This window comes from Coregonus clupeaformis, chromosome 28, assembly GCF_020615455.1.
Source record: "Coregonus clupeaformis isolate EN_2021a chromosome 28, ASM2061545v1, whole genome shotgun sequence".
In the NCBI taxonomy this organism is placed as follows: domain Eukaryota; kingdom Metazoa; phylum Chordata; class Actinopteri; order Salmoniformes; family Salmonidae; genus Coregonus; species Coregonus clupeaformis.
This window is the reverse complement of record NC_059219.1, coordinates 7178780-7459854: the sequence shown is the minus strand read 5'-3', so window position 1 is coordinate 7459854 and position 281075 is coordinate 7178780. Positions and strand designations below refer to the sequence as shown.

The 281075-nt window shown below is 45.9% G+C and overlaps 21 protein-coding genes and 1 pseudogene across 33 annotated transcripts in view; 6 read left to right on the top strand and 16 right to left on the bottom strand.

The window, feature by feature from the left end:
• LOC121542659 (cadherin-17-like) overlaps positions 1–20647 on the bottom strand; it is a 22902-nt gene extending 2255 nt beyond the window's left edge. Inside the window, exons 1-15 of the mRNA XM_041852135.2 lie at positions 20569–20647; positions 17452–17524; positions 16817–16906; positions 16613–16750; positions 12739–12874; positions 12480–12638; positions 12035–12187; positions 10926–11125; positions 10200–10331; positions 9935–10085; positions 2743–2943; positions 2545–2621; positions 1116–1304; positions 346–590; positions 98–234 (exon numbers count right to left, since the gene is read on the bottom strand). Coding sequence (XP_041708069.1) covers positions 98–234; positions 346–590; positions 1116–1304; positions 2545–2621; positions 2743–2943; positions 9935–10085; positions 10200–10331; positions 10926–11125; positions 12035–12187; positions 12480–12638; positions 12739–12874; positions 16613–16750; positions 16817–16906; positions 17452–17502 — 2059 coding nt within the window. The 5' untranslated portion in view covers positions 17503–17524; positions 20569–20647. The remainder of the gene's footprint in view (positions 1–97; positions 235–345; positions 591–1115; positions 1305–2544; positions 2622–2742; positions 2944–9934; positions 10086–10199; positions 10332–10925; positions 11126–12034; positions 12188–12479; positions 12639–12738; positions 12875–16612; positions 16751–16816; positions 16907–17451; positions 17525–20568) is intronic.
• A 2135-nt stretch (positions 20648–22782) lies between these two features.
• Positions 22783–25069, bottom strand: LOC121542331 (GTP-binding protein GEM-like). Its single transcript, XM_041851729.2, has 4 exons — positions 24350–25069; positions 24014–24090; positions 23655–23859; positions 22783–23490 (listed from the first exon to the last, which is right to left on the bottom strand). The coding sequence occupies exons 1-4, from the start codon at positions 24693–24695 to the stop codon at positions 23207–23209; spliced, it is 912 nt and encodes a 303-aa protein (XP_041707663.1). The 5' UTR covers positions 24696–25069; the 3' UTR covers positions 22783–23206.
• A 12479-nt stretch (positions 25070–37548) lies between these two features.
• LOC121542660 (DNA repair and recombination protein RAD54B) lies at positions 37549–57733 on the bottom strand. Of its 2 annotated transcripts, none has more exons than XM_045208541.1 (15): positions 57655–57733; positions 56733–56905; positions 54721–54916; positions 43249–43449; positions 42748–43047; positions 42503–42665; positions 41898–42123; positions 41333–41419; positions 40525–40645; positions 40299–40438; positions 39909–40205; positions 39676–39839; positions 38582–38843; positions 38043–38307; positions 37549–37964 (listed from the first exon to the last, which is right to left on the bottom strand). In XM_045208541.1, exons 2-15 carry the CDS (start codon positions 56898–56900, stop codon positions 37744–37746), a joined length of 2811 nt encoding a protein of 936 aa, XP_045064476.1. In that variant the 5' UTR covers positions 56901–56905; positions 57655–57733; the 3' UTR covers positions 37549–37743. The 2 variants fall into 2 exon arrangements, with proteins under 2 accessions (XP_045064476.1, XP_045064477.1); XM_045208542.1 differs by having other exon boundaries at positions 40299–40393.
• Positions 45102–51606, bottom strand: LOC121542661 (fibrinogen silencer-binding protein). Its single transcript, XM_041852140.2, has 2 exons — positions 50359–51606; positions 45102–46261 (listed from the first exon to the last, which is right to left on the bottom strand). Exons 1-2 carry the CDS (start codon positions 50772–50774, stop codon positions 45607–45609), a joined length of 1071 nt encoding a protein of 356 aa, XP_041708074.2. The 5' UTR covers positions 50775–51606; the 3' UTR covers positions 45102–45606.
• A 1546-nt stretch (positions 57734–59279) lies between the features above and the next one.
• Positions 59280–62293, top strand: LOC121542332 (RING finger protein 151). Its single transcript, XM_041851730.1, has 6 exons — positions 59280–59314; positions 59504–59710; positions 59809–59948; positions 61095–61257; positions 61429–61549; positions 61637–62293. The coding sequence occupies exons 2-6, from the start codon at positions 59505–59507 to the stop codon at positions 62036–62038; spliced, it is 1032 nt and encodes a 343-aa protein (XP_041707664.1). The 5' UTR covers positions 59280–59314; position 59504; the 3' UTR covers positions 62039–62293.
• A 196-nt stretch (positions 62294–62489) lies between these two features.
• LOC121542662 (protein virilizer homolog) lies at positions 62490–80329 on the bottom strand. Of its 2 annotated transcripts, none has more exons than XM_041852141.2 (25): positions 80240–80329; positions 79516–79628; positions 77450–77536; positions 76790–76838; positions 76515–76677; positions 76286–76405; positions 75857–76096; positions 74000–74721; positions 72957–73094; positions 72554–72780; positions 71799–72481; positions 71269–71351; positions 69227–69709; positions 68899–69054; positions 68473–68708; positions 68017–68266; positions 66991–67208; positions 65166–65298; positions 64862–65011; positions 64616–64770; positions 64026–64122; positions 63743–63906; positions 63291–63640; positions 63047–63199; positions 62490–62871 (listed from the first exon to the last, which is right to left on the bottom strand). In XM_041852141.2, the coding sequence occupies exons 1-25, from the start codon at positions 80300–80302 to the stop codon at positions 62687–62689; spliced, it is 5418 nt and encodes a 1805-aa protein (XP_041708075.2). In that variant the 5' UTR covers positions 80303–80329; the 3' UTR covers positions 62490–62686. The 2 variants fall into 2 exon arrangements, with proteins under 2 accessions (XP_041708075.2, XP_045064475.1); XM_045208540.1 differs by having other exon boundaries at positions 75878–76096.
• Positions 80330–81256: 927 nt separating this feature from the next.
• Positions 81257–96881, top strand: LOC121542663 (epithelial splicing regulatory protein 1). Of its 4 annotated transcripts, none has more exons than XM_041852145.2 (15): positions 81257–81597; positions 81911–82057; positions 83000–83116; positions 83655–83766; positions 84178–84303; positions 84402–84456; positions 84587–84697; positions 84814–84946; positions 86650–87012; positions 88254–88478; positions 88670–88925; positions 90046–90223; positions 91230–91344; positions 92618–92744; positions 95333–95417. In XM_041852145.2, exons 1-14 carry the CDS (start codon positions 81466–81468, stop codon positions 92717–92719), a joined length of 2172 nt encoding a protein of 723 aa, XP_041708079.1. In that variant the 5' UTR covers positions 81257–81465; the 3' UTR covers positions 92720–92744; positions 95333–95417. The 4 variants fall into 4 exon arrangements, with proteins under 4 accessions (XP_041708079.1, XP_041708078.1, XP_041708077.1 ...); XM_041852144.2 differs by having other exon boundaries at positions 88670–88937; XM_041852143.2 differs by lacking the exon at positions 92618–92744 and having other exon boundaries at positions 95333–96881.
• Positions 96882–98102: 1221 nt separating this feature from the next.
• On the bottom strand, positions 98103–115206 carry LOC121542665 (band 4.1-like protein 4B). Of its 2 annotated transcripts, XM_045208538.1 has the most exons (23): positions 113714–115206; positions 111354–111458; positions 110711–110753; positions 110067–110145; positions 109698–109742; positions 107700–107752; positions 107498–107618; positions 106476–106563; positions 106298–106386; positions 106127–106196; positions 105702–105871; positions 104817–104929; positions 104645–104663; positions 102965–102998; positions 102697–102791; positions 100742–100896; positions 100552–100667; positions 100348–100458; positions 99830–99882; positions 99593–99751; positions 99270–99405; positions 99008–99135; positions 98103–98916 (listed from the first exon to the last, which is right to left on the bottom strand). In XM_045208538.1, exons 1-23 carry the CDS (start codon positions 113966–113968, stop codon positions 98853–98855), a joined length of 2301 nt encoding a protein of 766 aa, XP_045064473.1. In that variant the 5' UTR covers positions 113969–115206; the 3' UTR covers positions 98103–98852. The 2 variants fall into 2 exon arrangements, with proteins under 2 accessions (XP_045064473.1, XP_045064472.1); XM_045208537.1 differs by having other exon boundaries at positions 99593–99882.
• Positions 115207–115300: 94 nt separating this feature from the next.
• LOC121542664 (tyrosine-protein phosphatase non-receptor type 3-like) lies at positions 115301–126437 on the bottom strand. Of its 2 annotated transcripts, none has more exons than XM_045208536.1 (26): positions 125864–126437; positions 124205–124656; positions 123804–123929; positions 123212–123254; positions 122479–122560; positions 122161–122205; positions 122002–122054; positions 121660–121777; positions 121453–121540; positions 121211–121299; positions 121036–121099; positions 120739–120941; positions 120533–120658; positions 120269–120430; positions 120075–120174; positions 119896–119973; positions 119756–119812; positions 119488–119644; positions 119244–119419; positions 118997–119087; positions 118434–118495; positions 118207–118353; positions 117615–117743; positions 116509–116654; positions 116282–116417; positions 115301–116130 (listed from the first exon to the last, which is right to left on the bottom strand). In XM_045208536.1, the coding sequence occupies exons 2-26, from the start codon at positions 124271–124273 to the stop codon at positions 116011–116013; spliced, it is 2667 nt and encodes an 888-aa protein (XP_045064471.1). In that variant the 5' UTR covers positions 124274–124656; positions 125864–126437; the 3' UTR covers positions 115301–116010. The 2 variants fall into 2 exon arrangements, with proteins under 2 accessions (XP_045064471.1, XP_041708081.2); XM_041852147.2 differs by having other exon boundaries at positions 120075–120156.
• A 13323-nt stretch (positions 126438–139760) lies between these two features.
• On the top strand, positions 139761–148190 carry LOC121542333 (serine/threonine-protein kinase Sgk2-like). The gene is made up of 12 exons (XM_041851731.2): positions 139761–140084; positions 143194–143269; positions 143400–143486; positions 143790–143823; positions 143933–143964; positions 144069–144126; positions 144228–144311; positions 144888–145132; positions 145213–145432; positions 145815–145970; positions 147735–147824; positions 148008–148190. Exons 1-12 carry the CDS (start codon positions 140015–140017, stop codon positions 148155–148157), a joined length of 1302 nt encoding a protein of 433 aa, XP_041707665.2. The 5' UTR covers positions 139761–140014; the 3' UTR covers positions 148158–148190.
• A 740-nt stretch (positions 148191–148930) lies between these two features.
• On the bottom strand, positions 148931–151367 carry LOC121542336 (transmembrane protein 244). Of its 3 annotated transcripts, none has more exons than XM_041851732.2 (6): positions 151287–151367; positions 150670–150803; positions 150360–150439; positions 149963–150088; positions 149496–149540; positions 148931–149353 (listed from the first exon to the last, which is right to left on the bottom strand). In XM_041851732.2, exons 1-6 carry the CDS (start codon positions 151317–151319, stop codon positions 149259–149261), a joined length of 513 nt encoding a protein of 170 aa, XP_041707666.1. In that variant the 5' UTR covers positions 151320–151367; the 3' UTR covers positions 148931–149258. The 3 variants fall into 3 exon arrangements, with proteins under 3 accessions (XP_041707666.1, XP_041707667.1, XP_041707668.1); XM_041851733.2 differs by having other exon boundaries at positions 150718–150803; XM_041851734.2 differs by having other exon boundaries at positions 149253–149349.
• Positions 151368–152166: 799 nt separating this feature from the next.
• LOC121543771 (lethal(3)malignant brain tumor-like protein 3) lies at positions 152167–156313 on the top strand (the record flags this gene model as incomplete). The annotated part of the gene is made up of 5 exons (XM_041853922.2): positions 152167–152226; positions 155248–155378; positions 155459–155636; positions 155860–156091; positions 156235–156313. Coding segments are annotated over exons 2-5 (600 nt in total), but the record flags the coding sequence as incomplete, so codon positions are not given.
• LOC121542337 (lethal(3)malignant brain tumor-like protein 3) lies at positions 156292–163707 on the top strand. 2 transcript variants are annotated; one of them, XM_041851737.2, is made up of 17 exons: positions 156292–156362; positions 156466–156517; positions 157367–157461; positions 157559–157663; positions 157789–157924; positions 158630–158721; positions 158834–159062; positions 159153–159238; positions 159469–159579; positions 159652–159769; positions 160081–160180; positions 160349–160546; positions 160675–160785; positions 162425–162489; positions 162604–162767; positions 163158–163220; positions 163413–163707. In XM_041851737.2, exons 1-17 carry the CDS (start codon positions 156318–156320, stop codon positions 163539–163541), a joined length of 1899 nt encoding a protein of 632 aa, XP_041707671.1. In that variant the 5' UTR covers positions 156292–156317; the 3' UTR covers positions 163542–163707. The 2 variants fall into 2 exon arrangements, with proteins under 2 accessions (XP_041707671.1, XP_041707670.1); XM_041851736.2 differs by having other exon boundaries at positions 162422–162489.
• Positions 163708–172566: 8859 nt separating this feature from the next.
• Positions 172567–177842, top strand: LOC121542338 (sperm acrosome membrane-associated protein 4-like). Its single transcript, XM_041851738.2, has 3 exons — positions 172567–172681; positions 177152–177298; positions 177472–177842. The coding sequence occupies exons 1-3, from the start codon at positions 172627–172629 to the stop codon at positions 177684–177686; spliced, it is 417 nt and encodes a 138-aa protein (XP_041707672.1). The 5' UTR covers positions 172567–172626; the 3' UTR covers positions 177687–177842.
• Positions 177843–178742: 900 nt separating this feature from the next.
• On the bottom strand, positions 178743–191569 carry msh5 (mutS homolog 5). Of its 2 annotated transcripts, XM_041851739.2 has the most exons (26): positions 191498–191569; positions 191210–191311; positions 190985–191108; positions 190581–190661; positions 190199–190252; positions 189954–190075; positions 189742–189851; positions 189592–189627; positions 189423–189505; positions 189242–189287; positions 188933–189071; positions 188751–188813; positions 188508–188636; positions 188339–188411; positions 187882–187991; positions 187400–187480; positions 187212–187299; positions 184536–184603; positions 184329–184447; positions 184057–184183; positions 183786–183935; positions 182425–182499; positions 182142–182288; positions 181789–181926; positions 179849–179922; positions 178743–178958 (listed from the first exon to the last, which is right to left on the bottom strand). In XM_041851739.2, exons 2-26 carry the CDS (start codon positions 191297–191299, stop codon positions 178847–178849), a joined length of 2439 nt encoding a protein of 812 aa, XP_041707673.1. In that variant the 5' UTR covers positions 191300–191311; positions 191498–191569; the 3' UTR covers positions 178743–178846. The 2 variants fall into 2 exon arrangements, with proteins under 2 accessions (XP_041707673.1, XP_041707674.1); XM_041851740.2 differs by lacking the exons at positions 189742–189851; positions 190985–191108; positions 191210–191311; positions 191498–191569 and having other exon boundaries at positions 190581–190625.
• A 24006-nt stretch (positions 191570–215575) lies between these two features.
• On the bottom strand, positions 215576–217198 carry LOC121542666 (H-2 class II histocompatibility antigen, A-U alpha chain-like). Its single transcript, XM_041852148.2, has 4 exons — positions 217043–217198; positions 216551–216805; positions 215976–216257; positions 215576–215817 (listed from the first exon to the last, which is right to left on the bottom strand). The coding sequence occupies exons 1-4, from the start codon at positions 217095–217097 to the stop codon at positions 215687–215689; spliced, it is 723 nt and encodes a 240-aa protein (XP_041708082.2). The 5' UTR covers positions 217098–217198; the 3' UTR covers positions 215576–215686.
• Positions 217199–241125: 23927 nt separating this feature from the next.
• Positions 241126–245070, bottom strand: LOC121542667 (H-2 class II histocompatibility antigen, E-S beta chain). The gene is made up of 5 exons (XM_041852149.1): positions 244951–245070; positions 243970–244248; positions 243185–243466; positions 241632–241745; positions 241126–241281 (listed from the first exon to the last, which is right to left on the bottom strand). Exons 1-5 carry the CDS (start codon positions 245009–245011, stop codon positions 241232–241234), a joined length of 786 nt encoding a protein of 261 aa, XP_041708083.1. The 5' UTR covers positions 245012–245070; the 3' UTR covers positions 241126–241231.
• A 754-nt stretch (positions 245071–245824) lies between these two features.
• On the bottom strand, positions 245825–248056 carry LOC121543772 (annotated as a pseudogene).
• Positions 248057–248901: 845 nt separating this feature from the next.
• On the bottom strand, positions 248902–251559 carry LOC121542668 (H-2 class II histocompatibility antigen, A-U alpha chain). The gene is made up of 4 exons (XM_041852150.2): positions 251448–251559; positions 250962–251222; positions 250393–250674; positions 248902–250052 (listed from the first exon to the last, which is right to left on the bottom strand). The coding sequence occupies exons 1-4, from the start codon at positions 251503–251505 to the stop codon at positions 249922–249924; spliced, it is 732 nt and encodes a 243-aa protein (XP_041708084.2). The 5' UTR covers positions 251506–251559; the 3' UTR covers positions 248902–249921.
• Positions 251560–253571: 2012 nt separating this feature from the next.
• LOC121542669 (H-2 class II histocompatibility antigen, E-S beta chain) lies at positions 253572–257926 on the bottom strand. Of its 2 annotated transcripts, XM_041852152.1 has the most exons (5): positions 257816–257926; positions 257276–257554; positions 256475–256756; positions 254220–254333; positions 253572–254017 (listed from the first exon to the last, which is right to left on the bottom strand). In XM_041852152.1, the coding sequence occupies exons 1-5, from the start codon at positions 257874–257876 to the stop codon at positions 253968–253970; spliced, it is 786 nt and encodes a 261-aa protein (XP_041708086.1). In that variant the 5' UTR covers positions 257877–257926; the 3' UTR covers positions 253572–253967. The 2 variants fall into 2 exon arrangements, with proteins under 2 accessions (XP_041708086.1, XP_041708085.1); XM_041852151.2 differs by having other exon boundaries at positions 253572–254333.
• Positions 257927–260711: 2785 nt separating this feature from the next.
• Positions 260712–261483, bottom strand: LOC121543773 (HLA class II histocompatibility antigen, DP alpha 1 chain-like). The gene is made up of 3 exons (XM_045208307.1): positions 261429–261483; positions 260976–261088; positions 260712–260834 (listed from the first exon to the last, which is right to left on the bottom strand). The coding sequence occupies exons 1-3, from the start codon at positions 261481–261483 to the stop codon at positions 260712–260714; spliced, it is 291 nt and encodes a 96-aa protein (XP_045064242.1).
• A 2789-nt stretch (positions 261484–264272) lies between these two features.
• LOC121543774 (H-2 class II histocompatibility antigen, A-K alpha chain-like) lies at positions 264273–266319 on the bottom strand. The gene is made up of 4 exons (XM_041853924.1): positions 266301–266319; positions 265178–265219; positions 264625–264898; positions 264273–264449 (listed from the first exon to the last, which is right to left on the bottom strand). Exons 1-4 carry the CDS (start codon positions 266317–266319, stop codon positions 264332–264334), a joined length of 453 nt encoding a protein of 150 aa, XP_041709858.1. The 3' UTR covers positions 264273–264331.
• Positions 266320–281075: the final 14756 nt, after the last annotated feature.

Here is a 281075-nt window from a genome sequence, read left to right as displayed (position 1 = left end):
GAGAGATATTATTCATTATGGATATTCTCTAACTTGGACTCAAACTGAGTGTGTGGGTCAAAAAAGTATCTGAAATATACATATGTGTGTTCTACACCTTTCTCGAAGGCGACAACAGTAAAGTGGAAGGCCTCCACCGTCTCTCTGTCCAGCACGGCTTTATTCTTTATCTTTATCTCTCCAGTAGCAGGATCAATCTCCAACCAACCCTTAGTGTCTCCCTCCATCTTGAACCTACAATGCACACACACACACACACACACAGTTAGAGCACAAAACACACACTGTCAGAGCCATAACACACACACACACACACACCATCAGTCCCTCTCATCATGTGATTACAGTATCTCTTTGCCCTCTGGGTCCTTGGCGTTTATTTTGAGCAGCGTAGCTCCCGCCTTAGTGTCCTCTGGCACCGCGACATCCAGAATGTCCATGGCAAACACTGGAGCCTCATCAACGTCACTGATCGCCAACGAGACGACGGCGGAGGACTCAGCGCCGTACTCCAGACCCTTCACCAGGGGTTCTGGGTTACGAGCATCAATCTGTAGCATATAGGAAGAAGCAGCCTCATAGTTCAGAGGCTGGAGAGAGAGGGGGGAGGGAGGAACAGGGAGGGGGAGGGAGGAAGAGGGACGGGGAGGAAGGGAGGGTGGAGGAAGGAAAGAGAGAGAGAGGGGGAGGGAGGGAGGCAGATAGGGGAGGAAGGAAAGAGAGAGGGGGAGGGAGAGGGGGAGGGAGAGGGGGGAGGGAGGGAGCCAGATGGGGAGGAAGGAAAGAGAGGGGAGAGGGGGGGAGGGAGGCAGATGGGGGAGGAAGGGAGAGAGAGGGGGGAGGAAGGGAGGGTGGAGGAAGGAAAGAGAGAGGGAGGAAGGAAAGAGAGAGGGGGAGCGAGAGGGGGAGGGAGGGAGGCATATGGGGAGGAAGGGAGAGCGAGATCTGTGAGCATTATGGAGCAAAATGGAAGCGTTTGTGTGGGTTTGTTTCAGGCTGCTGGTGGAAGTTTCCCTTAATAATCAATACAACCATAGATCTAGGATCAGTTTACCATCTTTATCATCACCTATCAAAATCTAACCTTCCATAGGTGTCTTCCAGTATGAAGTTACCTTGGCAACAACAAGCCTGCCCTCCCCATTGTCGTCTGTCTCCATGGCGAAAACTCCATCTTTGTTGCCCGCGGTTATGTGGAACTCGATGCGGGAGCTTCCTGTTCCAGGGTCGTCAGCGTCTGTGGCTTTTACCGTCAGGAGGGTGTGGCCTACAGCTGTGTCTTCAGACAGGTTGTGACTACCATACTACAAAGCAACAGCAAAAGACAGAGACAGAGAGAGAGAGAGAGAGAGAGAGAGAGAGAGAGAGAGAGAGAGAGAGAGAGAGAGAGAGAGAGAGAGAGAGAGAGAGAGAGAGAGAGAGAGAGAGAGAGAGAGAGAGAGAGACACACACACAGAGAGAGAGAGTGAATGAGAGAGAGACAGAGATAGTGAGTGAGTGAGTGAGTGAGTGAGTGAGTGAGTGAGTGAATGAATGAATGAGTGAATGAATGAATGAATGAAAGAGAGAGAGAGAGAGAGAGAGAGAGAGAGAGAGAGAGAGAGAGAGAGAGAGAGAGAGAGAGAGAGAGAGAGAGAGAGAGAGAGAGAGAGTATTAAAGGTCACAGGTCAACAACACATACCAACTAAAGCATCTATGAAACTCAGTTGTCTCAGGTATGTCTCAGGTGTGTGCCTCAGGTATGTCTCAGGTATGTCTCAGGTGTGTGTCTCAGGTATGTCTCAGGTATGTGTCTCAGGTATGTCTCAGGTGTGTGTCTCAGGTATGTCTCAGGTGTGTGTCTCAGGTATGTCTCAGGTATGTCTCAGGTATGTCTCAGGTGTGTGTCTCAGGTGTGTGTCTCAGGTATGTCTCAGGTGTGTGTCTCAGGTATGTCTCAGGTATGTCTCAGGTGTGTGTCTCAGGTATGTCTCAGGTATGTCTCAGGTATGTCTCAGGTGTGTGTCTCAGGTATGTCTCAGGTATGTCTCAGGTATGTCTCAGGTATGTCTCAGGTGTGTGTCTCAGGTGTGTGTCTCAGGTATGTCTCAGGTGTGTGTCTCAGGTATGTCTCAGGTGTGTGTCTCAGGTATGTCTCAGGTATGTCTCAGGTGTGTGTCTCAGGTATGTCTCAGGTGTGTGTCTCAGGTATGTCTCAGGTGTGTGTCTCAGGTATGTCTCAGGTATGTCTCAGGTATGTCTCAGGTATGTCTCAGGTGTGTGTCTCAGGTATGTCTCAGGTGTGTGTCTCAGGTATGTCTCATGTGTGTGTCTCAGGTATGTCTCAGGTATGTCTCAGGTATGTCTCAGGTGTGTGTCTCAGGTATGTCTCAGGTGTGTGTCTCAGGTATGTCTCAGGTGTGTGTCTCAGGTATGTCTCAGGTGTGTGTCTCAGGTATGTCTCAGGTGTGTGTCTCAGGTGTGTCTCAGGTGTGTGTCTCAGGTATGTCTCAGGTGTGTGTCTCAGGTGTGTGTCTCAGGTGTGTGTCTCAGGTATGTCTCACGTCATTCATCTCGAAGATGGGGAGCTCATTGTTGATGTCGATGACCTTGATGAGGACCTTACATTCTGTGCTGAAACCTGACAGACACAAAACAGTATGTGAGGGCCCATGGAAGCAAACACGTGTCTATGCTGTTCAAACTTTTAGGCCAAGGTCAAGTGTGTGTGTGTGCGTGCCTGTGTGTGTGCGTGCATGTACCTGGGTCGTTTACTCTGACAGTGAGGTGGTACTCTGTTGCGTCTCTGCGTTGGAGCATCTGCTTGGCCTGGATGCGGCCGCTGATGCCATCGATGGTAAAGACGGATGAAGGGGTTTGGGACACCAGTGAATAGGAGAGCAGTGCGTTGGGTGTGTTGATGTCATCAGCGTCATGCACCATCAGATCTCCAATTGGACTGCCTGGAACCCAGAGGAACCAATCACACAGGTTATATGAGTTACTGTTAGAATGCTTCAGCTCTGAGCACAATAAACGATGTTTTCCCATGGTCACATACCTTTGATATAACAACACAGTCCTAACATCAGTCACAACACAGTCCTAACATCAGTCACAACACAGTCCTAACATCAGTCTCAACACAGTCCTAACATCAGTCACAACACAGTCCTAACATCAGTCACAACACAGTCCTAACATCAGTCTCAACACAGTCCTAACATCAGTCACAATACAGTCCTAACATCAGTCTCAACACAGTCCTAACATCAGTCACAACACAGTCCTAACATCAGTCACAACACAGTTCTAACATCAGTCACAACACAGTCCTAACATCAGTCTCAACACAGTCCTAACATCAGTCACAACACAGTTCTAACATCAGTCACAACACAGTCCTAACATCAGTCTCAACACAGTCCTGACATCAGTCTCAACACAGTCCTAACATCAGTCACAACACGGTCCTAACATCAGTCACAACACAGTTCTAACATCAGTCTCAACACAGTCCTAACATCAGTCACAACACATACCTAACATCAGTCTCAACACAGTCCTAACATCAGTCTCAACACAGTCCTAACATCAGTCACAACATAGTCCTAACATCAGTCACAAGATATGAGACTTTTCACACATTTATAGAAAATTATGTGGACACCTGCTCGTCGAACATCTCATTCCAAAATGGGAAGGCTTTCCACTAGATGTTGGAACATTGCTGCGGGGACTTTCTTCCATTCAGCCACAAGAGCATTAGTGAGGTTGGGCACTGATGTTGGGCGATTAGGCCTGGCTCGCAGTCGGCATTCCAATTATCCCAAAGGTGTTTGATGGGGTTGAGGTCAGGGCTCTGTGCAGGCCAGTCAAGTTCTTCCACACCGATCTCGTCAAATAATTTCTTTATGGACCTCACTTTGTGCACGGGGGCATTGTCATGCTGAAACAGTAAAGGGCCTTCCCCAAACTGTTGCCACAAAGTTGGAAGCACAGAATCGTCTAGAATGTTATTGTATGCTGCAGCGTTAAGATTTCCCTTTACTGGAACTAAGGGGCCTAGCTCGAACCATGAAAAACAGCCCCAGACCATTATTCCTCCTCCACCAAACATTACAGTTGACACTATGTATTCGAAACCCAGATTAGTCCGTCGGACTGCCATATGGTGAAGTGGGATTCATCACTTCTGTCACGGATTCAGCAGAGGCTGCCCCTCCTCCTTGCTCGGGCAGGCTTCGGCGTTCGTCGTCACTGGAGTACTAGCTGCTACCGATCCATGTATCTATGTTCGACTTCCCATCATGTAGTTATGTCTTCCCTATTTAACCCTCTGTCTCACACTGTGTGTTGTGTGTGTTTGTATTAGTCTTGGTTGTCGTTAGTGTGCGGGATTATTCCCTCCCTGCGTGGAGGTTTGCTGTTCATTCTTTTACCTTCGAGTAAAGTACACTTTTGATTAGCTCTGTCCTGCGCCTGACTTCGCCTACCGCATTACACTGACGCCTTGACAGAAACACGCACCATAACATGGAGTCAGCAGGAACAGCTGTGCCAGCCGGATCGATGGAGGAACGCTTCCAACAACAAGCGGCCATGATCCAGGCTCTCGGCACAGCTATGGAACGAGTAGTAAATACTATGGAGCGATGGGAGAGAGGAGGTATCCCTATACCTCCTCCAATTACACCACCACCTACACCGATGTCCATCTCTTCACCATCTGCGTCCAGTGGGATTCGGCTCTCGCTCCCTAGGGCTTATGACGGTACAGCTGCCGGGTGTCAGGGTTTTCTGCTCCAGGTAGAGCTCTACCTGGCAACCATCCACCCAGCTCCCTCGGGATACGAGAGCGTGTCCGCCCTCATCTCCTGTCTGTCCGGTAAAGTGCTGGAGTGGGCCAACACCGAGTGGGGGGGAATAGACGCCGCAACTGTAAGCTATGCGGAGTTTACCCGCCGCTTTAGGGCGGTATTTGATCATCCACCAGAGGGGAGAGCGGCGGGTGAGCGTCTATTCCATCTCAGACAGGGGAAGAGGAGCGCGCAGGAATTTGCACTGGACTTTCGGACTCTGGCTGCCAGCGCAGGATGGAATGAGAGGGCCCTCATCGACCACTACCGTTGCAACTTAAGGGAGGACGTTCGTCGGGAATTGCCCTGCAGGGACACCAACCTAAACCTGGACCAACTAGTGGATATTTCAATCCGACTGGATAACCTGTTGGCCACCCGCAGACGTCCGGTAGAGGGGCCGTCCATTCCATCCCCCAGCACCTCCGATCCTACCCCTATAGAGCTCGGAGGTGCTGCTATGAGGGAGGCCGGTAGAGGGGCCGTCCCCTGCACCAACTGTGGCCGCAGAGGACACACTGCTGGTCGGTGCTGGGGAGGGCCTTCAAGGAGTCGAGGCAGTAGGCAGCGCACTGATGAACCGTTTCAGGTGAGTAGGCACCCAACTCACCCAGAGCTCTCTGTTGCGCATATGTGTATAAATGTAGTATTTCCTGAGTTTTCTTCTCATTCCCAGCATAAGGCGCTAGTAGATTCAGGCGCAGCTGGGAATTTTATTGATCGTCAGTTTACCCGTAGGTTAGGGATTCCTATTGTGCCAGTTGATGTGCCCTTCCCTATACATGCCCTAGATCAGGGTTCTTCAATTCCGGTCCTGGAGGGCCGAAACACTTCTGTTTTTTATTTCTACCTGGTAGTTAATTGCACTCACCTGGTGTCCCAGGTCTGAATTAGCCCCTGATTAGAAGGAGAGGATGAAAAACAGAGGTGTTTCAGCCCTCCAGGACCGGAATTGAAGAACCCTGCCCTAGATAGTCGCCCTTTAGGGTCAGGTCTGATTAGGGAGGTCACAGCGCCACTCTGGATGAAGACGCAGGAGGGGCATGAGGAAATAATTAGTCTATTTCTGATTGATTCTCCTGCGTTTCCAGTGGTGTTGGGGCTTCCCTGGTTAACTTCTCATGACCCCACTATTTCATGGCAACAGAGGGCTCTCAAGGGATGGTCAAGTCAGTGCTTGGGGAGGTGTGTAGGTGTTTCCGTAGGGGCAACTACGGTGGAAAGTCCAAACCAGGTTCCCACCATGAACATTCCACCTGAATATGCCGATTTGGCTCTCGCCTTCTGTAAAAAGAAGGCGACTCAATTACCACCCCATCGACAAGGGGATTGTGCGATAAATCTCCAGGTAGGCGCTGCGCTTCCCCGGAGTCACGTGTATCCTCTGTCACAGGAAGAGACGGCGGCTATGGAAACATATGTCACCGAATCTCTGAGACAAGGATACATTCGGCCGTCCACTTCCCCTGTGTCATCGAGTTTCTTTTTTGTGAAGAAGAAGGATGGTGGCTTACGCACGTGCATTGACAACCGTGGTCTAAATCAGATCACTGTAAAATACAGCTATCCATTACCTCTGATTGCGAGCATGACGTAGTCATTGCACGGGGCGCGCTTCTTCATGAAATTGGAACTTAGGAGCGCGTACAACCTGGTGCGTATCCGGGAGGGAGATGAGTGGAAGACTGCATTTAGTACCACCTCGGGGCACTATGAGTACCTAGTCATGCCATACGGTTTGATGAATGCTCCTTCAGTCTTCTAATCTTTTGTTGATGAGATTTTCAGGGACCTGCATGGACAGGGTGTAGTGGTGTATATTGATGACATTCTCATATACACCGCTACACGGGCAGAGCATGTGTCCCTGGTGCGTCGGGTGCTTGGTCGACTGTTAGAGCATGACCTGTATGTGAAGGCGGAGAAATGTTTGTTCTTCCAAGAATCCATCTCCTTCCTAGGACACCGCCTGTCCGCGTCAGGTGTGGAGATGGAGATTGACCGCATTTCGGCCATGCGTAATTGGCCGACTCCAACCACGGTGAAGGAGGTGCAGCGATTCTTGGGTTTTGCCAATTACTACCGGAGGTTTATCCGGGGCTTTGGTCAGGTAGCAGCCCCCATTACCTCCTTGCTAAAGGGAGGACCGGTGCATCTGCAGTGGTCAGCGGAGGCGGACAGGGCTTTTGGGCATCTGAAGGACCTGTTTACCTCGGCTCCGGTGCTGGCTCATCCGGATCCTTCCTTGGCATTCCAGGTTGAGGTGGACGCGTCCGAGGCTGGGATTGGAGCTGTACTGTCTCAGCGCTCGGGTACGCCACCAAAACTCTGCCCCTGTGCTTTCTTTTCTAAGAAGCTCAGTCCGGCGGAGCGCAACTATGATGTGGGGGACCGGGAGCTGTTAGCTGTGGTTAAAGCTCTGAAAGTGTGGAGGCATTGGCTTGAGGGTGCTGAACACCCTTTTCTCATTTTTGACTGACCATCGTAATCTGGAGTACATCCGGGCGGCGAGGAGGCTGAACCCTCGTCAGGCAAGGTGGGCCATGTTCTTCACTCGTTTTGTGTTTACTCTCACTTACAGACCAGGTTCCTAGAACGCTAAGGCAGACGCCCTGTCCCGACTGTATGACACAGAGGAGAGGTCCATTGAGCCCACTCCCATACTTCCGGCGTCGTGTCTGGTGCCACCGGTGGTGTGGGAGGTTGACGCGGACATTGAGCAGGCGTTACGTACCGAGCCCACTCCTCCCCAGTGTCCAGAGGGTCGGATGTACGTGCCGCTCGAGGTTCGTGATCGATTGATCTATTGGGCTCACACGTCACCCTCCTCTGGTCATCCTGGCATCGGTTGGATAGTGCACTGTCTTAGTGGGAAGTACTGGTGGCCCACTTTAGCCAAGGACGTGAGAGTTTATGTTTCCTTCTGCTCGGTGTGCGCCCAGTGTAAGGCACCTAGACACCTGCCCAGAGGGAAATTACAACCCCTACCCGTTCCACAACGGCCGTGGTCCCACCTATCGGTGGATTTTGTGATGGACCTTCCCCCCTCACAAGGGAACACCACGATCCTGGTTGTTGTGGATCGGTTTTCTAAGTCCTGCCGTCTCATTCCTATGCCAGGTCTCCCTACAGCCCTACAAACTGCTGAGGCCCTGTTTACACATGTCTTCCGGCACTACGGGGTACCTGAGGATATTGTGTCGGATCGGGGTCCCCAGTTCACCTCAAGGGTCTGGAGGGCGTTCATGGAACGTCTGGGGGTCTCGATTACCCTTACCTCAGGTTTTCACCCCGAGAGTAATGGGCAGGTGGAGATAGTTAACCAGGATGTGGGTAGGTTTCTGAGGTCCTATTGCCAGGACCGGCAGGGGGAGTGGTCAGGTTATATCCCCCGGGCAGAGAAAACTCACTCCGCCACTCCTCTACTAACCTTTCGCCTTTCCAGTGTGTGTTAGGTTATCAGCCGGTTCTGGCACCTTGGCATCAGAGCCAGATCAAGGCTCCTGTGGTGGATGAGTGGTTTCGGCGCTCGGAAGAGACCTGGAACGCTGCTCATGTACACCTACAGCGGGCAATCAGGCGACAAAAGACGAGCGCCGATCGCCACCGCAGTGAGTCCCCGGTGTATGCACGAAACCTGCCCCTTCGCCTGCCCTTCCGGAAGCTGGATCGGCGGTTTGTGGGGCCATTTAAAGTCCTGAGGAGATTGAACGAGGTTTGTTATAGGTTACAACTTCCCATTGATTACCGTATTAACCCCTCGTTCCATGTGTCTCTCCTCAGGCCGGTAGTAGCTGGACCACTCCAGGAGTCTGAGGTACGGGAGGTTCCTCCGCCCCCACTGGACATCGAGGGGGCTCCGGCGTACTCGGTCCGTTCCATCTTGGATTCGAGGCGTCGGGTGGGGGGCCTGCAGTACCTCGTGGAGTTGTAGGGGTACGGTCCGGAGGAACGGTGCTGGGTCCCTAGAAGGGACATCCTCGATCCCTCCATTTTGAGGGATTTCCACCAGAGTCATCTGACCCACCCTGCTCCGTGTCCTCCTGGCCGTCCCCGAGGTCAAGGGGGGGGTACTGTCACGGATTCAGCCGAGGCTGCCCCTCCTCCTTGCTTGGGCAGGCTTCGGCGTTCGTCATCGACTTGTTTTGTCTTAATTGGTCACACCTGTTTCCCATCATGTAGTTATGTCTTCCCTATTTAACCCTCTGTCTCACACTGTGTGTTGTGTGTTTGTATTAGTCTTGGTTGTCGTTAGTGTGCGGGATTGTTCCCTCCCTGCGTGGAGGTTTGCTGTTCATTCTTTTACCTTCGAGTAAAGTACGCTTTTGATTAGCTCTGTGTCCTGCTCCTGACTTCGCCTACCGCATTACACTGACGCCTTGACAACTTCAGAGAACACATTTCCACTGCTCCAGAGTCCAATGGCAGTGAGCTTTACACCACTCTAGCTGACGCTTGGCATTGCGCATGGTGATCTTAGGCTTGTGTGTGGCTGCTCGTCTATGGAAACCCATTTCATGAAGCTCCTGACGAACAGCGTGTTTGAAGTGCACAAAAGTAGTGCACTATATAGGGCCCTGGCCAAAAGTAGTGCACTACACGGGAATATCTCACTCTCACTCTCACTCTCACTCTCTCTCTCTCTCTCGCTTTCTCTCTCTGACGAACAGTTCTTGTGCTGACATTGCTTCCAGAGGCAGTTTAGAACTCGGTAGTGAGCGTTGCAACCGAGAACAGAAGATTTTTACGCGCTTCAGCACTTGGCGGTCCCATTCTGTGAGCTTGTGTGACCTACCACATCACGCTGAGCAGTTGTTGCTCCTAGACGTTTCCACTTCACAATAACAGCACTTACAGTTGACTGGGGCAGCTCTAGCAGGGCATACATTTGACTAACAGACTTGTTGGAAAGGTGGCATCCTATGATGGTGTTTGTCTATGGAGATTGCATGGCTGTGTGCTCGTTTTTTTTACACCTGTCACGAACGGGTGTAGCTGAAATCCACTAATTTTAAGGGGTGTCCATATACTTTTGGCCGTGTAGTGTATCACACATGTCCCCAACCTATCACACACACATCCAGTAGTTAGTTACCTGTGGGTTCGTTCTCCTGCACTTCAAACACACTGAGTTCCTCCTCACAGATTGGAGGGTTATCATTCACATCGTCCACCACCACCTGCACCTCCAGGGGAGGGTCTACCTCGTTACCATGGCTATCCTCAGCAAACACCACCAGGATGTACTGGAACACACATGCACACAGTGATTTTGATGTGAACTATCCAGTGATGGACAGTACTCCATTAAATAATACTGCTTGGGATAGTGATTGTGATGAGGAGGTCTAGCTGGTTACCATGGCCTTGTCCTCTCTGTCCAGCTCCTCAGTCAGCAGAATGTCTCCTTCCTCCGTGACATTGAAGGGGAACGTCAGCTCCCGCTCTTTCTGTACCAGCCTGTAGAGGGCACTGGGATCATTAGACTGGACCTGCAGGGAGACAGTTAGACAGTCAGACAGACAGACAGACAGACAGACAGACAGACAGGCAGACAGACAGACAGACAAATGTAGATATGTTATGTATCTTAACTGCTTTATATGTAACATTTTGCTTTAATCAGTGATGTCAATAGGAGATCACATTTAAGGTATGCATGCTGATTATGTGTTTTCTAAACAGTCTCCTTAGGTCATTAGTACTTTCTAAACAGTCTCCTTAGGCCCTTAGTGTTTTCTAAACAGGCTCCTTAGGTCCTTAGTGTTTTCTAAACAGCCTCATTAGGTCATTAGTGTTTTCTAAATAGACTCCTTAGGTACTTAGTGTTTTCTAAACAGACTCCTTAGGTCCTTGGTGTTTTCTAAACAGACTCCTTAGGTCCTTAGTGTTTTCTAAACAGCCTCATTAGGTCATTAGTGTTTTCTAAACAGACTCCTTAGGTCCTTAGTGTTTTCTAAACAGCCTCATTAGGTCCTTAGTGTTTTCTAAACAGACTCCTTAGGTCCTTAGTGTTTTCTAAACAGACTCCTTAGTTAGGTACTGGTATACCTATAGTGATTGTGTGATCTCCACCCCTGCCGTACCTTGCCGATGGGCATGGGGTATATCCCTTTCAACTGTTCTCTGAGGTTGATTGGTCCAGGATTGACCCACAGGTTCTCCTGCACAGCAATGTTAACCCTTGCGTTACCGTTGAGAGCATTCAACGACTCCCCGCCCATGTCCTCCACACGCACAATCAGTGTGAAGTCTGGGTCTTCCAGAGGGTTCAGCCTCCGAGACTCTACAACCACAGAGGAAGAGACAGGACCTTTCACAGTCAATACAAAGGCACAACCGAAGAAGACAGGCCCAAATGATGCTCCATTTCCCATATGGCACAGGTATGTCTCAGGTGTGTGTTTTTGACTATCGCTCTATATGTCTATGGATGAACTGGCCAAAAGTAATGAACTGTATAGGGCCCTGGCCAAAAGTAATGCACTACACGGGAATATCTGAGCGTGACCTCGGGTCTCTCTGTGTGATAACACAGGGGTCAGAGGTGAGAGGTCAGGCTGCTCTGGCAGTGGCCACAGCTGAACTCACCAGCAGTATGTAGAGGAGGTTCTGTTCAGCAGCCTCTCAATCACACCACTAACACCTCTTAATCAGCCTTAATCACTTCTCAATCTATCTAGCCCTCGCTCTCTATCCCTCTCTCTCTCTCTCTCTCTGTCCCTCTCTCTCTCTCTCTCTCTCTCTCTCTCTCTCCCTCTTGCTCTCTCTGTCCCTCTCTCTCTCTCTGTCCCTCTCTCTCTCTCTCTCTCTCTCTCTCTCTCTCTCTCTCTCTCTCTCTCTCTCTCTCTCTCTCTCTCTCTCTCTCTCTCTCTCTCTATCACTCTCGATCTCTCTGTCCCTCTCTCCCTCTCTCTTTATCCTCTCTCTCTCTCTCTCTTTATCCTCTCTCTCTCTCTCGCTCTTTATCCTCTTTTCTCTCTCTCTCTCTTTATCCTCTCTCGCTCTCTCTCTCTCTCTCTATCCTTTGCTCTCTCTCTCTCTCTCTCTCTCTCTCGCGCTCTCTCTCGCTCTTTATCCTCTCTCTCTCTCGCTCTCTCTCTCTCTTGGACCATCTTGGTCAGGCTTACCTGACAATAGTGATTTTAGAGTTTCATCTAAAACTACTAGTAAGTACAGTGAAGCACACACAAACCTGCTCTCTGTACACAGCTGTAGAAGGGGTTGAGTTCATAAGGGATGTCATCTGTGGGGGTGCAGTACTCATCAAACTTCTTCTTCAGAGAATCCCTAAAGTCCCCTCCTCTGGAATGAACAACACCTTCCCTGGCCTTCAGCAGACGCTCTCCTGCAGGAACACACATACACACACAGCTGGAATCAGTAATATAATCACGTGGTACATGTGGTCAATATGACACCAAGCATGTGTTAATCTGATTTGTTAATCTGGAGCACGTGAGTTTAGTTGTAGTAATCTCGGCTGGTGTGAGACTACAGATGCAGAACTCACAGATTACCACTCATACAGGATGAAATGAGAGACCACAACATCTGGGATGATCTATGTGTGTGCACTTTGGGGCTCTCCGTGAGTGTGTGTGTGTGTTTGTGTGTGTGTGCGTGTGTGTGTGTGTTACCCTCGGCAGTAGTAGAAATATCTCCTGTGTTGCTGTTGATCTGGAAGAACAGTGTGTTGTCTCTGTTGGGGATCTGGGAGACCAGGGTGTAACTCAGATGGGCGTTGGGAGACTCTGGGTCGTCCAGGTCAGTAGCAAACACACGCGCAAATGGAACACCTGCAACACACACACACACATAATGAACACACAGACAGACAGAGAAACAGACAGACAGACAGACTGACAGACAGACAGACAGAGTGACAGACAGACAGACCTGCGGGGGTACGTTCCTTGACGATGCCGATGTAGTCAGTCTGGTTGAAGGAGGGGGCATGGTTGTTGACGTCCAATACGTTGATGGTGATGCTGACTGGACCTTCTACTGGTTCTGAACCCACTAAGGCCTCCAGCTACAACACAACAACAACAACAACAACAACATGAAGCTGAAATGTGTGTGTGTGGGTCTGTACAAAATGTCATTGTGTATGTGTGTGCATGCAGATACTTGTCAGATCTGGGAATCGACCAGCTATCCGACTGTGTGTTACCTCTACAGTGTGTGTATGTCTGTGTGTTACCTCTACAGTGTGTGTATGTCTGTGTGTGTTACCTCTACAGTGTGTGTATGTCTGTGTGTTACCTCTACAGTGTGTGTATGTCTGTGTGTGTGTCCTACAAGCTCTCACAGTCTCATGTCAGAATTAGACATTCATCCATGTTTCTCAAACATCACATTTTGAAGTTGTTCCAAATGTCAAATTTGGAAGTGTTTAAGGTTAAGCTTAGGCATTAACTCCAAATTCTTAAGGTTAGACATTAACTCTGAATGGTTAAGGTAAGGGTTAAGGTTTGGGATAGGCATAAAACTAAAATATCAAAAACAACTTTCTATCGCTGGATTTTAACATGCAACCTTTTGAATCAGAGGCAGATGCTTAGGCCCATCCACCATCCCTGTCCACAACGCCAAAACCTACTTGAAGGTAACAGCGCTCACTGTTGCCTCTAGTGGGCAGTTTACACATCATCTCCTGACGTCCTCAGACATGGATGGACGTCAAATACTGACTTGTATCACGGGTGTGTTAACAACTACAGCGTGTGGTCTGTGTATGTTAACTACTATAGTGTGGGTCTGTGTATGTTAACTACTATAGTGTGGGTCTGTGTATGTTAACTACTATAGTGTGGGTCTGTGTATGTTAACTACTATAGTGTGGGTCTGTGTATGTTAACTACTATAGTGTGGGTCTGTGTATGTTAACTACTATAGTGTGGGTCTGTGTATGTTAACTACTATAGTGTGGGTCTGTGTATGTTAATTACTATAGTGTGGGTCTGTGTATGTTAACTACTATAGTGTGGGTCTGTGTATGTTAACTACTATAGTGTGGGTCTGTGTGTGTTAACTACTATAGTGTGGGTCTGTGTATGTTAACTATTATAGTGTGGGTCTGTGTATGTTAACTACTATAGTGTGGGTCTGTGTATGTTAACTACTATAGTGTGGGTCTGTGTGTGTTACCTCTAGAGTGTGTTTGTGTGTGTTACCTCTAGAGTGTGTGTCTGTGTGTGTTAACTACTATAGTGTGGGTCTGTGTATGTTAACTACTATAGTGTGGGTCTGTGTATGTTAACTACTATAGTGTGGGTATGTGTATGTTAACTACTATAGTGTGGGTCTATGTATGTTAACTACTATAGTGTGGGTCTGTGTATGTTAACTACTATAGTGTGGGTCTATGTATGTTAACTACTATAGTGTGGGTCTATGTATGTTAACTACTATAGTGTGTGGGTCTGTGTATGTTAACTACTATAGTGTGGGTCTATGTATGTTAACTACTATAGTGTGGGTCTGTGTATGTTAACTACTATAGTGTGGGTCTGTGTATGTTAACTACTATAGTGTGTGGTCTGCATATGTTAACTACTATAGTGTGTGGGTCTGTGTATGTTAACTACTATAGTGTGGGTCTGTGTATGTTAACTACTATAGTGTGGGTCTGTGTATGTTAACTACTATAGTGTGGGTCTGTGTATGTTAACTACTATAGTGTGGGTCTGTGTATGTTAACTACTATAGTGTGTGGGTCTGTGTATGTTAACTACTATAGTGTGGGTCTGTGTGTGTTAACTACTATAGTGTGGGTCTGTGTATGTTAACTACTATAGTGTGGGTCTGTGTATGTTAATTACTATAGTGTGGGTCTGTGTATGTTAACTACTATAGTGTGGGTCTGTGTATGTTAACTACTATAGTGTGGGTCTGTGTATGTTAACTACTATAGTGTGGGTCTGTGTATGTTAATTACTATAGTGTGTGGTCTGTGTATGTTAACTACTATAGTGTGGGTCTGTGTATGTTAACTACTATAGTGTGGGTCTGTGTATGTTAACTACTATAGTGTGTGGTCTGTGTATGTTAACTACTATAGTGTGGGTCTGTGTATGTTAACTACTATAGTGTGGGTCTGTGTGTGTTACCTCTAGAGTGTGTTTGTGTGTGTTACCTCTAGAGTGTGTGTCTGTGTGTGTTAACTACTATAGTGTGGGTCTGTGTATGTTAACTACTATAGTGTGGGTCTGTGTATGTTAACTACTATAGTGTGGGTCTGTGTATGTTAACTACTATAGTGTGGGTCTATGTATGTTAACTACTATAGTGTGGGTCTGTGTATGTTAACTACTATAGTGTGTGGGTCTGTGTATGTTAACTACTATAGTGTGGGTCTGTGTATGTTAACTACTATAGTGTGGGTCTGTGTATGTTAACTACTATAGTGTGGGTCTGTGTATGTTAACTACTATAGTGTGGGTCTGTGTATGTTAATTACTATAGTGTGTGGGTCTGTGTATGTTAACTACTATAGTGTGGGTGTGTTTATGTTAACTAATATAGTGTGGGTCTGTGTATGTTAACTACTATAGTGTGGGTCTGTGTATGTTAACTACTATAGTGTGGGTCTGTGTATGTTAACTACTATAGTGTGGGTCTGTGTATGTTAACTACTATAGTGTGGGTCTGTGTATGTTAACTACTATAGTGTGGGTCTGTGTATGTTAATTACTATAGTGTGTGGTCTGTGTATGTTAACTACTATAGTGTGGGTCTGTGTATGTTAACTACTATAGTGTGGGTCTGTGTATGTTAACTACTATAGTGTGTGGTCTGTGTATGTTAACTACTATAGTGTGGGTCTGTGTATGTTAACTACTATAGTGTGGGTCTGTGTGTGTTACCTCTAGAGTGTGTTTGTGTGTGTTACCTCTAGAGTGTGTGTCTGTGTGTGTTAACTACTATAGTGTGGGTCTGTGTATGTTAACTACTATAGTGTGGGTCTGTGTATGTTAACTACTATAGTGTGGGTCTGTGTATGTTAACTACTATAGTGTGGGTCTATGTATGTTAACTACTATAGTGTGGGTCTGTGTATGTTAACTACTATAGTGTGGGTCTATGTATGTTAACTACTATAGTGTGGGTCTATGTATGTTAACTACTATAGTGTGGGTCTGTGTATGTTAACTACTATAGTGTGTGGGTCTGTGTATGTTAACTACTATAGTGTGGGTCTGTGTATGTTAACTACTATAGTGTGGGTCTGTGTATGTTAACTACTATAGTGTGGGTCTGTGTATGTTAACTAATATAGTGTGGGTCTGTGTATGTTAATTACTATAGTGTGTGGGTCTGTGTATGTTAACTACTATAGTGTGGGTCTGTGTATGTTAACTACTATAGTGTGGGTCTGTGTATGTTAACTACTATAGTGTGGGTCTGTGTATGTTAACTACTATAGTGTGGGTCTGTGTATGTTAACTACTATAGTGTGGGTCTGTGTATGTTAACTACTATAGTGTGTGGGTCTGTGTATGTTAACTACTATAGCGTGGGTCTATGTAGGTTAACTACTATAGTGTGTGGGTCTGTGTATGTTAACTACTATAGTGTGGGTCTGTGTATGTTAACTACTATAGTGTGGGTCTGTGTGTGTTACCTCTAGAGTGTGTGTCTGTGTGTGTTACCTCTAGAGTGTGTGTCTGTGTGTGTGTTACCTCTAGAGTGTGTGTCTGTGTGTGTGTTACCTCTAGAGTGTGTGTCTGTGTGTGTTACCTCTAGAGTGTGTGTCTGTGTGTGTTACCTCTAGAGTGTGTGTCTGTGTGTGAGCCCAGTCCAGGGCCTGTTCCAGGTAGAGCCAGCCGTCCTCTGAGATGCTGATCTTTCCTTCAGTCTCTCCTGTCAATCTGAACCCATCAACCTCAAGGTGGGATGCTTGGAACTGCAGACGGAGAGAGAATGGATTAATACAAAGACAAGAAATGAAGGGGACAGGTGTGTGTTTTACCTGGTAGAGGGCGTAGGGTACAGGTGTTCCCTCTGGTACGTCTAGAACCTTGTTCTCCAGTGGTCCCTTCTCCAGGCCTTTCCCAGCAGCCTATCACAAAACACGTGATAAATATACAGTAGCCCAGTGTTCCTCGTTGAACAGCCCCAGAGTTGCAAATTTTTGCACCAGCCCAGTACTTGCACTCCTGATTCAGTCACTCAACTATAAATGAACACCTTGATTAGTTGAATCAGGTGTGCCAGTATTCGGCTGTAATGAAAATGTAAAACCCTTGGGATTCTCAAGGACAACACTTTAGCATGCAGTAGATATTCTCTCTCTCCTTGCAGAAGGACAGTTACTCATTGACTCTACAGATTTACACAGAAGGAGACTGTCTGGCCTGCGTGAGCCTGTGCGTCTGTCCCTCATTCAATCTTTCAGTACGCTAATAAGTCACAGAGGGCGGCACAACGCCCTGTGGCATGTTTCCATGCCAACCAGAGCCAAAGCTCACACAGCAGTAACAAACCGGAACAGAACCCAGAGAAGTCTCACTCCTCAGACAGTTACAGTCAAATATGAATGTAAGAGTTAATGCATGTAGAGTAAAACAGTATAACGTAAAATATTTGAGATCGTAATGAACTCACTGTGCCGATGAGGAGGCTGAGCAGCAGCAGGTGCATTGTGGGATGTGCCATGATGAGCTTCAGTGTCGAGACTCTGAGAGGAGGAAGATGGGAGGGAGAGGAGGGGGTGGAGATGGGGGAGAAGTAGAACACACAGAGGTAGACTGTAATAAAGCCTTTGTCAATGAGAGGTTGTGTAGGTCAGGGTTTCCCAAACTCGTCCCTGGGGCCCCCCTGGGTGCAAATTTTTTTCCCCCTAGCACTACACAGCTGATTCAAATAATCAAAACTTGATGATAATAATAATATGCCATTTAGCAGACGCTTTTATCCAAAGCGACTTACAGTCATGCGTGCATACATTTTTGTGTATGGGTGGTCCCGGGGATTGAACCCACTACCTTGGCGTTACAAGCGCCGTGCTCTACCAGCTGAGCTACAGAGGACCACTCATGATGAGTCGTTATTTGAATCAGCTGTATAGAGTTAGAGCAACAACCAAAACGTGCACCCAGGGGGGCCCCAGGCCCGAGTTTGGGAAACCCTGGTCTAGGTGTGTGTGTGTGTGTGTGTGTGTGTGTGCGTGCGTGCGTGCGTGCGTGCGTGCGTGCGTGCTTGCGAATGGGTCCACCAGTGGTGAGAAGTGGTTCGTTTTTCAGCACCTTCCCTTCCCTGGTAGTAGAGTCTGTTACTGATTCCCCTGAAGGACTAGAGACAAGGGCTCTCTCTTACTATCACTAACAGGAATCCACTAAGGGAGTGTACTGTAGTCCAACTATCCCCTGCCAGGGCCACACTATCTCTCTCTCTATCAGACAGACTTTGAGCTGACGGGGAAGTCAATGGCCTTCATGTGTAGGACTCCTCCCACTCAACCAGATAGCCCCGCCCCCTGGTTAGAAACTGAAAGTCGGTTTGAGCCAGCGGCAGCCATGACTGACCATACATGGACGTTTAAAGCTCTAGGGGCAGAGAGGGGACAGGTAGCCAGGTTATCTAGTGTAAGTATTCCCTTTTGAAGATGACTGGACGACCACCACCCCCCTCCCCCTCCCCCTCCAGATGTGACTCATTCGTTAGTGAAAGGTCATTCGGGTGTGCGACCCCCCATGACCTGACAGTGACCTCATAGCCTGAAATAACAGCTTAGGGCGGGGGAACAGAGAGAGTAAAAATACCCTAAAGGTGTGTGTGTATTACTGTAGATTGAAATAGTGTCAGTCAGTGAGCCCCTCCTTGCTCCAACAGCAGCAGTCATACAGAGACAGAGACAGATATGAGGAACAGAATAAATCTACTGAGAGCTAATGCTCATCTCTACTGACACTCCTTCACTATAAACACTTTCATGAAGATTCACAACACACACACAACCACACACCTGTCATCTTTAGAAATATATATATCACAGGAGGTTGGTGGCACCTTAATTGGGAAGAATGGGCTTGTGGTAATGACTGGAGCGGAGTCGGTGGAATGGTATGAAATACGTTAAACTCATGGTTTCCAGGTGTTTGATGCCATTCCATTTGCTCCGTTCCGGACATTATTACGAGCCGTTCTGAAACCCTACCTCTTTGAAGTATCTTAAATAACTCTCACAGCGCCCCTTTTCCCACTAACACTGACTTTGCTGATAAATACTGTGATGACGGAAAAAGTACTTGATACGATTGTGATGTGTTGTTGTCTCACCTACCTATCTTAAGATGAATGCACTAATTGTAAGTCGCTCTGGATAAGAGCATCTGCTAAATGACTAAAATGTCAAATGTAAATATACTCCAGAACACACACAACCATAACCTCAGCCTTCTGATGTACACGTCTCCATGACAGGCTAAAGGACACCAACAAGGAAAGGACATTCTGTTATGTACAACGAGAACAGAGTGGATATAACACACCTCAACAGGATGTGCATCTGTACAGTGTGTGTTTGTGTTTTACCTGTTTCTCTAACTGTGTCAGTGTGTCCAGTACGTGTGAGTCTATAGCGTGTCCAGTACATGTGAGTCTATGTGTATGACCCAGTCTTGTAGAGGGCAGAGAGAGGTGATAGGTGTATATTAAGAGTGTGAAGGTGACTTTGAGGCTTGCGGCTGCAGATGACCTTTGCTTTGCTCGCAGCACGATACGCTCTACCTGACAGTGCATTTAATTTTCCCTACCACAGGGGGCTGCTGAGGGGAGGATTGCTCATAATAATGGCTGGAATGGAGTGAATGGTATCAAACACATAGAAACCATGTGTTTGATGTGTTCGATACCATTCAATTTATTCCATGCCAGCCATTACTATGAGCCTGTACTCCCCAATTAAGGTGCCACCGGTCACCTGTGGTCCCTACATATAACTCCCATTACTTGTCTCACTATCTAGCTACTGCTCAAATCTTATCTACTACCTTCTCCTAAAACACAAACTCTCTTCTGTTAGTCACCTGTTACATCTCTCTCCCGCTGGCTCTCTGCACTCTCTGTGTCTCCAGGAGTTCTGTCCCTGCTGACTGACTGACTGACTGACTGACACAGGCCAGCATCGCCATTACTAATCATGCACAACACATGGGGATCAGAACACAGCAAACCAGCACTCCCAGACAAGCACAAGATGGATGACTAAAGGAAACACACTACTCTGAGATGTTGCGACATGTCTCCGTTATAAAACAGATTCATCTCAACCCTTAGAATGCATTTTAAGGGTTGCTCTAGGCCTCTCTCTAGAAGGCCAACACTGAGTGACCTTTGGTGTCTTTCTGCCCTCAAGACCAGACCAGATCAAAGCCAGGCCCCTGTGTCTGACCCAGAAACCAGACCCCAGAGGCTCCAGAGGCCCCATGACAGTGGTGTTCAATAACACAGACTTCAAGCTGCCATATATACACACACACTCACACACAAACACACACACTGGCCAACACCCCCCCCACACACAGGCCCTGGCAAAGTCAAGTCAAGATCACTACACACACCCAACAGAAATCCCCTAACGGAAAATGCTCAATATTAAACACAAATATACAAAACAGAAGTAACCAACAGATACAGGCTTCAACTCAACATTGATGACACAGAAAAAGAGAGAGAGCGAGAGGGAATGAAAGAGGGAGCGAAGAAGAGGGAGAGACATACCTTGCTTAAGAGTTCCAGTGTCACTCCTTGGACTGTAGTGTGATCGCTACAGCCCCATCCAGCCTGGTCAAACGTTAACTCAACATTAACATGCAACACTTTATGGAACCTAATCATTGTCTAATCTCCCCGCCCCGACAGCAGGCCCAGCCAATAGAGAAGCAGGGGGACAGGAGAAGTGAGTGTAAATAAGGGATGTAATAAATTAATATAACATTATTATAATATAGTATAACATGAACATCACAGAATGTCAACCATGAACAGGACACAGGAACAAAAAGTACTGTACTTTGAAATGTATGTATGAATATTCAGTGCTAAGTCCCTATTGGAGTTCCTCCTGTTACTACAGGCCTTAGGAACCATACAACTGGCTACTGGACTCATCACCACACAGAACCAGCAGGCAGACTGAACAATCTGTAAGGGTGGAGGTGGAGGTGGGGATTACAAAGGACTGGAAAAGTTTCTCACTCACAACGGACTTTAACCTTTGACTTTATGAACTGCTTCCTGTCTGAGAATGTCTAGTAGTAAGCTGTTTAGAGGAGCTTTGCTCAGACACAGATATGACTGCTTCTCACACAGAGTGACACACCTCTGACAGGTCCCCTGTTATAATGAACTGAAACAGTGTGCTGATTGGTGGAATGAGGAACTGTTTCCTAAATAGTCAGACAGGCCAGTTCATCTTGAGTCACCTCTAAAGACTAGGTTGTATTAAAAAATTTTTTTAAATGTTTTTGTCATTTAGCAGACACTCTTATCCAGAGCGACTTACAGTTAGTGAGTGCATACATTTTTTTTTTTCTTCACACTGGCCCCCCATGGGAATTGAACCCACAACCCTGGCGTTGCAAGCGCCATGCTCTACCAACTGAGCTACACGGGTGTTGTGTACTTGGCATCACAAGAAGATTAAAAAGGCTTCAGGTGTGTCACAGTTCAAACCCACTGGTCTAAAATAAAGGTACCGTATGGTTAGTTGAGATTTACTCAAATCTATAACCACAAACCCATATCTCACTGAGTCTATGTAGTTCTCTGTCCCTCCATGAACGCTTGGTCAGTAATAGTGCTGCCAATGATGATGAGGATGATGAGGATGAAGGTATTCATCTCCCTGATGACTCATTCAGTAGGTGATCGATAATCAATAATAGTCTACTTTGATGAGTCAGAGTGGTAAAGTACTGAAACAAGCTTCGGATATCAACCTAATGTACCTTGCCTCTGAGATAAGGAACACAAATACACACGCATGCACACACACACACACACTAGGGGCGTAGCCAGAAATTCTTTGGTGGGTAGGCCTGCATTTTATTGTTTTTGCTCAATCTGATTGGGTGGGCCTGGCAGGGCCTGGCTCCCCAGTGGGTGGGCCTGGCAGTGCCTGGCTTCCCAGTGGGTGGTCCTGGCAGGGCCTGGCTCCCCAGTGGGTGGGCCTGGCAGGGCCTGGCTCCCCAGTGGGTGGGCCTGGCAGGGCCTGGTTCCCCAGTGGGTGGGCCTGGCAGGGCCTGGCTCCCCACTGGGTGGGCCTGGCAGGGCCTGGTTCCCCAGTGGGTGGGCCTGGCAGGGCCTGGCTCCCCAGTGGGTGGGCCTGGCAGGGCCTGGCTTCCCCAGTGGGTGGTCCCGGCAGGGCCATGCCTACACCCCTGACACAAACGTAGACAGACAAATGACATTTCATCAGGCTGCTATTTAACCATGTCCTAGTTCTTGACTCCTCCTCCAGGATGTTACCTTGGCAACTCACTTACTTCTCACAATCTGAGATACCACTGTACAAGACGTGTCTGTGTGTCTAGTTTCCCTTCATCAATTGAATGAGTGTTTCTAAAGGCAGCCCTCTCCAGGCAGTCATTCATACAGACATGGCTCTCTCTTTCCCTGCTGGCTTCAATCTCGTAACAGATTTAGCTGGACCCCAAACACACTCTGGCTGAAAGTAGCCTAATTATCCCTCTCTCACACACGCTACTGCCCTGGCACCAATCCCAGGTCTCTAGGGGGTCAGTGCCAATCATCCTGGTGGAAACACACACACTATGGAGTTATCTCTGAGGGGAGGATAACTGCTCTGTGTCACCTGCTGAGTCATGTTCCCATAGCATGTTTGTGTGTGTGATGTTATTGGAGTCTAGCAGGACAAAGACAACAAGTGAACAAAATGACATTTTAAAGAAAATATGGATTTTATTCCACAGCTAAACAAAACCAATGGAAAATATCCACACGTAGCAAAACATACACAAGATAAGCAGTGCAGATTGTCAGTTCTCAATTGGACAGATAGGACTATGTACAACACCACAGACATACAAACACCTTGTTGTCAGGCTGAAAACTGCCCTGGTAACCTAGTTAAAGCAGAAAGAGAGAGAGAGGAGAGAGTGAGGGATGAAAAAAGGACAGGAATTAACATCTCTCATGACCCTAAAAGGATTAGAGATCACTAATGATCTGGCACCTCTCTCTCTTTCCCTTTTTCAGTGTCAGAACACTGCATGTCCATTGGTTGATTCTCCAGACCGTCACAGAGGCTGGCGAATGGGGCGACAGTTTTGAGGGGTCAGTCTAATGTAGACTGCAGTAGGGGCGGGGCTGTGTGTGTGTGCGTGTGTCCTGGGTCTCAGAGCACTGAAAGGTCATGGCAGGATTTGGACTTCAGACGGAACGCGGCGTTGGCATTGTTCTTGGCCACCATCTTGTCCAGGAGGCGTTTGGCCTTCTTGGGTATGCTGTCGCAGCGTGTGTGTGAGTGGGTGTGTCTGCGGCGGTCGTTGTTCTCCTTGGTGTCTCTGCGTAGTCGTAGCTGCTGTACGATGCCATGGAAGGCTGGCCAGACGTTGTGTTGCATCGCTGCTGACGTCTCGATGAACTTACAGTCAAACACTGCAGCACACGCACGACCCTCTGGAGACAAAAACAGTCCCACACAGTCAGACAGCTGCCAAGAAACTCAGAAACACACTCACTATCAAACACCATAGCTCATCCACAGCCCTCTGTAACACATACACATGTGCATGCATGCACACACACACACACACACACCAAGCCTGTGCCTCTAATCTCACCGGTAATTGATACCTCTCTGCGGCGGACCAGGTCACACTTGTTTCCCACCAGGATGATTGGCGTGTGGTGGGCGGGGCGGTGTTGGCGGAGGGATATACGCAGCTCTGAGGCTTGCAGGAAGGAGGACCGGTCAGTTATAGAGTAGACCAGCAGGTACGCATCACCTGTCTGGATACACTGGTCCTGAGACGACCCTCCCTCATCCTGAAGGGAACACAAAATAGAGACTAGGTTAGAGCTGTGATATGTAAACACACTGTTAGAGTATGGCAAAAACACACACACAGCAAGACAGAGTTGAGACTAGGCCTACAGACTAGAGTTTCATCAAGTAACCATGAGAAGCTTCTCTCTTTACCTCTGAGTCCCAGTTGTCCACTAGAGTGACTGTGGCTTTCTCTCCATCCACTGTGATGGTCTGCTCACACACCTCATCTGAAGCACAAACCAATCACTGTGTTAAGAAGCACTTTCACAACCAACATCGATATTTAGAGTCATACAAATAGAATTGTTAAAGCACCTTACTTTTATTTTGATGTAAGATGGATGCGTAAAAAGGAGCCCAAGTGAATGTTTCCCTATATGCCCATTACGCACAGAAACATTAAATACATCCATCACTAATTTATAATATTGGCTTACCCTATAAAACATATTTTCCTTACTATCAAGCACATTGTAATTAATTCACCTCCACAGAGTTCGAACTCGTCACTGTCCATCGCTCCAGCGAAGATGCTGGCAATCGCGGATTTACCGACCCCTCTGGCGCCCAGCAGCACCACGTGAAACGGTCTCGAGCTGCCCCCGGTATTCCCGGTAGACTCAGTGGAGATGACGGAGTCTGTGGAGTCTGAAGAGGCCAAGCTGTAGCGGCTCCCATCCGATTCCCCGGTGGAGTTCGTACAGGATTTGGAGCGGGACATGCAGGCTGGAGGCGCGAGGCTGTCTGAGAGGTGGCTCCCGGTATCACTGATGCTCCACCGGTGGAGTTGGTGCTGCAGCCGCAGACTGTGTCGTCGCATGCTCAACAGCATGATGATAAGATAATACAATAAATACAACTAATAAAACTCGGCCTTTAAAAATAAAGGTGAGCTGAAAAAACACCCTTGGACTGGACTATAAGATAAATAATGGAATAGATGTGAATCTCCTCAGTATTCTCAGAAAGTTAAATAAATCCTACAAGTCCATAATTAAATGAAATTGATGAAGACTGGATACAACCGAATGTCCAAACTCAGGAATAAGAGTTCATCAAATGCTATGAGCAAATGTCAGAAGTTGTTCCACATCGGTGGAAGTCACGCATTAGTGCCGGTAGACAGTTAAATCCTCGAGAGGGGAGAGAGAAGAAGAGGCTGTTTGGTTGATGTCTCTGACCACTGTGAGCGCGAGTAATCCCGTAAATCGGTCTCTCTCTAATGTTATAATGGGATTTCATCCGCGGCGAGATTTATATAAAGGAGGGCTCAGCGCGAGAGAGGGTTTCCTTGACGTCAAGTCTGTGTCCCCTCCCTTAGCCGTGTACATTCTCACGGCTCGGGCCAGTGGTGTTGAGGGGGTCTGGCCCTCCCACCCAGAGGCAGCAGTGGATAAGTGGAGATGTGTGTTTCCACATGTGTACTGTATGCCTGCCTACATGTTCCTGATACTATAGAGGCTGAGCAGGGACATATCATAACAGCCTGGTCTCATAGACTAGTAAATGTAAATCCGGGACAAACAAATTAGTATAGTAGTAGTATGATATGTTATGTTTGGTATGATTACATGAGACAGAAGGTTATAAAGATGCACTGCATCGCAGTGCTAGCTGTGCCACTAGAGATCCTGGTTCGAATCCAGGCTCTGTCATAGCCGGCCGCGACCGGGAGACCCATGGGGCGGCGCACAATTGGCCCAGCGTCGTCCAGGGTATGGGAGGGAATGGCCGGCAGGGATGTAGCTCAGTTGGTAGAGCATGGCGTTTGCAACGCCAGGGTTGTGGGTTCGATTCCCACGGGGGGCCAGTATGAAAAAATAAAAAATAATAATGTATGCACTCACTAACTGTAAGTCGCTCTGGATAAGAGCGTCTGCTAAATGACTAAAAATGTAAAATATAGTGTAAAGAGTCATTGTATTGAATCTAAACCGCTGTGAAATATATTTTCCGCAACCAAAAATATTTCATTTTCAGGTGTTTGAAGCTGGTGTACAAAACCGAAAGTAAAAGACGCAAAAACGAAACTTAAGAACGGGAAGCATAGAAATAACAGACATAGAACAGATCTACCGCTTCTTAGACTTGCTTTCAATGACAATGACAGATTTCTAACTCACATTTCTGTGTGAATTTGGTCAGGTCGCCAAAAAAGTTACATGTTGCAGCTTTAAGGCAAAAACAAAAGGTGGTGGTGCCACCTAGAAAACGTTAGCAACAAAAAATTGGAATTCATAACATATCATGTGTTTTGCAAATTTGAAACACATTGTACATTTTGCAAATTCGTAACTTATCATACGAATTGTAATTCGTAACATATCATACGAAAGGGATGATTGACATCCACAAATTAATACATACCATACAAAACGTAACATATCATACTAAATGAGGTGTATGGATTTACGTACAAAATACGAAATTCTCTGAGACCAGGTTGATCATAAAGTACAGGTAACTGCCAAAATAAAGGAAACACCAACATAAAGTGTCTTAATAAGGCATTGGGCCACCACCAGCCAGAAAAGCTCAATGCATCTTGGCTTAGATTCTACAAGTGTCTGGAACTCTAATTTGGTGTTTTGTTGATGTTGGTGGAAAACGCTGTCTAAGGCGCTGCTCCAGAATCTCCCATAAGTGTTCAATTGGGTTGAGACCTGGTGACTGAGATGGCCTTTACATAACAATGGCTAACTGTGAACACGCATTAACATCCAGGGTTAACACTTTCTCACAAAGCAACTGTTTTGACTATGCAGAAGTTGTTGATTCTCCTCTTCACAAGTCTCTAGTGTCACCCTGGGTGATGGAAACACACTTCCCAAAAAATAACAGTAGAGCCAACATTAACATAATCACTGGTTACACTCTGGTGCTGCAATGGAAAAAGGTAATAAAAAGCCATGCATTTGAGTGACAGAAGGCCCCAGTCCTTATTCCTCTAGGCAGAGGCGTCATGCCCATAAGGGCCACAAGGGCACGTGCCCCCTCAGATTTGTCCTGTTTAAAAAATAAAATATATGTTGTTGTTGTTTCTCTGTAATACTACTAGCCACATAGCAATTTTATGACGTTAGCTTTAGGTAGCCTCATAGCTAGCTACCAATAGCCATTTCAGGCTGTCAAGTAAGAGTAGCTACAGTGCATTTGGAAAGTATTCAGACCCCTTGACTTTTCCACATTTTGTTACATTACAGCCTTATTCTAAAATGGATGAAATTGTTTTTTTCTCTCACCAATCTACACACGATACCCCATAATAACAAAGCAAAAAAAGGTTTTTAGACATTTTTGCAAATGTATAAAAATAAACTGAAATTATTATTTACATAAGTATTCAGACCCTTTACTCAGTACTTTGTTGAAGCACTTTTGGCAGCGATTACAGCCTTGAGTCTTCTTGGGTATGACGCTACAAGCTTGGCACACCTGTATTTGGGGAGTTTCTGTCGGGTTGGATGAGGGGCATCACTGCACAGCTATTTTCAGGTCTCTCCAGAGATGTTAGATCGGGTTCAAGTCCGGGCTCTGGCTGGGCCACTCAAGGACATTCAGAGACTTGTCCCGAAGCCACTCCTGCGTTGTCTTGGCTGTGTGCTTAGGGTCATTGTCTTGCTGGAAGGTGAACCTTCGCCCCAGTCTGAGGTCCTGAGCGCTCTGGAGCAAGTTTTCATCAAGGATCTCTCTGTACTTTGCGCCGTTCATCTTCCCTCAATCCTGACTAGTCTCCCAGTCCCTGCCACTGAAAAACATCCCCACAGCATGATGCTGCCACTACCATCCTTCACCGTAGGGATGGTGCCAGGATTCCTCCAGAGGTGAACCTTGGCATTCAGACCAAAGAGTTCAATCTTGGTTTCATCAGACCAGAGAATCTTGTTTCTCATGGTCTGAGAGTCCTTTAGGTGCCTTTTGGCAAACTTCAAGCGGGCTGTCTTTTACTGAGGAGTGGCTTCTGTCTGGCCACTTTACCATAAAGGCCTGATTGGTGGAGTGCTGCAGAGATGGTTGTCCTTCTGGAAGGTTATCCTATCTCCACAGAGGAATTCTGGAGCTCTGTCAGAGTGACCATCGGGTTCTTGGTCACCTCCCTGACCAAGGCCCTTCTCCCCCGATTGCTCAGTTTGGCCGAGCAGCCAGCTCTAGGATGAGTCTTGGTGGTTCCAAACTTCTTCCATTTAAGAATGATGGAGGCCGCTGTGTTCTTGGGGACCTTCAATGCTGTCTCTGAGCTCTACGGAGAATTCCTTCGACCTCATGGCTTGGTTTTTGCTCTGACATGCACTGTCAACTGTGGGATCTTATTTAGACAGGTGTGTGCCTTTCCAAATCATGTCAAATCAATTTAATTTACCACAGGTGGACTCCAGTCAAGTTGTAGAAATATCTCAAGGATGATCAATGGAAAAAGGATGCACATGAGCTCAATTTCGATTCTCGTAGCAAAGGGTCTGAATACTTTATATATATATATATATATATATATATATATATATATATATATATATATATATATTTTTTTTACCCCTTTTTTCGTGATTGGTTACAGTCTTGTCCAATCACTGCAACTCCCATACAGACTCGGGAGAGGCGAAGGTTGAGAGCCATTTGTCCTCCGAAACACGACCCTGCCAAGTCGCACTGCTTCTTGACACACTGCTCGCTTAACCCGGAAGCCAGCCGCACCAATGTGTCGGTGGAAACACCGTACAACTGGCGACCGTGTCAGCGTGCATGCGCCCGGCCAGCCACAGGAGTCGTTAGAGCGCGATGGGACAAGGACTCCCGGTTGTGGCCGGCTGCTACACAGCCCGGGATCGCAGCCTAGCACTGCAATGCAGTGTCTTAGACCGATGCGCCACTCGGGAGGCCAGGGTCTGAATACTTATGTAAATAAGGTATTTATGTTTTTTATTTGTTATAAATATGAAAAAAATTATAAAAACCTGTTTTCGCTTTGTCATTATAGGGTATTGTGTGTAGATTGATGAGGAATGCACTGTAGCTTGTCTAACTTTCTTAGCTGGCAAGCCTTTTGGCAAGGTTAGCAGACTTTAGAAAAGCAAGAAATTACTAAATGTAATGAATAAGACTCACATTCCTTTTAATCTTTTACCCAGATTTTAGCAGAGAATCATTAGTTTCTTTTTTTTAAAAACACCAGTCAGGAGGATACAGACAGCTCAAGAGGTATGCTTAGATACGCAGAAAAATAAACATTTTTGACATATAATTAAGCATAATTATTATGGCTCTAGATTGAAGGAAAAAGCAAAATTATCAAATTTACAGACAAGGGGCCCAGCCCGCCCCCAGCCATCCTCAGGTACTTTGTGCCCCCTGCCTCTAGATGAGGTATATAGGGCATCAGAATGCATTTACGATATCATTATCACAATTCCTCCTGATGCAGGCCTATGTCTCCATTAACCTCTGACTGGTAAAGAAGCTGAATGAACAGATATATTTAGAGGTAGGTTTAATGCAGTAGGCTTACAGAAGACTTAGATTAATACTGTCAATGAGATGAAACACTGAGCCAGAAGTTACACCACGAGTCATACTGGGTCAGGAGTTACATCACGAGTCACACGGTCCTCTGATGTCCTCACCCCACCTATGCATTTGCATCTCTTTTCCTACCGAACAAACCAAAATAATGACAGTGGTAAGTCCACACAATCACACTTCCACATATCCACTCACACACACACACTATTTCACCACTCAGGGCTCACTGAGTCCTGTCATCCACATTTATATACAATTTACATTATGGGGCCAGGTTTCATTTCATATGTCTATAAGGTGCCGTAGTCCTGGGTTTCCCAAACTATGTCCCGGGCCCCCCCCTCCCGTAGCGGTGTAGTGCGAATTGTGCACCCATGGGGGGGGGGAGGGGGGGGTTCCCAGGACCGAGTTTGGGAAACCCTGCAGTAGTCCAAACGGTTGTCACTGGCTGCACATCCCCAGGTCTCCTCAGGTAACAGCATGAAGGTTGGTTAGCTCACTGAGACAGTGGCTCTATCTCTGATCCTAACACTGTAATCTGGAGCTGTTCTAACCTGGGGTCAGGGGTCAGGACCAATCAGATTCACCTGAGGACAGCCGGACAGACAGGCAGGCAGAGAGCAGAGATGAGGAACGCTCACACACACACTGCTGTAGATAATGATGGTTGGCGTTGAGTTTCAAACCTATGCCTGTCGACTGAGTGTAGGATCTACATTTTACATTTTAGTCATTTAGCAGACGCTCTTATCCAGAGCGACTTACAGGAGCAATTAGGGTTAAGTGCCTTGCTCAAGGGCACATTTACGTCATTTAGCAGACGCTCTTATCCAGAGCGACTACAAATTGGTGCATTCACCCTATAGCCAGTGGGATAACCACTTTACAATTATACTTTTTGGTTTTTTGGGGGTAGAAGGATTACTTTATCCTATCCCAGGTGTTCCTTAAAGAGGTGGGGTTTCAAATGTCTCCGGAAGGTGGTGAGTGACTCCGCTGTCCTGGCATCGTGAGGGAGCTTGTTCCACCATTGGGGTGCCAGAGCAGCGAACAGCTTTGACTGGGCTGAGCGGGAACTATGCTTCCGCAGAGGAAGGGAGCCAGCAGGCCAGAGGTGGATGAACGCAATGCCCTCGCCTGGGTGTAGGGACTGATCAGAGCCTGAAGGTACGGAGGTGCCGTTCCCCTCACTGCTCCATAGGCAAGCACCATGGTCTTGTAACGGATGCGAGCTTCAACTGGAAGCCAGTGGAGTGTGCGGAGGAGGGGGTGACGTGAGAGAACTTGGGAAGGTTGAACACCAGACGGGCTGCGGCATTCTGGATGAGTTGTAGGGGTTTAATGGCACAGGCAGGGAGCCCAGCCAACAGCGAGTTGCAGTAATCCAGACGGGAGATGACAAGTGCCTGGATTAGGACCTGTGCCGCTTCCTGTGTAAGGCAGGGTCGTACTCTCCGAATGTTGTAGAGCATGAACCTGCAGGATCGGGTCACCGCCTTGATGTTGGCGGAGAACGACAGGGTGTTGTCCAGGGTCACGCCAAGGCTCTTCGCACTCTGGGAGGAGGACACAACGGAGTTGTCAACCGTGATGGCGAGATCATGGAACGGGCAGTCCTTCCCCGGGAGGAAGAGCAGCTCCGTCTTGCCAGGGTTCAGCTTGAGGTGGTGATCCGTCATCCATACTGATATGTCGGCCAGACATGCAGAGATGCGATTCGCCACCTGGTTATCAGAAGGGGGAAAGGAGAAGATTAGTTGTGTATCGTCAGCGTAGCAATGATAGGAGAGGCCATGTGAGGATATGACAGAGCCAAGTGACTTGGTGTATAGGGAGAAAAGGAGAGGGCCTAGAACTGAGCCCTGGGGGACACCAGTGGTGAGAGCACGTGGTGCGGAGACAGCTTCTCGCCACGCCACTTGGTAGGAGCGACCGGTCAGGTAGGACGCAATCCAGGAGTGAGCCGCGCCGGAGATGCCCAGCTCGGAGAGGGTGGAGAGGAGGATCTGATGGTTCACTGTATCAAAGGCAGCAGACAGGTCTAGAAGGACAAGAGCAGAGGAGAGAGAGTTAGCTTTAGCAGTGCGGAGAGCCTCCGTGACACAGAGAAGAGCAGTCTCAGTTGAATGACCAGTCCTGAAACCTGACTGGTTTGGATCAAGAAGGTCATTCTGAGAGAGATAGCAAGAGAGTTGGCTAAAGACGGCACGCTCAATAGTTTTGGAAAGAAAAGAAAGAAGGGATACTGGTCTGTAGTTGTTGACATCAGTGGGATCGAGTGTTGGTTTTTTGAGAAGGGGTGCAACTCTCGCTCTCTTGAAGACGGAAGGGACATGGCCAGCGGTCAAGGATGAGTTGATCAGCGAGGTGAGGTAGGGGAGAAGGTCACCGGAGATGGTCTGGAGAAGAGAGGAGGGGATGGGGTCAAGCGGGCAGGTTGTTGGGCGGCCTGCAGTCACTAGTCGCAAGATTTTATCTGGAGAGAGAGGGGAGAAAGAAGTCAAAGCATAGGGTAGGGCAGTGTGAGCAGGACCAGCAGTGTCATTAGACTTAACAAACGAGGATCGGATGTCGTCAACCTTCTTTTCAAAGTGGTTGACAAAGTCATCCACAGAGAGGGAGGAGGGGGGGAGGATTCAGCAGTGAGGAGAATGTGGCAAAGAGCTTCCTAGGGTTAGAGGCAGATGCTTGGAATTTAGAGTGGTAGAAAGTGGCCTTAGCAGCAGAAACAGATGAAGAAAATGTAGAGAGGAGGGAGTGAAAAGATGCCAGGTCTGCAGGGAGTCCAGTTTTCTTCCATTTCCGCTCAGCTGCCCGGAGCTCTGTTCTGTGAGCTCGCAATGAGTCATCAAGCCACAGAGCTGGAGGGGAGGACCGAGCCGGCCGGGAGGATAGGGGACACAGGGAGTCAAAGGATGCAGAAAGGGAGGAGAGGAGGGTTGAGGAGGCAGAATCAGGAGATTGGAGGGAGAAGGATTGAGCAGAGGGAAGAGATGATAGGATGGAAGAGGAGAGAGTAGTGGGAGAGAGAGAGCGAAGGTTGCGGCGGCGCGTTACCATCTGTGTAGGGGCAGAGTGAGTAGTGTTGGAGGAGAGCGAGAGAGAAAAGGATACAAAGTAGTGGTCGGAGACATGGAGGGGAGTTGCAGTGAGATTAGTAGAAGAGCAACATCTAGTAAAGATGAAGTCAAGCGTATTGCCTGCCTTGTGAGTGGGGGGATGGTGAGAGGGCGAGGTCAAAAGAGGAGAGGAGTGGAAAGAAGGAGGCAGAGAGAAATGAGTCAAATGTAGACGTGGGGAGGTTGAAATCCCCCAAGACTGTGAAGGGTGAGCCATCCTCAGGAAAGGAACTTATCAAGGCGTCAAGCTCATTGATGAACTCTCCAAGGGAACCTGGAGGGCGATAGATGACAAGGATATTAAGCTTAAATGGGCTAGTGACTGTGACAGCGTGGAATTCAAATGAGGAGATAGACAGATGGGTTCTAGACCCATGTGTAGCAGAAGGTAGGACCCGCCTGGATGTTACGTCTGGGTGGTGCAACAGGTATAATGGGCTTGTCTGACCAAAAGTGCATCATGCTATGTCGGACATTCATAGTGTTATGTCGTAAGCCCAGCTGATGCAACAGACCCCAGGTGCTTGGCCCTGTACACTGGCACTCTCATGTCCGCTGCTGTGGTATCAGGTCCTGGTCAGAGAGGAGAGGCTGCTGTGTTAAACCCTGCTGAACTCATCTGATCTCATCGGCTGGACCGATGGCTGAGAGGACAATAAATCCCTGTCAAGTGCTAAAGCACCATCAGGGTGTGTGTGTGTGTGTGTGTGTGTGTGGGAGGGGGTGGCTGCGGCTGGAGTCCTGGGTGTTTAGCTCCTGAGACAGCTGAGGGCCAAGGTAGTACTACAAGTCTTCTTCTTGAATTTGGACCAAAACAACAACTCTCCTCTCTCTCTCAGTACCACTTCTCTGTCTGGTTGACTATATCCACACTATACTATTCTCTGACCTCTGACCCCTGGATTATAGTCTCCTGGGTGGGTCTCCATGTGTCCAATGGCCTCTAGAGATTCTGAGCCTCTGAGCAGCCGGTCCAGTCAGAGTCTGAGCAGCCGGTCCAGTCAGAGTCAGAGCAGCAGGTCCAGTCAGAGTCAGAGCAGCTGGTCCAGTCAGAGTCAGAGCAGCCGGTCCAGTCAGAGTCAGAGCAGCTGGTCCAGTCAGAGTCAGAGCAGCTGGTCCAGTCAGAGTCAGAGCAGCCGGTCCAGTCAGAGTCAGAGCAGCTGGTCCAGTCAGAGTCAGAGCAGCCGGTCCAGTCAGAGTCAGAGCAGCTGGTCCAGTCAGAGTCAGAGCAGCTGGTCCAGTCAGAGTCAGAGCAGCTGGTCCAGTCAGAGTCAGAGCAGCAGGTCCAGTCAGAGTCAGAGCAGCTGGTCCAGTCAGAGTCAGAGCAGCTGGTCCAGTCAGAGTCAGAGCAGCCGGTCCAGTCAGAGTCAGAGCAGCTGGTCCAGTCAGAGTCAGAGCAGCCGGTCCAATCAGAGTCAGAGCAGCTGGTCCAGTCAGAGTCAGAGCAGCCGGTCCAGTCAGAGTCAGAGCAGCAGGTCCAGTCAGAGTCAGAGCAGCTGGTCCAGTCAGAGTCAGAGCAGCCGGTCCAGTCAGAGTCAGAGCAGCTGGTCCAGTCCCAAACAGACCCTTTCTTCATCTTCTGCGAATGCTTGTTGTCTGCTATTAATAACTTTCTGATGAATATGACAGTAAAACGGTGAGTCTGTGGGCCCTGGATTAAAGCCTAGTGAATGGATGTGCCCTAATGCACTAATGCAGTGACCTATAAGGTTAATACCACATCTCTATTCATACCTTCTTAAACAATAAGCCTGGACTCTCACACTCCCAGTCTACTTATATATGAGTGTGTGTGTGTGTGTGTCTGTTCTTGTGCGTGCATGTTAGACACACAGGTGCGTTTCTAACATCCTTCCATTGGTGTGTGTCCTGTCCTCACAACAAAGATCACTGTCTGGATAGAGATTGACTGTGTGACTCTTTTGTCTGCTGTACACGTGCAAAACACCATGGTCTATAGAACCCACAATGCACTTTGTCTGAGGCGAGATGCGTCTCAAGGCACCATGACGTGCTCTAAGCGGGAGAGCGAGACTGAATGCGATCATTAGTTATATAGAGACGGTTGCTATGGTGATGTCATTTTTCAAAGAACTCTAGGTAGTATTTTAACTGTCACTTCTCTCTGTAGCGGAAGTGGTTTGGTAAACTGCGTTCGTATGAATGAGTCATCTTGCCTGTGTCATGAAGACTCGAGTCTCATGCGTATACAGATACGGTCAAATATATTGGCACCCTTGCAATGGGGCAGAATGTTCTGTTTTCTCTTTTCAAAACTGTTTGAACGGCTATTTTTACCCAGTATGCACCTGTAACTTACCACAGGTGAGATAAATTACACTTGCCGAGTATCACTTGCCTCGAACCAAATTAATTAGAATTTGTATTAATTTAGTCTTTATTTTTTTACTTTGAAGTGAAAAATCTCAATTTCAGTTTCGATTATTATGATTGTTTTGGTCCTGTGCAATTGTAAATCAAACAAATACACGTGTGAACACCAAACGTTTTTCAATTTCAACTGATTTAAGAAGAAATAATGAATGGTGTAAGGGTGCCAATATATTTAGGCTTTAGCTCTGTACGCTAACGTTCTTGAGGCTCGGGGATTAACTCGGTTCAATAATACCAAGTGGGTCACACCTACTTCCTCTGCCAAGAGTCTAGGCCTTTATGGCATAGGAGGTAGTGCCCTTTCCCTGTAAGTAACCGCAGGGTTACTGGTTCAAGGCCCACTCCAGCAGTTCTCCCTAAATCACTACACTAAAAAGGAGAGCTGAATGCCATCCGGACCTAGTTATTACACAATCATCCTAGCTGACAATCACTTGGTGTGGGCCTGATCACACACTGTTGTGTAATAATTATAATAATCGTGTTTCTGTTGAGGACAGGGCATGTCAGACAGACTCCATTCAATCTGCCATACAAATCAACCCACAGTGCCACACGTACACAAACTAAATCATCTGAATCCAGGACAGTGGACACACCCTGATCTATAACTCCCATGCAGCTGCTTGGTGCTCCGGCAGAGAAAGGACACACACATGCAGAAAAACACAAGGCATCAACCATTGAATGGGTCGAAGCACCCAGCCTTGAGACTGTCCTACATAAAATACAACTGACTAGACACACACAACAAAGGACATACAATTAAAATGTGCAGACAGACTCTCCATCTCTACCAGTAGTAACTACAGCAGACTGAGACTCTCCATCTCTACCAGTAGTAACTACAGCAGACAGACTCTCCATCTCTACCAGTAGTAACTACAGCAGACTGAGACTCTCCATCTCTACCAGTAGTAACTACAGCAGACTGAGACTCTCCATCTCTACCAGTAGTAACTACAGCAGACTGAGACTCTCCATCTCTACCAGTAGTAACTACAGCAGACTGAGACTCTCCATCTCTACCAGTAGTAACTACAGCAGACTGAGACTCTCCATCTCTTCCAGTAGTAACTACAGCAGACTGAGACTCTCCATCTCTACCAGTAGTAACTACAGCAGACTGAGACTCTCCATCTCTACCAGTAGTAACTACAGCAGACTGAGACTCTCCATCTCTACCAGTAGTAACTACAGCAGACTGAGACTCCATCTCTACCAGTAGTAACTACAGCAGACTGAGACTCTCCATCTCTACCAGTAGTAACTACAGCAGACTGAGACTCTCCATCTCTACCAGTAGTAACTACAGCAGACTGAGACTCTCCATCTCTACCAGTAGTAACTACAGCAGACTGAGACTCTCCATCTCTACCAGTAGTAACTACAGCAGACTGAGACTCTCCATCTCTTCCAGTAGTAACTACAGCAGACTGAGACTCTCCATCTCTACCAGTAGTAACTACAGAAGACTGAGACTCTCCATCTCTACCAGTAGTAACTACAGCAGACTGAGACTCTCCATCTCTACCAGTAGTAACTACAGCAGACTGAGACTCTCCATCTCTACCAGTAGTAACTACAGCAGACTGAGACTCTCCATCTCTACCAGTAGTAACTACAGCAGACTGAGACTCCATCTCTACCAGTAGTAACTACAGCAGACTGAGACTCTCCATCTCTACCAGTAGTAACTACAGCAGACTGAGACTCCATCTCTACCAGTAGTAACTACAGCAGACTGAGACTCTCCATCTCTACCAGTAGTAACTACAGCAGACTGAGACTCTCCATCTCTTCCAGTAGTAACTACAGCAGACTGAGACTCTCCATCTCTACCAGTAGTAACTACAGCAGACTGAGACTCTCCATCTCTACCAGTAGTAACTACAGCAGACTGAGACTCTCCATCTCTACCAGTAGTAACTACAGCAGACAGACTCTCCATCTCTACCAGTAGTAACTACAGCAGACTGAGACTCCATCTCTACCAGTAGTAACTACAGCAGACTGAGACTCCATCTCTACCAGTAGTAACTACAGCAGACTGAGACTCTCCATCTCTACCAGTAGTAACTACAGCACTGAGGCTGGCTCTCCCAGGGTGGTGGTGTGTGGACACATTCCCTCCATGCCAGCCCTGTTGTGTGTGTGGTCCTGGACTATACATCAGCTAACATACAGTATACCTTTATGAAACAGTTGAAGAGAGTGGAAACACACACTTTGCCCAAGAATGAAACAGTTGACATGGACACACTCACACACACAGCTGGATTCCTCTCATTGCAGAAGTCATTTCCACCTCCCCATCCCTAAAGGTCAAACACAGGTTTTAAATGGAGTGTTTGATTCATCTGCAGTGCTTGATTCATTTGCAGTGTTTGATTCATGTAAGTAAGCATTTCACGGTAATACCTGTTGTATTCGGCGCATGTGGCAAATACAATTTGATTTGATTAATCTGCAGTGTTTGATTCATCTGCGGTGTTTGATTCATCTGCAGTGTTTGATTCATCTGCAGTGTTTGATTCATCTGCAGTGTTTGATTCATCTGCAGTGTTTGATTCATCTGCAGTGTTTGATTCATCTGCAGTGTTTGATTCATCTTGTTATTTCTGCAACAGAATAAAAGACAGATGGAATATGCAGTATAATTTAACAGTTTATTCGATAATTTACACTTTCTTCTATCAAACTGTAAAAATAGTAGAGAATATAAAGAAAGAATAACATATAGTCCAATGTTTCTCAGAAAGGGCCACTTCCTTGGTGTCTGGAGGTCATTTGTGGAAAGCCTGTGTGTGTGTGCATGTGTGTGTGTGTGTGTGTGTGTGAGTGCGCATGTTACTGAGTGGTGTGTGAGATGGTGGACTGGAAGGCGAAGGAGATGTGGTTTCGTGCGTGATCCAGGTAAGCATCTCTGAAGGTGTGTGTCCCTCCTGAGAAGTGTCTCCACTGCATCAGTTCTGACATGCTCAGATGCTTCTGCCCCGCCCCACCACGGTCACCTTGACGACCCAGCTGGCACGGCCTATCAGACGCAGGCTCCTCATCCTCTTCTTCTTCTATAATACACACAAGAAACAAATTTAATAAACACACATGCAGACAACTGTGTGTGTGTGTGTGTGTGTCGCGCGCACCTGGGGCTGATCCATCCATACTGCAGCTGCAGTGTAGTAGGTCGTGAGTGAGACAGGGTGTGTCCGTCAGGCTGAAGAGATCTCGCAGCTCATTGGAGGAGAAGCTGGTATGCTCCGCCCCTTTCCCCAGGTCCACCACTGTCCCAGAAAGCCCCTGTTTGGACACCTGCCTCTGGAAGATACGCTCCTCTATGGTACCTGCAGTGAGCAGGCGGTAGATGTGAACAGTCTTCTTCTGTCCGTCTCTCCACACTCGCGCCATTGCCTGGAGGGGGACAGACACACACACATCAGCCCCAACTATCACATCAGGAGGAAGGCCTCTTCCTCATCCTCACTCCTCCAAGAGCATAGCAGGTACTGACCGACCAGTAACGTGTACACGTGTGTTTCAGATGTGAACGAAACATACACAGACCGTGCCATCTAAATGGTGGTGAGTGGGAGTGTGGAGAGTGTATGTGTGTGTGTGTGTGTGTGTGTGTGTGTGTGTGTGTGTGTGTGTGTGTGTGTGTGTGTGAGTGTGTGTGTGTTTGTACCTGTATATCGTTAGCAGGGTTCCAGTCGATGTCGTACAGGACCAGGTGGGAGGCGCCAATCAGGTTAAGCCCCACCCCTCCGGCTTTAGAACTCAGGAGGAAGAGGAAGTGAGCGGAGTGAGGACTGTTGAAGTTGTCGACCAATCGCTGCCTCTGGATGGTGGGGGTGTGGCCGTCCAGGCGACAGTAGGTGTAACCCAGGTGGACACACAGGTTCTGGAGTAGGTCTAACGTCTGAGTGTAGTTAGACACCACCACCACCCTGTACACACACACACACACACACACACACACACACACACACACAAACATAGGATCAAGATGGTCCAGATCATGTGCCAGAGCATGAGTGTGTCAACCATAGAATTATGAATTAGAATGGCCATGAACCTTCTTATGATGGTCTAAAGGTCAGCCATTTTGGTCAGGGAGTTTGTCAACCATGGTTTGCCAGTGCTGTGATAAGATAGTGTAAAATAATGCTTTTTAAGAATGTATCTGCACTGTATGTTTGTTAGCTAGCTAGCCAGTCAGTTTTAGAGGAATGATTCCATAAATGTTTCTAATTAACTGCCAATATGCCAACATTCCATTTAAAAAATGCAGTCAATCCATACACTGGCTGAAATCAGTTGATGATAGGACTTAGACAAGTTGTAAATGCAACAAGTACTGATATTGTATCATATAACTAACATTTTTTGACATTTATGGTCTGTTTACATATATTTCAGAGGCTATTTATACTGAAAATGTGTATAAAATCCGTATAAACTGTATTTATAATTATATGACAATATTTTAGTTTGACAATAATTCTATTACACAATTTCTGATATCACATGTTTTGCTTTTATTTTCCTCCATAAGAAAAATCGGGATTCTACCTCTTCTGCCATTCATTCCAATTAGACTGGTTTGGATTTCTCCCTGGCCAATATGGCTGCCATTTTCACCCCATTCTGGAACTTTCAGGGTTTATGACAGCCCCTCTAGTAATTTAATAGGATCTCTATGGTGTCAACAAACCAATGCCAGTGTGCCCAGATCCCTTGACCCACTTCATACAAACACACACACACACACACACACACCTGTCATTAGGGCTGAGGTGGCGTATAGTGGTCAGTAGGTCAGACAGGACCAGTAGTTTCCCTGAGTCAGCTGTACTGAAGCCCCCAGAAGAGTAAGACTCTGGAAAGACACCTCTTAGCCCTTCATACAGAGAACCCTCTGCTGAGCCACTGTCAGAACGCTCCTGGAAAACACACAATCATCACCATCATCATTGTCGTCATCATCATCATTGTGTCTTTATGTGTCGTACCTGTACAGTGGAGTAGAGCAGTCCTGGGTGGTTGCAGAGCTTTTTCAGGGCGGTGATGCAGGCGAGATGTGTGTGAGTCTGTGTCTGTGTCGACCCCTGTAGACAGGCTCGGATGACACGGTGCGAGAGGAGAGCCTGGTACAGCTCCCGCTGCAAGGGGGAGGGGCTACAGAACACTGTCCAATCAAGACGAGGCGGCAGGTAGCGGTTGATGATCTCTTGGGTCCGCCTCAGAATAAACAGACCAGTCAGACGAGAGAGCTCAGCCGCTCGCTCCTCCCCCAAAACCCTCTCCTCCTATAGGGAGAGATATAGAGAAGGAATGAAGGGAGAGAAAGAGATGGGGACAGTAGATAATAGAGAGATAGAGAGTGTAGGTGGGTAATGTACCTCAGTGCAGGTGGGCTGTCGGGAGCGGAGGATTGGCTCCTCGTACACCTTCCTGTAGGCAGCAGACGACCCCAGAATGCCCGGGTTCACAAACTCTATGATGGCATAGAACTCCTGCAGGTCATTCTGCACAGGAGTACCTACAGTACAGCACACACAATATACCACAAAACACTAGGAGAAAGGGACAGGAAAACGGCAATAAAACAGAGGGCTGTGTGTGTACCTGTCAGAATAACTCTGCGTGTACAGCTGAGACCACTGAGGGCAGAGGAGGTCTTGATGCTGCTGTTCTTCAACCTGTGACCCTCATCACAGATCACCAGCCCAAACTCCAGCTTCTGTACCTACACACCACAAACATAGAACACACACCACACACACAGAACGTTCTGATGTCCCATGAGTGTAACATCGTACTCCTAATCTGTGTCATACAGTGCCTTCAGAAAGTACGGAGTGCTGCATCAGATGACCTGGCCTCCACAGTCCCCCGGCCTCAACCAAATTGAAATGGTTTGGGATGAGTCGGACCGCAGAGTGAAGGAAAAGCAGCCAACAAGTGCTCAGCATATGTGGGAACTCCTTCAAGACGGTTGGAAAAGCATTCTAGGTGAAGCTGGTTGAGAGAATGCCAAGAGTATGCAAAGCTGTCATCAAGGCAAAGGGTGGCTATTTGAAGAATCTCAAATATAAAATCTATATTGATTTGTTTAACACTTTTTTGGTTACTACATGATTCCATATGTGTTATTTCATAGTTTTGATGTCTTCACTATTATTCTACAATGTAGAAAATAGTAAAAAAATAAATATATATGTTTTTTATTTTTATGGGGTATTGTGTGTAGATTGCTGAAGATGATTATTTTTTAATTCATTTTAGAATAAGGTTGTAAGGTAACAAATGTGGAAAAAGTCAAGGGGTCTGAATACTTTCTGAATGCACTGTATAGGAGTTTAGGTGTAATTCAACAGTGTTGTAACACTGGTACTTCCCACCGCTGTTGGATACGTGCTGTGAACCAACTCACCACGTCCAGAGAGCGTAGCAGCATCTCATAGCTGATCACTAACACACTGTGGAGAGGAGAAGCTGCAAACAGCTCCACCCTGTGGTCCTAATGAACAACACAACATGGAACACACACACACATCACCATATGGATCAGAAACAGCAGTGTAGACGCTGATCAAACACACCCCTACCTGGTTAACAGTGTAGACGCTGATCAAACACACCCCTACCTGGTTAACAGTGTAGACGCTGATCAAACACACCCCTACCTGGTTAACAGTGTAGACGCTGATCAAACACACCCCTACCTGGTTAACAGTGTAGACGCTGATCAAACACACCCCTACCTGGTTAACAGTGTAGACGCTGATCAAACACACCCCTACCTGGTTAACAGTGTAGAAGCTAATCAAACACACCCCTACCTGGTTAACAGTGTAGACGCTGATCAAACACACCCCTACCTGGTTAACAGTGTAGACGCTGATCAAACACACCCCTACCTGGTTAACAGTGTAGAAGCTAATCAAACACACCCCTACCTGGTTAACAGTGTAGACGCTGATCAAACACACCCCTACCTGGTTAACAGTGTAGACGCTGATCCTCTCACGGCCGAGCCACTTCTTAAACTCCGCCCCCCAGTTCTGCACCAGGCTGCCAGGGGCAACCACCAGCACACGCTTAGCAACCGGCTTCCCGCCGTACGGGCCCTGCTTTAGCAGCGTCCACGTCAATGCCACACTCTGGAGGGTCTTACCCAGACCCATCTCATCTGCCAGGATAGCACCGTACCTACATGTAGCCCTGACACACACACACACACACACACCAAATCAATCAAACTAAATAAATAGCAGCCCCAGCACAGAGCCTTGTGGAACACCACCTTTAATTTTGGAGTGATCAGAGGATTCATCATGAACATGCACACATCTCCCATTACCTCATCCCCATGACACACATCTCCCATTACCTCATCCCCATGACACACATCTCCCATTACCTCATCCCCATGACACACATCTCCCATTACCTCATCTCCATGACACACATTTCTCATTACCTCATCCCCATGACACACATCTCCCATTACCTCATCCCCATGACACACATCTCCCATTACCTCATCCCCATGACACACATCTCCCATTACCTCATCCCCATGACACACATCTCCCATTACCTCATCCCCATGACACACTCGTAGAGGAACAGCAGGCCGTCTCTCTGGTGGGGTCGGAGGTTAGCAGTCAAGTAGGGGTCAACCACCACGTCCACCAGTGGGAGGCCTGCCTTGTTATAAGCCCACTGGTGATTGGTTGAGGGCCGGGGCATGACAAGGGCTCCTACACAAACCATTAGAGATATGATGAGTGTGAGTGTGTGTGTGTGTGTGTGTGTGTGTGTACTGTATGTCTGTGTATTTACCTGGTGTTAGAGGGTCGTGGCGTGGTTTACAGGGCCCCTCCTCCTGAGGTTTGGCCACTCCCCTATCAGTCTCTCCGCCCAATAGCGTCGGACGGCAGAACGGTTTGGAAGCTGGGCGTCGTGAGGGGGGAGGAGCTGATATCTTAGGCTCCTCCTTCTCCACATGGACGTCAAGGAAACAGCGGCCCTTATTGTAGTCCAGCTCTGATATGAGTCCCATCACCTCCACCTGTTTACCTCCTACCATCAACGTCTCTCCTTCACTCAGCGATGCCAGCTCTGACACCTTATACCCACTACCTACACACACAAAATCTGAATCACTCTCAGATGCACTCGGAAATAACACTCTCAGGGCCGGTTTCCTGGCAACAGATGAGGCCTAGTCCTGGACTAAAACCACTTTCAAATGAGGATTCTCCATTGAGCATGATGTTTTGTCTATGCTTAATCTGTGATCGGGAAACTGGCACTCAGACAGTAAAATGCACACACACTCACCCTTGCCGATGTCCTTGCCCTCCATGTCTTTGAGAGTGGCGGTGCGTCCTCGTGTCACCAGGACAGCATCTCCCTCCCAGCGCTTGTGTTTCCTCCCACTGGCCTTACACCACATCACACTGAAGTACCTCGGCCCACCAGAATCAGAACCAGGACCGCTACCTGACCCTCCTGCCGGACTCTGTGGGGAACATCTGAAATCTGAAACAAAAAAAAACCATCAACACTAATAATCAGAGCATTAACACATTACTGCTCACACAAACTGCAGCCTGCAAACTCTAAATATACTACATGTGCCTAGAACAAACACCAGCGGAGACAAGTAGCTCAACTCTTTTTCAGTACAAGATACTGAGTGGTCTTTTATATTTGCTAAAGCATGAATGTATGAAAGCGTGTATTCATATTTGAAATGTATGAAGTTCTGTCCATTAATGTTATGTATTATGTCAAGTTTTATGTGGATCCCAGGAAGAGTAGCTGCTGCTTTAGTAGTAGTTAATGGGATCCTAATACAATACCCTAAACCTTATACCAAGGCTTTGAATTGCTCTTTAAAATACATTTGTTTTCAATTCTGTTATTAACAGCAGCAAATGTATGATTTAGGCGAAAGTGTGAATTGTGTGTGTGCACTAATCTCAAATTTGGATTCACGCCTTAGGTTTTATGCAAGATCTGCTGAGTGGCAGTTCACATGTTCACCAGCAGAGGCTGCTACATCACTGAGGCCTCCACTCTACTTGCAGCCTGGGACTTTCCTACAGCGACATGCCCAGGATGAGACATCAGCCCTAGGCTGCAAGAGGCTGTCCAAGCCATGGGTCTCCCTTGCCTTACAGAGAAAATGTAATCCAGTTTCCTCTAAAATGACCATATTAGGACAGTATAGTCACTGTAGTTGTTAAGCATCACTGCATCTGTGCTTTACCTCACACTTCTTCACAAGTGAAACATCCAAGTCTAAAGGTTTTGAATTAGGTTTGAATTACACATTCACTCTTACAGGTGGCAGGCTTACAGTGAAGAGAACCTCATATTGAGTCTAGACCGAAGAGGAGAGGTGAGGGGAGACCGGAGAGAAGAGGAGAGGTGAGACCGGAAGGGAGGGGAGGTGAGACCGGAGAGAAGAGGTGAGGAGAGACAGATATGGGAGCGAGGGGGTAAAGAAGAGGGGAAGAGAGAGGGATAGAGGAGGGGAGGTTAGAGAAGGGAAGAAGAAGAAGAGATGAGACAATAAAGCACAAAACCCATGAAGAAAAACACTTTTAATAGAAAACAATGAAACCACAGAAGATCTGAACAACAAACACTGAACATCATAACACTAACAGCAACACCCCCTTCTAAACCCCTCCTCCCTCCCAATCCCTTATCCACTTCCCTCCCCATCACCTATCCTCTTCCCTCCTAATCCCCAAATGGGATGATTAAGCAACGCAGAGTTTTGAACCAATGGAAACCAGTCAAAATAGTACCAGTTTTAAAACCAGTGATAGTAGCACCTCTCGTATGACAAAAGCAGAGATCTGTATGGTCTTTTGCACCAGAGTTATAGCTCAACCGTATAGTCGCCACACACACACACACACTATTCCTCAAGCAAACACACGCTTCCTCACACAAACAACTATTAAATCCTCACACAAACGCATTCTTCCTCACACTTTAAATCCTCACTCAAAGACACTATTCCTCAAGCAAACACACTCTTCCTCACACAAACACACTGTTTAAATCCTCACTCAAACACACTATTTCTTACGCAAATAAACTGTTTAAAGGCCCAGTGTAGTCAAAAACTAGATTTTCCTGTGTTTTATATTTCCACAGTGAAAATGATAATGCCTTTTTAGTGTAAGAGCTGTTTGAAAAGATCAGCTGAAATTTCAGCCTGTTTGGGAGGAATGGAGTTTTGGCTTGCCTGATGACATCACCATACATTTGTTAATAGACCATTAAGAAAGAGGGTTCCAAACCGCTCTGCCAATAACAGCTAGTTTTTAGTTTTCCCCTCCCCACTCAGACCACTTCCAGACAGTCCTACCAAAATTCTTACTTGAGAAATTGAACTTTGCTAAGAATCTATTTTTGTTTCTTTTTGACCATTTTAATGGAAAACAAATCACAGTAAGGTATTTTAATTGTTACCCAGAAATTATTTGAGATTGAGATAAAGAAGGCTGCATTGGACCTTTAAATCCTCACTCAAAACACATTGTTCATCCCTCAAACACATTATTTCTCAGGCCAAACCCCTCTTCCACACGCTAAACATTCAACACGGAAATACTAACAATTCAGAGCATCCTCCTGAGTTCCAAATGGTCAGTCCTACCAGGCCATGGGTGTGTCTTATAGGGGCAGTGGTAGTCCATGTCTCAGCCTGGCTGCCCTCAGTTTCTCTACTTTGATTTTCGCTCTCATAAGCTCTTCCTCCAGTTCCTGCTTCCTCTTTAGCCCCTCCCTCTTCTCCTCCAGGTATACGCCCATCTTTCTGTGATTGGCCATGACCTGCTCGTGCTCCTCCTTGGCCAGCTGAAGGGGGTGGAGCCTGTCAGGGTCACGGCGGGGGTAGTGGTCATGAGGGTAAAGGTCACGTTGCAGGGGAACGGGTGAGGTGGAGAGGGGCAGGGCGACGGAGGATGAGCAGGGAGAGAGGGAGCCGTCGTAACCATGGACACTGCCCAACTCCTCATCTTCCTCCTCCCCCCCCTCACCTCCTAGCACCGCCCCCACACGCGTGGAGAGGATGGTCAGGTCTGGCGGAGGCTTCACGTCCACATCCTGGTCCAGCCTGACCACGTCCTGGTCCAGCCTGACCACGTCCTGGTCCAGCCTGATCACGTCCTGGTCCAGCCTGATCACGTCCTGGTCCAGCCTGATCATGTCCTGGTCCAGCCTGATCACATCCTGGTCCAGGTGGTGGGTGATGGGGTTTGATGGGTAGTCTGGGAGGGAGGAGCTGCTGCCAGGCTGCTCCATGGGAGAGTCATGCTTATACATCATCCTGCAGATAAACAGTAGAATACAGCTTTATTACTGTAGTCACCCTTATACATCATCCTACAGATTCATGCTTATACATCAACCTGGAGTTAAAAAGTATAATGCAGTTTTATTTCTATATCATTATTATACATCATCCTACAGCGAGCATATGGAGTAGAATACAGCTTTATTACTACAGCCATACATTTATAAGTGGCATGAGGTGGGAGGGGGTATTGAGAGTATTTAACACAACCGGTCTTCGGGACTGTCAAAAACATTCTTCATAATACCCTTTTTATGACCATCTCACACTTTGCTAAAAAATGCATTCTCCTACTGTGGGCTTCTAATATCTCTCCTACGTTTAAAATGCAGATTGACCAGATTGTTGACTTTCTGCCCCTTGAAAAGCTGACCTATGACCTCCGCAAGAGACAGCCCGGGTCTGATAGACTCTGGTCTCCACTACTCAACTATATTTCAAACTGGACAGAGTGAATGGGGTGATTAAGGAAATGTATGTGTGTATGTATGTATGTATATGTGAAACTACATATTAGGAAGGCGTTCCTAATGTTTGGTAAACTCAGTGTATATAATAAATATCAAACATGATTACTGATAGTGCTGCTGCAAATGTTGTTTTGTTTTATTTTTCATTTATTTTCTTATGTTATTTATGTCTGCCACATCTGTCAATGTGGATTGTGTTTTGTTTGTTGACTGAAAACAAGAAAAGGTAATAAAATAAAACATTCATGCACAGCCAGAAAGCATGTTCAGCGTTTACATTATGAAGAGAAGAGAAAAATTTTCTATTCAATATGACTTTTTCGCTGTGCAGGGAGAATGTTGTTATTGCATTATCATCGCTGAAATAAAATGTCCGTTTTACTTGAAATCGGAACCAAATACTTTAGGCTGAATGAGCGTGTGCGTTTGTTAAGAGTGTGAGAATGAGGAGTGTGTATGTGTGTGTAAACTGATTGGGGTTAGCTCTGTGCACAGTTCTACAGAGCAGCCCCTCCCCTCTCCTCTAGTTACTAGTAGAGCTCTACAGAGCAGCCCCTCCCCTCTAGTTACTAGTAGAGCTCTACAGAGCAGCCCCTCCCCTCTCCTCTCCTCTAGTTACTAGTAGAGCTCTACAGAGCAGCCCCTCCCCTCCCCTCTAGTTACTAGTAGAGCTCTACAGAGCAGCCCCTCCCCTCTCCTCTAGTTACTAGTAGAGCAGCCCCTCCCCTCTCCTCTAGTTACTAGTAGAGCTCTACAGAGCAGCCCCTCCCCTCTAGTTACTAGTAGAGCTCTACAGAGCAGCCCCTCCCCTCTAGTTACTAGTAGAGCTCTACAGAGCAGCCCCCTCCCCTCCCCTCTAGTTACTAGTAGAGCTCTACAGAGCAGCCCCTCCCCTCTCCTCTAGTTACTAGTAGAGCAGCCCCTCCCCTCTCCTCTAGTTACTAGTAGAGCTCTACAGAGCAGCCCCTCCCCTCTCCTCTAGTTACTAGTAGAGTTCTACAGAGCAGCCCCTCCCCTCTCCTCTAGTTACTAGTAGAGCTCTACAGAGCAGCCCCTCCCCTCTCCTCTAGTTACTAGTAGAGTTCTACAGAGCAGCCCCTCCCCTCTCCTCTAGTTACTAGTAGAGCTCTACAGAGCAGCCCCTCCCCTCTCCTCTAGTTACTAGTAGAGCTCTACAGAGCAGCCCCTCCCCTCTCCTCTAGTTACTAGTAGAGCTCTACAGAGCAGCCCCTCCCCTCTCCTCTAGTTACTAGTAGAGCTCTACAGAGCAGCCCCTCCCCTCTCCTCTAGTTACTAGTAGAGCTCTACAGATCAGCCCCTCCCCTCTCCTCTGTAGCTCAGCTGGTTGAGCACGGCGCTTGTAATGCCAGGGTAGTGGGTTCGATCCCCGGGACCACCCATACACAAAAATGTATGCACGCATGACTGTAAGTCGTCGTGTATGTCCTTTATTTTCTCAACTTGATTTGATTAAAACAAACTTTCAATGATCGTTAGCAGCCCCTCTCCTCTCTTGAAGAGCTCTACAGAGCAGCCCCTCCCCTCCCATCTAGTTACTGGTAGAGCTCTACAGAGCAGCCCCTCCCCTCTCCTCTAGTTACTGGTAGAGCTCTACAGAGCAGCCCCTCTCCTCTCCTCTAGTTACTGGTAGAGCTCTACAGATCAGCCCCTCCCCTCTCCTCTAGTTACTGGTAGAGCTCTACAGAGCAGCCCCTCTCCTCTCCTCTAGTTACTGGTAGAGCTCTACAGAGCAGCCCCTCCCCTCTCCTCTAGTTACTGGTAGAGCTCTACAGAGCAGCCCCTCCCCTCTCCTCTAGTTACTAGTAGAGCTCTACAGAGCAGCTCCTCCCCTCTAGTTACTAGTAGAGCTCTACAGAGCAGCCCCTCCCCTCTCCTCTCCTCTAGTTACTAGTAGAGCTCTACAGAGCAGCCCCTCCCCTCTCCTCTAGTTACTAGTAGAGCTCTACAGAGCAGCCCCTCCCCTCTAGTTACTAGTAGAGCTCTACAGAGCAGCCCCTCCCCTCTCCTCTAGTTACTAGTAGAGCTCTACAGAGCAGCCCCTCCCCTCTCCTCTAGTTACTAGTAGAGCTCTACAGATCAGCCCCTCCCCTCTCCTCTGTAGCTCAGCTGGTTGAGCACGGCGCTTGTAATGCCAGGGTAGTGGGTTCGATCCCCGGGACCACCCATACACAAAAATGTATGCACGCATGACTGTAAGTCGTCGTGTATGTCCTTTATTTTCTCAACTTGATTTGATTAAAACAAACTTTCAAATGATCGTTAGCAGCCCCTCTCCTCTCTTGAAGAGCTCTACAGAGCAGCCCCTCCCCTCCCATCTAGTTACTGGTAGAGCTCTACAGAGCAGCCCCTCCCCTCTCCTCTAGTTACTGGTAGAGCTCTACAGAGCAGCCCCTCCCCTCTCCTCTCGTTACTGGTAGAGCTCTACAGAGCAGCCCCTCCCCTCTCCTCTAGTTACTGGTAGAGCTCTACAGAGCAGCCCCTCCCCTCTCCTCTAGTTACTAGTAGAGCTCTACAGAGCAGCCCCTCCCCTCTCCTCTAGTTACTGGTAGAGCTCGGTAGAGCTCTACAGAGCAGCCCCTCCCCTCTCCTCTAGTTACTAGTAGAGCTCTACAGAGCAGCCCCTCCCCTCTCCTCTCCTCTAGTTACTAGTAGAGCTCTACAGAGCAGCCCCTCCCCTCTCCTCTAGTTACTAGTAGAGCTCTACAGAGCAGCCCCTCCCCTCTCCTCTAGTTACTAGTAGAGCTCTACAGAGCAGCCCCTCCCCTCTCCTCTAGTTACTGGTAGAGCTCTACAGAGCAGCCCCTCCCCTCTCCTCTAGTTACTGGTAGAGCTCTACAGAGCAGCCCCTCCCCTCTCCTCTAGTTACTGGTAGAGCTCTACAGAGCAGCCCCTCCCCTCTCCTCTAGTTACTAGTGGAGCTCTACAGAGCAGCCCCTCCCCTCTCCTCTAGTTACTAGTAGAGCTCTACAGAGCAGCCCCTCCCCTCTCCTCTAGTTACTGGTAGAGCTCTACAGAGCAGCCCCTCCCCTCTCCTCTAGTTACTAGTAGAGCTCTACAGTGCAGCCCCTCCGCTCTCCTCTAGTTACTGGTAGAGCTCTACAGAGCAGCCCCTCCCCTCTCCTCTAGTTACTGGTAGAGCTCTACAGAGCAGCCCCCTCCCCTCTCCTCTAGTTACTGGTAGAGCTCTACAGAGCAGCCCCTCCCCTCTCCTCTAGTTACTGGTAGAGCTCTACAGAGCAGCCCCTCTCCTCTAGTTACTGGTAGAGCTCTACAGAGCAGCCCCTCCCCTCCCCTCTAGTTACTGGTAGAGCTCTACAGAGCAGCCCCTCCCCTCCCCTCTCGTTACTGGTAGAGCTCTACAGAGCAGCCCCTCCCCTACCGTTACTGGTAGAGCTCTACAGAGCAGCCCCTCCCCTCTCGTTACTGGTAGAGCTCTACAGAGCAGCCCCTCCCCTCTCCTCTGGTAGTTATTAGTAGAGCTCTACAGAGTATCCCCTCCCCTCTCCTCTGGTAGTTATTAGTAGAGCTCTACAGAGTATCCCCTGTGTGTGTGTGTGTGTGTGTGTGTGTGGGTCTCACCTATGCATCGTCGCTGGGTCTTTATCATGGTGGATAGCTCCGTGATGGAACAGGTGAGGTATCATCTCCATCACTCTCCTGGTTGGTTCAGATATACTTCCTCTGTACTCTGGCTGGGCGTGTCTCCGTTGCATCACTTCCTGTTTGGCCGACTCCTTCAGCCTCTTGTAGAGGGTGCGTAGGCCTTGGGCAGTGCGGGGGGGCCTGTCCCCCCCCAGGACGTTATACTGCTCCGACACTGTGTCCCAGCACTTGTTCTTGTCCACGATGACGGCGTGCTTGTTGGTGTGCTCCTCCAGGATGCGGATGTGTGGGCGCACCAGCTTCAGCAGGTCCAGCTTCTCAGACAGGGTGAAGTTGGAGGAGCGAGCCTTACCCACCATACTGGATGACATGTAGACGGACCCAGACGCCATCTTAGAACATAGCCCAGGGAACCAGACTAGGCCAAGCCTAGACACCAGCACTAACTCAACTCAATAACTTGCTTATTTTCCTTTCCTTTTTACATTTGGTCTGGTTGTCTACCTCCCTTTTCTTCCTGTTCCTTCACTCAGTGCTCCGTGACGAGGCTCAGGCTAATACTGATTTAACTCTCACTCACTCACTCACTCTCTCCTCTCTTCCTTGTCCCTCTTCTTCCTCCCCCTTTATGGATTCTCAATCAAACACAGTCTAACGCATGTACTCTCGCTCATCCGAGGTCTTCTCTGCTCTGTGTTACACAACACACACAGGCACACAATAAGAATCAGGCTTAACTAGGCCAGCCTCGTTTAGGCCCCCGCCTACCGCGGAGGGCTTTGGGTGAATTCCTCCCAGCTTAGGCTGACGCAGGCTAAAGCCGCTTAAACCCAGCCCGACCTACTTACAGCCCGGTCTCTCTAAACCTCAAACCAGCGCTCGTTCTAACTGCTATACACTAAATATTAACATACGGTGGGAATGTGTGTGCTTACATGGGGAAATACCAATGAAATTGTAAAGATGCATGTTCTTTATTCTTATTTCCGTTTACCTATAGAAGAGGAAACGGCGCTGGTTTAACCGGAGCAGTGTGCGCGCTGCGCGAGTCCGTGCAAATGCGCGATTTTTTTTTACACAAAGGAAATCAGAGCCGCGTCAAGGAGAAACACACGAATCATCCGCCGACGGGAACAACAGAATGAGGGGGAAAGTAGTGAAAAGACAAAGAGAGAGGAAAAGCGGGGAAAGGAGAGGAGACACTGAGACAGAGGCACTAGTTGCTCTGAGAGAGAGAGAGGGAGGGAGGGAGAGAGAGAGGGAGGGAGGGAGAGAGGGAGGGAGGGAGGGGGGACAGAGCGCGTGTGCTCACTGATCCCAGGCACAGCTCTAATCTGCCTCGCGCTGCCGCTGCACTACCCACGCTCATTTGCATAATGCTGGAACTGCTGTCATTAAAACATAGGCTTGTTACAGTTGGCCAGGCTTCATTCAGTGTGTGTTTGTTTCACTGAAACCCAAGGATGAAATTAATCCCAGCCAGTCCTAAATGGACAGATTAAGTGTCACTCACCTTAGAAAGGCGATATTGGTTTGCTGCATTTCCTTTCTAAAGCAGCATACACATTCTCTTGATTTCATATTATTCTATCATGTTTGTATTGGAAAAGCAAAAAGGAAAAATTATAACCACAAATAGGTGCTAAGTGGCATAAAAAAATCTAAATCCAGGCACTCGTGTGGGTTTGCAAATTAAAATGCCTTTCATTTGTAGTCAAATAAAATACACCAACGCCTATCTGCTAAGGCCTTCATCAGGGTGCCACAAATTAACGGCTTTTTAACTGAGCCGGTTGGTCAGAGAGCCGATGCTCCGGTCCCGTTTGCCGGACGGTAGCAGAGTGAACGGTCTATGGCTTGGGTGGCTGGAGTCTTTGGCAATTTTTCGGGCCTTCCTCTGATACCGCCTGGTATAGAGGTCCTGGATGGCAGGGAGCTCGGCCCCAGTGATGCACTGGACTGCCGCACCACCCTCTGTAGTGCTTTACGTTCAAGGGCGGTGCATTTACCATACCAAGCGGTGATGCAGCCAGTCAAGATGCTCTCAATGGTGCAGCTGTAGAACTTTGAGGATCCGAGGGCCCATGCCGAATCTTTTCAGCCTCCTAAGGGGGAAGAGGCGCTGCCGTGCCCTTTTCACGACTGCGGGTGTGTGTGGACCATGTTAAGTCCTTAGTGATGTGGAACTTGAAGCTCTCGACCCGCTCCACAACAGCCCCGTCGATGCGGATAGGGGCGTGCTCTCCCCTCTTTATCCTATAGTCAACGATCAGCTCCTTGGTCTTCTGCTAAGTCTCTGACCCTTTCTCTATAGGCTGACTGGCCTACCATAGGCCTACCACTGTCGTGTCGTCAGCAAACTTGATGATGGTGTTGGAATCATGCGTGGCCATGCAGTCGTGGGTGAACAGGGAGTATGGGAGGGGACTAAGCACACACCGCTGAGGGGCCCCCGTGTTGAGGGTCAGAGTGGCAGAGGTGTCACCACCTGGGGCCGGCCTGTCAGGAAGTCCAGGATTCCAGTTGCAGAGGGTGGGGTTCATTCCCAGGGTCCCTAGCTTGGTGATGAGCTTGGAGGGGACTATGGTGTTTAACACCGAGCTGTAGTTTATGAACAGCATTATCACATAGTTATTTCCCCTCATGTCCAGGTGGAAGAGGGCAGTGTGAAGTGCAAATGAGATTGCGTCATCTGTGGATCTGTTGGGGTGGTATGCGAATTGGAGTGGGTTTAGGGTGTCTGGGATGATGGTGTTGATGTGTGTCATGACCAGCCTTGTACTTCATAATTACAGATGTGAGTGCTACAGGGCGATAGTCATTTAGGCAGGTTACCTTGGAGCTCCTGGGAACAGGGACAATGGTGGTCAGCTTGAAACATTTTGGGATTACAGACTGGGACAAGAAGAGATTGAAAATGTCTGTTAAAACACTTGCCAGCTGGTCTGTGCATGCTTTGAGAACGCGCCTTGGCCCGGCGGCCTTGTGATTGTTAACCTGTTTAAACGTTTTGCTCACTTTGGCCACAGAGAGCGAGATTACACAGTCATCCGTAAAAACAGGGGCTTTCACGCAAGGCACAGTGTTATATTCCTTGAAGCCAGCATAAAAGGCATTTAGCTGGTTTGGGAGTTCTGCATCACTGGGCAACTCATGGCTGGGTTTCCCTTTGTAATCTGTTATTGTCTGCAAGCCCTGCCACCTACAGTACGACGAGCGTCGGAGCTTGTGTAATAGCATTCCACCTTCCTCCTATATTGTCCTTTTGCATGTTTGATGTCTCGTTGGAGGTCGTAGCGTCTTTTCCATCAAATTGGAAATAAGTGTTGTACTTTCAGACCCAAAGGTTAAATCTAGACTTGGTTTCCTCTATCGTAATCGCTCATCTTTCCCCCCAGCTGCCAAACTAACCCTGGTTCAGATGACCATTCTACCCATGCTAGATTATGTAGACGAAATGTATAGATCGGCAGGTAAGGGTGCTCTCGAGCAGCTAGATGTTCTTTACCAGTCGCCTTCAGATTTGCCACCAATGCTCCTTATAGGACACATCACTGCACTCTGTAAACTGGCCGTCTCTGTATACCCGTCACAAGACCCACTGGTTGATGCTTATTTATAAAACCCTCTTAGGCCTCACTCCCTCCTATATGAGATACCTACTGCAACCCTCATCCTCCACATACAACACATGTTCTGCCAGTCACATTCTGTTAATGGTCCCCAAAGCACACACATCCCTGGGCCGCTCCTCTTTTCAGTTCGCTGCAGCTAGCGACTGGAACAGGCTGCAAAACACACTCAAACTGGACACTTTGGCCTTTTTGCCTCTTGCTAGGCCGTCATTGTAAATGAGAATGTATTCTTAAATTGACTTTACTGGTTAAATAAAAAAAATATCACTATTTTATTAGGCAAAATACAGTTTCTCCCCGTGCCTCACCTTTTTAGGTCTTAGACTCAATCGCTAAACTACACAAAATCCCAGCATCTCACAAACAATGTTTCAGAACGTCTTTAGCAACAGCAGTGAAATGTAAACAATATATGCTACATATTGTAAACATACTGCATTTCGCTTATAGCACACCAAATGTTCCTGACTATTCTTACCATCATCATTGGTTAGTAGTTGCATTGTTGCTTTTATGATTAGTGATATTCATCACCAGGATTTCTGCTTTTGACATACAGAGAGTAAATCCAAAGCTTAACAGAAGTATTGCTCCACATTAAAATGCAGTAGATCTACACCAGGAATACCTGGTTTCAATGACAACGTTTACTGTGCCACCACCACAACCCACCCCACCTCTCATCCTCTGATGTCTGACTCACCAGCTGGGTCTCCAGTGTTCTGCTCTGTAAAGGAAGGGTCTTCAGGCTCTGACCCGTTCTTCTTACTGTCTGCTGCACCCAGCACCCTGGCTAGAGCTCTGGACATGCCTGGGGCTTGGGGGCTGCTCTTAGCCAGGCCGAAGGCCTTCACAGGCAGGGCAAGGGGCAGTGCAGGGGCTGAGATGCTCCTCTGGACCTGCAAGGAAGGAGAACTGTTACATAGGTCTGAGAGGGCCCACACATCAAAGTATGAGTGAAATCAAATCAAATGCTATTTGTCACATGCTTCATAAACAACAGGTGTAGACTAACAGTGAAATGCTTACTTACGGGCCCTTCCCAACAATGCAGAGAGAAAGAGAAATAATAGAAAAGTAAAACACGAAACAATAAAAAGTAATAATAGATACACAATGAGCAACAATAACTTGGCTATATACAAGGGGTACTTGTACGGAGTCGATGTGCAGGAGTACGAGGTAATTGAGTTAGATATGTACATATAACTAGGAATAAAGTGACAGATAGTAAACAGTAGCAGCACCGTATGTGATGAGTCAAAAAGGTAAGTGAAAAAAGGGTAAATGCAGATCATCCGGGTAGCTATTTGGTTAATCAAAAAATATAAACTTTCGTGAACTAACACGCGCACTTTACTCCCCCCCCCCTCCCTTACTAGCTCTGACTTTGCTGATAGCTATTTTATTGAGGAAAAATGTACTTACTATGACTGTGATATGTGGCTGTTCCACCTAGCTATCTTAAGATGAATGCACTAACTAAGTCGCTCTGGATAAGAGCGTCTGCTAAATTACTCAAATGTAAATGTTAACTATTGAACAATTTTTTTAAACTAACTATTTAGCAGTCTTATGGCTTGGGGGTAGAAGCTGTTCAGGGTCCTGTTGGTGCATCAGTACCGCTTGCCGTGCGGTAGCAGAGAGAACCGTCGATGACTTGGGTGGCTGGATTCTGAACAATTTTAGGGTCTTCCTCTGACACCGCCTGGCATAGAGGTCCTGGATGGCAGGGAGCTCGGCCCCAGTGATGTACGCTCCACTACAGCCCTGTCGATGTGAATGGGAGCGTGCTCGGCCCTCCGTTTCCTGTTGTCCACAATCAGCTCCTTTGTCTTGCTGACGTTGAGGGAGAGGTTGTTGTCTCTGACCTCCTCCCTATAGGCTGTCTAATCGTCGTCAGTGATCAGGCCTACCGCCATTATGTTGTCAGCAAACTTAATGATGGTGTTGGGGTCGTGCGCGGCCACACAGTCGTGGGTGAACAGGGAGTACAGGAGGGGACTAAGCACACACTCCTGAGGGGGTCCTTGTTGAGGGTCAGCGTGGCGGATGTGTTGTTGCCTACCCTCACCACCTGGGGGAGTCCCTTCACGAAGTCCAGGATCCAGTTGCAGAGGGAGGTGTTCAGTCCCAGGGTCCTTCCCTTAGTGATGAATTTGGAGGGCACTATGGTGTTGAACGCTGAGCTGTAGTCAATGAACAGCGTTCTCACATAGGTGTTAATTTAGTGTGGAACGTAATAAAGATTGCGTCATCTGTGGATCTGTTGAGGAGGTACGCGAATTGCAGTGGGTCCAGGGTGTCTGGGATGATGGTGTTGATGTGAGCCATGACCAGCCTTTCAAAGCATTTAATGGCTACAGATGCTACGTGGCGATAGTCATTTAGACAGGTTACCTTGGCGTTCTTGGGCACAGGAACTATGGTGGTCTGCTTGAAACATGTAGGTATTACAGACTGGGTCAGGGAGAGGTTGAAAATGTCAGTGAAGACACTTACCAGCTGGTCTGCGCATGCTCTGAGTACGCGTCCTGGTAATCCGTCTGGCCCTGCGGCCTTGTGAATTTTTACCTGTTTAAAGGTCTTACTCACATCGGCTAGTGAGAGAAGTAGCTCCAATATGACTCCTATGCTTAGTTACTAAATTACTACAATAGTAATAGGGGTCACATTTGTGGCTAAGGATGAGAGTGAAGTGGACCATGTGTTTACCTTGTTGAGCACATTCCCCAGGGTGAGTTTAGGGGCCAGAGGCTCCAGTTCAGGCAGGGTACCCACAGGGATATCAGGAGGACCTGCCAGTGAGGCTTCAGGAGGGACGAAGCGGGGCTTCTTCGCCATGTTACCAAAGAGCTGGCTGGGGGCCCCCGAGCGACGCATCCTGTCTGTGAGTTGAATGAGGGTGTGATTGTAATATTTTATCAAATCATTTCACATCATACTGGCCCCCCGTGTAGCTCAGTTGGTAGAGCATGGCGCTTGCAACGCAAGGGTTGTGGGTTCGTTTCCCACGGGGGGCCAGTATGAAAACGTATGCACTCACTAACTGTAAGTCGCTCTGGATAAGAGCGTCTGCTAAATGAATAAAATGTAAATGTAAATCTATAAGAGGGCTTATGGGTAGGGGTGGTCAACCCTGAGCCACCTGGAGAACTAGTGGTCCTGGGTGTACAGGCTTTTGTTCCCTTCTGTAACACCTTATTCAGCTAGCTAACTAGCTAACTAGCTAATCAATGTTCTAGTTAGTAGCTGATTAGTAAAAGACAGCTAGCAGCTAGTTAGATAACAGATTTACATAGCATAGCCATATATTACTTTCCTTACAGTGTACATGGCCTTTGAATAGTTAGTTCAGATCAATGAGATGTATGGGTTTATACCAATGATGGGTTTATACACATCATTGTCTTATACACATCATTGTTGGTTCTGATAGATTACGTTAGCTGTTAGCTAACGTTAGTGTAGCTAGTTAGACAAAATTAGTGCAGCAGCTCGGACAGTGCTGTAAGAACGTAACTGTTGAAGCCTTGAAAATGTCAAAATGTTCTTCTCATCGTCTATAACAACCAACTAGCTTGTGACAACATGTTGGAAAGATAACATAAGGCATAATAGTGTGTTTCATAAATACCTGTTTAGTCAAGCAAGCCTCTGCTTTACAGTTAGTTACAAGACAACATTAACGCACAACTCTTCAGAGATAAATTAATTCTCCCGCTAAAGTGGCGTAAACTGCTATTGGCTGCGTGTTACGTAGAGGGGCGGAGTCCAGTACTAGTGAGTGCACTCGTTTTCTACTCCCGAGCCCCCAAACGGAGTTTGCTCTAGTTCGATCGTCTTGCGATAGAAGACACAATCTGCCGCTGTCAACCAGTGTCGTGCCGGTAGAGGTAAAACCAGTGTACATTTTGCCTTCGAAATAATCCGATTTTCGCCAGTTGATCACCGATTTACGATAATAGCCTGCCTGCCCTACAGTAGGCCTACAGTTGTCCATTCCGACTAATTTATCGTCGAGATTGCATGGATATTTGTGTTATAATATATCACTTCAATTTGAAGGAGTTTGCGGAATGAAATTATGATTCCGATTGAGATGTCATCTGTCATGGACTGAGCACTGGTGGTAAGTAAACTACTCTAGAAAATAAAAGTCGAATAAATGGTCAAGTAAATTACATTCTGGCAAGCATTTCTGCAAAACCCCACAGACATACTGTAAACAGCAGCTACTGGTCAGAAGGTTGCTGCATGAGATTATATGGAATATGTGAAATGCAGAATTGATATTCAACATCACAGAATACAGAAGTTTTACATAAACCCCAAAGCATAAACTGCTTTGGAGTTACACTAGAGTTGATATTTTACATGTTATCATAATGCATGATATGACAAATGCATATAGACACCACATAGTCTTAGTGCAGCAATAGTCGATGGTCATGGTAGGAGTAGTGGGCTGTAGGCTAGAGGGCTAGGCTTTATATCCTACAGTGTTGCTGACATGTGGTGGCAATTTCATCATCTCTCTCTCTCTCTCTCTCTCTCTCTCTCTCACTCACTCACTCACTCACTCACTCACTCACTCACTCTCTCTCTCTCTCTCTCACTCACTCTCTCTCTCATCCTCTCTCTTTCTGGGGTTGCTTTTTGATTTCTGCTGTGGGGTGAGAGTGCATTGGGGATGTTGTCATGGAGTCTGTAATCCAATCAGAGAAGAGCGTAATCCATGATAATCCCACATCCACAGAGACAGACAGAGAGGGAAAGGGACAGGGTGAATGAGGGAGAGAACATGTTTGTAGATACACCATGTTCCTGTTTGAATGGAACTGCCTTTGTAATGTGTTTGTTGCTTCATCAGGACCCCCTGTAGAACACAATGATTCATCCCAAGGGATTTATCCTGCCAAAATGTCTGAATAAAACAAATAGATAAATCAGGATTACTTACAGTAGGCCTAGTCTTCCTTTCATCACTTGCTCTTAACGTGTGTGTAACTCTGTCTGTCTGTGGTCTCGTCCAGCAGCTGGCTGCATGGGCAGAGGATCCCCGTTGCTAGGGAGACATCACCACAGAGACGTGGCCCTGAGAGAGCAAATAGAGGAGGGGCCAGAAGAAACGCTCACATGGGGTAAACTACAGAGACAAGAGAGTGAAGAAGAGGTGGAGAGAAAAGAAGAGGTGGGGAGAAGAAGAGGTGGAGAGAAGAAGGAGACAAATCCAAAGAGGAAGAAAGGACTGAGGGAAGAGAGAAGAGGAGGAGAGGAGAGTCTGTCAGTCTCAGGTAAGGGTCAGTGTATTCTGTAAAATAGAATGCCAGTAGAATGGAGAGTCATAGGGGCTCAAAGACAGAAAACCAGGAACATTGAGGAGGAAGTTAACAACACTGCTGTATGGGTGTTTGACTGTTTTTGCACTGTGTGGCCTCATTATGTGCTCTGCACGTATGTGTGTATGTCTGTGTGTGCTGTAGGATGGGTTATGACCTGGAGAGGTTTGTGGGGTACGTGAACGAGGGGCTTCTGTGCTGTGTGTGTCGGGATGTGTTGGAGCGCCCCCTCCAGGCCCCTTGTGAACATGCCTACTGCGCTGCCTGCATCAGCTCCTGGCTCATACACCACCACTCCTGCCCTGAGGACAGACTTCCACTGGACATCAGCACTCTGAGACCACTACACAGGTACACACACTCACGCAGAAACACTCTCACACACACACACACACACACACTATAATATGGTTATTCTAACAACCACTCTCTGGTCTGGTCTGTGTTAGGTACATGCGTAATGACCTGTCTAGGCTCCAGATCCGTTGTGTTAACTCTGGCCAGGGCTGTGATGCCGTCTGCTGCCTGGAGACACTTCACACACACGAGGACGAGTGTCCATTCGCCCTCATGCCCTGCTCCTACACAGGTACTACAGGCTGCTGAGGGGAGGATGGCTCATAATAATGCCTGGAATGGATTCAATGGAATGGTATCAAACATGCGGTTTCCATGTGGTTGATACCGTTCCATTGACTCCATTCCAGCCATTACTATGAGCCGTCCTCCCCTCAGCAGCCTCCACTGATTACAGTGTATTACAATACAGAGAGTGTGTGGGTGAATATGAACGTGTCAGTGTATGTGTGTGTGTATGTAAGTGTGTGTAAGTGTATTATAGAAATGTATAGTATACTACATGGAAGTGTGTTTAGTTGAGACGGAGCAGAAGTGATATGACACCTGTGTGAGGGGAGCAGGTGGTAGTCCAGTTGTCATGGTGACATCATACAGAGCCCACCTGGGATGAACAATGACCTTAGCTCCAGGTAGCAGTTGCTCTTAGGCACAGATCTAGGATCATCTTACGCTAACCGAATCCTAACCTTTACAATTATGGGTGAATAATAAAATACCCTAGATCTGTATAGAGGAAACATCCAACTACTCAGTGGGGGATACCACCTCCATTTTTTATGAGTAACATCCCCCAGGGGATGAGCGCCAATGCAACGGCGGGATGGGGGGATGTGTGAGTTGGTATTAGGTGAACCCTCATGTGTGTCTGTGACCTGTTGTTGGCAGGTGGAGACTACATATGTTACCAGTGCGGTAGGTATCAGAGTGTGTGTGTCTGTGTGGGATTGGATTGGATTGTGTTTAATTTATTTGCACAATTAAAAACATAAAAAGTTATTATCCTTCAATCTTCCTTTGACCTTTTGCTACTGCATCTCTGAGTGGGGGAGTGCTTGAGTGCCGTGCAATGAAGTGGAGTGGGGGAGAGGAAGGTGGAGTGGGGGACAGGAAGGTGGAGTGGGTTAAAGGAAGGTGGAGTGGGGAGAGGAAGGTGGAGTGGGGAGAGGAAGGCAGAGTGGGGGAGAGGAAGGTGGAGTGGGGGAGAGGAAGGCAGAGTGGGGGAGAGGAAGGTGGAGTGGGGGAGAGGAAGGTGGAGTGGGGTAGAGGAAGGTGGAGTGGGGGTGAGAAAGACAGTGAGAGACTTTCAGTAGGTCTCAAGTGTTGCTCTCTTACTTCATCTTTCTGTTACTTCTCTTTCCCCTCTCCCCCTCCCCAGGTTGTCCGGTGCAGGTGGAGAGGAGGGGTCTAGAGTCTCACTTGTCGGAGTGTGAGTTCCGCAGCAGGGCGTGTCCTAGTGGCTGTGGCCATACCCTTCTCTCTGTAGACCAATCACAGCACAACTGTGTTGCGGAGCTACGAACAGAATTGGAGCTGCTCAGGTTTGTGTGTATTTGAGGTGATGGATTGAGATACTGTATATTAGGCTGTTGTAGCCGCGTCGTGCCAATATTTACAATATTCTAGAGCCTCAAGGGTGTTATCATCATTGCTTTTTTACAATGGATATTGTGACTTATTGTGACACACGTGTGTGTTTGTGTGTGTCGCAGGGCAGAGATGTTGGGTAAGGTGGAGGAGGTGAGGTGTGAGATGGAGTCGAGGCTGGACTCTCAGAGGAGACACATGGTGCAGAAAGAGTCTCTGCTGAAGAGCGAGGTGGAGGACCTCAAGGTGACACACACACACACTTATAATATGTAATACCTATATGGATTTATGTGTGTGTGTGTGTGTTATGACACATCCCTGTGTGTGTAGGGCCAGCTGTCGAGGGTGGTGTGTGATGTGCGGGCTCTCTTGGGGGCGGAGCGCCTGCGGAGACAGGAGCTGGCAGAAGCGGAGCTAGAGAAGAGGGAGCTACTGGAGATGCTACGGAGCCTGCAGCCATGCAGGGGCCAGTGGAACAGAGACGAGCCAATCAGGGGACTGCATCAAGAAGACGGGCCAATTAGGAGCCAGAATCTAGTAGAACACCCAACCAGGGGCCTGCTGAGGGAGGGGCCAACACATGCCTCTACCCAATCACTTCCCTCGGCCTCGCCCACTCCAGCCTTATTCCCGCCTACCGCCCCACAGCCAGGGGAGGGGTCACATAAGGCCGGCCCCCGCAGCATCACCCTCGACTGCATCAAGAGGAGCAGAGAGGTCACCGTCATCTGAGGGAGGTTGCACAGGGTTTAGGGGCCATTCCTAATGTTACTTTTGGGCACTGGGTAATGTGCATTAGGTACAAATGAGAGAAAATGCATTGACTACCATATCCTCAATTCCTTCTTAATTTAACCGTTTGAAAACATTTTGTCCGATGTGGCATCTCCTGAACGCACCCTTGATGATTGGCAGATACCTGTGACATTGCTTAAACTCAGAGGAAACCAACCTGCTGAGATCCTAAATAAAGTCTGATGAACCACCTCTGATCTCTGGTCCTCTTAAGGTACGATAGTCTTACTCCATCTACTCCAATGGATTGTAATTATATACAGCTTATCACTAAATTCTTACATTGTATATACCCCATGCATCGATCCTTCTGTCAATCCAAGCATCCATCCATCCATACACTAACATACCACAGTGAGGAACATTAACACACTACTCCAGACAGCGCTCTCAATCACATAACTTTATTGAGTCTGAACAACAATGTAAAAGAACAAAAACATAACACAACAAGATCAACACAAAGTTCACACATCATCATCAATAGAATCCCACAGAGGACACGTTTCCATGGAGATGATGTACTCATTATCCTGATTGGTCCGTTAAGAGCCGTGATGGGCTGCAGTCATTGGCCAGGTTTGTTTACCTGGTGAAGGAGCGAACGTGTCGTCCCCTCCCCCCTCCGCTGCCTCCCCCACCGCTAAACTTCCCCCCCTGAGACCCCCTCCCCCCTCCTCCTCCTCCTCCTCCTCCCTGACTCAGCCACGACAGGCCTGTACCCCCACGACCTCGAGGGGCGCGGTCCCGCGGAGCCAGGCGATACGCACCTGGAAGAGAGAGAAAGAGAGAGAGATAGAGAGGCAGGAGGGAGGGAGAAGAACAAGGGTGACCATCAGTAATTGTGCATGAAAGTATTATCTTGTATGCATGTTGTTCTCTGAATATGTGTGTGTGTGTGCATACAGTATGTACGTGTGCAAACAAGCATGTGTGTGTGTGTACCTGCAGGCTGCTGTCGTGAGGGCAGGGGGCCGCGTGTGAAGTTGCTCTGCCCGCCCCTGGCATCACTATATGTTCCTCTGTGGGTAACCGGTGGCAACGGACCACTCCACGACGAGCCACCTCGCCCACCCTCACGACGGGCATTATAGTTACCTAGAAGGGACGGGAAGACATGTTAGTCAAAGGTTCTTCAAAAGACAACAGACCCCCGCTTGTTAGTTTACAGCGATGTGTGTCTACATACCAGACAGCAGCACTCCTTTAGGCTGCGGTGGGGTGAAAAAGCGTGTCTGCTGGCTGTGGAAGGCAGCCCTCCCTCTGTTCCCAGTGAACAGGCCTCTGGTGGGGGGTTTGGGGGAGCTCTTAGGGGGTCGCTTGGGGGGCAACAGGCCCAGGGGAGTCCCAACGTCTTTAAACTCTGCCGCCACAAAGTCATCCACATGCATGCTGGGAGGGCGCGAGGTGTTCTGTTTGCGCTGGCGGAAGATGTCGTGGGGGCGACAGAGCTGTCCCCCGAAGCCCCCCCTGCCCCGACCGCGAGGAGCAGCCATCATGTGGGCTCTCTTAGCTGGCTCAATGTAGTCTGACTTACCACTGGAGTGAGGAAGAGGACGACACAGGCATCTTTGTTAATATGTGGGTCACATACAATCACATGGTTATATGTACCTGAAGGTGATAAAAGTGTGTGTGTACCTGGTGATGAAGGTCTCGTGTTTGTGCTTGCCCAGCCTGAAGCCCTTGTTAGTTTTGGTGTGACTGGGAGACAAGGGCTCAGACAGGAAGGAGCGTTCTAGCTCCGACTTCAGGTCCAACTCTGGACAACACTCCTGGGCCAGGCCTAGCAGGTCCACCTTCACCTAGGGACAGAGACAGAGAGGTTACGCACACACACACACAGACAGGGAGACACACACACACACACACACACACAGACAGGGAGACACACACACATTCAAACAACACACAGGTGTCTCACCATGTCTAGTTCTGCCTCCATGTCGTCAGTGTGGAAGGGGGAGAACCACAGAGCCTTCAGCTGCTCATCCAACACCTCCGACAACACAAACACTGTCCTACAGGAGAGAACACACACAGACAGTCAGAACAGGACACACACAGTTTGGGGTCAAAACTGGGTCCATAGCATGTCAGTGGGGCATTCAAGACGAGCCAGATTGTTAAAGGTGCACTATGCAGAAATCGCTCCGCCATTTCCTGGTTGCTAAAATTCTAATAGTTCGCCTAATTTCAGATTATGTGACAAAACAGGCAAGTATAGTGTAGAGAATCAATGTAGCATCTAAACCGCAGTGAAATATATATTCCATAACTGTTTCTGCTGTTTGAAGCTGGTGTACAGAACCGAAAGTAAAATAACAAAATTTAAGAATGGGAAGCATAGGAATAGCGCACATATCACATATCTACCGCTTCTTTGACTTGCGTTCAATGAGAATGACAGATCTATAACTAACATTTCTATGTGAATTTGGTCAGGTCGCCCAAAAAGTTACATATTGCAGCTTTAACGGTATCTATTGGGCCAACAGTGTCAGTGGGCGGTACCTGTGGTTGAACTGGGCCAATAGCGTGTCAGGGTTGGGTAGAGTGGGCTCCGTCTCAGGGGGAGAAGATGCATCCATAGTGGTTTCCAGCGTCTGTCGTAGACCAATCACATTCTCCAACAGGGTCTCCAATGAATCCTCTTCCTTGCAGAGCTTCTACACACATGACAGTTACTGCTACTGCTTCCGTTCGGAGATCTGTACTTGCATTTATAATCATTACTATGCACAAAGTGTGTGTGTGTACCGTGATGTGTTTCTCTAGTGTATTTAGAGGGTGTGTGTCAGTCTCCTCCCACTGTAGCAGAGCCTTCATCTCTGAGCCAGTCAGAGCCACAGACCTTGGGGGCGGGACCAGCACAGACTCTTCCCCTCCACTCTCCTCCCCACAGCAACCCTGGGTATGAGAAGAGAGAGTGTGATAGAATGATTAATGATATACGGGCGGATCGGCCTTCATATCAGCATCGGCTGATAATGGTTGACTGGATAATGGTTGATCATGTTAATAAGGGTTGATAATGTTGATATGGACTTGTTTGGGGTTTTACCAGAGGGTCAGTGTTGAGGATCTGTCGTAGGAAGTCCAGCAGAGCAGAGAGGAGTTCAGCAGAGTCTTTCCTGAAGGAGAACACCTGTCTCTTCAACAGAGCACACACACTGGCACTGTGCTTCTTCAGAGCTCTAAAAACACACATACTACAGTTGAATTCGGTGTTCCACAGGGTTCAGTGCTTTAACCCCTACTATTGTCTATATACAGTGGGGAGAACAAGTATTTGATACACTGCCGATTTTGCAGGTTTTCCTACTTACAAAGCATGTAAAGGTCTGTAATTTTTCAAAATCCAGAAAATCACATTGTATGATTTTTAAGTAAATAATTTGCATTTTATTGCATGACATAAGTATTTGATACATCAGAAAAGCATAACTTAATATTTGGTACAGAAACCTTTGTTTGCAATTACAGAGATCATACGTTTCCTGTAGGTCTTGACCAGGTTTGCACACACTGCAGCAGGGAAATTGGCCCACTCCTCCATACAGACCTTCTCCAGATCCTTCAGGTTTCGGGGCTGTCGCTGGGCAATACGGACTTTCAGCTCCCTCCAAAGATTTTCTATTGGGTTCAGGTCTGGAGACTGGCTAGGCCACTCCAGGACCTTGAGATGCTTCTTACGGAGCCACTCCTTAGTTGCCCTGGCTGTGTGTTTCAGGTCGTTGTCATGCTGGAAGACCCAGCCACGACCCATCTTCAATGCTCTTACTGAGGGAAGGAGGTTGTTGGCCAAGATCTCGCGATACATGGCCCCATCCATCCTCCCCTCAATACGGTGCAGTCGTCCTGTCCCCTTTGCAGAAAAGCATCCCCAAAGAATGATGTTTCCACCTCCATGCTTCACGGTTGGGATGGTGTTCTTGTGGTTGTACTCATCCTTCTTCTTCCTCCAAACACGGCGAGTGGAGTTTAGACCAAAAAGCTATATTTTTGTCTCATCAGACCACATGACCTTCTCCCATTCCTCCTCTGGATCATCCAGATGGACATTGGCAAACTTCAGACGGGCCTTGACATGCGCTGGCTTGAGCAGGGGGACCTTGCGTGCGCTGCAGGATTTTAATCCATGACGGCGTAGTGTGTTACTAATGGTTTTCTTTGAGACTGTGGTCCCAGCTCTCTTCAGGTCATTGACCAGGTCCTGCCGTGTAGTTCTGGGCTGATCCCTCACCTTCCTCATGTAATGCCCCACGAGGTGAGATCTTGCATGGAGCCCCAGACCGAGGGTGATTGACCGTCATCTTGAACTTCTTCCATTTTCTAATAATTGCGCCAACAGTTGTTGCCTTCTCACCAAGCTGCTTGCCTATTGTCCTGTAGCCCATCCCAGCCTTGTGCAGGTCTACAATTTTATCCCTGATGTCCTTACACAGTTCTCTGGTCTTGGCCATTGTGGAGAGGTTGGAGTCTGTTTGATTGAGTGTGTGGACAGGTGTCTTTTATACAGGTAACGAGTTCAAACAGGTGCAGTTAATACAAGTAATGAGTGGAGAACAGGAGGGCTTCTTAAAGAAAAACTAGCAGGTCTGTGAGAGCCGGAATTCTTACTGGTTGGTAGGTGACCAAATACTTATGTCATGCAATAAAATGCAAATTAATTACTTAAAAATCATACAATGTGATTTTCTGGATTTTTGTTTTAGATTCCGTCTCTCACAGTTGAAGTGTACCTATGATAAAAATTACAGACCTCTACATGCTTTGTAAGTAGGAAAACCTGCAAAATCGGCAGTGTATCAAATACTTGTTCTCCCCACTATACATGCTACACTTGCATTGATCTAAACTCCTGGCAGTGAGGAGTGTGTGAGTACCCTTTGAGGTGGTAGAGTCCATAGTCATGTTCTGTGAGGAACATGAGTGTTCTGAGACAGGTGAGGAGCAGAGTGGCACTGCTCTCTCCGTTCCCCAAAACCTCCAGCAGCGAGTCGCACACTGATGAGATCATTTCCCGTCCTGGAAGGGCATTGGCCAGCTGCTCGGCCTCCGACACACACCCCTCGGCTGGGTGGGGCACCACCAGAGAGATGTCCTAACACACACACACACAGCAGAGTTAACCCAATGAGTCCCACTGTTTACACAAATGTCTGTAGAGTCAGAATGATTTGAGATGCCTATTAAATGTATATATGAAAAGCTGAGACTCTCACAAACACGTAACATGTTTCACTCGATGATGCTCATTAGCTACACAAGAGGCATTAGAAGGTAAGGGGTTCTTCTACATAGAAGATCATAGTAAATTCCAGGACATAGTGTCTATAATACTGTAATAAGCTCACATAATTGGTGTTATAAACTCCAAACTCCACACAGTTGTCACTGACTAGTTGGATATTAATTTCCCAGTGAGCAAAGTTTCTGTATAACATATAACTACATTTTTATCAGGTTTTTGCTCTGTCAATAGAACTCATGAATGCAACTGTTTATGTCAAATAGTTTTGTGTTTTACTTGTAGCCCTGGTTGTCCTGAAAAGAAAATGGTAAAACACTTCATTGTGAGGCTAAATATAAGAGCTGGACATGCAGATAAATGAAAGTCAAATAAATGAAAAGCCTATTTTTTGCTGGTGTCTTGGGACCGATGGGGTTAAACACACACCTACCTCTCTCCCTCTACTGCTCCCTCTCTTACCTGGCTCAGCCGGATACGACACCCTGCTAATCTGACACATAGTTTAGACTAAAGAGCACAAAGACCTAAATGTTTATGAACACAACATAGCAGGCACCAATTCACCCCATACCTCTCCACTGTAATAGCTGGAGGCAAAACAACAACTAGTGGATGAAGTGCATTAGTCTCATACAATGCCAGGTGCTTTGTGTGTTACCTGGTCACACAGTGACTGCAGGACAGATCCCACCAGCTCTGCACAGTGCTGTTGTGGCAGGGCGTGGTCAGCAGAGGGAACCAATAGGGACAGTAGCAGGGGGAAGACATCAGTCAATGGTTCGTCTCCGGGGGCGGAGCCAGAGAGCAGGTGTAACGTTGTGATCTTACAGGCTCTCTGGGAAACCAGGGTGTCGAATAGAGAGAGGAGACGCAGGACCTGCCCCCAACCCGGACTCTTACCCTCCACACTGAAAAACACAACCACACATACCCAAATCAAAAACATACACACACTAGATACAAACACGCACACACACACACACACACACCAGAGATGGTAGCATGGTGGTTGTAATTTGGACGTGAAATAATATACATGGCCAATTTGGGATTTATTTGGCTTGCCATCTTAGTTGATGAGGTGCAAAAGGCTGTGTGTTTGTGCCTGTCTTACGGCTGTACTTCCCCCAGCAGTAGCTCCAGCAGGGTCTTCATGATGAGGGTGGCGGTGGGAGAGGAGAGGTCAGCCAGCTGCACACACACACGTCGCAGCATGGCCAGCAGCGGTGGACAGCTAGTTCCACACACACACCCGAGGGCGTCCGCAAACATGCCCCACTGCACCCGCAGGTGCATGCTCCACAACTTCCTGGTGTTCAACGCTACCGCCACGTCCTGGACCGAGATCACCTGGAGGGGGGCCAGGCACAACACACAACTAGAAACCTGTTCCCCCTTGGTTTGGATGTTTCCAACATGAAAGACTTGTCCTACCTCATGCATTGGTCTATTTGTTAAGTGTCAATCTGATGACATACAGACTGTTACTGATGACGGTTGCTGTATCAACATGAGAAGCAGCAGCCGTCTATGTGTGTACCTGTGTGCTCTGCATGGGCAGGGGGAGTGGCAGTAGTTCAGACAGCAGGGTGAGGCCTGAGAAGAGTCCCTCTGGGGCTTTCAGTAGAGAGCCCAACACCTCCTTCAGCATCAGAGACCATGTGTTGCTGAGCAGAGTCTCCTCTGTGTGGGTCATCTACAGGGGAAATGATACACAGGTTATTACACACACACACATAAACGCACGCAACACACACACAGACACACAAAACACACAAACACGCACGCCACACAACAACACACACGCACGCACGCAACACACACAACATGTGACATAATGTTACAGGACAATCAGAAAAGAGTTGTACCTGTTCGCTGACTCCCTGTGTGAAGGTGAGCAGCACGTCTACGATGAGGGCCTGAACCTTGGTCTCCTCCCAGTCTAGACGTCCAGAGGCCGGGGCTGAACACACGACCATGTGTAGCGTCACCAACGTGCTCGCCACACGCGTGTCCCTGAACTGGAAGGCCCCGCTACGCAGCAGCTCTGTCAGCATGGTCCGCAGCAGCCTTAGCGTGTTCGCGCACATGCCAAGGATCATACAGCGCTGCGGCGTGGGTCCCATGTGTCCGTGCACACGCCAGGCAGGCAGCAACACGCTACACAGCTTCTGGAGCACACAAACACACATGTCCAAGCCCTCCCCAGAAAACAACTGCACCCCCGCTAGACTCCACTTCAGATCTCTCTGCTGACCCTCTACGGCGGGAGGGGGACAGGCGATCTGGCAGAGGGCCCTCAGAGCAGACATCAGTCCACTTCCCTCTAGGGTCAACACGTTCTCGACGTTCTACAGGGACACACACGGGACAGAATGGGTTCTCCGTTAGTAATATGACCAATAATACACATGTACATACAATATGTACTTTGTTTACATCAGCCATGCTCTAACTGATGCACATCCATATGCATGCAGCCACATCTCTCTCTCTCTCTCTCTTCTCTTCTCTCTCCCCCCCCACAGTCAAGATCTGGGTCAGCCACTGTAACAACTATTTGCACTGTCACAACTATTTGCATGTACCGCAGGGTAGCTCTCTAGGCCCTCTACTGTTTTCTTTGTTCTACCAATGACCTGCCACTGGCATTAAACAAAGCATGTGTGTCCATGTATGCTGATGATTCAACCGTATATGCGTAAGCAACCGCAGATAATGAAGTCACTGAAACCCTTAACAAAGAGTTGCAGTCTGTTTTGGAATGGGTGGCCAGTAATAAACTGGCCCTGAACATCTAAAACTAAGAGCATTGTATTTGGTACAAATAATTCCCTTTGTTCTGGACCTCAGCTGAATCTGCTAATGCATGGTGTGGCTGTTGAACAAGTTGAGGAGACTAAATTACTTGGTGTTACCTTAGATTGTAAACTTTCATGCACAAACATATAGATTCAATGGTTATAAAGATGGGGAGAGGTCTGTCCATAATGAAGAGATGCTCTGCTTTTTTGACACCACACTCCACAAAGCAAGTCCTGCAGGCTCTAGTTTTATCTTATCTTGATTATTGTCCAGTCATATGGTCAAGCGCTGCAAAGAAAGACCTAGTTAAGCTGCAGCTGGCCCAGAACCGAGTGGCACGTCTTGCTCTTCATTGTAAACAGAGGTCTAATATTAATACTATGCATGCCAGTCTCTCTTGGCTAATAGTTGAGGAAAGACACTGCGTCACTTCTTGTTTTTATAAGAAACATTAATGTGTTGGAAATTCCTAATTGTTTGTATAGTCAATTTACACACACACTTACCCCACCAGACATGCCACCGGGGGTCTTTTCACAGACCCCAGGTCCAGATCAAATTCAAGGAAACGTACAGTATTATACAAAGCCATGAGTGCATGGAACTCCCGTCTTATATAGTGCAAGTGAACAGCAAACCTGGTTTCAAATAACAAATAAAGCAACACCTCACGGCACAACGCCTCTCCCACATGTGACCTACTTGTTGTGTATATGTACTGACATGTATGTGGAACTGATAGATGCACACACACACACTACATGTTAATGTATGTAAAGTATTTTGTCTGTAATGTATTTTTCGTTATGTGTCAGACCCCAGTAAGACTAGCTGTCGCCATTGGCATTGGCTAATGGGGATCCTAATAAATCAAATCAAATTAGCTGTTGCTGAATTTCACAAAACCTGATCTCTGCTCCACTCCGTTGGTGGATTTAATCAGAAACTTCCTTGACCATGGAGTGGAGTTCAGTCAGCTAGTTATATCAAAGCAAGTCGGTGTGTGTGTGTTTAGGGAGGTGAAGGCCTGCAGCCAAGTCATCATTATGAGGTATTAAACAAACTGCAACAACTGGTTATCACTCCTTGGGGACCTGTAGCTCACCTGTTTGATGTAGTCTATAAGGCTGGGGATGCTGCCCATCTCTAACTTCACTTTGTCCAGAGGTTCCAGCCACTGACTCAGCTCTGGAACACAAGACCAACACTGAGAAGATGACTTAGTGTTGCAGTTCACCTTTGCAATGAATTCTGAATAGTAGTTCAACACATTCTTTTTTTAATATATATATATATTTTTTTTTACTTTGTATTTATTTTTGTACTTTTACCCCCCTTTTCGTGATATCCAATTGGTAGTTACAGTCTTGTCCGATCGCTGCAACTCCCCTACGGACTCGGGAGAGGCGAAGGTCGAGAGCCATGCGTCCTCAGAAACACAACCCTGCCAAGCCGCACTGCTTCTTGACACACTGCTCGCTTAACCCGGAAGCCAGGCGCACCAATGTGTCGGAGGAAACACCATCCAGCTGGCGACCGAAGTCAGCTTGCAGGCACCCGGCCCGCCAAAAGGAGTCCGTGGGGGAGTCCCGGCCGGCCAAACCCTGTTAGAGTCAGGGGTCAGGAGCTACGTACCCTGTAGTTTAGCGTTGGTGTCATCAGCCTTGGCCAGGATGAGTAGAGGAACAGCGTGTTGTTCCATGGTACGGAGATCACTGGAGTTCTGAACCACCATCAGCACCAGCATACACGCATAGTTATAGGTCACCGCCTTCCGGGCCTTGGCCTCCCCGTGTCCGTCCTTGCTGTGGTGCTGCAGCAGCGTAACCAGACAGGAAAGGTTGTTCTCCAGGCTGAAGACATGGGCCACAGCACTCCTCCCAGTCTGTGTGAAGGTGATGAGGTAGAGGGCATGGAGCATGCTCAGTACCTCCGCACTGTCCCCCTCCTCTAGCCCCACCCCTCCCTCCCCGCCGGCAGTCACGTGACTCATCAGCTCAGAAACACTCTGGAGGGCATGCAGCGCCTGCATCAGCCACACCCCCAAACCCTCTTCACCCAATCCGGGGCCCAAGAACCCCCCGTCGCCCCCGATGACCATAGGCTCCTCTCCCTCAGCCTCGGCGACGGTTGCTAGGAGGCGGAGCAGCAAGTTGGTAGGCGTGGGCTGGGCCAGCATGAAGAGCAGTCCTGATTGGGTGAGAGACAGGAAGTGCAGGAGTTCTCTGACTGCGTGAGTGACGCCTGTATGCCCCGTCGCCACTGCTGCTGACAACGCCACCGCCGTGCTCTCCAGGAAGTGACATGCATGCATGTACCTGTGGGGGGGAGTTATTAGTACAAACGACTGTGTGTGTATGTGTGTGTGTGAGTTTTTGTGTTGTACCTACCTGTAAAGTGTAGGGTAGGGGTCGTCTCTCTCCTGTGGACCAGTAATGCGTGTGGTTGTAGGGAAGGCCTTTCCAGGGGGCTGGACCATGGTGTGGGGGGCAGTCTCTAGAAGGTGATGTAACTCTTCTAGAACCCCAGCCAACCTATCCAGCTCAGCCTCGCTGACAGGGGAGTGGCCTAATGATGGCTCCTCCTCCATTGGTATGTCAGGCTCCTCCCCCTCATCCTGACATATAACAATGATAAATCTCATATACTGTAGTAATTATATGCACAGTAGAACCTCAGACATAGAAACCACAGAGTTCCACACTGAACTGGGAACTGGTTATGAAATGGGAACTTTTATCAGACCAAAATAACCGTTCTCAAAACGCAGGTCTCCAGTCAGTGTGTGTTTACCTGCAGAGGCTCGCTCCAGGCTGCCGCTGTCCTCTGCAGGTCAGTCATAACCTCATAGGCGTGGCCTTTCTGCAGAATGGAGTTGCCCGCGGTTACCACCCGCACGGTTTCCTCCCCCAGGAACAGCTGCACCAACCGCTGCGGGGGGCGGACACACAACACACAACCTCAGTAACACACGCAACCTCTCTATTATGAGGTATTTATGTGTACAGTATGGCCCCTCTCACCTGGTATCCACTCCTCTCTATTATAAGGTATTTATGTGTACAGTATGGCCCCTCTCACCTGGTATCCACTCCTCTCTATTATAAGGTCTTTATGTGTACAGTATGGCCCCTCTCACCTGGTATCCACTCCTCTCTATTATAAGGTCTTTATGTGTACCGTATGGCCCCTCTCACCTGGTATCCACTCCTCTCTATTATAAGGTCTTTATGTGTACCGTATGGCCCCTCTCACCTGGTATCCACCCCTCTCTATTATAAGGTCTTTATGTGTACCGTATGGCCCCTCTCACCTGGTATCCACTCCTCTCTATTATAAAGGTCTTTATGTGTACAGTATGGCCCCTCTCACCTGGTATCCACTCCTCTCTATTATAAGGTCTTTATGTGTACAGTATGGCCCCTCTCACCTGGTATCCACTCCTCTCTATTATAAGGTCTTTATGTGTACCATATGGCCCCTCTCACCTGGTATCCACTCCTCTCTATTATAAGGTCTTTATGTGTACAGTATGGCCCCTCTCACCTGGTATCCACTCCTCTCTATTATAAGGTCTTTATGTGTACCGTATGGCCCCTCTCACCTGGTGTCCACTCCTCTCTATTATGAGGTCTTTATGTGTACCGTATGGCCCCTCTCACCTGGTATCCACTCCTCTCTATTATAAGGTCTTTATGTGTACCGTATGGCCCCTCTCACCTGGTGTCCACTCCTCTCTATTATAAGGTCTTTATGTGTACCGTATGGCCCCTCTCACCTGGTATCCACTCCTCTCTATTATAAGGTCTTTATGTGTACAGTATGGCCCCTCTCACCTGGTATCCACTCCTCTCCATCTCCCCCTCCTGTAGGAAGGCCTCCACACCAGCGGGGGCACTGGTCAGAGCATCCAGAGCCCTCAGGATACACAGCTTCAGCGTGGACGACACATGGTCCACCTGGAGCAGCTCCAGTAGGAGCTCCAGGGCTCCCTCGTGCAGCAGCGCAGTGAGGCCCTGTGGGCACTCAGCCAAGCAGGAAGCCAGCTTAGCTCCAGCTTTCAGCTGCCTGAGGTTTAGAGCAATGGGTTGGGTCAGAGCTATCTCCATACTAAGACCCTGGAGAGCCCATTGGACCAGAGCTCCAATAGGCTCCTCCCATTCCCCCTGTGCAATCAGAAAGCCCAAACCTCTAGCGAGCAGCCCTGATGCCTGCTCTAGGGCCGTGACCCAGCGGGAGTCGCGGTCCACTCCTATCCCAGCCAGGAGCTCTCTCATCTGGGCTACAACCTCAGCCTCTGCCCCCTCTCCACCTCCAGGCCCCTCTGGACCACAACACACAGCCCCCCTGGCCCTCTCCAGCTGGGAGTCGAAGCGGGTCTTGTAGGGAGGGGTGAAGTAGAGCAGTGGGCGTAGCTCTCTTTCGTAGGGGTCGTACTGGACTGGGGGCACAGAGGCCAGGTCTTCAGGGGTGTAGTCAATGTCAAAACTGGGCACCTTAAAACTCCCATTGTCCAAGTCATCCTCATCACTACTGATTTGCTCATAACCGTCATCACCTGGAGAGGGGAGGGAGGGAGTGTGAAAGAAATATTGTAAATCAACAACAAAAACAATCTACACAAACACAGCAAAAGAAAAGGCCTCACTCACAACACTCACATTAGTGCTAAAACACTAATAACATGATGAAATTACATTTCACTCAACCAAGAGTTAAGAATGAGAGAGACAACCACAACAGACAGGCGCAGTTAGTTTGTCATGCAAGGGGATCTGAAATTACAGCAGCAACATCCATGGCTCTAAGGCTTATGATTACAACTGGTTAGGCTGGTTACAACGGCTCTGTTAACTGCACTGTGTAGGGTTAGGGTTGAGGGGTCTGAGCAGGGTATAGGGTTAGGGTTGAGGGGTCTGAGCAGGGTTAGGGTTGAGGGGTCTGAGCAGGGTGTAGGGTTAGGGTTGAGGGGTCTGAGCAGGGTGTAGGGTTAGGGTTGAGGGGTCTGAGCAGGGTGTAGGGTTAGGGTTGAGGGGTCTGAGCAGGGTGTAGGGTTAGGGTTGAGGGGTCTGAGCAGGGTGTAGGGTTAGGGTTGAGGGGTCTGAGCAGGGTGTAGGGTTAGGGTTGAGGGGTCTGAGCAGGGTATAGGGTTAGGGTTGAGGGGTCTGAGCAGGGTATAGGGTTAGGGTTGAGGGGGCAGGGTATAGGGTTAGGGTTAGGGGGCAGGGTATAGGGTTAGGGTTGAGGGGGCAGGGTATAGGGTTAGGGGTTGAGGGGTCTGAGCAGGGTATAGGGTTAGGGTTAGGTGGCAGGGTATAGGGTTAGGGTTAGGTGGCAGGGTATAGGGTTAGGGTTAGGTGGCAGGGTATAGGGTTAGGGTTAGGTGGCAGGGTATAGGGTTAGGGTTAGGTGGCAGGGTATAGGGTTAGGATTGAGGGGTCTGAGCAGGGTGTAGGGTTAGGGTTGAGGGGTCTGAGCAGGGTATAGGGTTAGGGTTGAGGGGTCTGAGCAGGGTATAGGGTTCGGGTTGAGGGGTCTGAGCAGGGTGTAAGGTTAGGGTTGAGGGGTCTGAGCAGGGTATAGGGTTAGGGTTGAGGGGTCTGAGCAGGGTATAGGGTTAGGGTTGAGGGGTGCAGGCAGCATGCTAGAGCACACACACTGTCTGTCCTGCCGTCACACAGGAGCCCCCCTACCTTCCTCCTCCTCCTCCTCACCCTCATCTTCCTCCTCTTCCTCCTCCTCATCCTCAGGGGCGCTACACTCCGTCCGTGCGTCGTCCTCTTCTTCCGGCTCCTCGTCCTCTTCTTCCTCCCCCTCTTCCTCAGGCTCGGCATCTGAGTAGGGTTCGTCGGCAGGTAGTGAGCCGCGTTCAGGTGAGACCGCTTCCAGGTAGTCCTCCCCTCTTTCAGTCGGCTCCGCCTTGGACACTCCAACTGAGACAGTCACCATGGACACCACAGTCGGTTATCGCAGCAACCAAAGAGGGCATCAGGTATACAGGCTTGCACAAAGACACGGACACGTTTCTTTTGGCAAGGTTAGCTAGTTGAATATACAGTATGATATCTGTCCCTGTGAGATAAACATAAAGACAGAGAAATGTGTGTGTGTGTGTGTGTTACCGGTCACTGGGACTGGCTCCTCATCATCATCATCTGGTGGGGGCGGTCCAGGAGGGGTGCGGGGGCCTCTGGGAGCTGGTCTGGGGGGACTTCCATTATACTGTTCCTCCTTATCCCATTCTGAGACACACACAGTTTAGTCCGCCTTGTGTTTTCCTTTTTGCAATGGAAAGTATGGTAGTATTGTGATAGTGGTATCCTGACAACTCTAGTATGAGTCTTTACCCACCTTGTTTGACGATCCTCTTGAGGCCAGTCTGTTGTTGGGGGGGTGGGGGAGGGGGAGGCGGGGGAGAGTCCCGGTCGTGACCATGTGACCGTTCCGCTGTACCGTACACCGCCACCGTCAGACTGGTGTACCAACCACGCAGTACCAGACCATCTGTATTCACCTACATAACACACACACACCATTACAAACACAAAGCGACACACACACACAACACAGTTCACCTGCAGAGAGAACAGTGACCTTTCCACAGACAGAGGGGGAGGAGTCTTTACCTTTCCATTGGGCCTGAAAATGATGGATTTGTTTTCGTCATATTCAAAACTGTAAGGACGAGACAGCAAGAGAAAGAGAGTTATCACATTTCCATTAGTAGTGGAGCAGGCTACAGTAGAGGGGCTGACGTACTGCAAGTTCTCTCTCAGGTTAACAACAATGGCCTGTGAGCGCTTGACCAACATTAGGTTGTGCCTGTGTTCTCTGTTGGAATGATCGATGTGTCTTTCTGTGTTCTACATTCTGTTGTGTGTGATTCGACAGGTGCAACAACAGGGCTGAGTTTCTGGAGACCAGTCTCGGCATGGACAAGGACTAAGACAGTCGGCACAGATTGGTCTCTGCCCTGACAGGTTCTACAGGTGAGAATACTTTTATGGACACATTCTGGGAAGAGAAAAAGGAGGGGCGGAGAGAGAGAAATAGACAGATACTGGGAGGGCAGGAGTGACAGAGGAAGAGGTAGAGAGAGAGGGATACAGACAGAGAGCGGGAGTTTGAGAGAAATAGAGGTATATTCGAGGACCAGTCTTTGGAAACATTTTTTAAAATTAATACTTTTAAGTGCTATCCTCTGGGTCCACATTGTACATTTCTGTTAGATATGTCATTTACCCAAATAAATTCAATTCAAATAGAATGTACTAAGTATTACTGACCTGCCCAGTCTGTGGAAGCAGGCGTTGCTGGGTTTAGTGAGGTTGTTGAAGAAAAGCTCCAGCTGGAAGGAATGAGGCGACGTCTCCCTGGAAACAGACAGGAACAGGATATGACATCACCACTCAGCCCCCCTTTCGGACACATGAGAGATCCCGTCTGTCCGGTTACTGTTACCTCACACACGGTGAGAATGAGGCCAAACAGGACATTACAGTTCTGGGGCCTCATTTATCAATATTGCGTAGAAACTTATATAAAATACTACTTACAAACAGAATATAGAATGTTCGTATACATAGAAAAAGTATGATTTCTCAAACAATCCCACAAGCTTCATTTGTACACCTGTAGGAGATAACCGTTGATAAATACGTTGTTCTCAGCCTCAGTGCTCTTGCACGACCTTGGCTATTTGCATTTTGAAACGCCCCCAATTAATCATACATGGTCTAAATCATCCCTTTAAAGCCTGTGGGGAATATACAACACCGTACCATGATATACAACATCGCAACCAAAAAAGGCTAAGAAAATAGTGGTGCTAGTGTCAGAGATTGAGTACAACCAAAAGGTTTCATTTGTCTCTCTCAGTTGCGGCTTGAACAGTAAAAATAAAACCAAAGCCAAAACGAGAGGACCATTAAGACAATTAGTTGCTTTAGCAATGGCAAATATACTTCAAATGAGTAGGCAACACTCACGAATAAGCCATCCATCCTCAACAGCTCCCTCCTGTAGGCCTATAGGCCAACATTGGCCACCACATTCAGCAGCGTCTTTTGCACATCACATAACTTATCACCTGCACATTAAGAGTGGAAGCCTTTACTGTTCACATAGTTCAACTCGTTTTGGGATGGTGCTTTTATGGCAATGTGGGTGCCGGCTATTGCTCCGTTCGTATTTGGGAACCCATTGATGGCAACAAAAAACTTGACTTCAACCTGTTGTGCGATGGTGTATGGAAATGGTTATAGTTCGTTTTACTGACGATTGCATCCAAAACACTGTCTCACCGAGGCTGTGAGATGCCGATCGGCAAGCTCCCAATGCCAAAAACCAGAGGGTGGATAGCACTTGGATGTGCACCGGAATGGCATGCGTTTGCCTTTTTAAAGTAAGTCTTAAGTCCTCACAAAAACCCTATAAGATTGTCTCATCAGACATAATTTCCCAAAACCAAAGAAGTCCCACCTGTTTCTAAAAACAGGCTCTCTGTGAAATGCAGCATGCCAAATCTTCTAACAGAGCAAGATCAGCCTCTCATTCGATTTCCCATTATCTCAGTCTTTTATAGTATTTCAACAATGGTTTCACTTTCACATGTGCGTCTAATTTAACAAATGACTGTACTTTATGTGAATTATTATAGTAACAAATGCACTGATGTGGTCAAATTATATGCCTGTCAAGATATGTTGCATGAATTCACAATGGAAATACAATGACATCGAAAAATGATTTAATTATTACTCCATCGCAATTTCAGACATTTTCATCATATATTTTCCCCATTCTACACTTGACAGTTCCCTTACGCCTCGATCACACTGACAGCATCATTGCGTTTTGGTACACAACAAGTACATTCATTTCCAATGGAATGCTGCGTTTGCCTTGCATAATTGCATTGCAGTGCATTCTGTGTGGTGCATACATTGGATTTATTGAACTTATGCATTAAATTGTATGCGTAGACGGCTTGACATTAATGGTAGCAAAATGTGAATGTTGAACTTTTGTTGCACACATATCCAGATGATGCTGCTTACCATTTTGCTCAATGAGGCTGTAGGTGTGATCAAGGCATTATTCCACCACTTGGCACTGTGTGTGAGCACGGTTATGACTGTGCATAAAGTTACACACACTCAAGCAAACGTTCATATTGATAAAATTGCACACTTTGCGTGGAAATAATCCCACACATGGTTTATGCACAGATTTGTGCCTATGCATGATTGATAAATGAGGCCCCTGGAGTTCCCCTCACACACATCCCAGTCACATAGTAGTATATATTTATTTTGCTCTCCCTTATACACCTTGAATGATGGTTTCTTACCCGAATGCCCGGTTGTCTGGCAGGCTGGTGTGTGCTTTAATTCCAGGGGGAATGACGCGCACCTCTGTGATCAGGACACCGCACGGGAACCGCACCACGTCCACATTGGTCAGCTACAGACAGAACACATTTTAGTAATTTCACTGTAAGGCCTACCACACCCGTTATATTCGGCGCATGTGACAAATAAAATGTGATTCGATTTTTATTTAGACCATGTCAGCGCACAACAAAAACAGTCAGCTCTTTTTTGTGCCATAAATAAACAAAAGGGCCAATTGGGAATTTCGTGTATTCATCTGCAGACAGTAACTGTAGACTATATCTGTAAATATGAACAGTCTGAAAACTGTCTGTGTAACGTAACCTGTGTGAGTAGCTTGCTAGCGGGTAAACAATCTGCGCACACGCTGTTGCCGACTGTCCCGTTATCCATTATGGCTAGCTAGTTTCGCGTATCCCTATCCCCGCTACAACTGTAGGAGAGGCCACTGCATATAAGAACCCGTAACCTACTTAAAACGTAATACTTTGCTAGGAAACAATGCATCACACTTAGTTTGGAAGGACGATTTAGTTATTCTGCAAGGTGGCCACTGTGTTAGCATTAGCATTAGCCTAGGGGAAGATGGAGGATCAGAAGCCAAAGTTAGCTAGCTAAGTGGAATCTCAGCAAAGTATACTCCTGGGAGAAAACCCAAGCGGTATTAACAGATTTAGCTACCTCTGCACTTTGATGTTTGAACGTATCCAGAAAAAGAAGCTCCGTTAAAGTGTCCCCCGCCATATTTTTCTGTTTTCACTTGGGGTAAACTTCCGGATCTAGCCACAACGGTTTCCGGGTTTTAAAACCCGACGATGAGCAGTTCTGTAAAGACAGACCCTGAATCAGTTTAAACCTACTTTGTTTATAATGAGTAGAACCACAAACTGATCTGAAATCGGTGCATAGTGGAAAGTTCATCCAACATAATTCAGGCTACTGCCAATGGCTCTCTTATAATAAATTATAAAAGGTGCCGTAATAAAAAAGGCAATAGCCTGACTTTGAATATTTTATCTATGTATTTTACAATAGCCTAAATGAAAACAATGGATCTACATATTTTTCATTACTGTTTATTTTTAAATAGGCCTTATAAACTTCATTGTAATGATTTCACTGATTTGCCACGACCGGCTGGTCTCAACATGTTCTCAGCAGTAGCAGAAACGCAGAAAACAACATTATGTTACATTTGATTTTTTTCATTAATATTTCCCACTGCAGCCTATATGCCAAGCGTAGCATTTGGAAATAGCCTATGCACTCGTCTACCCATAAACAGGGATAAAAACTAGGCCATCATCCGTTTGTAGTCTAGTATATGAGATTGTTGTTCTTCTCATGTATGTTGTTCAGGTCGTGCTGATGGGTTTGTCGCGATGCGGTGCCACGTCCCTGTTTGAAAGCACCAATAGGGACAGCACTCAGACAGAGAAGGGGTGTATTCATTACGGAAAACGTTTACAGTTTAAGAACTAAACGGAAGCAAACAGAGCAAAACGATAGTTTCTATTGGACAAATGCAGGTAGATCTCTCTCCGTTTCGTTCCGTTTGCTTCCGTTTAAGAAGCGTTTTCCAACAGAATCGGCGTAATGAATACGCCCCAGGCAGGTAGCTACCTGGGTCACGTGGTCCGCAGCGCACACAGGTAGGTCCTTCACAAAAAAAGGGAACATTCAGCCATTACACTGCGATGAGGTGTGCGAGAGATTTGGCATAGATTATCACGCAATCAAGAAGCCACTAAAAATATCTGGAGTTGCTGAGCACACCTTTGCGCATAGGTGTCTGGGTGTGGGTGGCTGGATTCTTTGGGTTCTGTACTGTTCTGGAGGTGTAGCTGTAGGTTATTTTCTATTACTTTGGGTGTAATTAGAGTAGTTTCTTTGTATTTATCCTGAAAATGACGGCTCAGGTAGACTACCTGGCGGTGTTGTTCACCACCACATCTGGCGCGAGCGGAGACCTCTTGGGTTCGGACGAGAAGGATCTCGTGCAGTTGGTGTGGCAGCTCGTGGATTTGAATAACAAAAAGGTCATCTTTAAAATATTTTATTTTATTAAGAGAATATGAGAATGACTATTATTATTATAGAAAGACAGTATTCATCCAGCATAACCAGAATGTGCACTGTGTCAAATGTGCGCTAGTTGGTTTAAAAGACGACCAACTTTGTTTTTCTGTTTATGAGGTCTAATGACAAAACTCTGATCATAAGTGTGTCATAAGTCTCCTACTCCATTTAAAAAGAAGTGTACACAGGCATATAGCCTATGAAAATGTGCATTTGATAATTAAGTTTATATTTTAAATGTACTGAAGTGTGTGTGTTTTTTCTCTGGTCCAGTTGGGGAAAGTGAATGAGGTGTTAATACGGCCTGAGCACTCCGACCTGGCAGAAGATTGTCTGGGCGAGAGAGAGGAGGAGGATGAAGTGGAGGACAGCGAGGAGTCTGTCTCTACAGTCACAGGCTTGGAGCACGCGCTAAACCAGGTACATACAGTATCTGTTGTCTCATGATTTTTTATGAAATACATTTTTGACCTCATCATATTCTGCTTTGCCATCCATTCATCCTTCAATTGAAATCAGGGGCACGATGCATTGATTGGAGTTTTATAACAATTTATTGTTTATTTAGGCCTTCTTCCTGGGATATCTAATTATAATTGGCTAATAATTCATCTTAGTTTTAGATCGCTATAGCTTTGTGGCATTTTACTGTATTTGAATTAGATCCACATGGCTTGACAGCCTGAACTGACAGGTGTAGAAGTCCTTTGAGTGATGAGGAGGTGTGCATCTTTAGAGCTTAGTAATGCAAATTATCATTAATTTGCATAATGAGGATGATACAACTAGCAGCAATTAAAGTGCTTGTTCTCTGGTTGGTTATCTGAAACCAAAAACCGTGTACTTTTTTTCTTTGTATTTTTCAAACAATATAAACCATAGGTAGACAAAAGACAATAGCCAACATACACACACAAACATCGATGACAACACACCAAAAACCGTTTCCAGCCACTCGAAAGTAACAACAAGCCATTCAAGTTGGACTGGTGTAAGCCTATATTTGGATGTTTTTGTAAATATTTATCTTTATGGTAATACTTTCCATTAAGGTAGACTCAGTTTAAATAGTCTATAAACAGCATTAATTGGTCGTTTATTAGTCCGTAGGAAACATTTATAACTAATTGGTTGAAATTGTATACTGTGGTCAACGTTTTGGTGCTAAATTCTGAGATTATAAATGGCTGCATTGTTATTGATCGTCACCAGAAAAATTATCACACTTTCAACCAATAAAATCTTAGTGGATTTTCAATATTACCAATGAGTTGTTCTGTAATTGTTTATTACAGATGTATTATCTGATCTTGATTTTAAAGAGTTTACATTGTAGCTAATCTCTTCCTATGTTTTAAACAGTTCCATCTGAGATTGACCAATGAAGTGAACACCTTGGGCACGGGCACGTCAGTGTGTGTGTGTACGGACGGGCAGCTCCACATTCGCCAGGTTCTCCACCCCGAAGCTGCGGGCAAGGTAAGGGTATAGGCTGGCAGGGCGGGGCAGAGCCTCAAGGCGAGGGCGGACACTTACCTCCACCAGAACCCTTTGGTTCTGGTCACAGAACCACAAAGAAATGTGTTATGTCATCTTCTCTGTCAAGATCCTGCTCTACATGATGTTAAAGTGTGAGGTTGTCTTGACATATTGTCTTGGCTTTGTTTGAACACAAACGCGCACACACACACACACCGTTCTCCTATTACATCTTGTGTTCCTCCCCCCCCTCACACCTAGTATGATACACAGACCCATGGGGAACCTAACTTTATTGACATGAGTAAATATGTAAATGACAGTAATAAACAGACAGCGTAGCTCCCGATACCGACCCTACACCAAACAGCTGTCAATGGTAGGCTACACATGTTCTCTTCCTCCTCTCTACTGTTGAATCAATAATAATACATGTTTCCACGTCATTTCAATACAATTACCTTGAAGCAATATGGAATAGACGTTGAATTCACGTCTGTGCCCAGTGGGTAATGTCTGCAATTGTCTTCCTCTGCAGAACCTGGCACTGCCAGAATGTTTCAACTCCTTTTTTGACCTGAGGAAAGAGTTCAGGAAGCACTTCCCCTCTGCAGACACCAAGAGCCTGGAGGTGCAGTACATGGCTGAATGTATCCTTACAACTGAGAACACAGCAAAGACACTCATTAGCTAGTCGTCGATTGGTTCATTCTACAGCTTTGCATGAACCCTGCTTCTGTGTGTGAGAGAGAGAGCACGAGAGTGTGTTTGTGTGATACTTAAGTGAGCACCCCCCCACAAACACACTCCCATGGGGGAGGCGTCTGCAGGCCACAGAGGGTGTTGGCTGTGGGACTAGAGGTTTTGAAATGCAAATAGAGACACAATTGACGTGTCTCACTGTAGCTCAGAGAGTAACAGGCTGTGTGTTTAGCCAACAGGACCAGCCCTACACACCTACCAGGAAGCAGGACTAACACACACACACATACACATGCACACACACACGCACCTTGCTTGCTCCTCTCCTGGAGTTTTCTCCTTGACCACGGTTTCCTCAGCTCTCAGTGTAACTGTGGAGCCAGTAGCCATGTTGGATCCGACGGCCATGTTGGCACCGGTCACAGCAGCACTGCAGGTCCAGACCATGGCCAACATCGTCCTAGCCCTGCTATCTGAACCCTTACGTGAGTAACACACTAACTTACACACACTCTGACTTTTCTCACTATGTTGTCATTGTTGCTCATCTTTGATTTCTTCTCTGGTCTTCTGTTTGTTGTAGGTCACACATTCTCAAACCCAGAGAGAGTCACTGAGAAGTTTGAAAGCGGCACTTGGTAAGTAGACTTGCTAAGATAGATTTGCAGTAAGGTAGAAGATATGATACAATTCATTGGTGTTCTCACATCATTGGATGGAGCGGGTGAGTGATTTGATGCTAACTGGTGTGTGTCCGTGTGTGCGTAGCAGTAAGATGGAGCGTGTGTGTGATAACACGGTGATCAGAGCGAGGGGGTTGCCTTGGCAGTCATCTGACCAGGACATCGCTCGCTTCTTCAGAGGACTCAACATTGCCAAGTATGTGTGTTCAGTGTCCAGTACCGTGTTGTCTGTTGTGTTTGACTCGTTGCTGTTATGATGGTGTGTAGTGTATTGAAATTGTTTTAATAGCTGTAATGCTGTGTGTTGTCCAGGGGTGGCGCTGCGTTGTGTCTGAACGCCCAGGGTCGGAGGAACGGAGAGGCTCTGGTCCGCTTTGTCAGTGAGGAACACAGAGACATGGCCCTGCAGAGACACAAACACCACATGGGCAACAGATACATAGAGGTAACCTGTTAATAACCTATTATCAACCTTTTACTAACCCTACCCCTAACCAACGATACATAGAGATAACCTGTTAATAACCTATTATCAACCTGTTACTGACCCTAACCCTAACCAACGATACATAGAGATAACCTGTTAATAACCTATTATCAACCTGTTACTGACCCTAACCCTAACCAATGATACATAGAGGTAACCTGTTAATAACATATTATCAACCTTTTACTAACCCTAACCCTAACCAACCGATACATAGAGGTAACCTGTTAATAACCTATTATCAACCTGTTACTGACCCTAACCCTACCCAACGATACATAGAGGTAACCTGTTAATAACCTATTATCAACCTTTTACTAACCCTAACCAACCGATACATAGAGGTAACCTGTTAATAACCTATTATCAACCTTTTACTAACCCTACCCCTAACCAACCGATACATAGAGGTAACCTGTTAATAACTTATTACAACCTTTTACTAACCCTAACCCTAACCAACCGATACATAGAGGTAACCTGTTAATAACCTATTATCAACCTGTTACTGACCCTAACCCTAACCAACGATACATAGAGATAACCTGTTAATAACCTATTATCAACATGTTACTGACCCTAACCCTAACCAACAATACATAGAGGTAACCTGTTAATAACCTATTATCAACCTTTTACTGACCCTAACCAACCGATACATAGAGGTAACCTGTTAATAACCTATTATCAACCTTTTTTTCTAACCCTAACCCTAACCAACCGATACATAGAGGTAACCTGTTAATAACCTATTATCAACCTGTTACTGACCCTAACCCTACCCAACGATACATAGAGGTAACCTGTTAATAACCTATTATCAACCTTTTACTAACCCTAACCAACCGATACATAGAGGTAACCTGTTAATAACCTATTATCAACCTTTTACTAACCCTAACCCTAACCAACCGATACATAGAGGTAACCTGTTAATAACCTATTATCAACCTTTTACTAACCCTAACCCTAACCAACCGATACATAGAGGTAACCTGTTAATAACCTATTATCAACCTTTTACTAACCCTAACCCTAACCAACCGATACATAGAGGTAACCTGTTAATAACTTATTACAACCTTTTACTAACCCTAACCCTAACCAACCGATACATAGAGGTAACCTGTTAATAACCTATTATCAACCTGTTACTGACCCTAACCCTAACCAACGATACATAGGGGTAACCTGTTAATAACCTATTATCAACCTTTTACTAACCCTAACCAACGATACATAGAGGTAACCTGTTAATAACCTATTATCAACCTTTTACTACCCCTACCCCTAACCAACCGATACATAGAGGTAACCTGTTAATAACCTATTATTAACCTTTTACTAACCCTAACCTAACCAACCGATACATAGAGGTAACCTGTTAATAACCTATTATCAACCTTTTACTAACCCTAACCCTAACCAACCGATACATAGAGGTAACCTGTTAATAACCTATTATCAACCTTTTACTAACCCTACCCCTAACCAACCGATACATAGAGGTAACCTGTTAATAACCTATTATCAACCTTTTACTAACCCTATCTATGGTCCTGCTCAGACACTAACAACACCAATAAATACGTAGACGTAACCTGTAAATAACATCTGGATCCCAAAGAGCAGGAGTTAATGCCATGTCTTTTCTGCTGCAGGTGTACAAGGCAACAGGAGAGGACTTCCTTAAGATAGCAGGCGGTACCTCCAGTGAGGTGGCGTTGTTCCTGTCTCGTGAGGACCAGGTGATCGTCAGGATGCGAGGTCTTCCCTTCACCGCCACACCTGACCAGGTGCTGGCCTTCTTCTCCCAGGGGGAGGGGCCTAAAGAGGTGTGTCCTGTCAGTGGTGACAAGGATGGCATCCTATTTGTGCGTTTCCCTGATGGAAGGCCGACTGGCGACGCCTTCGTCCTATTCGCCAGTGAGGAGCATGCTCAGTGCGCTCTCAGGAAGCACAAAGACATCCTGGGGAAGAGATACATTGAGCTATTCAAGAGCACCGCCGCTGAGGTGCAACAGGTATGAAGGGTTATCTGTCTGTTAAGGTGCAACAGGTATGTCTGTGTGTTGGGGGAGGGGTGTGTGTGTCTGTCTGTTAAGGTGCAACAGGTAGAAAGAGAGAGGGAGGGAGTGAGCGTGCATGTGTGTGTGTTGGTGTGTGTTGGTATAGTCCTGGTGGGGGTTTTCTGTAGGAAACCTAAGCAGAAGATTTAAAGGTTTAAGGGTGTGACACAGAGCTTCAATAGAGCATGGGCATTTACTCTAATTAAGAACTGGATGAGCGAGTGTGTGTCTGTGTGTGTGTGTGTGTGTGTGTGTGTGTGTCTCTGTGTGTGTGTGTGTGTGTGTGTGTGTGTCTGTGTGTCTGTGTGTGTGTGTGTGTGTGTGTGTGTGTGTGTGTCTGTGTGTGTGTGTGTGTGTGTGTGTGTGTGTGTGTGTGTGTGTGTGTGTGTGTGTGTGTGTGTGTGTGTGTGTGTGTGTGTGTGTGTGTGTGTGTCTCTGTGTGTGTTTGTTTGCTCCCCTTCACCGCCTGGCGTTCTGGTTAATAGGAGGTTTGTTGAGTAAACACTTAAATGCTCCGGTCTGTGAAAGATTACCCTCCTAACACACACACACACACACGCACGCACGCACACACACACACACACACACACACACACACACACACACACACACACACACACACACACACACACACACACACACACACACACACACACACACACACACACACACACACACACACACACACACACACACACAAACCTGACCTCATCCCACCTCACCTCACCTCTCACAGTCTTAATAGACCTATTCATTGATAAGCAGGTGTTTCAGCTCTCAGTGTAGAAACATTCCCATGCACTTAGACTCCTATACAGTACAGGTTTAAATGTTATAGTGGTCTTATATGTCTGAAGGTGAGAGGTCAAGAGGTCAGAGTTCAGTGGTAGTGAGTGACCCTGAGTGGGGGAGTTAAAGTTCCTCTTCAGGATGGTAAATATTGTGATATCCTGTTGGCAACCAGCCAGATCCCTACGTCAACACACAAACACACACACACACACCTCTTCAATACAGACACACACACACACCTACACACACCTAAACGGAATACCCCTGCCAGAGTAAAACCAGGAACTCCAGAGAGAATATGGTTCTTTATGTGTGTATGTTGTTGCTGAACCAGCGCTTACAAGTTATAACTGTCTAACCTTATAACTCTGTGTGTGTGTGTGTGTGTGTGTGTGTGTGTGTAGGTGTTGAACAGGTACTCGTCAGCCCCTCTGATCCCCGTGGCTCCTGCCCCCCTGGTGTCAGTGTTGCCCTCCGTGTCTCTGTTGCCCTCTCCTGGTGGTGTGAGGGACTGCCTCAGGCTGAGGGGGCTGCCCTACACCGCCACCATAGAGGATATACTGGCCTTCCTAGGAGAATACACACATGACATCAGACCACACGGAGTACACATGGTGGTCAACCAACAAGTAGGTACACACTATATGAGCCTGCACACGCACACACACACACACACACACACACACACACACACACACACACACACACACACACACACACACACACACACACACACACACTACACCTACTGATACTAGACTTACCCTGCTGTGTGTGTGTGTGCGTGTGCGTGTGCATATGCGTATGTGTGTCTCCATAGGGTCGTCCGTCAGGGGACTGTTTCATCCAGATGCATTCAGCGGAGCGGGCTTTCTCTGCCTCCCAGCGGGTCCACAAGCAGGTGATGTCTGGTCCGGGCCAGGCTGGCAAGCGAGGGCTTAACAGTCGCTATGTGGAGGTGTTCCCCTGTAGCGCTGAAGAGATGGGTCTGGTGTTGATGGGAGGCTCCCTCTCACACACACACACTCACACACACACCCGGACCAGGAGTGGGACAGGGCTCAGCCCGCCGCCATGTAAGTCCAGACGTAAGTGCTGCTGGGAGCTGGGCGCTTCGGGACCGCAGGGTAGGTGGGCTGCCACAGACCAGGGGGCAGGAAAGGGTGAGGGGTTAGAGGTCAGAGGTTAAATCCTGCCCCCTGTCTTCTTTTCTGTCTGGGTTCTCTCTGATCTAGAACTCTGGGAGGACAGGAGCATCTGACCTGACCAGAGGGGTAGGAACCTGGGGTGTGTGTGTGAGTGTGTGTGTGTGCGTGCTTGTGTAGGAATGCGTGTGTGTTACCCCTTGTTGTGGTTTGTGTAATTCTGTGTGATTTTGGTGAATTTGCATGCAGGGAGAAATCTGTAGTTCACTGACTGTTCAATGTAAACATCTTTTTCACACACACTCTGATTAAATATAGTCTGTTCCAATGGTTTGTGTGTGCTTGGCATGTGTGAGGCCTCTTGCCCAATTCCAAATGGATCCCTATGTACTGGAAGTATTGGATAGGTGTGTAAGCAATATTGCAAAAATGACTTGAGGGTAGGGACTCAGGGTTGATTTAGGATTGGGCTTGAGTCTTACAGTTGGAACTTGTCCAATCAGTGGGGGTGTGGGAGTGGTGGGCGGAGCTGAGCTCTGGTGTGTAGTCATGGTGATGTCTAGTCATTGAGTTCTGGTGTGTAGTCCCGTGTAGCTCAGTTGGTAGAGCATGGTGCTTGCAATGCCAGGGTTGTGGGTTTGATTCCCACCGGGGACCAGTATGAAAATGTGTGCACTCAACACTGTACGTCGCTCTGGATAAGAGCATCTGCAAAAATGTAAAACAGTTTTGGTGATGTCTAGTCTTCGTTATGCAGGTGGAGTTAATAGTGGGGTCAGGAGTCACCCCCAAGCCCAAACACACGTCTGTAGAATCTAAAGCTACCTGTTGTGTCAGGTGTTCATTGAGGAGGGTCTCCTAGAAACAAAAAGTGACCGGACCATGTCACATAGCCACTGTAGATGACCCGGAAGCACACTGTAGTCTGCTTACAGCGGCCATCTTTAGAGGGGACCAGGGGATCTGTTGTTTTCTGTGTGCCGTGTTGGGCATATGTCCTTTCCGTGTCCTTGCTTTGGCGTGTTGTCTAACTCAACCCCCCCCACCCCAGGTCTGTCTCCTCCCTCCTACTCCTTCCCACCCGCCCCTTCCATCCTGCCTGCTGAGGCTGCCGGCCTATTCCCTCCCATTGGTCAGGTGCTGCTGAGTCCCCGCCCCCTAGGACCTGGACACGCTTACTACCCAGCTAGCACTCAGCTCTACATGAACTACACTGCATACTATCCCAGGTAAGGACTAGTATGTGTTGTGGGGAAGGACATACACAAGGGTAGTTCATGATATCAATGCCCCAGGTAAGAACTATTAGGCCCATAAACCATTCAATCATATATTGTAAGTGCCTTGGGGGCTGGGGGGACATACACAAGGGTAGTTAATGACTGAGCGGTGGAGTGGAGTGGTGAGGTATCAGAAGGAACAGCAAACAGCACTAAGACCACAATGACCTCTCTCTCTCCCTTCCCCTCCTCTCCCCTCTCTCTCCCCCTCCCCTCCTCTCCCCTCTCTCTCCCCTCCCCTCCTCTCCCCTCTCTCTCCCCCCTCCCATCCTCTCCCCTCTCTCTCCCCCCTCCCCTCCTCTCCCCTCTCTCTCCCCTCCCCTCCTCTCCCCTCTCTCTCCCCCCTCCCCTCCTCTCACCTCTCTCTCCCCCCTCCCCTCCTCTCCCCTCTCTCTCCCCTCTCTCTCCCCTCTCTCTCCCCTCCCCTCCCCTCCCCTCTCTCTCCCCCCTCCCCTCCTCTCCCCTCTCTCCCCCTCCCTCCTCTCCCCTCTCTCTCCCCTCCCCTCCTCTCCCCTCTCTCTCAGCATTCAAGTTTATTTGGATGTGATATCCCTGACGGAAAAACCACATGGAGTTGTGTGTTCCAAAAACACATATTTTCATGTGATCACATTTGATCTTATATTAAGTTAATGTGATAACGTGACAACATGTAAAGCAACATGTGATAACATTAAACTACACGTGAAAACAAGTGAAGTGTTCCAAAAACACAATTTCACATGATTTCACATGTGGAATTTCAAATAAAATCACGTGATTTTCCACATGTGAAATTTCCGTATGCACCTCATGGCATTTCAGGATGTATAATACTCTTTGTTATGGCCTCTCCAACTAACTCCTTATATCTCACCCTCTCTCTCTCCTCTCGTCTGCCCCTCACCCTCTCTCTCTCCTCTCGTCTCCCCCTCACCCTCTCTCTCTCCTCTCGTCTCCCCCTCCCTCTCTCCAGTCCCCCAGGTTCTCCCAACACTATAGGGTACTACCCCTCCCCCTCCCCTAGGGGAGTGGTCCGTATGCATGGGCTCGCCTACAAAGAACTGCTCAACACCATTCAGGGATACCAGGTAAACAGTGTGTGTGTGTGTGTGAGTGTGCACTTGGACGTGTTTAACTATACTTGTTGGGAAGAGAAGGGTTAGTTTTAGGAGCGAGTTGAGTTTATTTTTACAGGGACAGTGCACATTAATCAACATTTTAGTCATTTAGCAGACGCTCTTATCCAGAGCGACTTACAGTTAGTGAATACATATATTTTTTTATACTGGCCCCCCGTGGGAATCAAACCCACAACCCTGGCGTTGCAAACGCCATGCTCTATCAACTGAGCTACATCCCTGCCGGCCATTCCCTCCCCTACCCTGGACGACGCTGGGCCAATTGTGCGCCACCCATGAGTCTCCCGGTCGCGGCCGGCTGCGACAGAGCCTGGATTCGAACCAGGATCTCTAGTGGCACAGTTAGCACTGCGATGCAGTGCCTTAGACCACTGCGCCACTCAGGATGTTTCAACGTTTCAGTAAAAGTGCCAGTTTTAGCCAGCCGGCTAATTTTCAACCACAGTCCCTGGGCAGGTTATTAAAAACTATTCCAATAACAATACAGACAAACAATAAGCAGTGAGCACATGCAGAGCAACATAGGTTAGGTTTAGGGATAGGGTTAAGGTTAGGTTTTGGTGTTAAGGTTAGGGTTAGGGTTAAGGTTAGGGTAAGGTTTAGGGTAAGGGTTAGGTTTAGGGTTAGGGGTTAGGAAAAATTTGATTTTGAATGGGACTGAATTGTGTGTCCCCACACGGTTAGTTATACAAGTCTGTGTGTACATTCATGTGTGTTAGAGAAAGTGTGTGTGTGTGTGTGCAATGTGACCGGTATGGTATGTGTTGCCGTGCCCTCTCATGTCTCACGGTCGATCCAAAGGAAATATTCAAATCTGCTATTGGAGGAGTGTACTATACTGTCAAGCATCCACTGTGTTTGCCTGGAGGCTATCAAACGAGTTAGTCAGGTCTACCCTCCCTATTCTGTCCTCTCCCTCTGCCTCCCTCCCAAACACCCACAGGCATTATGTAGGGTGGAGCTCCACTGCCTGCATGGACTTGATTTACAAGAGGCTGCTTCTCACTGATACACTAGGAAATAGACAACGAGTTCAGCCTGTGCTAATGAACACTAGTTTGGAAGTTAAGGTGATACTATATACTGTAGATAAATCACAAGTAAGCAACTTGCAAAGGCTGACTCTTCTGAACACACAGCCCAGCCCAGCCCAACCCAACCCAACCCAGCCTGTCTGTCTCTGTCTCAGTCCCCTGTGTCTCTGTCCCCCCCAACACTATAGTACGCTACTGAGGATGGCCTTGTGCACGCTCATGCTAACGTGCATGATCACGATCCCTCCCGGACCCTGCTCACACAGCCCAAAGAGTGGGTGTGTATTTAAGGGGTGTGTCCTAGGCAGGCGGAAGGTAAGGATTGGCTGACAGGGTCATGGGGTGTGTTTCTCCTCTTTTTCATCTCCGGGACGACGTGGTTGTGGGTGTGGTCTGAGATTCCGGGTTACTAGGGGGTCACGGGGTAGAGTCTAGCTAGGGGGGATTTCAATGCCCCAAACCACACACTGTAAAAAATTGATTATGGTTCTAGATTCCACCAGAGAATGTGTGTTGATCGGGACACAGAGTAGAAGTGTCACCCCAACCACTGGTCCAGGATCAGATGTGTTCTACCCCCTGATGGATCACGTTAGGATTGTGTGTGTGGGGTAATCTGATCCTAAATCTGTGGCAACCAACTGCAATAGGATTGTGAGTTTGCTCAACAACATTTTAATTGAGCAAACTCGCAATCCTATTCCATCTGATTTCCTTCTTCTTTACATCTTTTTTTGACAGTGCAGATATAGGATCAGATTACCTCACACACCCAATCCTAACCTCAGATCTAGGATCAGATTACCACACACACCCAATCCTAACCTCTAGGATCAGATTACCCCACACAGCCAATCCAAACCTCAGATCTAGGAAAAGATTACCCAACACACCCAAGGATCAGATTACCCCACACACCCAATCCTAACGTGAACCATCAGGAGGTAGAAAACATCTGATCCTGGACCAGTGGTTGGGGAGAACTTCTACTCTGTGTCCTGATCAACACAACATTATCTGGTGGAAACTAGAACCGTACCTGTTCTATATGGTCAATTTCTACACTACCAGTCAAAAGTTTGGACACACCTTCAAGGACACACCTTCAAGGGTTTTTATTTATTTTTACTATTTTCTACATTGTAGAATAATAGTGAAGACATCAAAACTATGAAATAACACATATGGAATCATGTAGTAACCAAAAAAGTGTTAAATAAATCCAAATAAATTTTATATTTGAGATTCTTCAAAGTAGACACCCTTTGCCTTGATGACAGTTTGCACACTCTTGGCATTCTCTCAACCAGCTTCATGAGGTAGTCACCTGGAATGCATTTCAATTAACAGGTGTGCCTTCTTAAAAGTTAATTTGTGGAATTTCTTTCCTTCTTAATGTGTTTGAGCCAATCAGTTGTGTTGTGACAAGGTAGGGGGGGTATACAGAAGGAGCCCTATTTGGTAAAAGACCAAGTCCATATTATGGCAAGAACAGCTCAAATAAGCAAAGAGAAACAACAGTCCATCATTACTTTAAGACATGAAGGTCAGTCAATCCAGAACATTTCGAGAACTTTGAAAGTTTCTTCAAGTGCAGTTGCAAAAACCATCAAGCGCTATGATGAAACTGGCTCTTATGAGGACCGCCACAGGAATGGAAGACCCAGAGTTACCTCTGCTGCAGAGGATAAGTTCATTAGATTTACGAGCCTCAGAAATTGCAGCCCAAACAAATGCTTCACAGAGTTCAAGTCACAGACACGTCTCAACATCAACTGTTCAGAGAGGACTGTGTGAATCAGGTCTTCATGGTCGAATTGCTGCAAAGAAACCACTACTAAAGGACACCAATAAGAAGAAGAGACCTGCTTGGGCCAAGAAACACGAGCAATGGACATTAGACCGGTGGAAATGTGTCCTTTGGTCTGGAGTCCAAATTTGAGATTTTTGGTTCCAACCACTGTGTCTTTGTGAGACACGGTGTTTGTGAACGGATGATTTCCGCATGTGTAGTTCCCACCGTAAATCATGGAGGAGGAGTTGTTATGGTGTGGGGGTGCTTTGCTGGTGACACTGTCTGTGATATAGTTAGAATTCAAGGCACACATAACCAGCATGGCTACCACAGCATTCTGCAGCAATACACCATCCCATCTGGTTTGGCCTTAGTTGGACTACAATTTGTTTTTCAACAGGACAATGACCCAACACACCTCCCGGCTGTGTAAGGGCTATTTTACCAAGAAGGAGAGTGATGGAGTGCTGCATCAGATGACCTGGCCTCCACAATCCCCCGACCTCAACCCAATTGAGATGGTTTGGGATGAGTCGGACGGCAGAGTGAAGGAAAAGCAGCCAACAAGTGCTCAGCATATGTGGGAACTCCTTCAAGACTGTTGGAAAAGCATTCCAGGTGAAGCTGGTTGAGAGAATGCCAAGAGTGTGCAATGCTGTCATCAGGGCAAAGGGTGGCTATTTGAAGAATCTCAAATAGAAAATATATTTGTTTAACACTTTTTTGGTTACTACATGATTCTATATGTGTTATTTCATAGTTTTGATGTCTTCACTATTATTCTACAATGTAGAAAATAGTAAAAAAAAAAAAAAAATTGAATGAGTAGGTGTGTCCAAACGTTTGACTGGCACTGTACCTGTTGCTGTCTGACTCAGCCCTTCCAAGGTGTGTTCCCCCTTTCCTCCTTGGGGCATTGTAGTGTGCTAGATAGTGTTATCAGTGGTGTACTAGTGTGTTAGGTGGGGAGGTGGTGGACTAAGTGATGGAATCCTCTGGTGCTGGGACAAGACAACCTTCAAACCACATAGACTCCTTTCCTTGTACGATCACTTCCTGTCTCTATCTTCCTCCCCATCTCTCCCTGCCTCTCTCCCTCTCTCTGTAGAGTCCTATGGAGGCATTGCCTGTCCTGAGCGGTATGATTGGTCAGTCCAGCAGTGGTGATGCTCTGATGCCCTTTCCCCCTCTTCTGACCAAGCAGGGAGGGCACTACCTGGACCGAAACATGCTGTAGAAGGCTCAAAGATCCCCACACTGTCGCACACTACCCATTACACACACACTATACCAGGGGTGTCAAACTAATTTTACCCCGAGGGCCACATTGGGTTTTCACCCAGGTCTGGAGGGCCACACTGAAAATTGGTTATATGTACTTTTATTTTATTTTATAAGAAATGGCTCGATATATTAAATTGTGCTGAAAACTTGACACTCCTGCACTACACTATCACACAACACACACAACACACACAACACACACAACAAAAACATACACACACACCAAAGGATATGTGGGGGAATGTCCTGGCCTCCAGCTCTGATGTATGTTCCTAGTCTGAGTTGTATATACAGTGTATATGCATGAGAGCAGAAATTTATTTTATATCAGAGCTTTGCCTCAGCCAAAATGCAACTCTGTCTTATATTGCACACACTATTTTAAAAAAGCTTTATAGAGATGTTAGAAGGTGTTAGAACCACTTCAGGAGACGTCTGTTAGAAGTAGAGCTGCGTTTAGTAGTAATTATTGATCTGAACCTTTCATCATGACGTGTGTAAGTGCGTGTGGATGCATGTGTGTGTGTGTGTGAGAGAGAGAGAGCGAGAGAAAGAGGAATGTTCATACTGTCCTACTCTACGTATATGTATATATTTTATTTTATACTGTCTGTTTAAAAACGTTATATGACATTTTATTTCTTTATACTTTCTATAATTTTACAATCCAATACTAGAATATTGTATTAGGAAGCTTCCTGCATGAAGAAGTTAGTAGTGCTAGCTACACTCAGATGTTTACATGTTATGGCAAATACCAAAGCACTGCTAACCAATCCGATTACTATACAGATTATACTATATATCAACAGCATAGTGTCTGACATAAAAGTTACATGTAGTTAGTTAATCAAATGCTGAATCACTCCCACACCCCTCCCATCTGACCTGTTTATGGTTGCATAGTGCCACTCCACCCTTGCCTTTTGTGTGTGACGCCAAGCTGAGCCCAGAGCCAGGAGATCACTATTCCTGTTGCCAGTGGTGTAAAGTACTTAAGTAAAAATACTTTAAAGTACTACTTAAGTAGTTTTGGGGGGTATCTGTACTTTACTATTTATATTTTTGACTACTTTTACTTCACTACATTCCTAAAGAAAATGATGTATGTTTTACTCCATACTTTTTCCAACACCCAAAAGTAATTTTGAATGCTCAGGCAGGACAGCAATATGGTCCAATTCACGCACCTATCAATATAATGCATTGTAATCCCTACTGCCTCTGATCTGTCGGACTCACTAAACACAAATATTGCGTTTATAAATGACGTCTGAGCGTTGAAGTGTGCCTGTCCATAAATTAAAAAAACAATTAAATCATGTCGTCTGGTTTGGAATATAAGGAATTTGATGTATAGCATTTACTTTTTTATGACAATTGAGTACTTTTTCCACCACTGTACTTAAGTACATTTAAAACCAGATACTTTTACTTAAGTCATTTTCCATTAAGGTATCTTCACTTTTACTCAAGTATGACAATTGAGTACTTTTTCCAACACTGTCTATTGCCTAACCCAGCTCGGTCCCAACTCCTATCCCTAATCCACACACTCAGCCCTGCTCAGTCTCGCACTGTGATGGAGATTTACCACTGTGCTATCACAGATGCCTTACTGTAATGTCACTGTGATGGAGATTTATCACTGTGATATCTCAGATGCCTTACTGTCATGTCACTGTGCCTGCATGGCTGCATCTCAACAGTCTACTACACTGACGTAAAAGGACATATTGTTCTCATCTATCATGAGTTTTCAGATCAATGCAGACTAAGGAGAGGAGTCAAGGAGATGAGCCCACTTTAGACTATTGAAACTCACCCAATGTATTTTACTCCCATGTAGGCCAGATTAGACAGAGCTATAAATGGCCAATGATGATGAAGATGTAATATGTTGATGTCTGCTGTGACTGTGGGTCCCTGGCTGTCCAGGGAACTCTCCTGTGACCACACTGACACTCTAATAAATAGAACATGTGAAACAAGCCTGTCTGGGAAACTCAATAATTACAAATCACACGCACTGTCTGTGAATTCATTATTCATTACAACGATCAAGTGATCAAATTGGAGTGAAGAACCTATGATAAGTGGGTTTGTGATTTGGTGCGTTCACGCACTCCCACACCTCTCATACTGCTAAGGTGGGGCCGCTGTTGACAGAATGTGGCTGGAGGAGGAACACTGAGAACTCCCGGTCACAGTGCACTGACTCTCAGAGCCTAACACACCTTCTCTCACAGTACTATTGTCATCCTGAAACATTAGAGACATTATACCACAGGATGGTATTTTCTAGCAGTAAAGAATGGAGGGAGAGAGAGAGGGGGGGGTGAGGGTAGAGGAAGAGAGTAAACAAGGAGCAGCAGGACCTCGTTAGTGCAGAACTAGCATTGTGTAACACTACAACCCCACCCACATTCTCCTTCACTCACTCCACAACACCACCCACATTCTCTCCACAACACCCTACCTGATCCTGTTTATGCACCGGTTACTCTTGATTTACCTGACACACTCACACACTGACATGAACCCCCCCCCCCAACACACACACACTTCTGAGCAGAGACCAGACAGAGCAGGAGTAAATGTAACCATGTTGTCTTTATTAGGGTTAAACACAGGGGTATAGAACATAGACAAGAACAGCAATAAGGAACTGCACAGAAACATGGCAGAGCTGTAACCTGAGCTCTGACCCAAACTCTCCAGTTAGTTCCGCGTAACCACAGGCCTAGGATCAGTTTAATCGCAAAAATTATAACATTAACTATTAGGAGGATGTAAAAAATGCCTGATCTAGGTAGTGGTTACGGAAACTACAACTGATCCAAGCTGCAGTCTGTGTGGGTGTGTCTCTATCTACAGGACAGGAATGGGAGTGCAGCTCTGCAGATTTTCGCCTGGGAACAGTTACCAGCATGTAGCAGTTTGATTAGAGCGGGTCAACTTGACAATACAATAAGTCATGACAAATTATTTATTGTGTCATCATTTAAACAGTTAGGGCTTCGAGTGTGTAGGATTCCCAGCAGTACCCTTACTATCTTTCATCATCACCCGTCCCTCTACCCGCCTGTCTGTCTGTCTGCCTGGTTATTTGATTCTCTCTGAGCATGTGTTAATGTTATTTCAGGGTCTGTAGTGTGGGTATACATAAAACATGTTCCTTGTAAAATAACACTTAAGCAAAGTCGTTTTTATGCAAATATAGAAAGGTTGACTGCATTATGTAAATGTCTAAATGCTGAGTGCGGCCAGTGGAGGTGGGACTCCTGAAGGTCATCTCAGACCGGGTCCATGAGACATCCATGATGTCACAGGGGTCAGGGGACTCAGAGCTCCGTCATCAGGAGAGCCCTGAGAATCTTCTCTCTGCCCAACCTCATCTCCTCCCCGCTAAACACAGACACACACAGGAATGTTACATGACTGGGATTTGTGTGTGTGTGTTAGATGTTAGTGTGTCTGTAACCTGAGTGTGTGTTACCTGTCGGTGTGTGAGGCGAGGTAGGGTACCAGGTGAGGGATAGAGGTGTGGTAGTAGGAAGGGGAGAGGTGGGGAGAGGGGGAACGCTCACAGCATGGACTCCCCAGCTCCAGTATCGGCATGTCCATCTACAACACACACACACAAAACAGTTTAGTTCACAATCCACTATTATCCTGGTATTTACTTAGAAATGTCATGGCTCTGATCGAAATTAGAAAAGTGTGTGCGTGTGATGCTGAGTGCTCTGGGGGATGGTAACCTGTGTGTGTGTTTCCTGGGGGTATATGGAGGGTTGTGTCTGGTTGTCCAGTGAGTTGTTAGATCCAGACTTCCCAGTGCTCCGGGACGAGATTGCTGCAAGGGCCTCTGGGAGATTATCCTCGTCCTCATGGTTACTGAGGACCAATTACAGGACAGTGTTCAGCCACAACATTGTAAATGTATCACATGAGTACTGAATAACTAACATCATAGGTTTTTGTGTATAGTGGCTAGCCTATGACAGTACTTGGAGTACAGGACACAGATGTGAGCATCGTATGGAATCCCAGAGCATGTTGTGAAATACCCTGCCATACTTACAAGCTGAACTGCCTGACCAGTCTTTTCCTGCGGTTGGGGTTAGAGTTAGACTTGGCGGGTCTGTCTGTGGTTGAGTTGTGGTCTGGGCGGAGGGACATTTTCTCTGTGGTCAGACTGGACGTGGCAGAGTCTCTAGAGTCCTGACTGGAGCTCTGATACCTGAGACACACACACATACCATTATCTACCATCAAACACACACACTGGGAGGAGTACTGTATCACTGGTAATACTGGCCTGTCGTTGATCTCCTGACTAGATGTCTTCCCTCTGGGCGTCAGTGGAGCATCCTTCATCAGGAGAGGAAGAAGAGGAGAGGAGGATGACAGAGGAGAGGACAGGAGGATGACAGAGGAGAGGACAAGAGGATGTTAGCTTTTACACGGCTACTGCAAACACACACTCACTAGGGGTAAGTACTCACTCTCTAGACAGCCTCCATCACTAGGGTCAGTACTCACTCTATAGAGAGCCTCCATCACTCACTAGGGGTCAGTACTCACTCTATTGAGAGCCTCCATCACTTACTAGGGGTCAGTACTCACTCTATAGAGACCCTCCATCACTCACTAGGGGTCAGTACTCACTCTATAGAGAGCCTCCATCACTCACTAGGGATCAGTACTCACTCTATAGAGAGCCTCCATCACTCACTAGGGGTCAGTACTCACTCTATAGAGCTCCTCCATCACTCACTAGGGGTCAGTACTCACTCTATAGAGAGCCTCCATCACTCACTAGGGGTCAGTACTCACTCTATAGAGAGCCTCCATCTGAGCTTTGAGGATGTTACACTTGAGATGGTCTGGAGGGCTGCGGGGAGAGGAGGGGTGGAGAGACTTCTCAGACAACTGCTTCTCCTCCGCCTGAGAGATGAGCGAGAGAGAGAGAGAGAGAAATGGAGTCCAAATGTGTACTAAAATAACTGCTAAAATGTGTCACCTGGTGTGTTACTGTACCTTGTTGTCCATGTTGACATGAAGTGAAGGCCAGGGAGAGGTGTTGCTGTCTGTCTCCAGGGGGTTGAGCAGACAGAGCTCCAACTCATCTACAGGACAGGGAGGGGCTCTGTGTTCTACACACACACAGTGTTAACATATAACCTGGCTGCCGTGGTGTGTATACCTGTGTGTGTGTGTGTATACTCACTGTTCTTGCTGTGTGTGTGACAATAAGTCTCCTGGCTGTTGTCGTAGTGCGTGTGACTGCGGTGGTGATGGTGCATGCTTCCAGAGTACGGCGTCTCATTCTCCTCAACACTGAACTGCTGCTCCCCTCCCAGGACAGGACCACTCAGAGGGAAACTGGGGACAGCACATCACACACACTCAAACAGTCCAGAAAGCCAGAACCAGCACCTCAGACAGCACCCTGGTTCATCTCCATTACCACACAGTGACAATAGTTTTTAAACCTCTCTTTGGTACACAGGCTGCTGAGGGGAGGACATCTCATAATGCCTGGAATGGCATCAAACACATGGAAACCACCTTTGATACTATTCCATTCCAGCCATTACTATGAGCCCGTCCTCCCCAATTAAGGTACAACCAGCCGCCTGTGCTTTAGTAGTCTGTCTATTGTGTGTGTGTATGGCACATCATTTTAACACAGTCATTCATTGTGTGTGTGTGTACATTATTAAACTTCAGTGAAAGAGTTTAAGCAGTGTGTTTATTCAACAAGGCTGCAGCTATAGCAACCAAGGCTGGTTGTGACAGAAGTCATTTTAAGGCAACAGGAAGGAATGTTGAGCATGACCAGGATGTAAACACAATCAGCATTAAGAGAGGTAAACAACAAGGGTATCAGTGCCATTCTATTGATTAAGCTGAGTCAGAACCTCTCACACGCATAACATTAATGTCTCCGAAGAACAAAGGTAGATATGCAGCAATAGATCAATGCAAGGTTTCCATAACATGACATCCTATTGTAATGTATATAATCGCTGATAACAATTTAACAAGCACATTCTCCTTAATCATTCATCTGAGATTTCCAAAGTAGCTATATTCACCTACAGATGTAATGTAGAACCATGTAATCCCTAGTTCCAGCAGCATATGATGACACAGACTACTTCACACACACTCAAATGCTTTGCATCTTACATTCAAACAATGAATCCTGATCTAGGATAACTTTGCAATAACATGAACTTATTTGGCTTGCTCTGAAAGGATTTGTCTAAAAGCAAATCTACCCGCTAACTGGGCAGGAAAATAAAGTAACGGTATGATTGTTTTGTATAGCATAAAAATAATTTCAATCTTACCCAGTTAAATTTGAGGACTTTGTAGCATTCAGACACTGAAGTTTCAACAATCACATGAACTAACAAGGCACTGAACATGAACCATTAAACAGCATGGTCCAATCCACTAGGAGAGAGATCTCTCTATGGTCTCTGTGTTTAAAGTCTCTCACTCTCTTTCTGTTATTACAGGCTCTTTCTCCCTCCCCAGCATGGTGGTGGGGATCTGATGGAGAAGACACATGGTAGACAAGGCTGGTGTGTAATGATGATGGTGGTGATGATGAGGGCCATGTATTTTGGTCCAGGAGTCCACAACCAGAGTGTTCATCTGTCTCCCTCAGTCTTCTGTATTCCAGTTCTCTCCTATGCATGTGTGTATGTGTTAGAGTTTAGATTTAGTGGTGGGTTTGGGACAGGGTCCTGGGGCAGAGCTGTAGAGGTTAGGGTGTAGGGGTCAGAGTGCAGTCATGACCTTGTCTCTGTACACCACACTGATGGATCCTGGGAAAGACCCGCTGGTCCTCTCTGGTACTGACTGATGACTGGGCTCTGGACTCACTGCTACTGCGGCAGGCGCTCTGGACATGGAACATGACACACACACGGTGAGCACACACACACACACAGCCGGTCTGAATGACGCAACACATGAATGATGTAACAGTGATGTGAAATGAAAGACATTTAAAAAAGATAAAGGGAGTAGAGCCCACCAGGCAGAGAGAAAGACTGCACCTCTGAAATGAGAGAGAACTCTGGGGGCAAGGGGGATTTTCACTATATGCCATTAAGACGCCAACTGGCATTCCCTGTGTGTCAGTCTGTGTGTCTGTGTGTGTCTCACCTGTGCGGGGATGTGTGTCCTGAGCGTTGTATGTAGATGGGGGGTGTGAGGGCTGGGTGCCAAGGCTCATGGGCTATAGGGATGTTACACTGGTACTGAAGAGAGAGAGATGGAGGCAAAAACAGTGAGAAAATAATATTCAGTTGAATATTGCAGATGCATTGCCATGGTAAATCAGTCAAAGGTATCCATTGACATTTTCTTTTTTTAACCTTCATATCCATGAGGAACCATTGTGTGTGTGTGTGTGTGTGTGTGTGTGTCTTACTGGGTGTAGACTAGGTTCGGGGCTGGTGTGGGTGCTGAAACAGAACAACATAACTGCTTAATAAGACCACATTTACATACAGATCATACATTTTACAACAATGTGCATCATGCTCATTCACATACTGCTCATTAACACGAAAAAACACACAACATACAGTGCCTTCAGAAAGTATTCACACCCCTTTACTTCTTCCACATTTTGCTGTGCTACAGCCTGAATTTGAAAATGGATTAAATAGTGTAATTAATTTTTACAAACGAAAAGCTGAAATGTCTTGAGTCAATAAGTATTCCACCCCTTTGTTATGGCAAGCCTAACGTTCAGGAGTAAAAATGTGTTTAACAAGTCACCTAATTTTCATGGACTAGCTCAGTGTGCAATAAGTGTTTAACGTGATTTTTGAATGACTACCTCATCTCTGTACCTCACACATACAATTATCTGTAAGTTCCCTCAGTCGAGCAGTACATTTCTAACAGATTCAACCAAAGACCAGGGAGGTTTTCCAATGCCTCGCAAAGGGCACCTATTGGAAAGCAGACATTGAATATCCCTTTGACCATAGTAAAGTTATTCATTACACTTTGGATGGTGTATCAATACGCCCAGTCACTACAACGATACAGCTGTTCTTCCCAACTCAGTTGCCGCAGAGGAAGGAAACCGCTAAGGAATTTTACCATGAGACTAATTGTGACTTTAAAACACAGAGTTTAATGGCTGTGATAGGAGAAAACTGAGGATGGATCAACAACATTGTAGTTACTCCACAATACAAACGTAATTGACAGCGTGAAAAGAAGGAAGCCTGTACAGAATAAAAAATCTTCCAAAACATGCAACCTGTTTGCAACAAGGCACTAAAGTAATATTGCAAAGAATGTGGCAAAGCAATTCACTTTTTGTCCTGAATACAAAGTGTTATGTTTGGGGCAAATCAAATATTCAACACATAACCAAATACCACTCTCCATATTTTCAAGGATAATGGGGGCTGCATCATGTTATGGGTATGCTTGTAATCACTAAGGACTGGGGAGTTTTTCAGGATAAAAAAAATAAACGTAATGGAGCTAAACACAGGCAAAAATCCTAGAGGAAAACCTGGCTCAGTCTGCTTTCCAACAGACACTGGGAGACAAATGCACCTTTCAGCAGGACAATAACCTAAATGGCCAAATCTACACTGGAGTTGCTTACCAAGAAGACAGTGAATGTTCCTGAGTGGCCGAGTTACAGCTTTGACTTAAATCTGCTTGAAAATCTATATCAAGACCTGAAAATGGTTGTCTAGCAATGATCAACAACCAATTTGACAGAGCTTAAAGAATGTTGAAAAGAATAATGGGCAAATGTTGCACAATCCAGGTGTGGAAAGCTCTTAGAGACTTAACCAGAAAGACTCAGCTGTAATCGCTGCCAAAGGTGATTCTATCATGTATTGACTCAGGGGGTTGAATACTTATCTAATCAAGATATATTAGTGTATATACACACATACATTTCTTTTTAAGCGTTCACATTTTGACAGAGTATTTTGTAGATCGTTCACAAAAAAAGACAATTAAATCCATTTTAATCCCACTTTGTAACAACAAAATGTGGAAAAGGTCAAGGGGTGAATACTTTCTGAAGGTACTGTACATGCTTGGTTGTCCTGTGCTCTCAGGGACCCACCTGAGGTGTAGTGGTTTGGCTGGAGAGAGAGAGAGAGACAGGTTAATCAGGTCAGTGAATCAAGCACAGGAGAATTCACATGGGAAACTGCCTGTATGGATGTTTTACTGTATGGAGTAACTGGGAGCTGTAGGGTATAGCCTATAGGGTGTACTGGGGGGAATATACCAACCCTTGCTCCCCAGTGAGTGAGTGCGGGAGGGGTATCTCTTGCTGGGTCGTCTCTCAAACGTACTGGCCCTCCTCAGCCTCCCTCCGTGAGTCGCCTGGTACTCAGTCTTTCCACTGAGAAGGAGAGAGAGACACTTTAAAGGATTTGGACAGTGAGTCAGATGAACTCATTGATACCAGTTTTATGTCTCGGCGTGCAGTTTAAAGGAAGCTGCTAATTAGCATTAGCGTAATTGCTAACTAGCATTAGCGCAATGACTGGAAGTCTATGGTAACTGCTAGCATGCTAGTAGATATCATAGACTTACAATCATTGCGCTAACGCCAGTTAGCATTGGCTCGCGAAAATACCGCTAACTTCCTTCATACTGGACGCAGATACATAAAAATGGTATCCATGAGTTCATCTGACTCTGGGGTAGTAGATAAGGGCTTCATAGCCAAAATCTCGAAGTTTCTCTTTAACGAAGACCAACTGTAGCTGGCGTCTGTATTTGGCATGTTAGGATGTATAGAACATTTACATGACTCAATATACTGCGTCCCTGTATGATGGGGATATATGCGTGTAATAGTGTGTGCACCTTAAGGTCATTTCAGTTTGTAAACAAACGGCGTGGCGACAGCTCCCCGTAACCATAGGGAAAGATCCCTGTAACCATAGCTTCCATCAAGTAACCATAGAGACAGAACTTGCATCTCGGATGGTGCATTAGTCCTAATTTAGTGCACTACCTAGTTCTGAGTGCATCCAAAATGGCACTCTATTCACCATATAGTGCACCATAGAGCTCTGGTCAAAAGTGGTGTACTATATAGGGAATAGGGTGCCACTTTGGACGCAAACTCTGTTGTAGAGTTGACTGTTGGTGCAAGCCCCACCCACCTGAACCTGAAGCGTGATCCGAGGCGTGTGAAGTCACTGCGGGAGGCATTCCCAGCAGTGGGCTGACGTAGCCGGAAGAAGGCGTGGCTCTCCACGGCACATTTCCACAGGTGTTTACACGTCTTCGAACTGTCCAACTGGAACACAAAGGTGTGCTCCTGCTCCCGCCCCTAAACATACAACAGCCAATCACAATCAACCACCACTCCGACAAAAACCATGTATGAAATCATCTTTGTCGTCAAGTCAAAAGGTAAAATAGGGGGTGTTCATGCACAAGTGTGTAGCCTGTAAATGATTGATGGTGTGAAATGGAAATATGTTTTTTGCATATATAAAACACCCTCAGAGAGTGGGGTCATGGCCAGGGGTATTTGTCACCGTGTGTGTGTGTGTGTGTGTGTGTGTGTGTGTGTGTTGCTCACCTGATCATCATCCTCCGTCACCACTAGAGTGAGTCGACTCTTCTTGAAGTCCAGGCGGGTGATCTTGGGCCTGGAAAACACACACAGTTGACATTGTCAGAGACTATGCAGCTGTTTTCAAGAATATATCAGTGTGTTTTGGAGTGTTTATGTCAAAGACTGTGTGTTTACCAGAAAAACAGGCCTATCTTGGCGGAGCCCTCAAACACCAGGATGCCAGTGGGAGTGAGACCCAGAGCGTACTCTCCTCCGTCCCTTCCCTGAGGACAACACACACAGTTACACGCTCATAATGCTACTCTACGACCACCAGCACAACTCCCTTCAAAAACAACACACACGCACCAACCTTGACAAAGTGCATGTCCACTCCGTACAGCTCCAGCCATTTACACTTGTTGAGGAAGCTGGTCTCTGCCTGTGATGGATCCTTACCCCTGGGGAAACACACAAACAAGTGCTCGGCCTCTCTCTAACACACACACATATATCATATCATGCCCTCTAGGTGGAATGTCCTCCATATTTCTTGCAGTGATCCAGTTCAGATGTACACAACAGATTAGGGCCTAGGGGTTTATCTGGCAAATAGAGAGAGCGCGAAACTCAGTAGGGTTTCTCTTCGGTTTCTCACTTTCACTGGTGTCATGTCAGCTCAGTGAGCCCCAGCGTATGTGTGTGTAATCTGTGTGTGTGTAATCTAATCTGAGATTGGAGCGATCATACACTAGCGGGGTTAAATACTGCCTGGATTCAATCAAGATGCTCCAGGGACTAATCCCTTAATCCATCACACAGACAGAGAGGAACAGAGGGAGAGAGGAACAGAGGGAGAGAGGAACAGAGGGAGAGAGGAACAGAGGGAGAGAGGAACAGAGGGAGAGAGGAACAGAGGGAGAGAGGAACAGAGGGAGAGAGGAACAGAGGGAGAGAGGAACAGAGGGAGAGAGGAACAGAGGGAGAGAGGAACAGAGGGAGAGGGGAACAGAGGGAGAGGGGAACAGAGGGAGAGAGGAACAGAGTTAGAGAGGAACAGAGGGAGAGAGGAACAGAGGGAGAGAGGAACAGAGGGAGAGAGGAACAGAGGGAGAGGGGAACAGAGGGAGAGAGGAACAGAGGGAGAGAGGAACAGAGTTAGAGAGGAACAGAGGGAGAGAGGGACAGAGGGAAAGAGAGGGAAGTGGTGAGCTACATAGGTTTGATACAGCACTAGAGAACACCAGAGTGATCACCTGCTCTCCTCTATCTGATGTTAAAGAATCAGACAGCCCATGTGGCTATCACCTGTCCTGTGTTCTTATCCAGATGCACCTACAGTCTGTTCAGACAGAAACCAGTGAAGATGTCCTGTTCGATGGCGTTTTAACTCACCTTAGGTCCACCCACTTGTTAAAAATGTCTGCCTCCATGGTCTCACTCTGTTTGGGTGTGAAGCGGAACTCTGACACCAGCTCAGGAGAATGCTCTAGAGGGTCACAGTCCCCCAGCTCACCTACACACACGTTATAATCAGGTGTAAAAGAAACCTAAACACTGATTGAAGAGATACCGTAGTGTGTAAATCATCACCTACTCTGTAAGCAGTAGGCCCCCAGTTCTACTGATACATCATATGGACATTTCAACCTGCAGGGAGAGAGGAAGGTTAAAGAGCAGAGATCACACCACACACACCACATGTAGCCTTACTTCCAAGAGTATTTTTGTGTGTGATATATATATATACAGTGGGGAGAAAAAGTATTTAGTCAGCCACCAATTGTGCAAGTTCTCCCACTTAAAAAGATGAGAGAGGCCTGTAATTTTCATCATAGGTACACGTCAACTATGACAGACAAAATGAGAAAAGAAATTCCAGAAAATCACATTGTAGGATTTTTTATGAATTTATTTGCAAATTATGGTGGAAAATAAGTATTTGGTCAATAACAAAAGTTTCTCAATACTTTGTTATATACCCTTTGTTGGCAATGACACAGGTCAAACGTTTTCTGTAAGTCTTCACAAGGTTTTCACACACTGTTGCTGGTATTTTGGCCCATTCCTCCATGCAGATCTCCTCTAGAGCAGTGATGTTTTGGGGCTGTCGCTGGGCAACACAGACTTTCAACTCCCCTCCAAAGATTTTCTATGGGGTTGAGATCTGGAGACTGGCTAGGCCACTCCAGGACCTTGAAATGCTTCTTACGAAGCCACTCCTTCGTTGCCCGGGCGGTGTGTTTGGGATCATTGTCATGCTGAAAGACCCAGCCACATTTCATCTTCAATGCCCTTGCTGATGGAAGGAGGTTTTCACTCAAAATCTCACAATACTTGGCCCCATTCATTCTTTCCTTTACACGGATCAGTCGTCCTGGTCCCTTTGCAGAAAAACAGCCCCAAAGCATGATGTTTTCACCCCCATGCTTCACAGTAGGTATGGTGTTCTTTGGATGCAACTCAGCATTCTTTGTCCTCCAAACACGACAAGTAGAGTTTTTACCAAAAAGTTCTATTTCGGTTTCATCTGACCATGACATTCTCCCAATCCTCTTCTGGATCATCCAAATGCACTCTAGCAAACTTCAGACGGGCCTGGACATGTACTGGCTCAAGCAGGGGGACACATCTTGCACTGCAGGATTTGAGTCCCTGGCGGCATAGTGTGTTACTGATGGTAGGCTTTGTTACTTTGGTCCCAGCTCTCTGCAGGTCATTCACTAGGTCCCCCCGTGTTGTTCTGGGATTTTTGCTCACCGTTCTTGTGATCATTTTGACCCCACAGGGTGAGATCTTGCGTGGAGCCCCAGATCGAGGGAGATTATCAGTGGTCTTGTATGTCTTCCATTTCCTAATAATTGCTCCCACAGTTGATTTCTTCAAACCAAGCTGCTTACCTATTGCAGATTCAGTCTTCCCAGCCTGGTGCAGGTCTACAATTTTGTTTCTGGTGTCCTTTGACAGCTCTTTGGTCTTGGCCATAGTGGAGTTTGGAGTGTGACTGTTTGAGGTTGTGGACAGGTGTCTTTTATACTGATAACAAGTTCAAACAGGTGCCATTAATACAGGTAACGAGTGGAGGACAGAGGAGCCTCTTAAAGAAGTTGTTACAGGTCTGTGAGAGCCAGAAATCTTGCTTGTTTGTAGGTGACCAAATACTTATTTTCCACCATAATTTGCAAATAAATTCATTAAAAATCCTACAATGTGATTTTCTGGAATTTTTTTTCTCAATTTGTCTGTCATAGTTGACGTGTACCTATGATGAAAATTACAGGCCTCTCTCATCTTTTTAAGTGGGAGAACTTGCACAATTGGTGGCTGACTAAATACTTTTTTTCCCCACTGTATATATATATATATATGTGTGTGTGTGTTGGGGAGGAGAGGTCCTTTTCTTCAAATTAGCAGCCCTCTGATGTTCTGATCCTGTACTTTATTATAGAGCTACACACAGGAGACATGACCCAGATGGAGAGAGACAGGGAGAGAGTGAGAGAGAAACACAGTGAGAGAGAGACAGAGTGTGTAGAATGTGTGTGAGGTTTAGTGTGTGTGTGTGTGTGTGTCGGGGGTGTTAGGAGCTGCTTACTTGCCGGACAGAATGTCTTGTCGAAGCTGCAGCACAAACAGGTACCTGGAACACAGACAAAAGGAGTGAGAGAATAAAACCACTCAATCTTTCCCTCTTTCACACTGACAGACAGACAGGCACACAGACCGTCTCTCTCTGGAGAGGTCTCAGTCCATTTTGCCTTGATTAGTCTCTTCCCCACTAGACCAAAGTAATTAGCTACGCTGCCCCTTTACACCTCTACACTACACCCAGGAGGGGGGGAGTTTGTGTGAACGAGAAAGTGTGTGTGTGTGATTGTGTGTGTGTGTGTATTCAAGTGTGCTAGAGAGTGTGTATATGAGCGTGAGAGAGCGTGTGTGTGTAGGCAGCCAGGTGTGGTGTTACCTGGTGAACTCCTCATGCAGGTTATTGGGCTCTGAGGAGTAAAACTTCACCCTGAAGAACAGTCTGTATGGAGGACCATCTGAAACAGACAGAGAGAGAGGGAGGGGGGGTTTAAATTAGGGGAAAGAAGATAGACATTCCAATCTATTATTCTACCACATATTGTAAATATAATATATATTTACAATATGTGGTAGAATAATAGATTGGCATGTCTATCTTCTTTCCCCTAACACATATATATATATATATAATTTAACTCTGGGGACACCAGGCACTTAATTAAAAAAAAAAAATCTGCAAACTCGGGTAAGAACCAGGCAGCCCTGGTTGCAAAACGTGTGCACCTTCTCTCTCTCTGAGAGGGGCGTTTCCAGACAAGGTAAACATGGGCATCACCCTGCAACACTCCCTAATCACCATGTCAACAGCTGGTAATGAGCCACCTGCCCCCCCACTTAGCTACACACACACACCATACAAACACTGCACACAAACCCAGTGTATACAGTACACATATTAAGTAGAGGACACTGCCAACAGTCTGGCAAAAGTAGCTGGCTTTCACTTGTTATTAACTATACCTTATGTACTATACACCACACACACTACGAATATTAGATAGTGGGAGTTAATGGACTCACCTCTGATCTGTTTCTTTATGGGCTTGGACACATCCAGCCAGTGCTGAGAGACACAAAGAAGTAGAGAATCAATAGAATGTTATACATCTGGGGGATACAACCATCCCAGCTCTGCAGATTTTGCTGCGAAGAGACAGAACCATTAGATCATTTGTTTTGGTACTGTCCATATGTAGCATGTTTTTGGTCACAGGTCCGGGAATGGCTGAAGAATTGCAACATTTACCTGGAGCTAACTCTGCAGTTAGCACTGCTGGGTGATTTGAAAAGTCATAGACAATTGATCAATAATATAGTATTACTTTTAGCAAAAATGTTTATTTATATATATATATATATATATATATATATATATATACATACACACATACATACATACACACACGTATACACACACACACACATATATACATACATGCATACACACACACACACATATAAAAATGTAGAGAAAGACAGACAGAGCCAGACAGAGATATGGAGAGAGAGAGAGAATATGATGGAGAGAGAGAGAATATGACAGATAGCTGGAGAGTCAGATCAATCATTTTAACACCACACTGTGATTCATTTAACTAGTGTCATTACATCATGGCAGGTTGTGGTGTGTGTGTTTGTGTTCAGAGGCTTTATGTATACTCACCGAGACTTGTTCTGGGTCCATGAACTGCAGTCCAAAGTAGTCAGCCTCCACCAGGTCCAGATGATACCTGATCTGGTCAAACAGCTCCTGGCCCTTTGACCTTTTCTGTTAAACACACACGTGTACTATAGTCACAATAGGGAGGCTGGAGAATAAATAGCCTAGACCTTGATGCTGGATATGGAGCAGAATTACAGTGTGTGTGTGTCATTACTATGGACTGCATCTGGGGCAAAATCAGAGGGATAAAACCTGGGGGAGTATCCATAATTCAGGCCTTTGTCTTTGAAACACCCGCCCTTGAGCTGAACACCCACCAAGACGCAATGCCCTAAACCACCAAAAAGCTGCACCCCTCACAATGTGTGTTTTTAAAAGAGAGAGGATAACCTTGTACTTTGTTCCCTGATAACAAGTCTGAACCTGCCTATCTCTGTGTGGTTACAGAGTGGGAGGTCACAAAAAAAAAACTATTGTCTTCCTGTTCCTCTCCTCAGCTCCTGTCAAATCACAGCACAGACACACACACTCCCAAATCAACCCCATACCCAAGGCACTTTCCCTAGACAGACATTAGACAGACATTTCCCATAGACAGACATTAGACAGACATTTCCCCTAGATATTATCTCCAAAGCTCTTGTGTAGATCTGGATTAGACAGCAGGTGCAAGTAAATTGGGACAAAGTCCACCAAGCCTATAAGAAGGTAGAAAAGGTGAAGTTATCACCATAGCGCTAATACCCATGAAATCCACTCATATCTAGATGAGTGTTTAGGGTAGTGGCTAGCTGAAAGCGCCTAGGGGCATAGCCATGCTAAGTAGGGGTCCTGAGGGTGCTGCAGCACCCCCTGATCAATAAGAAGAAAAACATGTTTTAAAATACCTCATATTTTCCACAAAAAGTAGTGCCCTGGGCCTTTACTAATTAAAAATTATCAGCAGCACTGCCCCCCCCACACACAAATAAAAGTCAGCACCCCCACCCTTAAACATCTTCTCACAGCCATGCCTAGAGGGCAGGCCCTAGCGGGTCGATTTTGGATGAAGACAAATTGAATTCATTTCAACTCAATACACCTGTAGATGAATCCCTGAGGGAGGATTCAGCAGTCATGTTCAGGCTTGTTCCTGTCAGAGCTCTATATAGACTCTGGTTTCAGTCAGCTGATGTCCTGTGAGCCGTTAGCATTTGCTCCAGCTAGTTCGAATTAATAAGAGGAAACAAAGGAAATAGTCCTTACATACACTAATTTAACTTCAAGACATTGAGCGCAGCAATTTACATCCTCTCACACGCAGTGAATTGCGCTCATGTTCTGATGTTTTGTGTATTTGCCAGAGAATCTTTTGCCCAATACAAATCAAACGTATTATCATCATGATAAACTACTAGCGTCTCTACAGGAACATTAGATCATAGGATCTCTGTATTCATGACCATTGATTCCCTCAGCAGTCTGACTTCCTGTAAGTGTTAAAAAAGTGACAGGAGAGGGCTTCATTGACGATGAGACACGCACAAACTCGACCTTTAAGATAAAAACTCTCCCAAGACAACATCCTTTAAGATAAAAAAACACTCAAGACAACATGACGCACACATGCCTACATACTAATCATCTCCATCTCCCCTGGACCCACACACTCTCTCGTCACAGCGCCACGAGATAAATCAAATCATTCACTCACAGAGACAGAGAGAGAGAGAGAGAGAGAGAGAGAGAGAGAGAGAAACAGAGATAGAGAACTGAGGATGGAGGGAATGAGGCAGAGAGAGAGAGATGGGCAGAGAGAGAGAGGGAGGGAGATGGGCAGAGAGAGAGAGGGAGGGAGATGGGCACAGAGAGAGAGGGAGAGAGAAACAGAGATAGAGAACTGAGGATGGAGGGAATGAGGCAGAGAGAGAGAGATGGGCAGAGAGAGAGAGGGAGATGGAGGGAGGGGATGAGGGAGATGGAGGGAGGAGATGGAGGGAGGGGATGGGGGAGGGAGGGAGGGGATGGGGGAGGGAGGGGAGGGGATGGGGGGAGGGAGGGAGGGGATGGGGGGAGGGAGGGAGGGGATGGGGGGAGGGAGGGAGGGGATGGGAGGGGAGGGGAGGGAGGTGGAGGTTTCTCTGAGGTAAGCAGCTTCCTCCCAACAGTCAGAATGGGGAAGTAATGTGATGAATTGGCTGACCACAACACCATCTGTAGCCCTACCTCTCACCGCACAGGACACACAATGACAGGTGTGAAAACTCCATGGTGCTGAATGACCTAAGCCATACAACCATAGAAGAACACCCACGTTTATATTCTGCTGAGAGAGAATTGTCCGAAAATAATATGGAGACACCACACACACCCACACTCACTGGTATATCCACGTTAACGTCCGACCCGTCCAGCAGCAGCACGCGGCAGGTGATTGCATCCCTGGCGGTCCCAGCCGCCGGGATGTGCACAGCCGCTCCCCCGGTCACCACGGCGGGCGCGTGGACGACCTGCTGTTGGTGTGCGAGGAGCGCGGGGTTCGCAGTTCCCCCTCTTCCTTTCCCGTCCGGTTCGTCCGCTGTCTGAAACCGTCTGCGCGAGTGGTGGCTGAACGTCCGGCGTAGGAAGCCCATCATCTTTCCAATTGTTAATTCTACTCACAGCGCGAGCACCGTGTTCGGTATCCACGGAGAGTCTTACTACAGGGAAACAATGTGTGTGGCGTTTGTCCCACTGCCACCACCCCGGGGCGAAGAGTCCCTCACCGCAGGCACGGAGACTTCAAGCTGCCGCTGAATCCTGAAACTCGGCAGCAGTGGGGATCACCAGCCGCATAATTGAGCAGGACCCGACTATTCGGCATTAACAAAGCAACCAGTTGAATTTCCCAATCATTTATTCGGTTTCAATAGTGAACTCACTCACGGAAGCACAACCCCCCTTTCGTCTCCGCCTGCCTTTCGTCCCCGCTCGCGCACCTGCTGTTGCACTGATTCTGAAATGTTGGGAGAAATCCCGGAGAAATCCCGAGCAGCTCTCGTGCTCCGCAGCGGGCTTCCCTATAGTCTCACATACCGGGGAATGAGGTTAGTCTCCCGGGACGCGTTTACTCAAACCAGTGGTCGGTATTATTTAATCCTCTCACGAAGAACCGAAACTGCTCCAACTCACAGGTAAATCAACCAGAGAAACTGGACAAACAGCATGCTTTGCGCCTGCGTAAAAACACAACGCAGAACAAACTTTTTTTTTTTTTTACTGGGGCCAGGCTGTGTCAGCGAAGCAGCGCTCCCTGCCGGCCACAGGCGACACCACGGCTAGCGCAGTGGAGGACAAACCACAATAGGGACAATGTAATGTGGAGGACAAGCAAAAAAAGAAGAATGCAATTTCAGAATAAACCGGTAGGATTATGTTGTAGCCGCGGGATTCAGGCAGAAAGAAGCACACACACCAGTGGAAGTGCAGAGAGTTCACCTGTCCTAAAACAAATATATTATTTTTACTCACTCCAGATATCTGCCTGCTATGGTTGCTTAGTAGTAATTGCTACTATGCCCCTCCTAAGTCTTTCTATGAGATCAGTAGACTGTTCAACATGGTCTGGGACTTGTGTTGGCACTGAACTGGAGCATGCAGACATCTAGGGCAGGTAACAAGAATGTGTTTAAATGAGGACTAACTGCACTGCAGCCTGTAGGACTCAACTCCTACAACGTTTTGATACATACAGGCAACTCTACTGACCACAAATATACTTACATTTACCTGAAACTGATATTACATGTAGAAATGTATGCACACATGACTGTAAGTCGCTTTGGATAAAAGCATCTGCTAAATGGCATATTATTATTATTATTATGTAGAACTTGTGAATTATCTTTCATCTGTAAAATTCACTCTGAGAATGTAAGATACCATCAATTGACTTTTAGTAGATCAACAAACAGACAGAGAGCTCCAAGTAGATTACAGTGTGTTTATTCAGTGTGTCAATAATTTAGGGAAGATTGGAGCGGGGGTTAGTGTGTGGTGCCTCTGGCAGTGTTCGTCAGTACTGTGAATCCACCGAAAGCCTCTGACACTCTCCCAACAACACAGACAGACCAGTCAATCGCTCTAGTCTAGAAAAGGCCTAGTTCTATAGCCGCCACTCAGGAGGAAATAGCTGCGGCCTACCATTAGGAAGGCTAAATAGCTACCACTCAGGAGGAACTAGCCGCGGGCCCACCATTAGGAAGGCATTTCTCTAAGGCATAATTTCTACAGTGGCTATAGTGAGATACAGTCTTCAGTCACTCACACGGTATCACTTTTGTCCCAGAGAAAAAAAAAGATACAGATCTCTATAGTACATGACCCTTCCCTGCTAGCTGTGCTCTGTGGCTGGCATAAGGATAGGACTAGCTGAGCACATTCTGCACTACGGCTTGTTATGTGCTGTAGCAACCGAAGGCTTGCCGTAGCCGAGCACTTAAGGCTAGTGGCGTGCTATGGCTCTCTAAAGCTACAGCCTAGCGCTGTGGCTAGCGGTCCTCTCCTCCTGTTAGCCTAGCACTGTGGCTAGCTGTCCCCCCTCCTCCTTTTAGCCTAGCGCTGTGCCAAGGTGTCCCCCCTCCCTGTTAGCCTAGCTCTGTGTATAGGTGTCCCCCCTCCTGTTAGCCTAGCGCTGTGGCTAGCTGTCCCCCCCTCCTCCTGTTAGTGGTCCGTTAGCCGTGCTGAGGGTGGTGCTGCAGAATGCTCTCCTCTCTCTGTAGACACGCAGGATGGCCTCACACATAAACCGGAACTGACACTTGAACACAAACATAAAAACAGTCCAGTCACATACAACAAACATACCAAAGGAATTTGCAGACATAGTAATTAGGGTTTCAGTCAGGGCTCAAGGCTGGTCTTGGAGGACCGTAGCTAATGGCTAGACGTATAGGCGTGCTTGTGTGTACCGTGGTCTGGATCATCATGGCCCTCTGGTCTCGGAGCGTCTTGATGATGTCCAGAGGGAACACAGGTCGTCCGCTCTCCAACAGCGTCAACGCCGTCTCCATGGTAATGAGAACACCTGTACGCCCAATCCCAGCGCTGCAATTACATTAACAACATACATGAGGTGTTATAAATCTTGTATCCCTAGAGCGGTAGTTTGTGTGTGTGTTTGTGTGCATGTGTGTACCTGCAGTGCACCATAAGTGGCGTGTCTCCTGTCCTCCTCTCCCTAACAGAGGTGATGAACAGCAGGAAGTCTGAGGGGTCATCAGGTACACCATGGTCTGGCCATGCTACATACTGCAGGTGGGTCACCGAACGCTCCTCTCCCAGCTGGAAACACGCACACACATATAGGATAATAAACACAGAAGGAAAACACTGAGAGAACACACACTTTTCCAATCGGTCTCTTTTATGAAATATATTTTAATAAATTAAATTAACCTGGATATGTGATGATTGTAATGGGAGAGATGTATGAGATGCGGGGTGAGATGGATGAGATGCGAGGAGAGAGAAACAGTGAAAAGTGTAGGGTGTGGTAACTCAGTTACTGTGATGGGAGATCTGGAGGAGAGTAGAGAGGGAGGGAGGAGAGTAGAGGGAGGAGAGTAGAGGGGGAGGAGAGTAGAGAGGAGAGAGGGAGGAGAGAAGAGAGGGAGGAGAGAGGGAGGAGAGAAGAGAGGGAGGAGAGAAGAGAGGGAGGAGAGAGAGATATGGAGGAGAGATGGAGGAGGAGAGAGGGAGAGAGGGAGAGATGGAGGAGGGATAGAGGAGGAGAGATGGAGGAGGGATAGAGGAGGAGAGAGGGAGAGATGGAGGAGGGATAGAGGAGGAGAGAGGGAGGGATAGAGGAGGAGAGAGGGAGAGATGGAGGAGGGATAGAGGAGGAGAGAGGGAGAGATGGAGGAGGGAGAGAGGGAGATATGGAGGAGGGATAGAGGAGGAGAGATGGAGGAGGGATAGAGGAAGAGAGAGGGAGAGATGGAGGAGGGATAGAGGAGGAGAGTGTGTTGTCCAGCCTGTGGCTCCATGCAGGGATTAACTCTGACAGCCAGAGGAACAGATGGGCCAGCACAGCAGTGTAGTGTGTGTGTGTGTACTCTTTGGCAGGCTATTATTGTAAAGGAGAACGTGTTCTATATTAACCTCTGTGGTGTAAAGGTAAATAAACACAATGCCAATGGAAGCAGAAACACGTGGAGCTGGCTGGGGATAGTTTGGTCAATGTTTCCTGTGGAGAACTCTCACACACACGCCTCCTGTTATGTGAGTCAGGTCGTGTGTTACCTTTGTGTGTGTGAGGGTGAACTGGCGTGTGACGTAGGCCAGGTTGCATTCCTCGGAGTGGCAGCTGACCCTCAGGTACCCATAATCAACCACTTCAGGAGGGTGTGGCCAGTACTGGTGGCACTTAGTCTGAAACACACACACATATACAAACAAACACAATATATTTTTGACATTCATTAATATTGATTTACTAGAGGCTATAACACATCTTTAAGCTCTGAGACATTTTATTTTACTGAGCTGTGTTCCATATTTCTGAGTCAGTGCTTCACTCAGTGTGTTCTCCCAAACATCTCAGGACATTCTCAAGGCCAGGACTTATATTACATCAGGAGATGAGTGGAAACTGACTGTCAGCCTCAATGTGTGTGTGAAGCACCTGTGGAATATCAGCAAGATGATCAATTAGTGAGAGCTTCAGGTTACCAAGCAACAGGCAGGCAAAGATGCACACAGCTACTCACAATGAGCCTGGGTCCTTGGTAAACCGGTGTGTGCTGTACCCATTCTCATTCGGTAAATGTGTGTTTCACTCTTTGAAAGAGAGAGAGAGAGAGATAGAGAGGAGAGAGTGTGTCCGTGTGTATACCCGTCCTCTCTCGGTGAGTGTGGTGAGCATGATGATGGTGTGTGTGCGTTGCTCCCACACACTCTGCCAGAAGTGAGTGCAGGTCTGAGGCAGCGGTCCTTGAGCTGCAATGTAGCGCAGACACACACCAGACCCTGGGGGCTCCACCTGACACACAGAATATACAAATACAGCATAACTACACACACGTCAACAAGGACAACACTAAACACACAGTGTGTACTGACCATGATGTGGCTTGCATTGATGTAGTCCTCTTGGTCCTGAAGTACCACTCTGGAGACGTCATCTGACAGAACAAAGAGTTTGAGAGTGTGTGTCAGAGATGGAGTCAGAACCAGACCCACACAAACCACCCCAGACCCACACAAACCACCCCAGACCCACACAAACCACCCCAGACCCACACAAACCACACCAGACCCACACAAACCACACCAGACCCACACAAACCACCCTAGACCCACACAAACCACCCCAGACCCACACAAACCACCCCAGACCCACACAAACCACACAAACCACCCCAGACCCACACAAACCACCCCAGACCCACACAAACCACCCCAGACCCACACAAACCACACCAGACCCACACAAACCACACCAGACCCACACAAACCACCCCAGACCCACACAAACCACACCAGACCCACACAAACCACTGTACCAGCTCAACAAACAAAGGACAGTGTCCTGTCCTCCAGCTCCCACAGATTCAGGACATTAGGGAAGATGGCCACACTGTTGAGTCACTCCCACTAGGACACAGAACTGTGTATGTACTCACAGGGCAGCACGTCCTTGTATCTGTTCTTGTCTGTGTTCTCTGGGAGACGAGCGCAGGCTACTGATAGGTCAGGCTTCCTCATGTACAGGTTCTACAACACACACATCATCACTCACTACATTCTTCTGTCTGGATTGTCAACAGCAGGTTTTATTGTGATGTGAATGACTAGTTATTCCCAAAGTGCATTTGTTACATTTAAACACACAAGTCCCTTTCATAGTGTTGTTGCCTAACTAAAACACACCTCGAAGTGGAAGGTGAGAGTGCCTGTCTGGATTCCCCTCTCCAGTTGTTTCATGGACTCTTCAAGTGTCTGGCCTCGTTCTGATTGGCCAGGCAGAAGCAGTGGATCACCGTGTGATTGGCCAGTCAGAGACAGGCCAGAGGGAAACTGCAGCAGGGGGGCCACACGCCCTGGACCTAAACACACACACACAATGTGTTACCTGCATCAGTGTCTCTCACTCTCTCTCTAGTGTGTGTGTTACCTTTGCGTCGTATGAGCAGAGCCAGTTCTCTGGAGTGGGACTCTCTGCTGGCTCTTATGAACATGACAACCTGGTCATGCGTGTGTTCAGAGATGTCGCGACCGTTGATCAACACGACCTGGTCACCTTCCAACAACCTTGGCTCAATCCGCCCCGCCTACAATCAATTAATCAATCAACAAATCAAGCAAATCACATTGGATTAATCTAAAGTACTGTTTACAAAGGCATTAGCAACACAGATAAACCAGAATACATGGTCACTTACAGGGGAGTCAGGGTTGACTTGGGATATGGCCAGAGGCATCTTCTGGTCCACGCCACCCTAAGAACAGGAACACAGTCAGGGATACAGGAATGGTACTGTATGTAACAGAGTGTGTGTGATCAATTGAAGGGGAGACTCACTTTGACATTGAAACCAAACTTTCCGTTGTGATCAGGAGCGAGACGCACCAATAGCAGGTCTCCATCTCCCAGAGCACGCTGCAACACACACACAATTGACTGAATCTGGCACACACAGATGAGATACTTTATCCCAAATACATGATCACCCCCACACCCGTGTCTGTCTGGGTAACTACCTTGTCCCGGTAGTGAGAGGTGGCCTCAATGTCGTCCTCTCCTGTGCTGATATCATCAACTTGCGACAATCCGCCCCCTTGGCTGTGTGTACCAGAAACACTGATATAGATACTGTGTTCAGAACTTACTCCAACATGAGAATGTACTTTACACTGATACAATTTCATACCGTGTGCAAGTGTGTGTGTCTGACCTGTGTGTAGGCGTGCCCTCCTGGCTGCCCCTGCTGCTGCTGAGGGAGACCCTGTAGGTGTAAAAGACTTCCTCCCCCTCTGACACGTCTCGCAGGTCATTGTTCAGCTCCACTGAGGAGGGGCGGGGTTTACGGGCGCCATGACGCACACGATGACTCCGCCTAACAGAGAGAGAGACAAGGTAGGATGAAGTTACCCCTAGACACAGCTACCCCTTAACATGGAATCTCCTGCTGTAGCAGTGTGTGTGGTGTGGGCAGTACCAGTTGGGTGTGAGCGGGGGGGATCGGGACGGCAGGCTCTTGGTCTCCAGGTGTTCTGACGAGGTGGACCCCCTCAGAACCGGGTTCCACTCCATCCCACCCATCACTTTCTTACACACTGGACCACTGCAGAGGAGACGAGAGTGTGCAGATGAGTAAAAGAGAGAGAGAAAGATAGTGTCTGTTATGTGTGTGTGTGCGCTTGCCTGTCTGTTTTAGTGTTGCCCAAGGCCCAGTGTTGTGATAGCAGCTTGTTGTGTATCTGGGTTGCCAGGTTGGCGTAGTGTGGGCTACGGGTTGCCTTGTTGGAGTGGAAGAAGCAGTGATGGTCCACACATGACCTCCACAGGCTCTTACATGCCCTGTGGCAGGGCAGGACCAGGCTCACCACACAGTCCTGCGTCTCCCCCTGGAACACACACACAAAAACAGGTTATGAAGACAACACTAAGGCCAGCCAATAGGAGAGCAGGACACACCATTTTGAGCCAATCAGGACTCACATGTTTGCGTCGGAGCTGCATAAGGAAGCGTTTCCTCTTGAAGGATATCTTGATGATGTTCACCCTGCAGGAGACAATACATACTCAGGGTGTGGGTGTGTGTGTGTGTGTGTGGTGTGTGTGTGTGTGTGTGGGTGTGTGGGGTGTGGGTCTGATCAGAAGTCCAGGTGTTCACCAGGGGAAGAAGCTGGAGCAAATCATGTTACAGAAGATAGCCACGCCCCCTGAGGCCAATCCCACCAATAGAGGGGAACTGTTGGAGTCCTGAGAGAAAGACAGAGATGGAATAATGAGAGGAAGCCGAGGGAGCGTCAGAGGGGAGGGTCCGAGGGGAGCGTCAGTGGGGAGCGTCAGAGGGGAGCGTCAGAGGGGAGCGTCAGAGGGGAGCACCAGAGGGAGACATACGGAGGTACTTACAATGGCATTGTGTAGCTCCACTCCATACAGCTCCAGTGTTCTTGCTGTATTGAGAAAACACAGCTCTGCCTCACTCTGCTTCAGCCCCCTGAAACAGCACATGAATAGGATAGGTTGGTATCAGCATTATGCTAACAGCTCCACCGTGTCCTCTAGTAGGCCAGGTGGTGCTGTATACACACACGACTGGCCTCTGTGTGTGTGTACCTGTGCCCTGGGTACAGAGCCTCCACTCTAGACAGGAAGTCATCGTCCTGCTCCGGGAGGAAGTGGCTTTTGGACAGGTAACCAGGGAGAAGGTATGGGGAGTAGTCACCTAGCTCAGCTACAACACAGAGAGAGAGAAGACCGAAAGAGAGAGAGAGCGATATGAGAGAGAGAGAGAGAGAGAGCGATATGAGAGAGAGAGAGAGAGAGAGAGAGAGAGAAGAGGAGAAAGAGAGAATAGGGGTGAAATAGAGAGAGAGATGGTGAAAGAGCGAGACAGATTATGCTAAATCCCCAGACAGACAACACACTAAAAAGACCAAAGAAGAGAGCGTGACATACACTGCACAGCATAGGAGGCCAGTACTACAGCTGCACTCAGAGGACACTTCAACCTGCAGGACACACACACACACTTTCTCAATGTAATGTCACACTGTTTACACCACTAGGTGGAGTAAGAGGGAATGTATGTGTATGTGGGAGCCCAGTGTGCCTGACCTGCCCTCTCTGATGTCACTCCTGATCTGGAGGAAGTACATATGCCTGCAGACACACAGGACAGTAGAGGAGACGGTTATCATCTGAATCAGACATATACTGTACATCCTAATGACACACACACACACTCAACATAGTCTACAGGTACACAGACACACATAGGGGATCTGAACCCAGGTCTCCCATTGGAGAACCCAACCAACCTCTTGACCATTAGACCAAGAGGAAATTCCCTATTGGGCCAAAGGTTCCACTGATTTTGAAGTGGCAGGCAGGGCTACCTCGTCACGAGACCATGATCCCTACTCATGTCCCTACCTGGTCTGGTCATGCTGTAGAGAGTTGGGGTCTGAGATGAAGAATCGGACTCGGAGGGTCAGGTAGAAGGGAGAGACAACTCCTGTAGGACAGAGTCACTGTCAGACACAGCCCGATGACCTCACCTCTGACATTAATCATCCAACCGCCACCCCTGACCTTAATAATCCATCACCCCTGACCCCTAATATGACCCCCCACAATCCACTCACCCATTCCACAGAATTCAATCTTAAATTGAACATCGATCATTTATCGAAATGCTCACTGGACTAAACAGTAGGATGTCACTGGGCTCAGGCTAAACAGTAGGATGACACTGGGCTCAGGCTAAACAGTAGGATGACACTGGGCTCAGGCTAAACAGTAGGATGACACTGGGCTCAGGCTAAACAGTAGGATGACACTGGGCTCAGGCTAAACAGTAGGATGACACTGGGCTCAGGCTAAACAGTAGGATGACACTGGGCTCAGGCTAAACAGTAGGATGACACTGGGCTCAGGCTAAACAGTAGGATGACACTGGGCTCAGGTTAAACAGTAGGATGACACTGGGCTCAGTTTAAACAGTAGGATGACACTGGGCTCAGGCTAAACAGTAGGATGACACTGGGCTCAGGCTAAACAGTAGGATGACACTGGGCTCAGGTTAAACAGTAGGATGACACTGGGCTCAGGCTAAACAGTAGGATGACACTGGGCTCAGGCTAAGGTCTCATTTAGTGTTTCTTACCTTTCAGCTGCTTCTTCAGTGGTTTGTTGGCTTCTAGCCACCTCTGCAAGACAAACAAACTATGTTAATCAAAGACATTATGCTACATTCACCATCTGTTGTGTACGTTTTAGAGTACTCACTAAGTGTGTGTGTAGCTACTCACTAGAGAAAGAGTGTGTGTGAGCTGTGTTAGTGTAGATACTCACTAGAGAAAGAGTGTGTGTGAGCTGTGTTAGTGTAGATACTCACTAGAGAAAGAGTGTGTGTGAGCTGTGTTAGTGTAGATACTCACTAGAGAAAGAGTGTGTGTGAGCTGTGTCAGTGTAGATACTCACTAGAGAAAGAGTGTGTGTGAGCTGTGTTAGTGTAGATACTCACTAGAGAAAGAGTGTGTGTGAGCTGTGTTAGTGTAGATACTCACTAGAGAAAGAGTGTGTGTGAGCTGTGTTAGTGTAGATACTCACTAGAGAAAGAGTGTGTGTGAGCTGTGTTAGTGTAGATACTCACTAGAGAAAGAGTGTGTGTGTGAGCTGTGTTAGTGTAGATACTCACTAGAGTGTGTTTATATGTGCGTGCGTGTGTGTAGCTGCTCGTGTGTGTAGCTGCTCACAGGAGAGTGTGTTTGAGCAACGATGGTGGTGTTGGAGTCTCGTAGCTGCAGACTGAAGAAGTGTCTCTCCAGCAGACCCAGCTGGTTACACACCTGCTCCAGCAGAACCTCCCCTGCATCCTGCTTCTGAGAGATGCAAAACACACCTTATACTGGGAGTCACTCAGTGTGTGTGTGTGTGTGTGTGTATGTGATATTGTAGTACAGTATGGTTTGGTAAAGCTTCTCTAATGAGTGTGTTCTCCAGGTCAAGGTTGTGTGTTGAGATCAATGGGAAGCTGAGATCTGAGTCTCCCGGTCTGCCCTTCTGACACTGCTATCATTACCACTCTACAGAGATGGATAGGAACTACATATGATCTCTGCACATCAGGAGAGAGTGTGTGTCTGTGTATACTCACATTGACTGTAAAGGTCTGGATAGTGTTGTCCAGTAGTTGAACCAAACAGAGTAGATCAGGCTTGGGCATGTCTGTTACCGCGGGTTACTCAACCTCACACACACACAAACATTCACTTTCTCTCACATACACGTCTATCAGAGTCCAAAATGTGTACGCACAGCAGTATTCTAGAATATTGGACCGTTGGCTTTCATACTTTTTCGAATTCTTAACACATTCAAATGAACAGAGGGACGTGGAGCCGCGTTGGTTGTGAATGTTGGGGAGGTACCCGTTAGGGCTGTGCGTCTCCCCGCGGACAGTGGTCTCAGAGAAGCGTAGCTATGTCACAAAGGGATGCCGGACTATCACGTCTCTGTGTCTTTGCACTCTGATTTACGCTTCACTCACACACATACACACACTGACAAACACACACTGATGCAACCCTCAGTCCATTTCTGCACGACCTGGGGAGAGAGATACAACACACACACCTTAATGAAACACCTCCAGACTGGAAATGGTGATGATATCTGCTCATGTAGTTTAGCCCCTCCCTAAGGATGACATCGTCTGCAGAGAACCGGCCCTTGTCATTCGCTCTCACACACACAAAACCTCACACACACACACACACACACACACACACACACACAAAACCCCACACACACACAAAACCACCCACAAAACCACAAACACACAAACAACCCCCCTCCCCCCACACACACACACACACACACACAAAACCACGCCCAGTGAGTACTTTTTGTGTCTGTGAAGCAGTATCATGCTGCAATGAGTAATGCAGCGGGAATGTGTGTGTCTCTGTTGGTAATACATTATTATCTGTCCAGTCTGAACATGTCCGTCCTCCCTCCCTCCTTTTCTCTCTCTCTCTCTTCCGCCCTGTGCAGACTGCTGAATGATAAGAATGTTAAATATTGTCAGAGACGAGCTCGCCCATCCACAGGCCTAGGAACTGATCTCAGATCTACATGCACACATGCAAACGCACGGCAGTGTTATTTACACACCAGCTCTACTGGGCATCAACCCAATAACCCATGCTTTTAATAACAGTAGGTGTGTGTGTTAATGTAGGCTAAGGTGAGTGGGCCAGGTCTTTCTCTACACACACACACAGGTTAATGTTTGGACTCACTCTGAATACATTACAGTGAGTAGAGCACTTGCTCACGCCTGATTTTCCATAATGATAATGACATCAGTTAGAACTGAACTGCCTTAACTATTTTAAGACACTGAGTTTTTTAGCCAAGACTGTTGAGAGGGCAGTATTGGTATACAACATCGCCTATTTAAAGTGTATCAGATAGGCCTGAGATTTTCTCCTGGTGGCATTGGCGAACTTGTTTTCAGACGTCATCTCGGTTATCGATTAAACTGGTGTATCGCAATAACAAACAAGGAGAATAAGATAACGTCCAATATCCTTAATAGTAGGTTATTTGAAACCTACAGCCTCGACGTGGACTTTAAACTAAGTAGGCTCTATGAACGACCAACATAAACGTAGCCTAATGTTATAGGTTCTTCTACTGCTACACTCAACATGCCATTCAGCAACTTTACTTCACTTCAGATATCAAGTTGATCCTGGAGGATTGTTATGAGAACACAGACAATCTAGTTAGAGAAGATCAGTTAAAATACCTCAGTAGTCCTGGATTTGTGAACTTTGTCATGTCCGTTGATACAACCGCTGTTAAAAACCTCGGAACCGGGCGCGTCGCGCGGGCAGGTGGAGGTAAACATCGGTAAATATCCGGAAAGAGAGATTCCCGCTGCCCCGCCCCTTCTCAGTGCGCGCTCCCGCCTTGATGGATGCGCGTTCTGGTCCTCAGCCACCCCCGATGTAGGCACAGCAGATCATATTATTTCTTATCAGAGGAAGACGATATCATGTAATCTGTTCACGCAGCCTTGCAGGACTGTAGAGGAGTGACACCCTGATTCACCAGAACAAGGGGTTGAATATCCTTTGCAAAATCTAAACTTCCAGAGAAAAAAATGTGAAAGTGAAACTCGGTCTAGGTTCTTGGCTGGTCCGAAAAAGAGTGGAGTAGTCTTGTTCATTGGGACTACTTTGATAACGCATCATTCTTTCCTTCCTTCCTTGAAGTAGCCTAGGCTACTTATTCATAGGAGAAAACGAATGGTGCCTCTGCATAGCTTCCACATGTCCTGTCTTGAGGAGCCTCATCAACTGTCCAGTCAGGGGCTCGCTTCCTCTCCTAAAGCAGCGACATCTCCTTGTCTCCTCTTCTTAATCTCAATAGTCTAATGACTCCCTCTCATTGTCTCAATTCCTCGTTCATCTGTACTCATCCAAAAAGTCAGATATTTCCATACCAGTGCAGATGAAGGTAATGAGACCTGTCTAATTACATCCCCAATTAAAATGTGACTTTGTTATCCGATCGAGACAATCATATTACTATCAATACACTTGTCTGTGTCCTAACAGTTTATGTTGTAATCCTGTCTAACAGCCTGAGACGCAGCCTGTAATTTACTCCCATTGAACCTCTCTGGGGTCCTGCTGCCATCTACAGGGGAGACGAGGTACTGCTGAAGCGGGTGTTCCTATAGGCAGGGCAAGGGTGTCAAGTTTTAGTTTTTTCCTTTCAATTCGTGTTCAATTAATTTGTGTAGACAACCAGGTGAGGGGAGATCCTGACTAATCAATGACGTTAATTGATCAATCAAGTACAAGGGAGGAGCAAAAACCCGCATACACTTAGTCCCCCTAGGACAGGGGTGGACAAACTTTTTGGCTCAAGGGCCACATTGGGATTTTGAAATTCAACAGAGGGCCGCACAGATTTTTTGGAGACCGATTTGTTTGTCAAAATCAATTTGCAGGCCAGAAAAGGGGCAGTTAATTGAAAATATATACTGTAGGTCCATTATAATTTCAACATACTTTCTGTCTAGTTTTAGACTTTCAAGAGTGGCCTGGAGTGTTTTAACCCATAATCATCTTTTTTTTTTGCCCACCCCTGTACTTTGCCCACCCCTGCCCTAGGAATTCAGTTGGACACCCCTGCTATAGGGCCCAAGGGTAGGCAAAGGGCTGGCAACCCTGACCATTTGCTCACAACCCCTCATGGACACTTGCTCACCTCCCCCCCATGGACACTTGATCACTCCCCCTCAAGTTAACTTGCTCACTCCCCCTCATGTACATGTGCTCACACCCCCTCATGGACACTTGCTCAAACCCCCTCATGGACACTTGCTCACTCCCCTCCATGGATACTTGCTCAAACCCCCTCATGGACACTTGCTCACTCCCCCTCATGGGCACTTGCTCACTCCCCCTCATGGACACTTGCTCAAACCCCCTCATGGACACCTGCTCACTCCCCTCCATGGACACTTGCTAAAACCCCCTCCATGGACACTTGCTCACTCCCCTCCATGGACAGCATTGGATTTTCAATTCAGCGATAGAGAGCTACAGTGTATGCAGCAGGCTTGTGTTCCAGCCCAGCACTAACAAACCTGATTCTATTCCACTAACCAATAGTGGGTTAGTGGGATAGGTGGGTGGGGGTGAGTGTGTCCCTTTTGCCCAATCCAGAGAGAGACCATTGTGGTGTCGTCAAAAGAGAGTGCTTCTTCTCTGTGAGGTAATGTTGGAGGGTTATGGACGTGTTACAGTGTGTAGTGTCACCAGTTGCTGTGCCAGTAGGTTACCAGGGTCAGAGGGTATGCAGAGTCAGATGTGGGATGGGGAGTTATAACCAGCAAAGACTGGTTCCTCTGACTCTTAGTGGGGTGACCCCCACCTATCTCTCTCTGTCAGTGGGGTGATAAAGTGGGATAACTTCCTCTGCCTCTCTCTCTGAGTGGCACCTTACTGCTGCAGTAACCAAGACCCAACAGCACTGACTGTCCCCTGAACTCCACTGCTCCAAATATAGAGACGAGAGAGAAAGAAAGAAAGAATGAAAGAGAGCAAGAAAGAGAGTGGTAGAGAGATAGAGGGGGAGAGAAATAAAGAGAGGTAGAAAGAGAGAGAGAGAAAGAAAGTGTGGTAGAGAGAGAGAGCGAGAAAGGTAGAGAGAGCGAACGAAAGAGAGAGAGAAAGAGAGTGGTAGAGGGAGAGAGAAAGAGGGGGAGAGAAAAAGGAAGAAGAAATGGTCAGCATACTTGACTCCTTTCGACTAGTTTCTCTGTTTTTCACCTTTTATCCTCTCTCTGTCTAACCTTCAGCCCTCTTTCTCTCTCTTTTTCCATCTCAATTCTCTCCATTTATTTTGGTCTCCCTCCACGCCTCTCTCTCTATCTCTCTCTTTCTGATGGTCTTCCTCTGTGTGATGGGCAGAGTGTGTTGTTGGTGTTTGTCAGAACCGGCTGATGTGGATGTGGTCGAGGAGTATGTGCTGTAGAGAAGGTCGGGAGAGGTTGTGTTTTCTCTAGCAGGAGGTAAGCTTGGCTTCTTATATGGTGTTGAGTAAAGCTTAAACCATGTATTTAGATTGTAGGTAGGTAGTTGTAGTTAGGTATTGTAGGTAGTTTATTTAGGTAGTTATTGTAGGTTTCTGTAGGTAATTATTGTAGGTAAGTATTGTTTACGGCGGAGCCCGGCGAAGCACGAGGCTAGCTAGCTAGCGGGTAGCTACTGGTAATGTTTAGCAACGGTGGATAGTTGTTTCCAATGTTATTTCACGCTTAAGAGTACCTGTAATTAAGCCAGCTAGCTACCTACCATTCAGCCGTTTTTCTAACCTCATTATCTGAGGCATCAACGTTAGGTAGTTAGTAGCTACTGTACTTAATTACACCTACTGATTGCAGAAGACAAATGTCAGCTGGCGTCGGGTAAGTTTGGCTTTATACATAGCTTGGGCTTTGTCGAGTAAGGCTTAATTATGTATTTAGATTGTAGTTAGGTATTGTAGGTAGGCCCGCAGCACGAAGCTAGCTAGCTAGCTGTTTTTCAAACAAAGTCAACACAGTAGCCATTGCTAGCTAGCCAACACGACCAGCTAACTGTACTGTAGCAGCTAAATACAATATATTTGTGCTAGCTAGCCAACGTTTAATTTTTGCTGCGTTATGAAAGGAACTAGACACGGACACGAATTATCTGTTTAGTGTGTTAACACACTATTGGTAGTTTGTTGTAACCAAGTATTGGTGCTAAACTGTGTGTTATTGGATGCTAGCATGCTAGTTAGCTATGGCGTCATAGTTAGGCATCGTGGGCTGTTGTGGGTAGTTATTGTAGGTTAGCATTGTTTTCGGCAGTGCCGGGTGTAGCACGAAGCTAGCTAGCTAGCCGTTTTTCAAACAAAGTCAACACAGTAGCCATTGCTAGCTAGCCAACACGACCAGCTAACTGTACTGTAGCAGCTAAATACAATATATTTGTGCTAGCTAGCCAACGTTTAATTATTGCTGCGTTATGAAAGGAACTAGACACGGACACGAATTATCTGTTTAGTGTGTTAACACACTATTGGTAGTTTGTTGTAACCAAGTATTGGTGCTAAACTGTGTGTTATTGGATGCTAGCATGCTAGTTAGCTATGGTGTCATAGTTAGCTAGCTGAATAAAGTAAGTTGAGTCTATTCCTTGAAACATTGAACCGCTGTAGTTCACAACAATTCTAATTTCTAAAAGTGGAAGTTGGGAGAGTTTTTGTTCGGGTGGTTCAGTGAAACAATTATAGTTTCTGAGGTGGAAGTTTTGGTGAGGGAGGCCCTACTCTCTCCTTTCCCAGATGTTTAGTTCATTTCATTCCGATCTCCTCTGCATTATTGTAGCCATTTGCTACAGCCTGTCAACTATGCCTCTGCCTATCCCTGTTCTCTCCTCTCCGCACAGGCTACACAAACGCCTCACACCGCGTGGCTGCTGCCTCTCTAACCTGGTGGTCCCTGCACGCACCCCACACCTGGAGTTCCAGGTCTCAGGCAGCCTCTGGAACTGCCGTTCTGCTGCCAACAAAGCTGACTTCATCCCAGCCTATGCTAACCTCCAGTCCCTCGACTTCCTGGCGCTGACGGAAACATGGATTACCACTGAAAACACTGCTACTCCTACTGCTCTCTCCTCGTCTGACCATGTGTTCTCGCATACCCCGAGACATCTGGTCAGAGGGGTGGTGGCACAGGAATCCTCATCTCTCCCAAGTGGACATTCTAAATTGTTCCCCTAACCCATCTGTCTATCTCCTCATTTGAATTCCATGCTGTCACAGTCACTAGCCCATTTAAGCTTAATATCCTTGTCATCTATCGCCCTCCAGGTTCCCTTGGAGAGTTCATCAATGAGCTTGACGCCTTGATAAGTTCCTTTCCTGAGGATGGCTCACCCCTCACAGTTTTGGGGGATTTCAACCTCCCCTACGTCTACATTTGACTCATTTCTCTCTGCCTCCTTCTTTCCCTCCTCTCCTCTTTTGACCTCACCCTCTCACCGTCCCCCTACTCACAAGGCAGGCAATACGCTTGACCTCATCTTTACTAGATGCTGCTCTTCTACTAATCTCACTGCAACTCCCCTCCATGTCTCCGACCACTACTTTGTTTCCTTTTCTCTCTCGCTCTCCTCCAACACTACTCACTCTGCCCCTACACAGATGGTAATGTGCCGCCGCAACCTTCGCTCTCTCTCTCCCACTACTCTCTCCTCTTCCATCCTATCATCTCTTCCCTCTGCTCAATCCTTCTCCCTCCAATCTCCTGATTCTGCCTCCTCAACCCTCCTCTCCTCCCTTTCTGCATCCTTTGACTCTCTGTGTCCCCTATCCTCCCGGCCGGCTCGGTCCTCCCCTCCAGCTCCGTGGCTTGATGACTCATTGCGAGCTCACAGAACAGAGCTCCGGGCAGCGGAGCGGAAATGGAAGAAAACTAAACTACCTGCCGACCTGGCATCTTTTCCTCCCTCCTCTCTACATTTTCTTCATCTGTTTCTGCTGCTAAGGCCACTTTCTACCACTCTAAATTCCAAGCATCTGCCTCTAACCCTAGGAAGCTATTTGCCACATTCTCCTCCCTGCTGAATCCCCCCCCTCTCTCTCTGTGGATGACTTCGTCAACCACTTTGAAAAGAAGGTTGACGACATCCGATCCTCGTTTGTTAAGTCTAATGACACTGCTGGTCCTACTCACACTGCCCTACCCTATGCTTTGACTTCTTTCTCCCTCTCTCTCCAGATAAAATCCTGCGACTTGTGACTGCAGGCCGCCCAACAACCTGCCCGCTTGACCCCATCCCCTCCTCTCTTCTCCAGACCATCTCCGGTGACCTTCTCCCCTACCTCACCTCGCTGATCAACTCATCCTTGACCGCTGGCTATGTCCCTTCCGTCTTCAAGAGAGCGAGAGTTGCACCCCTTCTCAAAAAACCAACACTCGATCCCACTGATGTCAACAACTACAGACCAGTATCCCTTCTTTCTTTTCTTTCCAAAACTATTGAGCGTGCCGTCTTTAGCCAACTCTCTTGCTATCTCTCTCAGAATGACCTTCTTGATCCAAACCAGTCAGGTTTCAGGACTGGTCATTCAACTGAGACTGCTCTTCTCTGTGTCACGGAGGCTCTCCGCACTGCTAAAGCTAACTCTCTCTCCTCTGCTCTTGTCCTTCTAGACCTGTCTGCTGCCTTTGATACTGTGAACCATCAGATCCTCCTCTCCACCCTCTCCGAGCTGGGCATCTCCGGCGCGGCTCACTCCTGGATTGCGTCCTACCTGACCGGTCGCTCCTACCAAGTGGCGTGGCGAGAAGCTGTCTCCGCACCACGTGCTCTCACCACTGGTGTCCCCCAGGGCTCAGTTCTAGGCCCTCTCCTATTCTCCCTATACACCAAGTCACTTGGCTCTGTCATATCCTCACATGGCCTCTCCTATCATTGCTACGCTGACGATACACAACTAATCTTCTCCTCTTCTCCTTTCCCCCTTCTGATAACCAGGTGGCAAATCGCATCTCTGCATGTCTGGCAGACATATCAGTATGGATGACGGATCACCACCTCAAGCTGAACCCTGGCAAGACGGAGCTGCTCTTCCTCCCGGGGAAGGACTGCCCGTTCCATGATCTCGCCATCACGGTTGACAACTCCGTTGTGTCCTCCTCCCAGAGTGCGAAGAGCCTTGGCGTGACCCTGGACAACACCCTGTCGTTCTCCGCTAACATCAAGGCGGTGACCCGATCCTGCAGGTTCATGCTCTACAACATTCGGAGAGTACGACCCTGCCTTACACAGGAAGCGGCACAGGTCCTAATCCAGGCACTTGTCATCTCCCGTCTGGATTACTGCAACTCGCTGTTGGCTGGGCTCCCTGCCTGTGCCATTAAACCCCTACAACTCATCCAGAATGCCGCAGCCCGTCTGGTGTTCAACCTTCCCAAGTTCTCTCACGTCACCCCGCTCCTCCGCACACTCCACTGGCTTCCAGTTGAAGCTCGCATCTGTTACAAGACCATGGTTTTTGCCTATGGAGCTGTGAGGGGATCGGCACCTCTGTACCTTCAGGCTCTGATCAGTCCCTACACCCAAACGAGGGCATTGCGTTCATCTACCTCTGGCCTGCTGGCTCCCTTTCCTCTGCGGAAGCATAGTTCCCGCTCAGCCCAGTCAAAACTGTTCGCTGCTCTGGCACCCCAATGGTGGAACAAGCTCCCTCACGACGCCAGGACAGCGGAGTCACTCACCACCTTCCGGAGACATTTGAAACCCCACCTCTTTAAGGAATACCTGGGATAGGATAAAGTAATCCTTCTACCCCCCAAAAAAATAATAATAATAATAAATAAAAAAATAAAAAAACATATTGTAAAGTGGTTATCCCACTGGCTATAGGGTGAATGCACCAATTTGTAAGTCGCTCTGGATAAGAGCGTCTGCTAAATGACGTAAATGTAAATGTAATGAGTCACACGCAGGACACAGAAGCTAAGTCAACCAACTTTACTGCACAAAAATTAAACAAGACACTGGGCCTCAACAAAACAGGAGGCGAACGATACGCAGCAGTGCGTAAAACACTAATCCTAGGCGCACGAAACAAACAGTGCGACGGACCAGAATAAACAACATACGAAAATACGAGCAGCACCAAATGACAGGCGAACAATAACACACAACACACGACTAACAATACGAGAAACTTATAGGGGACATCATTAACCTAAACGGAAACAGGTGTACAATAAAGACAAAACCAAACAAACATCGATAACATACAACGGTGGTAGCTAGTACTCCGGGGACGACGACCGCCGAAGCCTGCCCGAGCAAGGAGGACGAGCAGCCTCGGCCGAAACCATGACAGTACCCCCCCCTTGACGCGCGGCTCCAGCCGTGCGCCGACCCCGGCCTCGGGGACGACCAGGAGGACGCGGAGCAGGGAGCGTGGGGTGACCACGGTGGAACTCTGTCAGGAGAGACGGGTCTAGGATGTCCCTCCTCGGCACCCAGCACCGTTCCTCCGGGCCGTACCCCTCCCACTCCACGAGATATTGGAGACCCCCCATCCGACGTCTCGAGTCCAAGATGGCCCGAACTGTGTACGCCGGAGCCCCCTCGATGTCCAGTGGGGGCGGAGGAGTCTCTCCTATCTCACCTTCCTGGAGTGGACCAGCTACCACCGGCCTGAGAAGAGACACATGGAACGAGGGGTTAATGCGATAATCATTAGGCAGTTGTAACCTGTAACACACCTCGTTCAATCTCCTCATGACTTTAAAAGGCCCCACAAACCGCCGACCCAGCTTCCGGCAGGGCAGGCGGAGGGGTAGGTTTCTGGTCGAGAGCCAGACTCGATCTCCAGGTGCGTACACCGGCCCCTCACTGCGGTGGAGATCGGCGCTCGCCTTTTGTCGACGGATGGCCCGCTGCAGATGGACGTGTGCAGCGTTCCACGTCTCCTCCGAGCGCTGTACCCACTCATCCACCGCAGGGGCCTCGATCTGGCTCTGATGCCACGGTGCCAGAACCGGCTGGTACCCTAACACACATTGGAAAGGGGTTAGGTTGGTGGAGGAGTGGCGGAGAGAGTTCTGGGCCATCTCTGCCCAGGGAACATACCTCGCCCACTCCTCCGGCCGGCCCTGGCAATACGATCTCAGAAACCTACCCACATCCTGGTTCACACGTTCTACCTGCCCATTGCTCTCCGGGTGGTAACCCGAGGTAAGGCTTACCGAGACCCCCAAGCGTTCCATGAACGCCCTTCAGACTCTGGAGGTGAACTGGGGACCTCGATCAGACACTATATCCTCGGGTACCCCGTAGTGCCGAAAGACGTGGGTGAATAGTGCCTCAGCGGTCTGTAGGGCAGTAGGGAGACCCGGCATTGGGAGGAGACGACAGGCCTTAGAGAACCGATCCACAACGACCAGTATAGTGGTACTCCCCTGCGAGGGGGGAAGGTCTGTGACGAAATCCACCGAGAGGTGAGACCAGGGTCGTTGTGGAACGGGCAGGGGTTGTAACTTACCCCTGGGCAGGTGTCTGGGCGCCTAACACTGGGCGCACACCGAGCAGGAGGAGACATAAACCCTCACATCCCTGGCTAACGTTGGCCACCAGTACTTAGCGCTAAGGCAGTGCACTGTCCGGCCAATACCTGGATGTCCAGAGGAGGGTGACGTGTGAGCCCAGTAAATCAGTCGATCCCGAACCTCGAGCGGAATGTACGTCCGACCCACAGGACACTGTGGAGGGCTAGGGTCGGTACGCAACGCCCGCTCGATTTCCGCATCGACCTCCCACACTACCGGTGCCACCAGACACGACTCCGGCAGTATGGGAGTAGGCTCAACGGACCTCTCCTCTGTGTCATACCGCCGGGACAGGGCGTCTGCCTTACCGTTCTGGGACCCAGGGATGTACGTGATTTTAAATACGAACCGGGCCAGAAACATGTTCCACCGCGCCTGACGAGGGTTCAATCTCCTAGCTGCCCGGATGTACTCCAGGTTACGGTGGTCAGTCAAAATGAGAAAAGGGTGTTGAGCCCCCTCAAGCCAATGCCTCCACACCTTTAGGGCCTGTACCACGGCTAACAGCTCCCTGTCCCCTACGTCATAATTTTGCTCCGCCGGGCTCAGCTTCTTAGAGTAAAAAGCACAGGGGCGGATTTTAGGTGGCGTGCCGGACCGTTGCGATAGTACGGCCCCAATACCGGCCTCTGACGCGTCCACCTCCACCTGAAAAGCGGGATCCGGATGCGCCAGCACCGGAGCCGAAGTAAACAGATCCTTCAGTCTCCCAAAAGCCCTGTCTGCCTCGGCTGACCACTGCAAACGCACTGGACCCCCCTTCAAAAGGGACGTTATGGGAGCTGCCACCTGTCCAAAACCCCGGATAAACCTCCGGTAGTAATTTGCAAACCCCAAAAACTGCTGCACCTCTTTAACCGTGGTTGGGGTTTGCCAATTACGCACGGCTGACACACGGTCCACCTCCATCTTCACCCCTGACGCGGACAACTGATAACCCAGAAAGGAGACAGACTCCTGGAAAAACAGACATTTCTCTGCCTTGACATACAGGTCGTGCTCCAACAGCCTCCTCAACACTCGGCGCACCAGGGCTACATGCTCGGCTCGGGTAGAAGAGTACACCAGAATGTCATCTATGTACACGACCACACCCTGCCCCTGCATGTCCCGGAAGATCTCATCCACGAAGGATTGGAAGACTGAAGGAGCATTCATCAACCCGTATGGCATGACGAGATACTCGTAATGACCCGAGGTGGTACTAAATGCTGTCTTCCATTCATCGCCCCCCCTAATGCGCACCAAGTTATACGCGCTCCTGAGATCCAGTTTTGTGAAGAAACGCGCTCTGTGCAATGACTCCGTCATAGTCGCAATCAGAGGGAGTGGATAACTGTATTTCACAGTGATCTGATTGAGACTACGGTAATCAATGCACGGGCACAACCCTCCATCCTTTTTCTTCACAAAAAAGAAGCTAGAGGACGCAGTGGAAGTGGAGGGCCGTATGTATCCTTGTCTCAGAGATTCGGCTATGTAAGTCTCCATAGCCCTCTTCTCCTCTTGAGACAGAGGATACACGTGGCTCCGCGGAAGCGCTGCTCCTGCCTGGAGGTCTATCGCACAATCCCCCTGTCTATGAGGAGGCAACTGCGCCGCCCTCGATTTACTGAACACAAGTGCCAAATCCTCATACTCAGGGGGAATGTGCATTGCGGGCCCCTGGTTTGGACTCTCCACCGAGGTCGCCCCCACGGAAACACCTAGACACCGCCCCTCACACTGGGCAGACCACTCCTTAAGAGCTCTCTGTTGCCACGAAATGGAAGGATTATGGGTACTCAACCAGGGAATTCCCAGCACCACCGGATACGCAGGAGAGTCGATCAGATATAGCTGAATAGTTTCCTCATGACCCCCCTGCGTACACATCCTAAGTGGCGCTGTGACCTCCCTAATCAATCCCGATCCCAACGGACGGCTATCTAGTGCATGAACGGGAAATGGGGAGTCAACAGGAAGGAGGGGAATCCCTAACTCTAAACAAAATTTCAGATCAACAAAATTCCCAGCTGCGCCTGAATCTACTAGCGCCTTATGCTGGGAATGAGGTGCAACCTGTGGAAATCTTACAGGTATACAGAAGTGCACAACAGAGTGCTCTGGGTAAGTGGGACGCCTACTCACCTGGAAGGGCTCCCCAGTGCGTGGCCTGTTGTCCTCTCCCTTAGGAGACCCTCCCCAGCACCTAGCCGCGGTGTGCCCTCCACGGCCACAGTTGGTGCAGGGGACGGCCCCCCTCGGGCTCCTCCTCCTCCTCTCTCTAGCGCCAGCACCCCCGAGCTCCATTGGGCTCGGCTCGGAGGTGCTGGAGGGTGGAATGGACGAACCCCACTCGGAACGTCCGCGGGTGGCCAGCAGGGTGTCCAGCCGGATGGACATGTCCACCAGCTGGTCGAACGTGAGGTTGGTATCCCTGCAGGCCAGCTCTCGACGGACGTCCTCCCGTAGACTACAACGGTAGTGGTCGATGAGGGCCCGCTCATTCCACCCTGCATCCGCCGCTAGGGTCCGGAATTCCAGGGCGAACTCCTGTGCGCTCCTCTTCCCCTGTCGGAGGTAGAATAGACGCTCCCCCGCTGCTTTCCCCTCAGGTGGATGGTCGAACACGGCCCTGAAGCGGCGGAAGAATTCCGCGTAGGTGATGGTGGCGGCGTCTATCCCCCTCCATTCAGCGTTGGCCCACTCCAACGCCTTGCCGGTGAGACAGGAGATGAGGGCGGAAACGCTCTCGTGTCCCGAGGGCGCCGGGTGTACGGTGGCCAGGTAGAGCTCCACCTGCAGAAGGAACCCCTGACACCCGGCTGCGGTGCCATCATACGCCCTCGGGAGCGAGAGCCGAATTCCCCTGGATTCCGGAGCTTGGATGGCCGGACTGGCCGATGGTGGAGGTACGGTAGGTGGAGGTGTGGGTACCCCTCTGGTATCCCATCGGTGTAGAGTGTTGATCACGTCCTGCAGGGCGACCCCGAGTTGTTGTATCCTCTCGTCCTGCCCGCGGACGCGCTCCTCCATCGACTCGTGCGCTGCTGCTGCTCCTGCTGACTCCATAAAGGTGTGTTATTCTGTCAGAACCGGCTGATGTGGATGTGGTGGAGGAGTCACACGCAGGACACAGAAGCTAAGTCAACCGACTTTACTGCACAAAAATTAAACAAGACACTGGGCCTCAACAAAACAGGAGGTGAACGATACGCAGCAGTGCGTAAAACACTAATCCTAGGCGCACGAAACAAACAGTGCGACGGACCAGAATAAACAACATACGAAAATACGAGCAGCACCAAATGACAGGCGAACAATAACACACAACACACGACTAACAATACGAGAAACTTATAGGGGACATCATTAACCCAAACGGAAACAGGTGTACAATAAAGACAAAACCAAACAAACATCGATAACATACAACAGTGGTAGCTAGTACTCCGGGGACGACGACCGCCGAAGCCTGCCCGAGCAAGGAGGAGGAGCAGCCTCGGCTGAAACCGTGACAGTGTTGTCTTCGTTGGAGCAGTGCATGTTCCCATTTGTCTGTTTCATTAGGGCAACATGTATGTACTTTCTCGTTAGGACGGTGTGAACGTATTGACTAGATGGTGTCTGATTCGGGAGAATGTTCTCTTTCTGGTTACATATGAAGAGGTTACTTCCAAAATGCTATCTCCATACATTTTTCACATGGTTTTTCGTGTGTGTGTAAAATATTACTGTTCTCAGTTTTTTTTATTCATAGATTGTAGGTGTGTATTAAAATGTGTTTTATTTGCAAAACGCTATACAGTATATATCCATTGTTTAGCTGGAATGGAATGTTGGTATCCTGTATATTTTACTGTGATATGTGGTTGTCTCACCTAACTATCTTAAGATGAATGCACTGTAGTCGCTCTGGATAAGAGCATCTGCTAAATTACTCAAATGTAAAATGTAAATGTTTTACATTCAGATCTCATATTACTTTATTGATTCATAAAAAATAAAATAAAAAATATATATTTATGTCACAAATGTATCATTTGTACAGTTCTTTATTAAAAATGTAGTTATTTGTTACATTTGACTGTGTAAAACCTAGCAGTACTACTTATTTCTCTGAGAGTGAGGTGGATGTATAGCATTTTGCAAAAAAACATGATTATTTGTCTCTATGAAATGAAACTATCAAGTGCTAGATTTCAAACAAATACTTGTCTGTCATTGAAGAAGCCCATGCCATAATTAGATAGTGAAATAACACCAATATCTTTCATAAGTTCTTTAAACAATAAAAGCTAATTTACCAACATTTCTGAAAATGGATATATAGCGTTTTGGGAAAAAACTCATATTATGTAATGAATTACATGATTAGTTGTAATATTGATACACTCTTTGGCACACACAGAATACAGACCTGTCAGTGTGTGTGTGTGTGCGCGCAAGCCTGTGTTCTCTAAATGTCCAATGAGAGGAAGGTTAAATGTCAGAGGTCATAGATCAGGTCAATGTTGGTGTGGTAAATCTACAGTAGTCTTTCCCTGTATCCCCCTTTCCATTCCTCAGACAGGTGGACTCTGTAGTGACTCTGAACAGAGTTTACCTGTATCTGGACCAAAGCAGATGACCTCTGACCTTCCTGCATTAGTTTGGAAAATAGCATGGTCTGACTCTTACCATACAGCCCCTGCTGTGACTCATTATGTGTATTTGTCTCTCCTTGTCTCTTTTGCTCTATTTCGTCTGTCTTTCAGAACGGTCAGTGGAAACTATCGGTCAGTATTGATCTCCCCTCTGTGTGTTCTGCATTCAGAGTTCATTTATCAGGATATAGGGCCTTTTAGAGGAATCAAAGCAGCTACTACACAAACACACACACACACACATTCCCCAAAGCAGTAGCACAGTGTCTGTCCATACAGAGCTCGTAGAACATTTCAGAAGGTTTTCCATTGATAAGAGCATTGATTCGACACTACACCCGGGGCGCGCGGGAGCCCGTTCAGGATTTCGTAGATGAGTGACTTGAGCCCAATGCCCACACAATAATGTAGCCTATGGTGGTGCCTTGGATTCAATTAGGCCTACGTCAGAGAGGTCTTTTGACGGGAGAGCGCGTGGGGTTGTTGTAAATAGCCTGCCTGCCGAGCGCGTGCTGTCAGTGGTGCTGAACTCTCAACCGGTTCAGACCGCAGCCACCGGAGTTGAAGAACATCTCGGACCCCTACCAGCCTTTATTTCTTCTCTCGCAGTTTGTTCACTCCTTTTACCGGACTTTATTATTTCATCCAGATGGGAGTTACGCAGCCAAGGCACAGAATGTCCTATGCCAAAATGAAAGGGCTTGTGTCATTTTTTACTGGTAAGTTTGACATTCTGTGGGATTCTATTAATGTAGTTACAACTATGTGTTTTCAGATTCTAGTGTTTAAATGCTCGGTGGCCTAACACCTTTTCTCGCCAACTGCTATAATCCGTTATTATTGGGTTATAACGCATTGTCTATAACGTATTGTCAATAACAGTTACACTATATTACCAAAGTATGTGGACACCTGCTTCTCGAACATCTAATTCCAAAATCATCGGCATTAATATGGAGTTGATCCCCCCTTTGCTGCTATAACAGCCTCCACTTTTCTGGGAAGGCTTTCCACTAGATGTTGGAACATTGCTGCTGGGACTTGCTTCCATTCAGCCACAAGAGCATTAGTGAGGTCGGGCACTGATGTTGGGCGATTAGGCCTGGCTCGCATTCAGCGTTCTAATTCATCCCAAAGGTGTTCGATGGGGTTGAGGTCAGGGCTCTGTTCAGGCCAGTCAAGTTCTTCCACACCGATCTCGACATACCATTACTGTATGGACCTCACTTTGTGCACAGGGCATTATCATGCTGAAACAGGAATAGGGCTTTCCCCAAACTGTTGCCACAAAGTTGGAAGCACAGAATCGTCTAGAATGTAATTGTATGCTGTAGCGTTAAGATTTCCCTTCACTAGAGCTAAGGGGCCTAGCCCGAACCATGAAAAACAGCCCCAGACCATTATTCCTCCTCCACCAAACTTTACAGTTGACACTATGCATTGGAGCAGGTAGTGTTCCCCTGGCATCTGCCAAACCCAGATTTGTCCGTCGCACTGCCAGATGGTGAAGCGTGATTCATCACTCCAGAGAATGCGTTTCCACTGCTCCAGAGTCAAATGGTGGCGAGCTTTACACCACTCCAGCCGACGCTTGACATTGCGCATGGTGATCTTAGGCTTGTGTGCGGCTGCTCGGCCATGGAAACCCATTTCATTAAGCTCCCGACTAAAAGTTATTGTGCTGACGTTGCTTCCAGAGGCAGTTTGGAACTCTGTAGTGAGTGTTGCAACCAAGGACATATGATTTTTACGCGCTACGCACTTCAGCACTCGGTGGTCCCGTTCTGTGAGCTTGTGTGGCCTACCACTTCGCGGCTGAGCCGTTGATGCCCCTAGACACTTCACAATAACAGCACTTACAGTTGACCGGGCAGCTCTAGCAGGGCAGAAATTTGACGAACTGACTTGTTGGAAAGGTGGCATCCTATGACGGTGCCACGTTGAAAGTCACTGAGCTCTTCAGTAAGGCCATTCTACTGCCAATGTTTGTCTATGGAGATTGCATGACTGTGTGCTCGATTTTATACACCTGTCAGCAACGGGTGTGGCTGAAATAGCCGAATCCACTAATTTGAAGGGGTGTCCACATACTTTTGTATATACTGTACCAGTCAAAGGTTTGGACACACCTACTCATTCAAGGGTTTTTCTTTATTTTTACTATTTTTTACATTGTAGAATAATAGTGAAGACATCAAAACAATGAAATAACACATATGGAATCATGTAGGAACCAAAAAAGTGTTAAACAAATCATAATATATTTGAGATTCTTCAAATAGCCACCCTTTGCCTTGATGACAGCTTTGCACACTCTTGGCATTCTCTCAACCAGCTTCACCTGGAATGCTTTTCCAACAGTCTTGAAGGAGTTCCCACATATGCTGAGCACTTGTTGGCTGCTTTTCCTTCACTCTGCCATCCGACTCATCCCAAACCATCTCAATTGGGTTGAGGTCAGATTGTGGAGGCCAGGTCATCTGATGCAGCACTCCATCACTCTCCTTCTTGGTAAAATAGCCCTTACACAGCCTGGAGGTGTGTTGGGTCATTGTCCTGTTGAAAAACAAATGATAGTCCCACTAATCCCAAACCAGATGGATGGCGTATCGCTGCAGAATGCTGTGGTAGCCATGCTGGTTAAGTATGCGTTAAATTCTAAATAAATCACAGATGGTGACACCAGCAAAGTACCTCCACACTATAACACCTCCTCCTCCATGCTTTACGGTGGGAACTACACATGCGGAGAACATCCGTTCACCCACACCGCGTCTCACAAAGACATGGCGGTTTGAACCAAAAATCTCAAATTTGGACTCCAGACCAAAGGACACATTTCCACCGGTCTAATGTCCATTGCTCGTGTTTCTTGGCCCAAGCAGGTCTCTTCTTCTTATTGGTGTCCTTTAGTAGTGGTTTCTTTGCAGCAATTAGACCATGAAGGCCTGATTCACACAGTCCCCTCTGAACAGTTGATGTTGAGATGTGTCTGTTACTTGAACTCTGTGAAGCATTTATTTGGGCTGCAATTTCTGAGGCTGGTAACTCTAATGAACTTATCCTCTGCAGCAAAGGTAACTCTGGGTCTTCCATTCCTGTGGCGGTCCTCATGAGAGCCAGTTTCATCATAACGCTTGATGGTTTTTGCGACTGCACTTGAAGAAACTTTCAAAGTTCTTGAAATGTTCCAGATTGACTGACCTTCATGTCTTAAAGTAATGATGGACTGTTGTTTCTCTTTGCTTATTTGAGCTGTTCTTGCCATAATATGGACTTGGTATTTTACCAAATAGGGCTATCTTCTGTATACCCCCCCTTCCTTGTCACAACACAACTGATTGGCTCAAACGCATCAAGAAGGAAATTAATTCCACAAATTAACTTTTAAGAAGGCACACCTGTTAATTGAAATGCATTCCAGGTGACTACCTCATGAAGCTGGTTGAGAGAATGCCAAGAGTGTGCAAAGCTTTCTTCAAGGCAAAGGGTGGCTATTTGAAGAATCTCAAATCTCAAATCTATATATAGATTCCATATGTGTTATTACAAAGTTTTGATGTCTTTACTATTATTCTACAATGTAAAAAATAGTAAAAATAAAGAAAAACCCTTGAATGAGTAGGTGTGTCCAAACCTTTGACTGGTAGTGTATAGTGTATAACACATTGTTAATGTCATTGACTTGCATGTATGACGCCCTTGATGTCTTACATCATGTTTTTCATTAGATTGTCCTTTATAGTGAGGTTAGTTATATTGACACTTTGAACCTACTGATATTGATACTGACATAGTCTTATGTAAGAACCCTCTCCTGTGTTTCAGCTCTGCTTGAAGGGAAGAAAGGGGGCTTCAGCAACTTCATTCACAAACTGGTGTCCGACCACCAAATCTTTCAGCAGTAAGTCACAACTTCCTTCATATTGTAGTAATGATTGTACTCCATGTTGATGATATAACATAATGTATTATGTTATAATTAACACAGAGACACACATAGGCCTAACACTGTCCATGTTGTCTCTGTAAAGCCTGGACACCCAGACCATCCTGCTGCAGGAGAGCCTGAGAGAGGAGAGAGAAGAGGAGAGAGAAGCCAGGGAGGAGAGAGAAGCCAGGGAGGAGAGAGAAGACAGGGAGGAGAGAGAAGACAGGGAGGAGAGAGAAGACAGGGAGGAGAGAGAAGACAGGGAGGAGAGAGAAGCCAGGGAGGAGAGAGAAGACAGGGAGGAGAGAGAAGACAGGGAGGAGAGAGAAGACAGGGAGGAGAGAGAAGACAGGGAGGAGAGAGAAGACAGGGAGGAGAGAGAAGCCAGGGAGGAGAGAGAAGCCAGGGAGGAGAGAGAAGACAGGGAGGAGAGAGAAGACAGGGAGGAGAGAGAAGACAGGGAGGTGAGAGAAGACAGGGAGGAGAGAGAAGAGAGAGAAAGAGAGGAGAGCGAGGGTGGAACATCGGTGAGTATTTATAGGCATACAGCCAGGTGACCTAGGACCCATCTACAGTATATAATCTCTGTCTGACCCAAATCTAACCCTGCCCCCCCCTCCCTTTTCTCTCTAACAGCGTCTGCCAAGTTTGCTGGAGAATGAGACTCAGTGAGTACCCATACTTATGGCCAGGAGTTTTTCCTCGAGTTGCCCTTAACCAGTGGAAATCATCAGACCTGTCACTCATGCTTCTCTGTTGTCATGTTTACCAGGGTGAAGCCTTCTGATTTCCACTTCCTGAAGGTCATCGGCAAAGGAAGCTTTGGGAAGGTGGGAGCAAGTGTGCGTGTCCCTTTATGTGTGTGTGTGTGTGTGTGTATGAGTAGGCCAGTGTGTGTTTTTGTGTTGGTGATGTATTTATCTTGTTGCAGGTGGTGTTAGCGAGACACAGACAGAGTGGAAGTTTCTACGCTGTCAAGGTTCTACAGAAACAGGTCATATTGAGGAAGAAAGAGGTATCTATCATTCTGTTCTATTTCCATTCCATTCTGTTCTATTTCCATTCCATTCCATTCTATTTCCATTCCATTCTGTTCTATTTCCATTCCATTCTGTTCTATTTCCATTCCATTCCATTCTATTTCCATTCCATTCTGTTCTATTTCCATTCCATTCTGTTCTATTTCCATTCCATTCTATTTCCATTCCATTCCATTCTATTCCATTCTATTTCCATTCCATTCTGTTCTATTTCCATTCCATTCTGTTCTATTTCCATTCCATTCTATTCTATTTCCATTCCATTCTGTTCTATTTCCATTCCATTCTGTTCTATTTCCATTCCATTCTGTTCTATTTCCATTCCATTCTGCTCTATTTCCATTCCATTCTGTTCTATTTCCATTCCATTCTGTTTTAATTCCATTCCATTCTATTCTATTTCCATTCCATTCTGTTCTATTTCCATTCCATTCTGTTCTATTTCCATTCCATTCTGTTCTATTTCCATTCCATTCGGTTCTATTTCCATTCCATTCTGTTCTATTTCCATTCCATTCTTTCTATCCCTCTGTCTCTCTCTCTCCTTCCAGCAGAGACATGTGATGGTAGAGAGGAGTGTGCTGCTGAAGGGACTGCAGCATCCGTTCCTGGTGGGGCTCCACTTCTCCTTCCAGACCTCTCACACTCTCTACTTCGTACTGGACTACATCAATGGAGGAGACTTGTTCTACCATCTCCAGAGGGAGGGTGCCTTCCCGGAGCCCAGAGCAACATTCTACTCTGCTGAGATGGCCTCAGCCCTGGGCTACCTCCACTCCCTCAACATAGTCTACAGGTGCGCGCACACACACACACACACACTGAGAGAGAGAGCGTTTTTCTCACAGTGATTTAACTCTCGGTACCCCCCCTTAGAGACCTGAAGCCAGAGAACATCCTATTGGACAGTGGAGGACATGTGGTTGTGACGGATTTCGGGCTGTGTAAAGAGGGCGTGTCTGTGGGTGGAACTATGCAAACGTTCTGTGGAACCCCAGAGTATCTGGCGCCAGAGGTGCTGTTAGGCCACGCCTACAGTGCAGCCGTGGACTGGTGGGGGCTGGGGAGTGTGCTTTATGAGATGCTTCATGGACTGGTGAGGGTGTTTCTCTGTATGTTTCAGCTACTTTGCAACTAGCATATTCCATCACTGCACACTTATCTGGCTCCCTCTCTCCTCTCTCCTCTCTCCTCTCTCCCTCTCTCTCTCCTCTCTCCCCCTCTCTCTCTCTCTCTCTCTCTCTCTCTCTCTCTCTCTCTCTCTCTCTCTCTCTCTCTCTCTCTCTCTCTCTCTCTCTCTCTCTCTCTCTCTCTCTCTCTCTCTCTCTCTCTCTCTCTCTCTCTCTCTCTCTCTCTCTCTCTCTCTCTCTCTCTCTCTCTCTCTCTCTCTCTCTCTCTCTCTCTCTCTCTCTCTCTCTCTCTCTCTCTCCTCTCTCTCTCTCTCTCTCTCTCTCTCTCTCTCTCTCTCTCTTCCTCAGCCCCCGTTCTACAGTCACAGTAAGGCTGAGATGTTTGAGAACATCCTTCACGCCCCCCTGCAGCTCCGTAGAAGTGTGTCCCAGTCTGCCCGGTCTCTGCTGCAGGGCCTGCTGGAGAAGGACTTTAACAAACGCCTTGGGGGGGAACATGACCTTGTAAGCACCCTCATTACCCCACCTGGCACAGAGTGTTGATGCATACAGTGCATTTGGAAAGTCTTCAGACCCCTTGACTTTTTCCACATTTTGTTACGTTACAGCCTTATTCTAAAATTGATTAAATTGTTTTTTCCCCCTCATTAATCTACACACAATACCTCATAATGACAAAGCAAAAACAGGGTTTTAGATTTTTTTGCAAATGTATTAAAAATAAAAAATGGAAATATTACATTTACATAAGTATTCAGACCCTTTCTTCAGTACTTTGTTGAAGCACCTTTGGCAGCGATTACAGCCTGAAGTCTTCTAGGGTATGACGCTACAAGCTTGGCACACCTGTATTTGGGGAGTTTCTCCCATTCTTCTTTGCAGATCCTCTCAAGCTCTGTCAGGTTGGATGGGGAGCGTCGCTGCACAGCTATTTTCAGGTCTCTCCAGAGATGTTTGATTGGGTTCAAGTCCGGGCTCTGGCTGGGCCATTCAAGGACATTCAGAGACTTGTCCCGAAGCCACTCCTGCGTTGTCTTGGCTGTGTGCTTAGGGTCGTTGTCCTGTTGGAAGGTAAACCTTCGCCCCAGTCTGAGGTCCTGAGTGCTCTGGAGCAGGTTTTTATCAAGGATATCTCTGTACTTTGCTCCGTTCATCTTTCCCTCGATCCTGACTAGTCTCCCAGTCCCTGCCGCTGAAAAACATCCCCCACAGCATGATGCTGCCACCACCATGCTTCACCGTAGGGATGGTGCCAGGTTTCTTCCAGACGTGACGCTTGGCATTCAGGCCAAAGAGTTCAATCTTGGTTTCATCAGACCAGAGAATCTTGTTTCTCATGGTCTGAGAGTCCTTTAGGTGCCTTTTGGCAAACTCCAAGAGGTCTGTCATGTGCCTTTTACTGAGGAGTGGCTTCCGTCTGTTCACTCTACCATAAAGGCCTGATTGGTGGAGTGCCGCAGAGATGGTTGTCCTTCTGGAAGGTTCTCCCATTTCCACAGAGGAACTCTGGAGCGCTGTCAGAGTGACCATCAGGTTCTTGGTCACCTCCCTGACCAAGGCCCTTCTCCCCCGATTGCTCAGTTTGGCTGGGAAGAGCTCTTGGAAGAGTCTTGGTGGTTCCAAACGTCTTCCATTTAAGAATGATGGAGGCCACTGTGTTGTTGGGGACCTTCAATGCTGCAGAACATTTTTGGTACCCTTCCCCAGATCTGTGCCTTGACACAATCCTGTCTCTGAGCTCTATTGACAAAACCTCATGGCTTGGTTTTTGCTCTGACATGCACTGTCAACTGTGGGACCTTTTATAGACAGGTGTGTGCCTTTCCAAATCATGTCCAATCAATTGAATTTACCACAGGTGGACTCCAATCAAGTTGTAGAAACATCTCAAGGATGATCAATGGAAACAGGATGCACCTGAGCTCAATTTCGAGTCTCATAGCAAAGGGTCTGAATACTTATGTAAATAAGTTTGTATCTTTAATACATTTGCAAAAATTTCTAAAAACCTGTTTTTCGTTTTGTCATTATGGGGTATTGTGTGTAGATTGATGACGAAAAATATATTTAATCCATTTTAGAATAAGGCTGTAACGTAACAAAATGTGGAAAAAGGGAAGGGGTCTGAATACTTTCCGAATGCACTGTACATGCAAGACCACACACACACATGCACCCATACATTTACATTTAATCATTTAGCAGACGCTCTTATCTAGAGCGACTTACAAATTATATTAATGCTGTGTTGTCTCACTTTGTTTGTAGGCCGAGCTGCAGGGCCACTCCTTCTTCCTGTCAATCAACTGGGATGACCTGCTAGCCAGGAAAGTCCCTCCCCCATTCATTCCCAACCTGGTGAGTGTGTGTGTGTGTGTGTGTGTGTGTGTGTGTGTGTGTGTGTGTATGTGTATGTATGTGTGTGTGAGAGAGAGTGTGTGAGTGTGTTTTATGGGGGCTATGGGTCAGTTTGACTTTGGGCAGGATCTGTGTCTACCTGAATGTGTGTCTGATCACTCGTTCCCCCCCTCTCTCTTTCAGTCTGGTCCGTGTGATGTGCGCTATTTTGACGCTGAGTTCACGCTTCTTCCAGTCCCCGCCTCCCTGGGTTTGAGTGACATGTCGGCCAATGGAGCCTTCCCAGGGTTCTCCTATATGCCTTCGGCTGAAGTTGGAGTCACGGAGCCCTGATTTCATTCTGCTATTATTTGTGTTTTCAATCAATTAAAGTGCATTTTCCTATCATGTATCAGATGTTTTATGTCTCACAGAGAACTGAGGCTCAGGCAGGGTTAGAACCAGTGGTTAAATTGAGCTGGAGCTACCTGGAGTCGGCCTCCTTGCACCTTGTGTCAAAGGGAGAACCAGGCGGAGCCAATCTTCAGCACCTTATGGGTCCAAAGAGAAAAGTAGGATAAACCAAGGTTAGGGTTAGGGTTGACTATAAGATGTCAGAGTCTGGCCTAGTGGTAACCCCTCAGACTATGGAACACATACACCCCTGACGACGTGGGTACGAATCCCGTCTCAGCCCTTCCTCCCTGTCTTGTTCTGTATCTGTCTCCCCTCTACACTCCAACTATCAGTGGTACTATCACTGTCCATAAAACAATAGAATACAACAAATATATATTTTAAAAACAACATAAGATTAGAGCTAGGGTTGAGGTGCTAGGGTAAGGGTTGTGGTTAGGGCATGTGTGTGTGTGACCAGAAGTCCTCACAAGGATATTAAAACAAGGAAAATTCAGAAAGATTTGGGACATTTCGCCTGTCCCCACCACGAAAAATGCTATTTTAGGGTTAGAATTAGGGTTTGGGGTTGGGTTTAAGGGTTAGGGTTAAGGTTAGGGTTAGATTTATGGTTAGGGAAAATATAATTTTGAATGGGAATCGATTGTTTGGTCCCCACAAGGATGGTAAAACAGGTGTGTGTGTGTGTGTGTGTAGCCAGTCCAGGTATGTGAGGTTACAGCTGGTTTAATAGGTCTAAGATAATAAATGACATGATTAACATTGTCTGACATAAGATTAACATTCATACAGAACACAGATATTACATATAAGAGCGGTTTCCTGGACTCAAAAGCTTGCTCAGTGGAGAATCACTTGGCTTAATTGGTGTCTGGGAAACCGGTCCATAGAAATATAATACAGAAATAACAGAAACGAAGTGCAACAATCAAACAGGTAACCAAGGCAACAGGAACATTTGGTTTCCCTCCATTTTCACCTGACTCACCGCAAAGAACTCTGGTCAGTGTGTGTGTGTGTGTGTGTGTGTGTGTGTACTCAGTAGCTATTGAAGGTTGGGTAACTCTGGTCACTCTGGCAGGTGAAGTAAGCTATCAGCTGACCGTTGCAGATCATCAGAAACAACCCGCTGCCTTCAAACAAAACAAAACACACAACCACACACACACACACACACAAAACCATTAATAAAGAAGAGACATAATCAATTACTAGTCTATAACTCCTCAGAAGGTTTCTGTGGGTGAGGTGAAGTGAGGGTGAGGTAGATCTTACCAAGGGCCAGCCACCACTGCCATACCAAGGGAAACTCCAGCATCACTGAAACACACACATTACAAACACACAGTACAAACACACATTACAAACACACATTACAAACAGGTAATATACCACACAGAACTAAGGTAAGTGAAGTGTACATCGTATTGCTTTAGAGCTAGAACTATCCAATCCAATCCTTACACATGACGAAGGGGAATTAAAGAAGACCAAGGGATAGGGTCAATATATGTGCCTTGTTTTGGGCCCAACTGCTTCTCAACTCTAACCCCACTTCCCGTCCTGTGATGATGTCATCAAAGCTGGCCCTGAGCACTCAGCTCTGCCAGCGAGAGATTATTCTGAGTTAAGCCAGTGTGTGTGTGTGTGTGAGTGAGTTCAGGCATGTGTATGCATTTCTCTGTGTGTGTGTGTGTGTGTGTGTGTGTGTGAGTGAGTTCAGGCATGTGTGTGTGCCTCACCCAGACTGGTGAGCAGTACGTGCAGTAGTGTGACGGTGAGAGCATAGTCCCAGACCCATCTCCTCACCACGGCAGCAAACAGCAGACCACTGCAGAAATAGGTCAACTCCATGGACAGCAGGTTCACTGGAACAACAGTATAAGTCATTAACCATTTGTAGAGGACATGCGCACGCGCAGACACCATTAAAAAAAAACGTTTAGGCATTTAGCAGACGCTCTTATCCAGAGCGACTTACATGAGCAATTAGGGTTAAGTGCCTTGCTCAAATCGACCAATTTTTCACCTAGTCAGCTCAGGGATTCGAACCAGTGACCTTTCGGTTACTGGCACAATGCTCTTAACTGCTAGGCTACCTGCTGACACACAAACACTACCATACACATCTTCGCTCACCCAGGTATTTGGAGTTGGACTCCAAATTGGTTGGTTCAGTCTTAAAGTCAAAGGGAATAAGTCCATCGAAGTGATCCAACCTGAATGCAAACAGATAAACATCAGATAAAACAAACAAACAAATAGGATATTAAAAAGGAGGAGCTAGGATGGAACCAGGGTGGTTGAAACTGACTGTCATTCCAATCAATGAAAACAGACCAATAGATGCTGTGGATTCCACAAATCTCTCCCCCTCTCTTCTGTCACCTGGCACCAGGTTTATAGAAGCCGCGTGAGGATGGCTCACCGTTCCAGCAAGGTCACTTACCCAATAACCACACGTGCACGCAGAGAGAGGAAAAGAAAAGTGTCGCACCTGAACGCGCCGAAACACACACTCCCAATCATGTAGTAGAGAGAGTAGAATATGACGAGGCACAGCAGCAGGTGCACAATCACGGTCTGAGGGAGAGAGATCGAGAGAAAGAGAGAGAGAGAGCGAGTCAGAGTCATTCATCCCAATAATAATATATCACATATCATAGACCTAGGCTATACTCAAATCAGCCGGCCAGACAAAGTAGCAAAGCCGTGACAGCACTGTCAACTGAACCGTGGATCATTTAGCAGGTGTAAAAGCTCCCATGGCAGAACTCCAACAGGCTCTGCAGGGGATGCGCACTGCGGGGGAGCAGCAAAGGACAGAATACCTTCATTTGCACAGACAGAGTGATCATCATCTGTTGCATTTGCCATTCACGATAAATGAAATATCAGTCGCTGAATAGGAATGATAGGCTGATATCTTTTTGCTTTATAGTCGCCAACAACGACAACTGATGATTTCGTATTTTATTATAACAGCGTCCATATCTGACCCACGGCTGCCCGGATGGCACATAATCAGATTTTTCTGTGTCAAATCAGAGTAAACAGTGCTCTTACCCTCGTGTCGGCCACTTTACCCCTGAAGGCCATCTCATGGTTTGCATCTGTCGTTCTTCTGATGTTGGGAAAAATGTTTGTGACTGGGAAACTGAGATGTTACACTGTAATCCGTCAGAAAACAGCATTATACTGTCATCTAGCGGTAGCGACAGGAAACAGCAGGCTTATTTATAGGCGACACACTCCCATTGAAGGCCTGCATCTCATAATGCCAAATAGACTACAGTAGGCTCTCCAGTCCAACATTTCACTTGTAATAAGAGCAGTAGGAATGTCTTATTAATTAACCCTTAAAATAGCAAAGTCAGAGAGCTTCTATTCCGGACGTCTGGTCTGATTGGGCATGGATAACAAACATGAAAAGGCATCATGTTTTACAATTTAAAAAAAAAACCGATAAGAGCTGATAACCTATAGGCCTGGTTGGAATCAATACTACGATCTAACTACTGTAGGTCTATTTGGCGTCTAGGCTTGACCGCTCTTACTTTTTATCTGAATTACTGGTAGGAAGTGTGGCCACGTTCATAAAACAGCTAGAAGTTGGGTTTATGATTAGTCTACTGTCATCTTTCTTTTAACATATGGGGCCAATATTGACTGGTAGTGACGTAAACAGTTATTGACGGCATTCAGCGACATGACCACAATGGAAATCGCGCGCCACGCCAAACAGACGCTGCACGCCCCTGCGCTCCGATTTGATGCTCTCTGAGATTCTGAAAATACACGAGGGAGAAAGACTAGTCCCAAGGCATGAATACAATATTTAATAAACTATATGTCCACTCTAAGCGTCTGTCTTGCTGTACCTATCCACCATCAATAGTTGTGTCCTCAAGTTTACCGAGATCCAAAGTTGTCAGGCAGCTTTCATTGAGCGCATGCGTGTTGCATCCACTATCCAGCTCAAAATAAGAGTTAAAACAGAAACGAGGTGAGTTCCATAATTTTCTAACAATATAATCGCCGTTATACATTACATGTTGCAAATAACAACAGTAATCGGTAAAGCATCGTTCGTTTTATAGTTTGCACGGGTTCTTATTATTTGTACTGTGATTTAAAACCGTAAAGATAAATCGGAGAGTCAAGTTTCTATTGAAGAAATTAAAAACAAGCAATTCTATAGTTTAGCCTTGAACAAATAACGCAGTGTATGGGCGGTTATTTATTTATTTATTCCAACTATTGTGGAAGTCCGTTCCTAAACATTTTCTAACGTTCAAAACCTGGAAACTTATTTATTACTGGTTGTCCTTACTTCGCTACACCAAGCCACAATGCTAGTCCCAGTTCCTAGCCGTCTAGCTACCCGTTTGAATTGAACCGTAGTGACGCTTTGCTAGCCAGAAGCAGTTAGCAAGCTAGCTGGCAGCTAGCTGGCTGACATTCCGAGACAAGGGGAAAGTAAAGAAAATGGCCATGATGAGGGAAAACACTAACATATGAAATTGCAGGGTATATATTTGGTTTTATTTGACAGACAAGTCAATGCATTATGTGTTTTAATAAATAACTTGAGTCATTTACATAGTTTTAACGTGTTGGTGGCCTCTTCCTATGCTCCGCCATTTTGTATAAGACGAATGCTAATCATGGGCGCACGAACACTTTATTTATGGTCGAATAAATTCGAGGTTTAAACTTGGGAACGTAAACTGACAGCTGTCGAAAAGCACACTTGATTGTTTACTTCCCATTCGTTTATTTCAGTCAAACAAATCATTTATTTGACCAAAATATAGTGTTGAACCAGCGTCGAGGCGAAAACGTTATATCGTGATCATAGTTTGATTAAAACACACGTAAATTCGACCTTTCTGTGCAGAACACATTGTTTTCTTTAAAACAATTGATTATTCTACCATCTCTGTTGTCCGCGGCAATGCAAACAACCGATTTAATAAGATACTGTTAAAACAAGGAAAAGCTGAACTTGTTCTTTTAACTTGTATTTGACACGTCTCTCACGGTGTTTGTCAATACTTGTGTTCTAGGCTAATCCATGCAGGAGTGCTTGTGCATTTATTATTTGATATTTAGTTTTCAAAAGTAAAATATTTACTGTTTTGCTTCATATAAGTGCATGGTGTATTCCACAACAGTCAACCTACAGTCGCCCTCTAGCGGCGATGGGATGCGGTTCTTTAGTACCTGACTTGCACGCGTTGGTTGACTTCTCGCAGGTACCTGTACTTTTTGTGTCAGGGATATTCGAACATTCTTCGAGTACACCTTTTCGGATAATGTAATTTGAGTGATTGTTTTTATTAGCCAGTTAAACAAAATACATACACACACTACATTCATTTTCAAAACGTAACAGGGATAGCAAAATAAAGTCAGTGACTTATTTCCATTGTGGTCCCGAAAGTACATGGTGCAAAAACATTACATAGATACAGACATATATATCTTATATCTAACTAAAACACGTAGATAGACAATTGTATCCATTTGACAGATTTTTCTCAATCTCAGTTTTACTCTGAGAACATACAGACAGGCCTAGTAGTCCCCTGTAGCTCAGTTGGTAGAGCATGGCGCTTGCAACGCCAGGGTTGTGGGTTTGTTTCCCACGGGGGGCCAGTATGAAAATGTATGCACTCACTAACTGTAAGTCGCTCTGGATAAGAGCGTCTGTTAAATGACTAAAATGTAAATGCCTAGTCTATCCCAGATCCTTGCATGAACAAACACCCACACATCTTGTCTTAACATGAAAGACAGGCAGATATGTCAATAGCCATGTGGCAGTGTTTCCCCTTCCACTGCTGAACTGGGCGTGCTGTCTTAATTCAAATCAAATGTTATTTGTCACATGCTTCATAAACAACAGGTGTAGACTAACAGTGAAATGCTTACTTACGGGCCCTTCCCAACAATGCAGAGAGAAAAATAGAAAAGTAATAGAAAACATAATAACACAAGGAAAAAATACACAATGATTAACGATAACTTGGCTATATACACACGGGGTACCAGTGCTGGGGTACGAGGTAATTTGGATGTGACACCTGTATGGTTATTGAGTGATTAGGTGTGTTTGAGTAGTAAGTCTAACTAAACATTCTAACGAGTAAAGTCAGGGGAGGTGCATCTGCGACAGCAGAATGTCAGACACTGTAATGGTTAGGCTGTGTATCGCAATACCAGTATCGCAATATTATTTCCATGCAAAAATTCAAACACGAAGCAGACTAAATTCTTTGGTTCTTTAAAAACCTGCTGTATGTAAAATATTGTGTTCTAGCTTGGAAAATAAATAAATGTGACTCTGGATGACAATGACGTTTGCTTCCAACTATAGGGCTGCTTTCCTAAAGAAGTTAAAACGGCTTTGTGCTTTGTTTCCTTGCCACGATACTAACAAGTATCGCGATACTGGTATCGTCCCGGCCCTAGTAATGGTTTTCTAAAAGAAAGGCTCAGATCAACATGGCAGTGTCAACATACCTGCTATTGTATATACATGTTTTTCTTTATAAATGTCGAAATAAACTTTTCTATACCCTCATCACACACTCACAAACTGAAAACATAACGTGTGCAATTAATTGGTTAGAGAGAGGTCTCAAATATCATAGTATCCCCTATAGCTTTAGAATCGCAGCAAAGTTGGTTTCTGTTTCAGTCACGTCTTTGGTCACGTTCACGTGGGTCAACTAAAAACATCCTAATGATTGGTTGACAGATAGTGCCTATAGTTCCTCCCACTAGCCAGACGACGGCCACATGGTGCAGTTGGTGAGAAGCAACAGCAGCGACTTGAATGCGACTTCATCAAAAACTGCATGACCTTTGATCACATGGTTTTTGTCAAGTTCGTGCAGTCGACATGTAGGCACAAGTCAGACAATTTTTATCCCCATAATGCAACACATTTTGAAAGGCGGTGACCGCTCGAACACGCCCATTGACTGGCTGACTGATTAATTGATTTATGTCAGTGCAGGAGGAGGAGAGCAGGGAGAGATGACTGACACCCCGCCCAGCGATGGCCCCTCCCAGGGGGCAGAGTTTGACATGATGGGCGCTCTGGACTGGCAGGACGGCATCGCCACACTGCCCGGCAGCGACATCAAGGTACGGTGTGTGTGTGTGAGTGTGTGTGTGTGTGTGTGTGGATACTACAGACAGGTGTGTGACTAACTGGTGTCTCTCAGTTCCGTATGACAGAGTTTGGAACTTTGGAGATCGTGACAGAGCCAGAGGTCAAAGAGGCAGGGCTAGCCCCCCAGAACCCCGCCCAGTCGCAAAGGCCCACCCCTCCACCAGAGGCCCAATCCGAGAGCAGTGCAGCCTCCTCTGCAGCCAAGGAAGTCCAGCCACCTGCACCTAAGGGTAATGTAAACATACGGTTACATAGGGGTTATAACATAGTTATGACTGTTTATAATACAGGTGTGTAGTATTTATATCAGAGCTATGAGTCTATGTCAGCACTGTGTATATTAGCATACTACATACTGGGTGCTCTGCAGATGGGGCCATAGAATCCATTACATTTCCCACATTCAACGTTGAATTCTACAAAGCTTCAATATTACTCTTCTCTTTCCCCCAGCTCAAGGCCCTGTGCTTCTGTCTCTAGAGGAGGGTCCCACTGTGGAGGAGCCCAGTGTGCAGGTGGGCCCCAGCGTCGAGGTAGGTCCCAGTGCGGAGGTGGGCTCCAGTGCAGAGGTGGTCCCCAGGGTTGCGATGGCTAGCTGTAGGTCGTGTGGGGGTTCCGGTCCACTGGAGAGTTTCCTCCAGGGCAAATACTGCAGCTCCATCTGTGTCCAGACCTCCAGTGGCAGGTAAAGACTCCCACTCTAAGATGTTAGCTATTCTTACTGTACTGTATTTTAGAAAGCATATTGATAGTAGTAACAGTTAAGACCTGAAACAGTCATCACATGAGCATAGTTCACAGAATGACCTCTGTTCTGTGTGTGTTTAGGTCATCTCCCGGGGAGCAGAGGGAGAGAGAGGGGGGTGGAGGGGGACTGGGGGAAAAGAGTGAGGAAAAAGAGGAAGATCTACATGGACTCTGGTGATGAAGAGGAAGACAACCAGGAGGAGGAAGAGGTGATGATAGAAAATGTCACCAACGCTGGTCCTGGAAAGCAGAGTAATGTTGTGTGTGTGTGGCAGCTCTCCTGCTGATGTGTCACTGTCTCTCTCTCTACAGGACAAGGTCAAGGTTGTCAAAGGGAGGAGAGCTGCTAAGCTGGCCAAGCTAGGTATGTACTGTTATTACATGAGGGGAGGGAGAGAATGGATAGATGAGAGGATGGATAAGATGAGAGGATGGAGGGATGAGAGGATGGAGGGATGAGAGGATGGATAAGATGAGAGGATGGATAGATGAGAGGATGGAGGGATGAGCGGATGATAGATGAGAGGATGGAGGGATGAGAGGATGGATAGATAAGAGGATGGAGGGATGGATAGATGAGAGGATGGATAGATGAGCGGATGATAGATGAGAGGATGGATAGATAAGAGGATGGAGGGATGGATAGATGAGAGGATGGATAGATGAGCGGATGATAGATGAGAGGATGAGAGGATGGAGGGATGGATAGATGAGAGGATGGATAGATGAGCGGATGATAGATGAGAGGATGGATAGATAAGAGGATGGAGGGATGGATAGATGAGAGGATGGATAGATGAGCGGATGATAGATGAGAGGATGGATAGATAAGAGGATGGAGGGATGGATAGATGAGCGGATGATAGATGAGAGGATGGATAGATGGGAGGATGGATAGATGAGAAAATGGAGGGATGGATAGATAGATAGGAGGGATGATAGATGAGAGGATGGAGGGATGGATAGATGGAGGGATGATAGATAGATAGATAGGAGGGATGAGAGGATGATAGATGAGAGGATGGATAGATGAGAGCATGGATAGATGAGAGGATGGATAAGATGAGAGGATGGATAGATGAGAGGATGGATTTGTTGTTCATGACAAGGGCTAGAAAGTTTGTCCAATCAGGTAGACCAGGGGTCATGAGTGCTGAAATCCTGCTGGTTTTCATGTCACTGATTGGTGACTGTTTCGTTGTCCCACCCCCAGTGACAGCCCCACCCAATAAGAAGCGACCCTGGAGCTGGCCCTCCTACCTGGAGGAGGAGAAGGCTATAGCTGCCCCCCTTAAACTGTTCAAGGAGGTGTGGCACATACACTTTATCATGCGCTCTCACTCTGACACACACACACAAACAGTTGTACAGACGTGTCAAAGAGTGTTATCTGTGTGTCCTGCAGCACCAGTCGTTCCCTCAGAGCAGGAATGCCTTCAAAGTGGGGATGAAGTTAGAAGGACTGGACCCCTGTCACCCCTCTCTGTTCTGTGTGCTCAGTGTTGCTGAGGTACGTGTCTGTTTAACAGGTCAGACCAATAAAATATAGGGGGAAAATCTGTTTTCTAACAACTAACCCTTTGCTTTCCCTCGTTTCTTTGCGTTCCTTCCTCTCTCTCTCTCTCTCTGTCTCAGGTCCAGGGTTATAGGATAAGGCTTCATTTCGACGGCTATCCAGAATGCTATGACTTCTGGGTAAATGCTGACACCTGGGATGTGAAGCCCGCGGGCTGGTGTGAGAAGATGGGACACAAGCTGCTGCTGCCCAAAGGTCCACACACACACCCGACACACATACACACACACACCCCACACACACCCCAGACACACATACACACCCCACACACACCCCAGACATACACACACACCCCACACACACCCGACACACATACACACACACACCCCACACACACCCCAGACATACACACACACACCCCACACACACCCCAGACACACACACACACACACACCCCACACACACCCCATACACATACACACACACACCCCACACACACCCCAGACACATACACACACACCCCACACACACCCCAGACACATACACACACACACCCCACACACACCCCACACACATACACACACACACCCCACACACACCCGACACACATACACACACACACCCCACACACACCCCAGACACACATACACACACACCCCACACACACCCCAGACACACATACACACACACCCGACACACATACTCACACACACCCCACACACACCCCAGACACACATACACACACCCCACACACACCCCAGACACACATACACACACACACCCCACACACACCCCAGACACACATACACACACACCTGACACACATACACACACACACACCTCACGCACACATACACACACCCCAGACACACATACACACACACACGACACACATGCATATTCTACCGACTGCACAATTGCTGCTGGACAAAACTTTAACCTTCAACCTTTTGTGTCTAGGTTGTAAGGATGGGGAGTTCAACTGGAACATGTATGTGAAGAACTGCAGAGGTCAGCTGGCCCCCAAACACCTCTTCAAGAGCCTCAACACGGTGAGCCTACCTCACAGCCTGTGTGGATCCATTAACAGTGTGTTTGTGTTGGTGACCTTAGGTCTGTTCAAGTAAGTTTGTACATGAACTATGTGGGTGCTTGTGGGTGTAGTCGGTGACTCCGTCAGGGTTCCGTGCGGGTATGAAGCTGGAGGCGGTGGATAAGAAGAATCCGTATCTGATCTGCGTAGCGTCCATCGCGGCTGCTGTTGACAACAGACTCCTCATACACTTTGACAACTGGGACGACACCTATGACTACTGGTGTGATGCCAGCAGTCCCTACATCCACCCTGTAGGCTACTGTGAGGAGGCTGAGCTAACCCTCACCACCCCTGCTGGTGAGACACACACAAAACCTATTTCAACGCTTTATTTGGATACACCATAAAACATTGTATAAGGGTGTGTGTTGTGGTTTCCCCTCTCAGAGTATAAGCACCCGAAGAGTTTTTCCTGGGATAAATACATGGAGGAGACTGGGACACAGGCAGTCCCTGCACGTGCCTTCAAACTGGTAAGGCACACAAACACACATTCTCACACACACATACAGTTGACACTCAAACCTGTGACACATGCAAATTACATTGTTGGTGTTGATTGGGATGCCTGGGGGATTTTCACATGGAGTTCCCCTGGGCTCTGTGCTGGGTCGTCTGACGTTCTTTATTTATATCAGCTACAAATATGCAAATGAATCCATCTGTATCAATCATGATGTTAACTCTTGAATGTGTCCTGTAGCGTCCGTGCCATGGGTTCCAGGCTGGAATGAAGCTGGAAGCCGTCGATAAGAGGAACCCCATGCTCATCCGTGTAACAACCATCGCCGAGGTGGAGGACCACCGACTGAGGGTACGCTGTGTGTGAGAGTACTGTATGATTATTGTGGAGTAGTGTGTGTGTAACCCTGTCTGTCTTTCTCAGATCCATTTTGATGGCTGGAGTGAGGAGTATGACTACTGGGTGGACGCTGACTGCCCAGACCTGCACCCTGTGGGCTGGTGTCAGAAGACTAGTCATCCCCTACAACACCCCCCCAATGGTGAGACACACACACACTTCCAAAAAATCGACATGGTCATGACTTTGCTAAAACCCACAAATATTTTCCAACCAGTCCCAAAGTGTAAGGTTTGCAAGAAGTGGCATGCAGAAAAAAATGTGTAGTTAAAATGATGCTGGTTCTACACAGCTGCTGTAGCTAGCTGTCGGTTTATGGGGACATAAACACTATTTAGTGTATGTCTGTGTGTGTGGTCAGGTCACTCTCTCTGGTGTTTCTGTCTCTGTGTGTGTGTGGGTGTGTGGGTGTGTAGTACTAGCTAGTAGTAGTAACTCTGCGGTGTGTTTCAGGCTCTACTGATATGCTGGTCCTCCCAGGGCAGGGCTGTCCTACCCCAGGATGCAATGGGGTTGGCCACATCCGAGGACCCCGCTACGGAACCCACTACACGTCAGTAACACACACACACACACACACACACAAACTGTCAAAATAGTTTTGTTATCAAAACACGTCATACAATGACTTGTGATCTGTGAGCAAGGTGATGTGTGTTCCTGTTCTGAACTAGTAGTGTTTGTGTGTGTGTGTGTGTGTGTGTGTGTGTGTGTGTGTGAGAGGGGTGAGCTGTCCGTACTCTGAGATGAACCTGAACAGGGAGGGCCAGGTACCAGACCGTCTGAGTGGAGAACGACCTATGACCCTGAGTGGGCCTCATCACCGTGGGCGACGGCCAGACCCTCCTTCACACACCCAGACAAACACCCCCACCACGCCAGAGCAGCCCGAGCCTGCAGACCACTCCCCTCAGACCAGGTACGTGTGGAACATGTAACAGAAGGGGTTTGGAGAGCTCTGCTTCAGTGCCTTCTTTTGTTATCGTACTGCAAATCAAGTCTGGAGTTGTGGAGTTGTTTCTATGGCAACAGTTGTTTCTATGGTAGTGTTACTAGGGGGCCAACGGTTGTCGAGGGCGAACGATCCGGGTGCAGCAGTCAGAGTGAGCCACCAGGGGGCTCAACCGAGCCCAGCCACGACGGAGCCAAGGCCAAGAGGTAAGGCACACACTCCTCTCTCCTACCAAACTCTGAAATGCATGTTGGAGCAGAGTGTTTTTTGTTGGTTTACTAAGAGAGGACAGTGCCTTCACAAAGTATTCATACCCCTTGACTTATTCCACATGTTGTTGTGTTACAGCCTGAATTCAAAATGGATTACATTTTCTCACCCATCTACCCACAATACCCCATAATGACAAAGTGAAAACATGATTTTAGAAATGTTTGCTAATTTATTGAAAATGAATGCAGAAATGTCTCATTTACATAAGTATTCACACCCCTGAGTCAATATTTTGTAGAAGCACCTTTGGCAGCGATTACAGTTTTTACTCTTTCTGGGTCTCTGAGAGCTTTCCACACCTGGATTGTGCAACATTTGGCCATTATTCTTTGCAAAAATGTTCAGGCTCTGTCAAATTGGTTCTTGATCATTGCTAGACAACCATTTTCAGGTCTTGCCATAGATTTTCAAGTAGATTTAAGTCAAAACTGTAACTCGGCCACTCAGGAACATTCACTGTCTTCTTGGTAAGCAACTTAAGTGTAGATTTGGCCATGTGTTTTAGGTTATTGTCCTGCTGAAAGGTGAATTTGTCTCCCAGTGTCTGGTGGAAAGCAGACTGAGCCAGGTTTTCCTCTAGGATTTTTGCCTGTGCTTAGCTCCATTACGTTTCTTTTTTATCCTGAAAAATTTCCCAGTCCTTAACGATTACAAGCATACCCATAACATGATGCAGCCACCACTATGCTTGAAATATGGAGAGTGGTACTCAGTAATGTGTTGTATTGGATTTGCCCCAAACATAACACTTTGTATTCAGGACATAAAGTGAATTGCTTTGCCACATTTTTTGCAGTACTACTTTAGTGACTTGTTGCAAACAGAATGCATGTTTTGGATTATTTTTGTATTATGTACAGGCTTCCTTCCTTCACTCTGTCAGTAAGGTTAGTATTGTGGAGTAACTACAATGTTGTTGATCCATCCTCCTATCACAGCCATTAAACTCTGTAACTGTTTTAAGTCACCATTGGCCTCATGGTGAAATCCCTAAGCGGTTTCCTTCCTCTCCGGCAACTGTGTTAGGAAGAACGCCTGTATCTTTGTAGTTACTGGGTCTATTGATACACCATCCAAAGTGTAATTAATAACTTCACCATGCTCAAAGGGATATTCAATGTCTGCTTTTTTTTTTTTTTTTTACCCATCCACCGGTAGGTGCTCTTCTTTGCGAGGCATTGGAAAACCTCCCTGGATTTGTTGTTGAATCTGTGTGTGAAATTCACTGCTCGACTGAGGGACCTTACAGATAATTGTATGTGTGGGGTACAGAGATGAGGTAGTAATTCAAAAGTCATGTTAATCACAATTATTGCACACAGATTGAGTCCATCCAACTTATTTTTGTGACTTGTTAAGCAAATTTTTACTCCTCAACTTATTGACTCAAGACATTTCATACATTTTAACATAATTCCACTTTGACATTATGGGGTATTTATTGTGTGTAGGCCAGTGACAAAAAAAATCTCATTTTAATAATTTTAAATTCAGGCTGTAACACAACTAAATGTGGAAAAAGTTGAGGGGTGTGAATACTTTCTGAAGGCACTGTATGTTGTATTTCAGCAGGTCTGCTCCAGTCCCAAAGTATCTGAAGCTGCACTTGGTCAAGCAGGAGAGTGGAGATGGGAAAGGTAGAGGTTCTCCTCCCAGAAATAGAGAATGGGTGTAACGCTGTGTGGTTTATATATTATCTGTGCATGTCTATTGAAGATATGAACAGCTCAATTCTCCTCCCTCTCCCCCAGACCCCCTGTCTCTCCAGCAGGCACTCCATGAGTCAGTGTTCTCCCCAGGTGGCTCCTCCTCTCCCCCTCACAGGGTGGCTCTGTGCTGGGACAAACACTGCCAGCTGCTCCCTGAGGTCCTGGGCCTCACTGCTAAGAGAGTTGCAACCTGGACCGCTGACGAGGTCAGACACGCACACATGAGGAGATAAGCAATACAAACATGTACAGGCACACTGTACGCATACTATACAAACTCACATATAATAATAATAATAATAATAATAATAATAATAATATGCCATTTAGCAGACGCTTTTATCCAAAGCGACTTACAGTCATGCGTGCATACATTTTTGTGTGTGGGTGGTCCCGGGGATCGGACCCACTACCTTGGCGTTACAAGCGCCGTGCTCTACCAGCTGAGCTACAGAGGACCACATATTGTGCAAAACACATACATTACACATACAGCCAATACAATAGCTTTGTGTATCCTATTGCGTTTTTATTTATTTATGTGTGTGTGTGTGTGTGTGTGTGTGTGTGTTAATGTTTGTTTCCCTGTTGGTCAGGTGGCCAGTTTTGTCAAAGGGCTCCCGGGCTGCAAAGAGCACGCTGCCACCTTCAGGACAGAGGTAAGAACTACCACTTCAAACTCCAACTGTGTGAATCAGGATAGTCACACACACTCCTCTCATTTGCTGCTCCTGGTTGGTGTATCCTATGACAATGCAACCAAGTGAAATTAAATTCTGCCATTGACATTCAAACACTCACACACACGTTCTGTGTTGGAGCTTATTCTGTGTCTCTGTGTATCGCTCCAGCAAATAGACGGAGAGGCCTTCCTGCTTCTCACCCAAGCAGACATAGTCAAGATCCTGTCAATCAAACTAGGCCCCGCCCTCAAGATATACAACGCCATACTCATGCTGAAGAACGCTGATGAGGAGTGAGATGCACCCTCACGCTTCACTTCCTCCCATACCCGACCGCTGTATCTCAATAGTCTAGAGAAGTTTCATCTCCTTTCCTTGCCTCCTTACCTTATCCCCTTTGATCTTGTGGTCCTCTGTAGCTCAATTGGTAGAGCATGGCGCTTGTAACGCCAAGGTAGTGGGTTCGATCCCCGGGACCACCCATACGTAAAAATGTATGCACACATGACTGTAAGTCGCTTTGGATAAAAGCGTCTGCTAAATGGCATATTATTATTATTATTATTATTATTATTATCTTCATCTGCACTGATCAGAGCCGTAGGATAGGTCAGAGCAACGTGATGGATGCCCACCAGGAATCTGCTTTCACCTATCCAGTTCTTGCACGTCAGTGTAGAGGAATAGAGAGGATACAGAGAGGATGTACCTGCGGTGTCTGTGGGAAGATCTCATTTGCATACTCCTCGCGTCCTCTCTCCTCGTCTCCTTCTCAAAACCCATTGGATGAGAAAGCCAGAGGTCCCGCCCCTCTGAACTTCTCCAATGGGTTTTCAGAAGGAGACGAGGAGAGAGGACGCGAGGAGTATGCAATTGAGATCTTACCTGTCAGACAGATGGCACAGACAACCCAAGAAAGTGTTTTATACTGTAACATAACAACAATTATAATTTAAAGGGGCAATCCTGAGTTGAAACAATATTAAAGCGATGACCCCACCACTGTTTTGGCCGAAAGCTGAGGGATGGGGCTGGAGAAATGTTACCACTCAAATTCATAGACAGAACTATGTATGTAAGGACTGACCATCATCAAAATTATAGTTTTAACCATGTTTTGAGGCTATACAGTGTTTGTTTACATTTACGTTGTTTACCAACATTGAAGTAAAACAATCTTATATTTTGGGTTCTGATGGGGTACGACTGTTGAACTAAGCTCATGAGGCATTTATAAGATATTCTTCAAGAATCAATGGGTACATATCATTCATTTATATGTCCAAAAATGTATATAGCAACTGCAGATTGCCCCTTTAACTTAAATGTTTGTTTTCTGAATGAATAAGAAATGAGTAGTGGGCATCTTAAAAGTATTGATATTGAATTCGATTTGAAGTTAGACTCAGCGAAATGATGTTGCCACGAGCAGCTCCACAGATATTGAGATGAGCGAGATGCAAGACTTCGCTCTCACACATAGTATCTGCGGAACAGGAGGTTGGTGGCACCTTAATTGGGGAAGACGGGCTCATTGTAATGGTGGAACGGAATAGTGGAATGGCATTGAACTCATCAAACACATGGTTTCCATGTGTTTGATACCATTGCATTTACTCCATTACAGACATTATTATGAGCCGTCCTCCCATCAGCAGCCTCCTGTGATCTGCACATGTGCATGGGTTCGTTTCACGCTGTTCCCTGGCTACCGGGAAGCAAAACAGCGGAGAAGTTGAGCCTCGCGCTTCAACGCTCTTAGTTGTTGCGGAAATTGACCCACTATGCTGTTTACTTTCTGCATCTACGTCATACCGCTGAGTCTACCTTTTAATATTATTATTTTTAAATATCTGTTTTTATTTTAAATTGTGAGGAAATGATGCTCAGCCCTGAGAAAATGGAACAAGAATAGTCAGTACATGTTTTTGCTTGAATACTTCTTGATTTATTTTTTTGTTGTGAGAGAAAAGCACCATGTAGTTCTACCTCTCTCCATCAGATGGATACGTCTCTACAGGTCCAAGGCAGGAAGAGGTTGGCACGGCTCAAGGCTTGGGTGGAGGGAGGGAGAGGATTGATTTGTGTGTGTATGTGTGTGTCAGTCAGATGTTTATTTAAAAGGGCAAATGTTATAGCATTGGAATTTAAGGAATGCTGGACTTCAGGACTAATTCAGCTGAAGAGAGATGTTTTTCTGTGGACCTGCTTAAGAGATAATGGTCAAACGATAATGAAGTTGGAATGTAAAAAAGGAAAGAAAAGAAAATCATCAATGTGTTCTGAGTGAATATTGTTTACTGTTTCATTTGGTCTGATTGATCTATTGTGTACGCAGTGTAAATAGTGTATTATAGCTCTGGGGTCGTGACACCCTGCATCCCAATAAGAAGTGGTTCTTTGGAAGCTTATGCAAATCAATACCAATCTTTTCCAAGAAATGAAAAATGTATTTTTTTTAATTGAATTGAGGAATTAATCTTTTAAAGATTTTTTGTCAATGTCATCCTTGTGATACCTTGGAAGTGTGTTGCAATGAGCTTAAATGTGTTTATCAACAATATTGTTTATATTCAAAACCGGTATTTATGTATTTTAATTTAAGGGGGATTGATAAGTGCTGTTGACTTGTGAGATGGTGTCAGTTGTGAAGGTGCATGTTTGCTTGTGTTTGCTGGAGTGTGTGTGTGAGTGGAATGGAATAAATGAAATACAGTCTTTGGTGTTGTATATTATTCTAATGTGCACACTGCCTGAGGGCTTGGTTATTCACTCTTCTGATCTGTTAACCACACTGATCTGTGGTCATCATTACCTTGTGTCAGTGATGTGTCTGTATCCTGTTACTGCCTCAGATTCACAGGAACTGATGCCACACCTAAGCACACACCTGTCCCGTCCCAGCACACACCTGGTTATGTCATAAACCTTTCTCCATCCAGCCCCACACCATTCTATTTATCAATCTTCTCTCCTCCCTTCTTCACTCTGATGCCCCCCCCACACACACCCAAGTATTCTGCTGTTCTAACTAATAATAACTTCTAGGATCACTGTGGGAGTGGCCCAAACCAGCCAAATATTCCCACGACCCCTCAGCCACACAACCAGACACAGCATATCTTACTAACACACACATACACATGTTTGTTTAACTATCCTTGTGGGGACCAAACAATTGATTCCCATTCAAAAACCTATTTTCCCTAACCTTAACCCCCTAGACCTATTCCCTAATTCTAACTGCAACCCCTAAACCTAAAATAGCCTTTTTCCTTGTGGGGTCCAGCAAAATGTCCCTAGTTGGATAGTACAAGGATAGTAAAACCAAAAACATACACGCAGAGCTTTATACTCTGACTTAGTGCTTCTGAAACATCAAACTGTATTCCAAAAAGCAAAGTGTGCGCATAATATAGAGTCAAGTCAAAAGGCAACTGAAACATTTAGGCCTATTTACTCATCGGGAATTTATGAGGACCAAGATCCCGCATGCGCCGTTGTAGCCTATTCGCCGCTTTAAACCAAGGCTGTATAGATGTTAATATGCAACCTGGTCGAGGGGTGAAACTCCTGGAAAACATTTAAAGAGGGAGCTGAAGAGTCAACATTGATCATATGAATGTAGGGACAAAAGAAATAACGGTCATCATGTTGAGAAAATAGTTTTAGAGATGTCAGCAGCAGGAGCGACGAAGAAATGTCCACGACGGAGCAACAGCCAAATCGAGACAAGTAACCTTTATCGGAATGTTATCCAAAATCAGAGCGCAGCATATGAAAAGCAAGTGTTACTTTTTCATTTTAGTTTGTATTTGGTCTATAGTGTTGACTTACCTTTAACATTATTCAGACATCCCTAATGTCAAAAAGGCTTTAGTGTCAGATACCCATAAATAAAAAGATTACGGTTACTTTGTATCGGGAATCGGACAACGCAACTCCGCTCCCTCGAGAAAAGTTGTCGAGGGTCTGCTACAATGTTGCACAAGTTCGAACCTTCGGTGAACGTTTTGACTGATGTTAATGCCATCTGATGTTACATAATTTATGTAAAATCTACAATTTCTGAACTTTGTTTCATCTTTACTAAATGTCTTGTTTTTTTGCATTAATGTTGAAGTGACGGAATGAGTGAATGTTCTGTTCAAGGAAAGCCCCAAATCAGACGAAATTACTTTATGTGAAATCTAATAGAAGCCACATCTGGGACTGGGTCAATTGACTGTTACCTCTGGGACCATATATTATCCATTTAGCTCAGAATTGGACGCCATTGATGTGTTTGTCTTGACAGTGCGTTATTTTAGTATTTCCATAAGCTATTGTGGAATATTTAGTTCGAGTTTAAATGTGACGGCTACAGTGAACGTGCTTGTGTATAGGGTAGTCTAGAGTGGAGTTTAGAAGGAGGCGTGAGAGACTCACATACAGCATCTCATTAACTCCTGGGGTTCTTATCACCTCTGTCATTTCCTGTTGTTTACAAAGTGAACTCTCAACAATCCCTCTCTCTCCACCCCACCCTTTCCCCTTCTTTCTTCTCTCCCTCTGATTGAACCCCTTTCTCTTCCCCATTACCTCTCTCCTGTCCTCCTCCTCTCTCTCTCTCTCTCTCTCTCTCTCTCTCTCTCTCTATCTCTATCTCTCCTGTCCTTGTCCTCTCTCTCTCTCTCTCTCTCTCTCTCTCTCTCCTGTCCTTGTTCTCTCTCTGTCTATCCAGTCTGTGGTAGAGGATGACAGCAGCGGGGTCCACTGGAGCGGTCAACGCTGTCTGCACCCAAGACTCCTCCCACTCACCTGAAACAACTTGCCCACAAACCACATGGCCCCGCCCACTCTGCTTCCCACAGCGACAGAAGGATGAGCTCAAAGTCAGACTCCGCCTCCGCTCCCCTCCTGGGGTGTGGCTGCTTGCGGGCGTTGTCGTGGTGATGGTGGGAATGTTTGTGGCCGTGGCCGGGTACGCTAGCTCCACCCCTAACCCCGTGGGTGGGCGAGGCAGCTCCCACAGCGAGCGAATGAAACTGCTTGGCCCTGTCGTGATGGGCGTCGGCCTGTTCATCTTCATCTGTGCCGGAACCCTACTGTACGAGAACCGGGACCGCGAGAACCGAGAGCGTGAGAACCTTGAGAACCCTGAGGAGCAGGGGAAACACAAACGGAAGAAAACAAGGGAACGGCGCCGGGAGAACCGTGATTATGAGGATGTGGAACAGGGGAACCAGAGAGAACCCTCAGACAGACTCTCCCCTCTCCCTGAGGAGTGCCTGCCCCCCCTGCCTCCCAGAGTGCCTAGACAGGAGGGGTCAGAGTTGAATGTTCTCTCTGTGGGGGAGCTGAGCTCACTGCTGCCAGGGGAGGGACAGAGAGGGGGGCAGGGGGGTGAAGAAAGAGTCAGAGAGGTGGGGGGGAAGGAGGGGTCAACCCTGCTGACCAGAGTCCTGCACCACCAGGACCCCCCCTCCTCCTGTCCCTCCCCCGCTCCCTCCTCTGTGTACTCTGACTCCTGTAACTCCAGTGAGATCAACTATAATGTGCAGACAGGCTCCCCTATCCACTCTATTCACGAACTCTGAGACACTACTGTACTCACTCACATCTGTACACGGTTTTCTAAATAAATGCACCACATATTTCTCCATCTCTCTCTGTGGTGTCTATAGCCTGTAGATGCAGTGGAGTGTGTTGGCCATCTCTCTCTACCCCTCTAGGACAGGCAGGGCCAGGGGGAGACAGGGCTAGGTGACATCAGCTTGTTGTTGTATAGTAAAGTCTCTCTCAGGGTGGTTTGACCGTATTTGGGCTTGGAGAGGATTCCACTGCAGACAGTGACTGTGGTGCCATCCTGAATGATGCACACACACACACGCACACATACATGCACACACGCACGCACACACACGCACACGCACACATACATGTACACACACACACTAAATACGACCAGACATTCCGCTATGAAACAGGCTACTTTGGAGAACTTTGATTCATGCTGTTGTTTTAACTGTAACTCAAAGTTGTATCTAATATTAGTGACTGTTTGTCACGGCTCTTCTCCTTTAGGGTTTCTGTTTACACACACCCAAACTTGGCTCAGGAGCTGGACAGAAATCATAGCAATGAAAATAAAGTGAATGCCTTCTCACAGTTGGCTGTCCACATGCTTACTCTGATCTTTACTTGAGTTAGAGATGTTACTACCCACTGGGCAAAAACTGGTTGAGTCCACGTTGTTCCACGTCATTTCAGCAAAACATTTGCACAAAGTCATCAACGTAAGGAAATTGCGTCCTTTTCCCACCAAACTTTTTACCTAAATACAATGTCATGGTGAATTTGTTTTGTTGATTTCACGTTGAATTCACGTTAGCTGACGACTCAACCAAATGTGCCCAGTTGGTAGTCTTTGTTTGCAGTACATGTATGAAGTATATATTTACAGCATGTATGCAACAAACCTTTTGTTTTTACAGTACCCAAAACCATTAGGATGTTAGACTGTGGGTTTGATTGAATAGAGCCCACAGATGCAGTAAAAGGGGGATGAGGAGGAGGGAGAGATGAAGGGGAGAGAGGGAGGAGGGAGAGGGAGGAGGGAGAGATGAAGGGGGGAGAGGGAGGAGGGAGAGGGAGGAGGGAGAGATGAAGGGGGAGAGAGGGAGGAGGGAGAGGGAGAGATGAAGGGGGGGAGAGGGAGGAGGGAGAGGGAGGAGGGAGAGATGAAGGGGAGAGAGGGAGGAGGGAGAGGGAGAGATGAAGGGGGAGAGGGAGGAGGGAGAGGGAGGAGGGAGAGATGAAGGGGAGAGAGGGAGGAGGGAGAGGGAGAGATGAAGGGGGGAGAGGGAGGAGGGAGAGGGAGGAGGGAGAGATGAAGGGGGGAGAGGGAGGAGGGAGAGGGAGGAGGGAGAGATGAAGGGGGGAGAGGGAGGAGGGAGAGGGAGGAGGGAGAGATGAAGGGGGGAGAGGGAGGGGGATTTTAATTGTCCTGAGTGTTCTCCTCCAGTCTCTAATTATGCTGTGGAACAGACTGAGAGTTTTTTATTGGTGTTTCAGGACTGCAGAGTATTTCCTCTGTTGTTCAGACACATGCTGTGATAATGCCATCGAGATTAGTGATGAACGCCAAGGCTGCCTTGCCCTGCACGGCTAGACACATCTACACCTCACACAGGCACAACACACACACACACACACACACAACCGCATGCATGCTTTCACGCATGGTAAACCTCACACGCCTCTTTCTGTTTTTGAAGCCATTAACCCCAGTTCACCACAAGTGACACTACCAGGGATAAACCATTACTTCTGACTATACTAATACTGGGAGGTGTGTGTTTTTGTGAGTTTAGTAATGCAGCGGCTGAGTTATGTGTTCAGTCAGTGTTTGATTGCTGGGCTGTAATCCTGAACATCAGATTAAATTCACATGTAATCCCTGCCTGACCCTAACCCTTACTCTCACAATGCTCCACCTATGGCCTTCCATAACACACACAGACGCATACATACACACACACACACACACACACACACATGCACACACAAACGGGCGCACACGCACACACCCTCTCTGTCCCACACAGATATTTCTGCTCTTGCTGTTGCCTAGGTTTGTTTAACTGTCTCAGTCTGTCTTTGTGTTACACAATCCCACAAACAGGACAGTTGTTTTAGTCTCCCTCTACTGTTAGTCATACATAGAGTTTATTAGAGTTTATGCAGGATCTGTACTGTAACCCCCTCTGCTTTGCAGATACATGTCCGCCTGGTGTGACTGGGAGCACTGTCTCTAAGCTGCTTAACTCCTCCTCGCTGAGTCAGACACGTGTGTTACCGAGGGGGGAGACCCTACTGGGGTTACAGGACCAGAGGGCTGAATCCTAACCTGAGATCTGCACATGCAAATCACAACTTTGTGCAAATCTCCCATTGATCAGTAGATAGTCAGGATCTCAAGTTAGTGCTTCAATCTGGCACAGCAACAACTCCTGGGACACCTGTGACCCACACAACAACACCTGGGACACCTGTGACCCACCCAACAACACCTGGGACACCTGTGACCCACACAACAACTCCTGGGACACCTGTGACCCACACAACAACACCTGGGACACCTGTGACCCACCCAACAACACCTGGGACACCTGTGACCCACACAACAACACCTGCTGTGAGTCTATCTTCACATAAAGTAGGATTTCAATAGCGCCATGTGGTAGAACATTCAGTCAAGTACAGGTTACTAATGGATATCTAACCCTCAACGTTGATTTAGGACATCTCATTATTCCCTTTGAGGTGTTTAAACATGTTCATTAAATAATGAAGTATAATAGGCTTTTTTCCTATGCCCTGTGAGAACCTAATACTCTCTATCTGTTCTATCCTTTGTAGCTTTAAATCCATCTTTTTGGCTTTTCGTAGTATATTTTTGTAAGTATAGGGCTCATGTCAAAATATAGTTGAAATCAAATAAAAAAGTATTTAGATCCCACATAAAGAGCATTTCTAAGCATCCAACAGCTGTTTCCCAAAATACATTCTCTCTGATGATGCTAATGTGTTAGTTTAATATGGGGGGGAAGTACAGATATTTTCATGAGTTAGTGAATAGTAGTAACTACTCAAAATCCAGCCCAGACTAGTTACAGACAGTTCTTTGTCTGTGTCGATTGGTTAATTAAATGTCTTAGCTTTACAATAACACAGTGGTGTAAAGTACTTAAGTAAAAATACTTTGAAGTACTACTTAAATAGTGTTTTGGGGTATCTGTACTTTACTTGACTATTTACCAGTTTGCCCTGGCTATCTGTAATTTTAAAAAACAAGAAAATGATGCCGTCTGGTTTGCTTAATATAAGGAATTTTAAATTATTTATACTTTTACTTTTGATACTTAAGTATATTTTAGCAATTACATTTACTTTTGATACTCTAGTATATTTAAAACTAAATACTTTTAGACTTTTACTCAAGTAGTATTTTACTGGGTGACTTTCACTTTTACTTGAGTCATTTTCTATAAAGGTATCTTTACTTTTACTCATGTATGACAATTGGGTACTTTTTCCACCATTGCAATAACATGCTCCGGATCAGAGCCATATATATATATATATAGACAGCTTATAGAGAGCCTATATCTTTACGTCTCTGCTCCGGATGGCTGGCCCACTGCGAAGTGCGCCCTCTGACAACAACAGTGATTGGTCTGTGAGAATAAACAGGTATAATGCGTCTTAATCCAATTCTTGCTACAGGGGTGCCTGCTCCTACTGTCACCATGGAGCTCATTGACTTCCTCAGGGACACTCCTTGTTTTGTGGTCTCAACTGGCCCTTCTCTGGATAGTTTTAAGGATTTATTTCTGAAATGAGGGGATTGATGCTCTGTGTTTTTGCCCTGCCGATGTTAACAGCTTCTGCAGGTAAATTGAGTTAAATTGGCCCTTCTCTGATCTGGGTCATAGTATTTAGGTAGGCTTTAGTTTAGGTATGGGATGTGAAGTTTTTCATACAGAATGTGGTGAACATAAAATTGCAATGTTAGAATCATAGAATGATGTTGTTCAACACCAACTCCAAACTGCTACAGCACATTTAAGATATATATTATTTAAATGTGTGTTCATAAAGCATACATAACACGTCAATAAGAACATAATAAACATGACATTGTAGCTACACAGAGCATCCATGAACATATTCACTACGAACATAATTATATCAGTATTATACAAATACGTCAGTATCAGTTTTATACAAATACTGGGATTGTTCTGATTGAAGAGGATGGGGCTTTCATGTCTTTAAACACCTTCACCAGTCCTGCAGTCACTCTCCTGGGTTGGGTGACTCTATGTTTGGGATGATTACTGGAAGAGAAGATAATTACTAGAAGAGAGTTAAGTTGAGGTTGGGTTGGGTGACTCTATGTTTGGGACAGAGGAGGCTGGTGGGATGAGCAATAGGAGGAATGGAATGAATGGATTGGAGTCAAACAGGGTTTTCATGTTTGATGTGTTTGATACCGTTCCATTTATTCCATTCCAGACATCACAATGAGCCACTCCTCCTATAGCTCCCCCCACCAGCCTCCTCTGGTTTGGGATGATTACTGGAATTAGTTTTAGGTAGCTATTGTAGTCCATTTAGTAATCGTTAGGTCAACTGTAGTCCTGGTGTGTGCATGCAGGTCTTTGTTCCAACCCAGTGATATACAAACACTGGATGAAATACTTGCTAGTTCCAGTTGGTGAGTTTGTGCAACCCCAATCTTCTAGCCAATTAGTGTTCACCTGAGCTAGCAGGGGCTAACAAGCTAACAGGATGAGAGGGGCTGATGACCAGAGATTAGGAACATCACTGAAACTCAGGGTTTGGATTAGCACTAGGAGCTGCTCCCACCAGGGGTGGATGCCATGGCAGGTGGTAATGGAGCAACAGTTTAACTGGACTAGCTATAAGCAGTAAGTCTAACCCTAATGTGTACATAGCGTTAGACTTACCATCTAAACCTAATTTCCATCTAGGTGCTCAAAGTGCTTTACAAACTTACCTCATCCACCATTAATGCTTTTCAGCAGTGGGATGCAGTGTTGTATGCTGCTGGCAGATGAACACAAGATACAGCTACCTAAGAAAATGATCCGACTAAACTACTTTAGTTTCCCCTCTTACTGTAACATCTTGGCGCACTATAGACACAGTCTTCTGTATTCTACTATAGACACAGTCTTCTGTATTCTACTATAGACACAGTCTTCTGTAGCCTACTATAGACACAGTCTTCTGTAGCCTACTATAGACACAGTCTTCTGTATTCTACTATAGACACAGTCTTCTGTATTCTACTATAGACACAGTCTTCTGTATTCTACTATAGACACAGTCTTCTGTATTCTACTATAGACACAGTCTTCTGTAGCCTACTATAGACACAGTCTTCTGTATTCTACTATAGACACAGTCTTCTGTATTCTACTATAGACACAGTCTTCTGTATTCTACTATAGACACAGTCTTCTGTATTCTACTATAGACACAGTCTTCTGTATTCTACTATAGACACAGTCTTCTGTAGCCTACTATAGACACAGTCTTCTGTATTCTACTATAGACACAGTCTTCTGTATTCTACTATAGACACAACCTTCTGTATTCTACTATAGACACAGTCTTCTGTATTCTACTATAGACACAGTCTTCTGTATTCTACTATAGACACAGTCTTCTGTATTCTACTATAGACACAGTCTTCTGTAGCCTACTATAGACACAGTCTTCTGTATTCTACTATAGACACAGTCTTCTGTAGCCTACTATAGACACAGTCTTCTGTATTCTACTATAGACACAGTCTTCTGTATTCTACTATAGACACAGTCTTCTGTAGCCTACTATAGACACAGTCTTCTGTATTCTACTATAGACACAGTCTTCTGTATTCTACTATAGACACAGTCTTCTGTATTCTACTATAGACACAGTCTTCTGTAGCCTACTATAGACACAGTCTTCTGTATTCTACTATAGACACAGTCTTCTGTAGCCTACTATAGACACAGTCTTCTGTATTCTCCTATAGACACAGTCTTCTGTAGCCTACTATAGACACAGTCTTCTGTATTCTACTATAGACACAGTCTTCTGTATTCTACTATAGACACAGTCTTCTGTATTCTACTATAGACACAGTCTTCTGTAGCCTACTATAGACACAGTCTTCTGTATTCTACTATAGACACAGTCTTCTGTATTCTACTATAGACACAGTCTTCTGTATTCTACTATAGACACAGTCTTCTGTATTCTACTATAGACCTACTCCTGAGTGGCGCAGTGGTCTAAGGCACTGCATCGCAGTGCTAGCTGTGCCACTAGAGATCCTGGTTCGAATCCAGGCTCTGTCGCAGCCGGCCGCGACCGGGAGACTCATGGGCGGCGCACAATTGGCCCAGCGTCGTCCAGGGTAGGGGAGGGAATGGCCGGCAGGGATGTAGCTCAGTTGATAGAGCATGGCGTTTGCAATGCCAGGGTTGTGGGTTCGATTCCCACGGGGGGCCAGTATAAAAAAATATATATATGTATTCACTAACTGTAAGTTGCTCTGGATAAGAGCGTCTGCTAAATGACTAAAATGTAAATGTAAAATGATAGACACAGTCTTCTGTAGCCTACTATAGACAAAGTCTTCTGTATTCTACTATAGACACAGTCTTCTGTATTCTACTATAGACACAGTCTTCTGTATTCTACTATAGACTTAGTCTTCTGTAGTCTACGATAGACACAGTGCTTACAGCCAAAGATGCCGTGAGCTACTTCTACTTTGGTTGTGAGTAAGATAGTGACCGATCAGGTGAGAGTATGGCCTTAAAAGCTCTCACCAAGGTTAACCAAAAAGTAACGTTTCTGACTAGGAAATAACATTTTCTTGATAGGAAAATACTGCAGACACTGGCAGGGACCCTTGTGCAGTGTCATTTTGATTATATAATTGATTATGTGTGTGCCTCAAGAACAAGCTTCAGAAACCTCTCAGAATAAGCAGTGGTAGAAAAAGCACCCAATTGTCATACTTGAGTAAAAGTAAAAATACCTTAATAGAAAATGACTCAAGTAAAAGTGAAAGTCACCCAGTAAAATACTACTTGAGTAAATGTCTAAAAGTATTTGGTTTTAAATATACTTAAGTATCAAATGTACATGTAATTGCTAAAATATACTTAAGTTTCAAATTCCTTATATTAAGCAAACAAGACGGCACCATTTTCTTGTTTTTTAAATGTACGGATAGCCAGGGGCACACTCCAACACTCAGACATAATTTACAAATGAAGCATGTGTTTAGTGAGTCCGCCAGATCAGAGGCAGTAGGGATGACCAGGGGTGTTCTCTTGATACATTTGTGAATTAGACAATTTTCCTGTCCTGCTAAGCATTCAAAATGTAACAAGTACTTTTGGGTGTCAGGGAAAATGTATGGAGTAAAAAGTACATAATTTTATTTAGGAATGTAGTGAAGTAAAAGTAGTCATAAATATAAATAGTAAAGTACAGATACCCCCAAAAAACGACTTAAGTAGTAATTTCAAGTATTTTTACATAAGTACTTTACACCATTGAGAATAAAATAGTCCGGATTATTCTCAAGCTCCCATTCCGTACTCATGTTCAACCCTGTCTCTTTGATGAACTGAAATGGCTCAAGAGTTGCTCAAGTGAAACAAGTCACCCAAGTTGGGGGTTACCCACAACATTTTACATAACTCTTTCCCAAATTTACAGTACCTGTGTAATTATTTTAAGCGCATTGGTGACACCCACCAGTATTCCACCAGAGGGAGCGCAACCAACTTTATTTCCTGTAGATTCAAGAGCTTCATCGGGAAAAACGTATTCCTCTATTCCACTCTTGTCTATTGCAGTACTGTGGAACAAATTACCACTCACTGTACATAAAATCTTTGTCGTCAGAGAACAGCTTTAAGGCATCACCTTGAGAAATGGAATGGTTGTTAGGGGTATTTTTCTTTTCAAGAAGTGACCTGTGTAAGGATACCTCTGTACTGTTGATTATGTTGTAAATATTTGTAATTAAGTACTGTTGTTAATGTTTTTAAAACTGCATTGAGTGTACAGTGTGTACAATGCAATCTTGCCCACCTTTCATATTATTTACCAAAGAGGACCACAATAGAAATAAACCTTCGATCTTACTTGTTTTTATTCTCAAATATTTTTTTATGTATGTAATGTTGTCTCCGTCAGGAGCAGCCTTCAACTTTAAATTATCAAATCAATTCAATCAATAATTCAATATAGCACTGATGACTTGTAGCGATTATGTCCCTGTCTGAGAGTGTACTGTACATGATAAAACCCTGTGGTCCCAGATGAGGATGATCAGGAGGAGGAGCAACGGGAGGAGGAGGGGCCTCTGCAGTGTTTCCGCTGTGACCTTGGCTTCTGGGATGCCTGCTACACCACCAAAACCAACTGCAACATCGGGGAGAAGTGCTACACCGGCCGAGGGAAGGCAGGTGAGGTCACATGCATAGACATGGCCGGGGGGTGCTGTGTGTGAGTGTGTTCTGTGTGTGGGACATAACGGTGCTGGGTTTTGTGTGTTTTTGGAAGAGGAATGTGAAGTGGAGCGTATTAGTGTGTTGACAGTGTGTATGTGTGTTAACGATGTGTGTGTGTGTTTCTGTAGGTGATGTGTTGGATGTTAAGTTGCTGGGCTGTGTCAAGGTGAAGGAGTGTGAGCTGGTGACAAGTGTGGAGATCTTCTCCAACACAACCATCTACGTGATGACCAGGCATTGCTGCGATACACACTTATGCAACACCGGACACACACTACCCCTCAACACACTCCTCTCCCTGGCACTGACTACAATAACCATCATCCACCTCTCGTCTCCCTGACAGTGACTACAGTAACCATTATCCTTGCCCTCAACAGGACTACAATAACCATGATCCTCACCTTCAAGACTACAATACCACCATGCATCATACAGTCCCCAGCAGCTCACATTTATTCAATTTTCTTAATTCTGTTAATTTTCTGTGTTTATTTGTCAAGGATTATGGACAGTAATTAACACGTATGTGGATGTGCCAGATTAAGGCAAAAGGCTCATGTTAAACCCTTAGAAGCTGTCTCTGGGCTTTGGGCAAAATTGGTTAGACGGTTTTATGGAATACAATTTTGAATAAATGTAAAGTAACTTTCTCATTCTGTTGTTGGCATAAACTAGAAAAGGAGACTGGATTTTATTTTCTATCATATTTATTGAACATTTTGAATTGTAACTGTGAATAACATAATATTACATTTACGTTTACGTCATTTAGCAGACGCTCTGATCCAGAGCGACTTACAAATAGGTGCATTCACCTTATAGCCAGTGGGATAACCACTTTACAATTTTTTTTTTTTTTTTTTTGAACTTACATTGAACTTACATTGTCCTCAGTCTTGGTCGGGATATTTTAAACACATCAAAATTACTTTTATGTTCTCATCCAAACTGAAATATTTCCATAGAGAATACTACAGTATCTCCCATTGACTTTAGTGTTATGGTAAATCCTATAGTAGTACGCCTCTTTCTCTCAGACCCATAGGCACAGATCTAGGATAATCTTAACCTCTCTAAAATCATCAGCATCTTGGGGCAACTTCCTCCTACGCCATATCCTACAGTCAGTGAAGCTGAGGTAATACTGGACAGTGTTTCAGTGTATCTCCCATAGACAACGGTACACTCTTAAAAAAAAAAAAAGGTGCTATCTAGAACATAAAAGGGTTCTTTGGCTGTCCCCATAGGATAACGCTTTGAAAAACCCTTTTTGGTTCCAGGTAGAACCCTTTTGGTTCCAGGTAGAACCCTTTTGAGTTCCATGTAGAACATTTTACACAGAGGGTTCTACATGGAACCCAAAATAGTTCTACCTGGAACCAAAAAGGGTTCTCCTATGGGGACAGCCGAAGAACCCTTTTGGAACCATTTTTTCTAAGAGTGTAGTACCAGTGTATCTCCCATCGACAACAGTAGTACTGGTATACAGTAGTGTTCCTGTTAGAGCAGGTCTCCTCCAGAAGGCAGCAGCTCCTCCTTCATGTAGCGCTGCAGATCCACACTCTGGTCCTCCAGGTTCACACACAGAAACTTCTCCACCACACACACACACCTGACAGGGACACACACACACAGAGAAAACACCTGTGTGTGATTGTGTGTATGTATTGCAGCCAGAATAACTTATTTAAATGTTCAAAAGGCACTCGCACATCTGAGCTATCTTTGTTGCAGGTGCATGGTAACAGCTGAATAGGATGAGAAAACAGAAGAAACCGGCACACTGCTCTTGATAGTATCACTGCTCTTGATAGTATCACTGCTCTTGATAGTATCACTGCTCTTGATAGTATCACTGCTCTTTATTAAGCTTTACGTATCGGCCTCAAGGCCTTCCTCAGAGCTTTTGTGAGTGTTTATATAATTTGCAAACTTATGTAGACATTGCTCCACCCACATACGTTCAATGTATCAAATGGGGTTGGAGTCGAGGGAAAATAAGCAAGTGTTACCAAATATAAGAATGTGCATTTCATAAATATTATAATAAAGTGTGTACATAAAACTAATTAAACACGCCTGTAAAACAACAATGAGGACATCGACCTATCAAGTACGTTTTTATAAATCATTGGGTACAGTGCAAGAAACAACGTCAGAGTAGTCTGAAGTGGTGGCATTAATTCATGTTTACATTTACATTTATTATTTTTTCTCAACTTATTTAAAATGTCAAATCTCGCTTTAGAGTCTCACCTGCACATTGACTCGGTACTGGGACTCCTCGTATACAGCCTCGTTATTGTTTTTATTGTGTTACTATTTCCTTTTTATTTAACAAATATTTGTCTTACTCTAACTGCACTGTTGGTAATGGGTTCGTAAGTAGGCATTTCACTGTCTACACCTGTTGTATTTGGTGCATGTGACCAATAACATTTGATTTGACTTTGTGTGTGTGTATCTGTATGTGCGTGTGTTCACTGTGAGTGTGTGACTTACTTGTTTGCCTGCTCCTCTGTAGATGGTCGGTCGATGCGTTTAATGGTCTTCCCTGTTCTGTACAGTTCAGATACCTACACACAAACACACACGTACATACATAACTCACACTCTTAGTTTGCATTTCTGCTTTAAGGGGGGGTGAAAATATTTTTTTGCTTGCGCTACAGACGCTATATCGGTCCACTAATATAATACAGCACTATTAAAGGCCCAGTGCACGACTTTTGTGGAAAAATATGTAAAATATTACATATATATACAGTGCATTCGGAAAGTATTCAGACCCCTCGACTTTTTCCACATTTTGTTACATTACAGCCTTATTCTAAAATTGATTGAATTGTTTCCCCCCCTCATTCAACTCCCCATAATGACAAAGCAAAAACAGTATTTATTTATTTATTTGTACATTTATAAAAATTAAAAACTGAAATATCACATTTACATAAGTATTCAGACCCTTTACTCAGTACTTTGTTGAAGCACCATTGGCAGCGATTACAGCCTCGAGTCTTCTTGGGTATGACGCTACAAGCTTGGCACACCTGTATTTGGGGAGTTTCTCCCATTCTTCTCTGCAGATCCTCTCAAACTCTGACATGTTGGATGGGGAGCATCGCTGCACAGCTATTTTCAGGTCTCTCCAGAGGGTTTAAGTCCGGGCTCTGGCTGGGCCACTCAAGGACATTCAGAGACTTGTCCCGAAGCCACTCCTGTGTTGTCTTGGCTGTGTGCTTAGGGTCGTTGTCCTGTCCTGAATGTGAACCTTCGCCCCAGTCTGAGGTCCTGAGCGCTCTGGAGCAAGTTTTCAACAAGGATCTCTCTGTACTTTGCTCTGTCCATCTTTCCCTCGATCCTGACTAGTCTCCCAGTCCCTGCTGCTGAAAAACATCCCCACAGCATGATGCTGCCGCCACCATTCTTCACCGTAGGGAAGGTGCCAGGTTTCCTCCAGACGTGACACTTGGTATTCAGGCCAAAGAGTTCAATCTTGGTTTCATCAGATCAGAGAACCTTGTTTCTCATGGTCTGAAAGTCCTTTAGGTGCCTTTTGGCAAACTCCAAGCGGGCTGTCATGTGCCTTTTACTGAGGAGTGGCTTCTGTCTGGCCACTCTACCATAAAAGCCTGATTGGTGGAGTGCTGCAGAGATGGTTGTCCTTCTGGAAGGTTCTCCCATCTCCACAGAGGAACTATGGAGATCTGTCAGAGTGACCATCAGGTTCTTGGTCACCTCCCTGACCAAGGCCCTTCTCCCCCAATTGCTCAGTTTGGCCGGGCGGCCAGCTCTAAGAAGAGTGTTGGTGGTTCCAAACTTCTTCCATTTAAGAATGATGGAGGCCACTGTGTTCTTGGGGATCTTCAATGCTGAATAAATTTTTTGGTACCCTTCCCAGATCTGTGCCTCGACACAATCCTGTCTCGGAGCTCTACGGACAATTCCTTCGACCTCATGGCTTGGTTTTTGCTCTGACATGCACTGTCAACTGTGGGACAATATATAGACAGGTGTGTCTAATCAATTGAATTTACCACAGGTGGACTCCAATCAAGTTGTAGAAACATCTCAAGGATGATCAATGGAAACAGGATGCACCTGAGCTCAATTTCGAGTCTCATAGCAAAGGGTCTGAATACTTATGTAAATAAGGTATTTCTGTTTTTTATTTTTAATAACTTTGCAATAATTTCTGAAAACCTGCTTTCGCTTTGACATTATGGGGTATTGTGTGTGGATTGATGTGGGAAAACATTTATGTAATCAATTTTAGAATAAGGCTGTAACGTAACAAAATGTGGAAAAAGTTAAGGGGTCTGAATACTTTCCGAATGCATTGTATATATATATATATATTTTTTTTTATGTTCTGATTTTTCAGGGAGTGCTGCAGCACCCTCAGCTTCCCCGCGGCTGTGCTGGTGTGTGGTGTAGTGTACCTCCACTCCTCTCTGTACGAGGCTGGGGGGAAGGCCTGCCAGTGTAGCGACGTTGGCTGCGTAGCTGGAGCGACAGATCCCTTCCTTCAGCTGGTACAGAAACACCAACTCATCCCCATCCACCGCTGTCTCCAGAGTCTACACACACACACACACACACACACACGCACACACAAACAAACACGCACACACACACAAACGTATCAAGGCCAGGATTCAGTCCAAGGCATGCTTTAGGGCAGACAATGCGCCTTTTAACGTTTTTTTCCCCAACAAATCCCAGCCTAACATACAGAAAGGGACACATAACACACACACAGGCATACGCGCGCACACACACACACACACAGTACCAGTAGTGACAGCAGGCCTGAGGAAGGTAGGAGACCCAGCTGTAGCAGACTGTGGAAGTTAGTGGTCAATAGGATGTGAGGAACCTCAGCCGGAACTCTTTTCAGCCAATTAGAGATAGATGCCGCCAGAAGGGAAAGCCCATCCACCTGGGGAGAAACAGTTCAACAGTTTACTTGGACCCACATTGAAACACTGGAGCATAGAAAGACACAAATAAATGGCAAATAACTGGGCAGTGTAAGGGAGACCTTTCTCCTCCATCCCTCTTTCCCTCTCTCTCACCGTGTTAGTTCCTTTCCCAAACTCATCAATCAGGACCAGTGAGTGACCGCTGCTGTGGTTCAGAGCATGAGCCATCTGTAGCACAGACATACATACACACACGTACATGACACACTGATAATAGGTAAATGCATGTGTTTCTGTAGTTCAGTGGTGTAAAGTACTTAAGTAAAAATACTTTATAAAGTACTACTTAAGTTGTTTTTTGGGGGGTATCTGTACTTTACTTTACTATTTATATTTTTGACTACTTTTACTCCACTACATTCCTAAAGAAAAGAATGTACTTTTTACTCCCATACATTTTCCCTGACACCCAAAAGTACTTGTTACATTTTGAATTCTTAGCAGGACAGGAAAATGGTCCAATTCATGCACTTAGCAAGATAACATTCCTGGTCATCCCTACTGCCTCTGATCTGGCAGACTCACTAAACACATGCTTTGTTTGTAAATTATGTCTTGAGTGTTGGAGTGTGCCCCTTGCTATCCATATTTTTACAAATTATAATAACTGTGCCGTCTGGTTTGCTTAATATAAGGAATTTGAAATGATTTATAATTTTACTTTTGATACTTAAAGCTACAATATGTAACTTTTTGGGCGACCTGTCCAAATTCACATTGAAATGTGAGTTATAGATCTTTCCTGTTGAAAGCAAGTCTAAGAAGCGCTAGATCTGTTCTATGTGTGTTATTTCTATGCTTCGCGTTCTGAAGTTTTGTTTTTGCGTCTTTTACTTTTGGTTTTGTACACCAGCTTCAAACAGCTGAATATACAATATTTTTTGTTCTAGAAAATATATTTCACAGTGGTTTAGATGGTACAATGATTGTCCACACAATCACTGCTTGTTTTGTCACATAAACTGAAATTTGGCGAACTATTAAGAGTTTTTGCAACCAGGAAATGGCGGAACAATTTCTGAATAGCGCATCTTGATCTTTAAGTATACTTTAGCAATTACACGTAATTTTGATACATTTAAAACCAAATACTTTTAGAATTTTACTCAAGTAGTATTTATATCCTGCCTGGTTGGCCCTGTCCGGGGGTATCGTCGGACGGGGCAACAGATTCCCCCAACCCCCCCATCTCAGCCTCCAGTATCTATGCTGCAATAGTCTATGTGCCGGGGGGCTAGGGTCAGTCTGTTATATCTGGTGTAATTCTCCTGTCTTATTTGGTGTCATGTGTGAATGTAAGCTCCCTCTAATTCTCTCTCTCTCCCTGACTTTCACTTTTACTTGAGTAATTTTCTATTAAGGTATTTTTACTTTTACTCATGTATGACAATTTGGTACTTTTTCCACCACTGGTGTAGTGTGAATATGTGTGTGTAGTGTGTGTTTATGTGTACCTGGTTGAGGTCTATCATGAAGGTGCTGAGGCCTACAGACACAGATTCTCTGCTCTGCATGCGTGTGAAGATTCCGTCCACCAGACCAATCTCTGCCTCCTTCGCTGGCACGTCAGAACCAATCAGAGCCATGAACACAATCAGACCCACCTGACACAGCCAATCAGAAGGAAGAGTAAAACATCATCTATCCTGAAACAACTTAAGGAGTGTATCTGTCTTTGACACTTTCTGCCTGTCTGTCTGTCTGTGTGTGTGTGTCCATCCTTGCCTGTTTGAGGTAGATGCTCTTGCCAGATGAGTTGGGTCCGGTGATGATCTTGACCCGTTCCCGAGTCTCAGAACTCAGGAAGGAGTTAGACACAAACACAGGAGAACACAGCTCCAACAGAGGGTGTCTGAGAGAGAGAGAGAGAGAGAGAGAGAGAGAGGAGAGAGAGAGAGAGATCTGAGCAACAACAACCCTTATCCGCCTCTCTAACCTCCTCCTTGGGAGCCTAGGGCTTCATACAGGCAGCTGGGATGGGGTCTGAGTGTGTGTACCTGGCCTGTCTGAGTGTTATCCTGCGGTGGTTGGCCAGAGTGGGGCTGGTGTATCCGTACTCCTGGGAGGCGTGGCTCAGTGACATCAGACAGTCCAGCTCAGCACTCAGATCCAGAACCTACACACACACATACACACACATACAGATGTAGCATAATCCCACAAAAAGGTAAGCGTGTACAGAGATACCACATAAAGACACACACCTTGTACAGACAGGCGCTTCTCTCCAGCACTGTGGTCTGCAGCTGTGTCATCACCGCTGTCTCCATGTCTGAGACACAGAAAGAGAGCGAGAGCGAGAGCGAGAAACAGAGACAGAGAGATTCAGACATGCAGAGTATGGTCTACACTCTTAGAAAAAATAGTTCCAAAAGGGTTTCTTCGGCTGTCCCCTAGAGATCTTCACGTGTCCACCTGTACCCGAATACCCACGACCCGATCCGGGACCCGAGCTGGTCCGGATCCAGAATTCTAAATAATATCACGGATCTGAGTCGGATCTGATATGATTGTCACGGATCTCAGGGAAGGGGAATTTTAACTGACTTGTCCGGAAGGGCCTGTACAGATCCGAACGCGACTGCTGCAGTAGAGATAGAGAGAGAAATTGTATAATTTATGCTGCTGCTGCTGATCTTGCTTGTCAGGAGAGTGGGGATTGGTGCGTGTAGCTTGTTGTTGGCCAATCATAAGTCATCAAAGTGGCAATAGGCTACAGTCATAATCTCCATGTTTGGCAAAAGTTAGAAGATATCTAATCAACGGAAGTTGGAATTAAAATGACGGAATTAAAAGAGCCAACAGGTAGGCAGGCTGCTACTTAATATTCTGAATGGAGTTGTTGTTATTTGTAACTGTAGGATGAGAAAGCGCATGCACTGCAGCATCAGTTTGCCTAGCTAGCTAAGGGTTAGCTTGCTTAACTAGCTTCTCGTCCTGGTTTGATGCAGTCCAAGACCGGTACTACGTAATCATATTAGATGATAGATAACCTAGCAATGGCAGCTATTAGTCTTGGTTGGTTGCTGTCCCTCGTCTTTCCCTCCCTCCTCCCTCCATGTCACTGTCTCACGGTACGGCCCCTCCCCCGCCTGCTAGAGCCCCACCTCTCTCCCTCCTCTCACACAGTATCAGCTCTGGTTAATAAAGTAGCTCAAACATGACTTTTCTGCTGCTTCCATCACTCGGACCAGACTGGGTCTGGATCTGACCCGATCTATACGGAACAGGTCTAGTTGTCCTCGGGCCCGTTCGGAACAGGTCTATATGTTTAAAACTATTATTTATGCATACCGGGTTTGTGTGGGAAAGTCCCAGGTACATTTCGGAACGGACCCGTGAAGATCTCTACTGTCCCCCATAGGAGAACCCTTTTTGGTTCCATATAAAACCCTCTGTGGAAAGGGTTCTACATGGAACCCAAAAGGGTTCTACCTGGAACCAAAAAGGGTTCTTCAAAGGGTTCTCCTATGGGGTCAGCCAAAGAACCCTTTTAGGTTCTAGATAGCACCTTTTTTTCTAAGAGTGTATGTGTGCTAAATCACCCAGAAAATATTTAGCTAAATCCAGTTGCTAGAGATTCTCCTGAAGAGAATCAGTACAGGTGCATCCAAGCTGGGACTGAGAGACTGATAAACAGCTTCTATCTCCAGGCCATCAGACTGTTAAACAGTCACCACTAGCAGGCCTCCGCCCAGTACCCTGCCCTGAACCTTAGACACTGTTACTAGCTGGATACCACCCGGTAATCTACCCTGCAACTTAGACTCTCTCCCTCCCATCCCGGAGGACCTGAGCCCTAGGACCATGCCTCAGGACTACCTGGCCTGATGACTCCTTACTGTCCCCAGTCCACCTGGTCGTGCTGCTGCTCCAGTTTCCACTCTTCTGCCTGCAGCTATGGAACCCTGACCTGTTCACCAGACGTGCTGCCTTGTCCCAGACCTGCTATTTTCAACTCTCTCTCTCTACCGCACCTGCTATTTCAACCTCTAAATGCCCGGCTGTGAAAAGCCAAGTGACATTTACTCCTTATGTACTGACCTGTTGCAACCACTACAACCACTGTGATTATTATTTGACCCTGCTGGTCATCTATGAACGTTTGAACATCTTGGAGAAAAATCTGGCCTTAATGGCCATGTACTGTTATAATCTCCACCTGGCACAGCCAGAAGGGGACTGGCCACCCCTCGGAACCTGGATCCTCTCTAGGTTTCTTCCTAGGTTTCTGCCTTTCTATGGAGTTTTTCCTAGCCACCGTGCTTCTACATCTGCATTGCTTGCTGTTTGGGGTTTTAGGCTGGGTTTCTGTATAGCACTTTGTGACATCTGCTGATGTAAAAACAGCTTTATAAATAACATTTGATTGAAATTTGATTGATTTGAACACTGGTCACTTTAATAATGTTTACATACTGTTTTACCACTTCATATGTAAATACTGTATTCTAGTCAAGGCTCATCCAATATAACTACTGCTGAACACACCTTTTATATTAACATTCTGTCCATACTGTCTTTACACACCATTATATGTATATATCACAGGAGGCTGCTGAGGGGAGAAAGGCTCATAATAATGGCCGGAATGGAGCTAATGGAATGGCATCAAACACATGGAAACCATGTGTTTGATGTACTTGATACCATTCCACTTATTCCGCTCCAGTCATTAACATGAGCCCATTCTCCCCAATTAAGGTGCCACCAACCTCCTGTGGTATATATATTTATATTCTGGTCTCTGACATTGCCCGTTCTGATATTTATTTTTCTGGATTATGTGTATCCCCATTTTAGAGAGGGCAGAGAGAGAGAGAGACGAGAGAGGAGAGAAGAGGAGCGAAAGAAAGAGAGGGGAGGGCTGACAGCCTGACCTTTGGTGTCACAGTGTAGGTCTCCCAGCAGGTCATCTAGCTCTTTGGTTCTCTGACTGCGGTAGTGCAGACGCTCCTCAGACAGAAACTAAAACACACACAGAAACACCACACACACAGTGAGAACATACACACATCATAAACACATACTCACAGTGAGCACACATACGCATGTATCACACACGCACCATGAAGTCAAGGCCCTCCATCTCAAAGTCCTCTTTCTCCACCATGCTGGGCAACCGAGGGACCGAGAGCAGGAACCCTATCTGAGAGAGAGAGAGAGAGAGAGAGAGATAGCGAGAGAGAGAGATAGAGAGAGAGAGAGAGAGAGAGAGAGAGAGAGAGAGAGAGAGAGAGAGAGAGAATACATACATTATGTTGATGGGATAGGCCATCCAGATTACAACTTCACCTCATTTTATGGATATTTAGAAAGCATCAGCATCCTATTGATCCTGACAGTCAGCAAGGTACATTTGAGATTTATTTGTTTAGCATTTAGCATCCTTGTTAGCGTGTAAACCAGGGATGGGTAACCCCATGATGGTTGTCAGATCAGGGGGATGTAGACAGACAGTAGAAGTAGATGTCAGATCAAGGAGATGTAGACAGACAGTAGATGTCAGACCAGGTGGATGTAGACAGACAGTAATAGTAGATGTCAGACCAGGGGGATGTAGATGACGCAGCAGGAGGGGATGCGGGCGTCCAGGTGCTCCAGCTCTCTGCGAGCCACGTCCGTCAGGAAGTCAGACAGTCCCATCATCCTCCTCTTCTCTGGCAGAGGGAGCAGACGGAGGTGAGTAAGATGACCCTAACCTTCACCTTACCTTAACTATCACCTAACCCTAACCTTCAACAAACGTACCCTAACCTTCAGCTAACATAACCCTAACCTTCAACAAACGTACCCTAACCTTCAGCTAACATAACCCTAACCTTCAACTAACCTTACCCTAACCTTCAGCTAACATAACCCTAATCTTCAACAAATTTACCCTAATTTTCAGCTAACATAACCCTAACTTTTAGCTAACATAACCCTAAACTTCAACTAACCTTACCCTAACCTTCAGCTAACATAACTCTAACCTTCAGCATTCCCTAATGTTATGAACACTCACTCTCGTCTATAGCAGGGTCCACATTGGGTTTGACGGTGAAACGGTTTTCTGCTAAACTGCCCTCAAAGTCCACCTGTACAAGACACAAATCACAGAACAAAACGAGAACTAAACACATTGACATACAGAACATGGGAGCTGCACCTGATGTGTGTGCTGTGTGTCCCACCACTCTGCTGATGAGCGAGGCGATGTAGTAAAGGTCATCTGAGAATCCCTCACTGATCTCCTGAAAGAGTTGGATGGACTGAGGCAGGGAGCGCACCGTGTCCCTGATACACACCGCACTGTACACTGTCTACAACACACAGACACACACACTCTTCACACAACAATTCACACTGCACAGTAGATTGTCTAATACACACTCAGACACGCTATTCACATAGATAAATGGTCGTAGAACTCCTACCTTGTAGAGACCCTGCCAGTCAGAGACTTTGGTGTGAGACAGAGACATCGTACGCAGTAGAGTCTACAGCAAGATAAATAATATGCTTAATTACAGCAAATTCATACTGATGATGCAGATTGAGGCCTGCATGGCGCTGAAAGGGTTAAGTTCAGAGGTCAGGGTTACAGGTCAAGGATTACCGGGATGTTCCTGATGTTGCGTAGGGAGGCCTGCAAAGTGTTTAGGGAGTCAGAGTTGCGTGGGCAGGAGAAGAATCTCACAACCTCCTGTCTCCTGTTCAACACTACCAGGTCACGAGTAGGCCTCAGAAACCACTGGCTGGGAGAGGAGAGAGGGAGAGGGTAACCAATGTCTAGCAGAACAAGGAGGGATAGATTATGACTACGCACCACCACGAACAGGTACTGAGGTATTGATTATGTTTCTCAGATATGATCTGTGTGTGGTTGGTTTCTGATACTTTAACCATGAGAACAGGTTTTCCTCACCGAAGCAGTTTGGAGCCAAACTTGCACCTGCAGTGATTCAGTATCGCTGAAACAGAGACACCGACACCCATGACATCATCACTACAGGAAACACACCTGAGAGATCATCGCTTCTCATAATGCGAGTGTGAGAATGTACTGACATCACATCAGCGCATTAACATCCCATAATGTGTGTTACCATAGAGACTGAGCCCTTCCTTCTCCCCAGACTGCAGCTTGTACACAGAGGGGTGCAGCTCCGACTTGAAGATCTGCAACACACTGGAACACACACACACAACAAACATGGCAGATAGAGCGTGTGTGTGTGTGTGTTTGTGTCTGTGTCTGTCTCCAGAGGGACTGACCTGTAAGTATCCCGGTCCACATACACCACGTCTTTCCTGTATGAGAAATGAAATTCAGATGCGAAAAAAACATTCAACCACAACACCTATACACAACCGGCCTATCTCTCTGTATGTGTGTTGTATGTTTTTTGTGTGTGTGTGTCTTACAGTGTGTAGGTGTGGAACTGTAAGATGGGGACTCCCACACTGCTATCCTCTAGCTCCACTCCCACTCTCCTCCTGTCCAGACACTTTAGCAACGCACCTACTGAGCGCAGCTAGGACACACACACACAAAACAACAACATTTTCAATTTAACCTCAAATGTCAGTGTGAGGTTATTTTCCTGGAACAAGGGGGAGGAGGGGGGAGAACTCACCATGAGGGGGGAGTCGAAGGAGATGCAGGAGGAGAGGTAGGATATTCTCTCTCTCTCTGAGACGGCGGGAGGGAGGAAGGGAAGATGGGCAGACAGCAGCCTCTGCTTACTGACCTCCAGACCTGCAGAAAAGAGATGGAGAGAGAGCAAATCTGTAACTGAAAACTTTACTATTGATGTTCAAAAGTTACACCGAGAACGATACCTACTGTATTACCACAGGCAGGCCAGGCAGCTGTTCTTACCAAAGTCCACATTGGGATAGGTCACCACCTCAGGCCTGTAGTCTGGGTTGGCTCCTGGAAGCAGGGAGGAGAGAGGGAGTCAGAGAGAGAGAGAGAGAGAGAGAGAGGGGGGAGGGATAGAAGAGAGAGTAAAAGAAGAGAGTGAGCGATAGAAGAGAGAGCTTGCGAGAGAGAGAGAGAGAGAGAGAGAGAGAGAGAGAGAGAGAGAGAAAGAGAGAGAAGGGCAAGCAGATAAAGTGAGAAAGGGGGAGAAAGTGCAAATGTAGAAAGATTTTTTAGCATTAACCTTTACCCTCCACCTTAACCATCACCCCCCAACCCTCCCCCGGCCGGCCTAACATTTTCCCTTCCCCAGTCCTCCCTGTGCAGTGCCCCTCCTCACCCAGTCCCTGCATGAACTGGACCATGCAGCGTTCCTGCTTAGCACTGGTAATGATCACATGAGGGCTCACCTCCTGGACCACTGAGAGAGGGAGGGGGGAGAGGGAAGGGGAGGGAGGGGGGGACAGAGGAGGGGGCCCGGGAGAGGGGAGAGGGAGGGAGAGGAGAAGAAGAGGGGGACAGGAGAGAGGGGGACCGGGGGGCGGGAGAGGACAGGGGGGAGGGAGAGGAGAAGGAGAGGGGGACCGGAGGAGGGAGAGGGGGACAGGGGAAGGAGAGGGGGACAGGGAGGAGAGGGATCAATGCGTTTGGGTCAGTAAGTAGTTTAGGTGTGCATTAGGTGTGTGTACTGACTACCTCTGGTTAGTGTGTATGAGTGAATGTGTGTTTAACTTTAGTATATACCTCTGGCCAACAGTTGGAGCTGGTGGTTGTCAGAGGTGTCAGGCATGTAGTGCAGAGTGAAGTCTCTGCTGTCATAGAAACACAACCCCAACTGCCCATGCTGGGCCAACACACTCAGCAACACCTGGACACACACACACACATTCTCTTAATCTACCATGGCCCATTGTTTGTAGGTGGTTTAGCACACATGACATGTATGTGTGTGTTCACTGTTGCTCTCACCTCATGTGATTCTTCCTCCTCCTCCTCTTCTCTATTCAGATTGGGGGGCTCAGACAGGCCTCTTCCTCTGACATCACCAGGCACCGACATTTACTCTCTAGGCTACACAAAGACACGCTGACAACTTTGGCCTAAACCTTGTCACGTCAATCATTATATCATAATTTGGCTAGTTAGCTAACGTGAGCTAGTTTGAATTTCACTTATGTTGTAGGCCTAGCCCTTTCCGTTTACAGACATATGGAATGTGCGCATCATTTATAGCATGTTTGTTAGTTAGAAACTTACCGGTAGTCTACCTCTACTGGCCTGAACGTTAACTCGTCTTTTAGCTGTTGTGTGTAGTTGACTTTTAGCGCGTCTCTCACTGGGTTCTGGCACCGGGCGCGAGGCATATCACCAAGCGCGCCAAATTCATCCCCACGTGTGCTTGAGCCGCTGCAGCAGAACTAAAGCCAAAGATGGTGGATAATTGAAGATGTCCCACTCATTTACCATCTACTTAAAGCCCCCATGCAAGCATTTTTTTGTTGTTGTATTTTTAATAGTATTTTTAAATAATCACTGTATGTCTGATTAATCACTGTATGTGTTTATTTCATGAAAATAACTCCAAATATACAGTACCAGTCAAAAGTTTGGACACACCTACTCATTCAAGGGTTTTTCTTTATTTTTACTATTTTCTACATTGTAGAATAATATTGAACACATCAAAACTACGAAATAACACATGTGGAATCATGTAGTAACCAAAAAAGTGTTAAACAAATCAAAATATATTTTAGATTCTTCAAAGTAGCCACCCTTTGCCTTGATGACAGCTTTGCACACTCTTGGCATTCTCTCAACCAGCTTCATCTGGTATGCTTTTCCAACAGTCTTGAAGGAGTTCACACATGTGCTGAGCACTTGTTGGATGCTTTTCCTTCACTCTGCGGTCCAACTCATCCCAAACCATCACAAATGGGTTGAGGTCGGGTGATTGTGGAGGCCAGGTCATCTGATGCAGCACTCCATCACTCTCCTTCTTGGTCAAATAGCCCTTACACAGCCTGGAGGTGTGTTGGGTCATTGTCCTGTTGAAAAACAAATTATAGTCCCACTAAGCGCAAACCAGATGGGATGGTGTATCGCTGCAGACTGCTGTGGTAGCCATGCTGGTTAAGCACCCCCACACCATCACACCTCCTCCATGCTTCACGGTGGGAACCACACATGTGGAGATCATCCGTTCACCTACTCTGCGTCTCACAAAGACATGGCGGTTGGAACCAAAAATCTCAAATTTGGACTCATCAGACCAAAGGACAGATTTCCACTGGTCTAATGTCCATTGCTCGTGTTTCTTGGCCCAAGCAAGTCTCTTCTTCTTATTGGTGTCCTTTAGTAGTGGTTTCTTTGCAGCAATTCGACCATGAAGGCCTGATTCATGCAGTCTCCTCTGAACAGTTGATGTTGAGATGTGTCTGTTACTTGAACTCTGTGAAGCATTTATTTGGGCTGCAATTTCTGAGGCTCGTAACTCTAATGAACTTATCCTCTGCAGCAGAGGTAACTCTGGGTCTTCCTTTCCTGTGGCGGTCCTCATGAGAGCCAGTTTCATCATAGCCCTTGATGGTTTTTGCGACTGCACTTGAAGAAACTTTCAAAGTTCTTGAAATGTTCCGTATTGACTGACCTTCATGTCTTAAAGTAATGATGGACTGTCGTTTCTCTTTGCTTATTTGAGCTGTTCTTGCCATAATATGGACTTGGTCTTTTACCAAATAGAGCTATCTTCTGTATAACACCCCTACCTTGTCACAACACAACTGATTGGCTCAAACACATTAAGAAGGAAATAAATTCCACAATTTAACTTTTAACAAGGCACACCTGTTAATTAAAATGCATTCCAGGTGACTACCTCATGAAGCTGGTTGAGAGAATGCCAAGAGTGTGCAAAGCTGTCATCAAGGCAAAGGGTGGCTACTTTGAAAAATCTCAAATCTCAAATATATTTTGATTTTTTTTTGGTTATTACATGATTCCATATGTGTTATTTCATAGTTTTGATGTCTTCACTATTATTCTACAATGTAGAAAATAGTAAAAATAAAGAAAAACCTTGGAATGAGTAGGTGTGTCCAAACTTTTGACTGGTACTGTATGTTTAATCATTTATTTCCCTGAGCCTCTCTTTGCCATTGAAATGCTCAGTCTGGTCTTGTGGGCCCCTGTTGATACAAATTTAAATATATTTACATACACAGCCCTGATTGGCGGATAGGATATTACTACACACCTACCCTTACCTCTTTAAAGTAGTAGGATACATATGCAAATAAAAGATGACTGGTAAGGGTCAGGGAGCTTGTTCCAATGGTGGAACAAGCTCCCTCACGACGCCAGGACAGCGTAGTCACTCACCACCTTCCGGAGACACTTGAAACCCCACCTCTTTAAGGAATACCTGGGATAGGATAAAGTAATCCTTCTACCCCCCCTTACCCCACCCCAAAGAAAGAAGAAAAAAAAAACATATTGTAAAGTGTTTATCCCACTGGCTATAAGGTGAATGCACCAATTTGTAAGTCGCTCTGGATAAGAGTGTCTGCTAAATGACGTAAATGTAAATGTAAATGTAATGATCTGGGACAAAAACACCATCCCACCTGAACATGCTGAATTTGCAGGCATTTTTTTTTCTGAATTTATAGTGTGGAAATATCATCCACATAACAGGAAAATCACACTTTTGACTGGACTGCCCCTTTAAGAGGTGGCTCTCCCATAGAAACCAATGCATAGCAGTTGGGTCTGGTCTACTTATATAGTTCATTGACAGTATACAGTGGCTTGCGAAAGTATTCACCCCCCTTGGCATTTTTCCTATTTTGTTGCCTTACAACCTGGAATTCAAATGGATTTTGGGGGGGGTTTGTATCATTTTATTTACACAACATGCCTACCACTTTGAAGATGCAAAATCTTTTTTTGTGTTTAACAAACAAGAAATAAGACAAAAAAACTGAAAACTTGAGCGTGCATAACTATTCATCCTCCCCCAACGTCAATACTTTGTAGAGCCATCTTTTGCAGCAATTACAGCTGCAAGTCTCTTGGGGTATGTCTCTATAAGCTTGGCACATCTAGCCACTGGGATTTTGCCCATTCTTCAAGGCAAAACTGCTCCAGCTCCTTCAAGTTGGATGGGTTCCGCTGGTGTACAGCAATCTTTAAGTCATACCACAGATTCTCAATTGGATTGAGGTCTGGGCTTTGACTAGGCCATTCCAAGACATTTAAATGTTTCCCCTTAAACCATTCGAGTGTTGCTTTAGCAGTATGCTTAGGGTCATTGTTCTGCTGGAAGGTGAACCTCTGTCCCAGTCTCAAATCTCTGAATGAAACAGGTTTCCTTCAAGAATTTCCCTGTATTTAGCACCATCCATCATTCCTTCAATTCTGACCAGTTTTCCAGTCCCTGCCGATGAAAAACATCCCCACAGCATGATGCTGCCACCACTATGCTTCACTATGGGGATGGTGTTCTCGGGGTGATGAGAGGTGTTGGGTTTGCGCCAGACATAGCATTTTCCTTGATGGCCAAAAAGCTACATTTGAGTCTCATCTGACCAGAGTACCTCCTTCCATATGTTTGGGGAGTCTCCCACATGCCTTTTGGCGAACACCAAATGTGTTTGCTTATTTTTTTCTTTAAGCAATGGCTTTTTTCTGTCCACTCTCCCGTAAAGCCCAGCTCTGTGGAGTGTACGGCTTAAAGTGGTCCTATGGACAGATAATCCAATCTCCGCTGTGGATTATCTTTGGTCTCTTTGTTGCCTCTCTGATTAATGCCCTCCTTGCCTGGGCCGTGAGTTTTGGTGGGCGGCCCTCTCTTGGCAGGTTTGTTGTGGTGCCATATTCTTTCCATTTTTTAATAATGGATTTAATGGTGCTCCGTGGGATGTTCAAAGTTTCTGATATTTTTTTATAACCCAACTCCTGATCTGTACTTCTCCACAACTTTGTCCCTGAGCTCCTTGGTCTTCATGGTGCTGCTTGCTTGGTGGTGCCCTTTGCTTGGTGGTGTTACAGACTCTGGGGCCTTTCAGAACAGGTGTATATATATATATATATACTGAGATCATGTGACAGATCATGTGACACTTAGATTGCACACAGGTGGACTTTATTTAACTAATTATGTGACTTCTGAAGGTAATTGGTTGCACCAGATCTTATTTAGGGGCTTCATAGCAAAGGGAGTGAATACATATGCACACACCACTTTTCCGTTATTTATTTTTTAGAATTTTTTGAAACAAGTTATTTTTTTCATTTCACTTCACCAATTTTGACTATTTTGTGTATGTACATGACATGAAATCCAAATAAAAATAAATTTTAATTACAGGTTGTAATGCAACAAACTAGGAAAAACTCCAAGGCGGATCAATACTTTTGCAAGGCACTGTATGAACCAGAAAAAATTTGAGAGTGGCAGTGGTGTAGTGGTGGGTATACGCAGGTATACGCCATATAACCATTTAGTTTTCGGTGGGCATTGTGTAAACTCACTTCTCAATCCCCACTGATACGTATCAAAGTAGTGTAGTGGAGGTATCCGCCATATCAATTAATAGGGCTGATGGAAAAGATCGGACTGTTTAGCTTAAAATGTTGATAAAATATTATTTATTCACATTTTAGGCGCAGCAATGGACAAATGGCAGTAGGCCTACACGTGAATGTTCCAAAATACAATTTGCGGGAAACCACCTTTCTAAAATGCGCACCGCACATGCGCTGTTTCACCCTTACAAAAAAAGATTGCAGTCAGAGTGCAGTATAACTGCAGTTAGAGTGCAGTATTACTGCAGTATGCTGCAAATACTGCATCCAAAATAACACTGTTTTTTTACTGCAGTAATTTTGCAGTGTAACTGCAGTTAGAGTGCAGTATAACTGCAGTTCAACTGAAGTACACTGCAGTTATTATGCAATTACATCGTCCAAAATACCACAGTCGACTGCAGTTACTGCACTTTTACTGCAGTTTCAAAACTGCAATCTTTTTTTGTAAGGGTATGAACAGAGATGGAAATATCTGTTAGAAAGAGGGGGGATTTAAAGATGCAATAACTGTCATGGGTTTCTAATATGATTAGGATCATTCCTTGGGCTGCTAGACAATGAAAGAAAGTAAAAAACAACAACAATAGAACAGGAGAACGCATCCATACCTGTCAGAATGATATCATGATTATTTGCATCAATCCAGTGGCCATTTATTTTGCAAACTCCATCTCATGTCCTACAGAAACACTGCTAGGTGCCTCAAAAGACCTCAAAAGTGGTCTCCAGATGTGGTTAAAGCATTGTTATAGACTTAGAACATACAATGTTGCCAAACAAAATAAAAATAAAGTGCCTTTGAGAACGAAACCGTGAAGAAATTGGGGAAAATCTGAAACCTGTGAATTTCTGACTCAGTTTATCTGTTTCAATAATAGGTACTACTATTAGCCTACTGCACAGTACAGCTTGGATTGGCCTGACTGTGAAAGACCAATATGGGATTGATCATTATAGGTCATTCAGAGTGTATGTCCCTGTTTCTCCTAGGATCTTTCACACAGGGCACCTTTCCTTCGCCGGGCGGGACGTTTGATTTGTTTTTGGCCAAATTAGAGTATACCCACTTCTCCATGCACCACTACACCACTGGGGTGTGGCATGTCTCGCTTCCTATTCCATCTCTGCTAAAGCATGGGTTCAGAACTGAATGAAGGCTGTGAGGGTACATGTGTGATGATTGTTTGTGTGACATAAGTTTATTCTAAGAGGACAAAAAAAACAGATTGTTCAATTTACTCACATCAGCAGTGTGCTATCCTAACCTATTTCATTAGTTTTTTTGTTATACTTTGTTGTCTAAACCAACCATCCTGTATGTGTGTGTGAGAACATGAGGTAGAGAAGACTTGAACAATAACAATGAGCCCCAGGACAGGAGTTATGGCAGCCTGTAATATCAGATATGTAATAAATAAATAGCATTTTTAAACAAACAGCAATAGATTTAACATAAATTCATAAATTATTCAATATAAATATAGTAAAAAACAGCAGGTGTATTTTACAATCCAACAATATCATGGTTGTAATAAATTGGTTCTATAATTTAGCAGTATATGGACATTGTGTCAGTGAGAACATTCCTATTTACTCCATACAGTGTGTGTGTGTGTGTGTGTGTGTGTGTGTGTGTGTGTGTGTGTGTGTGTGTGTGTGTGTGTGTGTGTGTGTGTGTGTGCAAGTCACATGCTGGGCAGGAGGTAGTGCTGAAGAGGAAGAGGCAGAGGCAGTCTGTCTGTCTGAGTCTCTCTCTTTCCCCATGGACACATGGATGGACAGACCGCAGAGAGCCAACAGTGCAGGAGGCTCGACCTGAGAGAAAGAGAGGGAAGGAAGGAAAGAGAGAGAGAAATGTAACAAACATACATGCAAACCACAGGAGGTTGGTGGCACCTTAATTGGGGAGGACAGGCTCGTGGTAATGGCTGGAGCGGAATAGGTGGAATGGTATCAAATACATCAAACACATGGTTTGATGTCATTCCATTGGCTACGTTCCAGCCATTATTATGAGCCGTTCTCCCCTCAGTAGCCTCCACTGATTTAAACATAAGTACTTGGCATGGGCATGTTTGGGTTTAAGGGCATCATGAATAGTTCTGAACTGTTTTAGTTGTGTTAGTTGCACTGTGTTTAGTTTGGTAGCTGTAATATTGTGGTAAATGTTGCCTGTCTGTGTTGATGCTATAAAAGCCAAGCAACACACCAAGGTACAATAAAGTTGAGGTTATACTCACGGGTAGCTCCATTGAGGTAGCATAGTCGTATGGAGGCTTCACCCCTTACGCTGCTGACGGCTGGGAACAGCTCCACCCCTCGGGGGAGGTCCTTAAAGGCCACGCCCAGGAAGCAGTCATCTACCACATATCCCAGAGTTTCTGCATCCCTGTCCAGAACTAGCAGCACGTGCTCCGGGACAGGGTGAGGGGGTGGACATAGATTGCTCTCCTGCCTGCACCCCTCTCTCCCCGGGGTACCTCTGCAGGGCTCGCCCTGCATGCCACAGCTGATTGGTTGTGAGTTCCCATCCCCAGGACTGTGAGTCTCCGCCCACCAGTGCAGTGTAACCGGAGGTTTGCAGCGGGCAGTGCTCCGTGGATACACCAATCACAGCATGACTTCCTCTGTGGGCGGGGCTCCACAGCACCTCCCGTACGTGCAGTCCTCCCCTCTCCCCCTTCTCCCCCCAAGCCCCGTCGCTGCTCTGCTGGGTGGGTGCACGTGTCACTTCCTCCCCGCACGGGGACAGCAGGAAGTGAGGTGAACAGTGTGTGGGGCTCCAGCGGCACCGGGGGTCTCCAGGGGCAACGGGAAAGGAGTTTAGGGGCAGTGAAAGGTGGGAGGAGGTAGGGATGGACAGTGGGAGGAAGGAGGAAGAGGAGGGAGCATCCTTCTTCATCTTGGCTGGGATGCCACCCAGCCAGCCAGACAGTGCCAGACCCATTATAGCCTACACACACACACACAATATTCACTACTCAGACACTGGCTGAGCTAGGGTTTTTCAAGGCTGTGGAGAAAACAGACATCACGTTAGACTGAGTCAATTCTCATTCGAGCAATCCACATTTCACAGTGATGTCATTCATCACAAGTTAATGATCCTATCCTATGATAAGAACATAAAGGACAAATGTATAACATGAACTTGTACTGAGGTAGCCTATACTTTTCTGTCTTGACATGAGTCATGACAGCAGGATTTTGAATCAAGGCTGGCCAAAGTCATAAAGTATTATTCATACAATTTAAAGGTACTAGGCTACGTGTAACAATTCAACAATGAACCGTCTCTTGTAGTCAAATTGACTGGGGCCAGCAAATCTCTTGGTAAATTGACTGGTCCTTTGTTGAATTGACAACAAGAGATTTGTTGGCCCCAATCAATTTGACAAAAAGAGAAGGTCTGTCTTTTGTTGACCAATAAGAAGGCTGCACCATTTAAATGCAATTTTGTGTGGGCCCAATGACTTTTTTGGGGGAAGAAATATTGTGAAACACTATCATTCCACTATTACTGAAGATATATTAAGGCCATTTTCTGAAATTGAAATACAAAAATATTACATATAGGTCCTTTAATTAAAACAATTATGTAATGTAGATCACTATAATCTCTCCCAGAAAATTCTACATTAAATCAGGTTAATCAGATGGGGATTGTTTGGAGGAATGGTCGTTGGATCAATAAACATAGGCTAACTTGTTTAGGTAAATAGAAAGTAGCTTACCACACTGGTCAGTCATCACCATGTTTTTATAAACCCCCCTTATCGCCCCCCGCTGGACGCGTGTGTCTGCAGCGGTTATCAATGTCCGGTAACGTAACTCATCCCATCCAGTGCGTCTGACGACCTCCGCTGCGAGAACAGTGCACTCCGACATCTCAGAACCACGTCACACAGATTGGCAGTGCAAGGGCACGAGATTCTGTGACCTAAATAGTGAAGTGATGGATATGCGAGAGATTATGAGACAAACAAATGTCATAACAGGAGGTAAACATAACCTGCAGCCTATTCTTTTTTAATGCATGCTTCATGCATGATTGTGTATTAAAACATCAACAGCCTTTCTCACATCGACTGTATATTAGACTATAGGCCTATTCCTTCACTCCTGGCTGGCTCCCTCCCTCCCTCATCCTACTCTCCTCTTTCTCCATCTTCCCCTCCCTTTCTCCGCGTCTTTCTTTATCGCGTCCTGTAGTGGATGAACACCTACACCGCGAAACAGACGAAGAGGATGAGGCTTGGGCTTTTAATTGAGAAAAATAGAAAAATAAAATAGAACCAGAAGCGGCTCATATTTCGAGAGAGAGAGAGCATGCGCAGAAAGACTATCAGTTGCTGCGCGTCCTCTGTAGGTAGTGGCTGGTTATTTTCCGAGTTCATTTTCGTGTCTGTAGTTCAGTAGGTATGCTAAACGTTTACCGTATCAGTTATAGCCTACCGCTTGCTACAGCTCACACACTTCTGTCATGATCTCAACAGTAGGCTATGTTTTTTTACTTTGTGTTTTTCTTTCTAAAGAACATGTTATCATTCAGGCAAACAGTGGCGGTCGGTGCATTTTAAGCTGAGGGAGGACCTTATTTCTATTATAGTATATTGGATGACTGTCATTCATATTCCATTCACCCAGTTCAATGTAACATTGATAGGTTTAGGCTACTACATGATACTCTAATTTTCCCTATACCCATCATGAGGTTGCTACAACCTAGCCTATGAATGAAAGTTTACAACATAGGTGCACACAGGTTGACATGGACAGACAGTGACACATTCAATACCGCCTTGCACACTCTTGCCTGCATCTAGCGAATCTAGGGTGTAATCAGTAGTCCAACAGTTGCAAACTAGAGTTTCTATTGGACAAATTCAGGTATTTTTCTCCCCTATTCATTCTGTTTGCTTCTGTTTAATAAACGTTTTTCAACAGAATCGGCGGAATGAATACACCACTGATCACAGATAAACACAGTTCACTTTCATAGCAGCCACGTTGTATTCCTTCTTGCATCTATGCACTCTCCCCTTCATTTGTGGACTTCAATGCACAACACATCAGCTGTATGTGACCAGGCGAAACAACCTTTCCAAGACAAACCATATCATAATCGCTGCACACAGCCTACATAGTTGTCACCATATTAGCTAAAGTAAAGTCATAGTCAACATAACCCAATAGAACTAACGCGTTAGCGTTAGTAACCCGCTACAATCATGCAGTAACATTACAGTGTATAGTCAGTAAGCAGTTTAGCAGTTAAACCGGTGGGCCCCGGTGGCAATAAATTAGTAAAACCAAAAGCTTACCTTGACTTGGAAGAGTTCCATTGTTGTGTTGGATATTTATAGCCAGCTAGCTAACATAGCATCCCTCTATTTGAGCAGGGTGTTTGAGTAGGCTAAACTAGCTAGCTGCATTTGCTAGCTACAGTGAGGGAAAAAAGTATTTGATCCCCTGCTGATTTTGTATGTTTGCCCACTGACAAATAAATGATCAGTCTATAATTTGAATGGTAGGTTTATTTGAACAGTGAGAGACAGAATAACAACAACAAAATCCAGAAAAACGCATGTCAAAAATGTTATAAATTGATTTGCATTTTAATGAGGGAAATAAGTATTTGACCCCCTCTCAATCAGAAAGATTTCTGGCTCCCAGGTTTCTTTTATACAGGTAACGAGCTGAGATTAGGTGCACACTCTTAAAGGGAGTGCTCCTAATCTCAGTTTGTTACCTGTATAAAAGACACCTGTCCACAGAAGCAATCAATTAATCAGATTCCAAACTCTCCACCATGGCCAAGACCAAAGAGCTCTCCAAGGATGTCAGGGACAAGATTGTAGACCTACACAAGGCTGGAATGGGCTACAAGACCATCGCCAAGCAGATTGGTGAGAAGGTGACAACAGTTGGTGCGATTATTCGCAAATGGAAGAAACACAAAAGAACTGTCAATCTCACCTCGTGGAGTTGCAATGATCATGAGAACGGTGAGGAATCAGCCCAGAACTACACGGGAGGATCTTGTCAATGATCTCAAGGCAGCTGGGACCATAGTCACCAAGAAAACAATTGGTAACACACTACGCCGTGAAGGACTGAAATCCTGCAGCGCCCGCAAGGTCCCCCTGCTCAAGAAAGCACATATACAGGTCCGTCTGAAGTTTGCCAATTAACATCTGAATGATTCAGAGGAGAACTGGGTGAAAGTGTTGTGGTCAGATGAGACCAAAATTGAGCTCTTTGGCATCAACTCAACTCGCCGTGTTTGGAGGAGGAGGAATGCTGCCTATGACCCCAAGAACACCATCCCCACCGTCAAACATGGAGGTGGAAACATTATGCTTTGGGGGTGTTTTTCTGCTAAGGGGACAGGATAACTTCACCGCATCAAAGGAACGATGGACGTGGCCATGTACCGTCAAATCTTGGGTGAGAACCTCCTTCCCTCAGCCAGGGCATTGAAAATGGGTCGTGAATGGGTATTCCAGCATGACAATGACCCAAAACACACGGCCAAGTCAACAAAGGAGTGTCTCAAGAAGAAGCACATTAAGGTCCTGGAGTGGCCTAGCCAGTCTCCAGACCTTAATCCCAAAGAAAATCTGTGGAGGGAGCTGAAGGTTCGAGTTTTCCAAACGTCAGGCTCGAAACCTTAATGACTTGGAGAAGATCTGCAAAGAGGAGTGGGACAAAATCCTTTCTGAGATGTGTGCAAACCTGGTGGCCAACTACAAGAAACGTCTGACCTCTGTGATTGCCAACAAGGGTTTTGCCACCAAGTACTAAGTCATGTTTTGCAGAGGGGTCAAATACTTATTTCCCTCATTAAAATGCAAATCAATTTATAACATTTTTGACATGTGTTTTTCTGGATTTTTTTGTTGTTATTCTGTCTCTCACTGTTCAAATAAACCTACCATTAAAATTATAGACTGATCATGTATTTGTCAGTGGGCAAACGTACAAAATCAGCAGGGGATCAAATACTTTTTTTCCCTCACTCTAAGTTAGTGAAACTGAAAGTGGGAAAAACATGGCGAAATCTCTCTCTCTCTTTCTATCTCTTGCGTCTCCTTCATTTTTGAAGAAATTAATTTGTTCAAAACTGTTCAACTATTGTCTTTCTCTCTCTTTGAGACAACTTTTCACCACATTTTATGCAATGCAGTGCTAGCTAGCTGTAGCTTATGCTTTCAGTACTAGATTCATCCTTTGATCCTTTGATTGGGTGGACAACATGTCAGTTCATGCTGCAAGAGCTCTGATAGTGTCAGCGTCTGGGTGCAGTGGGGAAACGGAATCAGGCGCAGGACACAGAACTGAGAATAAATGGCTTTACTCGACTCCAAGTAAATATAGCAAACCCTCCACGCAGGGAAGAGCAAAAACAACAGCTCAACAGACGACAAAACAAAGAACAATCACACACACACTCAGGAGGGAAAACAGAGGTAATATAGGGAAACTAATAAGCCTAATGAGTAACAGGTGTGAACAACACAGACAGAACTAGTGAGACACAGAAACATTGATCGGTGGCAGCTAGTACTCCGGTGACGACGACCGCCGAAGCCTGCCCGAACGAGGAGGAGGGGCAGCCTCGGCCGTATCCGTGACAGTACCCCCCGGACGCGCGGCTCCAGCCGTGCGTCGACACCGGCCTCGGGGACGGCCAGGAGGACGCGGAGCAGGGCGAGTCGGATGACGACGATGGAACTCCCTTAACAAGGAGGGATCGAGGATGTCCCTCCTGGGAACCCAGCTCCGTTCCTCCGGACCGTACCCCTCCCATTCCACGAGATACTGCAGGCCTCCAACCCGACGCCTCGAATCCATGATGGAACGGACTGAGTACGCCGGTGCCCCCTCAATGTCCAATGGGTCAGAGGAACCTCCCGCACCTCGGACTCCTGGAGCGGACCAGCTACCACCGGCCTGAGGAGAGACACATGGAACGAGGGGTTAATACGGTAATCAGGGGGGAGCTGTAACCTATAACAAACCTCGTTCAACCTCCTCAGGACTTTAAAGGGCCCCACAAACCACCGACCCAGCTTCCGGCAGGGCAGGCGAAGGGGCAGGTTTCGGGTCGAGAGCCAGACCCGGTCCCCCGGTGCATAAACCGGAGCCTCACTGCGATGGCGGTCGGCACTCGCCTTCTGTCTCCTAATCGCCCTTTGCAGGCGTACATGGGCAGCGTTCCATGTCTCCTCCGAGCGCCGAAACCATTCATCCACCGCAGGAGCCTCGATCTGGCTCTGATGCCACGGTGCCAGGACCGGCTGGTAACCTAGTACACACTGAAAGGGAGACAGGTCAGTGGAGGAGTGGCGGAGGGAATTTTGTGTCATTTCTGCCCAGGGGATGTAAACTGACCAATCCCCCTGCCGGTCCTGGCAATACGACCTCAGAAACCTACCCACATCCTGGTTTACTCTTTCCACCTGCCCATTACTCTCGGGGTGAAAACCTGAGGTCAGGCTGACCGAGACCCCCAGATGGTCCATAAACGCCTTCCAGACCCTCGATGTGAACTGGAGACCCCGATCAGACACTATATCCTCAGGCACCCCCTAGTGCCGGAAGACGTGTGTAAACAGGGCCTCTGCGGTCTGTAGGGCAATAGGGAGACCGGGCAAAGGAATGAGACGACAGGACTTAGAAAACCGATCCACAACGACCAGGATCGTGGTGTTACCCTGTGACGGAGGAAGATCTGTAACAAAGTCCACCGATAGGTGTGACCACGGCCGCTGTGGAACGGGAAGAGGTTGTAATTTATCTCTGGGCAGGTGTCTAGGTGCCTTGCACTGAGCGCACACCGAACAGGAAGAAACATAAACCCTCACGTCCTGAGCTAAGGTGGGCCACCAGCACTTCCCACTAAGACAGCGCACTGTCCGACCAATGCCAGGATGGCCAGAAGAAGGTGACGTGTGAGCCCAATAAATCAAACGATCGCGAACCTCGGACGGAACGTACGCACGACCCACTGGACACTGGGGGGGGAGTGTGCTCCATGCGTAACGCCCGCTCGATGTCCGCGTCAACCTCCCATACCACCGGCGCCACCAGACAAGAAGCCGGAAGTATGGGAGTAGGCTCCCTGGTCCGATCCTCTGAGTCATATAGCCGGGACAGAGCGTCTGCCTTAGCATTCTGGGAACCTGGTCTATACGATAGGGTGAACACAAAACGCGTGAAAAACATGGCCCACCTTGCCTGACGAGGATTCAGTCTCCTCGCTGCCCGAATGTACTCCAGATTGCGGTGGTCAGTCAAAATGAGAAAAGGGTGTTTAGCCCCCTCAAGCCAATGTCTCCACACCTTAAGAGCTTTCACAACAGCTAACAGCTCCTGATCCCCCACGTCGTAGTTTTGCTCCGCCGGGCTGAGCTTCTTCGAGAAGAAAGCACAGGGGCGGAGTTTGGGAGGCGTACTCGAGCGCTGAGACAGTACAGCTCCTATCCCCGCCTCGGACGCGTCCACCTCAACTATGAATTGCAAGGACGGATCCGGATGAGCCAGCACGGGAGCCGTGGTGAACAGCGCCTTCAGCTGACCAAAAGCCCTGTTCGCCTCCACTGACCACTGCAGGCGCACCGAACTGCCCTTTAGCAAAGAGGTTATGGGAGCTGCTACCTGGCCAAAGCCCCAGATAAATCTCCGGTAGTAGTTGGCAAAACCCAAAAATCGCTGCACCTCCTTTACCGTGGTAGGAGTCGGCCAATTACGCACGGCAGAAATGCGGTCACACTCCATCTCGACCCCTGACTCTGACAAGCGGTATCCTAAGAAGGAGATGGACTGTCTGAAGAACAGACATTTCTCAGCCTTAACGTACAGGTCATGCTCCAACAGTCTACCAAGAACCTTGCGCACCAGGGACACATGCTCGTCACGTGTAGCGGAGTATATGAGAATATCATCTATATACACCACTACACCCTGTCCATGCAGGTCCCTGAAAATCTCATCGACAAAGGATTGAAAGACTGAGGGAGCATTCATCAACCCGTACGGTATGACAAGGTACTCATAGTGACCAGAGGTGGTACTAAATGCCGTCTTCCACTCGTCCCCCTCCCGGATACGGATCAGATTGTACGCGCTCCTGAGGTCCAATTTTGTGAAGAAGCGTGCCCCGCGCAATGACTCCGTCATACTAGCAATGAGAGGAAGAGGATAGCTGTATTTTACGGTTATCTGATTTAGACCTCGATAGTCAATGCACGGGCGTAAACCTCCATCCTTTTTTTCTTCACAAAAAATAAACTTGAGGAGGCAGGGGAGGTGGAGGGCCGAATGTATCCCTGTCCCAGAGATTCGGTGACATATGTCTCCATAGCCACCGTCTCCTCCTGTGACAGAGGATACACGTGACTCCTGGGAAGTGCAGCACCCTCACGGAGATCTATCGCACAATCCCCTCATCGATGGGGTGGTAATTGAGTCGCCTTCCTTTTACAGAAGGCGAGAGCCAAATCGGCATATTCTGAGGGAATGTGCATTGGGGAGACATGGTTTGGACTCTCCACCGTGGTTGCCCCTACGGAAACACCTACACACCTTCCCGAGCACTGAGGTGACCATCCCTTAAGAGCCCTCTGTTGCCACGAAATACTGGGGTCATGGGTGGCTAGCCAGGGAAGGCCCAGCACCACAGGAAACGCAGGGGTATCAATAAGGAAGAGACTAATTCTCTCTTCATGACCCCCCTGTGTCTCCATCCGAAGTGGAGCTGTGACCTCCCTAACCATACCTGACCCTAATGGGCGACTATCTAGGGCACGTACAGTGGGGAAAAAAAGTATTTAGTCAGCCACCAATTGTGCAAGTTCTCCCACTTAAAAAGATGAGAGAGGCCTGTAATTTTCATCATAGGTACACGTCAACTATGACAGACAAAATGAGGAAAATAATTCCAGAAAATCACATTGTAGGATTTTTTATGAATTTATTTGCAAATTATGGTGGAAAATAAGTATTTGGTCACCTACAAACAAGCAAGATTTCTGGCTCTCACAGACCTGTAACTTCTTCTTTAAGAGGCTCCTCTGTCCTCCACTCGTTACCTGTATTAATGGCACCTGTTTGAACTTGTTATCAGTATAAAAGACACCTGTCCACAACCTCAAACAGTCACACTCCAAACTCCACTATGGCCAAGACCAAAGAGCTGTCAAAGGACACCAGAAACAAAATTGTAGACCTGCACCAGGCTGGGAAGACTGAATCTGCAATAGGTAAGCAGCTTGGTTTGAAGAAATCAACTGTGGGAGCAATTATTAGGAAATGGAAGACATACAAGACCACTGATAATCTCCCTCGATCTGGGGCTCCACGCAAGATCTCACCCGTGGGGTCAAAATGATCACAAGAACGGTGAGCAAAAATCCCAGAACCACACGGGGGGACCTAGTGAATGACCTGCAGAGAGCTGGGACCAAAGTAACAAAGCCTACCATCAGTAACACACTACGCCGCCAGGGACTCAAATCCTGCAGTGCCAGACGTGTCCCCCTGCTTAAGCCAGTACATGTCCAGGCCCGTCTGAAGTTTGCTAGAGTGCATTTGGATGATCCAGAAGAGGATTGGGAGAATGTCATATGGTCAGATGAAACCAAAATATAACTTTTTGGTAAAAACTCAACTCGTCGTGTTTGGAGGACAAAGAATGCTGAGTTGCATCCAAAGAACACCATACCTACTGTGAAGCATGGGGGTGGAAACATCATGCTTTGGGGCTGTTTTTCTGTAAAGGGACCAGGACGACTGATCCGTGTAAAGGAAAGAATGAATGGGGCCATGTATCGTGAGATTTTGAGTGAAAACCTCCTTCCATCAGCAAGGGCATTGAAGATTAAACGTGGCTGGGTCTTTCAGCATGACAATGATCCCAAACACACCGCCCGGGCAACGAAGGAGTGGCTTCGTAAGAAGCATTTCAAGGTCCTGGAGTGGCCTAGCCAGTCTCCAGATCTCAACCCCATAGAAAATCTTTGGAGGGAGTTGAAAGTCCGTGTTGCCCAGCGACAGCCCCAAAACATCACTGCTCTAGAGGAGATCTGCATGGAGGAATGGGCCAAAATACCAGCAACAGTGTGTGAAAACCTTGTGAAGACTTACAGAAAACGTTTGACCTGTGTCATTGCCAACAAAGGGTATATAACAAAGTATTGAGAAACTTTTGTTATTGAACAAATACTTATTTTCCACCATAATTTGCAAATAAATTCATTAAAATTCCTACAATGTGATTTTCTGGATTTTTTTTTCTCATTTTGTATGTCATAGTTGACGTGTACCTATGATGAAAATTACAGGCCTCTCTCATCTTTTTAAGTGGGAGAACTTGCACAATTGGTGGCTGACTAAATACTTTTCCCCCCCACTGTATGGGGAAGGGCACATCTAACGGCAATATAGGAAGCCCTAATCTATGCGCAACCAATCTGTCCATGAAATTCCCAGCTGCGCCGGACTCTACGAGCGCCCTATGCTGGGAATGTGGGGAAAACTCAGGGAAAATAACATTAATCATCATGTGAGCAACAGGGAGCTCTGGGTGAGTTGGGTGCCTACTCACCTGGGATGATCCCCCAGAACCCTGCCTGCTGCCTCGATTCCATGAGGGTCTTCTCCTGCACCGGCCCGCAGTATGTCCTCTGCGGCCACAGTTGGTGCAGGAGACCACCCCCTTGCTCGGTCTCTCCACATCAGCACTTCCAAGCTCCATAGGTGTGGACTCGGAAGTGCTGGGGGATGGACTGGACGGACCCTGATCTGGACGTCCGCGGGTAGCCAACAGGTTATCCAGCCGGATCGATAAATCTACCAGCTGGTCCAGGTTAAGATTAGTGTCCCTGCAGGCCAGCTCCCGACGAACGTCCTCCCGTAGACTGATCGGTAGTGATCAATCAGGGCCCTCTCGTTCCATCCCGCGCTGGCTGCCAGTGTCCTGAAATCCAGGGCGTATTCCTGTGCGCTCCTCCTTTCCTGGCTGAGGTGAAACAGACGCTCCCCCGCCTCTCTCCCCTCAGGCGGATGATCGAATACTGCCCGGAAACAGTGGGTAAAATCCTCATAACGAACGGACTCAGCGTCTATTCCACCCCACTCCGCGTTGGCCCATTCCAGGGCTCTGCCCGACAGACAGGAGATGAGGGCGGACACGCTCTCGTATCCCGAGGGAGCCGGGTGGATGGTGGCCAGGTAAAGTTCCACCTGGAGCAGGAAACCCTTACACCCGGCAGCTGTCCCATCGTATTCCCTCGGGAGCGAGAGCCGAAGACCACTGGACCCAGGGGTTGAGGATCTTGATGGAAGAGAAATCGGCGAAAGAGGAGGTGTAGAAAGAGGAAGCTAGCTGTCCTCCGGCTACACCATGGTACTACCATACAGAGTGCTGTTGAGGCTACTGTAGACCTTCATTGCAAAACAATGTGTTTTAATCAATTATTTGGTGACGTGAATATATTTAGTATAGTTTTATCTAAAAAGGCTAACTTTTTTTATGTTTTACATTTTAAAAAAAATGAAATTAATTGAGGAGGATGGTCTTCCCCTTCCTCTTCTGAGTAGCCTCCACTGCAGGCAAAGGAAATATAAATCACAAAATCATATCCTAATTATGGACAAAAAACTACATAACAGTTTAAAATGCAAAACAATTAGATAAGTAGGCCAGTAGACATGGGGTGCGTTCATTTCGATTGAAGGTTTGTACTGAACTACACGTTTCCCCAAAACGTTCTTGTAAATTCTTGAACAGACTTTGAGGTACATCAAAGATTATGGATGTACTGACAAGATAGATGTCTCTCCGCCCTAACAATGGGAGTCATTGTCCACAAAGCAGCATGGTAGGCTGTCGAGCTCCCGCCTATCCTTTCTTTGGATTGGTGCATACATCTCATTGTTGTAATCCTTTTTTGAATATTCGACGAGGGCTGTTGACATCAACCGCCTGTATTCAATGTGGAGAGATGCTTTGCTACTATCCTCATGCCATGAATATGCATAGCCATCTCGAGACAACTCCGATATAAAGCGTTTTTTTCTCAAAGTTGCATGGATGTCACGTGTCCTACTTACAGTGAGCTCCATAATTCATTGGACAGTGACCATTGTTTTGTTATTTTGGTTCTGTACTCTAGCACTTTGAGTTTGAAAGGATACAATGACAATGAGGGTGAAGTGCAGACTGTCAGCTTTAATTTGAGGGTATTTTCATACATATCGGATGAACCGTTTAGAAATGACAGCACCTTTTGTACATGGTCCCCCCATTTTAAGGTACTACAAGTATTTGTTAAATTGGCTTCACAGATGTGTGTCGTTAGGCAGGTGTATTCATTTGTGTCGTTAGTGAATGCAGGAGAGCTGTTGATGAATAGTAATGATTCTAGACGTTGCTATTGCCTTTGGAGGTTGTTATTGGGGTGTGACAACATGAGGAAGACAGCAGTGTCGATGCAAATGAAGTTGGCCGTCATATTTATTATTATTATTATAAGGCTCAGAAATGAAAATCAATCATTCAGGAACATTGCAAAAACCCTGGCCATGGCCAAGTCAACAGTTTTGTTCATCATTAACAAGAAAAAAACAACCGGTGAACTCAATAATGTCAAAAGACCCGGTAGACAGAGGAAGACCACTGTAGTGGATGACCGGAGAATACTCTCTATGGTGAAGAAAAAACCCCTGATAACAGCCCAACAGATCAAAAACACTCTCCTGGATGCAGGTGTAGATGTGTCAAAGTCTACCATACGTAGAAGACTACACCAGCAGGACTACAGAGGGTACACTACAAGATGCAAACCACTGATAAGCCTGAAGAACAGAAAGGCAAGATTACAGTTTGCTAAAAAGCACCTAAAACAACCCCAAGAGTTCTGGAAAAAAATATTGTGGACAGATGACACAAAGATTAACATGTACCAGAGTGATGGAAAGACAAAAGTGTGGAGAAAAAAAAGAAATGCCCATGATCCAAAGCATACCACCTCATCCATGAAACATGGTGGAGGGGGTGTTATGGCTTGGGCCTGTATGGCTGCCAGTGGAACAGGCTCACTTGTCTTCATCGATGATGTGACTGCAGACAGAAGTAGAACAATGAATTCTGAAGTCTACAGAAATATTTGATCTGCTCAGATAAAACCAAATGCCTCCAAACTCATTGGACGGCACTTAATCACGCAACAAGACAATGACCCTAAACATACTGCTAGAGCAACAAAGGGGTTTTTGATGGCCAAAAAGTGGAAAAACCTTGACTGGCCGAGTCAATCACCAGATCTGAATCCAATTGAACATGCATTTTACATGCTGAAGAGGAGACTTAAGGCAATAAGTCCCCGAAACAAGCAGGAACTGAAGATGGCTGCAGTACAGGCCTGGCAGAGCATCACCAGGGAAGATACCCAGCGTCTGGTGATGGCGATGGATCGCAGACTTCAAGCAGTCATTGCATGCAAAGGATATGCGACCAAATATTAACAATGATTACTTTATTCTACATTATGTTAAACTGTCCAATGATTTTTGATGCCCGAAAATGGGGGGGACCATGTACAAAAGCTTCTATAATTCGTAAACGGTTCATCCGATATGTATGAAAATACCCTCAAATTAAAGCTGACAGTCTGCACTTCACCCTCATTGTCATTGTATCCTTTCAAACTCAAAGTGCTAGAGTACAGAACCAAAATAACAAAACAATGGTCACTGTCCAATGAATTATGGAGCTCACTGTAAGTAGGACACGTGACATCCATGCAACTTTGAGAAAAAAACGCTTTATATCGGAGTTGTCTCGAGATGGCTATGCATATTCATGGCATGAGGATAGTAGCAAAGCATCTCTCCACATTGAATACAGGCGGTTGATGTCAACAGCCCTCGTCGAATATTCAAAAAAGGATTACAACAATGAGATGTATGCACCAATCCAAAGAAAGGATAGGCGGGAGCTCGACAGCCTACCATGCTGCTTTGTGGACAATGACTCCCATTGTTAGGGCGGAGAGACATCTATCTTGTCAGTACATCCATAATCTTTGATGTACCTCAAAGTCTGTTCAAGAATTTACAAGAACGTTTTGGGGAAACGTGTAGTTCAGTACAAACCTTCAATCGAAATGAACGCACCCCATGTCTACTGGCCTACTTATCTAATTGTTTTGCATTTTAAACTGTTATGTAGTTTTTTGTCCATAATTAGGATATGATTTTGTGATTTATATTTCCTTTGCCTGCAGTGGAGGCTACTCAGAAGAGGAAGGGGAAGACCATCCTCCTCAATTAATTTCATTTAAAAAAAAATGTAAAACATAAAAAAAGTTAGCCTTTTTAGATAAAACTATACTAAATATATTCACGTCACCAAATAATTGATTAAAACACATTGTTTTGCAATGAAGGTCTACAGTAGCCTCAACAGCACTCTGTATGGTAGTACCATGGTGTAGCCGGAGGACAGCTAGCTTCCTCTTTCTACACCTCCTCTTTCGCCGATTTCTCTTCCATCAAGATCCTCAACCCCTGGGTCCAGTGGTCTTCGGCTCTCGCTCCCGAGGGAATACGATGGGACAGCTGCCGGGTGTAAGGGTTTCCTGCTCCAGGTGGAACTTTACCTGGCCACCATCCACCCGGCTCCCTCGAGTATCCTTTCAAACTCAAAGTGCTAGAGTACAGAACTAAAATAACAAAAGAATGGTCACTGTCCAGTGAATTATGGAGCTCACTGTATATCAGTACATTCGTAACAACTTAAGCATTACGAAACTTCTATTCGATCAAATTAAGCTCACGTAGCAAATAAGCCATACATTTTTTTGTTGACCAAATTCGACAGGCCCTCATTGATCTCCACACAAAAACTCTTTGCTTGGTGGACAAAAAAATCAAAAAACGCCACCTGTCGGAGGGACAGATTTTCCGCAGAGTTGGCCCTCTCTCTTCCTCTTCATCTCTGAGTATGTTTACTCTGTTTGGTGGGTGTGGCGGGGTGTGGCTTGAAGCAACGAGTGACGTATTTAAAGGGCGGCTTTGCATTTTGAACCCACAACCCAACCCCTCCCCGTTTTTTAACTGGTCGTTCAGTACAGAACCTTTTCCGTTTAATTGAACTGTCCACTACATTTTTTCTTACTGAATGCAGCCTTGGTCTTATTCCTGTCTTATAGTGGTGCTCAGAAATCTTATTAAGCGGAATGAGTGGAATGGTATCAAATACATCAAACACAGGAGGCTAAAGAGGGGAGGAACGGAGCGAATGGAATGGCATCGAACACATGGAAACCATGGAAACCATGTGTTTGATGTATTTGATACCATTCCACTAATTCCGCTCCAGCCATTACCACGAGCCCGTCCTCCCCAATTAAGGTGCCACCAACCTCCTGTGACATCAAACACATGGTTTCCATGTGTTTGATGCCATTCCATTAACTCCATTCCAGCCATTATTATGAGCCGTCCTCCACTCAACAGCTTCCATTGTTTTATATGTAAGTTTCTGTCAAGTTTACTTGCACTTCTTTTTCGTTTCCAGGAATGAACAAATAATAGAAATGCATTGTCTTCAAATAAAAATAAAAACTGTGATTGAGCTTTCATAAGTTGTATCTCTGCGTTTGAAAAATATAGCCATCCTAATAAAACCATTCAACATACAATGACTGTACAAAACATTAGGAACACCTGCTCTTTCCATGACATAGACTGACCAGGTGAATCCAGGTGAAAGCTATGATCCCTTATTGATATCACCTGTTAAATCTACTTCAATCAGTGTAGATGAAGGGGAGGAGACAGATTAAAGAAGGATCTTTAAGCCTTGAGACAATTGAGACATGGATTGTGAATGTGTGCCATTCAGAGGGTGAATGGGCAAGACAAAATATTTAAGTGCCTTTGAACAGGGTATGGTATTAGGTGCCAGGCGCACCAGTTTGAGTTTGTCAAAAACTGCAACTGTTTTTCACGCTCAACAGTTTCCCGTGCGTATCAAGAATGGTCCACCACCCAAAGGACATCCAAACTTGACACAACTGTGGGAAGCATTGGAGTCAACATGGGCCAGCATCCCTGTGGAACGCTTTCAACACCTTGCAGAGTCCATGCCCCGACGAATTAAGGCAAAAGGGGGTGCAACTGAATATTAAGAAGGTGTTCCTAATGTTTTGTACACACAGTGTATATTTGGTCCTCTGTAGCTCAGCTGGTAGAACACGGCGCTTGTAACGCCAAGGTAGTGGGTTCGATCCCCGGGACCACCCATACACAAAAAATGTATGCACGCATGACTGTAAGTCGCTTTGGATAAAAGCGTCTGCTAAATGGCATATTATATTATTATTATTATTATTATTATTATTATTATTGTTATATTTGATAGGCTATTCTTATGTCATAAGACAGACCTACCACACCAAAATAATGTTGCTAAACTGATTCTTCTTTATTCTAAACAGCTGCTACAAGCAAACTCCAATATCAGCTGCCATCAGGGATTTGATATTGGCCAGTTTTTGTCAAGCTTTTAATTCCAAATGTAATTAGAGGGACCCATATCATAACTTGTTGGCACCAGCATCAGCCCTGCTGAGAGAGAAAAAGATAGAGAGCAACATTTGTTGTTGTTATAATGCTGACAGTGAAATTCAGCACGGGGGGAGTTATTACAATTTATTACAATACTTTTTACATATTGTAAATACCCTGTAATAATAAGCACACTGTACAGCGTTACCCAAACTTTATTTAAAGTGCATTCCCATTTTTTAAATAAAATTTACAATATTAAATATTGTAGTGACCTTAACGCAAAACCTAGCAACCTCAATAATCTAGAGTGTTGGGCTGACGGTCGCTGGACCTGGGTTTGGCCCCAATCTGCGCTAACCCACTGAATTCACTGTTGATGTAGGAGAAATTCAGCACAGACGTTTACATCTCAGAGTTAAAACAGGTCTATCATGAGCTAGTAATGAGGAAACTGAATGAGGAAACTGATTTTAAAAGAGACATTGGCAGCAAGTTTAAAACTCCAACCACTCTTGTGCAGCTGAGCAACAGCGTCATATGTTTCCAGCAGGTAGGTACATGTTATTTTGCAGCTGTTTACTGTGTCACTACAACATATTGCCTTTAATGGATGCAGCTGACAACAAAAAGCAATGTAAAGTTAGACAGTTTAGTGGAAACTAGCACATTTGTAACAAGCATTCATCGTTATACCTCTGTAATTGTGAATGTTTTCCATGATGTCAGTACAGTGAAACAATGAGTTATTACCATTTATTACAATACTTTTTTCATTGTATTTACAGATGTAAATACCCTGTTATAATAATAATGGCACTGTACAGCGTTACCCAAACTTTATGTAAAAAGCATTCACATTTTTTAATACACTTTACAATAAAACATTTTGTAGCGAACTTAACTCAACACCAGAAAACCCCATCAAGAGGATACAATTTTGGCCTGACAGTCACTGGATCTGGGTTTAAGCCCCACTCTGGCCTACCCCACTGAATTTTGTGGGAATATCAAACAACCAACCAAAAATAAAATGTTGTGCTGGTGTCTGATCTAGTGCTAGTGCTGACGACCCTGGACTAAACATTACCCCCATTACCCATATTACCCACATTACACCCATTACCCACATTACCCCATTACCCATTACTCACACTACCCACATTGCCCCCATAACCCCATTACCCACATTACCCCATTATCTACATTACCCACATTACCCACATGTCAGCCCTTTAACATGTCACTTTCACCTCTATTCTGCATCTCTGGTTCTCAATTGCGCTGGTTTCCTTTGATGATGAGGAATGTTCCGGTAGCCACCCCCAGCAGCCCCAGAGCCAGGCCCACTCCACCGAATACAGCAGGACCAGCACTGGACCCACTCACCTCACTGACCTCAGGCTCTTGGGGACAGGAGGAAAGAGGTGCCATCAGTTGGAGTTAGAGTTAGCCAGTAAAACACACCATGAGAGATTAGTCAGAGAGAACATCCAGTAATCACACACTGTAGTAGACATATTACTGAAATATCTAAAGTATACTATTCAGAATTTCCCCTCACCCCAGAACCTGGTTTTGGGGTCCTTCAGGGCCGTGTGCTCCACAGTGCAGGCGTAGACGTCCCCCTCCTGTGGGGTGAAACTCAGGGTGGAGAACTGGTGGAATGTTCCATCTTTATTAGGATAGTACCGACTGAGAAACGCTCCCTCAGTCACCTCCAGGCCATTCTTGGTCCAATTTACTTTGATTGGGGGGGGGTAGAAATTATTCAGAAAGCAGATGAGCGTGTTCTCCACCCCCAACTCCTCCTCATCCCTGGGGTAGATGATGCTCTCAGGGGCATCTTGGGGGCAAATAGAAACCAGAAAATAGAAAGAGACTCCACCAGTGACAGTAAGATGGACCAAACCCATTCAGGATGTGGTCTGATATTCAGTATTCCACTGTCTGTCCACTACACTAAAAGGCTCATCACCCACTCTAGAGGGCACTGCTTTTACAGGTGTCATGCAACTCCAACTCCAACCTCAGACTAACACACTCTTCCAGGTAAAAGGTATACAATAAAATACATCTACATTTATGCATCGTTTATTACTGGCTTATGCAGACAAACTAATAAAGAATCGGACTTACCTTTGACTTGTGGTATGCTGGGTACTGCACCTTTTCCAAATTCCATACGCTCCATGCACCAAATTCTAGTCAGTTTAGCATATTCATAAGCTATCAGTGAATGGGATGTTATAATTGGTGGAACATTAGGTCCCGTCCACACCCCCTTTCCTTCCTTGAAATCAGCATAGCCGACTTCATTCCCATCCATCAACAACACCACTTCAGTATCACCTGACTCAAAGCATCCATAGGTAGCCATCAATTCATGTTGAACTAAAATGAGAGTAGAAATACAAGTCAAATGAATCCATCTGGTCCGTATTCCATAGGGGACTAGAGAATAATGGACTAGAGAAATGACTGCACACTGAAGCTGAATGGCTGGTTTTGCATATTAGAGCAATGCAGAGGCCCAGGTTATATTGACAGTTTACCTGATTCCTCACACATGCACATGACATTAATACTCAAACAGTATTTAAAAAGATAACAGAAATCAAGAGCTCTTACGTTGTGCCGAGGTGAGAATTCCAGTTAGAATCAGTATAATATCAGAGCAGTTCATCTCCAAGCTCTCTAATCATAAACTCATCTGTGTGTTTGAGAGAGTACTGTAGAATCGAACTCAGTCAGACTCTGAGTGGAAGCTCTAAAAAGGAAGAACCAGCGCTGTACTTCACTGGTTCTAACTAGATGGGAAGTGGAAGAGTCATGGCTATATCAGTTAGCAGTATGGTTAAGGTTAGGGTTAAAGGCACAGTACAGTCCAAAACGCAATTTTCTTGTGTTTCTAGTTTTCAGTTTTCCTCTCCCTATTCAGACGACTCCCAGACAGTCCTAGCTAAATTCTTGCTTGAGAAATTGCTCTTTGCATTTTTAGGTTTTATTTATAAACAATCACAGTAAGTGACTTAATTGTTACCCAGACATGATTTGATATTGATATAAAAACAGCTGCAATTGGACCTTCAAGGTCAAGGTTTAAAATCTGATTATGATTTTGCCCATGGCCAGATAGTGACAACCTACTTCACTGGTTCTTATCAAGAACCAATCAGAAATATTCAATCCGTTCTGACAGCAGAGTATCTAGGTAGAAAACACATGGTGGCCCTTCCAACACTTCACATGCTCAAAGTCAATGGATGTGAGTGTGTAACTGTGTCGTACCCTAGTTCAGACTTCACAGCATGTACAGTACATGCACCTGAGTCCTAAAGAACACCGCCATTCAGACAGGAAAGCCAGGAGCATCTCAGATCCATAGATGACTACATACACATTCCTAGAGTGTTTGTAGAATCCCTCCTCTGTGTGTTTTTTATTTGATAGATATAGTCAAATGCTTACCATAGATCAGGGGTTCCCAAACTTCTTTGGGCCACGACCCCATTTTGATAGGCTATCTGAAAATTCTCGCTACACCCAACCATGTGAAGAAAATTATGTAATTAACAGCCAATGTTTACTTTTTTATTTGGGTCAATTGAAAAATATTCTAACAGTAGGCTATTTCTGATTGTCTTCTCAACTCACCATCACATACTTTTAATGTGAAGCTATAACAGCCAATTGCAAATTAGTCTGATATAATGTATATTTTGTCATCACCACTAATGAGATGGGTGTGCTTTATGCATGTCACGTCGGAGCTTACATGCTGACCACACCGCGAGCGTTGGTAAATTAATTTACACATTCATGTTATTCAATCACTGCATCCAAACTGCTCGCACACGTCAACGAGAGTCTGCGTAGCCAGGAGCTAAAATAGAACTTGGTTCTATTTGTGACGCTTGACGCGCTGCCAGTCCCGCCTCTCCCATCTCCTCATTGGTTTTTAGGAGCATATACCCACGTGGGTGTTTGAAAGATGAACTGAGGTCCACACTCCAGTCCAGTTCCTTCCTCTGAATCCACTAATTCGGTCGCTCATCTATAGAATGTTTTTGTATTTCCCCTGCATGCTTGTGTTCAGTTCGTTCAGTTTCCCAAATATGTCTGTTGCATAGGCAAGGAGACACCTTTTCTTTTCATTACACAGAAAGTCAACCAAGTGCTTTTTTTTTTTTTTTTTTACATCCATTGTGAATGACAACAGTTCTTCTCTCAATGCAAAAAACTTTCCAACACTCCCCCTCGATAACCACCAAGCCTCGATGTGAAATAGAACATTGTCATGCGCTGATCTCATATATCCACATAGTTTTGCAAACAGGTGTGCACACAGTGGATGTGGTTTGATGTAGTTTACAATCAAAAATACCTGCTGCACACAGGATGTCGGAGGCACCTTAATTGGGGAGGACGTGGCAATGGCTGGAGGGGAATGAGTGGAATGGTATCAAATACATCAAACACATGGTTTCTATGTGATTGATGCCATTCCGCTCGTCTGTTCCAGACATTATTATGTGCTGTTCTCCCCTCAGCAGCCTCCACTGCTGATGCAGTATATCTCCGAGTTCTTTGCTCAGCTCTTTTGCCGCCAGGTTCTCTCTGTGTATCATACCAAATGGCAGAGGGAGATACATTCATAGCTAGAGTGCAGAGGCCTGCCCGCCGTCCCGCCATAGATGGAGCCCCATCTGTGCAAAAGCCCACCATTCGATCCCATGGAAACTGTTTTCCGTCAATATAGCCACGCAGCACACTGAACATCCCCTGTGCTGTTCATGAGACAGAACAATATATCCTGTGAATAGCATGAAACATAACCATTAAATTAGATCTGTAAACATACAAACCCTATGTTACGACTATGAATTATGTAACGATCCCGGCAGTCTGAGTCGGGTCCTGTCTGGTGACTAGTTTTTCTGTTCGTGATCTCCAGTTTCCCGAGGGTTCGGGAACGCTCCGGGGAGCTCTCTTGATTTCCGCACCTGCATCCCATCAGCAATCTGCACACCTGGTCCTGATCATCACCCTTCTTAGGCTCTGGCCTAACATCCAGTCCCTGCCGGATCGTTAGCCATGAACAGTAGGTTTACCAGAGTATCAGTCTTAGAGCCTAGCGTTAGTTTTGTTGTTTTTGCACCTTGTTGGTTTGTTGCCTACTTACCCCGTTTTGTTCCATCTGCAGTCACCCGTCCGGAACCTTCATCCAACCTCTGCCTGGTGGTCGGCGGCTGCCGACCCAGGATGGGATCAACCACTGCACCCCCAACAACTAATCAACGCCGCCCGCTCTGTTCCCTGGATTATTCAGCATCACTCTTGAATTTGTAATAAACACTCACCTTCGTTTCAACTTACCTTGTCCTGGTCTGCTTCTGGGTTCTGGCTTAGCAACTCGTGACAGAACGATCCGGCCAGTAATGAACCCAGCGGACCTGGACTCTGTTCGCCATGCCATTACCCATCAGGAGAAGATGTTGGGCCATCATAGCACGGTACTACAGGAGATCGCGTTGTCAGTTCGGAACCTTTCTACCGGTCTGACGGAGGTCCAGAACCAACGCAAGTTTCCGGTGGAGGATCCACTACCGGTTTCACCCATCTCGCCTGCCGCTTCTGGAGCTGTGTCCTTCCGTGAGCCCAAGGTTCCGACGCCGGATAAATATGAGGGGGAGCTGGGAAGATGCCGTTCCTTCCTTATGCAGTGTGGATTAGTGTTCGATCTACAGCCCTACTCTTATGCCACAGACAAGGCTAGGATAGCCTTTGTGATTGCGTTGCTGCGTGGTCGAGCGCTGGAGTGGGCTTCAGCCGTTTGGGAACGACAAGACCCCTGCATGGCTTCATACCAGGGGTTCACGGCCGAGATGAGGAAGCTCTTCGACCATTCCGTCCGAGGGAGGGACACAGCTAGGCGCCTGTTTTCGCTTCACCAAGGAACTCGCAGCGTGGCCGACTTCGTGATCGAGTTCAAGACGTTGGCTGTGGAGAGTGGGTGGAACGAGGAGTCTCTGCAAGCGGCCTTTTACCAGGGTCTGTCGGAGCAGCTCAAGGATGAGTTGATCTCCTATCCGGAGCCTAGTGACCTGGACAGCTTGGTAGCCTTGTCTATTCGGGTGGATAATCGAGTCCGAGAGCGAAGGAGGGAGAAGCAATGGGGTCCGTCCAATCGATCAGCTTCTCAGTTCCCAGTCGGGTCGGGTGGTGGACCAGAACACGTCGATCATTCTCCACCACAAAGGATTAGTGGAGAGGTCCTCTCTCCCGATTCTGAACCCATGCAAGTGGGGCGGCACGGGTTAACCAAGGAGGAGCGTCAACATAGACGTAAGACCAACTGCTGCCTCTACTGTGGTAGCTCGGGACATTACATCTCCACTTGTTCCCGGCGGTCGTCAAACTGCCCGGCTCGCTAAAGTTGGGAGGACTTTTAGCGAGCCAGTTTCAACCTCTCAGTACCTCTGTCAGACCCCGTTTCCCGGCTACCCTTGTGAACAGGAATCAGAGCTTAGCGATTAACGCTTTTATCGATTCAGGTGCCGATGGAAGCTTTCTTGATGCCGAGTTGGTGGAACAGCTGGGGCTTTCCAAGGAGCAATTGCCGGAAGCCATTGAAGCGACCACTCTGAACGGCAGTAGTCTGGCACGTATCACGATGAGGACTGAACCGGTTAAGATGCGGTTGTCGGGGAATCATTCTGAGATGATTTCATTCTTCATTCTGCCGTCTTCCCATGTTCCTCTGGTCCTTGGATACCCCTGGCTGAAGGAACACAATCCCACGTTCGATTGGGTGACGGGCAAGGTAACGAGTTGGAGCCTTGATTGTCATGCTAACTGTCTCAAGACTGCCTGCCCCCATTCGGTTCCCAGTCAGGTGATTGAGGCTAAACCCCCAGATTTGTCCCTGGTTCCCGAGACATATCACGATTTGGGGGAAGTTTTCAGTAAGCAGAAGGCTCTGTCACTCCCTCCCCACCGACCATATGATTGTGCCATCAACCTGTTCCCTGGAGCTGTCTACCCCAAGGGAAGGTTATACAGTATCTCCCGACCTGAACGTGAGGCTTTGGAGACCTACATCAAGGAGTCCCTAGCTGCTGGTCTCGTTCGTCCCTCGTCATCACCCCTGGGGGCAGGATTCTTCTTTGTGGGTAAGAAGGATGGCTCTCTTCGACCGTGTATTGATTATCGGGGGTTGAATGACATCACGGTCAAGAACAAGTATCCCCTGCCCTTGATGAGTTCTGCCTTCGACTCCTTACAGGGTGCTACGGTGTTCACCAAGCTAGACCTACGCAATGCGTATCACATGGTCCGGATCAGAGAGGGGGACGAGTGGTTGACGGGTTTCAATACACCGATGGGTCACTTCGAGTATCAGGTGATGCCGTTTGGACTGACCAATGCTCCAGCGGTATTCCAGAGTATGGTGAACGACGTCCTGAGAGATATGATCGGTCTCTTTGTGTTTGTTTACCTGGATGACATTCTGATCTTCTCGAAGGAACCTTCCGACCACGTCCAGCATGTCCGGCAGGTTCTGCAGCGATTGTTGGAGAATCGCCTGTTCGTGAAGGCCGAGAAGTGCGAGTTTCACGCCCACACGACATCCTTTCTCGGGTACATCATCTCCAGGGGAGAGATTAGGATGGACCAGGAGAAGGTTAGAGCGGTTCTGGAATGGGCCCAGCCCGGTACGAGATTGCAGCTCCAGAGATTTTTGGGGTTTGCGAATTTCTACCGCAGATTCATCCGGGATTACAGCCGTGTGGCCGCTCCGTTAACTGCCTTGACTTCCAGTATCAGGACCTTCAAGTGGAATCCGGAGGCGGATCGAGCGTTTCTGGATTTGAAGAGGCGATTCACCAACGCACCGATTCTCTCTCAACCGGACACGGCCCGTCAGTTCGTCGTTGAAGTGGACGCGTCTGATGTGGGAGTTGGCGCCATCCTGTCGCAGCGATGCTCCACGGACAGTAAACTCCATCCCTGCGCCTACTACTCTCGTCGCCTTTCGCCTGCGGAGAGGAATTACGATGTGGGTAACCGGGAGCTTCTCGCGGTGAAACTTGCCTTGGAGGAGTGGCGCCACTGGTTGGAGGGGGCGGAGCAACCGTTTATTGTCTGGACTGACCACAAGAATCTTGCTTACGTGCAATCGGCTAAACGTCTCAACTCCCGTCAGGCCAGGTGGGCGTTGTTTTTCGGACGATTCAAGTTTTCCCTGACGTTCCGACCTGGATCGAAGAACGGCAAGGCGGACGCCTTGTCCCGGATGTTCTCCAAGACGGAGGAGAGTGGGTCCAAGACCGAGACAATTCTCCCCCGGAACTGCGTCGTGGGAGCAGTTATGTGGAAGATTGAGGAGGAGGTGCTGGCGGCCCTTCGGACTCAGCCCGGTCCCGGTAACGGTCCACCCGGTCGGTTGTTTGTGCCTGAGTCGGTTCGTCCTGCTGTCCTCAAATGGTCCCACGCCAGCAAGATGGCTTGTCACCCTGGCGTGGCTCGGACAATGGCGTTTCTTCGCAGACGTTTTTGGTGGCCTGCCATGGCCGAGGATACTCGGGGTTTTGTTGCTGCCTGTCCAGTGTGTGCGCAGAATAAGAGTACCAATCGGCCCAGCTCTGGACTACTTCACCCCCTTCCTATTCCCCGCGACCATGGTCGCATCTGGCCCTGGACTTCGTCACTGGGTTGCCCGCTTCTGAGGGGAACACGGTCGTTCTGACTATCGTGGACAGATTCAGCAAGTTCGCCCACTTTGTGCCAATTGCCAAGCTTCCCTCTGCCTCGGAGACGTCCGAGATCCTGGTTAGGGAGGTTTTCAGGGTCCACGGTTTGCCCAGTGATATCGTTTCCGACCGTGGCCCTCAGTTTACCTCTGCTGTCTGGAAGTCCTTCTGTTTGGCCATTGGAGCTACAGTCAGTCTCACATCTGGTTTTCACCCCCAATCCAATGGTCAGGCGGAGAGAGCCAACCAGAAGATGGAATCCACGCTACGCTGTCTGGTCTCTTCCAACCCCACCTCCTGGGTCTCTCAGTTGCCTTGGGTTGAGTATGCCCACAATACTCTCCCTACATCTGCCACTGGGATGTCTCCCTTCCAGTGCCTGTATGGCTACCAACCTCCCCTGTTCCCTTCTCAGGAGAAGGAGCTCTCAGTGCCTTCTGTTCAGGCCCATATTCGTCGTTGCCACCGGACCTGGCATCGGGCCAGAAAGGCACTCCTTAGAGTTTCGGACCGGTATCAGCTCCAGGCGAATCGCCGCCGGATCCCCGCTCCCACCTATACCATCGGAGATAGGGTTTGGTTGGCCACACGGGATCTTCCGTTACGGACTGAGTCTAGGAAGTTGTTACCGAAGTTCATTGGTCCGTTTGTGGTGGAGAAGGTGATCAATCCAGTGGCAGTTCGACTCAAACTACCGAGGACGCTCAGAGTCCATCCCACCTTTCATGTCTCCTGCCTCAAGCCTGTTTTCCTCAGTCCTCTGTTGCCTCCTCCGCCTCCTCCTCCTCCTCCTCGGATGATCGGAGGTGGTCCTGCCTACACGGTGCGTCGCATCATGGATTCCAGACGGCGGGGCCGGGGTTTCCAGTATCTCGTGGACTGGGAGGGGTATGGTCCTGAAGAGAGGAGTTGGATTCCGCGGCGACAGGTCCTAGATGCTGACCTCATCAGTGACTTCTACCGCCTCCATCCTGGCGCTCCGGGAGTCCGCCCGGTGGCGTTCGTCGGAGGGGGGGTACTGTAACGATCCCGGCAGTCTGAGTCGGGTCCTGTCTGGTGACTAGTTTTTCTGTTCGTGATCTCCAGTTTCCCGAGGGTTCGGGAACGCTCCGGGGAGCTCTCTTGATTTCCGCACCTGCATCCCATCAGCAATCTGCACACCTGGTCCTGATCATCACCCTTCTTAGGCTCTGGCCTAACATCCAGTCCCTGCCGGATCGTTAGCCATGAACAGTAGGTTTACCAGAGTATCAGTCTTAGAGCCTAGCGTTAGTTTTGTTGTTTTTGCACCTTGTTGGTTTGTTGCCTACTTACCCCCGTTTTGTTCCATCTGCAGTCACCCGTCCGGAACCTTCATCCAACCTCTGCCTGGTGGTCGGCGGCTGCCGACCCAGGATGGGATCAACCACTGCACCCCCAACAACTAATCAACGCCGCCCGCTCTGTTCCCTGGATTATTCAGCATCACTCTTGAATTTGTAATAAACACTCACCTTCGTTTCAACTTACCTTGTCCTGGTCTGCTTCTGGGTTCTGGCTTAGCAACTCGTGACAAATTAACTTTTACACGTGCTGTTGTGTGTTATCTAATGGCCATATAATTGCATAATTTATTTTTATAGCCGCCTGGGGTTAATGTGGTGATCACAGGTCTCTTCCCATTAACGCCATCAGAGTCGTAGCGCTTACTATAAATGAATGTTGAAAATGAATATCATCCAAATCAATTTGCAATGGGAGAGATATTGGATCAATTTGCGGAGTTCCACTAATTCCGATAGACTGGACCTTCTGAGTACTAAAAGGACACCTTAAATCTTGTTGCCGTAAACATGACATAGTTGCCCCTGTATCAATTAGAAATTGAATTATTTTACCAGATACACATAAACTTAACTGTGGTATTTCTAATGGGCTGTCCAAAATATGCAATTGTGGTGCATTTATCATGTATTTAACTTCCTTCCTGTCTATCAGTTTTGTATGTCATTGCCCCCATAATACATTCCCCGGAATCTCCTCTTTAGGTTTATTCTGGGAATTAGGGTGCAGTTGGGCAGGAGTCCAATTCCCCTTCTCTCTATCTCCATGTCTCCGTCTCTCCTCATCCTGTAATCTAACGTTACACTCTCGAACCCAATGTCCCCATTGTTTACAATAATTGCAAGTATCCATGTCTCTGTTAAACCTCCTTCTTCCTCCTCTGAAATTACCATTTGACCTGCCTCTCCCTCGATTATTATTATAAGGTACGAATTGTCCATTTGTACGCTGCTGAAATGGTACCAGTTTATCCTGCTGTTTGTAGTGGGGAAATTGCGGTGCCTGAATTGTTGGTTTCTGCTCATCTAACCCTAGGAAGCTCTTTGCCACATTTTCCTCCCTCCTGAATCCTCCCCCCCCCGCCCCACCCTCCTCTCTCTCTGTGGATGACTTCGTCAACCACTTTGAAAAGAAGGTTGACGACATTCGATCCTCGTTTGTTAAGTCTAATGACACTGCTGGTCCTACTCACACTGCCCTACCCTATGCTTTGACTTCTTTCTCCCCTCTCTCTCCAGATAAAATCCTGCGACTTGTGACTGCAGGCCGCCCAACAACCTGCCCGCTTGACCCCATCCCCTCCTCTCTTCTCCAGACCATCTCCGGTGACCTTCTCCCCTACCTCACCTCGCTGATCAACTCATCCTTGACCGCTGGCCATGTCCCTTCCGTCTTCAAGAGAGCGAGAGTTGCTCCCCTTCTCAAAAAACCAACACTCGATCCCACTGATGTCAACAACTACAGACCAGTATCCCTTCTTTATTTTCTTTCCAAAACTATTGAGCGTGCCGTCTTTAGCCAACTCTCTTGCTATCTCTCTCAGAATTACCTTCTTGATCCAAACCAGTCAGGTTTCAGGACTGGTCATTCAACTGAGACTGCTCTTCTCTGTGTCACGGAGGCTCTCCGCACTGCTAAAGCTAACTCTCTCTCCTCTGCTCTTGTCCTTCTAGACCTGTCTGCTGCCTTTGATACTGTGAACCATCAGATCCTCCTCTCCACCCTCTCCGAGCTGGGCATCTCCGGCGCGGCTCACTCCTGGATTGCGTCCTACCTGACCGGTCGCTCCTACCAAGTGGCGTGGCGAGAAGCTGTCTCCGCACCACGTGCTCTCACCACTGGTGTCCCCCAGGGCTCAGGTCTAGGCCCTCTCCTTTTCTCCCTATACACCAAGTCACTTGGCTCTGTCATATCCTCACATGGCCTCTCCTATCATTGCTACGCTGACGATACACAACTAATCTTCTCCTTTCCCCCTTCTGATAACCAGGTGGCGAATCGCATCTCTGCATGTCTGGCAGACATATCAGTATGGATGACGGATCACCACCTCAAGCTGAACCCTGGCAAGACGGAGCTGCTCTTCCTCCCGGGGAAGGACTGCCCGTTCCATGATCTCGCCATCACGGTTGACAACTCCGCTGTGTCCTCCTCCCAGAGTGCGAAGAGCCTAGGCGTGACCCTGGACAACACCCTGTCGTTCTCCGCCAACATCAAGGCGGTGACCCGCTCCTGCAGGTTCATGCTCTACAACATTCGGAGAGTACGACCCTGCCTTACACAGGAAGCGGCACAGGTCCTAATCCAGGCACTTGTCATCTCCCGTCTGGACTACTGCAACTCGCTGTTGGCTGGCCTCCCTGCCTGTGCCATTAAACCCCTACAACTCATCCAGAATGCCGCAGCCCGTCTGGTGTTCAACCTTCCCAAGTTCTCTCACGTCACCCCCCTCCTCCGCACACTCCACTGGCTTCCAGTTGAAGCTCGCATCCGCTACAAGACCATGGTGCTTGCCTATGGAGCAGTGAGGGGAACGGCACCTCTGTACCTTCGGGCTCTGATCAGTCCCTACACCCAAACGAGGGCATTGCGTTCATCCACCTCTGGCCTGCTGGCTCCCCTTCCTCTGCGGAAGCATAGTTCCCGCTCAGCCCAGTCAAAACTGTTCGCTGCTCTGGCACCTCAATGGTGGAACAAGCTCCCTCACGACGCCAGGACAGCGGAGTCACTCACCACCTTCCGGAGACATTTGAAACCCCACCTCTTTAAGGAATACCTGGGATAGGATAAAGTAATCCTTCTACCCCCAAAAAAAAAAAAAAAAATTGTAAAGTGATTATCGCACTGGCTATAGGGTGAACGCACCAATTGGTTAGTCGCTCTGGATAAGAGCGTCAGCTAAATGACGTAAATGTGCCCTTGGCACTTAACCCGAATTGCTCCTTTAAGTCGCTCTGGATAAGAGCGTCTGCTAAATGACTAAAATGTAAAAATATGTAATGTAAATGTTGAATAATCCTACTGCCTCTAATTCCCTAATCTTTTTTAATAGCTGTCTTTACCTCTCATCTACCCATGCATTAAAGCTGTGCACCACCAATTCATAAATCTTAGTGGGTTTATTAATGGCTGCAGTGCATCTTTTATAATTTTAGAAATTTCAGCTAACGTAAGTGGCTTATCCAAAACCCTATCTTCCATGACTAAAAGTGGTGCCATCACTTCTTCTTTCTGTATATTATCCTCTTCATATCGTCTATTTCTATCTCTACTTGCCAAATCATCCACAATCAATTCAAGTCTCTGACAAATATTTTCCACTTCACTGTCTAAAATACAAGATACAACTCCTTTTATATATTTTGTCTGGACGGCTGAGGTTGGGTCAAGGCTTATCTTTTTCTCTATTTGGTAATGTTCCACTGCTTCAACAAAGAATTCCATAATTGTATTTGCTAATCTATCGTTTAAATCAACGTTTTGGTTTTGTTTGAGTATTGTAAATATAATTTTATATTATATACACTCTCTCTATTATATCAAATTTTTTCAATGTTTATTTGTCCTGTATGACCTCTAAACCTTCTTTCTGCCGTTTCGCAAGCTCTACCAAAGCGTTGTAACCACAAGGCCCGGCATTCCTCTCGCCACCTTTTGATCTCAAAGTTATCTATTTTGACTATAGGAAACATGTATGTTTACCTGATTTTAGGAATACATTTTTTAGCCTTCCGTAAGATTCTATAAATAACCAATCATATATGTCGCTATCCTCTTCTATGTCAATACTATAAACTGGAGGCTGAATAGAGTTTGCTAACTGTGGATACATTTCTTTCATACTTTCAGATCCTTTAATAGCCCCTATGGACTGACTCTTTTCATAAGGTAGATTATGTTGCTCCATTGTCAAAATACTTAATTTCCTAACAGACTTTTCCTCCTTCCTAATTATATTTACCGGCCATTGTGCACTCATTAAATCCCATGCTGTATATACCTCTTTCATATAATCTAAATCCCATTTCGGGTTGCTTATGGCTGTATTATCATTTATATACTTTCATGCTACTTGTAATTTATCCCTTTCAAAACTACCATCACGAGGATAGTCATTATCTGTCCATGCCGATAAATCACTAAGATATGGTTCCACATAGAAAACCCCTAATTTAATTAACATCCAGTCACGCGGTGTTTGATTTTCAATACTTTTAAAAGAGACATGTTTTAGATGCGGATTTGTGTGCAACAATTTCGTCATAACCTTTCGCTCCCTTTGAGGTAAATCTAGCTCTGATTTATTCTTTATCATCACTGTCTTGCCCGTAATCGGTATACTGAATTTACTCCCCATCCTCATGTATTATTAGTTTATACAATATTAGTAATTCAATGTTTGAATCAAATCTCCACCTTGATCTTTATTAAAATTGTGTTTGCCTATTTGGTCTTTGGTGCTATGATTCAACAGGTTCACTTGTATCTGATTCTTTATTCAGTATGATTGATTGTTTTGTCTCTGTCCTGACCGTTTGGAGTAATTCACACAGGACTAATTCTCTCTTCACCACAGTACTCAACCTCTCAGAAGACTGAACCTCCTTAATTTGTACTTCTCCTCTATATTGTTGTCACTTCCTTAATCAATTATGGCTTATTTTAACTGTAACCTTCTACCAAGGATTTTAACCTTAAATCAAGGACTCAAACCTTAATATCTAACACATCTAACACTGTAACAATCTATTCCAATGATTTTAACCTTCAACCAAGGACTCAAACCTTAATATCTAACACATTTACCACATTATGTGGTCCTCTGTAGCTCAGCTGGTAGAGCACGGCGCTTGTAACGCCAAGGTAGTGGGTTCGATCCCCGGGACCACCCATACACAAAAATGTATGCACGCACGACTGTAAGTCGCTTTGGATAAAAGCGTCTGCTAAATGGCATATTATTATTTATTATAATTCCTTGAGGACTTGAACCTCTGAAAAATATATCTTACTGTAACCTTCAACCTAATTTTCTTATAGGGCTTTTATAACTTACTTAGGACTTACTTACTTAGGACTCAAACCTATCTTATCACTGGACTCTAACACCGGATCATCGCAATTAGCTAGCAACTAGCTAGCTGCAACTGAATGGCTGTTGTTGTTGTTGGCTAATCACCACTGACCCGGAGCAAGCACCAGTTAGCCTTGAGCTAGCCTCGAGCCAGGCCCATCTCCTGGCTATCTACCTCTCTGTCAACCGGATGGGACCTCCTAGTGTTGACACGTAGCCCCGCCAATCCAACACGACTGGTCTGCCGACGTGTTGTCTTAGCTCTCTCGAATAACACCTGTGATTGCTTTATGCTTATCTCCCATGTCAATATGCCTTGCTTATTGCTGTTTCGGTTAGTACTTATTGTACTATTTCACTGTAGAGCCCCCAGTACTGCTCAACCTGCCTTAGATAGCTCCTTTGTCCCACCCCCCCATACACGTGGAGACCGGCTCAATCGGTGCCTCCAGTGATGCTATCTCTTTCATCGTTACCCAACGCTTAGGTTTACCTCCACTGTACTCATATCCTTCCACATCCTTGTCTGTACATAATGCCCTGAATCTATTCTACAACGCCCGGAAATCTGCCCCTTTTATTCTCTGTACCCAATGCACTAGAAGACCAGTTCTTAAAGCCTTTAGCCGTATCCTTATTCTATTCCTCCTCTGTTCCTCTGGTGATGTAGAGGTTAACCCAGGCCCTGTAGCCCCCAGTATCATTCCTACTACCCAGGCGTTATAATTTGTTGACTTCTGTAACCGTAAAAGCCTTGGTTTCTTGCATGTTAACATCAGAAGCCTCCTCCCTAAGTTTGAGTTATTCACTGCGTTAGCACACTCCGCGAACCCTGATGTTCTAGCAGTGTCTGAATCCTGGCTTAGGAAGGCCACCAAAAACGCAGAAATTTACATTTTTACATTTTAGTCATTTAGCAGACGCTCTTATCCAGAGCGACTTACAGTTAGTGAATACATTTTATTTTTTATTTTTTTATACTGGCCCCCCGTGGGAATCGAACCCGCAACCCTGGCGTTGCAAACGCCATGCTCTATCAACTGAGCTAAATCCCTGCCGGCCATTCCCTCCCCTACCCTGGACGACGCTGGGCCAATTGTGCGCCGCCCATGAGTCTCCTGGTCGCGGCCGGCTGCGACAGAGCCTGGATTCGAACCAGGATCTCTAGTGACACAGTTAGCACTGCGATGCAGTGCCTTAGACCACTGCGCCACTCAGGAGAACCTATTCTATCCCCAACTACAACATTTTCCGTCTGGATAGAACTGCCAAAGGGGGCGTAGTTGCAATCTACAGTAGAGATAGCCTGCAGAGCTCTATCATACTATCACACTGTCTGTGCCCAAACAGTTTGAGCTTCTACTTCTAAAAATCCACATTTCCAGAAATAAGTCTCTCACTGTTGCCACTTGCTACAGACCCCCCTCAGCCCCCAGCTGTGCCCTGGACACCATATGTGAATTGATTGCCCCCCATCTATCCTCAGAGTTCGTACTGCTTGGTGACCTAAACTGGGATATGCTTAACACCCCGGCCGTCCTACAATCTAAACTAGATGCCCTCAATCTCACACAAATTATCAAGGAACCTACCAGGTACAACCCTAAATCCGTAAACATGGGCACCCTCATAGATATTATCGTATATGAAGATTATGTCTTTGTTAAATGTTTTTCATGAAGAAATGGAATGTTGTTTATGTTAGTATCAAAAGGGAATGTTTTAGTGTAACGTCACATACAACAGACAGGAAGTGTGTTGTAGACAGGGGAGACTGGTGATTGGCCAGAAGAGGGAGCATCTTTTTGCATTGTTTCTAAATAGATGTTAAACGAAGAAGAAAGTCAGAACGGCCATGGCAATCTGGGAAGCCGTTCTCCGGACACCGCGGGTCTGTAACTTATGCTGTAACCTCGTGATTTTAATAAAAGCCTCTAACACGGTGCAGCTTGAACGGACTCTTTGTTGACAGCAATAATTGCCACCATTCACCCGGTACGACAATATCATCCTGACTAATTTACCCTCTAAATACACCTCCGCTGTCTTGAACCAGGATCTCAGCGATTACTGCCTGCGTCCGTAATGGGTCCGCGGTCAAATGACCAACCCTCATCACTGTCAAACGCTCCCTAAAACACTTTAGCGAGCAGGCCTTTCTAATTGACCTGGCCCGTGTATCCTGGATGGATATTGACCTCATTCCATCAGTAGAGGATGCTTGGTTGTTCTTAAAAAGTGCTTTCCTCTCCATCTTAAATAAGCATGCCCCATTCAAAAAAATCAGAACTAAGAACAGATATAGCCCCTGGTTCTCCTCAGACTTGACTGCCCTTGACCAGCACAAAAACATCCTGTGGCGTACTGCATTAGCATCGAACAGCCCCCGCGATATGCAACTTTTCAGGGAAGTCAGGAACCAATATACACAATCAGTTAGGAAAGCAAAGGCTAGCTTTTTCAAACAGAAATGTGCATCCTGTAGCACTAACTCCAAAAGGTTTTGGGACACTGTAAAGTCAATGGAGAATAAGAGCACCTCCTCCCAGCTGCCCACTGCACTGAGGCTAGGAAACACTGTTACCGCCGATAAATCTATGATAATCGAGAATTTCAACAACCATTTTGCTACGGCTGGCCATGCTTTCCACCTGGCTACCCCTACCCCGGCCACCAGCTCTGCACCCTCCGCTGCAACTTGCCCATGCCCCCCCACCCCCCGCTTCTCCTTCACCCAAATTCAGACAGCTGATGTTCTGAAAGAGCCACAAAATCTGGACCCCTACAAATCAGCTGGGCTAGACAATCTGGACCCTTTCTTTCTAAAATTAGCCACCTCTCTTTCGTATCGTCTGAGATCCCCAGAGATTGGAAAGCTGCCGCGGTCATCCCCCTTTTCAAAGGGGGTTACACTCTAGATCCAAACTGTTACAGACCTATATCCATCCTGCCCTGCCTTTCAAAAGTTTTTGAAAGCCAAGTTAACAAACAGATCACCGACCATTTCGAATCCCACCGTACCTTTTCCGCTATGCAATCTGGTTTCCGAGCTGGTCATGGGTGCACCTCAGCCACGCTCAAGGTCCTAAACGATATTATAACCGCGATCGATAAAAGACAGTACTGTGCAGCCATCTTTCGACTCTGTCAATCACCACATTCTTATTGGCAGACTAAATAGCCTTGGTTTCTCAAATGACTGCCTCGCCTGGTTCACCAACTACTTCTCAGATAGAGTTCAATGTGTCAAATCGGAGGGCCTGTTGTCTGGATCTCTGGCAGTCTCTATGGGGGTGCCACAGCGTTCAATTCTCGGGCCGACTCTATTCTCTGTGTATATCAATGATGTCGCTCTTGCTGCTGGTGACTCTCAGATCCACCTCTACGCAGACGACACCATTTTGTATACATCTGGCCCTTCATTGGACACTGTGTTAACAAACCTCCAAACGAGCTTCAATGCCATACAACACTCCTTCCGTAGCCTCCAACTGCTCTAAAAACACTAGTAAAACACCGCCCGCCTGACTAGAATCACTACTCTCGGCGGGTCTGACTTAGAATATGTGGACAACTACAAATACCTAGGTGTCTGGTTAGACCGTAAACTCTCCTTCCAGACTCACATTAAGCATCTCCAATCCAAAGTTAAATCAAGAATCGGCTTCCTATTTCGCAACAAAGCCTCCTTCACTCATGCTGCCAAACATGCCCTCATAAAACTGACTATCCTACCGATCCTTGACTTCGGCGATATCATTTACAAAATAGCCTCCAACATTCTACTCAGCTAATTGGATGTAGTCTATCACAGTGCCATCCGTTTTGTCACCAAAGCCCCATATACTAGCCACCATTGTGACCTGTATGCTCTTGTTGGATGGCCCTCACTACATATTCGTCGCCAAGCGCACTGGCTCCAGGTCATCTATAAATCACTGCTTGGCAAATCCCTGCCTTATCTTAGCTTATTGGTCACCATAGCAACACCCACCTGTAGTATGCGCTCCAGCAGGTATATCTCACTGGTCATCCCCAATGCCAACACCTCCTTTGGCCGCCATTCCTTCCAGTTCTCTGCTGCCAAAGACTGGAACGAACTGCAAAAATCTCTGAAGCTGGAGACTCTTATCTTCCTCACTAACTTTAAGCATCAGTTGTCAGAGCTGCTTACCGATCACTGCACCTGTACACAGCCCATCTGAAATTAGCCCACCCAACTACCTCATCCCCATATTGTTATATATTTTGCTCATTTTCACCCCAGTATCTCTATTTGCACATCATAGTTTGCACATCTATCATTCCAGTGTTAATACTAAATTGTAATTATTTGGCACTATGGCATATTTATTGCCTTACCTCCATAACTTACTACATTTGCACACCCTGTATATACATTTTCTATTGTGTTTGACTGTACGTTTTTGTTTACCCCATATGTAACTCTGTGTTGTTTTTATCGCACTGCTTTGCTTTATCTTGGCCAGGTCGCAGTTGTAAATGAGAAGTTGTTCTCAACTGGCTTACCTGGTTAAATAAAGGTGAAATCACATGTTATAATGTCATACACTATAAAATACCCTACTCCCAATCTTTTTAAACACATTCTACTTCTTCTCTTTTGTGTTTGGTCTTTACTCTTACCCTGCTTAGAATAATAGCACCCTATTATTGTCTAATTTTTATCCTTCTCCTTACATCCCTTACATACCTCAACTCCACTCATCGTCCCCCTTAAAAATATTGATTATTTAAACGTTCGTTACAGCTTAGCTTTACAACAGATAAGCAGATTTTAACATAATATTACAATGAAAGTCTTCTTACCTGTTAGTTCGATTGTAAACTGTATTGGTTCGTGACGCCAATCTGTTATGATGAGTTTCTGGTATCGAGAAGTTCAGGATGCAAGAATGTACTTAGACAATTATGTGAAGAGTTGATACAAAGTATTTATTTGATCACAGTACCGGGTTCGTCTAACAAATGGCCCATGCTTTGCCTCTTGTCATCCGAACGAACTACACAAAGGAAACCTCTCGGTTTATATACCTCCTGTTACACGGTTCTTCAACAACATCTGGCAACCCTCAATGGGCACTCCCTTCCTTGATGTTATTACCTTTTACCCCAAGTCAGTATATCATGTCCATCAATCATTATAAGATAAACCCCAGTAAGCCTCCTTGACATACTGGAATCTCTGGCCTCAGACTCTGCGGCACCAAGAATCACTTATCTCATAAATTTAACTTTGTTCCCACAACACTATAAAATAAACTCATAACAATGAGCAAGTTGGGTTGCCGGTGCACAAAGGAGGCGAGGTTGGTTTCAGGCCCACCATGTCATACAGCAATCAATGCCATCTATCAAAAACAAAACGCACATAACATTGTGAAAGCCAAGAGACTTACTACATTGTTTGTCCCCCTCTTCCCCCTAGAGCCCCCTGAGGTTGTTCTGTACCCAGAGGATGAGGTGGATCTGGGAAGGAGCAGCTCCCTCATCTGCTTTTTGAATCATTTCTAACCCCACCTGTCATAGTCAGATGGACCAGGAACGACCCGGAGGTGACTGAGGGAGTGATTTAGAGGATCAGATTTCCTTTAATTTATAAATAAATTATATACTGAAGTATTTGAGAATGTGAAACACAACATGGATGAAATGTGTCCTACTCCTATCCTCCAGAGCCTAAGACTGAAATACCTTATTTACCTACAGTGGGGGAAAAAAGTATTTAGTCAGCCACCAATTGTGCAAGTTCTCCCACTTAAAAAGATGAGAGAGGCCTGTAATTTTCATCATAGGTACACGTCAACTATGACAGACAAAATGAGCATTTTTTTCTCCAGAAAATCACATTGTAGGATTTTTAATGAATTTATTTGCAAATTATGGTGGAAAATAAGTATTTGGTCAATAACAAAAGTTTCTCAATACTTTGTTATATACCCTTTGTTGGCAATGACACAGGTCAAACATTTTCTGTAAGTCTTCACAAGGTTTTCACACACTGTTGCTGGTATTTTGGCCCATTCCTCCATGCAGATCTCCTCTAGAGCAGTGATGTTTTGGGGCTGTCGCTGGGCAACACGGACTTTCAACTCCCTCCAAAGATTTTCTATGGGGTTGAGATCTGGAGACTGGCAAGGCCACTCCAGGACCTTGAAATGCTTCTTACGAAGCCACTCCTTCGTTGCCCGGGCGGTGTGTTTGGGATCATTGTCATGCTGAAAGACCCAGCCACATTTCATCTTCAATGCCCTTGCTGATGGAAGGAGGTTTTCACTCAAAATCTCACGATACATGGCCCCATTCATTCTTTCCTTTACATGGATCAGTCGTCCTGGTCCCTTTGCAGAAAAACAGCCCCAAAGCATGATGTTTCCACCCCCATGCTTCACAGTAGGTATGGTGTTCTTTGGATGCAACTCAGCATTCTTTGTCCTCCAAACACGACGAGTTGAGTTTTTACCAAAAAGTTATATTTTGGTTTCATCTGACTATATGACATTCTCCCAATCCTCTTCTGGATCATCCAAATTCACTCTAGCAAACTTCAGACGGGCCTGGACATGTACTGGCTTAAGCAGGGGGACACGTCTGGCACTGCAGGATTTGAGTCCCTGGCGGCGTAGTGTGTTACTGATGGTAGGCTTTGTTACTTTGGTCCCAGCTCTCTGCAGGTCATTCACTAGGTCCCCCCGTGTGGTTCTGGGATTTTTGCTCACCGTTCTTGTGATCATTTTGACCCCACGGGGTGAGATCTTGCGTGGAGCCCCAGATCGAGGGAGATTATCAGTGGTCTTGTATGTCTTCCATTTCCTAATAATTGCTCCCACAGTTGATTTCTTCAAACCAAGCTGCTTACCTATTGCATATTCAGTCTTCCCAGCCTGGTGCAGGTCTACAATTTTGTTTCTGGTGTCCTTTGACAGCTCTTTGGTCTTGGCCATAGTGGAGTTTGGAGTGTGACTGTTTGAGGTTGTGGACAGGTGTCTTTTATACTGATAACAAGTTCAAACAGGTGCCATTAATACAGGTAACAAGTGGAGGACAGAGGAGCCTCTTAAAGAAGAAGTTACAGGTCTGTGAGAGCCAGAAATCTTGCTTGTTTGTAGGTGACCAAATACTTATTTTCCACCATAATTTGCAAATAAATTCATTAAAAATCCTACAATGTGATTTTCTGGATTTTTTTTTCTCAATTTGTCTGTCATAGTTGACGTGTACCTGTGATGAAAATTACAGGCCTCTCTCGTCTTTTTAAGTGGGAGAACTTGCACAATTGGTGGCTGACTAAATACTTTTTTCCCCCACTGTAAGTATTCGAAATTGAGCTCAGGTGCATTTTGTTTCCATTAACCATCCTTGTGATGTTGTTAGAACTTGATTGGAGTCCACCTGTGGTAAATTAAATTGATTGGACATGATTTGGAAAGGTACACACCTGTCTATATAAGGTCCCACAGTTGACAGTGCATGTCAGAGCAAAAACCAAGCCATGAGGTCGAAGGAATTGTCTGTAGAGCTCCGAGACAGGATTGTGTTGAGGTACAGATCTGGGGAAGGGTACCAAAGAATTTCTGCAGCATTGAAGGTCCCCAAGAACACAGTGGCTTCCATCATTCTTAAATGGAAGAAGTTTGGAACCACCAAGACTCTTCCTAGAGCTGGCCGCCCGGCCAAACTGACCACTCTTCAGTAAAAGGCACATGAGAGCCCGCTTGGAGTTTGCCAAAAGGCACCTAAAGGACTCTTAGACCATGAGAAACATGATTCCCTGGTCTGATGAAACCACGATTGAACTCTTTGAGTTGAACGCCAAGAGTCACGTCTGGAGGAAACCTGGCACCATCCCTACGGTGAAGCATGGTGGCGGCAGCATCATGCTGTGGGAATGTTTTTCAACAGCAGGGACTGGGAGACTAGTCCGGACCGAGGGAAAGCTGAACTGAGAAAAGTAAGGAGAGATCCTTTATGAAAACCTGCTCCAGAGCGCTCAGGACCTCAGACTGGGGTGAAGGTTCACCTTCCAACAGGACAACGAACCTAAGCACACAGCCAATACAACGCATGAGTGGCTTCGGGACAAGTCTCTGAATGTTCTTGAGTGGCCCAGCCAGAGCTCGGACTTGAACCCGATCGAACATCTCTGGAGAGACCTGAAAATAGCTGTGCAGTGATGCTCCCCATCCAACCTGATAGAGCTTAACAAAGTACTGAGTAAAGGGTCTGAATACTAATGTAAATTTGATATCTATTTTTTAAATTTTTTAAATAAATATACAAACATTTGTAAAAACCTGTTTTTGCTTTGTCATTATTGGGTATTGTGTGTAGATTGATGAGGGGGAAAAAACAATTTAATCAATTTTAGAATAAGGCTGCAACGTATCAAAATGTGGAAAAAGTCAAGTGGTCTTAATAGCACACCTATTGTTACTCGTGTGTTTTCTTCTGTGTATGTTTTTTTGTGTCTTTGCTTTGATTAAAGGGTTATTGTTAACAAGGTTGTCGACTAGACTAAACCAAACCTCCATGCCTCTGAACTAACATTTCTTCATTTTAAGGTTGAGTGGTAAACATACAAGGAGACACTGAAGCAGTGATGATAATAAGTTGACATTGTTTTATTGTTCTCAAGAGCAACGAGAGGTGAGAAACATTTTCACCAAGGTTGTTAGTACTTTAACAAAAGGTGTTCTCTGTCATTTAAAATGTGAAACCTTGAGGGAATTTTATTTGCGTCAGAAAAGGATGTTCATAAGTAACATATACAAAACCTTGCAGAGAGCATACCCAACTGACAATCTCTTAGAAAAAAATATAAACTATTGTACCAAGACATAAAATTAACTGATGTTAGCACAAGATGGAGGGAAAGTTGGAGCATAACTAACGAAATTACAGTTAACGAAAATGTACGCTTAGTCCAGTATAAACTAATGTATAGAATTATTATTATATAAGCGACAAAATTCAGAAATTCTACAGCACAATGGCATGTCTTAAGAGTCATGTGTTAAGTGTAAATATAATAATCCATGCTTTCTGGGAGTGATATAAAGTCAAACATTTATGGGCGGAGCTAGAATGTATCACAATGTAAATGTACTTTTAATCCGCCTGTCTGCATATTTCAAGACGTCATATGGGGGTGTAGTGAGATACTAAACGGGCTGGACGATTCCCTTCTCATCACTCATCTTGAAAAAACGTATACTAAAAACTTGGAAGTCAATCCACCATCATTAACAAAATGGAAAAATCGAATAATTTCTGATTGAAATATTGAAGTAGCATGGGCGACTGAGAAAAACAAATTGGTACAATTTTAGGCTGTGGCAAACAATAATGCAGGCACTAGGGATCTGGGCGGGTCTGGACAGATGAGATGTAGTCGTTGTTTGTGTGCGTCAAAGAGGAGAGGGGGGGATTGCTTTATCTGTAGCGTCTCCTGCAAGACTGTTTTTCATTTTTCCTGGTGTGGGAGACATATACTGTAGTTTAAATAAACGTGTTCCCATTTACAGTTTTTCTCAATTGCTAAAACACTAAAACCCATTAGCTGAACAAAGTTCTCAGTTGCCTGGACTCATTTAGCTAATTATGCAGTCTGTTGTCAATACCTTAACCATTTCACATGGTAAAACACAATTTGCAGATCTCACTTAGACTTTTCAGCAAAACTCTAAACACATTCTCATTCTCAAAACACATTCTGCACTCTAATGCACATGTCATCCATACTGGTAAACACAAGTGGCAACAATCAAATACAAATAGAGAACACATGTCATTGATTGAACACAACCACTCAAAATTGATTTAACCTGTTTCAAATGATGCAACACAAACAATATAAGCCAGTTCAGAGAGCAAACAGGTTGTTGAAGGTAGGGAAGGAGAAAGTCTGAGAATGGATAGAAGAAACAATGTGAGAGGACGAGGACGAGTACGTATGCGAGGTGGGCGACGAGGAAGAAGAGGAGGAGGAGGGCAAGAAAGAGGAAGAGGAGGAAGAAGAGGAAGAGGAAGACAAAGAGTGGAAATATCTGATGAAATTCGACCAATAGTCATAGACCATGTTCTTGTCCATGGACTGACAATGAGGGAAGCAGGACTTAGAGTGCAACCCAATTTGAGCCGATTTTCTGTGTCCACCATAGTAAGGACATTCAGAGACGAGAACAGGTACAGTATACTACTGTATTTTTGTAATTGCAAATGTACTGTACTACACTATATGCAGCTGTTTCAATAGACATTTGTAAAGTTAATCACTGTATGTATTGTACTGCATGAATATGTTTTGTAACTGCACAACTACTTTTTGTAGAATTACAAGGCTGCCACATGCAGGTGGAAGGACAGCTATATTCACTCGGGAGCAAGAGGCCGTTATAGTTGGCATGGTCCTTCAAGATAATGCAATACGACTCAGAGAAATCCAGGAACGAGTGATACAAGACAACACACACTTCCAGGGAATCGACAGTGTGAGCATTTCCACTATTGACCGTGTCCCCATCGTAACAGGATGCGAATGAAACAAGTATTCAGAGTACCTTTTGAACGCAACTCACCAAGGGTGAAAGAACTGGGAGTTCAGTATGTGCAAGTAAGTGTACATTCAGAAACATCAATGGGCAGTTTATGAACTTGTACCTCCCTCCATACTCGCCTTTCCTGAATCCGATTGAGGAGTTTATCTCCTCTTGGAGATGGAAAGTGTATGATAGACAACCCTACACCAGAGTAAATCTGCTGCAAGCCATGGATTTAGCCTGTGGTGATATATGTGAGGAATCATGTCAGGGCTGGATACGGCACACAAGAGGCTTCTTCCCCCGTTGCCTCAGGAGGGACAATATTGCTTGTGATGTCGACGAAGTGCTCTGGCCTGACCCAGCCCAAAGACAAGAAGAAGCACATTGATCACATGTTTACTCCTTTGATTTTTGTCCCTTTTAGTATTGTATACTGTAGTACAGTGCATTGTAGGCTGTATACTGTACAATGGACAAATTGTATGGCCCTGAACATTGGGCTTTCCATTTGTTAACAGTACTGACTGCTCAATAGATTTTGACTGGTTGCAGGTTCATATCAACAAAGTATAAGAATTACAGTATCACAGAGACAAAGGACAAGTTTGTGAGATGCAGGGTACAGTACTGTAAAAATAGGGGTACAAGGAGGAGGAAGAACAAAAAATGTTGACCTACTATGATAGAACATGTTTTCGTTAATCAAAAGACAATGATGGAAAAATATGAAATTTGTTTTGAGATTAAAAATGTACTTCTCACTGAGAACTGTATGTTTTGAACAATGTGTTTTCTATTTTTCGGTGTATTGTTTACTGACTGCTTGAGAGTGTATATCATTTTGATCACTTTGATTATGATTTGAGAGCAGTGTTTGATTTTGAACACAGGTAAAACTGTTTTGAGGCGAATGTTTCATTTTGCAAGAGGAGTCAGAGGTTTTGTAAATAGTGCTTGAAGATTAGGTTTTGTGTTTAATGTTTTCAGGAAATGGAGCAAGGTTTCAGAAATTGTGTTTTAGCAATTGAGAAAAACTGTAATATATTGACCCTAGTCATCAGATTGAAATCTCTTGTTGAGCTTTAAACTCCAAACTTAAAAAATGTTAACCACTAGAGGGACCCATATCATAACTTGTTGGCACCACAATCAGCCCTGTTGAGAGAGAGAGAGAGAGAGACAGACGAGAGAGAGCGAGAGAGAGAGTGACAGAGAGAGAGTGACAGAGAGAGAGAGAGAGAGTGACAGAGAGAGAGTGGGAGATAGAGAGAGCGAGAGAGAGAACGAGAGGGAGAGATAGAGAGGGAGAGCGAGAGAGACCAACATTTGTTGCTGTTATAATGAGGACAGTGCCTTAATAATGTAACATTTATATTATTATGTACAATGTGCATGCTCTAGAACAGCAGTATAATAGTGGATTTAAAGAGTGTCTGATGTCTATCTCAGGATGGTTTGACCTAGACTTCTATAAAATAGATGTGCTGAGGCCTGTGTCTCCTCACCAGTAGATTTCTTCCTGTAGTAGATCAGTCCAGCTGCTATAAAGACCACCCCCAGCAGCAGCCCACAGGCCCCGATCACCATCTTATTCCTCTCAGACTCGGGGATGGAGGGGTCTGTAATTACACAGGCATAAAACCCTGTAACCACTGTTACTTGATTCACACATTCTTACAACAACTCTCTTGATTCATGAATCATTATTCTAATAGAATGGGATTCATTCCTTTTCATCTTCATCCATCCCCCTTAGTTTGAATCAACATACAACAGTCATAACTAACTTTAAATTGGATTTACATAATCCTTGAACCGAATATAAATATTGTGGCAGATTGACGGTGAACAAACCCCTAGTTGGCTGAGGGCTAAAAAGGAAGCCAAGACCTCACAACAGCTTGCACCTTTTCCCACCCAGAGTCTCTTCCCCCACCCACAGTGTCTTCCCCCACCCACAGTCTCTTCCCCCACCAACAGTCTCTTCCCCCACCCACAGTCTCTTCCCCCACCCACAGTCTCTTCCCCCACCCACAGTCTCTTCCCCCACCCAGTCTCTTCCCCCACCCACAGTCTCTTCCCCCACCCACAGTCTCTTCCCCCACCCACAGTCTCTTCCCCCACCCACAGTCTCTTCCCCCACCCACAGTCTCTTCCCCCACCCACAGTCTCTTCTCCCACCCAGTCTCTTCCCCCACCCACAGTCTCTTCCCCCACCCACAGTCTCTTCCCCCACCCACAGTCTCTTCCCCCACCCACAGTCTCTTCTCCCACCCACAGTCTCTTCCCCCACCCACAGTCTCTTCCCCCACCCACAGTCTATTCCCCCACCCACAGTCTCTTCCCCCACCCACAGTCTCTTCCCCCACCCACAGTCTCTTCCCCCACCCACAGTCTCTTCCCCCACCCAGTCTTTGCCCCCACCCACAGTCTCTTCCCCCACCCACAGTCTCTTCCCCCACCCACAGTCTCTTCCCCCACCCACAGTCTCTTCCCCCCACCCACAGTCTCTTCCCCCACCCACAGTCTCTTCTCCCACCCAGTCTCTTCCCCCACCCACAGTCTCTTCCCCCACCCACAGTCTCTTCCCCCACCCACAGTCTCTTCCCCCACCCACAGGCTCTTCCCCCACCCACAGTCTCTTCCCCACCCACAGTCTCTTCTCCCACCCACAGTCTCTTCCCCCACCCACAGTCTCTTCCCCCACCCACAGTCTCTTCCCCACCCACAGTCTCTTCCCCCCACCCACAGTCTCTTCCCCCACCCACAGTCTCTTCCCCCACCCACAGTCTCTTCCCCCACCCACAGTCTCTTCCCCCCACCCACAGTCTCTTCCCCCCACCCACAGTCTCTTCCCCCACCCACAGTCTCTTCCCCCACCCACAGTCTCTTCCCCACCCAGTCTCTTCCCCCACCCAGTCTCTTCCCCCACCCAGTCTCTTCCCCCACACACAGGCTCTTCCCCCACACACAGTCTCTTTTCCTACCCACAGTCTCTTACCACACTCACACACCCTTAGCCCACTCACACACCCTTAGCCCACTCACACACCCTTACCCCAGTCATACAGTTTGGGCTCAGTGAGGCTGAAGTGCTCCACCATACAGGTGATTTTCTCTCCAGGTGTGGGCGTGTATTCCAGGTGGGAGTGGATCTGGTAGGTCCAGTCCCCATTGGCCAGCTCCTCTGTGGAGGTCACATCTGAGGTCACTTCCTGTCCGTTCTTCAGCCACGTCACTCTGATGGGTTTGGGGCAGAAGTCGTAGGCACTGCACACAAGCATGCTAGAGTGTCTGGTATTGAACGTCTCCACTGACCTCAGCCTGACGTAGGGCTCAACTGGAGAGGAGGGCAATGAATCAGTGATGCAATAAGGAGGAATTCAATTGATAAATCTAAACATCAAAATCATAACCAAAGAGACAAAGGAATTAAGAATTGTAAATTATAGTTAGTTTATATTCAACGGTCAGATTTTGAATGACGGTGGGCGGTACGCTAACCCAATGGTAATTTCAGCCTTTCCATAACCCTAACCCAACCTTTTTACCTAACCCTCTAACTAATTTCCACCTCAAAAAAAAAAAATGTGCCTAACCTTATGTTTTTGGTCTGCCGGCTGATAATACACTTCCTAAATTATATTACTTTGTTTAAAAATAAATCACATCTAATTAAAATATGTACATTTTATCTTAGAACCACCAAACATATGATAGAATTATCACTGAATTATTATTTGTCATCTGATATGTTATAAAGTCTATAATAAAAAGTCAAATGAGGGATTTCCTCTACAAGTTAATCTCCTTTTCTAGATTGTATCAATGATTTGTAATTACCTGTATAATTATGTAGGTAGCCAATGACTGAATCAGCATTGGCCACACACAAAATATCCATTCCAGCTCTTGGTGAGTCATGGTAATAAGGATTTCCGTTAAACATTCTTGCAAGATCCAGTCCATGGGGTGTGTATCCTGTCCATTTATCCATGGTGCTGTTGTACCATGCCATCATCACCTTGTTGAAATGAAACTCTAAGATATACTCAATATCATGCACTTCTCTGAACTCACACCTACCATTAATGTGTGTGAAATCTCCATCTGATGAATAAACTTTGAAAAGAGAGTAAAAAAGAGAAAGTCATTGAAAGTGATATTCAGATTTTTCTCTTTTATGGTGAGACATATTGTATTTTTCTTCTTTTACAATATCATAATCTGAGTTCTGATTATGCAGGATTGATATTGCCTTAAATGTTACATGTACTATACTCCGGCTTGTGTTAGCACTCCAATGATAAGAAAACGTGGATTTACACACACTACCTGTAATAAATAACAATGGACAGTTCAAACATAAAAAAAGTGGTCCCCCCCCCCCCCAGTTGGGCTCCCGAGTGGCGCAGTGGTCTAAGGCACTGTATCTCAGTGCTTGAGGCGTCACTACAGACCCCCTGGTTCGATTCCAGGCTGTATCACAACCGGCCGTGATTGGGAGTCCCATAGGCCGGCGCACCGGGTTTGGCCGGTGTAGGCCGTCATTGTAAATAAGAATTTGTTCTTAACTGACTTGCCTAGTTAAATAAAGGTAAAATTTAAAAATGTAAAAAAAATTGACTAGGATTGAAGAAATGATATAGCAAAACCTGCAAAACGGTTGAATGTAAACTAGGGAAAAACGCACTATCTGTCCTTAAACACAACCCTCTATAATGCAAAAACAAACGTTTGACAACCCCACCCCCCTCAATCCAATACTTTTCTAACTGTCCCTTAGCAAAGAAGTCTATCTTAAAGTAGAATGTCTATACTCACCCACTTCAGACAGAGAGAAGAGGAGCACCAGGTGTATGGAGGAGAAATTCAGCACAGACATGTTTACATCTCAGAGTTAAAACAGATATATTATGAGCTAGTAATGAGGAAACTGAATGAGGAAACGGATTATTAAAAAACACAGAAACATTGGCAGCAAGATTAAAACTCCAACCACTCCAGTGCAGGTGATGAACAGCATCATATGTTTCCAGCAGGTAGGTACATTTTATTTTGCAACTGTTTACTGTGTGACTGCAACATACTGACTTGTTTTTTTATTGACTGGTTGGGCATCATTTAAAAATGTTGTGTCCTTTTTTTATGGTACCCCATAACTCACACTTTACTTTAACTAGAGAAAAACTGTGTAACACCTATAAATTACATTGTACTTAGGCAAACATTGCACTGCTTTGTACATGTGTTTGTTCTTTATCTGGGATGAAACCCCAATGGTAGACCAGTCAGTGAGGTTGAAGCATCTGTTCTGTTTTGGTCAATTCTACACAAGTGTCAAGTTAACCCAGACACTTTGTTTTGGGGTAAGTGCTAGCAAAAACATTGAGTGAAAATATGTTTTGTACAGTGCACATTAATGGGTAGGTAATTAAAACCTACTTTTCAACTTTTGTGAAAACATTTTTTGTTGCTAAAAATTGATGCAGCTGAAAACAAAATCTATGCAAAGTTAGTGATTTTAGTGGAAACTAGCACATATCTGACAAGCATTAATTGTTACACCTCTGTAATTGTGAATGTTTTCCATGATGTCAGTACAGTGAAACAAGGAGTTATTACAATTTACTACATTACCCACCTTACCCATTACTCAAATTACCCCCATTACTCCCATTACCTATATTACCCCATTTTTCACATTATCCACATTACCCTATTGTCCACATTAATTCATTACCCACATTACCTATATTAACCACATTACCCAAATTACCCCATTGTCCACATTATCCCATTACCCACATTATCCCCATTACCCAATTGTCCACATTACCTACATTATCCATATTACCCCATGTCAGCCCTTTACAATGTCACTTTTGCCTCTATTCTGTATCTCTGGTTCTCAATTGCACTGGTTTCCTTTGATGATGAGGAATGTTCCGGTAGCCACCCCCAGCAGTCCCAGAGCCAGGCCCACTCTACAGAATACAGCAGGACCAGCACTGGACGCACTCACCTCACTGACCTCAGGCTCTTGGGGACAGGAGGAAAGAGGTGCCATCAGTTAGAGTTAGAGTTAGCCAGTAAAACACACCATGAGAGATTAGTCAGAGAGAACATCCAGTAATCACACACTGTAGTAGACATATTACTGAAATATCTAAAGTATACTATTCAGAATTTACCCACACCCCAGAACCTACTTTTGGGGTCCTTCGGGCCGTGTGCGCCACAGTGCAGGCGTAGAAGTCACCCTCCAGTGGGGTGAAACTCAGGGTGGAGAACTGGTAGAACGTTCTATCTTTAATAAGATTGCACCAACTGAGAGATGCTCCCTCAGTCACCTCCAGGCTATTATTGGTCCAGTTGACTTTGACAGACGGGGGAAAGAAATGATTCACAGAGTAGATGAGCGTGTTCTCCACCCCCAGCTCCTCCTCATCCCTGGGGTAGATGGTGCTCTGTGGGGCAAATAGAAACCAGAACATAGAAAAAGACTCCACTTGTTACATGGACCAAAGAATACTCCACTAGTAAGATGGACCAAACCCATTCAGGATCTGGTCTGATATTCAGTATTCCATTGTCTGTCCACTAGACTAAAAGGCTCCCCGCCCACTCTGGAGGGTATTGCTTTTACAGGTGTCAGGCAACTCCAACCTCAGACTAAGACACTCTTCCAGGTAAGAAGTATACAGTAAAATACAACTATATTTATGCATAGTTTTTTACTGGCTTATGCAGACATTCCAATAAAGAATCTGACTTACCTTTGACTTGTGGTATGCTGGGTACTGCACCTTTTCCAAATTCCATACGCTCCATGCACCAAATTAGAGTCAGTTTAGCATATTCATAAGACATCAGCGAATGGAATGTTTTACTTAGTGGAACATTAGGCACCGTCCACACCCCCTTTCCTTCCTTGAAATCAGCATAGCCGACTTCATTCCCATCCATCACCACCACCACCTCAGTATCACCTGACTCAAAGCATCCATAGGTAGCTATCATATTTATATTTCCACACTATGACTTTAGAATAATACTGTGAAATTGTGAAATATCTAAAGTATACTATTCAGAATTTACCCACACCCCAGAACCTACTTTTGGGGTCCTTCGGGCCGTGTGCGCCACAGTGCAGGCGTAGAAGTCACCCTCCAGTGGGGTGAAACTCAGGGTGGAGAACTGGTAGAACGTTCTATCTTTAATAAGATTGCACCAACTGAGAGATGCTCCCTCAGTCACCTCCAGGCTATTATTGGTCCAGTTGACTTTGACAGACGGGGGAAAGAAATGATTCACAGAGTAGATGAGCGTGTTCTCCACCCCCAGCTCCTCCTCATCCCTGGGGTAGATGGTGCTCTGTGGGGCAAATAGAAACCAGAACATAGAAAAAGACTCCACTTGTTACATGGACCAAAGAATACTCCACTAGTAAGATGGACCAAACCCATTCAGGATCTGGTCTGATATTCAGTATTCCATTGTCTGTCCACTAGACTAAAAGGCTCCCCGCCCACTCTGGAGGGTATTGCTTTTACAGGTGTCAGGCAACTCCAACCTCAGACTAAGACACTCTTCCAGGTAAGAAGTATACAGTAAAATACAACTATATTTATGCATAGTTTTTTACTGGCTTATGCAGACATTCCAATAAAGAATCTGACTTACCTTTGACTTGTGGTATGCTGGGTACTGCACCTTTTCCAAATTCCATACGCTCCATGCACCAAATTAGAGTCAGTTTAGCATATTCATAAGACATCAGCGAATGGAATGTTTTACTTAGTGGAACATTAGGCACCGTCCACACCCCCTTTCCTTCCTTGAAATCAGCATAGCCGACTTCATTCCCATCCATCACCACCACCACCTCAGTATCACCTGACTCAAAGCATCCATAGGTAGCTATCATATTTATATTTCCACACTATGACTTTAGAATAATACTGTGAAATTGTGAAAATCATTATAAAGCCCTTTTAGAGTAAGAGCTGTTTGAAAATACCTGTTTTGGTGGGATGGAGTTTGGTGACATCACCAGGCGGTATATTATTTAATAGACCAAATAGCTATTTTCTAAGAATCAATTTTTGTTTGTTTTGGACCATTTCAATTGAAAACAATCACAGTAAGGCATTTCATTGTTAAAAGTGGCTGCAGTTGGACCTTTAAGGTTAGGGTTAGGTTTAAAATCTGATTTCAAGGGCTCTATTCAAACTGTATTGCCAAAGTTCAGCCAACTTGACACAACTGTGGGAAGCATTGGAGTCAACATGGGCCAGCATCCCTGTGGAACGCTTTCGACACCTTGCAGAGTCCATACCCCGACGAATTAAGGCAAAAGGGGGTGCAACTGAACATTAAAAAGGTGTTCCTAATATTTTGTACACTCAGTGTATATTTGATAGGCTATTCTTATGTCATAAGACATACCTACCACACCAAAATAATGTTGCTAAACTGATTCTTCTTTATCCTAAACAGCTGCTACAAGCAAACTCCCAATATCAGCTGCCATCAGGGATTTGATATTGACCAGTTTTTGTCACGCTTTTAACTCCAAATGTAATATAATTGAACCACTAGAGGGACCCATATCATAACTTGCTGGTACCAGCATCAGCCCTGCTGAGCGAGAGAGCAACATTTGTGGTTGTTATAATGCTGACAGTGAAATTCAGCACGGGGGAGTTATTACAATGTATTACAATACTTTTTACATATTGTAAATACCCTGTAATAATAATAAGCACACTGTACAGCGTTACCCAAACTTTATTTAAAGTGCATTCCCATTTTTTATTAACTTTATAATATTAAATATTGTAGCGACATTAACTCAACACTGAACAACCTTGAGAATCTAAAGTGTTGGGCTGATGGTCGCTGGACCTGGGTTTGGCCCCACTCTGGGCTAACCCACTGAATTCACTGCAGGAGCACCAGGTGTATGGAGGAGAAATTCAGCACAGACATGTTTACATCTCAGAGTTAAAACAGATATATTATGAGCTAGTAATGAGGAAACTGAATGAGGAAACTGATTTTAAAAGAGACATTGGCAGCAAGTTAAAACTCCAACCACTCCTGTGCAGCTGATGAACAGCGTCATATGTTTCCAGCAGGTAGGTACATGTTATTTTGCAGCTGTTTACTGTGTCACTACAACATATTGCCTTTAATGGATGCAGCTGACAACAAAAAGCAATGTAAAGTTCGACAGTTTAGTGGAAACTAGCACATTTGTAACAAGCATTCATCGTTACACCTCTGTAATTGTGAATGTTTTCCATGATGTCAGTACAGTGAAACAAGGAGTTATTACCATTTATTACAATACAATTTACAGATGTAAATACCCTGTTATAATAATAATGACACTGTACAGCGTTACCCAAACTTTATGTAAAGAGCATTCACATTTTCTAATACACTTTACAATAAAACATTTTGTAGCGAACTTAACTCAACACCAGGCAACCCCATCAAGAGGATACAATTTTGGCCTGACAGTCACTGGATCTGGGTTTAAGCCCCACTCTGGCCTACCCCACTGAATTTTGTGGGAATATCAAACAAACAACCAAAAATAAAATGTTGCGCTGGTGCCTAATCGAGTGATAGTGCTGACAACCCTGGACTACACATTACCCTCATTACCGATATTACTCACATTATCCACATTACCCCATTATCTACATTACCCACATTACCCACATTACCCCCATGTCAGCCCTTTACCATGTCACTTTCACCTCTATTCTGTATCTCTGGTTCTCAATTGCACTGGTTTCCTTTGATGATGAGGAATGTTCCGGTAGCCACCCCCAGCAGCCCCAGAGTCAGACCCACTCCACAGAATACAGCAGGACCAGCACTGGACCCACTCACCTCACTGACCTCAGGCTCTTGGGGACAGAAGGACAGAAGTGCCATCAGTTAGGGTTAACCAGTAAGACACACCATGAGCGATTAGACAGAGACAGAACATTCAGTAATCACACACTGTAGTAGACATTACATTACATTTACGTCATTTAGCAGACGCTCTTATCCAGAGCGACTTCCAGGAGCAATTAGGGTTAAGTGCCTTGCTTAAGGGCACATCGACAGATTTTTCACCTAGTCGGCTCGGGGATTAGAACCAGCGACGTTTCGGTTACTGGCACAACGCTCTTACCCACTAAGCTACCTGCCGCCCCATATTACTGAAATATCTAAAGTATACTATTACGAATTTCCCCTCACCCCAGAACCTGGTTTTGGGGTCCTTCAGGGCCGTGTGCTCCACAGTGCAGGCGTAGACGTCCCCCTCCTGTGGGGTGAAACTCAGGGTGGAGAACTGGTGGAACGTTCCATCTTTATTAGGATAGTACCGACTGAGATACGCTCCCTCAGTCACCTCCAGGCTATTCTTGGTCCAATTGACTTTGACAGGCGGGGGGTAGAAATAATTCAGAAAGCAGATGAGCGTGTTCTCCACCCCCAACTCCTCCTCATCCCTGGGGTAGATGGTGCTCTCAGGGGCATCTTGGGGGCAAATAGAAACCAGAAAATAGAAAGAGACTCCACCAGTGACAGTAAGATGGACCAAACCCATTCAGGATGTGGTCTGATATTCAGTATTCCATTGTCTGTCCACTAGACTAAAAGGCTCCCCGCCCACTCTGGAGGGTATTGCTTTTACAGGTGTCAGGCAACTCCAACCTCAGACTAAGACACTCTTCCAGGTAAGAAGTATACAGTAAAATACATCTACATTTATGCATAGTTTTTTACTGGCTTATGCAGACAATCTAATAAAGAATCTGACTTACCTTTGACTTGTGGTATGCTGGGTACTGCACGTTCTCCCCATCCCATACGTTGCTTGCACCACATTTGAGACAGTATAGCATATTTATAAAATGTCGATGAATGGTTTGTTATAGCTGGCGACGGTGGAACATTAGGCACCGTCCACACCCCCTTTCCTTCCTTGAAATTAGCATAGCCGATTTCATCCCCATCCATCACCACCACCACCTCAAGATCACCTGAGTCAAAGCATCCATAGGTAGCCATCAATTCATGTTGAACTGAAATGAGAAAATAAATACATGTCAAATGAATCCATCTGGTCCGTATTCCATAGGGAAAATAATGGTCTACAGAAATGACTGCACACTGAAGCTAAAAGGCTGGTATTGTACAGTAGGGCAATGCAGAGGCCCAGGTTATATTGACAGTTTACCTGATAACTTGCACATGACATTAATAATCAAACCGTATTTAAAAGGATAACTGAGATCAAGAGCTCTTACGTTGTGCCGAGGTGAAAACGGTTCCAGTTAGAATCAGTATAATCACAGAGTAGTTCATCTCCAGGCTCTCTAATCATAAACTCATCTGTGTGTTTGAGAGAGTACTGTAGGATTGAACTCACTCAAACTGAGGGGAAGCTCTAAACAGGATGAACCAGTGCTGTACTTAACTGGTTCTTATGAAGAACCAATAAGAAATATTACATCTGTTCTGACAGCAGAGTAGCTAGGTAGAAAAGACATGGTGGCCCTTCCAGCAACACTTCACCTGCTCCAAGTCAATGGATGCGAGTATGTAAGCTCTCTTCTATTCAGCAGCCATACAATTATTCCTTTTGCATTAAGAACTATCTGATAACTAGGTGAACCTCACCGAGTTAACTGGGCCGTACCCTAGTTTAGACTTGACAGCATGTACATGCACCTGAGTCCTAAACAACGCCACCATTCAGATTTGTTTGTTCATCACCTGAGACACGCACACAAAGACATAAGCACATGCAAACGATGCACACATTCTAACCGAAGTCTTGCAGGTGTTTACATGTTTTTTTTCCAGGTGATAGAAATCACATTTTGAAAAGTCTGTTTGATAATACTTTACTTGGGATATTTTTTCTCAACTTTCAAGAGACAAAAGGACCAACCGTACAGACAACCAGTAGAGTGAGTTCAAATTGGATTTCATTGAATGTTCTTGCTTGTAGGGGTCGTGAGAGGAAACATTCAATATTTTTTTTGCAGTGCTTTGTTTCAGACTGAATAACCAAGGTATCACAGTCTGATGAATTAGGCAAGCTACGGTAGTGCTGCCAGTTGTGACAGGGAACTGCATTTCTCACTGAGTTATCTGTTTCAATCATGGACAAATATGTCACCTAGTCTGACTGGTAGAACTCTATACCAACCTACAAGCCAGTTTTACTTTGGTTGGACACTTCCATTGATACACATAGAGGTGAGCAAGTTGTGTTGCCGGTGCACAAAGGAGGTGAGGTTGGTTTCAGGCCCACCACAGTGACAGCTCCTGAAAACAAGTGTATCTGTCTGTGACGTGATCTCACCATGGTGGAATACCTTGTATTGACATCAATACTTTTTAGCGTATCAATTACAATCAGTTAAAGTTCTCTTGTAATTGCATGTCATACAGCAATCTATGCCATCTATCAAAAACAGAACAAACCTACACACATAACACTGTGAAAGCCAAGAGACTTACTACATTGTTTTCCCCCTCTTCCCCCCAGAGCCCCCTGAGGTTGTTCTGTACCCAGAGGATGAGGTGGATCTGGGAAGGAGCAGCTCCCTCATCTGCTTTTTGAATCATTTCTAACCCCACCTGTCATAGTCAGATGGACCAGGAACGACCTGGAGGTGACTGAGGGAGGGACCGTGGGACGATACACTCCCAACAGGTTCTGGGGTGAGCGATGCGGGGGAGCAAGTTCTATTAATCATGGGCAGATTGGATGTTATATTTAGAGGATCAGATTTCCTTTAATTTATAAATAAATGATATACTGAAGTATTTGAGAATGTGAAACACAACATGGATGAAATATGTCCTACTCCTATCCTCCAGAACCTGAGTGGGTCCAGTGCTGGTCCTGCTGTATTCTCTGGAGTGGGCCTGACTCTGGGGCTGCTGGGGGTGTCTACCGGAACATTCCTCCTCATCAATGGAAGCCAGTGCAACTGAGTCATATACTGTAATGTTCACTGAACAATTTTGCATAGTTTATCTCATCATACCTCTATATGATATCTTCAGCAAGGATCATCTTAACTTTTTCACACATTCTTTGTTTGTTCTTCTATAAATTACTATATTTAAAAGTCAAGTAAAGATGATGAATTCACTTCCATACTTTATATCTGACATACCTCTTAAATGTGTAATTCAATCACACACGTAGGTATGTTCAGAGCATACCTATGGTTACTCTTTTTTTCTACTGTATCGTTTTTTTTGTCTCATTGCTTTGATTAAAGGGTTTTTGTTAACAAGGTTGTCGACTAGACTAAACCAAACCGCCAGGCCTCTGAACTAACATTTCTTAATTTACAGTTGAGTGGTAAACATACAAGGAGAGGCTGAAGCAGTGATGATAATAAGTTGACATATTTTTTTATTCTTCTCAAGAGCAAAGAGAGGTGAGAAACATTTTCACCAAGGTTGTTAGTACTTTAACAAAAGGTATTCTCTATCATTTAAAATGTGAAAACTTGAGGGAATTTTATTTGATACATAAAGTTATGTTCATATGATAAGTAAGATATACAAAACCTTGCAGAGAGCATACCCAACTGACAATCTGTTAGAAAAAAAATATACACTATGATTTGCAAGACTTGGAAATAACTGATGTTAGCACAAGATGGAGGGAAAATACATACAATTCATAAAAGAGATCAATATACTGTAGTTTAAATAAATGTGTTCCCATTTAATATAATGACCCTTAGACATCAGATTGCAAACTCTTGTTGAGCTTTGAACTCCAAACGTAAAATGTTTTAACCACTAGACTGACCCCTATCATAACTTGTTGGCACCACAATCAGCCCTGTTGAGAGAGAAACCAACATTTGTTGCTGTTATAATGCGGACAGTGACTTAATAATGTAACATTTCATATTATAATGCACAATGTGCATGGTATAGATCAGCAGTATAACAGTGGATTTAATGAGTGTCTGATGTCTATCTCAGGATGGTTTGACCTAGACTTCTAGAAAATAGATGTGCTGAGGCCTGTGTCTCCTCACCAGTAGATTTCTTCCTGTAGTAGATCAGTCCAGCTGCTATAAAGACCACCCCCAGCAGCAGCCCACAGGCCCCGATCACCATCTTATTCCTCTCAGACTCGGGGATGGAGGGGTCTGTAATTACACAGGCATAAAACCCTGTAACCACTGTTACTTGATTCACACACTCTTACAACAACCCTCTTGATTCATGAATCATTATTCTAATAGAATGGGATTCATTCCTTTTCATCTTCATCCATCCCCCTTAGTTTGAATCAACATACAACAGTCATAACTAACTTTAAATTGGATTTACATAATCCTTGAACCGAATATAAATATTGTGGCAGATTGACGGTGAACAAACCCCTAGTTGGCTGAGGGCTTAAAAGGAAGCCAAGGCCTCACAACAGCTTGCACCTCTCCCCACCCACAGTCTCTTCCCCCACCCACAGTCTCTTCCCCCACCCACAGTCTCTTCCCCCACCCACAGTCTCTTCCCCCACCCACAGTCTCTTCCCCCACCCACAGTCTCTTCCCCCACCCACAGTCTCTTCCCCCACCCACAGTCTCTTCCCCCCACCCACAGTCTCTTCCCCCACCCACAGTCTCTTCCCCCACCCACAGTCTCTTCCCCCACCCAGTATCTTCCCCCACCCACAGTCTCTTCCCCCCACCCACAGTCTCTTCCCCCACCCACAGTCTCTTCCCCCCACCCACAGTCTCTTCCCCCACCCACAGTCTCTTCCCCCACCCACAGTCTCTTCCCCCACCCACAGTCTCTTCCCCCACCCAGTCTCTTCCCCCACCCACAGTCTCTTCCCCCACCCACAGTCTCTTCCCCCACCCACAGTCTCTTCCCCCACCCACAGTCTCTTCCCCCACCCACAGTCTCTTCCCCCACCCACAGTCTCTTCCCCCCACCCACAGTCTCTTCCCCCACCCACAGTCTCTTCCCCCACCCACAGTCTCTTCCCCCACCCACAGTATCATCCCCCACACAAAGTCTCTTCCCCCACCCACAGTCTCTTCCCCCACACAAAGTCTCTTCCCCCACACACAGTCTCTTCCCCCCACCCACAGTATCATCCCCCCACACAAAGTCTCTTCCCCCACCCACAGTATCATCCCCCACACAAAGTCTCTTCCCCCACCCACAGTATCATCCCCCACACAAAGTCTCTTCCCCCACCCACAGTTTCATCCCCCACACAAAGTCTCTTCCCCCACCCACAGTATCATCCCCCACACAAAGTCTCTTCCCCCACCCACAGTATCATCCCCCACACAAAGTATCTTCCCCCACCCACAGTATCATCCCCCACACAAAGTCTCTTCCCACACTCACAGTATCATCCCCCATCCACAGTCTCTTCCCACACTCACACACCCTTAGCCCACTCACACACCCTTAGCCCACTCACACACCCTTAGCCCACTCACACACCCTTAGCCCACTCACACACCCTTAGCCCACTCACACACCCTTAGCCCACTCACACACCCTTATCCCACTCACACACCCTTAGCCCACTCACACACCCTTAGCCCACTCACACACCCTTAGCCCACTCACACACCCTTAGCCCACGCACACACCCTTATCCCACTCACACACCCTTAGCCCACTCACACACCCTTAGGCCACTCACACACCCTTATCCCACTCACACACCCTTATCCCACTCACACAACCTTAGCCCACTCACACACCCTTAGCCCACTCACACACCCTTAGCCCACTCACACACCCTTAGCCCACTCACACACCCTTAGCCCACTCACACACCCTTAGCCCACTCACACACCCTTAGCCCACTCACACACCCCTTAGCCCACTCACACACCCTTAGCCCACTCACACACCCTTAGCCCACGCACACACCCTTATCCCACTCACACACCCTTAGCCCACTCACACACCCTTAGGCCACTCACACACCCTTAGCCCACTCACACACCCTTATCCCACTCACACAACCTTAGCCCACTCACACACCCTTAGCCCACTCACACACCATTAGCCCACTCACACACCCTTAGCCCACTCACACACCCTTATCCCACTCACACACCCTTAGCCCACTCACACACCCTTAGCCCACTCACACACCCTTAGGCCACTCACACACCCTTAGCCCACTCACACACCCTTATCCCACTCACACACCCTTAGCCCACTCACACACCCTTAGCCCACTCACACACCCTTAGCCCACTCACACACCCTTAGCCCACTCACACACCCTTAGCCCACTCACACACAGTCTTACCCCAGTCATACAGCTTGGGCTCAGTGAGGCTGAAGTGCTCCACCATACAGGTGATTTTCTCTCCAGGTGTGGGCGTGTACTCCAGGTGCGAGTGGATCTGGTAGGTCCAGTCCCCATTGGCCAGCTCCTCTGTGGAGGTCACATCTGAGGTCACTTCCTGTCCGTTCTTCAGCCACGTCACTCTGATGGGTTTGGGGTAGAAGTCGTAGGCACTGCACACAAGCATGCTAGAGTGTCTGGTATTGAACGGCTCCACTGACCTCAGCCTGACGTAGGGCTCAACTGCAGAAGAGGGCAATGAATGAGTGATGCAATAAGGAGGAATTCAATTGATAAATCTAAACATCATAACCATAATCAAATAGACAAAGGAATTAAGAATAGTAAATTACAGGTATTGTATATTCACTGGTCAGATTTTGAATGGCGGTGGGCGGTGGGCGGTACGCTAACCCAATGCTAATCTAAGCCTTTCCATAACCCTAACCCAACCTCTTAACCTAACCCTCGTCCCTAAAACCAACATAAATAGTAACCTTAACTCATTTCTATCCCTATGTGTCTAACCTTATGTATTTGGTCTGTCGGCTGAATATACACTTCCTAAATTATATTACTTTGTTTAAAAATAATTCCCATTTTAAAGTATGTAGATTTGATCTTTTAACCAACACAAATATGATAGAATTATCACTTAATTATTATTTGACATGTTATGAAGTGTATAATAAATAGTCAAATGAGGGATTTCCTCTACAAGTCAATCTCCTTTTCTAGATTGTATCAGGGATTTGTAATTACATGTATAATTATGTAGGTAGCCATAGAGTAAATCAGCATTGGCCACACACAAAATATCCATTGCTGCTCTTCTTGCAAGATGGTCATAAAGATCTCCATTAAAAATGTTCGCAAGATCCAGTCCATGGGGTGTGTATCCTGTCCATTTATCCTTGGTGCTGTTGTACCATGCCATCATCACCTTGTTGAAATGAAACTCTTCAATATACTCAATATCATGTACTTCTCTGAACTCACACCTAGCATTATAGTGTGTGAAATCTCCATCTGATGAATACACTTTGAAAAGAGAGTAAAGAAGAGAAAGTCATTGAAAACAAAATGATATTCAGATTTTTCTCTTTTATGGTGAGACATACTGTATTTTTCTTATTTTACAATATCTTAATCAGAGTTCTGATTATGCAGGATTGATATTGCCTTAAATGTTACATGTACTGTACTCCTGCTTGTGTTAGCACTCCAATATAACTTGGATTTGCACACACTACCTGTAATAAATAATAAGCAAAGAAATCTATCTTAAATGTCTATACTCACCCACTTCAGACAGAGAGAAGAGGAGCACCAGGTGTATGGAGGAGAAATTCAGCACAGACATGTTTACGTCCCAGAGTTAAAACAGTTCTATCACGAGCTAATAATGAGGAAACTGAATGAGGAAACAGATTATTAAAAAACACAGAAACATTGGCAGCAAGTTAAAACACCAACCACTCCAGTGCAGGTGATGAACAGCATCATATGTTTCCAGCAGGTACAGTGAGGGAAAAAAGTTGATCCCCTGCTGATTTTGTACGTTTGCCCACTGACAAAGACATGATCAGTCTATAATTTTAATGGTAGGTTTATTTGAACAGTGAGAGACAGAGTAACAACAAAGAAATCCAGAAACATGCATGTCAAAAATCTTATAAATTGATTTGCATTTTAATGAGGGAAATAAGTATTTGACCCCTCTGCAAAACATGACTTAGTACTTGGTGGCAAAACCCTTGTTGGCATTCACAGAGGTCAGACGTTTCTTGTTGTTGGCCACCAGGTTTGCACACATCTCAGGAGGGATTTTGTTCCACTCCTCTTTGCAGATCTTCTCCAAGTCATTAAGGTTTCGAGGCTGACGTTTGGCAACTCGAACCTTCAGCTCCCTCCACAGATTTTCTATGGGATTAAGGTCTGGAGACTGGCTAGGCCACTCCAGGACCTTAATGTGCTTATTCTTGAGCCACTCCTTTGTTGCCTTGGCCGTGTGTTTTGGGTCATTGTCATGCTGGAATACGCATCCACGACCCATTTTCAATGACCTGGCTGAGGGAAGGAGGTTCTCACCCAAGATTTGACGGTACATGGCCCCGTCCATCGTCCCTTTGATGCAGTGAAGTTGTCCTGTCCCCTTAGCAGAAAAACAACCCCAAAGCATAATCTTTCCACCTCCATGTTTGACAGTGAGGATGGTGTTCTTGGGGTCATAGGCAGCATTCCTCCTCCTCCAAACACGGCGAGTTGAGTTGATGCCAAAGAGCTCCATTTTGGTCTCATCTGACCACAACACTTTCACCCAGTTCTCCTCTGAATCATTCAGATGTTCATTGGCAAACGTCAGACGTTCCTGTATATGTGCTTTCTTGAGCAGGGGGACCTTGCGGGCGCTGCAGGATTTCAGTCCTTCACGGCGTAGTGTGTTACCAATTGTTTTCTTGGTGACTATGGACCCAGCTGCCTTGAGATCATTGACAAGATCCTCCCGTGTAGTTCTGGGCATGATCATTGCAACTCCACAAGGTGAGATCTTGCATGGAGCCCCAGGCCGAGGGAGATTGACAGTTATTTTGTGTTTCTTCCATTTGCAAATAATCGCACCAACTATTGTCACCTTCTCACCAAGCTGCTTGGCGATGGTCTTGTAGCCCATTCAAGCCTTGTGTAGGTCTACAATCTTGTCACTGACATCCTTGGAGAGCTCTTTGGTCTTGGCCATGGTGGAGAGTTTGGAATCTGATTGATTGATTGCTTCTGTGGACAGGTGTCTTTTATACAGGTAACAAACTGAGATTAGGAGCACTCCCTTTAAGAGTGTGCTCCTAATCTCAGCTCGTTACCTGTATAAAAGACACCTGGGAGCCAGAAATCTTTCTGATTGAGAGGGGCTCAAATACTTATTTCCCTCATTAAAATGCAAATCAATTTATAACATTTTTGACATGCTTTTTTCTGGATTTTTTTGTTGTTATTCTGTCTCTCACTGTTGAAATAAACCTACCATTAAAATTATAGACTGATCATTTATTTGTCAGTGGGCAAACGTACAAAATCAGCAGGGGATCAAATACTTTTTTCCCTCACTGTAGGTACATTTTATTTTCTAACTGTTTACTGTGTGACTGCAACATACTGACTTGTTTTTTAATTGACTGGTTGGGCATCATTTAAAAATATTGTGTCCTTTTTTTATGGTACCCCATAACTCACACTTTACTTTAACTAGAGAAAAACTGTGTAACACCTATAAATTACATTGTACTTAGGCAAACATTGCACTGCTTTGTACATTTACATTTTAGTCATTTAGCAGACGCTCTTATCCAGAACGACTTACAGTTAGTGAGTGCATACATGATATATATATATTTTAAAAAATCATACTGGCCCCCCGTGGGAAATTGAACCCACAACCCTGGCGCTGCAAACGTCATGCTCTACCAACTGAGCTTCATCCCTGCCGGCCATTCCCTCCCCTACCCTGGACCAATTGTGCACCATCCCATGGGTCTCCCGGTCACGGCCAGCTACGACAGAGCCTGGACTCGAACTAGGATCTCTAGTGGCACAGCTAGCACTGCAATGCAGTGCCTTAGACCACTGCGCCACTCGGGAGGTTGTAAATGTGTGTTTGTTCTTTATCTGGGATGAAACCCCAATGGTAGACCAGTCAGTGAGGTTGAAGCATCTGTTCTGTTTTGGTTAATTCTACACAAGTGTCAAGTCAACCCAGACACTTTGTTTTGGGGTAAGTGCTAGCAAAATCATTGAGTGAAAATATGTTTTGTACAGTGCACATTAATGGGTAGGTAATTAAAACCAACTTTAGTGATTTATTTATTTTTGCTAAAAATTGATGCAGCTGAAAACAAAAGATGTGTAAACTTAGTGATTTTAGTGGAAACTAGCACATATCTGACAATAATTAATTGTTACACCTCTGTAATTGTGAATGTTTTCCATGATGTCAGTACAGTGAAACAAGGAGTTATTACAATTTACTGCATTACCCACATTACCCATTACCCAAATTACCCCCATTACTCCCATTACCTATATTACCCCATTTTTCACATTATCCACATTACCCTATTGTCCACATTACCTACATTATCCACATTACCCCATTTCAGCCCTTTACAATGTCACTTTCACCTCTATTCTGTATCTCTGGTTCTCAATTGCACTGGTTTCCTTTGATGATGAGGAATGTTCCGGTAGCCACCCCCAGCAGTCCCAGAGCCAGGCCCACTCCAAAGAATACAGCAGGATCAGCACTGGATACACTTACCTCACTGACCTCAGGCTCTTGGGGACAGGAGGAAAGAGGTGCCAGTAAAACACACCATGAGAGATTAGTCAGAGAGAACATCCAGTAATCACACACTGTTGTAGACATATTACTGAATTATCTAAAGTATACTATTCAGAATTTCCCCACACCCCAGAACCTAGTTTTGGGGTCCTTCAGGGCCGTGTGCGCCACAGTGCAGGCGTAGAAGTCACCCTTCTGTGGGGTGAAACTCAGGGTGGAGAACTGGTGGAACGTTCCATCTTTAGTAAGATTGCACCAACTGAGAGATGCTCCCTCAGTCACCTCCAGCCTATTATTGGTCCAGTTGACAAGCTCCACTTGTTACATGGACCAAAGAATACTCCACTAGTAAGATGGACCAAACCCATTCTGGTCTCATGTTCAGTGGTCCATTGTCTGTCCACTAGACTAAAAGGCTCCCCGCCCACTCTGGAGGGTATTGCTTTTACAGGTGTCAGGCAACTCCAACCTCAGACTAAGACACTCTTCCAGGTAAGAAGTATACAGTAAAATACATCTACATTTATGCATAGTTTTTTACTGGCTTATGCAGACAATCTAATAAAGAATCTGACTTACCTTTGACTTGTGGTATGCTGGGTACTGCACCTTTTCCAAATTTCATACGCTCCATGCACCAAATTAGAGTCAGTTTAGCAAATTCATAAGACATCAGCGAATGGAATGTTTTACTTAGTGGGACATTAGGCACCGTCCACACCCCCTTTCCTTCCTTGAAATCAGCATAGCCGGCTTTCATTCCCATCCATCACCACCACCACCTCAGTATCACCTGACTCAAAGCATCCATAGGTAGCTATCATATTTATATTTCCACACTATGACTTTAGAATAATACTGTGAAATTGTGAAAATCATTATAAAGCCCTTTTAGAGTAAGAGCTGTTTGAAAATACCTGTTTTGGTGGGATGAAGTTTGGTGACATCACCAGGCGGTGTATTATTTAATAGACCAAATAGCTATTTTCTAAGAGTCTATTTTTGTTTATTTTGGACCATTTTAATGAAAACAATCACAGTAAGGCATGTCCTTAAAAGTGGCTGCTGTTGGACCTTTAAGTTTAGGGTTAGGTTTGAAATCTGATTTGAAGGGCTCTATTCAAACTGTATTGCCAAAGTTCAGTGCTATAGCGCCCTTGAAATGTAAAGGTAATTTCCGATTGAGCCGACATATGCAGCGTTTAACATGAATGCAGTCATCCCTAACGCGGGAACATTGCCTTTAAATGTCAATTGCGCTTTAGCACTGAATTTTGCTGTTACAGATTGAATCGAGCCCTAAGAGCAATTGTAGAAATAAGCGTAGTTTATGACTTGTAGGCTATACAAATAAATAGAGTCGCACCCTCCATGACATAGACTGACCAGGTGAATCCAGGTGAAAGCTATAATCCCTTATTGATGTCACTTGTTAAATCCACTTCGATCAGTGTCGATGGGCTCCCGAGTGGCGCAGCGGTCTAAGGCACTGCATCTCAGTGCTTGAGGCGTCACTACAGACCCCCTTGTTCGATTCCAGGCTGAATCACAACCGGCCGTGATTGGGAGTCCCATAGGGCGGCGCACAATTGGCCCAGCGTCGCCCGGGTTTGGCTGGTGTAGGCTGTCATTGTAAATAAGAATTTATTCTTAACTGACTTGCCTAGTTAATTAAAGGAAAAAAATAATTTAAAAAAAGATGAAGGCGAGGAGCCAAGTTAAAGAAGGATTTTTAAGCCTTGAAACAATTAAGACATGGATTGTGTATTTGTGACATTCAGAGGGTGAATGGGCAAGACACAAGATGTAAGTGTCTTTGAACTGGGTATGGTAGTAAGTGCCAGGTGCACCGGTTTGTGTCAAGAACTGCAACGCTGCTGGGTTTTTCATGCTCAACATTTCCCGCGTGTATCAAGAATGGTCCACCACACAAAGGACATCCAGCCAACTTGACACAACTGTGGGAAGCATTGGAGTCAACATGGGCCAGCATCCCTGTGGAACGCTTTCAACACCTTGCAGAGTCCATGCCCCGACGAACTAAGGCAAAAGGGGGTGCAACTGAATATTAAGAAGGTGTTCCTAATGTTTTGTACACTCAGTGTATATTAGATAGGCTATTCTTATGACATAAGACATACCTACCACACCAAAATAATGTTGCTAAACTGAGTCTTCTTTATTCTAAACAGCTGCTACAAGCAAACTCCAATATCAGCTGCCATCAGGGATTTGATATTGGCCAGTTTTTGTCGAGCTTTTAACTCCAAATGTAATATAATTGAACCACTACAGGGACTCATATCATAACTTGTTGGTACCAGCATCAGCCCTGCTGAGCGAGAGAGCAACATTTGTGGTTGTTATAATGCTAACAGTGAAATTCAGCACGGGGGAGTTATTACAATTTATTACAATACTTTTTACATATTGTAAATACCCTGTAATAATAATAAGCACAGTGTACAGCATTACCCAAACTTTATTTAAAGTGCATTCCCATTTTTTATTAACTTTACAATATTAAATATTGTAGCGACATTAACTCAACACTGAACAACCTTAAGAATCTAAAGTGTTGGGCTGATGGTCGCTGGACCTGGGTTTGGCCCCACTCTGGGCTAACCCACTGAATTCACTGCAGGAGCACCAGGTGTATGGAGGAGAAATTCAGCACAGACATGTTTACATCTCAGAGTTAAAACAGGTCTATCATGAGCTAGTAATGAGGAAACTGAATGAGGAAACTGATTTTAAAAGAGACATTGGCAGCAAGTTTAAAACTCCAACCACTCTTGTGCAGCTGAGGAACAGCGTCATATGTTTCCAGAAGGTAGGTACATGTTATTTTGCAGCTGTTTACTGTGTCACTACAACATATTGCCTTTAATAGATGCAGCTGACAAGAAAAAGCAATGTAAAGTTCGACAGTTTAGTGGAAACTAGCACATTTGTAACAAGCATTCATCGTTACACCTCTGTAATTGTGAATGTTTTCCATGATGTCAGTACAGTGAAACAAGGAGTTATTACCATTTATTACAATACAATTTACAGATGTAAATACCCTGTTATAATAATAATGACACTGTACAGCGTTACCCAAACTTTATGTAAAGAGCAATCACATTTTCTAATACACTTTACAATAAAACATTTTGTAGCGAACTTAACTCAACACCAGGCAACCCCATCAAGAGGATACAATTTTGGCCTGACAGTCACTGGATCTGGGTTTAAGCCCCACTCTGGCCTACCCCACTGAATTTTGTGGGAATATCAAACAAACAACCAAAAATAAAATGTTGCGCTGGTGCCTGATCGAGTGGTAGTGCTGACAACCCTGGACTACACATTACCCCCATTACCCATATTACCCACATTACCCCCATTACCCATTACCCATTACCCACACTACCCACATTACCCCCATGTCAGCCCTTTACCATGTCACTTTCACCTCTATTCTGTATCTCTGGTTCTCAATTGCACTGGTTTCCTTTGATGATGAGGAATGTTCCGGTAGCCACCCCCAGCAGCCCCAGAGTCAGACCCACTCCACAGAATACAGCAGGACCAGCACTGGACCCACTCACCTCACTGACCTCAGGCTCTTTGGGACAGAAGGACAGAAGTGCCATCAGTTAGGGTTAACCAGTAAGACACACCATGAGCGATTAGACAGAGACAGAACATTCAGTAATCACACACTGTAGTAGACATATTACTGAAATATCTAAAGTATACTATTCAGAATTTCCCCTCACCCCAGAACCTGGTTTTGGGGTCCTTCAGGGCCGTGTGCTCCACAGTGCAGGCGTAGACGTCCCCCTCCTGTGGGGTGAAACTCAGGGTGGAGAACTGGTGGAACGTTCCATCTTTATTAGGATAGTACCGACTGAGATACGCTCCCTCAGTCACCTCCAGGCCATTCTTGGTCCAATTGACTTTGAAAGGCGGGGGGTAGAAATGATTCAGAAAGCAGATGAGCGTGTTCTCCACCCCCAACTCCCCCTCATCCCTGGGGTAGATGATGCTCTCAGGGGCATCTTGGGGGCAAATAGAAACCAGAAAATAGAAAGAGACTCCACCAGTGACAGTAAGATGGACCAAACCCATTCAGGATGTGGTCTGATATTCAGTATTCCACTGTCTGTCCACTACACTAAAAGGCTCATCACCCACTCTAGAGGGAACTGCTTTTACAGGTGTCATGCAACTCCAACCTCAGACTAACACACTCTTCCAGGTAAGAAGTATAGAATAAAATACATCTACGCATAGTTTTTTACTGGCTTATGCTTAATCTAACAAAGAATCTGACTTACCTTTGACTTGTGGTATGCTGGGTACTGCACTTTTTCCCCATCCTCACTCACTCACGTCATTTAGCAGACACTCTTATCCAGAGCGACTTACAGAATTAATTAAGGTGAAGTGCCTTGCTTAAGGGCACATCGACAGATTTTTCACCTAGTCGGCTCGGGGATTAGAACCAGCGACCTTTCGGTTACTGGCACAACGCTCTTACCCACTAAGCTACCCTCTGCAGACGGGTATCGGCTTTGTTGAAAACTTTAATAAAGTCATTTCTTGATGCAACAAAAACTCTGTAAGACTGTATTTGTAATAAAGTATGGTGGTTATTTTCCACAACAAGGGGAAGCTCTAAAAAGGATGAACCAGTGCTGTACTTCACTGGTTCTTATCAAGAACCAATAAGAAATATTACATCTGTTGTGACAGCAGAGTAGCTAGGTAGAAAAGACATGGTGGCCCTTCCAGAAACAATTCACCTGCTCCAAGTCAATGGATGCGAGTATGTAAGCTCTCTTCTATTCAGCAGCTATACAATTATTCATTTTGCAATAAGAATTATCGGATAACTAGGTGAACCTCACAGAGTTAACTGGGCCGTACCCTAGTTTAGACTTGACAGCATGTACATGCACCTGAGTCCTAAACAACGCCACCATTCAGATTTGTTTGTTCATCACCTGAGACACGCACACAAAGACATAAGTACATGCAAACGATGCTCGCATTCTAACTGAAGTCTTGCAGGTGTTTACATGGTTTTTCCAGGTGATAGAAATCACATTTTGAAAAGTCTGTTTGATAATACTTTACTTGGGATATTTTTTCTCAACTTTCAAGAGACAAAAGGACCAACCGCACAGACAACCGGTAGAGTGAGTTCAAATTGGATTTCATTGAATGTTCTTGCTTGTAGGGGTCGTGAGAGGAAACATTCAATATTTTTTTTGCAGTGCTTTGTTTCAGACTGAATAACCAAGGTATCACAGTCTGATGAATTAGGCAAGCTACGGTAGTGCTGCCAGTTGTGACAGGGAACTGCATTTCTCACTGAGTTATCTGTTTCAATCATGGACAAATATGTCACCTAGTCTGACTGGTAGAACTCTATACCAACCTACAAGCCAGTTTTACTTTGGTTGGACACTTCCATTGATACACATAGAGGTGAGCAAGTTGTGTTTCCGGTGCACAAAGGAGGCGAGTTTGGTTTCTGGCCCACCACAGTGACTGCTCCTGAAAACAAGTGTATCTGTCTGTGACGTGATCTCACCATGGTGGAATACCCTGCATTGACATCATTACTTTTTAGCGTAAATCCCACAGACACACAAGGTAAGGCAGGAAGATTGTACCACACATGGTCTTTAGCCATGACCTAACCTGTATCTGAGAAACTTTGACCAGAAAGAAGTTTGCAGGTTCACTTTCTTGTCCCCATTGTTATGGAGTGGCATCCAGAAACCGGAAGATGTGCAAAACCAAGCTGGACACCAACATAACGGCTGAGAAAAACCCACCACAGTCTAAAAGTAGTCAAGGTTATCAGACAAATCGAATGGATTCCAAACCCTTGTCTCATAGAGATTATTCAACATAATGGCCCAAAAACATTTTACAATCAGTTAAAGTTCTCTTGTAATTGCATGTCATACAGCAATCTATGCCATCTATCAAAAACAGAACACACCTACACACATAACATTGTGAAAGCCAAGAGACTTACTACTTTGTTTTTCCCCCTCTTCCCCCCAGAGCCCCCTGAGGTTGTTCTGTACCCAGAGGATGAGGTGGATCTGGGAAGGAGCAGCTCCCTCATCTGCTTTTTGAATCATTTCTAACCCCACCTGTCATAGTCAGATGGACCAGGAACGACCTGAAGGTGACTGAGGGAGTGATTTAGAGGATCAGATTTCCTTTAATTTATAAATAAATTATATACTGAAGTATTTGAGAATGTGAAACACAACATGGATGAAATGTGTCCTACTCCTATCCTCCAGAGCTTGAGCTGAGTGGGTCCAGTGCTGGTCCTGCTGTATTCTCTGGAGTGGGCCTGACTCTGGGGCTGCTGGGGGTGGCTACCGGAACATTCCTCCTCATCAATGGAAGCCAGTGCAACTGAGTCATAAACTGTAATGTTCACTGAACAATTTTGCATAGTTTATCTCATCATACCTCTATATGATATCTTCAGCAAGGATCATCTATACTTTTTCACACATTCTTTGTTTGTTCTTCTATAAATTACTATATTTAAAAGTCAAGTAAAGATGATGAATTCACTTCCATACTTTAAATCTGACATACCTATTAAATGTGTAATTCAATCACACACGTAGGTACTGTATGTTCAGAGCATACCTATGGTTACTCTTTTTTTCTACTGTATCGTTTTTTTTGTCTCATTGCTTTGATTAAAGGGTTTTTGTTAACAAGGTTGTCGACTAGACTAAACCAACCCCCCAGGCCTCTGAACTAACATTTCTTCATTTACAGTTGAGTGGTGAACATACAAGGAGACACTGAAGCAGTGATATATGTATTTTTCGTAATGCTTTTTCTCCCCAATTTCGAGATATCCAATTGGTAGTTACAGTCTTGTCCCATCGCTTCAACTCCCGTGCGGACTCGGGAGAGGCAAAGGTTGAAACACGACCCGCCAAGCCGCACTGTGAAGCAGTGCTAATAATAAGTTGACATATTGTTTTATTTTTCTCAAGAGCAAAGAGAGGTGAGAAATATTTTCACCAAGGTTGTTAGTACTTTAACAAAAGGTATTCTCTATCATTTAAAATGTGAAAACTTGAGGGAATTTTATTTGAGTCAGAAAAGGATGTTCATATGATAAATTACATATACAAAACCTTGCAGAGAGCATACCCAACTGACAATCTCTTAGAAAAAATATAAACTATTGTAAGCAAGACATAAAAATAACTGATGTTAGCACAAGATGGAGGGAAAGTTGGAGCATAACTAATGAAATTACAGTTAACGAAAATGTACTCTTAGTCCAGTATAAACGAATGTATAGAACAAATGTATAGTGACAAAATTCAGAAATTATACAGCACAACGGCAGAGTCATGTCTTAAGTGTAAATATAATAATGACGCAATAATCCATGCTTTCTGGGAATGATATCAAGTCAAAAAGTTATGGGTGGAGCTAGAAAGTTGGCTGTCAGAATCAAAATGTAAATTTACTTTTAATCCACCTGTCTGCATATTTCAAGACATGTCATATGGGGGTGTCACAGCTTCCTCCGAAGGTGCCTTCTCTCCTTGTTCGAGCAGGCTTCGGCGCTCGTCGTCACCGGCCTACTAGCCACTGCCGCTCCTCATCTCATCATTCCATTTGTTTTGTCTTGTTTTTCCACATACCTGGTTCATATCCCCTCATCACTACCTGTATAAGTATTCCCTCTGCCCCTACACTATACACAAGTGTCAAGTTAACCCAGACACTTTGTTTTGGGGTAAGTGCTAGCAAAAACATTGAGTGAAAATATGTTTTGTACAGTGCACATTAATGGGTAGGTCATTAAAACCTACATTTCAACTTCAGTGATTATTTTTTGGGTTGCTAAAAATTGATGCAGCTGAAAACATAAGCTATGCAGAGTTAGTGATTTTAGTGGAATCTAGTACATATCTGACAAGCATTCATTGTTACACCTCTGTAATTGTGAATGTTTTCCATGATGTCAGTACAGTGAAACAAGGAGTTTTTACAATTTACTACATTACCCACATTACCCATTACCTAAATTACCCTAATTACTCCCATTACCTATATTACCCCATTGTCCACATTACTCCATTACCCACATTACCTACATTATCCACATTACCCCATGTCAGCCCTTTACAATGTCACTTTTGCCTCTATTCTGTATCTCTGGTTCTCAATTGCACTGGTTTCCTTTGATGATGAGGAATGTTCCGGTAGCCACCCCAAGCAGCCCCAGAGTCAGGCCCACTCCACAGAATACAGCAGGATCAGCACTGGACGCACTTACCTCACTGACCTCAGGCTCTTGGGGACAGGAGGAAAGAGGTGCCATCAGTTAGAGTTAGAGTGTGGTGTCCGAGACAACGATACTGATTATGCTGTGATGACAAGAAATCCGCTGACACTGTCCTTGATTATAATGGTTTATTACATCAAAGATCACAGTATCAATTTACAGACTCCTGCAGAAGTCCGGAGAACAACTGACCCAATCTCTAATATGTTGTACCTCTCGTCCTTTGTTCAAAACATGGTATTTATATCCTATGTAACATAAGATGGGTGGTTTTTGACAGACCAATCCCCGGCCTCCCCACATCTCCAAATGTCCTCTATTCCAAGAAGCCTATGTAGCAATGCTTTCCAGATGCTTCAGCAAAGCAGAGTCAAGTTCCTCCATCACACCATTTGCAAACGTCAGCAAAATCACAGACCTTCAGACCCTACATATTTCCCCCCTTCGAGACTAATTAAGTCTCGAAAACAAAAATAATAGGATTATGACAAATAATAATTTTTGTTCTTGAGTAACTTTAGCAATAAACCAAAATTTATGGAGAGTAAACACATGTTTATATAGACACATTTTTGTATGGAGTGTAAATAAATTGTTATGGAGTGTAAATAAATTGTTATGGAGTGTAAATAAATTGTTATGGAGTGTAAATAAATTGTTATGGAGTGTAAATAAATTGTTATGGAGTGTAAATAAATTGTTATGGAGTGTAAGAGCGAAAAACCTGTCTGGCAGCGTTCATTCCAAATATCCATCAATCAATCAAGACAGAAAAATTCTCTCACGGCCCCTCTGCCCCAGGCGACCACCTAAGTACTCCAGATCAATTTACACATCTTTATCAATGCATTTTAAGCTATGATGCAATTGAATACACATGAAAACCTCAGAAAACAAAATACAATCAAAAATGTCCACATTCAGGCTGGTCGACCCATCGAACCCTCCTGTGGATTCTCTCTGTCCCTGCCTAGACCCAATATCCCTAAGCTTCAACAAATTAAACAAAAACATCTGAGGTCCCCACATGCATCCAACAACAGAAAATATCATTCTTCAAAAAATGTATACAGAAAGAATATAACACTGGAATGTAATCCACTACACTGCAGCTCCTCCACAGTGTCGACTTTCAATGCAACGTCGATGATGGAATCTGAACATTTCCACACCGTCCTTGTTCCACTTCCTCCAATCCATTCATATTGTCCACGTTTGAGTATTTGAATCCCCTCTACACATTCCCCCATATGCTTCTGGAAGAAAAGAAAACACCAACCCGTATCTTTTGCAAAACAACACATGCAAATTAAAACATCAATATCAACAATAATATAAAAATGATATATAAAATGATATATATATGAATCACATTCCATTTCCCCCCTTTGATTCATAACAAAACACTAAATATCACAATAATATGTAAAGACATGCGAAAATTATCACACAATCAGATATTGAACATTTCCTAGAGTTACTTTTCATAACATTTTAGTCTGACTTTTTTCCCCAATTTTTTCAAAAACCATTTCAATGATTTATCCACAAAACTCTTTCCCATTTTCTGAGGATATTAAATCGGGAAATCCCCACCTGCTTATGACTTCTTTACACAAAGTCTTTGCAACCGACTGAGCATATTTTAGCTTAGTTGGACATCTTATGCACCTCTTGGTGTAGGAATGTAACCAGGAATAACAGTCACACCCCTGCGAACATTATTTTTCAGACAGATTGTGCACCTGCCTATGACATAGTCAACCTGTTAAAGCAAATATGGTGCCCAAAAACCATACTCCTTTGTGATCTTTCTCCTAACCTCCCCCCTTGCAACATTAGCTAACCCATGTGCTTCCTAAATCATCAGACCTAATAGGTCTAGAGGCACTACTATCAACCCCTCATGGTTTCTCCAAAGGCAACAAAGGCATGTTACTCTGAGGACTTTTATTGTCCTCAAAACACCTGCTTTCGAAAGTCCTTCAATTTGTGGTTCAATCCCTTGGATTGCTTCATCTTTCAATGGATACTGATTCTTCCAAGGAGGTCTGGCTCCTGGTCGAAGTTCAACTTTCACCGCAATTGGGCTGATTTCACAAGTCCAATATCAGTACTGTGTTGAGACCACAAACATTCTGGAACTTGTTGCAACATCTCCTCTTTCATAGGGTCTGAATCCATCTTCGCACTGCAAATAGATTCATGTGTCATCCGTACAGCTCATGTGTCATCCGTACAGCCGAAATCATGATTTTGAGAAATCGCTGATCTTCACTCCTACAAATCGCCAAATTCTCTTTCATCGGTACGAAAACAGCTTTCTCTGCTTCTGTCATCATTTCTCCTATTTGCTTCTGCTCATAGCCTTCAGAAACCAACAAGGTCACATGTGGCACACTCTTCTCAATCTCAAATTCTTTATCCAGATAATCGTCTGTGTTTATCTTCATAGCTGCTCCTTGTGGTCCTAAAATTATGCAACATGAACTGAGTTGAACTTTCTTTGGTTGATGACTCAACCATTCCTCTGAGTCCGATTGGGCAGCATTCTTGAAATACTTGAGCGTACAATGAAATGGATATTCTGGAAGCCTCGCATCTGGCATATTTGCCACAATGAATTTCTCCCATATCTTAGCCTGCTTAAAAAAATCTTCACTGAGATTTCCAATCCAGAATACTGAAGAAGAATCCATCTCTGTCGTCATCAACAATTGGTAAACCTTTTCCTAATTAGTTGATTGGACATAGGGAGATGTGTAGCATCTTCAGGCCGAACACAGGTAAAAGCAGCTCCGCTATCCGCCATCACTTCCAATGGTCGTTTGTTTACTTTCACCTCAATTGTTGGATCTTTTTCCGGTCCTGATGCTACCAGCTGACACCCCCCTTTCGGATCTTCTGGGCACGTCTAGAATCCTTGCTCCGGGCCCCTATAAGGGTTCACCGGTCCTCCAGATGATCTTGACTGGCCCCTGTATCTTCCTCTGAAATTCTCTCTGGTGTTTCCTCCTGGCCCATTACACTCACGGGCAAAGTGACCAACCTGTCCACAATTATAACACACTTCTGAAGATTGCTGGAAGTATGGCTTAAATCTTCCTCCTCATCCTCTTCCTAAGCCTTCTCGTCCTCTTCCTCTCCAATTCTGTGTCTGTCCAGAAACTGGCTATGAATATGAAACAACTTGTACCACTAGTTGTGGCTGGTACAATTGCATTTGACCTGGTTCGGTTGAAGCTGTGACAGTGATTGTTGATTTGGTGCACACTGATTCTGCATAACCAAAGCTTGTTTCTTCTCCTTCTTATTCTCCACCAGTTGTATTTGATTGAGTTTTCTGAGAGTTTCTTGGTCCTGTTCTTTCTGGTTGTGTTCCTTTTTCCGGTACAGATCCACTTGATGGGCTATATGATCTGTATAGACACCTTTTGTCATGCTTCCAAGTCCAACCACCTCTGACAGTTTGCTCCTTACTGGTGAGGGAAGTCCCATCTGTAGTTTAGCTCTCAAAATTGACTGCTCAATTTGACTCACATCTGGATCATTTCCGGTAATATTTCTCCACACTTGATGAACTCTTGACACATAGGCTCTCGGATTTTCTTGTTGTCCTAGTGGGTCAATCAGAATGTTGTCAGGATGCACATTTGTTGGAAACGTATCTTTCAGTGCTCTCCACAGCCGATTTCTACTTGCAGCTAACTCAGGATCATTCACCGCAGTCCCCACATATCGATGAAGTCCAGCTCTCTGAAAAATGTCTTCCATACCTGGAATCACAAGGAGATTAGCCAAAAGTATCTTAATGTCTCCTATGGCAGACTGTGTTCCCACCGTAATTTCTTCCAACTTAGAAATACAAGGATATGCTCCATCTTGAAGGGTAGGCAGCTTCTCAAGTATATCTGACATATCGGTATTCTGCAGAGACTGGCTAGGCCACTCCAGGACCTTGAGATGCTTCTTACGGTGCCACTCCTTAGTTGCCCTGGCTGTGTGTTTCGGGTCGTTGTCATGCTGGAAGACCCAGCCATGACCCATTTTCAATGCTCTTACTGAGGGAAGGAGGTTGTTGGCCAAGATCTCGCGATACATGGCCCCATCCATCCTCCCCTCAATACGGTGCAGTCGTCCTGTCCCCTTTGCAGAAAAGCATCCCCAAAGAATTATGTTTCCACCTCCATGCTTCACGGTTGGGATGGTGTTCTTGGGGTTGTACTCATCCTTCTTCTTCCTCCAAACACGGCGAGTGGAGTTTAGACCAAAAAGCTCAATTTCTGTCTCATCAGACTACATGACCTTCTCCCATTTCTCCTCTGGATCATCCAGATGGTCATTGGCAAACTTCAGACGGGCCTGGACATGCGCTGGCTTGAGCAGGGGGACCTTGCGTGCACTGCAGGATTTTAATCCATGACGGCGTAGTGTGTTACTAATGGTTTTCTTTGAGACTGTGGTCCCAACTCTCTTCAGGTCATTGACCAGGTCCTGCCGTGTAGTTCTGGGCTGATCCCTCACCTTCCTCATGATCATTGATGCCCCACGAGGTGAGATCTTGCATGGAGCCCCAGACCGAGGGTGATTGACCGTCATCTTGAACTTCTTCCATTTTCTAATAATTGCGCCAACAGTTGTTGCCTTCTCACCAAGCTGCTTGCCTATTGTCCTGTAGCCCATCCCAGCCTTGTGCAGGTCTACAATTGTATCCCTGATGTCCTTACACAGCTCTCTGGTCTTGGCCATTTTGGAGAGGTTGGAGTCTGTTTGATTGAGTGTGTGGACAGGTGTCTTTTATACAGGTAACGAGTTCAAACATGTGCAGATAATACAGGTAATGAGTGGAGAACAGGAGGGCTTCTTAAAGGAAAACTAACAGGTCTGTGAGAGCCGGAATTCTTACTGGTTGGTAGGTGATCAAATACTTATGTCATGCAATAAAATGCAAATTAATTACTTAAAAATCATAAAATGTGATTTTCTCGATTTTTGTGTGTACCTATGATAAAAATTACAGACCTCTACATGCTTTGTAAGTAGGAAAACCTGCAAAATCAGCAGTGTATCAAATACTTGTTCTCCCCACTGTAAATCTAAAATGAAGTCCTATTTTGTCTGAAATAGCCCATTGATCAACTCGACCAATCAAAAAAATGTTGTTTCGCTATCAAAAACATATATTGAAAGGATCAAGTATTTTGTGGTTTTTCTATGTATAGAGAACATCTAACTCAGTTTAGTAATATTTGGTTGTCCTTTCTGGCTTCATTTGGAGAGATAACCTCCTATTTTACTTCTTTACCATAAAATGAATGGTCGTCAATGGTAGTATTCTGATCGCATATATTTTTTTGTTCATTTGATGTGCAGAGGGAACTTCAAAGTTACTCTTGAAGTAACATGAGAATGGCGCCGGAGAAGATGTCTGCCGTTTTACAGCCCTCTAACCAATTGTACTATTATGTGTGTTTTTCCGCGTTATTTGTAATTTATTCTGTACATAATGTTTCTGCCAACGTCTCTTATAACCAAAAAGAGCTTCTGGATATCAGGACAGCGATTACTCACCTCGTATTGGACGAAGATTTTTTCTTCAACAAGTCGGACACAAAGGATATCCTACAGACACCCGACAAGGCCCAAATCCCCGTCATTCGCATGAGAAAGAGACGGAGATATCGTGGACATAGGTCGGGGTGCCTTGTAAGGATCCGACGGCGAGCGAGTAAACTGCCTCTTCCATCAATCCTATTAGTCAATGTTCAATCATTTGAGAATAAATTGGATGACCTAAGATTACGGTTATCCTACCAACGGGACATTAAAAACTGTAATATCTTATGATTCACCGAGTCGTGGCTGAACGACGACATGGACAACATACAGCTAGCGGGCTATACGCTACATCGGCAGGATAGAACGGCTGACTCCGGTAAGACAAGGGGTGGCGGTCTGTGTATATTTGTAAACAACAGCTGGTGCACAAAATCAAATACTAAGGAAGTCTCGAGGTTTTGCTCGCCTGAGGTAGAGTATCTTATGATAAGCTGTAGACCACACTATTTACCAAGATAGTTTTCATCTATATTTTCATAGCTGTCTATTTACCACCACAAACCAATGCTGGCATTAAGATTGCACTGAATGAGCTGTATAAGGCCATAAGTGAACAGGAAAACGCTCATCCAGAGGCAGCGCTCCTAGTGGCCGGGGACTTTAATGCAGGGAAACTTAAATCCGTTCTACCTAATTTCTACCAGCATGTTAAATGTGCAACCAGAGGAAAAAAAACTCTAGACCACCTTTACTCCACACACAGAGACGCATACAAAGCTCTCCCTCGCCCTCCATTTGGCAAATCTGACCATAACTCTATCCTCCTGATTCCTGCTTATAAGCAAAAACTAAAGCAGGAAGCACCAGTAACTCGGTTAATAAAAAAGTGGTCAGATGACGCAGATGCTAAGCTACAGGACTGTTTTGCTAGCACAGACTGGAACATGTTCCAGGATTCTTCAGATAGCATTGCGGAGTACACCACATCAGTCACTGGCTTCATCAATAAGTGCATCGATGACGTCGTCCCCACAGTGACCGTACGTACATACCCCAACCAGAAGCCATGGATTACAGGCAACATCCGCACTGAGCTAAAGGGTAGAGCTGCCGCTTTCAAGGAGTGGGACTCTAACCCAGACGCTTATAAGAAATCCCGCTATGCCCTCCGACGAACCATCAAACAGGCAAAGAGTCAATACAGGACTAAGATTGAATCGTACTACACCGGCTCTGACACTCGTCGGATGTGGCAGGGCTTGAAAACGATTACAGACTACAAAGGGAAGCACAGCCGCGAGCTGCCCAGTGACACAAGACTTCCAGACGAAGCTAAACCACTTCTATGCTCGCCCGAGGCAAGCAACACTGAAGCATGCATGAGAGCACCAGCTGTTCCGGATGACTATGTGATCATGCTCTCCGTAGCCAATGTGAGTAAGACTTTTAAGCAGGTCAACATTCACAAGGCCGCAGGGCCAGACGGATTACCTGGACGTGTACTCCGAGCATGTGCTGATCAACTGGCAAGTGTCTTCACTGACATTTTCAACATGTCCCTGACTGAGTCTGTAATACCAACATGTTTCAAGCAGACCACCATAGTCCCTGTGCCCAAGGACACTAAGATAACCTGCCTAAATGACTACCGACCCGTAGCACTGACGTCTGTAGCCATGAAGTGCTTTGAAAAGCTGGTCATGGCTCACATCAACACCATTATCCCAGAAACCCTAGACCCACTCCAATTTGCATACCGCCCCAACAGATCCACAGATGATGCAATCTCTATTGCACTCCACACTGCCCTTTCCCACCTGGACAAGAGGAACACCTACCTGAGAATGATATTCATTGACTACAGCTCAGCATTCAACACCATAGTGCCCTCAAAGCTCATCACTAAGCTAAGGATCCTGGGACTAAACACCTCCCTCTGCAACTGGATCCTGGACTTCCTGACGGGCGCCCCCAGGTGGTAAGGGTAGGTAACAACACATCTGCCACACTGATCCTCAACACGGGGGCCCCTCAGGGGTGCATGCTCAGTTTCCTCCTGTACTCCCTGTTCACCCATGACTGCATGGCCAGGCACGACTCCAACACCATCATTAAGTTTGCCGACGACACAACAGTAGTAGGCCTGATCACCGACAACGATGAGACAGCCTATAGGGAGGAGGTCAGAGACCTGGCCGTGTGGTGCCAGGATAACAACCTCTCCCTCAACATGACCAAGACAAATGAGATGATTGTGGACTACAGGGAAAAAAAGAGACTGAGCACGCCCCCATTCTCATCGACGGGGCTGTAGTGGAACAGGTTGAGAGCTTCAAGTTCCTTGGTGTCCACATCACCAACAAACTATCATGGTCCAAACACACCAAGACAGTCGTGAAGAGGGAACGACAAAGCCTATTCCCCCTCAGGAGACTGAAAAGATTTGGCATGGGTCCTCAGATCCTCAAAAAATTATACAGCTGCACCATCGAGAGCATCCTGACTGGTTGCATCACCGCCTGGTATGGCAACTGCTTGGCCTCCGACTGCAAGGCACTACAGAGGGTAGTGCGTACGGCACAGTACATCACTGGGGCCAAGCTTCCTGCCATCCAGGACCTCTATACCAGGCGGTGTCAGAGGAAGGCCCTCAAAATTGTCAAAGACTCCAGCCACCCTAGTCATAGACTGTTCTCTCTGCTACCGCACGGCAAGCGGTACCGGAGTGCCAAGTCTAGGTCCAAAAGACTTCTCAACAGCTTCTACCCCCAAGCCATAAGACTCCTGAACAGCTAATCATGGCTACCCGGACTCTGCACCGGTACCCCCCAGTATATATAGCCTCCCTACTGTTATTTTATTTTTTATACACTGTTATACACTTTTTTGTTGTTGTTTTATTTTACTTTTTTATAAAAAAATTAATGCACTGTTGGTTAAGGGCTGTAAGTAAGCATTTCACTGTAATGTCTGCACCTGTTGTATTCGGTGCATGTGGCCAATAAAATTTGATTTGATTTGATTTGGTTGTCCATATTTGCAGAATTTGGAAGAAGAACTATCTTTCTAACTTCTTTCAATATATGAATGTGGCCCTATGTCTCAGTTTGGCAAACCCAATGTTGCGTTTTTGCAACACTTCCAAAACTACCTTTAGCTCTGGCTCAGAATGTTTGTTTCTCAATGTATTTTTTTCTACATAACCACTATATCTCAGAGAAGAGAGAAATATTTCAAGTCATGTACTTTCATGGATGGCTTACAACATACAGTACATTCGGAAAGTATTCAGACCCCTTCACTTTATCCACATTTTGTTACTTTACAGCCTTATTGTAAAATTGATTAAATAATTTTTTTACCTCATCAGTCTACACACAGTAGCCCATAACGACAAAGCGAAAACAGGTTTTCAGAAATGTTTACTAAAACATTTAAATAAAAATAAGACCTTTTATTATGAGACTCGAAATTCAACTTGGGTGCATCCTGTTTCCATTGATCATCCTTGAGATGTTTCTACAACTTGATTGGAGTCCACCTGTGGTACATTCAATTGATTGGACATTATTTGGAAAGGCACACACCTCTCTATATAAGGTCCCACAGTTGACTGTGCATGTCAGAGCAAAAACCAAGCCATGAGGTCGAAGGAATTGTCCGTTGAGCGCCGTGACAGGATTGTGTCGAGGCACAGATCTGGGGAAGGGTACCAAAACATTTCTGCAGCATTGAAGGTCCACAAAAACACAGTGGCCTCCATCGTTCTTAAATGGAAAAAGTTTGGAACCACCATGACTCTTCCTAGAGCTGGCCGCTCGGCCAAACTGAGCAATCGGGGGAGAAGGGCCTTGGTCAGGGAGGTGAGCAAGAACCTGATGATCACTCTGACAGAGCTACAGAGTTCCTCAGTGGAGATGGGAGAACCTTCCAGAAGGACAACCATCTCTGCAGCACTCCACCAATCAGGCCTTTATGGTAGAGTGGCCAGAGGGAAGCCACTCCTCAGTAAAAGGCACATGACAGCCCGCTTGGGGTTTGCCAAAAAGGCACCTAAAGGACTCTCAGACCATGAGAAACAACATTCTCTGGTCTGATGAAACCAAGATTGAACTCTTTGGCCTGAATGCCAAGTGTCACGTCTGGAGGAAATCAGGCCGCTCATCACCTTGCCAATACCATCCATACGGTGAAGCATGGTGGTGGCAGCATCATGCTGTGGGGATGTTTTTCAGCGGCAGGGACTGGGAGACTAGTCAGGATCCAGGGAAAGATAAATTGAGCAAAGTACAGAGAGATCCTTGATGAAAACCTGCTCCAGAGCGCTCAGGTCCTCAGACTGGGGCCAAGGTTCATCTTCCAACAAGACAACGACTCTAAGCACACAGCCAAGACAACGCAGGAGTGACTTCGGGACCAGTCTCTGAATGTCCTTGAGTGGCCCAGCCAGAGCCCGGACTTGAACCCAATCGAACATCTCTGGAGAGACCTGAAAATAGCTGTGCAGCGACGCTCCCCATCCAACCTGATGGAGCTTGAGAGGATCTGCAAAGAAGAATGGGAGAAACTCCCCAAATACAGGTGTGCCAAGCTTGTAGCATCATACCCAAGAAGACTCGAGGCTGTAATCGCTGCCAAAGATGCTTCAACAAAGTACTGAGTAAAGGGTCAGAATACTTATGTAACTGTGATATTTCAGTTTTGTATTTTTAATACATTTGCGAAAATTTCGGAAAACCTGTTTTTGCTTTGTCATTATTGGGTATTGTGTATAGATTGATGAGGGGGAAAACAATTCAATGGATTTTGGAATAAGGCTGTAAAGTAACAACATTTTTTCAGACAAGATTAATTAGGCTATCTATTTTCACGAAAATAGTGTAGCATTCACAACTATTAACTGTCTTCATCATGCTTCCCTAAACTGAGAACATTGTGTAGAGATTGTTTTGGTATATTCTGTGATATACAGTGGGGGAAAAAAGTATTTAGTCAGCCACCAATTGTGCAAGTTCTCCCACTTAAAAAGATGAGAGAGGCCTGTCATTTTCATCATAGGTACACGTCAACTATGACAGACAAAATGAGATTTTTTTTGTTTTTTTAGGAATTTATTTGCAAATTATGGTGTAAAATAAGTATTTGGTCAATAACAAAAGTTTCTCAATACTTTATTATATACCCTTTGTTGGCAATGACACAGGTCAAACGTTTTCTGTAAGTCTTCACAAGGTTTTCACACACTGTTGCTGGTATTTTGGCCCATTCCTCCATGCAGATCTCCTCTAGAGCAGTGATGTTTTGGGGCTGTCGCTGGGCAACACGGACTTTCAACTCCCTCCAAAGATTTTCTATGGGGTTGAGATCTGGAGACTGGCTAGGCCACTCCAGGACCTTGAAATGCTTCTTACGAAGCCACTCCTTCGTTGCGGTGTGTTTGGGATCATTGTCATGCTGAAAGACCCAGCCACGTTTCATCTTCAATGCCCTTGCTGATGGAAGGAGGTTTTCACTCAAAATCTCACGATACATGGCCCCATTCATTCTTTCCTTTACACGGATCAGTCGTCCTGGTCCCTTTGCAGAAAAACAGCCCCAAAGCATGATGTTTCCACCCCCATGCGTCACAGTAGGTATGGTATTCTTTGGATGCAACTCAGCATTCTTTGTCCTCCAAACACGACGAGTTGAGTTTTTACCAAAAAGTTATATTTTGATTTCATCTGACCATATGACATTCTCCCAATCCTCTTCTGGATCATCCAAATGCACTCTAGCAAACTTCAGACGGGCCTGGACATGTACTGGCTTAAGCAGGGGGACACGTCTGGCACTGCAGGATTTGAGTCCCTGGCGGCATAGTGTGTTACTGATGGTAGGCTTTGTTACTTTGGTCCCAGCTCTCTGCAGGTCATTCACTAGGTCCCCCCCCGTGTGGTTCTGGGATTTTTGCTCACCGTTCTTGTGATAATTTTGACCCCACGGGGTGAGATCTTGCGTGGAGCCCCAGATCGAGGGAGATTATCAGTGGTCTTGTATGTCTTCCATTTCCTAATAATTGCTCCCACAGTTGATTTCTTCAAACCAAGCTGCTTACCTATTGCAGATTCAGTCTTCCCAGCCTGGTGCAGGTCTACAATTTTGTTTCTGGTGTCCTTTGACAGCTCTTTGGTCTTGGCCATAGTGGAGTTTGGAGTGTGACTGTTTGAGGTTGTGGACAGGTGTCTTTTATACTGATAACAAGTTCAAACAGGTGCCATTAATACAGGTAACGAGTGGAGGACAGAGGAGCCTCTTAAAGAAGAAGTTACAGGTCT

Excerpts from the sequence above, each read along its gene's own strand:
- LOC121543773 (XM_045208307.1), bottom strand. The coding sequence starts at position 261,483 with ATGGAGCGTATGAAATTTGGAAAAGGTGCAGTACCCAGCATACCACAA. Across the intron at positions 261,089-261,428 it reads CAGCATACCACAAGTCAAAG|ATGGAACGTTCCACCAGTTC; the intron begins GTAAGTCAGATT and ends ATCTTACTAAAG. Across the intron at positions 260,835-260,975 it reads CCAAAACTAGGTTCTGGGGT|GTCAGTGAGGTAAGTGTATC; the intron begins GTGGGGAAATTC and ends CAAGAGCCTGAG.
- msh5 (XM_041851739.2), bottom strand. The coding sequence starts at position 191,299 with ATGTCGGTGCCTGGTGATGTCAGAGGAAGAGGCCTGTCTGAGCCCCCC. Across the intron at positions 189,506-189,591 it reads GTGGACCGGGATACTTACAG|TGTGTTGCAGATCTTCAAGT; the intron begins GTCAGTCCCTCT and ends TGTGTGTTCCAG. Across the intron at positions 188,637-188,750 it reads ACTGGCAGGGTCTCTACAAG|ACAGTGTACAGTGCGGTGTG; the intron begins GTAGGAGTTCTA and ends TGTGTGTTGTAG.
- LOC121542664 (XM_045208536.1), bottom strand. The coding sequence starts at position 124,273 with ATGCCCAAGCCTGATCTACTCTGTTTGGTTCAACTACTGGACAACACT. Across the intron at positions 119,974-120,074 it reads CCTCTCACTACCGGGACAAG|CGTGCTCTGGGAGATGGAGA; the intron begins GTAGTTACCCAG and ends TGTGTGTTGCAG. Across the intron at positions 119,645-119,755 it reads AAGTCAACCCTGACTCCCCT|GCGGGGCGGATTGAGCCAAG; the intron begins GTAAGTGACCAT and ends AATTGATTGTAG.
- LOC121542666 (XM_041852148.2), bottom strand. The coding sequence starts at position 217,097 with ATGAACTGCTCTGATATTATACTGATTCTAACTGGAATTCTCACCTCG. Across the intron at positions 216,258-216,550 it reads CAGCATACCACAAGTCAAAG|ATGCCCCTGAGAGCATCATC; the intron begins GTAAGTCCGATT and ends TTTGCCCCCAAG. Across the intron at positions 215,818-215,975 it reads CCCCAAAACCAGGTTCTGGG|AGCCTGAGGTCAGTGAGGTG; the intron begins GTGAGGGGAAAT and ends CCTGTCCCCAAG.
- LOC121542332 (XM_041851730.1), top strand. The coding sequence starts at position 59,505 with ATGGGTTATGACCTGGAGAGGTTTGTGGGGTACGTGAACGAGGGGCTT. Across the intron at positions 59,711-59,808 it reads ACTCTGAGACCACTACACAG|GTACATGCGTAATGACCTGT; the intron begins GTACACACACTC and ends GGTCTGTGTTAG. Across the intron at positions 61,550-61,636 it reads GCGAGGTGGAGGACCTCAAG|GGCCAGCTGTCGAGGGTGGT; the intron begins GTGACACACACA and ends CTGTGTGTGTAG.
- LOC121542667 (XM_041852149.1), bottom strand. The coding sequence starts at position 245,011 with ATGTCTGTGCTGAATTTCTCCTCCATACACCTGGTGCTCCTCTTCTCT. Across the intron at positions 244,249-244,950 it reads CTTCTCTCTGTCTGAAGTGG|TTTATTCATCAGATGGAGAT; the intron begins GTGAGTATAGAC and ends CTCTTTTCAAAG. Across the intron at positions 243,467-243,969 it reads CTACCTACATAATTATACAG|TTGAGCCCTACGTCAGGCTG; the intron begins GTAATTACAAAT and ends CCTCCTCTCCAG.
- LOC121542333 (XM_041851731.2), top strand. The coding sequence starts at position 140,015 with ATGGGAGTTACGCAGCCAAGGCACAGAATGTCCTATGCCAAAATGAAA. Across the intron at positions 143,487-143,789 it reads AGGGAGGAGAGAGAAGCCAG|GAGAGAAAGAGAGGAGAGCG; the intron begins GGAGGAGAGAGA and ends GGAGAGAGAAGA. Across the intron at positions 144,127-144,227 it reads GCAAAGGAAGCTTTGGGAAG|GTGGTGTTAGCGAGACACAG; the intron begins GTGGGAGCAAGT and ends ATCTTGTTGCAG.
- LOC121542661 (XM_041852140.2), bottom strand. The coding sequence starts at position 50,774 with ATGGCGTCTGGGTCCGTCTACATGTCATCCAGTATGGTGGGTAAGGCT. Across the intron at positions 46,262-50,358 it reads GACCCAGCGACGATGCATAG|GATGATGTATAAGCATGACT; the intron begins GTGAGACCCACA and ends GTTTATCTGCAG.
- LOC121542669 (XM_041852151.2), bottom strand. The coding sequence starts at position 257,876 with ATGTCTGTGCTGAATTTCTCCTCCATACACCTGGTGCTCCTCTTCTCT. Across the intron at positions 257,555-257,815 it reads CTTCTCTCTGTCTGAAGTGG|TGTATTCATCAGATGGAGAT; the intron begins GTGAGTATAGAC and ends CTCTTTTCAAAG. Across the intron at positions 254,334-256,474 it reads GCCCAAGCTGTATGACTGGG|ACCCCTCCATCCCCGAGTCT; the intron begins GTAAGACTGTGT and ends GTGTAATTACAG.
- LOC121542663 (XM_041852142.2), top strand. The coding sequence starts at position 81,466 with ATGACGGCTCAGGTAGACTACCTGGCGGTGTTGTTCACCACCACATCT. Across the intron at positions 88,938-90,045 it reads GCCGCCATGTAAGTCCAGAC|GTCTGTCTCCTCCCTCCTAC; the intron begins GTAAGTGCTGCT and ends CCCCCACCCCAG. Across the intron at positions 90,224-91,229 it reads TACACTGCATACTATCCCAG|TCCCCCAGGTTCTCCCAACA; the intron begins GTAAGGACTAGT and ends CCCTCTCTCCAG.
- LOC121543774 (XM_041853924.1), bottom strand. Across the intron at positions 264,899-265,177 it reads CAGCATACCACAAGTCAAAG|ATGCCCCTGAGAGCATCATC; the intron begins GTAAGTCAGATT and ends TTTGCCCCCAAG. Across the intron at positions 264,450-264,624 it reads CTGAAGGACCCCAAAACCAG|TGAGGTGAGTGGGTCCAGTG; the intron begins GTTCTGGGGTGA and ends GCCTGAGGTCAG.
- LOC121542336 (XM_041851732.2), bottom strand. The coding sequence starts at position 151,319 with ATGGCCTTCAGGGGTAAAGTGGCCGACACGAGG. Across the intron at positions 149,541-149,962 it reads CGTACTGCTCACCAGTCTGG|TGATGCTGGAGTTTCCCTTG; the intron begins GTGAGGCACACA and ends TGTGTGTTTCAG. Across the intron at positions 149,354-149,495 it reads GCAGTGGTGGCTGGCCCTTG|GCAGCGGGTTGTTTCTGATG; the intron begins GTAAGATCTACC and ends TTTTGTTTGAAG.
- LOC121542338 (XM_041851738.2), top strand. The coding sequence starts at position 172,627 with ATGAGGGGATTGATGCTCTGTGTTTTTGCCCTGCCGATGTTAACAGCT. Across the intron at positions 172,682-177,151 it reads GATGTTAACAGCTTCTGCAG|ATGAGGATGATCAGGAGGAG; the intron begins GTAAATTGAGTT and ends CTGTGGTCCCAG. Across the intron at positions 177,299-177,471 it reads CACCGGCCGAGGGAAGGCAG|GTGATGTGTTGGATGTTAAG; the intron begins GTGAGGTCACAT and ends GTGTTTCTGTAG.
- LOC121542337 (XM_041851736.2), top strand. The coding sequence starts at position 156,318 with ATGGACTCTGGTGATGAAGAGGAAGACAACCAGGAGGAGGAAGAG. Across the intron at positions 156,518-157,366 it reads TGCTAAGCTGGCCAAGCTAG|TGACAGCCCCACCCAATAAG; the intron begins GTATGTACTGTT and ends TCCCACCCCCAG. Across the intron at positions 157,462-157,558 it reads CCCTTAAACTGTTCAAGGAG|CACCAGTCGTTCCCTCAGAG; the intron begins GTGTGGCACATA and ends TGTGTCCTGCAG.
- LOC121542668 (XM_041852150.2), bottom strand. The coding sequence starts at position 251,505 with ATGAACTACTCTGTGATTATACTGATTCTAACTGGAACCGTTTTCACC. Across the intron at positions 250,675-250,961 it reads CAGCATACCACAAGTCAAAG|ATGCCCCTGAGAGCACCATC; the intron begins GTAAGTCAGATT and ends TTTGCCCCCAAG. Across the intron at positions 250,053-250,392 it reads CCCCAAAACCAGGTTCTGGG|AGCCTGAGGTCAGTGAGGTG; the intron begins GTGAGGGGAAAT and ends TCTGTCCCCAAG.
- LOC121542331 (XM_041851729.2), bottom strand. The coding sequence starts at position 24,695 with ATGCTGTTGAGCATGCGACGACACAGTCTGCGGCTGCAGCACCAACTC. Across the intron at positions 23,860-24,013 it reads TGGACAACTGGGACTCAGAG|GATGAGGGAGGGTCGTCTCA; the intron begins GTAAAGAGAGAA and ends TGTTCCCTTCAG. Across the intron at positions 23,491-23,654 it reads CAGAGAGGTATCAATTACCG|AGGGTCGTGCGTGTGCTGCA; the intron begins GTGAGATTAGAG and ends TTTTGTCTCCAG.
- LOC121542660 (XM_045208541.1), bottom strand. The coding sequence starts at position 56,900 with ATGCGTCGCTCGGGGGCCCCCAGCCAGCTCTTTGGTAACATGGCGAAG. Across the intron at positions 43,450-54,720 it reads GAACACTGGAGACCCAGCTG|ATTTCAGATGTTCCCCACAG; the intron begins GTGAGTCAGACA and ends TTTTTGTTTCAG. Across the intron at positions 40,646-41,332 it reads TGCTACGCTCTCTGGACGTG|GTACAGAAGCTGGAGTTTGG; the intron begins GTGAGTTGGTTC and ends TGTGGTGTGTAG.
- LOC121542662 (XM_041852141.2), bottom strand. The coding sequence starts at position 80,302 with ATGGCGGGGGACACTTTAACGGAGCTTCTTTTTCTGGATACGTTCAAA. Across the intron at positions 69,055-69,226 it reads CACAGGGAGTCAGCGAACAG|ATGACCCACACAGAGGAGAC; the intron begins GTACAACTCTTT and ends TTTCCCCTGTAG. Across the intron at positions 62,872-63,046 it reads CTCACGACAGCAGCCTGCAG|GTGCGTATCGCCTGGCTCCG; the intron begins GTACACACACAC and ends TCTCTCTTCCAG.
- LOC121542665 (XM_045208537.1), bottom strand. The coding sequence starts at position 113,968 with ATGATGGGCTTCCTACGCCGGACGTTCAGCCACCACTCGCGCAGACGG. Across the intron at positions 107,619-107,699 it reads GGGGGCCTACTGCTTACAGA|GTGAGCTGGGGGACTGTGAC; the intron begins GTAGGTGATGAT and ends ACGTGTGTGTAG. Across the intron at positions 106,564-107,497 it reads AACAAGTGGGTGGACCTAAG|GGGTAAGGATCCATCACAGG; the intron begins GTGAGTTAAAAC and ends GTGTTTCCCCAG.